General features: G+C 43.0%; 4 protein-coding genes and 2 non-coding genes across 11 annotated transcripts; 2 read left to right on the forward strand and 4 right to left on the reverse strand.

The window, feature by feature from the left end:
- The first annotated feature begins 22,682 nt into the window (after window positions 1-22,682).
- On the forward strand, window positions 22,683-127,533 carry PRDM10 (PR/SET domain 10). Of its 2 annotated transcripts, XM_045894693.3 has the most exons (22): window positions 22,683-22,822; window positions 62,289-62,476; window positions 64,780-64,944; window positions 67,067-67,126; window positions 79,377-79,602; window positions 81,600-81,841; window positions 83,287-83,490; window positions 88,846-88,918; window positions 91,169-91,286; window positions 94,845-94,974; window positions 95,706-95,948; window positions 101,012-101,359; window positions 103,031-103,186; window positions 109,133-109,312; window positions 110,444-110,554; window positions 111,716-111,916; window positions 112,794-112,937; window positions 113,335-113,505; window positions 115,186-115,326; window positions 118,231-118,399; window positions 122,363-122,466; window positions 124,749-127,533. In XM_045894693.3, exons 2-22 carry the CDS (start codon window positions 62,408-62,410, stop codon window positions 124,947-124,949), a joined length of 3,456 nt encoding a protein of 1,151 aa, XP_045750649.2. In that variant the 5' UTR covers window positions 22,683-22,822; window positions 62,289-62,407; the 3' UTR covers window positions 124,950-127,533. The 2 variants fall into 2 exon arrangements, 1 of the variants encoding a protein (XP_045750649.2); XR_010407030.1 differs by lacking the exon at window positions 118,231-118,399 and having other exon boundaries at window positions 124,749-124,890.
- Window positions 37,565-37,669, reverse strand: LOC123858059 (U6 spliceosomal RNA). Its single transcript, XR_006794026.1, has one exon. It is a non-coding gene; the product is annotated as a U6 spliceosomal RNA (small nuclear RNA).
- LOC123841626 (SIN3-HDAC complex-associated factor-like) lies at window positions 48,790-50,319 on the reverse strand. Its single transcript, XM_045871184.3, has 2 exons — window positions 50,067-50,319; window positions 48,790-49,855 (listed from the first exon to the last, which is right to left on the reverse strand). The coding sequence occupies exons 1-2, from the start codon at window positions 50,282-50,284 to the stop codon at window positions 49,408-49,410; spliced, it is 666 nt and encodes a 221-aa protein (XP_045727140.1). The 5' UTR covers window positions 50,285-50,319; the 3' UTR covers window positions 48,790-49,407.
- A 1,759-nt stretch (window positions 127,534-129,292) lies between the features above and the next one.
- On the forward strand, window positions 129,293-170,943 carry NFRKB (nuclear factor related to kappaB binding protein). Of its 5 annotated transcripts, XM_045894697.3 has the most exons (27): window positions 129,318-129,412; window positions 130,479-130,562; window positions 132,064-132,219; window positions 134,965-135,166; window positions 144,160-144,287; window positions 145,013-145,187; window positions 145,731-145,868; window positions 146,500-146,573; window positions 147,291-147,375; window positions 147,784-147,964; window positions 148,219-148,327; window positions 148,542-148,668; window positions 148,918-148,983; window positions 151,956-152,035; window positions 152,144-152,190; window positions 155,018-155,078; window positions 155,498-155,672; window positions 156,781-156,887; window positions 157,306-157,429; window positions 157,620-157,699; window positions 157,831-158,051; window positions 158,170-158,440; window positions 159,032-159,244; window positions 161,823-162,590; window positions 165,611-165,717; window positions 166,495-166,630; window positions 166,746-170,943. In XM_045894697.3, exons 3-27 carry the CDS (start codon window positions 132,085-132,087, stop codon window positions 166,869-166,871), a joined length of 3,936 nt encoding a protein of 1,311 aa, XP_045750653.1. In that variant the 5' UTR covers window positions 129,318-129,412; window positions 130,479-130,562; window positions 132,064-132,084; the 3' UTR covers window positions 166,872-170,943. The 5 variants fall into 5 exon arrangements, 4 of the variants coding, with proteins under 4 accessions (XP_045750650.1, XP_064433296.1, XP_045750654.1 ...); XR_010407031.1 differs by lacking the exon at window positions 130,479-130,562 and having other exon boundaries at window positions 129,293-129,412; window positions 166,395-166,630; window positions 166,746-166,881; XM_045894694.3 differs by lacking the exon at window positions 130,479-130,562 and having other exon boundaries at window positions 129,293-129,412.
- Window positions 170,944-171,308: 365 nt separating this feature from the next.
- Window positions 171,309-221,621, reverse strand: TMEM45B (transmembrane protein 45B). The gene is made up of 6 exons (XM_045894699.2): window positions 221,373-221,621; window positions 176,365-176,561; window positions 174,210-174,416; window positions 173,123-173,307; window positions 172,510-172,655; window positions 171,309-171,429 (listed from the first exon to the last, which is right to left on the reverse strand). The coding sequence occupies exons 2-6, from the start codon at window positions 176,543-176,545 to the stop codon at window positions 171,321-171,323; spliced, it is 828 nt and encodes a 275-aa protein (XP_045750655.1). The 5' UTR covers window positions 176,546-176,561; window positions 221,373-221,621; the 3' UTR covers window positions 171,309-171,320.
- Window positions 178,409-178,515, reverse strand: LOC123858057 (U6 spliceosomal RNA). Its single transcript, XR_006794024.1, has one exon. It is a non-coding gene; the product is annotated as a U6 spliceosomal RNA (small nuclear RNA).
- Window positions 221,622-288,358: the final 66,737 nt, after the last annotated feature.

Raw genomic sequence — 288,358 nt, forward strand, 5'->3', positions numbered from 1 at the left:
GCTAACTCCTTTCTTACTATTCCGTGGTTTCTGCCAGTGATTCTCTCAGGACCCTCCCTGCCCCAGGGCGGTAGCATTCCTGAACTGCCCCCTCCTCTTACTTCACACCTGACCAAGCCTGAGGGGTCAGGACTGATTTTCCCCACCCCTCTCCCCAGTCCCTCTCTCCAGGCAACTGCTTTTATGGACTTAGGGGGGCATAATGATAAAGTAGCCGGAGCAGGCTCAGCTGCCTCCTGATAAGCCCTAAGAAGGTTTCTGGCCTCTATTGTTTTCAACTCTGTAAGGGCAGTTGAGGCACAAAAAACCTCCTTTGTTCTCTGCCTGGGATCCCTGGTTGCCGGTTCTGGTTACATCAAAGAGAAATTCTCTGCTGGTTGTTGGTGCTAGTTTGTCAAAGTCACCTCTAACATTTTCCGTCTCCTTTTTCAAGCACAGAGAGCAAAGCTTTCTTGAGGCAACATCTGTCTGCAAACTAAGGCCGTTTGGCTTTTCTTGTGTTTATTTTCACAGAATATTTTATTTATGACAAATGATATGAATTTTTCCATTTACCATAGTGAGAGAATGTGTTATTTTTAGATGACCTTATATAAGGTTTTAAAAAGTAATTTTGGGGCACCTGGGTGGTTAAGTGACTGCCTTCTGCTCAGGTCATGATCCTGGAGTCCCTGGATTGAGTCCCACATCGGGCTCCCTGCTTGGCAGGGAGTCTGCTTCTCCCTCTGACCCTCCCCCCTCTCATGTACTCGCTCTCTCTCATTCTCTCTCTCTCAAATAAATAAATAAAATCTTTAAAAAATAAAAATAAAAAGTTATTTTGTTTAAAGAAAAATATTTGGTTGATAATTGTACAGACGGTAAGTGGACTGGGAAAACTAGTGACAGTGCTATTTGAAACACTGAAAGTTTGTGAAACTTATAAATAGGCCTTAGAAATATGAGTTAAATTGAGCTGAGGCATGTAATGTGTTTAAAGTAGCTTACTAGGTGCCTGGCTGGCTCAGTCCACAGAGTGTGCATCTCTTGATCTTGGGATTGTGAGTTCAAGCCCCTCGTTGGGTGTAGAGACTACTTAAAAAAAATAAAATCGTGGGGCACCTGGGTGGCTCAGTCATTAAGCGTCTGCCTTTGGCTCAGGTCACGGTCCCAGGGTTCTGGAATTGAGCCCCGCATCGGGCTCCCTGCTCGGCGGGAAGCCTGCTTCTCCCTCTCCCACATCCCCTGCTTGTGTTCTCTCTCTTTCGCTGTGTCTCTCTCTGTCAAATAAATAAAATCTTTTAAAAATTAAAAAATAAATAAAATAAAATAAAATAAAATAAAATCTTAAAAAAAGTAGCTTACCCCCCCCCCCCAAAATGTAGTTTACCAATAGATGTATATTAAATGTTAGGGATTCACTATAGTACTGAATATCACATGCCTGGTGGATGTTTTTTTTTTTTTTTTTCTTTTTAAAAAAGACTTTATTGGGGCGCCTGAGTGGCTCAGTCGGTTAAGCGGCTGCCTTCAGCTCGGGTCATGATCCCAGGGTCCTGGGATCGAGCCCCGCATCAGGCTCCCTGCTCAGCGGAGAGCCTGCTTCTCCTTCTCCCTCTGTCTGCCGCTCTGCCTACTTGTGCTCTCTATCTCTGTTAAATAAATAAATAAATAAAAATTAAAAAAAAAAAAAGACTTTATTTATTTATTTATTTATTTAGAGAGAGCAAGCAGGGGGGAAGTCCAGAGGGAGAGGGAGAAAGAAAATCTCAAGCAGACTCCACGCTGAGCACCCAGCCAGACACGGGGCTTGATCCCGCAACTGGGATCATGACCTGAGCGGAAATCAAGAGTCAGATGTTTAACTGACTGAACCACCTGGGTGCCCTTCCTGGTGGGTTTTTTAAAACAGCCATATTGAAGTATAATTTATATGCCATAAAATCCCACATTTTAAGTGTATATTCAATGACTGTTGGTAGATGTCCAGAGTTGTGCACCCACCACCAAATCCAATTTGAGAGCATTTCCATCACTGCCCAGAGATCCCCCATGCCCATTTGCAGTGACTCTCCCTCCCCTCTGCCCCAGCTCCAGGCAACTGTAACCTACTTTAAGTCTCTATAAATTTGTCTTTTCTGGATTTGCCTTCCCTCATGTAATTGGACTTACAGAATATGTGATCTTTTTTTGTCTGGCTTCTTTTGTTAGCATAATGTTTTTGTGGTTCACTCATGAATAATGCTGCTATGAACATTCACACACGCGTCTTTGTGTAGACATATGTTTTCATTTCTCTTGGATAAATGCCCAGCAGTAGAAATGCTGGGTTGTATGGTAAATTTATGTTTAACTTTTTTTTTATTATGTTATGTTAATCACCATACATTACATCATTAGTTTTTGATGTAGTGTTCCATGATTCATTGTTTGCATATAACACCCAGTGCTCCATTCAATACGTGCCCTCTTTAATACCCATCACTGGGCTAACCCATCCCCCCCACCCCCCTACGTTTAACTTTTTAAGAAACCGCCAAACTATTTTCCAAAGAGGTGGTACCATTTTCCATTCCTACCAGCAAAGGATGAGAGTACCCGACGTTGTACATATATTATTTTGCATAGATATGTGTGATCATACCATAACTACTACTTCATAGGTGGGAAACTTCAGACTGAAAGAAGTTAACTGATTTGCAGTCTTGACAAAGCCAGTATTCAACCATGTCTGATTCCAAAGTCATCCTTTTTCTACTGTGGGACTAGGCTCTGTGCTGGATGCTTGTTTCCTTTAGCAGAGATGGGGGAGGGTGCTTTGCTTTTTGACTCATTCATTCTAAGGAGTCGTACAAGAGATCAGGTGAGTAATGGAGCCTCAAGCCAGGGAAGGAGGACTTCTGTTTCTGGCAACCCGAATGCCAAGCCCCGGAAATGGTTCACATGACTCACTTATTTCTTCAAATTTAGAATGAAACTTCAGTCCCAGGTAATGGGTGACACAGCAAATGAACAAGCTGGGCAATAGAAACAGGTCCCCATTCCTGTGGACTTTGACAGTCTGGTCATCGCTTGGCTGGCCACAGAACAGGGAGAGGAGAGTTTTGCTTTCATCTTGTCTCTGAGTCAGCAAGTAGTTGGTTACTGAAATCACATCCGCTAACAAGTCCAGGCAACTGCTGACTGGATTGTTCCCCGCCTTGTTGGATATGGTTGGTCAAAACACAAACAGCAAGATATTGTAAGTTCATTACATAAACACATGGGAGACATCATAGTCAAATTGAAAAGATCAAGCAAGGGGTGCCTGGATGGCTCAGTCAGTTAAGCATCCAACTCTTGATCTGGCTCCAGTGGTGATCTTGGAGTCGTGGGATTGAGCCCCGCGTCAGGCTCCTCGCTCAGCACGGAGTCTGCTCCTCTGCCTGTCCCCTCTGCTCTCTCTTTCTCAAATATATAAATAAAGTAAATCTTAAAAAAAAAAGGAAAAGATGAGGAAAAGATGTGCTTGCTTTCTGTAACCTTTACCTTCAGTAGGATTTTAATAAAAGTCTACCTTCTCTTATTCATATCTTCCTACATCACTGTTCCCAGGGGCATCATGTTAGGATAAACAAGCATGGAATCTGACATTTTCCTTCATTCATCCTTCACAGCAGGGACCGTGTCTTGTTCAGCTTTGTGTTCCCTGCAGTGTTTAGCATGATGTCTTGTAACATCAGACCTTCATCACATCTCACCTGGACTGTGGCGGTCAATCTCCCAGTGGTCACCCTCCACCTGTATCTCCACTATGCCGTCCATTTTCCACACTGTCTCCTGAATTATCTCTCTAAAACACATTTTTTACTCAAAGAGAAATGATGACATTTTATTATTTTAATTAGATTCATGGTGCTGCAAATGGCAAAGGTAACGCCACACATGTCTGTGCGTTAAAGATGCCCACTGATTTACGGTGCGGCCAAAAGAAAAGGAAAAAAAAGATATTTTAAGGCGGTGAATTGCTGTGGGGGAAAACAGAATCCATATTCTTTAGCAGGTTATAATAGACCATTTGTAACCTGGCTCAGCACCCCACAGCTTGATTTCTCACTATTCTCTTCCCCTCTCTGCTCTTTCTAAAAGGACCAGTTATTGGGGGTGCCTGGCTGGCTCAGTCAGTGGAGTATGGGACTCTTGATCTCGTGGTCATGAGTTGAAGTGCCGTGTTTAGCGTAGAGCTTACTTTATAAATACATACATACATACCTACATAAAAGGACTACTTATTCATTCTCTTGATGTTTCCTAGCACCTATGGCAGGCCTGAACATAAAGCAGTGTTCAATAAATACTTTTTGGTAGATTGATCATTATTTTAACCTGTTAAGAGCTGTATCAATTCAGTTAAGTCTACAAAGGAGGCTTCTACTAATTCCTAGGACTTTCTTCATAACAAAGGAGGCATGAAAACGATAAATAAGGGGCACCTGAGTGGCTCAGTCATTAAGGGTCTGCCTTCAGCTCAGGTCATGATCCCAGGCTCCTGGGATCGAGTCCCGCATGGGGCTCCCTGCTCCTCTGGAAGCCTGCTTCTCCCTCTCCCACCCCCACTGCTTGTGTTCCCTCTCTCGCTGTGTCTCTCTTTGTCAAATAAATAAATAAAATCTTAAAGAAAAAAATCAACTTCAGACATCTAAATAATAGGGAATGGTGTAACTTTTTATCTCATGAATATACTCTTTATTCTAAGTATGGCAAAAGTTAATGCTGGTAAGTGTTTACTTTCCTGTCTTTGTCAGACATTAGGTTATGTTGACAAATAAGTATTTGAATCTTCTTACTCGGTGAAATTTTCTGAACTCTGCATAGGGTCCTCCTTTGGGTGTGTCATTTTTCTCTTGCTCAAAATGTAGTCCTTGGACCAGCAACAACAGCATCACCTTAGAATTTGTTAGAAATGCAGAATCTCAGATCCCACCTCGGATTCTAAATTATAATCTGTATTTTATACAGGATCCCCACAGGACTCATATGCAAATTAAAATTTGGAAAGCACTGATGTAGCCAATTAGGAAAATGAAATTCAACGTAAAAGTCCCCTGGATTTTAGTAATTTTTAAAAGGCGGTGATTCTTAAAGTTTTACAGGTTTTGGACTCCTTGGAATGTGCAGGAATTTATGAAATCTTCCCTCAGAAAAAATGCACGTATGAACTGGAACATGATATTTAGCATAAAACTTTTAGAGGGATTCAAGAGTTTCAAGGTTAAAAGCTAGGGTCTTATTTTTCTTCTCTAACCTGGGGGAAAACTTTTCAATAATTTGCGTATGAATGGGCTGAAAGACTAGAGCCTGAACACGACCTGAATAGTTGAAATGTTTGTGTGAGCCTGTGACTTTTGTATGAAGAAACGAAAGAACCTCAAAAGTATTTTTTCTAGAAACGTAGTTACCAGCAATGATTGCATTTGTAGGTATTGGTGATTAATGTTTCTTCCTGGTGAGGGAATACATTTAAACTTAAAAGAACTTGATTTTGTCTTGAATAAAATGAAGAGATTGGATGCCATACTAGAATTTGAAAAGGAACCTTGAGAGAAAAGAATCCTGCTTAATTCTCAAGCTCTCTGCTGGTTACTTTAATACACTAAGAAAGAGAAGTTAAGAGAATATTTACATTCCATGACCACAGGCGTAGAGTAAATAAAAAACACTGTTGAGGAGAAAAGGTCTTACTTAAATTTAAATCTATGCAGAACCTGTCTCTTGTTAATGTTTGCTGAGAAGGAGCAAAAGCTCAAGCAACTTAAAATCCAAACATGAAGTATCATGGTAGCCATAAAATACAATGGACTTTCCCCCTTACTTTTTTTTTTTTTTTAAGATTTTATTTACTTGACAGAGACAGCACGAAAGAGGGAACACAAGCAGGGGGTAGTGGGAGAGGGAGAAGCAGGCTTCCCGCAGAGAAGGGAGCCCGATGCGGGACTCGATCCCAGGACCCCGGGACCATGACCTGAGCCGAAGGCAGATGCCCAACAACTGAGCCACCTAGGCGCCCCTCCCCTTACTTCTTACTGTGTTCTACTTTTAATAATCAGAGAAATGTGGTCCTTGCTAACAGAGGATTATTTCTTTAGCCAATGGCACTTGGTTTCCTCTCAGTCTTTATAATTATGCATCTACAGCCCTGGTTCAATATCCCTGTGTTTTACTCTTCTTTATTGCCATATATACTAGAAAAATCCATCCCACTTTTTTAAGCTGATTTGCATCAGCAATATCTATTTCTGAGGATTATTCATGGATTACCCATAAATATTCAGAACAATGTTTCTGTGGATCTTAATCTGCGCTATATTTGGCGTAGAGTTTTGTTTTCTAAAAAATTTTCCATTTCCTTTCTCCCATTCAGCATAAGACTTACCCCAGTTTACTGTTTGGCCAGCCAATGTATTTGCAATCTCACTCAGATCAAATGGGGCCACATGAAAGGTTCAGCAAGCTGTAAGAGCACTTACACAAAAAGAGGGTTTAACTCAAAATAGAAATTGCCCTGTATTGATCTTTTTAAATTAAGTTTTAAGTGAACCAAAAAAGGTACTCTGTTTCATCACTGAAAATTCTTAGAAAGTATTTTCTTTAATGTTTTCTGGGAGCTATCTTACTGGAAACTGGTCCTTCGCATCCTCTTAGCCTACTCTACTAAAAAATTTTTTTCTCTCCATTTTGCTACCCCATACCACTTTTCCCAACAGTGGCTCAGAATCTGCATTTGTCTTCCTCTTCCATCTGCTGTTGTGTCCTGTTATTTTTCTCCATCACTATGCAGCTAGAGGTTCAGCCAAATCAGAAACAAGAGGAAAAAGTTGGCAAGAGGCCACAGCTTGTTTAAACAATCTATGTTTAATACAGTTCTCGGGCTCTGCCTAGAAAGTAACCTTCACTAATAAGCAACTAGCAATCCAGCTACTCTTAACAGTTTAGCCACAAGAGAAAGCAAACCCCGGGGCTGCTGGGCTGTTACTTACACACCACTTTGGAACCAAAGGTGTGCTCAGAGAAAAGAGAAACATAGATCTCCATTTGTGTTTCCTGCTGTCAGTGAGCAGTGCAGAGAGGATCATAAGTAACCTTGGCAAGTGAGCCGACCACAGGTAACATGGTAAAGCAGGTCAAGTGTGCCTGGAGCAGAAACCTCAACCCCTGGGACTCCAGAAAATCCATCTTAATAATTGATGCATCTCATGCATCTCGTTTCTGTGTAGAATGCTCTCCATCCCTACATATTTTTCTATGGTGTTTCCTATGACTATTGTTATTATTTAGGAAAACTACTAATTTGTATTTAATTTTTTTGGAGGGGGGGTTGTGGTGAGGAGGGGCAGAGGGAGAGCGAGAGAGAGAATCTTGAGCAGGCTTCCCACCCCGTGAATCCCAGCGAGTATCTTTATAATCATTATTCTGAACTCTGGTGCCAACATCTTTCTTAGGTCCACACTGATGAGGTCCCTGGCATTCAGTACTGCCTCTGGTTCTCTTTTTTGATGTGAGTTTTTCTGTCTTGTCATTTGTGCAGAAAGTGTTCGCTTTTCTTTCTTTCTTTTATAAAATCTTTATTTTATTTTATTTATTTATTTGTCAGAGAGAGCACAAGCAGGGGAAAGCGGCAGCAGAGGGAGAAGCAGGCTCCCGCTGAGCAAGGAGCCCGACGTGGGACTCGATCCCTTGGTTACTCCAATAAATGCTAACTAGGTGTTGCTATAAGGGTATTTTGCAGGTGTGATTAAAATCCATAATCAGTCACATTAAGTAATATCCTAGATACTCTGGGAGTGCCTTATCTCATCAGTTGAAAGGCCTTCAGAGCAAAACTGGGACTTTCAGGAAGAAGAAGGAATTCCACCTGTGGGTGGCAGCTTCAGCCTGAACCAGAGAGTTCCAGCCTGCCCTACTGGCCTGCCCTACAGAGTCTGGACTTGCCTAGGTAGCCCTCACAAGTCCTACAATAAATCCCTTAATATATGTCCTTACTGGTTTTCTTTCTCAGGTTGAGACCTGACCGATGCAACATACTTTTTTCATTTTGCCTTTATAATTCAACAGTATTGGAAATCACCCAAGCCCACTGATATGACTACAGTTCGTTCTCTTTAATCACTGCATCCTGTTCTATGATGTGGCTGTACCACTCACTATGCTTTGACTGTTTCCAATTTTATGCCATTATGAAACACCTTATATTGGTGATTCTCTTTCTTCTAGATAGAATTCCAGAATGGGGACTGCTGAGTGATACAATTATATAGGATCTCCTATAACATGTATATACATATATACAAATTTAATTTTAATTGATGTTACTACCTTCCCGTCCAAAAAGATTGGAACAATTCATATGCCACTGACATGATATAAAAGCACTCTAACAATAGATGTTACCATTCTGGCTGGCTCACTAAAGCATGCAGCTCTTGCCCTTGGAGTCATGAATTCAAGCCCCATGTTGGGCATAGGAAATTACTTTTTAAAAAAATAATGCCTAATAATTACTTTAATTTTCATTTCCCTGATGCTTCAAGTTTGAGCATCTTTAAAAATTTTTTTTTCTTTAAAGATTTTATTTATTTGAGAGAGAGAGCGTGCACAAGCATGAATGGGGGGAGGGGCAGAGGGGGAGGGAGAGGGAGAGAGAATCTCTCAAGCTGACTCCGCCCTGAGCTCTATGCAGCGCTTGATCCCATGACCCTGAGATCATGACCTGAGTGGGAACCCAGAGTCAGATGCTCAACCAACTAAGCCACCCAGGTGCCTCAAAGTTTGAGCACCTTTTAATATGTTAATATGATTTGGGGCATTTGGATTTGCTCTTCCCTGATATTTTCCTATTAGCCTTTGTCTATTTTACCACTGGGTTGTTTACCTCTTTTTATAAACTTGTAAGAAATTACTCTTTGTTTTCTGTATAGCAAAAATGTGATATATTGTTTGACTTTGTTATGGTATATATATAGCCAAAGTTTTTATTTACAAGTAATTAAAATATACCTATCGTCTTCATTTTGGTTTTTTTTTTTTCCATTGTAACTTCTTGGTTTCAAATCTTGGTTAAGAAGTTCACCAAAGTTCCTAGAAGAGATGGTACATATAACATCCTAGATTATCGTAGAAGATTTTTATTTTTATATTTAGTCTCTTAGTATTTTTTTTTTAAGATTTTATTTATTTATTTGAGAGAGAGAGAATGAGAGAGAGCACATGAGAGGGGGGAGGGTCAGAGGGAGAAGCAGACTCCCTGCTGAGCAGGGAGCCCGATGCGGGACTCGATCCAGGGACTCCAGGATCATGACCTGAGCCGAAGGCAGACGCTCAACGACTGAGCCACCCAGGCGCCCTCTTAGTATTTTTTAATATTAGGTTTACATAAAATATCTAAGAGACTTTGGTAAATCCTAATCATATTATAAACAAATGAAGACTAATTTGTCATTAGCTAATTCTTAACCAATTAAAAAATTTTCTTGGATTATTATAACTATCATAAACTCCAAAACAATCTTAAAATCTTTATTGAGGTGTACCTGACATACATTAAAATGCACATGGTTAGGGGCACCTGGCTTGCTCAGTCGGTAGAACATGTGATTCTTGACCTTGGGGTTGTAAGTTTGAGCTCCACATAGAGCTCACTTACAAAAAATAAAGTAGGGGCGCCTGGGTGGCTCAGTCGTTAAGCATCTGCCTTCGGCTCAGGTCATGATCCCGGGGTCCTGGGATCGAGCCCCGCATCGGGCTCCCTGCTCTGCGGGAAGCCTGCTTCTCCCTCTCCCACTCCCCCTGCTTGTGTTCCCTCTCTCGCTATGTCTCTTTCTGTCAAATAAATAAATAAGATCTTTAAAAAAATAATAAATAAATAAATAAATAAATAATAAAGTAAGATGTACCTAGCTGGCTCAGTCGGAAGAGCGTGCAGCTCTTGGTCTCCGGGTTGTGAGTTCAAGCTCTGGGGTGGATGTGGAAATTACTTAAATAGATAAAACTTTATTTTTTTATTTTTTAAATGATTTTATTTATTTATTTGACAGACAGAGACAGCACGAGAGAGGGAACACAAGCAGGGGTAGAGGGAGAGGGAGAAGCAGGCTTTCCGCAGAGCAGGGAGCCCAACGCGGGGCTCGATCCCAGGATCCTGGGATCATGACCTGAGCCGAAAGCAGACACTTAAGGACTGAGCCACCCAACCGCCCCAATAGATAAAACTTTAAAAATAAAATAAAATAAAAATAAAATGCCCACACACAGAAATAAATAAAAAATAAAATAAAATGCACATGTTTAAAGTGGGCAACTTAATAAGCTTTGCAATATGTACACATTCATGAATCCATACTGCAATCAAAGTGAACATACTCATCATTTTCCAAAGTTTCCTTTTGAACCTTTGCAATCCCTCCCCGCCTCTCCACCCGCCCCCCAGCCACTGATCTGCTTTCTATCACTACTGATTAATTTGTGTTTTCTAGAATTTTATACAAGTGGAACCATGAAATATGTACTCTCTCTCTCTTTCTTGGTTTGGCTTATTTTACTTGGCACAATTACTTTCATATTAATTTATGCTTTTTTTTTTTAAGATTTTATATACTTATTTGTGAGAGAGGGAGTGAGAGAGAGATCATGAGCAGGGGGAACGTGTAGAGGGAGAAGCAGACTCCCCGCGGAGCAGGGAGCCTGATGCTGGACTCAATCCCAGGACCCTGGGATCATGACCTGAGCCGAAGGCCGATGCTTAACTGACTGAGCCACCCAGGCGCCCCTTAATTTATGCTTTTGCATGTATCAATAGCTTATTTATTTTTTCTTGCTGAATAGCACTCCATTGTATGGATATACCACCATATTTTTACCCATTCGTCTGTTAACCGAAATTCCATTCAGTGTTGTTTCTCATATGCAAAGCATTGTTTACAAGTTGAGAGTAGGCTTTTCCACACATTCTACATTCATGTTTATTACCTGTATCGGTTCTTGCATATACAATAAACAATGTGATTTGAGAGAAGGCTTTTCCACCCTTAGTACATTCAGAGGGTATCTCTTCTATATGAATGTTGTAATATTTAATGAGGTACCGCTCCTGCTGAAGATTTTTGCATGTGCATTGTATTTATAAGGCATCTCTCAAGCATGAATTTATTTTTTTTATTTTTTTATTTTTTTAAAGATTTTATTTATTTATCTGAGACAGAATGAGAGAGAGAGAGAGAGCTCATGAGAGGGGGGAGGGTCAGAGGGAGAAGCAGGCTCCCCGCTGAGCAGGGAGCCCGATGCGGGACTCGATCCAGGGACTCCAGGATCATGACCCGAGCCGAAGGCAGTTGCTTAACCAACTGAGCCACCCAGGCGCCCCTCAAGCATGAATTTATTACTGAATGTTTTCTCACCTTCCTTACATGAATAGGGTTTATCAGCAAGTATGACTTTTCTAGTGTCTAATGAGGCTTGACTTGTGAATAAAAGCATTCTCACACCTACTACATGCATAAGATTTCTCTTTTGTCTGGATTATTTGATAATGATGTTTCTCCTTTTGAGTGAAGATTTTCCACATTTATTACAATCATAGAGTTTCTTTCCAGTATGTGTGTTTTTTTTTAAAGATTTTATTTATTTATTTGAGAGAGAGACAGCATGAGCAGGGAGGAGGGGTAGAGGGAGAGGGAGAAGCAGGCTCCCCGCTGAGCAGGGAGCCCGATGCGGGGCTCGATCCCAGGACCCTGGGCAGGAGCCAAAGGCAGCCGCTTAACTGACTGAGCCACCCAGGCGCCCTCCAATATGAATGTTTTGATCTTTAATGCAGTATCGCTTCTAGCTAAAGACACTTCCATATTGATTACATTCAGGGGTTTCTTTCCAGTACAAATTTTCTCAGGCGCTGTGAGATTTTTTCACTACTGGAGGATTTCCCACTTTCTTTATATCCATAGCGTTTCTCTTCAGTACGCCTTCTTTGATGTCTAATGACATTTGAAGAGAATATTTTCCACATTCATAAGGTTTCTCCTTAGAATGATGAGTATGAAGTTTTTCTATTACAGCTGAAGGATTTTCTGCATTTATTGCTTTTATAGGATTTCCTCACTCTATAGATTCTTAAATGTAGAGTGAGGGATGAGATTCAAGAAAACACTTGAAAAAAAAAATAGAGAACACTTGACTACATTCAGCACATGAATGAATGCACACTCTCCAGTATGCATCTTCTCATGATCTCTAAGTTATTGCTTCAGGCTAAAGGTTTTCTACATTCACCATATTCATGATTTTTTTTTTTTTTTTTTTTTTTTTAATGTGTAAGGAGATTTGAGTTGGCTGGAGGCTTTCCAAGATTCCTTACATGCTATAGTTTCTCTTTTGGGTTATTCTCAGGTATCTGTTGACATTATATTCCTGAAAGAAGACTTTTCTTACAATGATTACCCTTAAATGAGATTACTACAAATAGGATGAACCATAGCATCCTCATTATATTTATAATAATTATTGCTTACACAGCTTCCCTTATATCAAAATTTTAGTTATGGCCCCAAATTTTCAAACTGAGTCACATTCATAAAGGTGTTTTCTTGAAATAACAATGTTTGATGGAAAGTATATTTCCATTTCATACATTTCCTGCCTTTTACTGTGACTGTGTCATCTCAGGAGAAAAATGCTATTTGACTTAAAGTCTTCATAATGCTTCCTTCCCTGCTTATTAAACTTCCCAGGCTTCTTCTGGACATCACCTGCTTTCCAATTCTCTCTCAACATCCATGACTCTGGATGTTTGAACTGAAGACGATATCCAGTTTTGTGACTTAAGATCTCTAGGAGTCTGGGGCACCTGGCTGACTCAGGCAGAAGGGCATACAACTCTTAATCTGGGTGTTGTGAGTTTGAGCCCCACATTGGGTGTAGAGATTACTTAAATAAAGAAAACTTAAAAAAAATCTCTCGGAGGCTGGGCCACAAACAAAAACAGATACCCCATAATAGCAAGTTCTTTTGCAGTTGTCTATTTTTTTTTTAAAGACTTTATTTATTTAAGTAATCTCTAAACCCAATGTGGGGCTTGAACTCATAACCCTGAGATCAAGAGTTGCATGCTCCACCAACTGAGCTAACCAGGGCCCCCCTTTTTTTTAAAGATTTATTTATTTTGGGGGGGAGGGGTGAAGGGAGAGGAGAGAAATCCTCAAGCAGACTCCCCAGCACAGGGGCTTGATCCCAGGACCGTGGGATCATGACTTGAGCCAAAATCAAGAGTTGGATGCTTAACCCACTGAGCCACCCAGGCACCCCAGGCCCTATTTTTTTTATTTTTATTTTCTACTCCATAATAAGTATATTTAATTTTATATAAAAATAACAATTAAAAATATTTATCTGCTCAATTCCTTAGACTTTTCCTTTCAAATCCAACAAATAAACAAAAACAAACCCAATACTGCTGCTATTTCATAAATGTTTATAACCCCTGCCATCCGCATTCAGTACGTAACCCACCCCAACACACACAATCTTGTACCCACATAGTTTCCTACTCACTTCATAATTTTGTCTCAGTTTCTTATGGCTGTCATAACAAAGTACCACCAACTAGGTGCTTAAAACAATAGAAATTTATTCTCTCACACTTCTGGAGGCTAGATGTCCAAACTAAAGGTGCAGACAGGCAATGCTCTCTCTCTGAAGACTCTAGGGAAGAATCCTTCTTTGAACTGTTGGCGGTTGCTGGCAATCTTTGGTTTTCTTTGGCCTGTAGATACATCATAGTCCATCTCTGTCTCTTTTTTAAAAAGTATTTTTGGGGCACCCAGGTGGCTCAGTCGTTAAGCATCTGCCTTCGGCTCAGGTCATGATCCCAGGGTCCTGGGATCGAGCCCCGCATCGGGTTCCCTGCTCCATGGGAAACCTGCTTCTCCCTCTCCCACTCCCCCTGCTTGTGCTCCCTCTCTCACTGTGTCTCTCTCTGTCAAATAAATAAATAAAATCTTTAAAAAAAAAAAGTATTTTTATTTTTAAGTAATCCCTACATCCAACGTTGGGCTCAAACTTACAACCCCAAGATCAAGAACCACATGCTCTACTGACTGAACCAGCCAGGTGCCCTCTGCCTCTGTCTTTATATATCTTTCCCTGTGTGCTGTGTCTTTATTTTCTCTTCTTCTAAGGACACCTGTCATTATGTTAGGGCCCAACCTATCGAGTATGATATTATCTTAACTAATTATATCTGCAAAGACCCTATTTACAAATAAGATCTCAGTCACAGGTTCCAGATATGAACTTTGGAGGACACTATCCAACACGTATAAATTTCAAACACTTGGATGGGGGGATGGGGTAACTGGGTGATAGGCATTAAGGAGGGCACTTGATGAAATGAGCACCAGGAGTTATATGCAATTGATGAATCACTAAATTCTACCTCTGAAACTAATAATATACTATATGTTCATTAAATTGAATTTTTTTAAAAGATTTTATTTATTTATTTGAGAGAGAGAGAGAGAGAATGAGTGGGGGGAGGGGCAGGCAGAGGGAGAGGGAGAAGCAGGCTCTCCGTGCAGCGGGGAACTCAATGCAGGGCTCAATCCCAGGACCCTGAGATCAGGACCCAAGCCGAAGGCAGACGCCCAACAGACTGAGCCACCCAGGAGCCCACGTTAAATTGAATTTAAATAAAAAATTTTTTAAAAATTAATTTCAGGGCGCCTGGGTGGCTCAGTTGGTTAAGCGACTGCCTTCGGCTCAGGTCATGATCCTGGAGTCCCGGGATCGAGTCCCGCATCGGGCTCCCTGCTCAGCAGGGGGTCTGCTTCTCCCTCTGCCCTCTTCCTTCTCGTGCTCTCTGTCTCTCATTCTCTCTCTCTCAAATAAATAAATAAAATCTTTAAAAAAAAAATTAATTTCAAACATTCAGTTACACCCATAGTCATCCACACCTGAACCCTGTTAGATTTTTTTCTGAACAAGAGTGAAGCTCAGGGTGCCTGAGTGGCTCAGGTCATGATCCTGGGGTCCTGGGATGGAGCCCCGCATCAGGTTCCCTGCTCTGCAGGGAGCCTGCTTTGCTCTCTCCCTCTGCCTGCCCTCCCCCTGCTTGTCCTCGCTCGTGCTCTCTCTCTCTCTCTTTCTGTCAAATAAATAAATAAAATCTTAAAAAAAAAAAAAAAGAAAAAAAAGAGTGAAGCTCTGAACAACTCTAGCCTGGTCACAAACTCCTCGATTCTTTCTCAGAAGCCCACCCAGTTCCAATATCAGTCATCCCCTTTCCTCAGGATGCAGACCTGAAGCCAAATGACCAGCATTTTTGTTTTTATTGACTATGACCTTGTTTTATTATTTCACACTTATAGAAAAGTTGCAAAAATAATACAAGAATTACCATACACCTATCATGCAGGTTCTCCCTATGTTAATATTTTAGTCACATGTACATGGAATTTTTTTTTCTTTTTCTGAACTGTTTGAGAATAAACTGCCTACACAGTTCCCCTTCACTTGGTGTGTGTTTCCTAAAAGTAAGAAAATACTTTTATATATCCACAATACAATACTCAAAATCAAGAAATTTACATTTATATGGTATTATTATCTAATCTACAGTTTATTCCAATGTGACCAATTGTTCTCTATACATGTAAAAAAAAAGTTTTTTCCTGGTCCAGAATCCAAATCTGGGACATTTAGTTATTGTGTCTTTTTAGTCTCTTTAGTCTGGAACGGTTCCTCAGACTTTGTTTTTCATGACATTAACAATTTTTTTTTTAAGTAGGCTCCATGCCCAATGTGGGCCTTGAACTCAAAACCTTGAGATCAAGAGTCACATGCTCTACTGATTGAGCCAACCATAAAGTCCCATACATTAATATATCTAAGGTGAGTACAGGCCAGTTATCTTATAGAATGTCACTCAGTTTAGGTGTGCCTATTGTTTTCTTATAATCAGATCCGGGTTATTACTTTTTTGGCAGCCATATTGCAGAAGTGAAGCTGTAACCTTCTCAGTGCTGCAGGGAGAAGCACATGGTCTCCATTGTCCTATAGGATAGTAACTTCGCTTTAAAAAAAAAAAATTATTTGAGAGAGAGAGAGCACACAGACGTGTGAGCACAAGCAGGGGGAGGGGCAGAGGGAGAAGCAGACTCCCCACCCAACAGGGAGCCCAACTCGGGACCCTTTGATCATGACCTAAGACAAAGGCAGATGCTTAACCCACTGAGCCACCCTGGCGCCCCCTTAGGATAGTAACTTTGATCACTATGATAGTATCTCCAAATTTCTCCATTATAAAGTTATCTTTGGGCGCGTGGGTGGCTCAGTTGGTTAAGCGACTGCTTTTGGCTCAGGTCATGATCCTGGAGTCCCTGGATCGAGTCCCGCATCGGGCTCCCTGCTCAGCAGGGAGTCTGCTTCTCCCTCTGACCCTCCTCCCTCTCCTGCTCTCTGTCTCTCATTCTCTCTCTCTCAATAAATAAAATCTTAAAAAAATAAAAAAATATGGCACCTGGGTGGCTCAGTTGGTTAAGCGACTGCCTTTGGCTCAGGTCATGATCCCAGGGTCCTGGGATCAAGTCCCACATCAGGCTCCCGGCTCAGCGGGGAGCCTGCTTCTCCCTCTGACCCTCTCCTCTCTCATGCTGTTTCTCTCTCGCTCGCTCTCTAATAAATAAATAAATAAAATCTTAAAAAAAAAAAGGCTATGCTTTTTAAAAAATAAATAAATAAATAAATAAATAAATAAATACAGTTATCTTTTTCCTTGTAACTAATAAGTATCTTTTGTGGAGATATTTCAAGACTGTGTTGACATCAAGCCATCAAATTTTCATCTATTGGTTTCAGTATACACCTATAATTCTTGTTTGAGAAACTTTAATAATTGTTCTGGTTGCTGTCAAATGACAGTTTTTCTTTTTCCAGCATTCCTTTTTCTTTATTCATTTGCTTTCCTCTGTAATGATGAGCTTTCCCTTTTTACTCACTTTGTTGTCAACCTTTGTAAACTCCTCACTCTGTTGCCAGCTCTGTGATACATTTTTTTTTTTTTAAGATTTTATTTATTTATTTGACAGGGAGAGAGAGCGCGCGAGAGGGAACACAAGCAGGGGGAGTGGGAGAAGGAGAAGCAGGCTTCCTGCCGAGCAGGGAGCCCGACGCGGTGCTCGATCCCAGGGTCCTGGGATCATGACCTGAGCCGAAGGCAGACACTTAACGACTGAGCCACCCAGGCGCCCCAGCTCTGTGATACATTTAAGAAAGGCCCTTTACAAAGCGCATATACAGCATTTTAGCTGTTTCTGTTGGCCTATCTTATCTGCTACACTGTTGGCAACAGGGGTCAGTTTTCACCTCCCATTCTTTCTTCAGGCAACTCCTTTTATGTTTCCTAACCCTCCCCTGAAACTGCTATTGACAAGTTATCAGCTACTTCCACTCCATCTTTCCAGATCCACAGGTTATCTGACTTTCTCTTTTTAAGATTTTATTTATTTGAGAGAGAGAGAGAGAAAAAACACTAGCAGGGGGAGTGGCAGAGGGAGAAGCAGGCTCCCCGCTGGGCAGGGAGCGCAATGTGGGGCTCCATCCCAGGACCCTGGGATCACGACTCAAGCTGAAGGCAGATGCCCAACTCACTGAGCCACCCAGGCGCCCCTGACTTTTTCTTTCTTTACCTCTCAGTAATATTAGCTGCAGCTGACTACTACACCCTTCTTGAAACACTTCTTTCTTGAGGCTTCTCAAACACCATCCTCTTCTGTTCTCCTCCTGTTTTATTGGCCTTAACAATCTCTTTTGTTGATTCTCCTCCTATCCTTCATCTCCAAATTCAGCAGCTCCCAACCGCTTAATCCTGGACCCTCTTGTGTTCTCCATATACACTCTCTCCCCCACCTAAGCCTTATTAGATGACCTTATCTAATTAGACTTCATGTAGGGGCGCCTGGGTGGCTCAGTTGTTAAGCCTCTGTCTTCGGCTCAGGTCATGATCCCAGGATCCTGGGATCAAGCCCCACATCAGGATCCCTGCTCGGCCAGGAAGCCTGCTTCTCCCTCTTCCACTCCCCCTGCTTATGTTCCCTTTCTCGCTGTGTCTCTCTCTGTCAAATACATAAATAAAATCTTTAAAGAAAAAAAATAATAATTAGACTTCATGTAACCTTATGTATTTAAGTTTTTTTTAGTAAGCACTATGCCCAACATGGGGCTTGAACTCACAACCCTGAGATCAAGAGTCGCATGTTCCATCGACTAAGCCAGCCAGGAGCCCCAACCTTATGTATTTAAATACAATTTATAGTCTGATGAATCCTGAAATTGTATCATAGCCCTGATCTCTCCTTGAATTCCAACTGCCAATTGTCCAATTGGATTTCTAAAATGTATACTTCAAACTTAGCATGACCACAATGGAACACTTAATTTTCTTACCATTTCTCTCCCAGTCTTTCCAATTTCAGTGGAGCCATCAACATTCACTAGGTCACTCAAGACTCAATTTTTCTTTCTTCTTTTTTTTTTTAGTCTCAATTTTTCAAGTCATTCTTGATCACTCTGTTGTCATCACTAGAAACCCCCACTCTGTTCCATTGTCTTATCTATTTGCAAGCTCTGTGGCTTTACCTCCAAAGCATATCTGGTACCCACACACTTCTCCCATTTACACTACTCCTATTTTAGTCAAGATCACCAATTTCTTGCTTAGAGTATATTGCAACAGTCTCCTAACTATCCTCCTTGTCTCTTATTTCTCCCCCTCTCACCGAACAAGATAAGCACCCTAGAGCAGCCAGAATTATCTTTAAAAAAAAAAAAAGTTATACCCCTGCTTAAAATGTCCAACTACTTTAAATTGCACTTAAAATACAATAACAACTCTAATACCATAGCATTCAAAACCTTGTATGATCTGGTTGTATGATCTTAGTATCTCTTCAAGTTTTCTTGTATCACTATACTCCTTGCCTTATATTCTAGCAACTCTAGCTTTCTTATTGTTTTTAGTGTGAAAAAAAATTTCAACACAAAAATCCCTGCCTTTATGGAGCTTTCACTCTAAAAATGGCAAGATTTCATTCTTTTTTATGGCCAAGTAATATTCGTGTGTGTGTGTGTGTGTACCACATCTTCTTTATCCCTTCATCCGCCGATGGACATTTGGGCTCTTTCCATGATTTGTCTATTGTTGAGAATGCTGCTATAAACATAGGGGTGCATGTATCCCTTCGAATCAATATTTTTGTATCGTTTGGGTAAATACCTAGTTGTGCAATTGCTGGGTGGAAGGGTAGTTCTATTTTTAACTTTTTGAGGAAACTCTATACTGTTTTCCACAGTGGCTGTACCAGTTTGCATTCCCACCAACAGTGCATGAGGGTTCCCCTTTCTCCACATCCTCACCAACATCTGTTGTTTCCTGTGTTGTTAATTTTAATGGCTGGCCTTTTTTTTTTTTTCTTTCCAATATTCAAGTCTCAGCCCAAATGTGAGTATCCTAGAAAAGACTTCTTTGGGGGTGCCTGGGTGGCTCAGTAGTTAAGCATCTGCGTTCAGCTCAGCTCAGGTTATCATCCCGGGGTCCTAGGTTCAAGCCCCACGTCTGGCTCCCTGCTAGGCAGGAAGCCTGCTTCTCCCTTTTCTCCTTGTCTGTGCTCTCTCTTGTCACCTGTCTCTCTCTCAAATAAATAAATAAAATCTTAAAAAAAAAACCCAAGACTTCTTTGACACTCTAAATTGCCAGCATTTCCCACACTTCACATTTTCCTGCTTTACTTTTTTTTTTTTTTTAAAGATTTTATTTATTTGAGGGGAGCCTGGTTGGCTCAGTCAAACGTCTGCCTTCGGCTCAGGTCATGATCCCAGGGTCCTGGGATGGAGCCTTGTTCTCCCATTCCACTTGGCTCCTCCCTCTGCTCATTCTCTCTCTTTCTTTCAAATAAATAAAATCTTAAAAAAAAAAAAGATTTGTTTGGGGCACCTAGGTGGCTCAGTCGTTAAGCGTCTGCCTTCGGTTCAGGTCATGATCCTAGGATCCTGGGATCGAACCCCACATCAGGCTCCCTGCTCTGCGGGAAGCCTGCTTCTCCCTCTCCCACTTCCCCTGCTTGTGTTCTCTCTCTCGCTATGTCTCTCTCTGTCAAATAAATAAATAAAATCTTAAAAAAAAAAAAAGATTTGTTTGAGAGAGAGCTCGCAAGAGCAGGGGAAGGGGGAGTTGGAGGGGGAGGGGTAGTGGGAGAGGGAGAAGCAAATTCTCCGCTGAGCAGGAAGTCCTATGGCCGCTCGATCCCAGGACCCTGGGATCATGACCTGAGTGGAAGGCAGGCACTTAACCAACTGAGCCACCCAAGTGCCCCTGCTTTATTTTCTTTATAGCACTTATCACCTGGAATTATCTTAATTTCTTCTGTTCCCTCTACCATATACAGTACATATTCAATAAATATTTAAATATTAATAAATAAATTCAATAGTATACCAAAATGAGTGAATTTTACTGAGTATAAATTTAAAATTAAAAATTTATATGAGGGTCACCTGGCTGACTCCAGTCATTAGAGAGTGTACCTCTTGATCTCAGGGTTGTGAGTTTGAGCCCCACATTGAGTGTAGAGAATACTTAAAAAACAATCTTAAAAAAATATATGAAATGCAGGTTGCTGAGGTTCACTCAAGGTCTTCTGAATAAAAAATTTTTGGGGTGGTGTCCAACTGTAATATGTGTGCCCTCTAAAGTTTCAGACCATTTCTCAAAGTCCATGAGGGTAACTTGTGCTCTGTAGTCCAGATAGCCCCCTTCCTCATGTCAACTTCCCCTTTTGGGTTCCTTGACATTTCTGGTCAGCAGACCTCATTTGGGACCATCTTAATCCATCAGAGAGTGTGATATGTCAAATCTCAAAATAGGGAAAGTTTTCTCTAGAGGCCAAAGGATACAGGAGCAGACCTGTCCAGCGTCTGGCATTGTCTGTCCACTGACGGGGCTAAAGGGGAACACTGGAATGACTTTCTTAACCAATATAATCTTTCCTAAGGCAACTGACTTCCATGTGTCCAGTGAAGAGTTACTTGCATCTGCCTCATCAGGTGGCAGGTGGGTGGCACGGCCTCAAGAGACAAAGCAGGGCACCCCATCCGAGGGAGAGCCCTCCACCGCGCGGGCCCCTGCCCGCGCCACCCCAAATACATTTCCTTCTCAGTTAAGTTCAACAAGTGTTTATGGACCACCTCATTCTAAGTCTGTGCAGCCTCGTCCCTGTGGAGGAACAAGACATGGTCTAGTTATCAAGTTGCTTACGAGGCAATCAACTGTCTTGAAGTTTTTAAAAACGCTATGTTCTCCTACTCTTTCCACTTTGTTGCCAATTTTTAAAATAAAACAGTGAGGAGGACATTGTTGAATGGATTTTACAGATTCCGCTCCCCACCCGTGGATGTATTCTATTCTCAAGTCTTTTGCTTAGTTGTGCTTTCTTCCTCTTTTTCTTCGTTAGCCAATTAGTTTAGCAGTTTTGTCTGTTTTATCACCAGTAACACTTCATTCGTTTAAGTTCCAGGTTGGGAGGTATTTTTACATGTAAATCTCAATCTTCAAAACAATGTAGCAAGGTAGATGTTTTGGAGGGGAAAACTGCTCCCTGAATGTTCAAAGGTTCAAGGTCTCTTCCAGATCTAGTTGCCATTCCTATTAGGGGTTGCTATCTAGGGCTGGGCGTCTTGCTCCAAAGCTTGGGTTCCTTTCTGTGCACTTGGCTGCCCTTTGGGAAGGCAATTTTATGGGATGGTAGGATGTGGAAGCCTGAGGTTAAGAAATGAGTGACTGAGTCCCTGGTTAATCAGTGTCGAATAATACTTCGTGTTTCTGAAAAAATGGGAAGAGGGAAAAGGAGAGATGCGGTGAGGCGCTCCAGGGTTTGGCAAGGACTGAGCACGCACGCAGTCGCGGGGTCAGGGGTGGGAGGCACCGTCAGCCCAGAATGAGCGCGCGGCGGGCGCCGTACACCCAGACGCCTGGAGCCCGAGGCCCAGGAAGGCGCATGCCGACCGGCCGAGGCCCGCGCTGCGTTCGGGGTTCGCGCGTAGCATCGGTTCAGCTGAGCTCCGCAAGTAGGTCGGCCTCAGGTGCAAAACTGTGAGCGCGCCAAGCCGGAGCACGCCCGTAAGCCGGCGGCGCGCTCGTCCCGCCACGTCCCCTGGCTCGGCGTCTCAGGACACCGGGCCTCTCGGGTGTCGGGGGGGGGGGGCGCTGGCTCGCACCCCGATGAGCACTCCATCCCCTCTACCTGGGCCACCGAGGCTGGACGTTTCCCCACTCGGCGGCCACGGGACCCTCAGGGCCGGTTTGACCCTGAATCCGAAGAGTCGGCTCTTCTGATTGGCTTAGAGTACAAACGCAGGCGAGCGCTGCCTGAGACCCGCTCTTTGATTGGGTTTTAAATGAACAGCAGAGCACGAAATAAAGAGGCCTTCAGTCATTGGGCCATTGTGTGAATCTCCTTTTGGCTTTCTCTGCCGCCTGAATAAGCGTCTCAGGATCTTCGTCATGAGTCTTAAATCTGGGCCTGTCAGTTCGCCCCAGCGTTACTCGTCTCTAGGCAGGGCATGGGGTTTACAGAGTTCAACCAATCATAGAACGTCGAGATCAGGTTGCCAGGCAGATTATGCTAATAAGGCCCCGCCTTTTATGCTGCTCCCACTCTGCGGCGGGAAGAACCACCTGGAGGTGGCGGGGGGGGTTCGATTTCCATCACCCCTAGGGAGAGAGGATCGGGGACCCGCTGATCTTCCAGCTCCCCTCACCCAACGTCGTGTAAGTACCTAAAGGATTAAGGGAACCGGATAAGCCAGCGTCCAGAGTACCCCATCGACTGGGAGGGTGTTTCGTCTTTGCTTAGTCCCACCCAAAATGGCGCCAAGCTCTTTCCGCGTCTCAGAGCCCGGCCGGGGCCAACCGACCGCGGACCCGGGTGGGGGGGGAAACTGATGGTGGTGGTGGGGGGGAGAAATCCCGGCGGCACCGCCCGATGGTACAGTCCAGCCGGGGCTGGGACAAGGCACCTCACTCGGGGTGGGGGGTCAAACCATCTGCACCTTCTAAGGGGAAAGGGGCAAAAACCCCTAAAGGAGCCCCTCCTGGCGCTGCGTTCAGCGATGGCTTCGGCGCCTCTTGGCCCCTGCCTCCCCCGCGCGCAGCCTCCCCCCTGCGACCCCCGAGTGGCTCGCACGCTCCGCCGGCCGCGCGCACCTCTCCTCCCCTGCCCGCGTTGGTTGGGCCGGGACGGCAGTTGGGCGCCCTGCGCGCTCCTGCCGCAGCGGTTGGGCCGGCGCTCGGGGTGCGGCGGCCGCTCGGGGTGCAGCGGGCGGTCTCCGCCCGCCGGGTACCCGGGGGGCAGCGCGGGGGTGGCGGCGCGGCCCGGGCCTCGGGGCCAGGCGGGCAGCCGGCCGGCGCGATGGAGGGCTCCCTCGAATGGGGCGCCCTGCTTTGTCTCGTGAGGCCGCGCCACCCACCTGCCATTGATTGCGGGTCCCCCCCAGTCCCATATTTACAAGTTGGCGTCGCCGGGACCCGGGGAGGCCCGGCTTGGAGTGGCGTGCGGGTAGCACGTTTGGGTCAGTCTTGGTAAACAGCGTCCCGGGGTGGGCAGGGCGGAGGCCGAGGTCAACCTGCGCTCGGTGTTGCGTGCAAAGGCGTGAGCCAGAGGCCCTTGGGAGCGGGTTGATAGTGTTGAGATTCCAGCCGATCATCAGCTTTCGTTAAGCCTTTTTTAGTCAGTAGCCAGGTATTAGGTACTCTACCAAGGAAAATGAACGCAGCGCTGTCGAACTTGGCGTGCGTGCGTGTTTAGCCTTGCTTGGCGGATTTGCTGGATTTCAGTCAATTTTCAATCAATGTTTGTGTACGCTTAAGCCCAGAGAGGGCTGGTTTTGGTGCTGTCATCGAGGATTAAGTGTGCGATGAGTCCCACCCAGCTCAGCCATGTGCCTAATTCTGCACCATCGTCTGTTCAAATCTTGTTCCACAAAGTTTTTTAACCTCAACAGTACTTAACCTTCATTATTTTAAAACCAACAAAATCACTCGTGACTGTTTTGTGACCTCTTTCCACCACCCGTTACTTTGTTATCCCTCTCCCTATTGCAGTAAGCTCTTTGAAGGCAGGAAGGTACACTGTTTTTGGTACTCTTCTACCCATTCCATTCCCGGCACCACAATAGTTTCCACGTTGATGAATCATAGTTACATGTTACTCTAGAATTGAGAAAATTGCCTTTGTTGGGGGGCAAAGCCGCGTTTTAAAGTAGTGCTGATTCAATCTGGTATATTTAGAAGTCTACCTTTACTTTTTTAATGAGTAGAGGTGAAATTGACAAAAAATGGGCCGTTTTAAAGTGAACAATTTAGGGTCGCCTGGGTGTCTCAGTCGGTTAAACGTCTGTCTTGCCTTCGGCTCAGGCTATGATTCCAGGTCTTGGGATAGATGGAGTCCCGCACTGGGCTCCTTGCTCAATGGGGAGCTTACTTCTCCCTCTGCGGGGCCCCCTGCATGTGCTCTCTCTCTGACAAGTAAATAAATAAAATCTTAAAAAAATAAAGAAAACAATTTGTAGTAGATCAACATTTTAAAATTTTGGGCCAAGAGGTTATTCCCAACCTTGTGACTCCTCTTACTGATTTATTCCTTGACCATCCACTCTTGGCTCTCCTTTGTTTTGCAAGGGTGCTTACCTGCTTTCTCTTTTCCTAAATGAACCATTTTTAGTTTCCAAATGTTGTGCAGCACAAGTATTAATCTGCGCATCATATATTGTACATGTGAATGTAATCAAGTATGTATTATAGATAAGGCAAAGTTCATGTCTTCAAGGGCCCTGAATGCTTTTTGCTTAGAACATGGTGGTATAAGGGATAGCCTATCAATCCAATATAATACTAAATTGATTGGTACAACCTCAGTTTCCACTTGTCTAATTTTATTTTTTCTTACTAGTTTTAACAATAATATATGATCATTGTAGAAAACAGAAAATATAGAAACAGGTTAAAATAAAAATTACCTAAAGTAAAATTACCACAGATAATCCTTGCTGATATTTTAGTGTGCTTTAAATCTTGGTGTGTGTATGAAACATTTTTACAAACTTGGCATCATATTTGGCTTTTGTTTCTAGTTTTGTTTTTCATGTAGATCGGTACCCTAATGACTTCACTGATGATTTGCCACTGTAGTACTTTTCCCCATTACTTGAAGGGGGCATTATGAAACCCTCTGAACTGAAAGAATTATAACATTTGATTCATTTTACTTTTTAGAAACATGTCCTAATGGGATAGGTTTCTGAGTAACACGCAGAGTTGATCAGAGTTGAAAAATATTGAGCTATAATTATAGTTTCCTTAATTTTACATTTCAAGCACTAGTAAACACATTGTAACTACATACTTTCAGTTGGTAAAAGTGATTACTAAACATGTTGTCATTGCAGTGTTTGAATTGTTTAGTCAGAGTTTGTTTTAAAATTGAATGCTGATGTACTTTGACCTATTACCACCTAAAGTAATCTTCCCCTGCCACACCTCTTTTCCCAGAGTGTAGACACACCCCCCTCCAGGAATTTGTATGTTTTTTATAAGCAGAATTTATTACTGCTTAAATTTATCATAGGTACTTTAATAGATTAGCAAATGAGAATGTGGTCTGGTGTTTAGAAAGAGCTAGTGATTTAAGAAAAAGGAAATGTTTGCTACAAGCAAATCTTTGCAGAATGGTCCCTCTGGGATTCTCTGGAGTACTGTGTAGGGGGAGGAAGGTAAGGGGGAGCTGCTGACTTCATTATTTTGGTCAGTCTCCTTTGAAGTCTTCTTCTCCCTCTTCTGGCATGATACTGTTTACTTGATTTACTTGAATCACTGCTAAATCTGGTCTCTGTCTTTTTTTGTTCTCAAGGCTACAACATATTTCAAGATTCATGTGGAACATTCTGAACTAGTGCCTTTCCAGTTTGTTTCCTCCCCCTCCTTCTGTGACATGGATACTTCACTATTAGTACTGAAACATTATTTCCATTCCCTTCCCCAGATCCTTCAGTGGCTTACACATTACCTGTGTAGATTTTAAATTTGTTCAGGTTGTGGAAAGCACCTGGAAGTAGGTTTTGTTTTGTTTTTTGATAACTTTGAAATAGTTAGAAAATTCCTTGGCGGGGGTGGGGGTGGGGGGGGTGGGGGTGAGGAAATGGAGAGGGAGGGGAGAGATTATGGATAATCTCAAATAACAATTATAGCAAGACTAGTTACAATGTAGAGAAAACAAACATACGATCAACACTATGCAATATTTTAAGAACCCCAAGTAGATTGCTGAAAGGTCATTATCTGCTAAAATGGTCCATTATTGTTTGTTATTCATTTCCTAGTTGAACTCTTATTTCAACATTAGAATATTGGAGCTACAAGCTCCCTTTCTTGACCCATGTCTTTCTAGGTCTGATTCGCTGGTTGTAACCCACGGCCTTTTTCCGATTGTGATTTTTAGAAGAGCTATCCCTTAGATCTGTGCAGTCCAATATGGTAGCCACTGGCCACACGTGGCTGTGGAGCACTTGAAATTTGCCTAGTGCTGTAAGTGTAAAATACTTTTATGCCAGATTTTGAGATTCAGTGTGAAAAAAAAAATTCAATTGATAAAATGTTGATTATAAAATTTATTTATTTATTTTTAAGTAATCTCTATACCCAATGTTGGGCTCGTACTCATGACCCCGAGATCAAGAGTCATGTGCTTTTCCCACTGAGCCAGCCAGGTGCTCTTAAAATATTGATTATATGTTGAAATGATAATATGTTACATATACTAGGTTAAATAATTATATTATTGCAATTTCACCTGTTTCAACTTTTAAAAAAATGTGGCTACTAGAAGATTTAAAATTACATATGTGGCTTGCCTGTGTGGCTTGCATGGTTTTTCTGTTGAACTGAGCAGCCTTAGACTTAGTTTAATGGGAGTGGGGTGTTTCCAAGTAGCAGTAAGCCCTCATACAATGTATTATCTTTTGGTTTCTATAGTTTCATCTAATAGATACTGCTAATATGTAGGTGTGCCTGATTTTTTTCTTAATGCTTATGATAGCTCTCACAGAAGCATTATTCTTTTGAAGAAAACCTTAAAACCACTTATAGGTAATTAACTGTTACTGAATTAATAAACTCAATTAATCATTTGAACTTAAAATAATAAAATGAAAATCTAGGGGCGCCTGGGTGGCTCAGTTGGTTGGGCGACTGCCTTCGGCTCAGGTCATGATCCTGGAGTCCCGGGATCGAGTCCCGCATCGGGCTCCCTGCTCGGCAGGGAGTCTGCTTCTCCCTCTGACCCTCCTCCCTCTCATGCTCTCTGTCTCTCATTCTCTCTCTCTCAAATAAATAAATAAAATCTTTAAAAAAAAAAAAAGAAAAGAAAATCTATTGAGCACCTAATCCATTTAAAAAAAGTCAAGCTAAGCATAATCAGCTGAATTTTACCAAACTTGGTCTGCTACTTACTCATTGATTTTTATAATGTGTCATTTTTTCAAAGATTTAAGAAATACTTCTGGGAGAAAGTTGAAATTGAGAAAATCAAGCTCACATTTTTTTTTTTTCCTCCTATGATTTAGGAAGAGGGCCATGATAGTTTAATTCCAAGTGTGGAATACTTTGGACCAGCTCATGGGACAACTGTCCTTTTAAAAAAAACACAAAAGAGTCATAGCTTACAGATAAAATCATGTTCTTTTTATGCCTGTATTTGAAAACAAATATTTCCTTCTACCCTGTATGGAGGTTTGGTATGTTGTAGCATCTACAGCATGGGCTGTGAAGGCAAAGAAACCTAGATTCATAGACTAGATTAAATTGATTCATCTTGGGCCCACTACATAAAATCTGTAAGCTTAGTTTCTTTCTTTCTTTTTCTTTTTTTAATTTTTTATTTATTTTTATTTTTTTATTTTTTAGATTTTATTGATTTATTTGACAGAGAGAGACACAGCAAGAGAGGGAACACAAGCAGGGGGAGTGGGAGAGGGAGAAGGAGAAGCAGGCTTCCCGACGAACAGGGAGCCCGATGCGGGGCTCGATCCCAGGACCCTGGGATCATGACCTGAGCCGAAGGCAGACACTTAACTGACTGAGCCACCCAGGTGCCCCTTTCTCTCTATCTTTTTTTTAAAGATTTTATTTATTTATTTGAGAGAGAGAGAATGAGAGAGAGCACATGAGAGGGGGGAGGGTCAGAGGGAGAAGCAAACTCCCTGCCGAGCAGGGAGCCCGATGCGGGACTCGATCCCGAGACTCCAGGATCAAGACCTGAGCCGAAGGCAGTCGCTTAACCAACTGAGCCACCCAGGCACCCTCTCTTTTTTTTTTTTTTAAGATTTTATTAATTTATTTGACAGAGAAAGAGAGCAAACAAGCAGGGGGAGAGGCAGGCAGAGGGAGAGGGAGAAGTAGACTCCCCGCTGAGCAAGGAGCCCAACAAGGACTTGATCCCAAGACCTTGGGGTCATGACATGAGCCAAAGGCAGACACTTAACTGAGTCACCCAGGCATCCCTGCCCCCTTTTTAAAGATTTTATTTATTTATTTGACAGAGCAGTTTCTTTATTAAATCATATAACTAGTTTTTTTAAGATTGATTTATATTTTAGAGAGAGACAGAGAGCCTGGTGTGGAGGGGCAGAGGGAAAGGGAGAGTCTCAAGAAGACTCTGTGCTGTGCCGAGTGCTGAGGGCTGAGCGCAGAGCCCCATGCATGGTTCGATCTCACCACCCTGAGATCACAACCTCAGCGGAAACCAAGAGTCAGTTGCTCTATGGACTGCGTCATCCAGGCACCCATCATTTAACTAGTTCTTAATTATTAATGGAGATAATAATAGTACCAATCTCATAGTCTTGGTATGAGAATGCTTGTTATCAGTTACTACAATAATATAAATGGCTCAGTAACAAAGCACATAGTGATCAGTGGCTCAGTGACTACCGATTTTGGACCCTCTGCTTCAGCCAAACCAGTCTTCCCACTGTCCCTGAAATATTCTGGAGTTTTCCTTCATGTTTTCACACCTTCATTTCTCAAATGGAATGTTTGTGTCATCCCCCCAACCCCCCACCTCCTCCTCTAGTTCTGTCCACCAAAATCCCACCCATCTTTCTCGAGCAGTTGGTTGGTAAACTTTTTTTCGGTAAAGAACCGGGGAGTAAATATTTGTGGTTTTGTGGGCCATATGGTCCCTGTTACAACTGCTCCTTCACCCCTGTCATGTGAAGCATGGCTGTGTTCCAATTAAACTTTATTTATGGACCCCAAAGTGTGATGTACTATAACTTTCATGTGTTATGAAATACTCTTTTTTTGGAGTCTTTTCAACTATTTTATTATTTTTAGAAATATTTTATTTATTTGAGAGAGCGTGCACGCAGAAGCAGGGGGGAGGGGCAGAGGGAAAAGCAGACTCCCTGCCAAGCAGGGAGCCCAATGTGGGACTTGATCCCAGGACCCTGGGATCATGACCTGAGCTGGAGGCAGACGCTTAACAGACTGAGCCACCCAGGAGCCCTTTTTCAACTATTTTAAAATGTAAAAACCATTCTTAGCTCACAGGCTATATCCAAAAACAGATGTTGAGCCACTCTTGGGCTGTAGTTTGCCAACCCCTCCACACATTCTTCATTGAGTTCCTGTTGACCATCTTACTTGAAAGTGATCCCTTGGGGCGCCTGGGTGGCTCAGTAGTTAAGCGTCTGCCTTCAGCTCAGGTCATGATCCCAGGGTCCTGGGATAGAGTCCCGCATCGGGCTCCTTGCTCCGCAGGAAGCGTGCTTCTCCCTCTCCTACTCCCCCTGCTTGTGTTCCCTCTCTCACTGTGTCTCTCTCTGTCAAATAAGTAAATAAAATCTTAAAAAAAAAAAAAGAAAGTGACCCCTTTTGTCTCTGAATGTCCTACAGGATTTTTGTACTGTTTTGTAATAATAGCATTTATTGAGTACTTAATTTGTATCATGTAGGAATTATTTATGCTTATTTCTTGTTTCCTAAATATGCTAAAAATTCCGAGAAGTGATGGATAGATTTTAGCCTCCTCATATAGAATGCAGTACAAGAATGCCATTTCCTTACTGGATTCTAAGATGTTTGGAGGAATAAAGGAGTGAAGGTAATTAATTTTAAGATATTCGAGGTGATTTCCTAGATTTTCTTCCTTTTACTTCAAAATTTTTATTTTTTGTGTGCAATTCTCTTCTTGCTTGAAAATCTTGAGGCCAGTCTGTTTTCGGTCTTACTACAAACTGTGATTATAGGCAACCTTATTATCATGTCCTTCTGATGGCGGAATAGCTCTAACACCTATGGCTAATTGTTGCTTTGCATTTGACTAAATTTTTTAGTGTGTTTTCTAAGGCATCTGTTTACATTTCATCCTTAATGTGTGACATTGACAGAACAGTATTGTAACTAGTTTACAGATGAGAATAAGGAGACAATTTAGTGAATGATGTGAGAGCGGTGGGAGCTAAGGCTAGGAGCAAGGTGTGTGGGTTCTCAATCTCAGGCGACGGTGTGTAAATTAATTAGATTTCAGTCTCTTTACTCATTTATCCATCTTCTCTTGAAGTTGATGAATGAAATTATTCTGGATTTTATTTATTTATTTATTTTAAAGATTTTATTTATTTATTTGAGAGAGAGAATGAGATAGAGAGAGCATGAGAGCGGGGGGGAGGGTCAGAGGGAGAAGCAGATTTCCCGCTGAGCAGGGAGCCGATGCGGGACTCGATCCCGGGACTCCAGGATCATGACCTGAGCCGAAGGCAGTCGCTTAACCAACTGAGCCACCCAGGCGCCCTATTCTGGATTTTAATTAAGTACTTCATACATTGATAAATATAAGGACCTACAACCAGTTGGTGTTTAGGATACTTGTTTATGTAACATATAAGTTTTCTCAAGTACGTTAAACCTGTTGAAGTAAGATATGACATAACTATAAAATGTTAACTCTAGAATTAAGACTAAATTGGGGGGGTACCTGGGTGGCTCAGTCACTTGAAGGTCTGACTTATGGTTTCATCTCAGGTCATGATCTCCTGGTGGTGGGATCTAGCCCCACTTTGGGCTCTGTGCTCAGCACCGAGTCTTCTTCAGATTCTTTCTTCCTCTCCTTTCCCCTCTGCCCCTCCCCGCTCACACTCTCTCTCTCTCTAAAATAAATAAATAAATAAAATCTTAAAAAACAACAGCAACCCGCCTCCCCCTAAATTATGGAGAGCCTGGCTGACTCAATCAGTGGGGCATGTGACTCTTGATCTTGGGGTTGTGAGTTTAAGCCCCAGGTTGAGGGTAAAGAGTACTTAAAAAAATACCCAAAACTAAACTAAATTATGCAGCAGAAACTGTACTTTGATGAACTTTGTTCCATTAAAAAATTTGGGGGCACCTGGGTGGCTCAATTCTTAAGTGTCTGCCTTCGGCTTGGGTCATGATCCCACAGTCCTGGGGTCGAGCCCCACATCGGGCCCCCTGCTCAGTGGAAAGCCTGCTTCTCCCTCTCCTACTCCCCCTGCTTGTGTTCCCCTTTCGCTGTGTCTGTCTCTGGCAAATAAATAAATAAAATCTTTAAAAAAAAATTTTTTTAAGAATGCTTATATTCATATTTATATATGAATTCTATATGAGTTATCCCAAAGTCTAGGTGTCTCATCAAGAAAAACGGTATCTTTTGGGGTGCCTGGGTGGCTCAGTCAAGCTTCTGACTCTTGATTTTGGCTCAGGTCATGATCCCAGGGTTGTGAGATTGAGCTCTGTGTTGGGCTCTGTGCTCAGTGAGGAATGTGCTTGAGATTCTCTCTCCCTCTCTGCTTCTCCCCCTGCTTGTGCTCGCTCTCTCTCAAATAAATAAATAAGTAAATAAATAAAATCTAAAAAATGATATCTTTCTATACATCATTAAAAAATATCCTATCTTTTTGGGGCACCTGGTTGGCTCAGTCGATGGAGCATGTAACTCTTGATCTCAGAGTTGTGGGTTTGAGCCCCACGTTGGGTGTAGAGATTACTTAAAAATAAAAAAATTTAGGGGCGCCTAGGTGGCTCAGTCGTTGGGCGTCTGCCTTTGGCTCAGGTCATGATACCAGGGTCCTGGGATCGAGCTCCGCATCGGGCTCCCTGCTCGGCAGGGAGCCTGCTTCTCCCTCTCCCACTCCCCCTACTTGTGTTCCCTCTCTTGCTGCCTCTCTCTGTCAAATAAATAAAAAAAATCTTTAAAAAAAATTAAAAAATAAAATTTAGAAACAGTCATATCTTTTTTTCAGATCCATGGTTTTTCACCATTTATAGGAGATATGGGACACCTGGCTGGTTCAATTGGTAGAGCATGTGACTTGATGTTGGGGTTGTGGGTTCAAGTACCACATTGGGTGTAGAGACTGCTTAAAAATAAAATCTTTGAAAAAAACTATTGGAGATATATTTTAAATCTAACAAAATATGTATAAAAGATCTTTACAGAAAAAATTCTATGACTTTATTGAGTGACTTTAAGTGAAACCTAAATAAATGAGGAAGATACACTGGTTCAAGGATCGGAAGATTTATATTGCAAGGTGTTAATTCTTTGGAAACAGACTTAAGATTTAATGTAATCCCAGCAAACTTGAAAAAATAGACAAGCTGATACTAAACGTTTTGTTAATGCCCAAGAAAAGGCAAGAGACTCTTGAAAAGGAAAAAATAAATTGGAAAAACATCTCTACTGGAGATCAAGAAGAGCTGTCATAATTAAGACAGTGTGGTATTGGCACCAGGATAGACTAATTGATCAGTAGAACACTGTGAGGAGTACAGAAATAGATTCACACATATTCAGACACTTAATTTATGACCCAGGAGGCATGGCAAATGAAAGACAAAACAATAAAGCTTTTAGAAGTTAATATAGGAGAGTGTATTCATGACCTCAGGATAGGTCTTGGATATAAAATCTTTTTTTTTTTTTTAAAGATTTTATTTATTTATTTGACAGAGAGAGACACAGTGAGAGAGGGAACACAAGCAGGAGGAGTGGGAGAGGGAGAAGCAGGCCTCCCGCTGAGCAGGGAGCCCGATGCGGGACTCGATCCCAGGACCCTGGGATCATGACCTGAGCCGAAGGCAGATGCTTAACGACTGAGCCACCCAGGCGCCCCTTGGGTATAGAATCTTATCTTAGATAAGATGTTACCTGCACTAATAGAATAATGGGTGGAAGTCTTGAACAGGCACTTCAGAAAAGGAGATATCCAAATGTCTAATGAAGGCATAATAAGGTGTTCAACCTTGTTAATCAAGGAAATGCAAATTACAACCATAGTGCCATATTACTGCATACCTAAATTACAGTTGGCAATACCGAATCCTGATGCTGTTGAGCAATAGGAACATTCATACCTAGCTGATAGGAATATAACTTGGTATGACTACTTTGGAAACCAGTTTGGAATTATCTAGAAAGTCAAAGATATGCTGACCCTGAAGCCCAGCAATTCCCCTGCTAGAGAAATGCATATACACGAGATAAGCAGAAAAGATATTTGGAGTAATTAATTTTCCTGATATGAGTTGACTCAGTTAATATTTGAGGGCTGCTATGTTTTGTTCTGTACACACAGGTAGTTTTTGTCTTGGTATAACAGTGAATTAATGTTATTTACATTTTCCCTCTCTGCTGAAAAAAAAATTTTTTTCTTTTAAGATTTATTTTTTGACAGAGACAGCGGGAGAGGGAATGCAAGCAGAGGGAGTAGCAGGCTTCCCGCCTAGCAGGGAGCCTGATGCGGGGCTCGATCCCAGGACCCTGGGATCACGACCCGAGCCAAAGGCAGATGCTTAACGACTGAGCCACCCAGGCGCCCCTCTGCTGAAAATTTTAATACAAATCTTTCATCCAGTCTGTTCTTCAGTTCCTAAAACAATGCTGAGCACAGAACAAGCATTTAATAAATATTATTGTGTTTTTAAAAATTATTATTTGATTTTTATAATGGGTACTCTTCACTCTAGCTTTGTAGTTACCTCAACTAATCTGGCTATAGACTGATTTGCCCATTTAAATCTCTTTGGGGGTTTGGTAAATTATAACCTCCCCGGTTCCTTTGGGATCAAGCCGAACCTAGTGATTGCATCATCTGGTGGGAGGCCAAAGCAACAGGAGCAGATCCAAGCGTCGCTTGAGTTTTGGGAGTTTTGCCTAGGAGAAAGCTGTGCAGCAGAGAGGGAAATGATCAAGCTCTGTAGTAAAAGGGATCTGGGTTCAAATCCCACTTATGAGCGTTATGATCTTGGACAAGTACAAATTTTTGGTTGTTGTGAAGATTGAAATTGAGTATTTAAAGGCCATCTCACAATGCCTGGCATGTGATAGATGCTGAGTAAATGGCAATAGCTCTAATTATCACTATTCCACTGGTGTTTACTTAAGTAATATTGGATTTCCACAGTATACATTTTCATTAGGATGGACTATGATTATGCTGAGTTTTTTTTTTTTTTAAGATTTTATTTATTTATTTGAGAGAGAGAATGAGAGAGAGAGAGCATGAGAGGGGGGAGGGTCAGAGGGAGAAGCAGACTCCCTGCCGAGCAGGGAGCCCGATGCGGGACTCGATCCCGGGACTCCAGGATCATGACCTGAGCTGAAGGCAGTCGCCCAACCGACTGAGCCACCCAGGCGCCCTATGCTGAGTTTTTAAAATAAAAAACTGCACCCACTAGGGGATCCTAATTTTGTGGTCTCCCTTAACCACTTCACTGGATTTGCGAATGAATCCAACATGTTATAGTCTGCATCTGAATGAAATGTTTCAGCTAAGCGTTTGCAGAGTAGATGTGGCTGAGACTTCTAAACAGGAGCTTGATGCCATATTTTGTCTCTCTTTATGGAAGAAAATGCTAATCACAGAGTTAAAATTCTATCCATTTTAATTTGAAATATACATATTTTCTAGTGTAATAAGTTAGTTGAGAGACCCCTTGCTTATAGTTAAGAGATATTTATTCTCAAATCAATTGTTTAATAATGAAAATGTATTAAAATTGGAAGTAAGACTTTTCTGGATAAGATACCCTCCTGATCTAATGCTTAGCCTGTGCTGATCATAATTTAAATAGTTATTAACATTTGTAATACACCCTATGCTATTATACTCTAACAAACATCCCACTCTAAACAGTGAGCCTGTGAGTTAGCTAAGACAGGTGATGTTATTTCAGTTGTTAAGATAAAGAACTTTTTATTTGCCTTCACATTCAATATTTTTACACTGCTCTGTACTTTAAGAAATGTCCTGGCTTGTAGAAGATAATTCTGAATACTAGAACAGTGGCTCTGGCCTCCTATAGTTAGTTTTATTAGGATGGAGGAAGATGAAATTTGAAGGTTGAATTTAGATTTTAAGTCTTAATTATATGCCAGTAAGATAGAATTTTTATGAAGGCAGTAACTGCCTCATTATGTCATCTGTCTGGGCTCACCATCTTGTTAATCAAACACTTGTCTTTGACCATTCTGTGTTTTATATTTAAATTTGCAAACAGGGGACTTGAGGTGGAGGAATGAGAACTTGAAAATGAGCAGCAGGTGAGACCTCATTAACCTGTTCTCGGAGGAAGTAAATTGGATATAAAAGGAATTACTTCAAACTAGTATCAATTTGCTTCTTAGTCTTGGGTCAGCGCAGTGGCTCAGCCTATTTGAACAAAAGGCTGCGTAATGTTTCAGGAGTTGAGGTATCGTGAACAGGTAGTTACACTGTTTTCTCTTGTATTAAACACGTAGTGTTAAATAAGGAAAAGTTGGGTTCTACAATAATTTCCTGTAACCAATTTTTTTTTAAAGATTTCATTCATTTATTTATTTTTAAGATTTTATTTATTTATTTGAGACAGAGAGAATGAGAGACAGAGAGCATGAGAGGGAGGAGGGTCAGAGGGAGAAGCAGACTCCCTGCGGAGCAGGGAGCCTGATGCGGGACTCGATCCCAGGACTCCAGGATCATGACCTGAGCCGAAGGCAGTCGCTTAACCAACTGAGCCACCCAGGCACCCATGATTTCATTTATTTATTTGACAGAGAGAGACACAGCAAGAGAGGGAACACAAGCAGGGGGAGTGGGAGAGGGAGAAGCAGGCTTCCTGCAGAGCAGGGAGCCCAATGCGGGGCTTGATCCCAGGACCCTGGGATCATGACCTGAGCTGAAGGCAGACGCTTAATGACTGAGCCACCCAGGCGCCCCATCCTGTAACCAATTTTAGTTTTTTTTTTTTTCACTTAAAACATTAAAGCACTTGAATTTAAAGAAACAGCTTACTACTTAAGAGTATGCCTCTTTACATTATCCAGTATTTTGTCCTAACAACTTGGAATTGTGATTGTTGAGTCATAGTTACCACCCAGAACCATCTGTAAGAAGGGCTTTTAAGGGCTCCAGAACACCCACCTGCCAGTCTCCTAGTTAGTTACTGCAATTGCTAATTCAACAAAAGAGCTTGAGATATTTGGGCCAAATAGCTTTCTGTGTCCAGGTGTGCCAGGGGCCACAGCTCGTATTTATGCCCCTGCTAGTTGTCTTGTGAAACAAGGCCACCGTTCAAAAAGGGAGCTAGGATAATGTGCTTACAGCTATGTAAATCCATTATCCAGAGTTGAAACACAGGGGCGCTCAGTGTTACTTGATGAGTCATTTGTAGCAATCTTTCAGTCTTCAAATGTTCCTCATAAATCCATATTTACATACAAACTTTATTTCAAATATTCCTCATAAGTGGATGGAACAGATTTGCTTGTTAGCGTGTGGAGAGGGAAGCTGGAGAATCAAATACTCATGAGAGTGATGTGGTTGGCAAGGAAGACCACCTAAATTAACAATCACCTCAGCCTTTTCAGAATTCTGACATAAATACCACAAACATATTAGGGAGGTTGGTAAGTTGTGTATTTTGAGCAAAGGTGTCAGGATTATTCCTAAGTTTTTGTTTAGTAATAAAGTCTTTTTTTTTTAAGGTGATGATTTTGAATACTGAATGTTTGTGTATAAATGTCTATTAATATCACTAAGTCCCAGTAGGACTTCAGAGCACTTATCCTTGCTTATTAAAGGCAGGTGTTGGTCTCATTATAATCAGTCTCATATTACTTCTAGAATGATTTTCCAAAAAGTGTTATTGCCATGATAAAAGATTTTTCTTCCCTTGTTGTCCAAGAGTTAGCCAGATCTGGCTGACATCAGAATCATGGGGATACTTATTTGTTATTTTTTTAAAAATAAGGAATGCTGGGCGCCTGGGTGGCTCAGTTGGTTAAGCAACTGCCTTTGGCTCAGGTCATGATCCTGGAGTCCCTGGATCGAGTCCCGCATCGGGCTCTCTGCTCGGCAGGGAGTCTGCTTCTCCCTCTGACCCTCCCCCCTCTCATGTGCTCTCTCTCTCTCACATTCTCTCTGTCTCAAATAAATAAAAATCTTAAAAAAAAAGAAAAAGAAAAATAAGGAATGCTTCATGAAGTTGCCTGTCATCCTTGTGCGGGGCATGCCCATCTTCTCTGTATCGTTCCAATTTTAATACCTGTGCTGCGGAGGAGAGCACTGCCTGGGGACACTTAAAAACAAAATGCCTGCTCTTCCCCTCTGCCTTGCAATTGATTGAATCAATTCTCGGGGGGGGGGGTGGTGGTGGTGGTTCCTGGCTGGCTCAGTCTGTAGAGCATTTGACCCTTGATCTCGGGGCCATGAGTTCAAGCCCCACATTGAGTGTAGAGCTTACTTAAAAAAAAAAAAAAAAAATTCTCATGGGTAAGGCTCTGGAATTTGTCTTTTTGCCTAGCTTCCTAGGTGATTCTGATAAAACCAGTTCATGAACTTTGGGAACTTTAATTCTTTAACTTGAAGTCTTTTACAGGCTCATCCTGTTTGAGACTTTTCTCTCTCAGTTACTAGGCCCTGAGCATTCCTCAATGCCTCTTGAGTCTGGAACTTTCTCAAGCTATAAAATATATATATATTTTTATATATATATATACACATATACGTATATAAATATAAATAAGTTAAAAATAAATATATGAATGTATAAATATTATACATATACACACATGTAAAAGTTCTTGATGTTTATTGCCAAACTGCTTCCTAGATGTTCTGCATTGACTTAAATGTCCATTTTTTTCTTTTTTAAAAAATGGCTTTATTGAGGTATCATTCATATACCATACAAATCACTTATTTAAAGAGCTTTAGTGTATTTTATAGTTCTGCAACAGTCACCACAGTCAGTTCTAGAATATTTTCATAACCCTCAGAAGAAACTCCACACCTCTTGTCTTAATTTCCCATCTCTATTCTGCTTCCTGTCTCTATTCTTGTGCTATTCTGCAGATTTCATATAAGTGAAATCATTTGATAAGCGGTCCTTTGTGATTAGCGTCTTTGACTTAGCAGAGCACCTCGCACCTCATCATGTCAGACCTGCTTTCCTTACCAGGGCCTAAACAAAAATTGAGAGGTCTGAGAGGCAGAGAAGCCTGCAGAACTTTAGGCAATCTCTTGGGACTGAAGAGATAGAGATCCGAGTTGAAGGACTACAAAGGCAGTCAGAACAGGAGGGCCAACATCCCAGAGACAAAGAAGACACAGGTGAGCCTGGGATTAGCCCTGGTTTTCCTCTTGAGGCATTTGCTGCTAAACTGCTGGTCAAGAGGGTAACGAGCGAAAAGTAACTGAATAGAAGAGTAGGGATTTTGGTAGTCTCACATTGTTGGGGAGACAAAAACTGGAATTCAGGGCCCACCAAAGAGGAAGCTCCCTAGGAAACACCTCAGAGTCTCTGTTGCAAATTCTGGAAGGTCAGACCTAGGAGCAGACGCAATCTGCAGACCAGCCCGTAGTCAGCTCCATGGGACTGAGTGCCCTACCCATCTGCAGCCTGCCAGAGGATAGGTGGATCGTGGAGGAAGATGGTGGTTCCCTGTGGGAGAGGACGCTATGAGGCTTTCAGGCACTGGTGGTGTTCCATGCTTTGATCCACCACATTGCTCTGTGACCATCCCTCGAGTCAGATGCTCATGATTTGTGCTCTTTTCCATAGGCCTGTGATACACTCTGCTGCTTTGAGGTTTGCACCTAAAATCTTGTGAGAGGAGAATAGAGGACTCCTGACAGATTCTCTTTGAAATTGCCTTCAGATTTTACCAGCCAACCAGCTTTCTTTGTAAAAAGGAAAAGGCAAACATCAAGGTTTATCATTCTTTAGAACTCACACTGAGTGGTGGTTCCTTTTGAACTCTCAAGGATTTTAATGTAGAATTGGCTGGCTGAGACCCCCAACAAGACTCTTAGCCTAGATTTTTCTTTTCTTTGAGGAAGGAGGAGAACTTGGTGCCTGGTGGGAAGATTTCTGTATGGGGAGTAGAAGGGCAAAGGGACATATAAATGGAGTGAGAAAAGAAGGCCAAGGGGACCAATTCAGATCTGCTTGAGCCATTCCTTGCTTGTTTTTGTCATCCTCTTTTCTATTTCTTTTTTTTTAACCTTAGTTCAGTGCTCTTCTGGTTACACAATATTGTCTTTGATGATGGCCAGCAATGAATTAGGAGAATTTCTTTAGGATGTATTCTGCAATAGTTTTTAGTCTGTAACACATTAGTCCCCTAATATTAAAAGTGCTGCTTATTCTGAAATTTTTCTACCATCGTCTGCTCACTTACCCAGTTTCTAAAGTTTTTTCTGAAGTTTTTTTCCAATGGCATAAAATTTTATCTGGAGAGTTGCCTGGCCGGCTCAGTCAGTAGGGCATGCGACTCTTGATCTCAGAGTCGTGAGTTCAAGCCCCATGTTGGGCATGAATCCTACTTAAAATCAATCAATCAACCAATAAAACAAATAATTTTTTATCTGGGGGAATTTTTCTGTAATCTTGAACATTTCATTGTTCATCGGGCTCTCAGAAACCTTTAGTTCCTTAGGCATATTTTCCCTAATTAAAATTGTGTTTATTTTACTTCCGTGTGGAATTAAAAATATATTTTCATCCTATGACTCCACCCTCACTCGCTGGTTTCCAGTAGCTCCTTAGCCTGGGGGCAGAGGGGTGCAATAGGATGGGGCCCTGGGTTGGTAAATGGAGGGAGTTCAGGCTGGGCAGACCCACAACTGGGCGGGTTACGTGAGCTCTCTCTCCATCATTTACTGCTCTGTGAAATGGAGCTCATCTGGGTTGAGATGAAGAGCAAATCAACAGTACCTGTCAGGGCATTTGGAACACCTTGCCAGACAAGGTGTTATAGTATTGTTATTTAAATGTCTCATTTCCAGTTTTTCTCAGTGTTAGCAATTTGTTGTGAATTTTTAAAATTGAGAAACTCATGTGACAGATTATTTAGGCTTCCTCTTTTCAGCAAGAATGGGGAATTTGCGCTGAAATTTCTAGAATTTTGTTATTCGTCCATTGCTACTTCCGCTACCACTTCCTGTTCATCTTTAAGAGCTGAGACCAGTAGCTTTTTGTCCTTTCTTCTGAGTTCTAAAACTGTTTTGTCCAGAAATCAGTTAAATGTAAAATTTCTCCTTGCCATTCCAAATGAGTGAGAGTAATAGAAGCCCTTTATTTTCATTTCACTTGGCCTAATTTTGTAGCTTTCCAATTTAGTATTACCACTTAGTCATGCAGGGGTCAGCAGCTGTTCAGAGCAGTCCTTTATGATTCTGTACTATTGTTTTCTGAATTGTGAGGATACAGGTTTTAAAGATTGTGTTTATTTATGTTGAGAGAGAGAGCGCGCTTGTGAGTGGGGGCAGGGGCAGAGGGAGAGGGAGAATCTCAAGCAGGCTCCACGTTGGGTGCAGAGCCTAACACGGGGCAAGATCTCACAACTCTGAGATCATGACCTGAGCTGAAATTGAGAGTCAGAGCTTAACCGACTGAGCCACCCAGGTGCCCCAAAGATACAGGTTTTAAACAACTTCATTGGGTTGTTCTGACCTTAAATTAATGAACAAATTGGTGTTACTTGCTTAGACCAGTGACTAGCACGGGGAAGGCACTCGACACGTGTTAGCTATCCACATATCCTATCCCCGTGACTGGCCCTGTGCACATCGTCATCCCTCGGCCACGCCCCAGGGGCACAGTGCCAGAGCCAGAGGGCTGTGGTTAACGGTAGATGCTCCTGTGGCTGGTGGGATAGGGTGTTTTGCAAGCCCTGCATTAAAAAGTACGGTGTATGGTGTAAAACCCAAGATGAATAAGGTCAAGAGTCAGCGATCCAAGAAATAAATCCAGAACCAGAGCCTGGACGTTTGTGAGCTAGGAAACTAGGAGGTAGGGGAAAAAAGGAGCAGTTGAAATAGATCCACAGAGTGGCCTGTTCTGACTGGGCCTACAGGAAAGTGAACTGGACAAGGGTCTTCCTTTGTACCCTCTCGCTTGGCCACCCCGCTCCCCCCGCCAAAAGGAGTTTTGGAGGCCCCTCATGTTGGGGAGGTATTTGTACCAAAGAAGTGGGAAGAATGAGACTGAGGTTTGACTGGACATTGACAATAAGGGACGCCTGGGTGGCTCAGTTAAGCGTCTGCCTTAGGCTCAGGGTCCTGGGGATGTAGTTTTGGAATGGTGGTGAGGTCAGGAGCTGACGGCCTAGAAAAAATTCTTAAGATGTTTTTGGTGCAGAAAGGTGATTTTAGGGCGCCTAGGTGGCTCAGTTGGTTAAGCGATGCCTTCGGCTCAGGTCATAATCCTGGAGTCCCTGGATTGAGTCCCGCATCGGGCTCCCTGCTCGGCAGGGAGTCTGCTTCTCCCTCTGACCCTCCCCCCTCTCATGTGTTCTCTCTCAAATAAATAAATAAAATCTTAAAAAAAAAAAAAAAAAAGGTGATTTTATTAAAGCATGGGGACAGAATCCAGGGGCAGAAAGAGGAGCTGCACTGGGGTTGTGAGGAATGGCTGATTATATACTATGGGATTGGGGCGGGAAGGACAAAAGGAGGGGTCCAAAGGGACTTTCATATGCTAAGAAGGCCCTCAGGATACTGGAAGCCTGGCTATTATCAAGCTAAGGTTGTTTTTCCCTCTAGCAAAGCACTAACATTAAGATAGATAGAAGTTTCCTGGAGGAATGTCACATATCCCACCCAGGAGTGGGGGGAAGGGCGGAGAGGTTGCGGGGTGTCAGCCTGTGCTTTGTCCTCTGCATGCCTTTTGCTCCCTCATCACGGGGATCAAGCCCTGAGCCCCAGGTCTCATTGGGCTCCCTCCCAGCGGGGAGTCTGCTTCTCCCTCTCCCTCTGCCTCTTCCCCTGCTCCCGGGCTCGCTCTCTATCAAATCTCAAATAAATAAATAATAAAATCTTGCAAAGAGAAAAGAGCAATCGCTGCTATTTATTGTTCACCTGTGGTGTGCCAGGCACTTTGGAGGTGCTGTATGTGGTAGCCGCCCTGCTTCGAGAAAAGAATGGCGGATTGGCCGTCAGGAATTCCGGAAAGGGGTGAGTCGGAGGTCAGCCCCTGTGACCTGAGCTGGGAGGGATTGCAGTGGTGACCGCAGGAGTGCAGGTTCAATCAGGCTGGGCAGAGGCCGGCCCGTGGAGGGCAGGGTTCATTGCTGAATGGGAGGAGTAGGGGCGCTGAGTGACCATGGGGTTTCTTCATGGTCTGGATGGAAAAGGGCACCAGCCAAGTCCCATGTCCACCCTGGCGGAGACTGCATTTCTACTGCAGTCATCTATGGCATATTTTTATTTTTATTTGTTTTTGTGGTAAAATATACATAAAACAGAAGCTACCGTTTAACCATTTTTTTTTTTTTAAGATTTTATTTATTTATTTGACAGAGAGAGACATAGCGAGAGAGGGAACACAAGCAGGGGGAGTGGGAGAGGGAGAAGCAGGCTCCCGGCTGAGCAGGGAGCCCGACGCGGGACTCGATCCCAGGACCCTGGGATCATGACCTGAGCCGAAGGCAGACGCTTAACGACTGAGCCACCCAGGCGCCCCCCGTTTAACCATTTTTAAGCGTACCATTCAGTGACAATAAGTACATTCCCAGTGTTGTGCAACCGTCACCATTATTGACTTTCAGAACTTTTTCATCATTCCAAACAGATTCTTTACCCATTAAACAATAACTTGCCCAGGCCCTGGGAACCTCTGTTCTGCTTTCTGTGTCTATGCGTAGGATTACTCTAGGGACCTCATAAGCGGAGGCCTACAATATGTGTCCTGTTGTGCCTGGCTTATTTCACTTAGCATCATGTTGTTAAGGTTCATCCACCTTATAGCATCTGTCAGAATTTCCTTCCTTTTTGTTTGTTTTTAAAATTTATTATTTTTTTAAAATTTTTATTTCTTTTTTTTTATCCTTCCTTTTTAAAGCTGAGTAATATTTCATTCTCTGTGTTGACCAGATTGTGTTTATCTTTTCATCTGTTGATGGTGTGTATGGCATTTTTTAGCAGTGTTCCGGGCACCTTATCAGGATCCCATTTGTTCCCAAAAGGTCACTGTCCTTAGTAGTCTGAGAGTGGTGGGAGCTTACCAGGTGTCTCTTTCCCCAACCCCGATTGTAACTACCTCAGGAAATCTTTATCAGGGGAATAATCTCATGTTCTCCTTTCACTTCTAATTCTTATCCTGTTACCTCAGAACAATCAGATTCTTTTTTTCTCCTTGACTTTTTTCTCTCCCTTCTCTGCCCCACTCCCCTGCCTACTTTGTTGTTTAGTTATTTCTTTCTTAGATTTCTCTTCACCTCCACTTTGTCCTCCTGCCTCCTTTCCTCCCAGTCTTATTGTTCTCTTCTGGAATACTCTGATCTTCTGTTTCCTCGTTGCTTTCCTCTTTTCTTTTTTTCTGGCCTTTCTTATTCCCTTTTCTCTTTCCCCTAGTTAATTTCTTCTTGCTGTACCCTTTTTAATTTATGGCTCAAAATTCACCTGAATTATTATTTCTTTTATTTAACTTTTAAAGTGTTTACCATATTCTAGTGTTCTAGGCATTTTGCAAATACTAACTCACTTAATTCTCTTTATACCTCTATGAAGTAGATCCTATTTCTGTTTCCATGTTACACCGGATGACATTGAGCCACAGAGAGATTAGGTAATTTGTACAAGGTCAACCGTTAGTGAAGGGCGGAACCAGGATTGGGACCCACAGGTATGGCTCCAGTTTATGGGCCCTGATCTACTTCCCTGCTCTGAATGCAGCTCCCTAGCTCAAGGGCAGAGGTGTGTTGTAGTTCAAGGTCAAGTTAAACATAAAAAATGCTTGTCCCACCAAGCTCTAAATGTTTATCCCGAAGTCTCATGGTAGCCTGTGCAGAGGGGTGTAAGAGCACCTGGCTGTGGGGGTCCCAAACAGCACTGCAGGCCGCTGACAAAATCCAAAGGCAGAGAAGCAAGTGGTGTGGAAACAAGAAAGGAATTTATTTCAGTGAGGTCAGCACAGGGAAGACGGAAGACTAGCATCTCAAAGACTGTCTCCAAAGTGCTGAAAATAGTTCAGGTTTGTATAAGGAAAATGTGGGGCAAAGGTGGGTGGGTAAGTACGGGTGGGCAGTGAAGGTCAGGCCATTCATTGCCTTGGGGTCAGTCCCGTGGGGTCTTGCTGGCTCAGGGCAGTCCTTATTGCTTGAGGGGGTAGTTTTGCCCGCAGGGTCTTCTGCCTGCTCCGAGAGACCTGCTGGAAAGAAGAACCCAACTAGGAAGTTTAAAGTCAAAATGGAGGCAGCCAAAGTCCCTTTTCATTGTCTTGTATATTCACAGGAGTCTTTATTTACCTTTTATCTTATACTCTTTAAATCTGTATTTTTAGGGGCGCCTGGGTGGCTCAATTGGTTAAGCGACTGCCTTCGGCTCAGGTCATGATCCTGGAGTCCCGGGATCGAGTCCCGCAACGGGCTCCCTGCTCGGCAGGGAGTCTGCTTCTCTCTCTGACCCTCCTCCCTCTCATGCTCTCTGTCTCTCATTCTCTCTGTCTCAAATAAATAAATAAAATCTTTAAAAAACAAAAAACAAACAAACAAAAATAAATCTGTATTTTTACAAGTACCATGATTAAAAAGAAATCATCTTTTTTTAATCTTTTTAAATTTAATTTTATTTATTTATTTATTTGAGAGAGAGTGAGAGAGCACAAGCGGGGTAAGGGGCAGAGGGAGAAGCAGGCTCCCCGCTGGGCAGGGAGCCCGAAGTGGGGCTAGATCCCAGGGCTCCAGGATCATGACCCGAGCCGAAGGCAGACGCTCAACCAACCGAGTCACCCAGGTGCCCCCAAATCATTTAATCTTAATTATAGATTCAGAACTGAAATGATATGTAGAATTGAATTATATAGTTTATATAGAACTGAAAGCAGTTTGATGAAGTTATTATATAAAAAGGTAACCGATTTTCCTTAATACATTTAGTTTTGTTTTCTAGCTTTGTTTAATCACTGACCTCTGACATTGTAACAGATGGTTCCTTAAGTTTTTATTTCAGCTAAATTTATTTTATTTCGATTAAATTATTAGTAAATAAACTTTTTTATTATCCAGGGAATCAAAATATAGTGTGTAACATAACTTTAAAGGAAATACACAAAGCATTATCCACCAATTTAAATTCTTAGTGTTTGGAGTGTAATCCATGCCTAAATTGCTTTCTGTCTTGTACTCATCTTTACTGGGATGGTTTAGCTGGGAAGTCAAGGACAATAAGCTTAAAGACAAAAAGGAGAGCTAAGACAAACAGGTTTAGGCAATGTAAGAAATCTCTGCTTAAAGCATCATCTAAATCCTTTCCACTGTCAGCCCAGTGTGGTGGAGGGGTGAGAGCACTGAAAAGTCTCAGGCTCTGACTTTTGTGCTGTCTTTATTTGCTGTGTGACTTGAAGTGATTTGCTTTATCTCTCTGGTTTGTGAGTTTGTCCTATATAAAATAGAAGTTGCTCCAGATGAGTGGTTCTCAAACTGTCCTTCCCCCCCCCAAAAATAGTGTTCTACAACTGCACCAAGGTGTCCTTTCATTTAAATAAAAATAAAGGATAGAATTTTCTTACTTTTGGGAGGCACCTGGGTGGCTCAGTCGTTAAGCGTCTGTCTTCAGCTCAGGTCATGATCCCAGGGTCCTGGGATGGAGCCCTGCATTGGGCTCCCTGCTCCACGGGAAGCCTACTTCTCCCTCTCCCACTCCCCCTACCTGTGTTCCCTCTCTCGCTGTGTCTCTCTCTGTCAAATAAATAAATAAAATCTTTAAAAAACAAAAAGAATTTTCTTACTTTTGAGTTTTTACCACCTGAAATTTTATTAACCCTTTGTTGCTATTGCTGCCAATCATTTTAGCCAGCGCTAGGAGGCGGCGACGGAACAGTGGCCAAAAAAAAAAAAAAGAAAAGAAAAAGTTGGAAAACTTGGGAATATCTAGTCCTGCTTAGTTTGATAGTTTTTGAAAAAATTATAAAGTGAGGTTGGATGTGATTTATATATAGCTCATATAATGGAGTTGTTTGTGCTGGAATCGTAACACAGGGGAAGCGTTCTTAGTTTACAGGACGAGAAGCAGTGTGGAATGGTGGCCGGATAAGTGGATTCAGCAGCCAGATTGCTCAGGCTCGGATTGCAGCTGTGCTCCTTACTTACCAGCTCTTACTAGCTCAGTTCCCCGGACAAGTCATCTAACCTCTCTCTTTCTCAGCCCTCACCTGTATAGTGGAGGTAATAATGTCCCTACTTCATAGGTTGTTGTGAGGATGAAATGAATCAGTGCATGTTGAAGTACTTAGAACATGCCTAGCAGGTAGTAAGTACTTTACAAATATCAGCTATCGTTATTCTGTGATATTAACAAATATATTAATATTTAATGGTACTCAGCAAAGAACGTTGATTTCCGGGGCTGTCTTCCACACATATTTGAGAACCATGGGCCTGGAATTTCTCTTGTTCAGAAATTCTGTTATTCCATGTCATAGAATTGGATTCCCTATAATCTTTTTTTGTTTCTAAGATTTTATTTATTTGAGAGAGAGAGCACGAGTGGGGTGAGGGGCAGAGGGAAATGGAGAAGCAGACTCTCTCGCTGAGTGGGGAGCCAGACATGGGGTTCCTGGGATCATGACCTGAGCCAAAGGCAGACACTTAACCAGCTGAGCCACCCAGGTGCCCCTATAACAGCATTTTATTTATTTTTATTTTTATTTTTTTTATTTTCTAGTAAGACTAAATTTATTCAATACCCTAAGTAAAAGTTTTGATTATAAGTATCCAACAGTATAAAAAGTACAAAACAGATTTGTAGATTTCTAATATATTAATACAAAGTGCATGACTACATACAGTACATTCTACAGGCAAAGAGGTGGAAGGGGAAAAAGAAGACTGTGGTTGAGGTCTAGTAATAAATAAATAAATACAGAAGTAGAGATGATCCATATTATAGTATATTCTACCACCAATACTGTAGCCAAAATGTACAAAAAAAAAACAAACCCCAAAAAACCATTTCAAAATAACGGGAGGAAGATGGTAATGGCTGGGACTCTTGGAATACACCTCAAAGGCTGTGGGAGAGCCATCCCAACTCACTGCATAGTCTGTGCATATGGTGGCTTGTAGTTTGTGCCATAAAAAATATAAAATTTTAAGTTTAGATTAAGAACTATAAAACTATAGGGTGCCCATAGAAAGTGGCTCACTCCTTGTTATTTATACTATCCAATTTTAAAAATCCAGTTTTAAAAATAAGCACTGAGTCATGTTACTGTAAGGTAGGCAAATGATCCTCCCTTATTATGAAAAGTCTGAACTGGTGATATGTTCTTCCTGAATGTTTAGAAAAGAGGCAATGAGAGTACTTTGGTTTAGGTTCAAGTAAAAGGCTTTCAAATGAAGATTTTAGAACTGAAGAGCTCTGTGTTCAGATTATCATCTAATATCTCAAGGTTCACAAAGCCTGACCATAAGAAGCCAAACCTAAACCAACCCACTCAGCATTAACACACACCTCTCTTCTTTTAGTAGAATTTTACTTTAATAGAGTGAAAAGAAACCCAAAACCTAATAAATTAAAACAAGTCAAACAACCACTCTACACAGATAAAACCTTCACAAAGGTCAACTGAAGTAATCCAGAGCTAAAACTGAATTGTGCAGATTTTCAATGAAGTCACCAGTCATGTAACACAAACAAAAGTCAGTTATTTACACACTAGGCAAGCCCTCTAAGAAATGTGCCCCAAGAAACATTAACCTTTGTTTATTTGTGTATGCCATCCTGAAGACTTGCACATTTTTTCAGATAATTTAACCTTTTTAAATTTTTTTTATTTTTTAAAAGATTTTATTTATTTGACAGAGACAGAGATAGCGAGAGCAGGAACACAAGCAGCGGGAGTGGGAGAGGGAGAGCAGGCTTCCCGCCGAGGAGGGAACCCGATGTGGGACTTGATCCCAGGACCCTGGGATCATAACCTGAGCCGAAGGCAGACGCTTAACGACTGAGCCACCCAGGCGCCCGATAATTTAACCTTCTTAATAGAATGTGATCTCTACCATGTGGTAATGCTTTGGTACTATTCATTTAGGATTGCTCATCCTAAAATCTGACATTTCCCCAGAGGAGCTTTGATTCTGCTTTAGAAGTTTCAATATAGATTAGAATCTTTATCAAATATCAATATGGAGGGAGGTGACACAGGATGTGACATGTACAGTCAGTCAAGTTACCTCTCTGTGTATTTAGAAATTACTCCTTCAAGGTATTTGCACCAGACAGCTTAGTCTGTCCTGCTTCATATTCAGTAGTACAGGTTTGAATCATCAGAACCTTGGCAAGACCTTATTATTGCAAAATTATTAACAACTACCTCTAGGGGCAAGTCCATGTTACTGAGTTATGACAAATTTATTATCATGAAGGAAAACAAGTATAGCCAGCCATCTTTAAAAAATGCCCCAACCACTGCTTCTCAATATAGAAAGACTAAAACTACATACGTTTATCATACAACAAATCCCATCTCTGTCCCCTGAAATTCCCCTAGTTTCATTCATTAGAAGGGGATTAAAAAAAAAAAAAAAAGACTTAAAGAGCACTTTACAGCAGCATTCAGCTTTCCTATGAAATACTCAGCATCTTAAATATTATGTACACTTCTTTTTTTCTTTTAGTAAGCTAGACACTGGCTTCAGAGTTTGTGGAACTGGAGGAGAAATAACCACCCATTCAAAACTATTCTAGAAATTGTCTTTTGGCAGAATAGCAGGTATCAGAGTTAAAAATAAAAGGGTTTTGTTGCTTTGTTTTCTTTGCAAAATTTAAATCGTTTCTCTTCCCCTTCTCCCTAAACCTCAGTCACCACTCCTGAGTGGAGATGGGCAGAGGCTCTGGGCCCTGCTCCTCCGGCTTCTCAGCAGCTGTTTTCTTACTGTGGCAGCAAGGCTTGAAGAGATGCGTGTCAATGAGGACTTCCCCAAAACAGCCTTTATAGATAATCCCGCAACATATTTTCTGTCTTTTCCAGTATGTGAGATCTAAAAAGGAAAAAACCGGCGTTCTGTTAGAGCCAGAGGCCATCTCTGTATCTGAACCATCATCGGACTGGTTACTGTAACAAGGAGATTGAGCTGGGGAGGCACTTGAGGTGGTACTCTGAGCATCAGAATTGTGACGTTTAAATTCCTTCTGTAGTTTACTGATCTGGTTGCTTTTTATCCTGTTTCCAGAGAGAGTTTTCACTCTCTTTGGTTTCAATGTAGTCTTCAGACTGGGTCCTGCCCTTGCATCTACCACATGATTCCAGCTTTTTTTTTTTTTTTTAAGATTTTATTTATTTATTTGAGACAGAGAGAATGAGAGACAGAGAGCATGAGAGGGAGGAGGGGCAGAGGGAGAAGCAGACCCCCTGCCGAGCAGGGAGCCCGATGCGGGACTCGATCCCGGGACTCCAGGATCATGACCTGAGCCGAAGGCAGTCGCTTAACCAACTGAGCCACCCAGGCACCCTCCAGTTTTTTTTTTTTGATCCTGCTGGCAATTTCTTCCATCTTTTCACAAGCAGGACACAGGCGTTACAGATGATTCCAGAACGGGTCTCATGCAACCCAAAACAGCTCTGGAAGTCCTTTTCATAGCGTTTACTGTCAGTGAATCGAGAACTGGAGGACTTCGCTCTGCAAATACAGCAGCCCTCTGTACTTCGGTACATCTTTGGCTTGTGAAAACCAAACATCTTTTCTTCTGGGCAATAGTAATTCAGCTGCCGTCCTCACTTCCCTTTGTAGGACAACGGGGAGCCCCGAAACGTCCCCATGGTGGTTTTTTCGGGTGTCGTCGGGGCTGGTTCCCCTTAACGTGCGGGCCACGGCTCGACTGCGGGGCGTTGGGGGTGCTCGCCGCACGCACCGGCTTCCCAGAAAGCAGCGAGACGCCTCCCCAGTCCTCCCGCGGCCCTCCGGCCCCCCAAACGCGCCCCCCACCCCGGCACGCGGTGACGGCCGAGAGAGGCCCCACGGCAGCAAATAGAAACGCTCCCCGGTGGGTTTGTTGGTAAATAGAACAACTTGGGTCGGAAAGTTCCTGCGGAAAGCTGCTCGCCCGGGCGAGGGCGGCAGGAGGTGACCCGCGTCCCTCGCCGCCTCCTCCCTCACCTGCGCCCTATAACAGCATTTTAAAGCGAAACTGTATTTATAGCTAAGCCTGTTATCTCGGGTACGCATCTGCCGTTTAAGGCAGATCTGGGCCTTGTCTTCCACCTCTACGTGCAGGTGATGAAGTGAGAGCTTTTCAAATCCTTGGTGGTTTCAGAGGCGTGGCTTCATTCAGTGCTGTAGGCCAGGAACCAGGCTGGTGGATGATGAGGGTTATGGCGCAGGGACAGGTGGCGGGATGGGAACTGTAGGAAGTAGGAGGAGGGCAGGCATTTGGGAGGCTGGGGGCACTAGGGTACTTCCTTGTCCTATGTAGAGCCAACCTGATTAGTGAACTGGCTGGGAGAGCCGGCATTTATCTTTCCTTCTTCCTTCCCCTTCCTCTCCAGCTCTGTCACTCTTCTCATGCGAGTGTCACCTGGAGTGACCTGGGAAGTGGGCTGTCCATCTCCCCAATCAGACTTGAGTGCTGCAGGAGCAGGGTTTTTACTCACCTTTTTATGTATCTGATGTTCGCAAAGCCTGAAAAAAATTGCTTCCATTTCTTGAATGTTCATCATTATGCTAAGGTGATCCCAAGTGTTACCATGTTTTATTGACTCTGAGATGTCAGCGGTAAGATACATAATTGCTTTATGTATTGTTACAAAAGAAAAGGCCTTGCCAGTTAAACTCTGATACAAGTGCTTTTGCCACTTAGAATTTTTATTATATACTTATTGAAAGAGCTCTTTTAGATTTATTTAGACATAGATTTTTATCACATCACTCTATGCACACATAAAAGGGAAAATGTAAGTGAAAGAAATCAATTAAGGTATTCCCGCAATTTTATCACTTTCAGAGTCTGACTCTTCAGAATCACTTTTGACTCAGAGTCATTGTCATATCTCTGTGCCATCAGGAGTGTTGGTAATGCAGTGTTTCTTGGGGCACCTGAGTGGCTCAGTTGGTCTTTGGCCTAGGTCATGATCTCAGGGTCTTGGCATCAAGCCCCACGTTGGGCTCCTCGCTCAGCAGGGAGTCTGCCTTTCCCTCTGCCTTTACCCCTCCCCACTGCTTGTGCTCTCTCTCTCTGTCTCAAATAAATAATTGAAATCTTAAAAAAAAAAAAAAAGTGTTGGTGATGCAGTGTCTCTTAAAAGAGGTCATACTGCTGTCTCTAGGAATCTCCTCCAAGCGCTAGTACCTATTCTGGGAGGTTTTTCTTTTTCTTTTCTTTTCTTTTTTAAAATATTTTATTTATTTGACAGAGAGAGATACAGTGAGAGAGGGAACACAAGCAGGGGGAGTGGGAGAGGGAGGAGCAGGCTTCCTGCGGAGCAGGGAGCCCGATGCGGGGCTCGATCCCAGGACCCTGGGATCATGACCTGAGCTGAAGGCAGATGCTTAATGACTGAGCCACCCAGGCGCCCCTGGGAGTTTAGATCCTGGTGTTTTTTCACTCGACCTGTGGCAGGCTAGTCTTTCCACGCATCTCAGTAATGACAGTATATATTTCAGCTTCATCCCTATCACTGTCTTCCATATCCAGGTCCTATAGGCCTTTGGTTGTTAAGGTTATTTTCCCAGTGATGGATATTTGCTTCCCTAATCAGATTTATGCTCAACTGCTGTTCCCATGCCTTTCAGTTTTAATGCCAAATTATAGCGTGCTCTCTTTGAAGACATTTAAAATGGCAGTTAGAGGGCACCTGGGTGGCTCAGTCATTAAGCATCTGCCTTCGGTTCAGGTCATGGTCCCAGGGTCCTGGGATCGAGTCTCGCATCGGGCTCCCTTCTCCGCGGGAAGCCTGCTCTCCCTCTCCCACTCCCGCTGCTTGTGTTCTTGCTCTCGCTATCTCTGTCTCTGTCAAATAAATAAATAAAATCTTAAAAAAAAAATGGCAGTTAGACTCAGGGTGTCCAGTGTTGACAACACACGACTCAGTGAAGCGAGGCCAGAACTACGAAATGGCTGTGAGCAAGGTCACACACCAGCAGGTAGTGGCATCCACGTCCTGTGACACCTTGAAGATAGCGACCACAGGACACCACAGTTGTAAAATAGATCCTTAGTTCAGAAATGTTAAAATGTGGGGGGAAAAAATGCATTATAGGCTTGACAAAATACAGATTGTTAATTCCAACAACATCCATGCTGGGCAGATAATTTGGATTTTCAGACAAGGAAACTGGGGGTCTGTGTGGCTTACTAACATCATAGCTACTAAGCACATGGTAGGTTTGAGAGAGTAGAACCCAGATTTGTCTGATTCTAAAGCTTATACTTACAACTATATTACATTATTCAAGAAAAAAATAGACTAGAAGCTTCAAGGAAGCAAGGATCTTTTTGTTTGTTTGTTTTTGATACACTGATGTTTTTTAAGGACCTGGAACAGTACCTGGCATATACTAAGTACTTAATAAATATTTGTTGAGGGCGCCTGGGTGGCTCAGTTGGTCGGACGGCTGCCTTCGGCTCAGGTCATGATCCTGGAGTCCCGCATCCGGCTCCCTGCTCGGCGGGGAGTCTGCTTCTCCCTCTGACCCTCCCCCCTCTCATGTGCTCTCTCTCATTCTCTCTCTCTCAAATAGATAAATAAAATCTTTAAAAAAAATATTTATTGAATAAAGCCCTTAAAGAGAAGATAGATATGCAATCATGCCCTTCTTTTCCTAGAAATGAAGTCTGTAACATTTTGCACAAGGGGTAAAAGCAGGGAAGATGGGTGACCATTTTCTAGACAAGGTGTAGTTTGTCGCTCACCAGTTCTTTCAGGTCTTAGAAAAGGCAAAACAGTGAGGAGTAGAAGGACGTCTATCCCTAGAGAGCCTGTCAGCACCAGCCTGTTAGACAGCATTAAGGTAGTTCCTGGACTCTTCCTTCCATCTTATGTAAATCAAGATCAGCAGGAATCTATGAGTTGTGCAGTTAAAAATAAATTAAAAAGGAAGCCAATCTGATAAGCCTTAATATAAAGAAAGTTTGTGTACAGGGAATTTATATTTGATCAATAGCTAGGTTTTATTTTATTTTATTTTATTTTTAAAGATTTTATTTATTTATTTACTTGAGAGAGAGAGAGAAACAGCATGAGAGGGGATAGGGTCAGAGGGAGAAGCAGGCTCTCCGCCGAGCCGGGAGCCCAATGTGGGACTCGATCCCAGGACTCCGGGATCATGACCAGAGCCGAAGGCAGTCGCTTAACCAACTGAGCCACCCAGGCGCCCCAATTGCTAGGTTTTAAAAAATATGAAATGTTTTGAAAATTCTGACGCTCTGATAGCTCATCTGTAAAATATAAAAGTTGACATATTTGACCACTACTTTGTGCTAGATCTTGTGCCTAGAATTTTTCCATATATCATGTAACCTTCACAGTAACTCTAGGAGGTAATTATTGTCTCCATTTTCCACATGATGATATTGGGGACTCAGAGAATAAGTGATTTGGCCAAAGTTATATACTAGTGAGCAGTTGAGCCAGTCTGGGAGCCAGGATGTTTAACTGAGATTCTGCAGATTTTTTTCTGCTCTCTCCTGCTTTCCCTCTAAGCTGAAGGCAGGACTAAACTTTAGAAACCACTTTACCCTCTTTTTTTTTTTTTTTTTAAGATTTATTTATTTGAGAGAGAGAGAGTGAGAGCACAGAGAGGGACAGAGTGGGGAGGGAGAGAAAGGAGGGAGAGAATCCCAAGCAGGCTCCATAAGAGCTGGATGAGGGGTTCGATCTCACAACCCTAAGATCACGACCTGAGCCGAAACCAAGAGACAGAAGCTTAACTGACTGAGCCACCCAGGCACCCACCACTCTACATTCTTATTTTACAATGGGGACACTGATGCTAGAGGATATAAAGTGACTTATTTAGGAGTGCCTGGGTGGCACAGTTGGTTAAGCATCCAACTCTTGGTTTCGGCTCAGGTCGTGATCTCAGGGTTGTGAGATAGAGCTCAGCATGGAGTCTTCTTGGGATTCTCTTTCCCTCTTCCTCTGTCTCTCCCACTTGTGCTTCCTCTCTCTCTCTCAAAATAAATAAATGAAAATCTTTTTAAAAAGTGACTTATTTAGTAGTGGAGTCATGTCTAGAATTTAGTTCTTTTATTTTTTTAAAGATTTATTTATTTTATTTTATTTTATTTTATTTTAAGATTTTATTTATTTGAGAGAGCGAGAATGAGAGAGAGAGAGAGCGCACATGAGAGGGGGAAGGGTCAGAGGGAGAAGCAGACTCCCTGCTGAGCAGGGAGCCCGATGTGGGACTCGATCCCAGGACTCCAGGATCATGACCTGAGCTGAAGGCAGTTGCTTACCCGACTGAGCCACCCAGGTGCCCCCTAAAGATTTATTTATTTTAGAGAGAGAGAACAAGTGGGATTGGGGGTAGAGGGAGAGGGAGAGAGCAGAATCCCCGACAAGTGCAGAGCCTGATGTGGGTCTCCATCTCATGATCCTGAGATCACGTCCTGAGCTGAAACCAAGAGTCAGTCTTTTTTTTTTTTTTTAAAGGTTTTATTTATTTATGTGGAAGAGAGAGACACAGCGAGAGAGGGAACACAAGCAAGGGGAGCGGGAGAGGGAGAAGCAGGCTTCCCGCAGAGCAGGGAGCCAGATGCGGGGCTCGATCCCAGGGCCCTGGGATCATGACCCAAGCCGAAGGCAGACGCTTAACGACTGAGCCACCCAGGCGCCCCAAGAGTCAGAGTCTTAACCTGCTGTGCCACCCAGGCACCCCAGTATTTTTTTTTTAAGATTTTTTTAAAAAAGATTTTATTTATTTATTCATTAAGACAGAGAGAGAGAGAGAAGCGGAGGGAGAAGCAGGCTCCGAAGGAGCAGCGAGCCCGATGCGGGACTCGATCCCAGGACCCTGAGATCATGACCTGAGCCGAAGGCAGACGCTTAACCATCTGAGCCACCCAGGCTCCCTTTAAGATTTTATTTTTAAGTAATTTCTATACCCATTGTGGGGTCTGAACCCACACCCTGAGATCAAGAGTCTCATTCTCTACTGACTGAACCAGCCAGGTGGTCCTTAGACTTGAGTTTTCTTGAGCAATTTATTAAATAATAAATAATTGCATAATGTCACACTGGGGACATCAAGTAGTTTCATAGAGAGAGAAACTCAATAGGTTTTAAAACTATATCTTAAGAATAGTTTAAAACTATATCCACTACCAAGTGGATATTCTTTAGCACGGCTTTGGATTCCAGACACTTTCTGAATTAAAGAGTTTTCACATCTTGGTTTTCTTTATTTGCTAATGGTATTCTAAAACTATTGAGAACTGTGACTAGGCAGTATTTCACATCCTTATTGCTAAATGTTACTTGCAAACTTTCCTATGTGTAGATTAACTGTTGTGTTGTTTTGCTCCACAACTGCTAAGTAGTTATTTCCTTTTTTCTTCTCTTTATTCTTGTCTTAAATAGTTTACTGGTATTTTATGCCAGATGTAATGTCTACTTCCTTATTTGGGAAAGATAAGGAACAGGGTATTTCAGTCGGGGGTAAATGTCCCTTTCCTTCCTGTTTCTGCTTACTTGCTCCTACCTTCCTTCAGGTGTCCTCTTCTTGGAGGTCATCCCTGAGCATCCACTTGGGATTAGGTATCCTTTTTTCCCATGGCATACTGTGATAGCTTTTTTTAAAATAAGATTTTATTTATTTATTTGAGAGAGAGAGAGTTTGAGAGAATGAGTGGGAGGAGGGGCAGAGGGAGAAGCCGACTCCCTGTGGATCAGGGAGCCTGATGCAGATCTCAATCCCAGGACCCTGGGATCATGACCTGAGCCGAAGACAGACCCTTAACTGACTGAACTACCCAGGCACCCCTGTGATAGCTTTTTAAACACTCCATACAAATTATCGAATACCTGCCATATGCCAGATCTAGAGTTACTCTTGTGAACACACACATTCCTTGGCCTGTAGGAACTTATAGTTGAGATGGAGAGCCAATCTGACAGAAAAATGCAGTGTGATTGAATACCTTTTTTAAAAAGCTAATATGTGAGTGTTTGTTATATAACAGGCATTGTACTAAGAATTATTTCATGTCATTCTCTCAATAAGCGTATGATCCCCATTTTCTAGGGAAGGAATTTAGAGAACATGTGTTTTGTGCCAGGTCAGTTACATTTCAGAATTGCTACCCAAATCCAGGTCCAGAGCCGAGGCTCTTGTTTTTTTTTTTTTTTTTTTTTTTTAAAGATTGTATTTATTCACTTGAGAGAGAGAGACAGAGAGAGCACAAGCAGGGGGAGAGGCAGAGGGTGAGGGAGAAGCAGACTCCCCACTGTGCTGGGAGCCTGATGTGGGGCTTGATCCCAGGACCTGGGGATCATGACCTGAGCCGAAGGCAGACGCTTAATCATCTGAGCCACCCAGATGCCCCCAGAGCCCAAGCTCTTAAACACTGTACTTTGGACTGACTGCTGCCTCTCTTCAGGTCAGAGCACTTCTCCCTGTGTGTCCCCTGTGCCCTCATGCACCAGGCACAGGGAGGTGGGTGCCACTGTTGGAGTTTGAGAACTAATAATGACTTACTAGTCAGACAGCAGCTGTAAGTGATTGACCATCTTCCTTAGAGACTTCAAAATAATTCAAGATACTAACAAATGTAAAACAGCCTCCAGGTTATTCATCACAATGTTGCTTGTAATAGTAAAAGACTAGAAATAACCTAAATGTTTATCCATAGGAGATTAAATAAATTAGGATCTATTTATACAATGAAATGATGCAGCTGTGATAAAGAATGAGGAAATGATATATAGATATGGAACAGTGTAGAAGGTATGGTGTTTTGTAGAATAAACATGGCTCAGAAGAGATGTTACTTTGTATAGAATCAATAGTGTGCTGCCATTTGTGGTGGGAGAGACAGAGTATTTATTAAATGCATGCAAGCATGCGTGCAAGTTCTGCCCCCAGTGTGGGGTTTGAACTCATGACCCAGGGATCAAGAGTCATGTGCTCTACCAATTGAGCCAGGTACATGCCCCTGTATTTTTGCATGTATATGCTTAGCATATCTCTGGAAGGGTAGACAAGAAATTGATAATATAGTTGCTTCTGAAGGGTGGTTAAAGAATTCCAGGTAGGGAGATTGTCCATACTTTTTTATGCCTTTTGAATTTGAATTTGAAATAATAAGCACCTTCCTAGAAATGAAAACGAATACAGAATGGCACTCGGAGCTATGTATGTTTCATAAGTGTGTGGGATAAGCCTGCCTTGGTCTTTGTCCCATCCCAGTGCCTGGCATAGTATGCACTTAAGTATTTATGCAATCAATGAACCAAGTTGAAAAAACAATCTCAAATTCCTCTATAGGAAGGATACAACATCTCTTTTGTGGTATTCCTTCTAAAAATACATATCCTGAATCTAACCATGAAAAAATATCAGACAAATTCAAATCGAGGAACAGTCTGAAAAATAAATGGCCAATGTATTTTAAAAATGTCAACATCATGGATGACTAAGAAAGACCAGGAGACTGTTCCAGATCAGAGGGGATGGAGGGACATGACAACTGGACGCATTGTATAAAATGCCAGATTGGATCCAGGGCTAGAAAAAAAGTTGTTTAAGGATATTAATTAGACAATTGGCAAAATATAAATAAGGTCTATAAATTAGGTAATAGTTTGATTGTAACTTTCTGGTTTTGGTAGTAGTACCGTGAGAAAAAAGTCCTGTTTTTAGGAAATAGGTATGTAAGAATTCAGTAATAAAGTGGCATGTGTGTGCAACTTACTCTCAAATATCAAAAGAGAGAAAGAGAATAATAAACACATAGAATGCTAACATTTGGTAAATCTGAAGAAATACATGTATTCTTTCTACCCTTTTGTAGCTATTCTGTCAAACTATTTAAAAAAAAAACCTGCTTCCTCAAGGGCAAAAGTGAACTATTGGGACTTCATCAAGATAAAGTGCTTTTGCAAAGCAAAAGAAACAGTCAACAAAACCAAAAGACAGCCGACAGAATGGGAGAAGATATTTGCAAATGACATATCAGATAAAGGGCAAGTATCCAAAATCTATAAAGAACTTATCAAACTCAACACCCAAAGAACAAAGAATCCAATCAAGAAATGGGCAGAAGACATGAACAGACATTTTTCCAAAGACATCCAAATGGCCAACAGACACATGAAAAAGTGCTCAACATAGCTCGGCATCAGGGAAATCCAAATCAAAACCTCAATGAGATACCACCTCACACCAGTCAGAATGGCTAAAATTAACAAGTCAGGAAACGACAGATGTTGGCGGGGATGCGGAGAAAGGGGAACCCTCCTACACTGTTGGTGGGAATGCAAGCTGGTGTAGCCACTCTGGAAAACAGTATGGAGGTTCCTCAAAAAGTTGAAAATAGAGCTACCATACAATCCAGCAATTGCACTACTGGGTATTTACCCCAAAGATACAAATGGAGGGATCCGAAGGGTTACGTGCACCCCGATGTTTATAGCAGCAATGTCCACAGTAGCCAAACTGTGGAAAGAGCCAAGATGTCCATCGACAGATGAATGGATAAAGAAGAGGTGGTATATATATACAATGGAATATTATGCAGCCATCAAAAGGAATGAGATCTTGCCATTTGCAACGACGTGGGTGGAACTGGAGGGTATTATATTGAGCGAAATAAGTCAATCAGAGAAAGACATGTATCATATGACCTCACTGATATGAGGAATTCTTAATCTCAGGAAACAAACTGAGGGTTGCTGGAGTGGTGGGGGGTGGGAGGGATGGGTTGGCTGGGTGATAGACATTGGGGAGGGTATGTGCTATGGTGAGCGCTGTGAATTGTGCAAGACTGTTGAATCACAGATCTGTACCTCTGAAACAAATAATGCAATATATGTCAAGAAAAAAAAAAAAAGAAGATAGCAGGAGGGGAAGAATGAAGGGGGGGAAATCGGAGGGGGAGATGAACCATGAGAGACGATGGACTCTGAAAAACAAACTGAGGGTTGTAGAGGGGAGGGGGATGGGAGGATGGGTTAGCCTGGTGCTGGGTATTAAAGAGGGCATGTTCTGCATGGAGCACTGGGTGTTATGCACAAACAATGAATCATGGAACACTACATCAAAAAATACTGATGTAATGTATGGTGATTAACATAACAATAAAAAATTTAAAAAAACCCTGCTTCCTATATGGAGCATTTTGTGATTTCATAATATTGAGCCATTTATGTCCTCATGTACAATTTTGTAGTTTTCTTCATGTAGGTCTTAATATTTTTGGTGACGTTTATTCTTAGATTTCTTAATATATTTGTTCCTCTAAAAAAAATAATAGCTTTGTTGACGTATAATTCACATACTGTACAGCTCACCCTGGCAGGCGAGAATTCTACCACTGAACCACCCATGCTGTACAGCTCACCCTGAATATCTTTTTATACATGCTTAAATAGCACTCTTATGTAAGGAAGGTATGCTTTTAAAAAAATAACCAACTACATTAGGGTATAATTTACACATAATTAATTAATTTTAAAAAGATTATTTATTTTAGAGAGCGCGTGCATGTGAGCACGCAAGTGAGGGGAGGGGCAGAAGGAGAGGGAGAGAGAGAGAATCTCAAGCACTCCCCAATGAGCAGGGATTCCTGACAGGGGGCTGCATCCCAGGACCCTGAGATCACAGCCCAAGCTGAAATCAAGAGCCCAGTGCTCAACAGACTGAGCCCCTGAGGCACCCCTAATTTACACATATTTTAATTGAATAGGTTGATGACTTTGATACATGTATTCCCCAGGTAAGCACAACCCTAGTCTAGATACAAGGTATAAAACATTACCATTTATCCAGAAAGTTCCCCCATAACTCTTTGTTTATACATTCACCTGTTGGTACACGTGGGCTTTGTTTCGAGCACCCTCTGATGGAGAGGAGAAGAGTTGGGTGTATGCAGGGTGAATGTGTATGTGTGGGGTGCTGGTTTTGGGTGGGGGCAAGGATGACAATGCTGAGGTGAAGCAGGAACAGGCTCCTCAGGAGAGTCTCAGGCAGTCATGATGTGGCAGTTCCTGTATTCCAGAGTAAGGCCCAGACATTGAATATTCCAGTCTTTTTTTTATTAAAGATTTTATTTATTTATTTTAGAGGGGGGGGGCAGAGGGAGAGGGGAGAGCACCAAGCCCGTGGGGCTTGATCCCACAGCCCTGAGATCACGACCTGAGCCGACACCAAGAGTCGGTCGCTTAACCGCCTGCATCACCCAGGCGCCCCTCCAGTCTTTTCTTTCTTTCTTTCTTCTTTGAGTCTTATTCTGGTTTAGAGCTTGGAGCTTGTGCAGCCTAAGAATGTGCTTCTTGGCTTATTTCCATTAATAACGGGGAAAATTCTGACTGGATCTGGGCCAGTGGTCTTCCTGACCTTTGGGTGGTGGTGTTCTGAGCAGTTTTCCCTTCCCTGTGTATACGCGCTGCTTTAATGGGATGGCGGGAGGAGGCATATCGCGTGTGGCTACAAAACAGCAAATCTATTAAACAGCAAACGTCACATGATTCTTAACATGTCCATGTTTTATCATCATCAAAAGGGAAGATTAATTTCCTTAAAACACCTCTATTTTGTAGGGGCGCCTGGGTGGCTCAGTCGTTAAGCGTCTGCCTTCGGCTCAGGTCATGATCCCAGGGTCCTGGGATCGAGCCCCGCATCGGGCTCCCTGCTCCATGGGAGGCCTGCTTCTCCCTCTCCCACTCCCCCTGCTTGTGTTCCCTCTCTCGCTGTGTCTTTCTCTGTCAAAGAAATAAATAAAATCTTTAAAAAAAAAAAAACAAAAAAACAAAAAACACCTATTTTGGAAAAGAATAAGGTTTCCAGAGTAGATTTAGTGCAGGTTGATGTTTATTAAGGCTTGTGATGTGCTCATTAATTGATCCTGCATTAACAAATGGGAAACAGAGTCTACATTTGTATTCACCAGATTGTGGCCCAGAAAATTCAGTCTCCTCTGCCTGCCATTTTCTGCTTGTTTTGTGACTTTTATTCTGCTATTCATTTCGAGTAAGTGGTATAGGAAGTCAGCATCTAAGCAAGTGTGCAGAGGACAGCTGAGCAGGGCTGTGCCGCAGTCAGGCTTGGGTGTGAACCCATCACTTAGCTGCCTTTACCATCCAGGAACCTCATTCTCCTCATCAGCAGAACTCAGAGATATACCTGCAGCACTTTTTTTTTTTCTATTTTATTCCATGTTGTTGACCTTCAGGATTTATTCACTCATTTATTTACTTTTTAAGTAAACTCTACCCCCACCATGGGTCTCGAACTCATGACCCTGAGATCAAGAGTCACATGCTCTATGGACTGAGGCAGCCAGGCGCCCCAGACCTTCAGTATTTTTAGTGAGGGTTACACCTACCTGATGAGTGTCTAGAACATAGCAAGCATGCAATACATTGTATGATCATTACAAATCATTTCTCCATTTTCACCTTTTTGTCCAGGTGTGTTATCTTTTACAAAGCTTTTTATTTTTTTCTCTTTGTGGTTGCAACTGTAACTTATTAAAATGTATTCATCTATTTAAAGAACTTGGTTCCCTTTCTCTCTTTTTTTCAGGCACGTTGCAGAGAGGTCTTTCTGTCCTTCATGAACACGCACGTGGTAGACAGATGACTGTCCTCCGCCGCGTGCGGCTCTAGGTGCCCCGGACGTGGAGCTGTCCAGCAGGGGGAAGGATGGATTCCAAAGACGAAAGCTCACACGTGTGGCCCACATCTGCAGAGCACGAAGAGAATGCTGCACAGGTGAAGAGTGGTCTTTCCAGCTTGGTGTTGGTAGCGGTTTTTCAGTTGGGTACAGTTTGCTGACTGCTAAAGAAATAGCAGACTCTCTGTAGTAGTGAGTAGCTGGGGGGGGTGGGGGTGGGGAGCAGACCTGCAAGATGTGCACGGGAGGAATGGGGGGGTTTTGGCGCTTTGAGTGCTCCATCAGTATGGGTCACTATGATTTAGAAGGGCTCAGCGACCACCCACAGGCTTCTCTGCCATTTTCGCAACTTGCCGTCATAATTTGCTTCACTGCCCCGTTTTATTTTATGTGCTCGGTGCTGAAAGCCTCCAACTGGAGTGTTTCTTTCATGTTACCTGGTGTAGGGTTTTGATTCTTCGTGTGTAATGAAGTACAAAGTACGTCTATAGAATGGCCTTTTCTTTTCTTTCAAATTCAGAATGTAAAGGTCTAGTTGTCCCATTGAGTCAGCCACTTGGGAGGCTAGTCACTTATCCAGATGCTGCTGTGATGGGTGATCACTGCCTTTTGGACTGCGATCATAACCAGCTGCATGTTCTTTTGACTATTCTTAGCCAAGGCAAATGTCTGCTTTTTTGGTGTAGATTTGAATTTTGGGAATAGTCAGCAGTCATATGGAGCCATGTCTGGCCAAAGTGTAAAACTTAATTTTTAAGCATTGTAATAAATATGCAATTTTAATTTAGTTTTTCATTAACTTACATAACCTTGGTATTATTATCAAAATCAGGAAGTTAACACTGAAACACTTAAATATACACATTTATTTAATTTAAGTAATATAGCAAATATTACAGTAAATAAAATTAATCTTCTAGTATGATTTTAAAGTCTGAGTCTTAATACTTATAAAAAATGTTCTAGTGATGCTTCCAGCAGAATAACTGAGAATGCTGTTCTGATTTTCATAGAAACCATTTTGAAGACAACTTTCATGTAGCTATGTATTTTGGTATATTTTGTTTATGAATGAAAATATAGTCCATTCAAAAAACAGGGTCACCATTTTGTAGGTAACCAGATAGTAAACAGCAGAGCTCAACACCCCTCATTGCTCTCCCTCTTCCCAGTTGTTTCTTTTCCTAGCCAGGAACTCTGATTTAGCAAAATACTGTGATGGAGACCAAGTTTTTATGTTAATGAACAAATCTAAAGTCACAAAATTATCTTGCAGCACTTAAAACTGTGCCAATTGTTAAAAGTCTAATTCTTGCAACATACAAACTGTATCTTCATGGACAAATCAAATTTGTGTAGAAGTTGGACTAATCACTGAGTATAAAGTGGACGTTTGTTTTATTTCTGCTTGATTGCATTTGGTCTCCAGGTTTCTTTCTGGGGATTAAATTCACTCATATCGTCTTTGGAATCTACTACTCTCTGCTGGAGAGAACTGAAATAAAAAAAAAGTTAGGTCCGAAGCCAAGGTAGCCTAAGAGTAAAGATTCCAACCTAACTTCAGTATCAGCACGTAAATTATTTCTCTCCCAAATGTGTGCTTTGGCCATCTGCTTCCATACGTTCAATATCAAGTATCAGGCTGTGTGCCAGGCTAGCCTTTAAGAATTCAGACCTCTGAAGCTGACTATTCAGAAAGCATTTTATAGCATTCAGTTTCTGCTTTAGTTCCTGGTAGGGAGAAAATTATTTACCCTGGTGACAACTGAAATAGTTTTCCAAAACCCCTTAAAAGTACTTGATTAGAATATTCTGTGTCTTTACCTTGCTGGCAAGGAAGGGTTCTGTAACATTCATTGACTCAGCATACGGTTACCGACATGCCGTCAGTACAGCCTTGGAGCGTGAAAAAAAACACGTAGGAAAGAAAGTGACCTTGTTTTAATGTGTCTGCTGAAAGGCACTATTAGTTGTAAAGCAGAATATTTATGACATGTTGAGGGCAATTGGCTTTTGAGTTGACATTGTTTTACATTGCAGAATAATTTGTATTTTGTATTTTGGTAATACTGTCAACCAGGAATCTTCAGTCACATTTCCAGGATCAGCTGACTGCCCCCTCAGGACCCCCCAAAGAGATGTCTGCACTGGACATTTGAGGCGAAGAGGAATTCATATCAGTTGCCTAATATTAAGTAGTAAATCAGTGACAAGGTCCTTGGATCCTGTCTCCAAGTCACTAACAGTGTAGATGACCAGGGTGTATCAATTTTTATTCTCCTTGCATTGGGGATATTTTAGAAATGCAACTGTGGATTGTGCTTGGTCAGCCACGTATCTTTGTGAGATTGGTTTTGTTCTACAAGGACACTCGCTACATCCTTGCTGCTTTCTGCCCCAGGTGCACTTTGTTCCTGACGCCGGAACTGTGGCTCAGATTGTCTACACCGATGACCAGGTTCGTCCGCCCCAGCAGGTGGTGTACACAGCAGATGGTGCCTCCTACACTTCAGTGGACGGTCCTGAGCATACCCTGGTGTACATCCATCCTGTGGAAGCCGCACAGGCATGTGAAGGGTTATTGTTTCTAGTTTGTTTGTTAATTGCTTAACTCACCAATGACTTATGTTTATTCTCCGCCAGTCACTGTGCTAGGTGCTGGTGATGCAAGATACGATTCAGATAAGATTTGTGCTCTTCAGGGTCTTATAACCAACTTGGCAGAGGAAGATATGCCTTATTTATTTAAATTAAATGTAATAAGATGTTAGAGCACTAGCCTCCTCTGAGTTCTTGTCCCAGTGACCATTGACTAGATTATCAACTTGTTACTTTTCTTGTGTATCAAGAACCAAGTCAAAAATGCATTTAGTTCTGTATAGCTTAATCACAGATGGATCAGTGAAAAAACATACAAATTATTTCAGTGAAACGTGTAAGCAAAAAGTCCTACTGGCTTATTAACTGCTATTTATTAATAATTGACTGATTCATAGGACTGTAATAGAAGCAAAGGTAAAAGCTGTGCAATTAGGACTACTTTCTTTTTTTCTTAGGGACTTGGAGTGTTAGTTTCCAAATGCATGACACAAATATATAAATGTTAGTTTGTTTGTTAGCACTTTAGAATGTACAGAGCACTTTTAAACATATTAAAAAAAAATAAGTTCCATACTTTTGTAGTGGAATCTTGGTAATAAAAATCTGCCCTCATGCAATATTAATCAAGAGCCTCAAATCACTCCCAAGAAGAAATGGGGACCCCTAATTAATAACTTTCAAATTTATATAAAGATGAAATCACCAAGTAGTCAGATGGTACTTTTAGAATGCTTCTGCTTTAGTTTATTTATTTATTAATTATTTTTAATTTTTATTAACATATAATATATTATTTGTTTCAGGGGTACAGGGCCTCTGCTTAGTTTTAGTCCCCTAACTATATTAAAATAAGGTCAGATAGTTTATGTAAAGAATGTCCTGTAGGCAACTTTGTTTATTATTGTGTTACTAAATGTCTGACTTATGATAATTTTTTAAGTTTATTTATTTTATTTTAGTAATCTGTACCCAACATAGGGCTCAAACTCACAACCCCAAGATCAAGAGTCACATGCTCTTCTGACTTATGATAATTTTTATTGTTTTTTATTATTATTTATTTATTTTTAAAGATTTTATTTATTGTTTGACAGATAGAGACATAGCAAGAGAGGGAACACATGCAGGGGGAGTGGGAGAGGGAGAAGCAGGCTTCCTGCCAAGCAGGGAGCTCGATGTGGGGCTCGATCCCAGGACCCTGGGACCATGACCTGAGCAGAAGGCAGATGCTTTAACAACTGAGCCACCCAGGCACCCCTTTATGATAATTTTTCAATAGCAAGTCTAAGAGATCATACAACTGGCTGAAATTCTCTTATGTGTACCTCTGGAATCAAAACTTAACCATAGTTCTTATTCCTCTAGGTTTGCTAAAGGCTTGGGCAGATTAGAGGAAAGAGTATTTTTTCTGGATTGGTGATTTTCTGCGGTGCCCTGGCTAAAATAATTTTGAAGATTTTCCTTGTCTAGTTAGTTCTGCTATATCATGACTCAAATTATTATGTGTTTATGATGAGACCTTTTAAAAATTATGATTTTACTGACTTTATCCAGGAATGAATCTATGGAACATTAAATTCAGTTTATTTCCCTTCTACTTTTTTGATAATGAGAGTGCATTTGTATTTGAAAGATATCCTTGTGTATATAATAGTCTTCTGTGTGTCTGTATGTCTCCATCCATTTTCACTTAATCGCGGGTCGACTCCTGTGATACATAGTGTTATGTGTGAACATACGCACCCTTGTTCATGCCATGTCTTATGTTTTTGTGACATACCTTTTTAATTAGCCGTGGCATTCAACCTCAAGAGAGATTTTGCTGAAGAGTAAAATTGTCAAGTATGTTAGCCAGTTGAAATGGTTAACTTATTATACAATCTCTTTGGAACCGTCTGAATGAAAGGCTTTAGCTAAAAGTAAGATTACTATCTTTATCTTCTTTATTAATGAAGTTTTATTACTAGCTATATGGGAATTAAGTCTGTCAAGAATTGGTGCTTAGCAGCAGGATAATTTTTCCTGTGTAGGCAAGCTGTCTAAAGATTTATTGATAGGTTTTTTTTATTGTTGTTTCTTTTGTCTAGACTCTGTTTACAGACCCAGGGCAGGTAGCTTATGTCCAACAGGATGCTACAGCTCAGCAGGTAATAAGTTGCTTTTTTGCCTTTTTATTGTTTTCCATTCCCTGGAATGCACTCCTCCCCGCCCCCCACCCACCCCAACCCTCTGTACTCTGCATCTCAGGTTGTCTACTTCTTATGTATTAAGAATGGTCTTTACTTCCTTTAATGAAAACAAAGAAAAACAACACTAACACATTATAATCAGTACATGCTGAAATAGTCTGGTAATAAAAAAATGATTTGTCACGGAAATTAAAAAAAAAACAAGTATATTAATAGGATATTGGTTCAAATTCTAAAGAACAATCCTGAGGTTATTAAGTGTCTCTTTTTGGAAAATTGGAAACACTTGGGTAGTTTGTCTATTTTTAAATATTGAAAAAATTTCTGCTTAAATTACATATAAATTTGATAGCAATCTTCCTCATTCTAGCTTCTGAAAAATTGAGATTTTTTCTTAGTTTTCTTTTATTTTTAAAAAATTTTTAGAAGATTTTATTTATTAGAGAGGGTGCAAGCGATTGGGGGGTGGGTTCGGGCAGAGGAAGAGGGAGAGAGAGAAAATCTCCAGTGGACTCTGCTGAGCACAGAGCCTGACGTGGGGCTTGATCTCACGATTGTGAGATCATGACCTGAGCCGAAATCAAGAGTTGGAGGCTTAACTGACTGAGCCACGTAGGTGCCCCCTTTTTGTTTTTCCTTTAAAACGTTTCTTTCCTTTTATCCATATTTCTAATACATCCTATTTGACTTTGAGGGATTTCTTCCTTGTTTTCCTCCAGATTGTGAAAGTGATAAAGAAGGTATAGGAGTTAGATACCCTCGGTCTTACTATAAAGGGACTATGGATCCAAATAAGTTTTATTTTCATGCTGGCTAGTATGACTATTATTTAGCTGTACCACTGAGTGTCATGAGTGATTATCAAGTAAATTCCCATTAGCAAGCACTTTGTGCATTTAAATTTTTTTTCGTTAGATGATTCAGATACATCCATTTTAAAATTTGAAAAGTGAACAGTAGTTTTGCTAATATTATTTATGAAATCTGGAGAGAATTCTGAGGAGTCTTTGTCATATAACTTTCGGTTAAATTTATTCCTGATTGATAGTAATCTACAATCTTGTGGCATCCGTGAACCTGAATGAGCATTTGTCTTAATCTGTTTAGGCTGCTGTAATAGAAATACAATACACTGGATGGCTTATGAACAATAGAAATTTATTTCTCATAGTTCTGGAGGGGGGAAGTCCAAGATCAAGAGGCTGGCAGATTCTGGTGCGGGCTTACTTCCTGGTACATAGTCAGCAGTCTTCTTGCTCAGGCCACACATGACTGAAGAAGGGGCAAGTGAGCTCTATGGGGCTTCTTTTTTTTTTTTTTTTTAAAGATTTTTATTTATTTATTTGACAGAGAGAGACACAGTGAGAGAAGGAACACAAGCCGGGAGAGTGGGAGAGGGAGAAGCAAGGCTCCCCGCCGAGCAGGGAGCCCAATGCGGGGCTCCATCCCAGGACCCTGGGATCATGACCTGAGCTGAAGGCAGACGCTTAACGACTGAGCCACCCAGGCGCCCCGGGGCTTCTTTTTTTTAATTTTAATTTTTTTTCTATTTTTTAAGTAGGCTCCACACCCAACATGGGGCTTAAACTCATGACCCCAAGATCAAGAGTCACATGCTCTACAAACTGACCCAGCCAGGAGTCTGGGTTTTTGTTAAGGATGCTAATCCCATTCATGAGGGCTCCACCTTCAATACCTAATCACTTCTCAGAGGCCCCACCTAATACCATCACTGTTAGGATTAGCTTTCTTTTCTTTTCTTTCTTTTAAGACTTTATTTATTTGAGAGTGAGAGAGAGAGCAGGAACGGTGAGGAGAGGGAGAAGCAGACTCTTCACTGAGTAAGGAGCCCGATGTGGGGCTAGATCCCAGGACCTGGGGATCATGACCTGAGCCGAAGGCAGATGATTAACCTACTGAGCCACCCAGGTGCCCCAAGGGTTAGCTTTCTTTATTTTAATTTTAATTTAATTTTAAAGATTTTATTTATTTGATAGACAGAGAGAGAGCACAAGCGGGGGGAGTGGCAGGCAGAGGGAGAGGGAGAATCAGGCTTCTAACTGAGCAGGGAGCCCGATGTGGGGCTCGATCCCAGGACCCTGGGATCATGACCTGAGCCGAAGGCAGATAGATGCTTAACCAACTGAGCCACCCAGATGCCCCAATTTTAATTTTATTTTAATTCTCTGTGTAGTTAACATATGGTGTTATATTAGTTTCAGCTTTGGGGATTAGCTTTCAAAATATAAATTTTGGGGAGAGACAGTCTATACCAGTGTTATTTTATTTTAATAATTTTGTAATAATTAGGTATATGCTTGAAAAAACAAATCATGCACATTTCTGTGAATATTGTACAGTGGATAGGTTTAATTAGTTTCGACAATTCGGCAAGAAAAAAATTTAAAAAAAAATCCCTTTGTCTTTCATAGATGATTAGTTCATTCACTCATTTTTGGAGTAATAATTTTTTTTCATAAAAAGTTGAAACAATGTGGAAAAAAAAGTACATAAAATAGATTCCAAACAAACAAATTCTGCCTAGAAATATCCTCATTAAGTTAGTAGTTGGTAACTATTATTCCAGACATACAAATAAAGATAAACTTGGGGGGCGGGAATGACATTGTGCTCTAAATGCTGTTATTAATCTAAATGCTTTAATTTACTTGAGCAGAAGAAAAAGAAATTGAGGTGAAAGTGAAGGAGGTTGGAGTCATCATATTCTCTAAACTGCACTTAAGCATCAGTCCTGTGTTGTCCTTGGCTCGTGCTGTGATGAGAAGGTCATTAGCACAGGGACACTTCCTCCCACTCTCCTCTTAACTGTTCTGGGTCGTTAGGTGCACGATTATTGTGACTAATAAATTTATGACCTGTTCAGTAACCACGGTTATTTAGAGTTTTGCTCCATTCTCTGCTGGCATTTAATTTGTAGAAATCTTTTTTTTTTTTTTAATATTTTATTTATTTGTCAGAGAGAGAGCACAAGCAGGGCTAGCGGCCGGCAGAGGGAGAAGCAGGCTCCCCGCTGAGCAGGGAGCCCGATGCGGGATTCGATCCCAGGACCCTGGGATCATGACCTTAGCCAAAGGCAGCTGCTTAACTGACTGAGCCACCCAGGCGCCCTAATTTGTAGAAATCTTGAGTCTAATTTATTTTCCTCATTCCTTTTCTACCTTATGCCTGCCTGATACTTTCTTTATCCTTGAAGTTTTTCTTGGAAGTCTAATGACTTCACCAGCATATGAATCAGAATTTCCTAGGACAGTATGTGTCTTTTCGTGTATAGGTTAAGACTTTATTTCAGGAAAGTTTTCATCTATCAGACCTTTGAAAATCTTTTCAGTTTAATTTGGTAATCATTTTTTTTAAAGATTCATTTATTTTAGAGGGAGAATGAGTGAGAGAGCGAGCGTGAACACACGAATGGGGTGAGGGGCAAGGGGAGAGGGAGAGAGAACATCTCAAGCAGACTCCCCTCTGAGCCCAGAGCCTGACGTGGGGCTCCATCCCAGGGACCCTGAGATCATGACCTGAGCTGAAATCAAGAGTCAGATGCTTAACTGACTGAGCCACTGATGCATCCCTCTATAATCATTTTTTTAAAAGATTTTATTTATTTATTTGAGAGAGAGGGTGAGCAAGAGAGAGAGAGCACAAGCCAGGGGGAGAGGCAGAGGGAGAGGGAGAAGCGGGCTTCCCGCGGAGCAGGGAGCCGGATGTGGGACTCCATCCCAGGACCCTGGGATCGTGACCAGAGCCGAAGGCAGATGCTTAACGACTGAGCCACCCAGGTGCCCCTATAATCATTATTATATCTATTCTTTTCCATGTTATTTGTGTAGTTTCCTTTATGTTCACCATATTTCTTACTGTGTCTCACTTTTTAATTAACATACATATAGAAAAGTGCAAAAGATTGTAAGCATATAGTGCAATGATCTATCATGAAGTGAGCATGCGGTATAACCAGCACTCAGATTAAGCAATAGAACATTCCCAGCTCCTAAAAGCCAACCTTTTGCTTCCCCCTAATCACTTCTCCTTCCTTTCTCCTCAAAGATAACTACTCTCCTGCTTGCTAACATCATAGATTGATTTTCCATGGTTTTGAACTGTATATAAATGGAAATACCATTTCCTTTCTTTGTAGCTTCTCTTGTTCAACGTGATGCTAGGGGAGATCCCTTCATGTTGCTGAGTGTAGCTGTGGGGTTTTGTTTCCTTCTAGTTTTATTGATATCTAGTATTCAGTTTTATGAATGTACCACAATATATATTCAAGACTGTGATCCTTTCTCCACTTTGTTCTTTGAGAGTTTCTTGGCCCTTTGCTTTTCCATATACATGTTAGAATCAACCTGGAAGTTTCCACAAAAGTCCTGCAGGATTTCCAGTGGAATTTCATTGTATCTATGAATCAGTTTGTGAAGAATTGCTGTCTTTATAATTTTGAGTCCTCCAATCTGTGAACATGATATATCCCTAAGTTTAAAATAAAAGTTAAAAAATTGTCTTTGGGTAGAGGTCTTACACATCTTTCAATAGATTTATTCCTAGATATTTGGTGTGTTTTGATGGTATTATAAATGGTATAATTTTTAAAATTTTCATTTTTTAACTTTTATTTTGGATTTTCTTGATAATTAGTCATGTTGTCTGTGGATACTGACAGTTTTCTTTCTTTTCAATCCTTCCCAAACCGTATATCTTTTAATTTTATTTCTTTTTTATTCCCTCTTTTGTCTTTTGGCGGGATCTCTAATATATTGTTGGACAGAAGTAGTGCTAGTAGGTTTCTTTTTTTTTCCTTCCTGCTCTCAGAGGATTTTTACTATTAAGAATGATGTGCAGTGTAGGATTTTTATAAAAATACCCTTAAGCAGCTGAAGAAAGTTCTCTTTATTTCTAATTTTTAATGAGTGTTTATTATTAATTGATATTGATTATTATTCATGGATATTGACCTTTATGAAATGTTTTTTCTGAATCTGTTGAGCTTTTTCTCCCCTTTTCTGTTAATATGGTGAATTATATTAATTGCTATTTACAAATTAAGCCAGCCATGCACTGGAATAAGCTCTGCTTGATCCTTTTCCTATGTGTCTGAATTTGGATTTGATGTGCTAATACTTTGTTTGGGGTTTTTCATATTTATTCAGTAGTCCATTCTGTTTTCAGCCACAGTATTAGATTGCTTTTCTTTTCTTTTTGATTTTTTTCTTTTAAAGTAGCTTCCAAATATTAAATCATTATGTTGTACACCTGAAACTAATATGATATGTCAATTATATCTCATTAAAAAAACCAAACAGAAAACAAAGGTAGCTTTCATCTTGATTTTTTCTTTTAATAGCATCCTGAAAATCTGTATCTCATCATTGACTGTCCAGTATTCTATTCTAAGAGCTTACTATTGTTTATATTCTGTTTATTGTTTTATATGTATATTATTTCCTTTTTTTTTGCTACTGTATAGAACATTGCCATAGATGTCATATTAGCTTATTTCCTTATACTAAATTCCCCAAAAAGAAATGATAGACACTAGAGGTATTCATATTCAAAATTATTTAAGAATCAAGATTTTGTGTGAGAGTGAAAAAAGATACAAATGTAAAACTCAAACAAATTAAATAAAAATCCAGAATCCCAAATCTGAATTAGAATATCAGCATGAACTCATGATGTGTTTTCTCTTAAAACATATATTTTCTAGTTTGGGCCACTGAAAACGTTTAGCCAGAGTCTTCAGTCCAGTAGCAATGAGCCAGTGTGGTCTCTAATACAATTTTCCAGTGAAAGGAATCAGGGCTGCTTAGGCAAATGGCAGATTCTAGCTCTGGGGCATGAAATATACAGGATGTGCCTGAAATGTCATGTCTTATCAGAATGCAAGGAAGTTAGTGAAAACTTCTGGGGTTCTATGGAAAGAACTCATGATCCATCTTGAAAGGGCCAAAATGGGGCATTTGACCTGTAAAAACAGGAAAATATCTACAATAGATTGAAGTGCATTAAATATATTTAAAATCCATAAGTTTATACTAATATTAAAAGAAATAACTCATTGGTCAATCTTTGAGGTGCTGCAGGACCACCACATTATTCAAAAAACTGGTAAATGGTGGGAAGAAATCCAGCCTTTCTCTCTGAATGTACTCAGGTAAACAATTACTTGATGAGGGAAATTCCTTTATAAAAGCATTCCAACTAATAAATAAAGAAGGGATGATTGGCTTGGGAAATCACCATTTTTCATTTCCTAATGAAATGGGGATCTAGGCAATGATCATCAACAACAGTCTGAAACGATCAGGAAAAAGCTGATGAGGCACTTTATAATGGATGGATCAACCTCACCCTCTGGACATTAATACCACTAAGAGACAACCATTCATTATAGGCCTCCTGGTGTTGTGTACCTCCTATTGCATTTTACCACATATGAAGTATTCCTCCCAAAAAACTGAACCGGAATCTGATTGAGTCTCCAGATTCCACTTCCAGCTTACAGGAAGCACAATAGACAGAATGGAACAAGACACACAAGAATGCAATCAGCAAAGTCTGACTGTGGGAAGATCTGTAGGACAGGTGGCCTAGTTTCTGCCACATGTAAATTGTGATGGGAAAGAAGGGGAATGGGAATTTACAGATTCAAGGAGACTTCACAGACATGTAAGTCAGATGCGATTTGTGGACCTTGTTTGGGGCCTGATTTCAACAAACTAACTGTTAAAAACAGCAGTATGAGACAATTGGGGAAATTCTAACACCTACTAGATATTTGATGATACTAAAGAATGACTGGGTTTTTTAGATATGGTAATACATAAAATACGTAAGTTCTTTTCCTTTCAAGATATCTACTAAGCCGGGCGCCTGGGTGGCTCAGTCATTAAGCATCTGCCTTCTGCTCGGGTCATGATCCCAGGGTCCTGGGATCGAGCCCCGCATCGGGTTCCCTGCTCAGTGGGAAGCCTGCTTCTCCCTCTCCCACTCCCCCTGCTTGTGTTCCTGCTCTCGCTATCTCTCTCTCTGTCAAATAAATAAATAAAAATCTTAAAAAAAAAAAAAAGATATCTACTAAGCCATTTATGGATGAAAATATATGTCTGAGGTTTTTTTCAAAATAATCCAGTGAGGGGGGAGAGTGGGTGGGAGAATAGTTGACATAAGGTTAGCCATGAGTTGATAATTATCGAAGCTGAGTGATGGGTGCGTGAGGTTTATTATACTATTCTTCCTGATTGATACATGTTTGAAATGTGTTATTATAAAGGGGAAAGTTACTTTGATAAGACTTTCAAAATGGCTTTTCAGATGCTGAAAAAATTTACATTCCCACCAACAATACATGAGAATGCCTATTTCCACTCACCCTTGCCACACTGAGTATTTGCATTCTTTTAAAACTTGGCCAATCTGATAGGCAAAATGGCATTTTGTTGTTTTAATATTAAGGCATGGCTTTAATTAGAACTTTCGCCGCCGCTAGCACCTCAAAGAGCCCTTCATCTTCTTTAATCTCCAGAAACAATCTGCTCGTTTCATGTTTTGTAGTCAGATAGCTCTATGAACCCTGGCATTACAAGGCAGTGTAACTATTGGCTTAGTATTACCTTACTGCTGTTTCCTTTCAACCAGCACGGTTTTTATTTCAGGCTACAATAAATACCTCCGAGATTGTCAGTGTATTCTGTGACCTGGAAAAATTCTGGACAGAAAGTTAGAGTGAGAGTTCAACACAGATGATGGGTGTTTCTCCCCCCCCCCCCCCGCCCCCGGACCCCGCCCTTAGCTAAAAGGTTCCTATTTTCAACTGTTTATAGTGGTGGCAAAATGCATTTGAAGCCTTTTTCCTATATGCATCCCCTTGCTCTTAAGAAAGGCACTGGCAGTCTCCAGCCCTAGAAGCACAGTCTCCCCTTTGTTTCTGAGAGTGAACATGTGTGACTCCCCACACACTGAGAAGGAAATACGCTACACTGATAATTGGTCTCAGTAGGAATCCAGAAGCATTCTGTTGTGTTTGCTGCTGTCCAATGTAGTTTCATATTTCACTTCTCAGATAAATTGTATCCTGCAATGCATTATGTAATTTCAGAAATAATTACAGAGAGTGATATTAAGTGGGAAGGAGAAAGTGTACCATAAGTTTAACAAATTCTTTTCCCTTTTGCCGTGTTTTATTGTGCATGACAAAGGGCACAGGATTAACATTTTTTTTTTAAGATTTTATTTATTTGAGAGAGAGAGAATGAGAGAGAGCGCGTGAGAGGGGGGAGGGTCAGAGGGAGAAGCAGGCTCCTCGCTGAGCAGGGAGCCGGATGCGGGACTCGATCCCGGGACTCCAGGATCATGACCTGAGCCGAAGGCAGCCGCTTTAACCAACTGAGCCACCCAGGCGCCCCTTCACTTCCTCTTAGTGAAATTGGCACAGGTAGCTCACCTCCTTGCTGCCCAGCTGGTGCCTCAGGAGCAGTGTGGTTACTTTGTTGCTCTGGTATTCAAGGCGCTTGTGTGATGTTTACCGGCTCTGTGCCCTCCTTGAACAGACTTAACTCCATAGGGGCCGTTGCGATGCAGTGGAAAAGGCAGGGCAGAGTCAAAATTTGAATTTCATCTCTGTCACTTAGGAGCTGTGTGGCAATGTTACCTGGCCTCCAAGGAATTTCAGTACATGCCTCCCTCCCCAGAAATGTCAGTCGAACCGGAATTATTAATTAAACAAATGCATGAGGCGTGCCCACTGTGTGTTAAGGTCCATGCTACCTAGAAATACACAGTGGTTACCTAGACGTGATTATCATTAACCCCTTTATCCCTTTCTTTTTTTTATTTATTTATTTATATGAGAGAGAGAATGAGATAGAGAGCATGAGAGGGGGGAGGGTCAGAGAGAGAGGTAGACTCCCTGCTGAGCAGGGAGCCCGACGTGGGACTCGATCCCGGGACTCCAGGATCATGACCTGAGCCTAAGGCAGTCGCTTAACCAACTGAGCCACCCAGGCGCCCCCCTTTATCCCTTTCTAATGGTAGCTCACGTGGTTCTGGTCTACACGCAACCTCTGCTTTAGCATCAGTTCCTCAAGGTAACGCTGAAGTGTTTCAAGCCTTGTCTTTGCTACGGCCTTTTAGGAGAGCTCCAGCACGGGAAAGGAGGAGGTTGTTGGTACTGTTTCAACGTCAGCTTTCTCAGCAGCGGCGGGAAGCCAGCAGTAACCTTGTCTAACCGCAGTCTTTCTAGCAGCATCTGTTGGGGAAAAAAATACATCACAGCCTCACTGGGATGACTCTGGATTACTGAGTTCATTCTTGGTTGGCTCCGCAAAGTGATAAAGAATGTATGAGGAGTCGAGGTGGATATATATGCTTTAGTTTGTTCAGTGTGTGATAACATTCATCACGAACGCTGGCCTGAAATTTAAGTGGCTTAGAATGAAGGGGTGAGAACAGAACCGTGCTCTGAGACAGCAAGATTAGCTTAGTGGCAGGATCAGGTGGGGGTGCGGCGGGGGGGTGCGCGATGGCACCCGAGGTTTCATTGCCAGAACTCTCCTGCTCTTTTCCTTGTTGAGTCTCACTTCCGTGGGTATTTTATTCTGTTTTTGTTGATGCTGAAGCATCTCCCAGAATTTTGTCCTCTTATATCAAGCCTCTAAAAGGCCCTGAGCCAGAGACAGAATGTCACATAGGAGTCTGGCTCCGGGTTAAATGGATGCGTGTTTAAACACGCGCATGCTATTTTGAGGTAACTGGTTCTAGCCGCTCTCTGAGCATTTCCAATGTCGGGCAGTGGTCTTCAGCTGCCGGGCAGGTCAGATTCTGTAAACAGACACAGTACTCTTTCTTCATGGAGTTTAAGAAGTTCTTAGAAGCACAACTGAAAAAGGGTTTTCTGTGAAAACAGAAGAGTTCTTTTACACGCCTGAAGGGATCGATGTCATTTCCTAAAGGGCCAAACATATTTCTACAAATGAATCTGCATTGAATCCCTGCCACGTGCTCAGCTGTCTTGTAAGTTTGTAGAGGACGTATGTGATATCTTGGTTCTTAAAGAACTTATGATAATAGTAAGCGATTCTTACTAATATTAAACACTTACTAAATGCCAGATACTCTACTACCGGCCTCACGTACATACCGTGTCACTTAATCCTCAGAGCAACTGATGCCGTACGTATTACTGTGTCCATTTTACAGATAAAGAAACTGAGATTCAGAGAAGTTTATTAACTTGCCAAGTGGTAGGGCCACGATTTTGATCCAAGTCTGTTTGGCTTCAAAGCCCCTGGTCTACTTCCTTGAGGTGCAGTTGGCCAGGCAAGAAGGCTCACAGGAAAATGCATACTAATTGAAATCTAGATGGTGTTTGGCAACAGATACAAAGCCGTGAGGGATAGCTAATATGTGATATGTCAGAATCAAGATTCTAAAAGATCTTGGGCGCCTGGGTGGCTCAGTTAGTTAAGCGACTGCCTTCGGCTCAGGTCATGATCCTGGAGTCCTGGGATCGAGTCCCACATCGGGCTCCCTGCTCGGCGGGGAGTCTGCTTCTCCCTCTGACCCTCCCCCTTCTCATGCTCTCTCTCTCTCTCTCATTCTCTCTCTCAAATAAATAAATAAAATCTTAAAAAAAAAAGATTCTAAAAGATCTTGGCAGATTGGAAGAACAGAACAAGTGGTAAAATGAAATATACTGGTGATAAATGCAAAATCCCCTCCCCTCCACACACACACACACACATTTAAGTAAAAAATCAGCTGTTTAAGACATGAAGCGGAGTAAAATGGTTTAATAGCACGATGTGGGAGGAAAAAGGACTCAGGGACTTTAGTTATTTGCCAGTTCAAACTGGATCAGCAGTAGAACAATGGCTGTCACAAATGCTAATGTAATCTGAAGCCATATTCATTAAAAAATATGGAATCCATTAAGGAATAAATGAAGACAACAGGATGATGAGGGATCTGGAAATCGGGCCATGTGAAAAATGATTGAACGAATTAGGGGTTTTGGTCTTGAAATATTTGGAGACTTTTGTGTCTTCATGGATTCTGTTTCCCTAGAGGGGCAAGGTGCAGGTCCTGCCCACTGCATGAAGATGCACATGGGGAGATCTTGACTCCACAGAACTGTCACTGAACGATCCCAAATGATTCGGGCTGTCTGGTGAGGTGATGAAATGTTGGAGCAGAGGCTGAATGATGTCGTGGAGCAGGATTCCGGACTCCAGATGCTACAGGGATCAGAGCATAGGAGAGTTAGGGAGGCCTAGAGTGGTCAGGGATGGTTCATGGAGAAACTGGAACACGACCAGGTTTGGAAGATTGTCGAGGGAAGAAGATTCTAGGTGAGGACAATAACATAGGAGAAGATAAAGAAAAATAGAGTAGGCATTTAAAAAACTTTATTTATTGAACAGGAAAGGGACATAGCTTCAGTATGATTTATGGTGCTAATTGGGCGGGAGAAATAAGATTGGATAAAGGAATCTGGGGTCCCATAGAACCCTGTGACACTTATTCGGGTAGGGAACTTTTTAAGGTGCCATTTATTTTTTGCTAGTATATTTGATATGGTAGGAGTAACCCAATATATGCTCCACACCTTGTCTTATTTGCAAAAGACTAACTTTAGCCTGAAACGAATAAGCATCTCTTTCACTTTACTTAAAAACCTTAACCTCTCTGAAGTGTGTAAAAGGAGGGCTGTTAACCATGAATTTTACCAACTGGGTGTTGTATCACGTGTGTAGTTTTAAAAGTGAAGTAGTTAAAGATAGGTCAGATCATTACATACACTGTGTTGTGGTCACCCTGAAAAGGCAGGAGAGACCCCTCCCCCGACTCGAAATTGGGTTCAGATGTTGAGACACAATACTACACATGCACCGAGAGGATATGGAAAGGTTTACTATGTATTTGAAGTCTCCGGGGAGACAGGGCATTCACCAAAGGAGGGAGCACCCTGGCTTTCTTATCAGCTTTCCCAGATGGGGGGCAGAAACAGCAAAAATGAAGGCAGATCCATTACAGCCTAGAGATGGAACTATTTCTTCTTCAGGGTCTTGAAGGGAGCTGATGTGAAGACTATCTCGCACCAAAACCTTATATTGTGTGTGTGTGTGTGTGTGTGTGTGTGTACCAGCTAAGTAAAAGCAAACGTGTGCTCACCTTATGGTTAAACCTTGTCCAGGCCTCGTTACCGGTGCATAACCAGGTATTACCTTCAATTGAGGGTGTGGATGGTTCAGACCCTTTGGCAACTCTGCAGAACCCTATGGGTAGACTGGAGGCCAAAGAGGAAGAGGATGAGGATGAGGATGAAGATACTGAGGAAGATGAGGAGGAAGATGGTGAAGACACAGACCTGGATGACTGGGAACCAGATCCCCCTCGGCCCTTCGACCCGCATGACTTATGTAAGTACGAGCTGTTCCTTTTGAGTGTGTGTGAGCACGGGAACGCAGTTAACATTTGCTGGGGGCTTCCTGTGTGCAGACCCAGCGCTCCCCGCTCTGCACGCACCATCCTGCTCAGTCCTCACAACAGCCTGTGAGGGAGGCACTGATGCTTTCTCGAGGGTTCTGATTTTACTGGTGGATGAACCAAAGGTCAGAAGAGGCTGAGCCACCTGCTCCGTGTCACGCGGGGGTGAGTGATGGCTCAGGCACGGAGCCTGTCTCTGACACCAGTGCTTGAGCTTGTCAAGCCACTGTGGGAAGTTGCTCTGGTCCTGGAATATTCCTGGAATATTCTGCCGTTTCAGCTTTAACAAGTTGGCTCAGCTGCCTTACCTCTCTCTTCATAGCAACCTTTTAAACATGCCTATTATGTTCCAGGCACCCGTGTTTTACATTTTCTTTATTTTTTTTTTAAAGATTTTATTTATTTGACAGAGAGAGCCATAGCGAGAGAGGGAACACAAGCAGGGGGAGCGGGAGAGGAAGAAGCAGGCTTCCCGCGGAGTGGGGAGCCTGATGTAGGGCTTGATCCCAGGACCCTGAGATCATGACCTGAGCCGAAGGCAGACGCTTAACGACTGAGCCACCCAGGCACCCCTGCTTTACATTTTCTAAATTGTTTAATGCTTTCCATGGTCTTACGGGAGGGTTGGTAGTGTTCCGTTGTTTTGAGAGTCAGGGTTCAAACTGAGCTGGGTCTGGCTCCCGTGTACACCTGGATAACTACAACACTTGCTGTCTCTCTGGACTGTCTGCTTTGGGAGAGGGTGGGAGGGTTCCTGCTTCCACCTACCAAATTATCGCTTCTTTCCATCGATTTTCATGCTTATATGGCAAAGTGCTTATCTCGTTTGTTTGAGTTACTGAGGCTGTTTGGAGCTCTGTGGTCTCACCATATCTCCCGGGACCTTCTGTGTGGTGATGGTGAAGCCTGTTTGCATGGGGCTGGCATTCACCTCCATGTGCAGTAGAGAACTTGCTCATTTTATTTTTCCTTGAATTCATGAATTTTCACGGCAACTCCTTAGTCAAATACGCATACAGTGACTTTATCTTACAAATAGTAATACAAAGTAGCTCTCCGTTATTGGAGAATTGTAGAAACTGGAAGTACCCATTTCCTAAGCTGGGTCATCACCCAGCTGGAGTTGGGTAAAATACAGTTGGCTAATTAAATGTGTTAAAGGTCATGAGTATGGTGCCTCTGGGGTCCAGGCACTTTTCTCTGTTTTGTGGCCATTTCCATCAAGTTCTGGCGGTTAGTTTACGGGATAGGTGCTGCTGGGAAAGAGGGAGTGAGTGTGGATGCTTAGTGCAAAGTAATGACTCCTGGAAGGAGCTGAAAATGGATCCTGTCTGGGCTAAGCTCTATCATTCAAGACAATGAAGGATAGAATGCTAAATTCATTCATTTTAGCATTATCTTCACATGATATGCGTTGAAGTCTCAAGCCGTACAGTGCTTTTTCTGTTTGAGTTAGACATGCCTCGACACTGAGGCTTCTATGACTTCTTTTGAAGAAACTGATTAAATGGTATTGTCAGAGTTTTTTTAAATAGATTTACTGAGATATAATTTACATACTCTAAAATTCAACTGTTTGTCTTACCAGATTTTGCAGCATTTATCCTAATAAGCTCTTCTTTTTTCTTTTCAGACCTGTTATAATTGATTTGTAAATTTACTGGGCTACTATTTGACTTAATCTCCAGTAGAGAAATAAGTCACTGCCTGTGTATTATTTTTGGCAGGCACAAGCTAATTCTGTCTCATTTTAGAGGAAGAGGACAGAATTTTATTGGTCTATGAAAGCTAGCATATTACAGCTGAATGAATAGTGTAATTGTAGGAGTTAACTGAATTTTGGAATTTGGGGATTTTTCAGGTTAGAACTTCGTACCTGAGATCAAGTGATGTTAAGGAATTTGACTTTAAGATTTTCTTTCTTTTGCAGGGTGTGAGGAGTGCAATAATGCACATTCTTCAGTGTGCCCAAAGCATGGCCCCTTGCATCCCATCCCTAACCGGCCTGTGCTCACTAGAGCGAGAGCGAGCCTCCCCCTGGTCCTCTACATCGACAGGTTCCTCGGAGGGGTGTTCTCCAAAAGGCGCATTCCTAAGCGCACCCAATTTGGCCCTGTGGAGGGACCCCTCGTCAGGGAGTCTGAGCTGAAAGACTGTTATATTCATCTGAAGGTAACTTACGCTTTATCATAGTTCACTCTTGTTCTTAATAACTTTTAAAGGGGCATGTGTTTTCCTACTGGTTCTCTTAATTCAATTCTATAACTGTTTGCTAGTATTTTTCTTTCTTTGCTTTGTTTTATTTTTTTTGTTTTTTCTGCTTAATTTGTTTTGAATGGAAACATTTTCTCTCTCACCAATAAATTGGAGATTGCAGTCTCAGTCCCCTAAGGCATTCTATGAGTAATTCTGAGAGTTGTTGTTCTTAGGGGCTATATTAGTCTGCCAGAGCTGCGGTAACAAATACCACAGACTGGGGGAGCTTAAAGAACAGAAATTTATTTTCTCACAGCACCCGAGCTGGAAGGCCAACAAGGTGGCAGCAGGGTTGGTTTCCCCTGAGGCCTCTCTCCTCGGTTTGCAGACGGTCTCCTCTCTGGGTCCTCATGCCTTTACTCTATGTGTGCACGTGTCCCTGTTGTCTCTCCCTGTGTCCTGATCTCCTTTTCTTGTAAGGACACCAGTCAGATTGGGTTAGGACCCACGCTGATGACTTAATCACCTCTTTTAACTTATTTACCACCTTAAAAGCTGTATCTCCAAATATAGTCACATACTGAGGGGTTAGGACTTTAACGTATGAATTTGGTGAGAGCACAACAGTCCATAATAGGGGCTTTGACAACTTTTTCTTTTCTTCTTCAAATGTAGACTCATGTAATCTGCTAAGTACCAAAAATTTCAGGAAAACCCTTTTCAGTTTTTGAAACAGGTCTGTTCTGTTGAATCTTTTGTTAAAGAATAGTTCACTGTATGTTAAAGTATATTTATACTGATCTCTCTTCTTTACATTTGATGCTTTTGCTTCTGTCCAACCCCTGTGCTGTCTGCTTCTTGGAAAGTTACCCTGGAGAACCAAGAAAGAGTAGCGGGAAGGGATACTATTTGGGGTGTGTTTTTTGAGAAGTCATTTGCTGTCATGGGGAGGTTTTCTTTGGTGAATGCTCAAGATCTTCAAGAAAGATTATTACTCTGTACAGAGAAATACGTATCACAAGGCTACTCATTATTAACGAATGCAGTTGAATCCCTGAAGTAAGCAACTTGTAAGGAACTAGAGAGTATTTTGCTTGTATTTCCTGGCTTATTTATAGTATTTTTTGGTGTGTTGGTTAATGATGAAGCATCAACTGAAGCTGTACGATCAGATTGTTAACTTGAACATTTTGCCAGGTGATTCTGATCCAAATGAGTCTTCAAAAAGTGGCCTTTTCCTTTTACACTTGGCAAGACACAATTCCTGGATCTTTCTAGATATAAAAGGAAGAATCAGGATATATGGTTAATTTCAGGAGTGGTATTTTGTATATTACTACGTTAATGTATATCATATTAAAAGTTTTGTTTGTTTTTATTTTGTTTTTTGGTGTGGCTTTTTACTTTCTCTTTTGTTGTAGGTTTCTCTTGATAAAGGGGACAGAAAAGACCGAGATTTGCACGAAGACCTGTGGTTTGAATTATCTGATGAGACCCTTTGTAACTGGATGATGTTTGTACGTCCAGCCCAGAATCACCTGGAGCAGAACCTGGTGGCTTACCAATATGGCCACCATGTGTATTACACCACAATAAAGAATGTAGAACCCAAACAAGAACTGAAGGTACAGTGCTGGTTCAGTGGTACCTTTATTAGGAATAGTGACCATTAAATGCCTTTATGATTCTTTTTTTTCTCGGAAGGGGGGTTCTTACAAAAATGGTCCTTTCCTTATAATTCACTTACTTATTGAGTACCTGCTATGTACAGTACATTTACAATAATCCCATAAAAAAGCAATGAAAAGTACATGACTTTTGTGTCTCTCAAAGGCCTACACTAAGGCATTCAGCCCAAGGGTAAAGAAGTAGTTGTGTTTAGGGAGCAGACTGGTATTTGTGATGGAGTGATTAAAGTTGGGGGTCACTTAACGTTATTTACACACTCTGAAGAAGAATTAGTTGGAAACAGGAGATCTTATAAAATGGAATTTAGATGGACCAGTTAGATTCCTTTACCTGAATGCTTCATTTTACCCTAAGAATTCTATGCACTGACTTCTGATTTTAGAAATATGTTCTTTGGAGATAACTCTAGGAATTTGTCTAAATATTAACTTTTTTTTTTTTTTTTTCTATATGACAGAGAGAGACACAGCGAGAGAGGGAACACAAGCAGGGGGAGTGGAGGAGGGAGAAGCAGGCTTCCTGCGGAGCAGGGAGCCCGATGCGGGGCTTGATTCCAGGACCCTGGGATCATGACCTAAGCCGAAGGCAGACGCTTAACCATCTGAGCCACCCAGGCGCCCCTAAATATTAACTTTTGATGACAAAATTAAAATTCTGTTGTAATTCTAAGGGAAAATTCCTGATTAGATGAAAAAGAGATGAGAAATGATTTTATCAGTACATGAACACTGAATCGCACAATGCTGCAATGTGGTAAAAGTGACAAATAGATACCTCTTTGGGGGAGAACAAAGACCTAGATTTTGTTCAAAAGCTATACAAAACCTGTGTCTTTGTAGAAGGAGCTTCATATCTCACATCATCTATCCCAATAAATTCTTGATATCCAAGTGAATACTTCTTGGCTGTGGAGGGGAGATTATGTTCTCTCCTAAGGAGTAGATAGAACTGTAGAGGTAAAGACAGGCAGAAACAAATAAGAATATAATAGTTTAGTGTAATGAACAACCAAAACACTAGATGAAAAGGAAGCAACAGAGTGGGAGAAATCTTTGTAATACATGTTAAAAGGTTTAAAAATAAAAACTGAGGGGCGCCTGGGTGGCTCAGTCGGTTAAGTGGCTGCCTTGGCTCAGGTCATGATCCCAGGATCGTGGGATCAAGCCCTGCATCGGGCTCCATGCTCGGCGGGAAGCCTGCTTCTCCCTCTCCCACTCCCCCTTCTTGTGTTCCCTCTCTCGCTGTCTCTCTCTCTGTCAAATAATAAATACAATCTTTAAAAAAAAAATTAATTAAAAAAATAAAAATAAAAACTGAGGGGCACCTGGGTGACTCAGTCAGTTGAGCCTCTGACTCTTGATTTCAGCTCGGATCATGATCTCTGGGTCCTGAGATCAAGCCCCATGTCAGGCTCTGTGCTCAGCACGGAGTCTGCTTGTCTCCCTCCCTCTGCTCCCCACCCCCCCACTTGCTCTCTCTGTCTCTCAAATAAATAAATAAAATCTTAAAAAAAAAAAAGAATAAAAACTGAGATGGTTGGGTTGGGTGTCTGACTTTGGCTCAGGTTGTGATCTAGGGGTTGTGGGATCAAGCCTCATGTCTGGCTCTGCGCTTGGTGGGGAGCTGCTTGAGATTCTCTCTCTCACTCTCCCTCTGCCCCTACCTCCTTCAAATAAGTAAATAAATCTTTAAAAAGAAAACAAGAATGAAAACTGAGAGAAAATAACCTCTAACCCCTCTGGTATCCTCATGGACACATGAATACTGGGAATAGACTTTATTTGGAGGAGAAATCAATAGTAAAGGTCAAAATTTTTTCCAATGTTAATAATTTTAAAACCCTTAAAACAACTATGAGTTACTGTTTTTGTTAATTTAAATTACCAAAAATAAATGGATGCAGTACAGTGAATGTGAGGGTTTAAAATATAGGGACATTTGTCACAGAATTGCAGTATTTTATAGAATATTTCTGGCAGTGTATAGTAAAAGTGTTCTTGGCTGAATAAACCTAATCCTTGAAAATTAGTCTGAGGAAATAATTATAAACAAAGATAAAGCTAGATACATTTAATTTTGTAATGCTGTGTTTCGCCAATTCAAACACCAGTGACTTTAAGATGAACCATTATTTTATACACCATTAAGAAAAAATATGCTGCTATTTAGGCTAAGGTTATAGTGCTTATTTTTATCACCAAAAAGAGTAGTTTTCTACTAACTGCAGGAGCTGTGTTAGACTTATTTAGAGATAATTTTGAAATCCTATCACATTTCTGCATACTTAAAAAGGCACATATAAGCAAAATAAATTGGCTGACATATAAACTGCCTTGTGTACAGTCTAACTTTTTTTTTTAAACTGAATCACTGTTTTACTTTGTCATTTGTGTTTTGTACATCTCTCGTCTTCTGTGCCATCAAGGTATTGATGATGCTGTATTATTTTTAAAATAAGTGATCCACTGTTGCCTCTGGGGTATTTTTCCAAATGACGGATGGTGTTTCTGTACAAGTTTTGACCCTGTGTTTTCCCACTGACTGAACCCATATGTGTCTTTTTTCTCAATTGAAACACATGTCTTTGGAAGTTAAGTGACTTTTGATTAAGTCAGTAGGAAGTTTCCTGACAATTTGATATTTGATGTATTAACAGAGGTCCTACAAGGTGATCACACCAGCCTTGTATCCATATATATATATATATATATATATATATATATATATATATATATATTTTTTTTTTTTTTAATTCTGAGGAAATGGCTTTTTTTTTTTTGGTCTTCTTTTGTGTTGCTCGTCAAGTGTTAACACGTCATGGAGTGCCAGAGCGACAGATAACTGAATGAGATGAGAACAGTGCAAAGAGCTTGGCTGGGTTTGTGCAGGAGCAATGAGCAGCAAGTAAAAGAAAGCCACATCACAAGAGTGATTGCAGAATGCCGTGGAGGTGGTTTTTGAGATGCTAAAATATGAAAAATATACATTTTTTAAAAAAAGATTTTATTTATTTATTTGAGAGAGAGAGAATGAGAGAGAGAGAACACATGAGAGGGGATAGGGTCAGAGGACAAAGCAGACTCCCTGCCGAGCAGGGAGCCCGATGCGGGACTCGATCCCCGGACTCCAGGATCATGACCAGAGCCGAAGGCAGTTGCTTAACCACTGAGCCACCCAGGCGCCCTGAAAAATATACATTTTGAAGTTGATGGACTAGGGTAGAATTTATAACAGCAAAATGATAAACTATCTCAAAATCCAACTATAGGTCATGGTCAAGTAAATTACAGAACATAGACTCTGGCATAGAATATTATTCCACACTTAAAAATGGAGTCTCCATATAAATATTTCCTTATAGTTAAAATAGTGTTCCATAACAATTATACATGATTAAGTCATTTAGCGATGAACATATTGAACTCCTACTGTGTTTCAGACACTAGGAAAAGATAGACTGGTGTCTGTGTTCAGGGAGCTTGTACTCTAGAGGGGAAGTGGGCGGAAGGATGTAAGTAAGCAAATACAGTTGACGCTTGAACAAAACAGAAATTAGGGGCACCGACCCCTCGGGCAGTTGAAAATCTACATGTAACTTTTGACTCTTAAAAACTTAACTGTTAATAGCCTACCACTAATTGGAAACCTTACCAATAACATAAACAGTTGATTAACACAGATTTCGTATGTTGTATGTATTATATACTGTATTCTTACAATAAAGTAAACCAGAATAAGGAAAATGTTATTAAGACAATCATAAGGAAGAGAAAGTGCGTTTATGGTACTGTACTAAAAAAAAATCTGCGTGTAAGCGGACCCCTGCAGTTCAAACCCCTGTTGTTCAAGGGTCAACTGTAATAACAAATAGTGGTTAAATGCTATGAAGGAAACAAATGGCGCAAAAAGAGCAGGTAGCAGGAAAGGGACCAGTTTACAAATGCTGGAGAGGGAAGGCTTTGCTGAGGAGACAATAATGAGGCTGGGGACTATGGAACGGGAAGGGAGGGACCAGCACTGTAGAAGGGTTCATGGAGGCAAAGGGGAAGAACCCAACACTCCCGATGGTAGGCCAGCAAGGACAAAGGTTGGGGTGGGAAAGACCTTGGCTTGTTTGAGGAGCTTCAAGCAGACTCTCTTGTTGAAAGGTGGTAAGGGAGAGTGATAAGAGCTGGAATGGATCATAGCGGCCCTTGGAGCCCATCATCGAGCCTTGCAGGTTTTTTATGAGTGAGAAGCTGTTTAAGCATGAGAAGGATGAAATCTGATTGCGTTTTAAGACACCCTCTCTGCTCTTGTGTGAAGAATGGGTTGGCGGGAGCAAGAATGGAAAAGGGGAAGCTCACTAGAAGACCATCCAGGCAGGAGCCCATCTGGGCATGGATCTTGGTGGCAGAAGCAGAGATGAAGAACATCCGAGCAGTTCACAGCTCTTGCTGAAGGATGACAGAAGAACACTGAGAAATCTGAGATAACTTTTAGGTGTCAAGTGAGAGCAGCTGGGTGAAAGGCAGGGTATTTATTGAGATGAGGAAGATGGGCAGGGGCGGGGGTGCAATAGGGAAGCATCTAGAATTCACCTCTGGACATGCCAAGTTTGAACTGTTTATGAAACATGCCAAATACCAGGTAGGCAGTAGAATGTATGTAGAGGGAATAGAAAGGGAGAGCCTGGTATGGAGATATTAATTTAGAATTGGTTGGAAATGGATGGGATCACTTTAGGGAAAAATAAGAAGGCCCTGGACTTGGATTAAGCTTTGAGGAAGCTTAGAGAGGAAGAGGGAGAGGAAGGAGAGCCAGATGAGGAGACTGAGCAGAAGTAGCCAGCGGGGTAGGAGGGAGGGAGAGACTCAGGAGGGCGTGGTCGCATTTGAAATCATCCTCGGGGATCCCAGCAAGAGCTGTTTGGTGGAAGTCACAATGATTCCAGCTGTGTAAAAACCCATGTTTACATACAGATAAAACAACCAGAAGAGGTATGTTTTATTTTGATGAAGAGACTATTAATATTATCTCTTATGAAGTTGTTCTAATAACAAAAACAATTTTTTTAAAAAGGAAAAAGAAAACACACAGTGAGTGTGTCTTGGCAAATGCACTTCCTGACTGACCATCTGGTGTTAAAGAGATCGGCTCACAGTGCGATTTTTTATTGTTGTTGTTTGTTTGTTTTTCATGGGTTGTGGGAAAGCCTGAATTGTTTTGTGTAAGCAGGAGAAAGAATGTAAGCATGCAAAGAACATCTGGTGATGTCCTTTAGTTCTTCATGATGTACTTGGTTCTTGCAGGTGTGGTACGCTGCATCCTATGCTGAGTTTGTGAACCAGAAAATTCATGACATCTCTGAGGAAGAAAGGAAAGGTGGTTGGACTTTCTATTTTCTATTTTCTGTATGAATTCTAAATTGTATCTATTACATCATTATGCAACCTCCAATTTTCCTATCTCAATATATTTAAAAGAGTCTAGTATTTTTTTTTTTTTCAGCTACACATCCTTGTCTAATCCTAGGATTGAATGACAGTGACATATTTACATTTCTTTCATGGGTGTCTGGAAAATAGTATTTAATATAATGAAAACCTCCAAATACTAAATTAGAACCTAGACCTGAGGACGATCTCTATCTAGATTTAATCATCTCTGAGGACATTAGCAAGGCAGGCATTGACTTTGTTTTTAATGTAAATACTACTGAAGTATAATTTACATACAAAAAAGTGCAAAAATTGTAAGTCTACAGTCCAGTGAATTTTCACAAAGTGAACACACCTGTGTAACCTGTACCCAGATCAAGAAACAGAATGTGGCCAGTACTCTGGAAGTCCCTTGTGCCTTCTTCACTCTCAGGTGTAACTAATATCCTGACTTCTAATACCATGGATATTATATGCTCATTATCAAACTTCATATAATTAGAATTATGTATGTTCTGGGAATCTTTTGCTCGACATGTTTGTGAGATTTATCCATATTGTTGTATATTATTGTAATGTGTTCATCCTCATTGCTATTTGGTAGTCTAGTGTATGGCTATACCATAATTAATGCATCTGTTTCACTGTAGATGAAAATCTGGGTTGTACAGTGCAACTCTGACACTTACCTGGGTTAGGTCACATTGTGCAGATTAAGGGCCGAGTCTTTCACAAGACTCTTCCCTTCAGATACCAGCTACAAGCTCTGGCGTTCCCATGCCACCTGCATTTCTGACCAACTAACTACAATTTAGGGAGCTAGAACCTCCTTAGGCTTGATTTTCTAGAATGACTCACAGAACTCAGAAAAGTGCTATACTTATGATTACAGTTTTATTATAAAGGATACATATCAGGACCAGCCAGATGAAAAGGTGCTTAGGGCAAGGTTTGTGTGGGACCCAGATATGAAGCTTCCATGTCCCATGTCACCTCTGTGGCACATTGATGTATGGTTACCCAGGAAGCACACCTGAGCTTCAGTGTCCAGAGGTTTTATTGAGGCATCATGACAGAGGCATGGTTGATAGAATCATTGGCTGCATGATTGAACTTACTCTGCAGCTCTTTCTCCCTGGCTGATACCACCTGGCTTAAAGCTCCAACCCTGTAATCAGATGGTTTGACTTTCTGGCCCAGGCAGCCCCCATCTTGGGTCATATTAGGAGAAACTCACATATGGTCAAAGACTACCATGAATAACAACGACACTCCTGTTATGTGGGATATTCCAAAGACTTAGAGGTTGTTTGCCAGGAACCAGGGACAAAAGCCAGCCAAATTCTTTATTATACAACAGGGTTGTTTCTAGTTTGGGACTATATTGAAGAGTGCCACTGTGAACATTCGTATACATGGCTTTCTTTTTTTTAAGGATTTCTTTTTTTTTTTTTTTAAAGATTTTATTTATTTATTTGAGAGAGAGAATGAGAGAAAGAGAGCACATGAGAGGGGGGAGGGTCAGAGGGAGAAGCAGACTGCCTGCCGAGCAGGGAGCCCGATGCGGGACTTGATCCCGGGACTCCAGGATCATGACCTGAGCCGAAGGCAGTTGCTCAACCAACTGAGCCACCCAGGCGCCCGTATACATGGCTTTCTTTTAGTGAACATGCATGAGTATTTTTGTTGGTGCGCATTCAGGAGTGGCATTGCTGGAATTGAATGTGCCGATAGTCACCTTTAGTAGATACTTTAACATTTTGTTAAAATAATTATATTGGGCATTGACTTTTAAGGGTTTTTTTGTGTGTGTGTGATAAACGAGGCCTTCAGCTTATGAACCCTGGATCAGAATCACTAAGTTATCTGGATACAGATTTCCATTGTAGCACTTCCTATCTTTCCAGTGTGGTGAGGCTGTGTGTGTGTGTCTGTTGGGGCGATGGGAAACGGTCCTGTGACAGAGTTTGGTCCTTTGATGTCTTACATGAATATAGAAGAAAATAAGATCCTAGAAACTACTCTTGTCAAAGTGTAGCCTTTGATTTTCTAACAAAACAGTAATGCAAATAGCAGACACTATGTTTGTGAGCACCAGGCTACGTGAGATGAGAATGGTGGGGATATTGGGCATTTGAGTTTTATTGCTGTCCATTAATCATCAGCCATTATGATTTCTCTCCTGTGACTGCAGTTCTTCGTGAGCAAGAGAAGAATTGGCCCTGCTATGAATGTAACCGCCGATTTATAAGCTCGGAGCAGTTGCAACAGCATCTCAATTCCCATGATGAAAAACTTGATGTGTTTAGCAGGTATCAGAAGGTTTTGCAAACTTAATTGTTAAAGGTCCAGATTCATTTCCATATTGTCAGTAAGCTAACGAGTGTTTCTGTGTGTAGACAGGTAATCAGGTGGGCTGCAGATGGAAATTTCTAATCTGTCATTTCCCTTTGCCTGCCCCCATCCTCATCTACTATTGATTTCTTTTCCAGCATAATCAGAGTACCCAGCAATAGGAGATCCTTCCCCCTTAATTAAGCCTCCTCTAAGAGATTCTGGGATGGGAATTCTTTTTTTTTTTTTTTTTAAGATTTTATTTATTTATTTGAGAGAGAGAGAATGAGAGACAGAGAGCACGAGAGGGAAGAGGGTCATGAGGGAGAAGCAGACTCCCTGCCGAGCAGGGAGCCTGATGCGGGACTCGATCCCTGGACTCCAGGATCATGACCTGAGCTGAAGGCAGTCGCTTAACCAACTGAGCCACCCAGGCGCCCCTGGGACGGGAATTCTTGAGATAGCATACACTCTGCATCTCTGATTTACAAACTTTTTTCAGAAGTAGGATTCCTTCATCAAACTAAATTGTAGGTTTCATTCCATTGTACAAAAAAGATAGATAAGAGAGAATCCTTTTTTTTTTTGCGGAGGGGGGACCAGATCAGGTAGGCCTTATGGGTAATGGTAAGAAATTTGGATTTTATTCTAAGTGTAATAAGAAGTCTTTAAAGGGTTTAGATCAGGGAGTATCTGTGATGTGAATTATTTGTTGAAATGTCATGCTGGGTGAACATTAAAATGTCACTTTTGCTTTCATTGAATGAAGAGCAAAGACAGGGAGTCCAGTTGGAAGCTATTTTAACAGTTCAGGTGAAGAAGGAGAGTACTTTGGAATGGTGTGGCACCAATGGGACGGATGTAGGGTTGCCATCTTTTACCAGATTCGAAAAGAGAGGAGATGGTATGACACGGCGTTTGGTAAAGTGGGAAGATCCGTGTTCTAGGGAAGTACAGGATGACTGCCTGCGATCATACTGTTAAGAGCTCACTTGAGGTTCATGGTCATGACGTTAGAGTGAGACCATTAGCATGGATGTATGTCATTGTCCAGCTTCATCTGCTGCAGTGATGCCCTTGCCGAGCAGCCCGGGAATGGGATTGCCCAGGGTGGTGGTTTCGCCAACACAGCGGGAGTGATGGAACAGCAGTGGGGATGGCCATCAAGAGCATATACGAGGGAATGATTACAGGGGTGACTTTGGAGTTTATGCATGGACGAAGGAAGAGAAAACATCAAGAGGATGTAGGACTGCAAACAGGTGACAGAAGGACTAGAGGGGAGGTGGTAGTGAGATGCAAGGATTGTTGAGTCCAGGTATTTGAGGGTGTGAGCTAGAAAGCTAGAGATAGCATGAGAGTGGGCGCTGCATGGAATTGGGGTAAGGTGGGGGGCTCTGTACCTACCGAGGATAACGAGGTCTAGGATATGACCATAGGAGTAAATGTCTGAGGTGGGTGGAGGGCACAGTGAGAGTTAAATCACTCCCTGTCAGGTGTCTCTAGAATTCTGTTCATGGCTCTATTACAGCACTTTCTATATTGTGATGTTTTTTGGTTTGTGTGTTTGCTGCCTCTGCTAGACTTCTGAGGGCAAGAACTGTCACATATGACTTGTCTTTATTGCCTAGCATGGGATGTGCGTGACACATGGTATATAAAAATATTTGTTGGCTGGCTATTAAAAAGAAATTTGAGACAATTAGGAAAATTTGACCTTTGACTAGATTTAATAATACTGAGCATAATGGTATTGTGGTATATACATATCCATATATATATATATATATATGTATTTATATGTTCCATATATATATGGAATATATAAAAAGGAGTCCTTATATTGTAGAGATATATTTGTGGAAATATTTGCAGATGAAATGATGGTCTGGGACTTACTTCAAAATAATCTAATGTGTATGTGTGTGTGGGAAACAGCAGGGGGGTGGTGTATGGTGGAATAAAATTAGCCATGAGTAGCTAAGTATTGAAATCAGGTAATGGGTACATTGGGTTCATTATGTACATTGGGTTCTACATTTACCTAGGTTCAGAATTTTCTATAATAAAGAGTCTTAAAAATTCTGGAACAACATATAATTTTTATTAAGTTGCTAAATAGATAAGTGGAGGAATAAAACATGATCTGATCGATTTTATACATATCTCTCACACACATCTTTTTTCTCTTCTCTTCTCTTCTAATTCCAGTATAGTTAATATCCAGTGTTATATTAAGTTTCAGGTGTACAATATAGAGATTCAGCAGTTCCATATATTACTCAGTGTTCAAGTAAGTGTACTCTTAATCCTCTCACATTCATCTTCTTTTTTTTTTTTTTTTTTAATTTATTCGTGAGAGACAGAGAGAGAAAGAGAGAGAGGCAGAGGGAGAAGCAGGCTCCCAAAGAGCAGGGAGCCCGATGCGGGACTTGATCCGAGGACCCTGAGAACATGACCTGAGCCGAAGGCAGACGCTTAACCATCTGAGCCACCCAGGCGCCCTCACATTCATCTTCTAAAAGAGATTTTAATGATATGCTTTCTGAATTCCTTTATTGAGGAATATTTATATGCTAGAAATCTATTAAATAAGATAAAATTTACTTGCTGTTTACTAGGTATGTTATGGAACAATTGAGTTAGAAATTTGTTTTGACCTGCCAAAAGCTTATAGCAAAACAAGAAAGTTCTTTTGAATCTAGTTGCATTTCTTGGAAGGAATAGGAAGTGAAGCAAGGGGAAAAGAGGGAAAGAATGGAATCTTGTCTCTAGGAACATGCTTACGGCTTAGCATGTTCTGTCCTGTCTGCATTTCTCACATCATTTCAGAGATATGTTTGTGCTTACAGAATTTTCAGTAACAAAATGGTGTCAGTGCTCTGAGTTTTTTTTTAAGATTTTGTTTATTTATTTGACAGAGAAAGAGACAGTGAGAAAGGGAACACAAGCAGGGGGAGTGGGAGAGGGAGAAGCAGGCTTCCCACTGAGCAGGGAACCCGATGCGGGGCTCGATCCCAGGACCCTGGGATCATGACTTGAGCCGAAGGCAGATGCTTAACAACTGAGCCACCCAGGTGCCCAGTGCTCTGAGTTTTTAATAGCTCAATTTAAGACATCTCTGGGCTATATAGATGGCAAGGATGAGATATTTAGAAAGTGTATATTATCAGGGCGTCTGGGTGGCTCAGTCAGTTAAGCAGCCTACTCTTGATCTCGGGTGGTAGGATTGAGACCTACATTGGACCCTGCACTCAGCATCTGGAGTCTGCTTGTCCCTCTCCCTGCCCCTCACCCCACTTATGCATGCTTACGCTCTCTCTCTAAAATAAACAAAAAAATCTTTAAAAAAAATCTTTTAAAAAAAGAAAATGCATATTATCAAAATGATTGTTCCTAGTAGAAAAAAAAATCAGAAAAAGTAATAGAATGAGAGGAAATCAATATTTGGGGCTCATCAGCACCAATGAGGGAAAATATTTGTTAGGGAGTACTGTGTAAGCATGAATATTTATAACCTAATCTTTTGTCCCCAGAACAAGAGGCAGAGGAAGGGGACGAGGCAAGAGGCGATTTGGCCCTGGTCGACGGCCAGGACGCCCTCCAAAATTTATCCGCTTGGAAATAGCCAGCGAAAATGGGGACAAATGTGACGACGGGACACAGGTACTGGGGGAGGAAGAACTCCTTGTTAGATGCCTGCTCCAGGAACTTGTAACTATTACCAGGCTTCAATACAAATGCCTCCTGGAGGCTGATGGTCCTGCCATGTCCGCACTTGGCTGCTTGTTAATTAAAGATGACTAGGGGAAGGCAAGAAGAATACGTTTTCAAAAAAACCAGAACGTATTCTTGAATGTTACAACAAAAACCCAACTTTGCTGCCCTCAAGATTTGAAATTGGGGGTGCCTGGGTGGCTCAGTCAGTTAAGTTAAGTCTGACTCTTGATTTTGGTTTAGGTCACGATCTCAGCTCAGGTCGTGATCTCTCAGGGTCATGAGATTGAGCCCCATGTTGGGTTCTGTGCTGGACGTGGAGCCTGCTTAAGAATCTGTCTCTCCCTCTCCCTCCCCCTCCCACCAGCCACCAAAAAAAGGAGTTGAAATTGTCCAAAGATATTGTTGGGGGATGCTGTTTAATCAGTTTAAACAGTTAAAATGATCTTATTCCAGAAGAGTTCTCCTGTCGGTCTTCTCCTCATGAAGTGATCTGGAATATCTCCCAGTTTTACATCCTGTGGATACTTACCTAATCTTGGATAGTTTTCCCAGAAGGAGAATATTTTTTTAAATCTAGAGATTTAAAAAATAAGCGGCAATTCTAAATCTTAGCTGACACTCTCTAGCGCGAGTCTCTATCTAGCTGGGGAAATAATTCCTGGTTATTGCAATTTCAGGACTTGCTACATTTTTCCACCAAGGAGCAGTTCGATGAGGCTGAGCCAGCTACTCTGAATGGGCTGGATCAACCAGAACAGCCCACTCTCCCCATCCCTCAGCTGCCACAGGAAACCCAGCCTTCTCTGGAACACGAGCCAGAAACTCATAGCCTACACCTGCAGCCCCAGCACGAGGAGAGTGCGCTGCCTACCCAGAGCACCCTGACGGCCGATGACATGCGCAGAGCCAAGCGTATCCGAGTAAGTGGGAAGCAGAGCTCCTCCCTCACGAGGTGCTGCCCTTTCTCCAGTCGACTGGCTTTCTAGGTGCCATGTTTTCCCAACTTACTCACCATCTGCTTTGAAATCGTGCAACTAGCCTACCACACACTCATCCCCTTATCTAGGAATAATGTATTATCTACTTCTCAGTGTCTTTGTGTCCTGTGACAGGCTGGATGGCTGGTCCTAGATTCCATCAATTTAGTAATGACACAGAAGCCTGGCTTTTGGCAGCTTCTGGACTAGTATAGTTCAAGTAGGGTAGCTCTCTGGATCCCTAACCTCACAGATTGGAAATGGGGAAATAAGTGTGTTTAATTATAATAATTATTTACACCGAAGCCACTCTAATCCATGCCTAATGATGGCTCTCAGATTAATTTCGGGTAAATGAATTTGGTTGTCTACAGTTTCCAAGGGGAGACTGGCAAATGTCATTACTAATCAACGCAAAGGGGCCCCTGTCCACGTTGCTGTGGTAGGTACAGTTTACACACCCGGGACAGCTTGAAGTTAAGCACCAGGTTTGGGAGTTGGTCAGTGTTTCACTTCTGTGGCCTGTGTCCGGACTCTAGACCATGCGGCCACACGGCCTCCATGGCCTCTAGGTCAGATGTGTGTTCCTCTTACCTCACAGATAGTATGGGAGTCTCAGTTAGTTCCTGGAGGGGATGCATGTGGAGAACAACAGGGTTTTGTGGGATAAGCGCATGTGCTGACCGATTTACATCCAGAAAACCATTACTTACACCACTGTCTATGGCAGTGGTATATACTTTTATTGTACTTTATGTGTGGCTAGAAAGAGATTTTTTTGTAAAACTTTCCAGGCTTTACAGTTTCTAGAGAGGTGATTGTTTTAGCTTATGTTTCTTTTGGTCTTCTCATTTGCCTACGTGTAGCTTATATTTCTCTTGGTCTTCTTATTTGCCTATAGGCTAGAAGGGACCTTGGAAAATAGTCGAGTCCATGCCTTCCTGTAAAAATACATTTAAACATTTATAACTGTATAATAACATTGAAAGGTTGTCAGCACTCTGAGGCTAAGTAGCCTTTATAAGGGTCCTGTGATGGAAACATATAATACTTTTGGCTCCATGTATATTCTTTCAAAAGGCTATGGAAACATACATGAATATAGACCAGAAAGGCAAACAACTATGAGTTAATACCTTCCTAATCCATCATTCTACATTATTTCCCAATCTGCATTTTACTCTTGCTCCATGACTGTCTTTTCTGCTTTGGCCATTCTGATTTTTCACTAAGTCCAGAGAAATGCTTACAAGATTTAATTTTTTTGCAGGAAAAACAAAAACAACCCCAAATGAAAGCCCACACATGTAGTGAAGTTGTGGTTGTACAAGCCTAGTGTAGCTCTGTGTTCGTATCCTTCAGCGCATTGGGTGACTGGTTTGGGTACAAGGTTCCTTGTGTCAAAGCAAAAGCCACGTGCACTTGGCTTTTGGAGGTCAGTCTTAGTTGAGCTCTTGTGTTTTTTCCTCTCACACATTCTAAAAATTAGGGCTATGTATTTTTCCATCTTTTCTATCCAGATTGGTAATGACCAACTGAAGGGAAGTCTTCCAACCCAATTGGTAATGTAACTATTTTTCTCTCCTCTAATGCTGCCTGCTCAGCTGGAGCTGCAGGTAGGTTCGTTTCCTGTGTTCCACACAACAGAACATTATTGAAGTGTTTGCCTGACCTGATGTTCTTTGCGACCTGTACCTACTAAATCCTGGTGGGATCTACAGTAAATACAAACTAGTTAATGCATAGCCATCTATTTTCAGATAGACTGATAAATAAATTGTGGGTAGCAGATTCCTCCTACCCCAAACGAAGGGTAGGACTAAGTGATCTCCAGGATCCCATCCAGTTCTACAACAATTTGGATGACTTATGGGATGGTAGTGAGATCTGACTATATACTCAGCCCCAGGCTATGGACACAATGCAGTTTTCACGTGAGTCCTGTTCTCTAGGAGCTTACAGTCTAATTTGGGAGATACTACTCATGTAATGGGTCTTATAGTCAAGGGCTAAATTTGAAAGTGTAGCCTATAATTGCTATAGGAACTGGGAAGTGAGAAAGGCCAAAGAAAGATGAGAAGGAGTCAGGGAATAGTTCGTGGATGAAGCGAGCCTTAAGTGGTCTGGGAGAGAGACAGGAAGAAGGTAGGCTATTTCTGGGGCTGTCGGCCATAGGATCAAAGGCCAGCACATAGGCATGTGCTTGGAATGGTTTTGGGACAGTGCACATCGGAGCTTGACCCTAGCATGGGGTGCCCGTTGAAGGACAGTGGAGAGTGAAATACGTTGGTAGGGCTAGCCAGCTAAAGGCTTTGAAAGCCAGGTAGAAAACAGGCAGAGAAAAGTTAAAAAAAAAAGCCAACAAACAAACAGGATTGATTTCCTTTTGGTGTCAAGATCAAAATAGTATGAAAAGTGATCAAGAATTAATTTCCCTTAGCTATTAATATCAAGCTTTAGAAACATTATAGGTCTTTGTTTGCAAAGAATCTGTTGTCTTAGAATTCATTTCAGTGTGAGTTGAATCCCCCATCACAGATTTTAGCAACCGTAGCATTTTGGCACCCTAGAGTACCTTATGGACCGTATAGTATGGTGTGCCTGGCTGATGGCAACTCAGGGATCAGAAGATCCATAATGGATCCATCTGTGCTACTTCTGCCACTTTTCATGGTTTCTTCTAGAAGTGTGTGCCACCATAGCTCTGAGCTACAGAGGATACCTTAGAGTAGAAGTGGCCTGCAAGTGGGTCAAGGGGTGGGAAAATTTCAGCACTTTCACTACCTTGTACTGTGTGGATTACATGAGGATCACCAAATCAGAGAAATATGATCTTCAGGGCTCCATGGGAATTAGAAAGACAACAAGAACAAGGTTTGTGGACAGAACTAAGAATGTGGAGCCCAGTGGCTGGTCAGCGATCAAGTGTCTGAGGACACTCAAACTAATCAGAAATGACAGAAGACTTATTAGCATAATAGTCCAAAACAAAACCGAGTTCTAGATTTGGCACCCGAAGAGGAGTGGAATCCCCAGTGGGACCAAGATCAACTGTACATTGTGTCTGCCCTTGGAAACCTTATTGAACTGGATAAAGGAAATGATTCTTACATGTTGAAAGCACTCTAAATCTTGAATGTCTGAATCTCAGGATATTATTTGTTTATTTGCAATATTTCCATTAAGTTTTGAAAGTAGCCAGAATAGTGAGAGCTTTTTTGTGAAATAAATATTTGTTCGGATAGAGTAAAAAGATTGGGTAACTGCTGAACAGTATAATAAAGTTCCAGAAAGCTCTGTGACTGATGTGAGAATGGTCAACTATTACAGATCTCTGCAGGTGCTATAAAAGAGACTTTGAAAGAATTCTTTTTGTTTTTCATATGAAATACATTTCATTAATTCTGGAGTTTTTATTGAACACTTCCTATGAGCTAAGCTGTATTTTAAGCACTCTAGATACAAAGGAGGATAAGATATAATGCATTCGTGCCTCAGTCAACTGGGGAAGACAACAGAATTTCTAAATATCTCCTCAAGATAAATGAGTAGGTAAAATATCTCTCCCGGCCCCATTAGAGACCCTGAGGAGGAAGTTTTCAGTCATATAGTAACTGTGTTCAGAATTTTCACTAAAGAAAAAATTATTATTTTGCTTTTTTCTGAATGATTTTTTCACATTAAATTTAGTTTAGAAGTTGGGGTTAACCATGGTTCATTGTACTAATAATGCATTAAGGTCTCCATTAATCCTTCAGTTACTAGTCCCTTAGTCACACAAGCTCACCCATTCACAGATATATTTTTTGAGGGATATTTTCCCCCCTCTCATAGCTCTCTAGAGCTTTCCCTCTGGTATTTCGAAGAACCTATGAATGAGTCTTCATTATAGTATAACTAAAACATCGATGCTGTATTCCCTGTGTGAAAGATGATTCTGTTGATCTGCTCTCTGTAGAGCGTGAGTTGTTTTTCCAGCGGTAGTGATGAATTTGTACTGAATATCCATATTCTCTCACTTGGATTCCCTATAACAATTGCATGAATTTACAAGATGGCTAATCAGCATTAGAAGTGCAATCTGTGACTGCAAAAAAAAAGAGAGGAAAATTGACTAGTCTAGACAGGGAACAAAGCGATAAGCTTAACTTTGTTAGCATGGCCTTTTAACCAGTGGAACTAACTAGCTACACCAAGAACTTGTCTTCTGCATTTTCTAAGTAGGAAGTGGTCAAATATACATATTCCATTTATAATGTGTGCTCATATATCTTACCTCATGAATGAACATGTTCATATAAATCTGTATCCTTCATTTCTCTTTCAAGTTCTTTTTCTTAAATTGAGATATAATTCATGGACTATAAAATTCACCCTTCTATAGTGGTGTTTAGTATATTCTCCACATTGTGCAACCATCACCACTATAATTCCAGAACATTTTCATCATCCTCAAAGAAACCTTGTATCCATTGCCTCCTTTCCCAGCCCCTGGCAAGTACTACTCTTCAGTTCTTTTTATATCTTTTTTTTTTTCCTTAACATTTTAATCAAGCTTTGAATTCTTTTTCTCAAGAACTTCAGCGAGTAACATTTGGCTGACTTGCTCCAACTTCATTCATGCATGTGTGACTTATCACACGTCACTTCTTCTAAATCTCCAATTTTTCTACTCAACTCTGGGATTTGTTTTATTATACAAATCCTTTATTGGGAGTACTATTTGGGCTGTACTTACTTAATTCTTGAAAAAAAACAACAACAACCCATACATCCATAAATATTGTAAGACATAAAAAAGGTTTGTCTTTTCAGGGTGAACTTCTTTGGGGATGGCTTCATTTTTAATGTCTTCACCAGGAAAATCTTTCAACTGTCTGTCCCAGAGTTTAATTTCTATGGAAAGTCTGATTGCAGAGATCATCCTCTTTCTCTATAAATAATGTGCGAGCTGCTTACCCACTTGACCTCCTCGCTAAATAATTGTATTTGTGTGTGTCTTTCAGAATGCAGCTCTTCAGCATCTGTTTATTCGGAAGTCCTTCCGGCCTTTTAAGTGTTTGCAATGTGGGAAGGCCTTCCGTGAAAAGGACAAACTGGACCAACATTTGCGCTTCCATGGGCGGGAGGGGAACTGCCCGCTGACCTGTGATCTCTGTAACAAGGGCTTCATCAGCAGTGCGTCCTTGGAGAGCCACATGAAACTCCATTCAGACCAGAAGACTTATTCTTGCATTTTTTGCCCGGAATCCTTTGACCGCCTTGATTTGTTGAAGGATCACGTGGCCATTCATATCAATGATGGCTGCTTCACGTGCCCAACTTGTAAGAAACGATTCCCAGATTTTATCCAGGTGAGTGTCTATTCCTGAGACTCCCGTATGCTTTTCTTCTTTGGTAAAAGAAACTTCGATGTTTGGAAAGTTGAGACTGCCTATCACCTGCATTTTCATCCCGTCCTTGAAACAACGTTACAGTTGAGAATGGTATTTCTTCAATCAAGCCGCTTTGATAAAGATTATCATAACCCTTAATTGTCCAAATCAGACATTGGCATTGAAACATTTAAGTTTTATTACAAGTAACAAATACCCAGATCTGATTGTCATTTTTACAAAGTGTTTCTTAATCTTTGCCAGTACCCTCTACTCATAAAATATAGAGAGCCTATAGAAGACATGCTCCCATTTCCTGGCCTGGAAACATTTTCTCTCTGCTACTGTGGTATCCTGTCTTGCTTTACTAAGGTCATGCATTTTGGAAGGAAACAGAGAGTTGGTATATAATATACTTTTGTATCAAGCACTGACCTCCTTCCTTGGACTATATTCTGGAGCAAAATAGGTGAGGATAAATTCCAGAATATTCATGATTTCATTTGAACTTCAAGTGATGATATGCTAGTTCTATGCTAGTCAATGAATAATTAAATACAAATATCTAGTAAAAATATTTTCTCTTTAAAAAGAAAATTACCCAGACAAAAGGAGATCATAGTTCTGCTAGTATGGGGAGTCTTGGTAATTTTATCACTTCACACAAACAATTAGAAAAGTGGCTTATGGCAGAATCTAAAGGCAAAAGAGACTCAAAAACAATGAAGCAAAATGTCGTATAGGAATAGTTCTCTACGACTCATTACTTAGCTCTCAACACAGCTCTCCTTCATTGGGTATTTACAGCTAAGAGAATTCAGAGGCCATATTCCTTTATTTAAATTATCCAGAAGTATAGTGAATAAGTTTAAGGAGAAATGATGCTGGTATTGTATCGTTCTCATAAATGGGTAATGTATTTTATATCATCTAATTCATGTCTTTATTCTTCAGAACCTGATTTATTTATTTAAAGATTCTATTTATTTATTTATTTGACAGAGAGAGAGAGCGCGCGCGCGCACAAGCAGGGGGAGCAGGAGAGGGAGAAGCAGACTCCCCTCTGAGCAGGGAGCACGATCTGGGGCTTGATCCCAGAACCCTGGGATCATGACCTGAGCTGACGGTAGTTGCTTAACCTACTGAGCCACCCAGGCGTCCCTTTCAGAACCTGATTTAATGGAAAGATGTAAAAGGACCAATTACTAAAAGGGGCTAAATTGCTTCTATACATGTTGGAGGCAGAAAAAAAGTGAGAAAGAATTATTTTTTTTTGTCTTTCTGTGGATAATTTTTACCAAGATTTATTTAAATCCAGAGGAACTCTGCTTAATCTTAAAAAAGGAGAGAGAGAGAGAGAAAGAAAAATGGGTCTCATGTGATCAGGGCTTTGAGCAAGCACTCTTTCTTCATCTTCTTCAAATTATGTGGGAGGTTAAGATTTATAAGGCTTTCTGGCTACTTGTTCTGTTTCTTTGTGACAGGGGTACTGTGTGTGATGGAGGCCAATCATCAGTCACATTTGATTGGATTACACCGCCAGGTTGATGAAAATCCATGGGAATGCGTTTGGCTCCCTCTAGTGTTGATAAGCCACCATTTCCTTTGGGTGCCCGAGTCCTCTGACTTGTTGGTGTCTTCAACTGCCAGGTGAAAAAACACGTGCGAAGCTTCCACTCAGAAAAGATCTACCAGTGTACCGAGTGCGACAAGGCCTTCTGCCGTCCTGACAAACTGCGTCTTCACATGCTCCGACATTCAGACCGCAAAGATTTCCTGTGTTCCACGTGTGGGAAGCAATTTAAGGTACGGAAGCAGTGAACGGCCTAACGTTGTTCTCACAGCCACCGAAATTATGTCGGGCTAAGGATAAATGCCTGTTCATTTCATCCGTTAATCACCTACTTACAAAGAGCTGAACTTGAGATGCATTTTATGTCTCGTGTTTGACTTAGTTATTATGATAAAATGAAGGAAAAAGCTCACCTTAATATCCCCAAATAATTAATTCAAATTGCCGAATAGAGTAATAACACATCTCCTTAAGAGAATCCAGATGTACAATACGTGGAACGAAATTGCTGTTGAGGAATTCCTAAGAGAACAATACATTTACTTACCAAGTCGAGAGATTTTTATTGAGCACTTATTACATATCAGAGCCTGGTAATTGAGCCCTGAAAGTCTCAGGACTGTCATCTAAGGAAGGAGGGAGATCTGTGGAAATCTGTGGAACTCCGAACAGCTTAGGCAACTTTGGGGAATGGTCATGACTCCCAAGGATTAAAATAAGACTTTATAAGTATCAGTAGCCTGCCTGGAATTTAGAAGAAGCAAGGGGAAAACCCCACAGGAGACTCAGGGGTAAGAGTTAAACAAGGAAATATGAAACTAATAAATATATACTTCACTGGGAAATCAGATGACTCACATTCAATAAAGAAACACTAGTGAGTGTGATTGTAGGTTATGCTGTCATAGAAACTGGGAAAGACTCAGATGCTGGAGGGAAAAACTAATTTTAAAAAGATGCATTGTATAGAATGTGGAGATGATAAAGAGATATAGGAAGTAATTTTCAAACTTTAACTGGATGTGTTGTGGAATATAATCCTGCTGGCTTTCAATATACGGTAGCACAGTTTAGACCTTTGCAGAGAACTCTAATGTGAAAGCTCTAAATAAGCCTAGGTTCTTTTTTGTTTCTTAATTAAAAAACAACACCAACAGGGACGCCTGGGTGGCTCAGTCGTTAAGCGTCTGCCTTCGGCTCAGGTCATGATCTCAGGGTCCTGGGATCGAGCCCCACGTCGGGCTCCCTGCTCGGTGGGAAGCCTGCTTCTCCCTATCCCACTTTTCCTGCTTGTGTTCCCTTTCTTGCTGTGTCTCTCTCTATCAAATAAACAAACAAAATCTTAAAAAACAAAAAAAACAAAAAAACAACACCAACAATATATCCAAAAGGATCCCTGTCTTATGATGTTAACCGGTTAGCCATCCATCCATCCTACCTTTTGATATTTTTTTTATTACCTCTTTTGTGCCTGATACCATTTGAGCACCAGGCATGTAAAAAACCTTGCTCCTTTCATTTTCTCTTTCACTCTCACCAGATGTATTAGGACAGGGTTCAATCAGAGAAGCAAACCCACTGGAGTTATGCAGTAAGGGAGTTTCTTATAGGAATAAGAACGTCATCGTAGAAGAAGATAGAGAAGCAAGGGTCTGGCAGGAGAGGTTGGAGGATCCGAGAGAAGTCACTAATGCACCCTTCTGCAGTCCTGGTCCGAGTGGACTACGGTAACTTCCCTGGGAACCTGGGAACCCAGGCACCTCCAGCGGGCTCATGAAAGAGCCGGCGCTGACCACGGAGGAATGTTGCTGCCTGTGGCGGTCGATGCCCAGTTGCCTGTGGCTCCTGCCCTTGGCAAGAGAACTGGTGGCTGAGTGGGAGCCAGCGAGGGTGAGCGGGGCTATCCCGGCGCCCCTGGCCCTGGCCCACAGAGCATCATGGCCACTGCTTCATTCCCGTCTTCCAGTCTGGCGCGAGCCTCTCTTCGCGAAGACTGAGAACCACACTAGGAACGGGATCCATGTAAATACAGTCAGTTCCCCTTAGCCAAGGTGACACAGTACAAAAGCACGATGTATCTGCACTTCACATTTCAGACTATAGTGAGTTATTTTTCTAGAGAACAAATCTGATGTCATGGGCCTTTAATTTTAATAGCCTCTTAGATAGAATCCAAAGTGCTTATCACTTAAAAGTCACCCCAAGGGGCACCTGGCCGGTTCAGTCGGTAGAGCATGCAACTCTTGATCTCAGGGTCGTGAGTTCAAACCCCACGTTGGGCACAAAGCTTACTTAATAAAAAAGCCACCACAAAATCTGGCTTCCGTAACAGAATGTAGAGAGTTGTCAACTCACTATGTTGTACACCTGAAACTAATGTAATATTGTGTGTCACCCAAACTCTAGTTAAAAACAGAACCTGGGGGGCGCCTGCATGGCTCAGTTGTTAAGCGTCTGCCTTCAGCTCAGGTCATGATCCCAGGGTCCTGGGATTGAGCCCCACGTCGGGCTCCCTGCTCCGCAGGAAGCCTGCTTCTCCCTCTCGCACTCCCCCTGCTTGTGTTCCCTCTTTCGCTGCCTCTCTCTCTGTCAAATAAATAAATAAAATCTTAAAAAAACAAAAAACAAAAAGCAGAACCTGGCTCCCAATTACCTCTGCAGTTCCGCCTTCCCCTTTGTACTCTGCTCCACTGAGCTATGTGGTTTACTGCAGTGTGGCATGCTGTCTCTCCTGGGGGCTTTTCATCTGTTCTCCTTCACAACCCCCCACTTGAAATACACTTTCAGACTCTCTCATCATTCCACCTGGCTGATGTCACTTCGTACAGAGGCATTTCTTGATGCCCACCCCCCTCCCCCCGCACTGGATTAAGTGCTTCTCCTATGTTTCCCATAGGACCCTTTACTTGTGACCCTGTTGTAGCACTTCTACTGAATTGTAACTGTCCTACTACAAGCTTCAAAAGGTAGGACCTTTTGACTTTCAGGAGCTCTCAGTTTAAAGAGGAAATTTGACATGTGCATTAAAAATTATTACTGCTCCTGGGGCGCCTGGCTGGCTCAGTCAGAAGAACATGTGACTCTTGATCTCAGGGTCATGAGCTTGAGACCCATGTTGGGTATAGAGATTACTTAAGTAAGTAAAACTTCAAAAAAATTATTACTGCTACTGTAATAGAGAAAAAAAATGCCACGAGCAGGATTCACTCTGATTTGGGGTGTAGGTGACACTTGAATTCCCTAAAGGGTGGGGAAGGGTTAGCCTGCTAGAGAAAGGGACGGGAGGAGGAGGGGGAGAGGGGTAAAGTGCCGGAGTCCGGCTCCAGCCGGGGTGGGTCTCTCGTAGGAAAGGACGGCGTCGGCGAATGAGGAGACACAGACACAGGATCAGGTTGCAAGCATCTCCTCCTGACAGCCTCGGAGGAACTTTATTTATATGTTAGGATATATTTTTTTTTCTTTTAAGATTTTATATATTTATTTGCCAGAGAGAGAGTGAGAGAGGGAACACAAGCAGGGGGAGTGGGAGAGGGAGAAGCAGGCCTCCCACGGAGCAGTGGAGCCCGATGTGGGGCTCGATCCCAGGACCCCGGGACTATGACCTGAGCCGAAGGCAGACGCTTAACCGGCTGAGCCACCCAGGCGCCCCTATTTATATGTTAGGATATTTTTGTTTTTCCAAATCTTAGATCATTTTCTGGATTACAGCTATAGCCTTCTTTCATTTTCCTTTGTAATGATTAACATGACCTTTATTGATTTCTGCTTATTGGCTTTTGCTAAAACTAAAAAACAGTACGTAAAGAGAAAGGTGCTAGACAGAGCGTGACCGTTTTGTTATTTTGTTCTATAGAAACTAATTCTTCGTGGAATTAGTTTCATTATGATTGCTTAGATAGGCATAACTAAGATGAGTAGTCACTTTATCATGAAACCCCAGAAATATTCCCACAATTATAAAGATTGCCATAAACAAAATGAAAGAGAATAGCAGGAGCCAGCTGTGGAGTCTCCTGTTTTCAGGATCGTCCCCCATACTTGGACTTTGTCAAATAGCATGAGTAGCATGGCTCGTGCCAGTAAAGACGCTCCAGGGGCATTTTACAGCTGGGCTGAACTAAGGCCTAGGCAGCGGGCGTGGAGAAGAGGGTCCATATTCAAGACAAACATCTGAGGGAGAATTGGTAGGACTTTGTGTCTGGATGCCAGGCTGATGTGTGGACAGAGAGGAATTGGGCTTTGCAGCTTGGGAGGCTAGATGTTTGGGAACACTGTTGATCCAGCAGCAGGATTTAGGCAGGAGGAGAGAGTGGGGGCATAATGGATTGGGCTTAGGGCTGTTAGGTTGGAAAAGACTTGCTGAGATTTGGCCTTCAGCAAATGCGTCTGTCTCTGTATGCAGAGCTCGGTGTAGTAGTAGTAGTAGGGGGCTTTGGGACTTCTGTAATGAGTCAGTTACAATAACTTGGTCTGTTTAAAGGGAATGGGTGGGGGGAAATTGGTGAACACCGATGCTGGGGAAAAAGTAGAAATGCAACAGAAGTCTGGGGTGGTGAGCTTTATCACTGTATCTAAAGACACTCAAGAGAAATACTGTTGGGCGCCTGGGTGGCTCAGATGGTTGAGCGTCTGCCTTCGGCTCAGGTCGTGATCTCAGGGTCCTGGGATCGAGTCCCACATCGGGCTCCCTGCTCCTTGGGAGCCTGCTTCTCCCTCTGCCTCTCTCTCTCTCTCTCTCTGTCTCTAATGAATAAATAAATAAAATCTTTTAAAAAAAAAAAGAGAAATACTGTTATTTAGGGCAAGGCTTGTAATCCAGACTTTACTGCAAAGTAGGAGACTCTGAAATTCTCTGCTGGACTTTCCAGGAATGAGGTGGGTGGGGGTAGGAGGAGCAGGAGAGAGAGGTAGATGAGGGGTCCTAGTGTTGAACCCCGAACTTTGAATGGTTCCCAATACTCGGTGGGCACTCAAGAAGTACTTGTTAAATGAATGTGCTGAAAAAAGGCAGTGGTTAAATAAAAGTCCTTATACCAAAATGTGGGGAGAACTGTTCTGGTGGAAAGGTTCAAAATCTTTATCAGACCAATAGTCGTTTTTTTTAAGTTTTTTTTTTTTTTAAAGATTTTATTTATTTATTTGACAGAGAGAGACACAGCGAGAGAGGGAACACAAGTAGGGGGAGTGGGAGAGGGAGAAGCAGGCTTCCTGTGGAGCAGGGAGCCCAATGCAGGGCTTGATCCCAGGACCCTGGGACCATGACCTGAGCCGAAGGCAGACCCTTAACGACTGAGCCACCCAGGCGCCCCAAGACCAATAATAGTTTAATCATGTCTAAGAGAAGAGAGAAATGCTAAAGAAGGGAGCTGGTATTTTTTGAAATTTTTTTCCTTGGGATGGGCTCTGCTTGATTTTCTCTCTATGGACTCATATCAACATGTATCACTAGATTAGGTCATCAAACTGAGACCTGACCTAGACCATATGCTCCATCCACAGTGGGCAATGTAATTGTTTACATGAACTTCTAAGTCCATAAGATGAGAAATACTTAAATTTATGTGGGATTTGGAAGAATTATTAAAACGTGTGGGAACTAAGCATACAAATGGCTTTGTAGATACAGTATTACCTATCATTCATTATCAGTTTGTCTCATAATTGTTTTTTTTTTATTCTTATGTTAATCCCCATACATTACATCATTAGTTCTATCGTAATTGTTTTTGTTTTTGTTTTAAAGATTTTGTTTATTTATTTGATAGAGAGAGCATAAGGAGGGGGAGGGGGAGAAGCAGGCTTCCTGATGAGTAGGAAGCCCCACGCAGGGCTTGGTCCCAGGACCTTGGGATCATGACCTGAACCGAAGGCAGATGCCTAACTGACTGAGCCACCCAGGCGCCCCTGTCTTGAAATTCTTAATACCAAATTTATTCCATTATCCTTTGATCTTCTCCATAATACATGCAAATTCTTTCTTCCCCAAAACCAAGACTCAGTGGAACGCACTTATTTGCTAAGGGACAGAGTTTGTCCATTCCAGCAGCCTGGTAACTCGGACGCCTCTTGGTAGGTTGTGCTTACTGGTAACTTGTATTGCTTTTTTTAATCCCTTCAGTTAAAAATTTTCTACCCTCTCTCCCCACTCCCCTGCCTTTTCAAACATTCTCTCTAAATAGCGAAAAGACAAACTACGGGAACATATGCAGAGGATGCACAACCCTGAGAGGGAGGCCAAGAAAGCTGACCGCATCAGCCGCTCCAAGACGTTCAAGCCTCGTATCACATCCACGGACTACGACAGCTTCACGTTCAAGTGCCGCCTGTGTATGATGGGCTTCCGGAGACGAGGCATGCTGGTCAGTGCCAAGCGGCTTCCAGACCCACCCATTTCTGTCTATGGCGATGGCTTTGTGCAGTATTCTGTGCGAAATTTTCAGTAGGTTTTGTCAGGGGCTAGGGGAAAAGAAAGAAGCACACGATGCCCAATTTGGAGTTCTTCCCAGTCTCCCTTTGCCCTCTGTTTTTTTTTGTTTTTGTTTTTTAAAGATTTTATTTATTTATTTGACAGTGAGAGAGGGAACACAAGCAGGGGGAGTGGGAGACGGAGAAGCAGGCTCCCTGCCGAGCAGGGAGCCCAGTGCGGGGCTAGATCCCAGGACCCTGGGATCACGACCTGAGCCGAAGGCAGACGCTTAACGACTGAGCCACCCAGGCGCCCCTCCCTTTGCCCTCCTGTGCCACAGCTCATTTCTGCTGACCTCTTGGGATAAGTCTTTCTCTGTCACTTTTCATTATGAGTTTTCTTTTGCTTTACCGTGCTCGGTCTCTGCTCTTATATTTCATTTCCCTCTTCTCTTCTGTGTTCCTGAACGTCCTTTTTGGTGGGGTTTTTCCTTCTCCCTAGTTGCTCCCTGTAATGCCCCCCTTTTCCAGCTGGGAAACAGCAATAGAAGGAAACTGCCCTTCAAAGCAGGGTGTGTGAACCGGGTTAGGAGACACCTCAGGAGAGCCAGTTCAATTCATTTTGCCCTGAATTCATTTTGACTTTATTATAGTTCTGGTAGGACTAGAGGCGTGGGGAATTATTTAAAATTTAGAACCTGAGTTTGCATCTCATTCAGTGTCCTCAGTAAGGCCAGGGCACTAAATAATGAAAGATGGGTTTGCATTGGGAGAATTCAACAATGAAATTTGTGCTGGTGTAATTGTCCATTTTCCTTCAGTAGGTCTTTCAGTCAAAGAGTGTTAATGAAATCCGCTGTGACCCAATTCCCTTCAGTAATTTGCTGAATGACTGTTAACTCCTGCTAACCGTGATTGTTAAGGCTTGGTGTCAGATGGGCCTGGAAATGCTCGATCTGGCCACATGCCTGTTTTGGGGCATGGCTTCCCAGGATTCCAATTTCTAGCAGTCAAGACCAGAGGCATTTGGTTTGCTTCTCTTTGTAATAGGCTCTCTTTTTCTCATTTGCTTTTTTCCCCTTTAGGTAAATCACTTATCAAAGAGGCACCCAGACATGAAGATAGAAGAGGTGCCAGAGTTAACTCTACCCATCATAAAGCCCAACCGTGATTACTTTTGTCAGTACTGTGATAAGGTAAAAGGAAACTGTCCACACTGGGATGCTTCCTGGGAGCCCTGCTTAGAGCCCGTTTGTCCGCATGTATAAACATATACTTAGATCTTACACTTACTCTTAACAGATGGTTCCCTGTCTCTCAGTAGTTTTCCATTCAGATGAGAAAGGGCTAAAAGTGCAGCCTCATTTTAAGTCAAAATTTTTTTCCTAAGCATTAGTTGACTTTGTGTTTAACATTTTTCCTTCTCTGTGGTTTTGTTATAAAAGTAGAGGCTTACCAGGAGCTTAGTGTATGAATTCGTTTTAAATTCCTAAGCTCTAAAGCGAAATTGTTTATCATCCTACTTGTAAAATATATACAGTAGGTTTCGGATTTCTAGAAGATTGAGTAGGATGTGGAGGAGTTTTGCAATGGAAGACTGTTTGTACTATTTCACCTTTATTTTTGTGCAGTTGCAAAAAGACTGAATATACATGTATTGTTTCATTGTAATATTTTTCCTTATACAATATAGTTGTGTCAGCTTAAAACTGGGAAACTTTTTTTTTTTTTTTAAGATTTTATTTATTTATTTGACAGAGAGAGACACAGCAAGAGAGGGAACACAAGCAGGGGGAGTGGGAGAGGGAGAAGCAGGCTTCCCGGCCGAGCAGGAAGCCTGATGCGGGGCTCGATCCCAGGGCCCTGGGATCATGACCTGAGCCTAAGGCAGACGCAACGACTGAGCCACCCAGGTGCCCCAAAACTGGGAAACTTTTTAAAGCATAGATTCACCATTACAGGTACTAGGCACTTTTAGACTTGCCATTTTGGAGGATTCTTTGGCATCTAGTACTAGTAAACATATGAGAGCTTTTGTAGAAAGGCTAAGTGGGATGAATTGGCCTTTGAAACATTCTTTTTCTGTGACTGTGTATCTACCTCTTAAACTTCAAGGTAAGGGGTATTTTTATTATTACTATCTTAGATGTATAAATTCTAGGAAGATGCCTAGCACATCTACATTAGGTTCTTATTTTAGATATCCTTCAATATAGCTGTTAAAATATTTTATTTTACGCTACCTGAATATTTTTTCTCCTTTCTCATACCTAACAACAGAATTGTTAGAGATTTCGCTCTTAAGTAAGAAAGTAGAACCGTATACTGCTTTCATGACAAAGCATTTGAATTTGCAGGTTTATAAAAGTGCCAGCAAACGAAAAGCCCATATTCTGAAGAACCATCCAGGGGCTGAGCTCCCACCAAGCATTCGCAAACTCCGTCCAGCTGGCCCAGGAGAGCCAGACCCCATGCTGAGCACCCACACCCAGCTCACGGGCACAATAGCTACCCCTCCCGTGTGCTGCCCTCATTGCTCCAAACAGTACAGCAGCAAGGTACGGGAAGGGCTTTGACTGCGTCCGGATCAAGGTCATTGTTTAAGGCATCTCATAAGAGAAGGTCCGTTTGGCTTCTTCTGAATTGATGCAGGACTGCTGGAGGTGTTTTGTCCAGTTCCGATGGCTGAGGAGCTGTTTCCTGAGGATAGGGATTATAAATCCAGAATGGGAAGAGAATAAGTGGAATTTCCCCAGAGTTAGTGTATCTCACGCGTAACCGGAGCGCTCAGTTGGTTTCCTTTTCTTTGGTCTGCTGAAGGTCTCATATTGGAATATTTTTTTTTTTAATTTTTATTTATTTATTTTATTTATTTGAGAGAGAGAGAATGAGAGAGAGAGCACATGAGAGAGGGGAGGGTCAGAGGGAGAAGCAGACTCCCTGCCGAGCAGGGAGCCCGATGCGGGACTCGATCCAAGGACTCCAGGATCATGACCTGAGCCGAAGGCAGTCGCTTAACCAACTGAGCCACCCAGGCGCCCCTCATATTGGAATATTTTATGCTCATGCTTTATGAGCTCAGGTTTACAGAAGCACAATGTGGGAACTTACATGATAGATCTTGAAAAGGGGGTCATTCTTGGTTGTGGGAGGTGGAGAACTTGTGATTGATCGCTGCAGGTATTGGGGGGGGCTAGGGGATACTGTGAGTGAGGTGTGCTGACCTTGCCTGGCGTCACATGTGTATTCAGTTTCTTCTCAGCCTCTTCCTTTGCCTCTTGCAAACTCTGTGCTGCTTTGGGAGGAGCGGGCACACCTTATTTCTTTCAAAGCAAAACCAGAAAGACTTCAGGGATCGTGGCAGGGTTTGTGTTTGAGAAAAATTGCAGATAACTAACTCCAGTAATGATTCTTGGTTTTGCCATACTTTTCCAGACCAAGATGGTACAGCACATTCGAAAGAAGCACCCAGAGTATGCCCAGATCCCAAACACCTTACATCCACCGCTGACGACAGCTGTGATCAGTGCTGCCCCGGCTGTGTTAACCACAGACAGTGCTACCGGGGAGACCGTGGTGGTAAGTATGTGACTGGTCAGGGCACCTCATCCCCTTCCGTGCCCGTCACGGCTTCCGATACCAAAGCCACGTCTATCTTGCCATATAATTGGCTGCAAAGGTAGCCCGTTATCCCTCAGTTTTCTACCAGGGCCTTCTGTGTGTGGTTGGTCTCCTAGTCGATGCTTTCCAAAGCTGTCTGTAGAAGGAGCAGCAAGAAATGTTCAGTGCCGTTCCTGTGCTGCAAGATGGTCAGAACCTGTCGGGTAACGCCGTCGGGGCTGACACAGACAGGCGGATACAGACATGCGTAATCCTCCAGCATCTTCTCGCCTTTGGATCTCTCCTATCTGAGCTCAGGGCTAATTTGTACAAGCTGTAGTGTTACCAGCTAGTGTGTTTTTTGTGACTTTTCTAGACAACAGACCTCCTAACCCAAGCCATGACAGAGCTGTCCCAGACCTTAACAACCGATTACCGAACGTCGCAGGGGGACTACCAGAGAATTCAGTATATTCCTGTGTCCCAGTCGACATCTGGTCTTCAGCAACCTCAGCACATACAGCTTCAAGTGGTGCAAGTGGCTCCGGTACATGCTTCTCTCTACCTTCAGGAATGCCAGATTGCCCCTCGGAGTATGGCGGTGGTGGGGGGCGGGGGGGGGCAGTCAACAAGAGCACCCAGTTCTCAGAGCTAGAGCTGGACCCTACGTCATGTGCTTCCCGTGTAAGGTCTGAGTCTAAGGCATTTGGCAAGCTCTCCTGGCTGTGTAGGGCTCTGGACTTAGCAGTGTAAGAGATTCTCTCAAGAGCCTTCCAGAAGTTTCCGGCTGCCCTGTATGTACACTGTCATCCTGTGCTACCGCGGGGCAGTCCTACGTGAGCTCCTTCAGAGCCTCTTCTGAATCCTGGAGCACCAGAGCTGACTACTTGGCGGGGAACCAGTTTGGTACTTGGGCATCGAAAGGGAGGTTGTAAAGAATAATTTTGAGTTTCAAATGTCAGTCAGTACATTATTCGTACGGAGGTGTGACTGCGCTCCTTCTGCCTTCTGTAGCTCATTCTCACCAATGAGGGAGCTAAAAGAAGAAATTCTCCCAGAACTGTTGTTTCTTTTCTTTTTTTTTTAAAGATTTTATTTATTTATTTGAGAGAGAGAATGAGAGACAGAGAGCATGAGAGGGAGGAGGGTCAGAGGGAGAAGCAGACTCCCCGCCAAGCAGGGAGCCCGATGCGGGACTCGATCCTGCGACTCCAGGATCATGACCTGAGCTGAAGGCAGTCGCTTAACCAACTGAGCCACCCAGGCGCCCCAGAACTGTTGTTTCATTTAAGTATGCTGAGGAGGTGTATTCAAGGCACAAATGATCAAACCTATTGCTTTGAAATAATTTGGTCTGAAAATTTAGGAAAATAGGAAAATTGAGGACTAATACCAGAGCGGGAAATAAGGAGTTGCTACTATTGTTGACTGTTCTTTATCTTGTTTTTCTTATGGGACATTTCTTAACTTCAGGCTTTGGAAGAACCTATGAATCCCTGAAATTGCCTGAAAAGTGTGATGTATATGTACATTATTCTGGAAAAAGGGATTATACTTTAGCCAGATTTTCAGAGATGTCTGGGATACATAAAAAGGTTGGGAACCACTCTTCTAGTGGGTCGGTAGCTGAAAGCAAATTCTCTTCTTTGATCTCTTTTAACCTATCAGGAGTAGGGCGTTACATTTAATTGAAACTTAAGGGAGAAGGACTTTTGATCCCTGAGAGCTTCTCGTTCAGCTTATTACAAGGAGCTATGTTCCCTTTCTCTCCTTCTCTTTCAGAATTAAATAGCATTAGTGGCTTATGTTTTAGAAGAGTAACTTTTATTTATTTATTTATTTTAAAAAGATTTTATTTATTTATTTGACAGAGAGAGACACAGCGAGAGAGGGAACACAAGCAGGGGGAGTGGGAGAGGGAGAAGCAGGCTTCCCACGGAGAAGGGAGCCCGATGCGGGGCTCGATCCCAGGACCCTGGGATCATGATGTGAGCTGAAGGCAGACGCTTAACGACTGAGCCACCCAGGTGCCCCAAGCGTAACTTTTAAAATGATCTTCTTTGCTAGTGTTTACCGGCTTGGCTTAGGTGTGGGCTCTCTGGGAGCGAAACCCTGGATGTGAAATTACGTCTACTCTTCTGCTGGGATATTGTTTCAGCTGAACGTTTTCTCTGGAAGGATCTCCCTTCCCCTTAATCAGTATGCTTTTGGTCTTCCTGCCCTCTAGGCCACTTCCCCACACCAGTCTCAGCAGTCCACTGTGGACGTTGGCCAGCTCCACGACCCTCAGACCTACACCCAGCATGCCATCCAGGTGCAGCATATCCAAGTCACAGAACCCACTTCCTCCACCCCCTCATCATCCCAGGTATGTTCTCCCACTGCTCACGAAAGGCAATACGGTCTTGGGGACCCTGGAACGTTCATCAGAGTGAAGAGGCATTGTCTTCAGACCCAGTCAGCTTGACTATTGAAACGATACCGTTTATTTTTGGGCCTTCATTACATTAAAGATCCTACCTTTGCCTCCAGGTTTTATATTGGCATTATGGACACACTTGCATTAAGTGATGAGCTTCCCCTAAGCAAAAGGAGCCCTGTGATCTTATATCCTAGGGCCAACCTAGGCCTTTGTTTCCTATTCTAAATGGCTGTCTTGATAGCATGCAGTTGCTAAGTTGTTTCTTGAATTTTGGAACAGTGACTTTGTGGCGTATTGTTGTGTTTATATCATAGAGGCTGTTATTGAGACAGCATAGCTACATCTATTAAAAAAATATTTATTAAAAATCTTACCCTTTTCATGAAACTTTTCTAGGTCTTGCCCTCAAGGAGCTTGGAGTCTAGTAGGGACATAACAAATATATAGAAGTAAACAGGATATAAAGCGAAGGTATCTGAACCAGAAAGGATACATGTAGGCCCACCTCTGATATTCACAGGTTCCAGAACAAGAGTACAAATGAAAGCCTGCATGCCATGTGTCTGGGTGGTTAAAAGTTTCAAATCAAGCTAACAAACTTAAATAAAATATGTTCTTTGCAACTACATGAATGGAGCTAGACTATTATGCTAAGTGAAGTAAGTCTGTCAGAGATAGATACCATATGATTTCACTCATATGTGGAATTTAAGAATCAAAACAAATGAGCAAAGGGAAAAAAAAGAGAGAGGGGCAAACCAAGAAACAGACTCTCTCTCATTTTTTTTTTTTTTAAAGATTTTATTTATTTATTTGAGAGAGAGAGAGCAAGCAGGGGCAGGGCAGAGGAAGAGGGAGAAGCGGACTCCCCGCTGAGCAGGGAGCCTGACACGGGGCTTGATCTCACCACCCTGAGATCACGACCTGAGCCGAAATCAAGAGTCAGACGCTTAACTGACTGAGCCACCCAGGTGCCCCAACTAACTGGAATTTAAGTAAAAACTTTAAAAAATGTATGTTCTATCTTGCTGCTTGACACGTATATTTTCATAATAACAAAATTGAAAAGGATATGCTAAGTAACAATTGCTACTAAATAACATGGTTAGTGCCAATTCGAAATTCCTTGCCTTCCTGCCAAACTGGCAGCTGCTAGGCTGGGGGCGGGAGGAAGGGGGAAAAGGATTTCTCCCTCCCTTGCTGGCCCTGTGCCCTTCGGACTGCTGTGGAAATCCATAGGATAAACATGCACTTTCTCTGCCTTCCTGTTTACTGGGGGGCATCGGGGATGGGAGGCTCTGCTGCTTGCCATCTGATGGCCCCTCCCCTCCTTCTAGTGTGAGGTTCAGCAGCTGTGAGGTTTCTGTCACTTCTCCCAGTCCCAGAGAGTCACCTCTGTCCATGAGGGGCCCTTCTTTCCCACCCCCACGGGCATCACACTTTTAAGTTTCTCAAAGGAACCCTAGGCTGGAGGGACTCCTCAGAAGGTGGTGGCACAGGGACGACCTTCCCCAAGACTGCTCCCTGTTTCTTCTCACCCAGCCTCCATCCTGCACCTCACAGGGCTTCTGTGTACCCACATGGACACCCCGACCCATGTGTCTCAGCTTCTTCCACATCCCTGCACAGGTGATCCCACGGCCACCCCCGTGGTCCCCTGTGCCCAAATGCCATTAGAGGACACCACATCCAAGAGCTAGGACTCCTGCAAGGTGACGGACTCAGGGAATAGACTTGTGCAGGCCCTGGAAGTGGGTGCAGGGCTGTTGTCATAGGGAATGGGGAGCTCTGGTTCCCAAGTGTCACCTAGAAGGGCCATGGCCTAAGGATGGGTCTTGCCTGGGTCTAAGGATGATGTGGCTATATTGATAAGTTATGGGCTTTCAGAAGAGGGAAAGATTCTGTTTTGCAGGGAATCAAGGATATTTCTATAGAAGTGGTATCTGAATGAGGTCTTGAAGGAGGGGTTTGATTTTGACATGGTAGTTGGGGAATGCATTATGATCTGCATACGGTCTCACTGTGAGTAAAGGCACAGAGGTGGGAAACTGGTATTATTTATGGAAAACTGTTTAGGTTACTGATAGGAAATGATGTTTGGGAGAAAAGTTGGGAAAGTAGTTTGGAGCTGGAATATGGAGGACTTGAATGGCAAACTATGGAGCTTGGGCTCTATCCTGTGGACAGAAGTAAGCCTCTCCATGGATGTCTGCCTGTACACCTGTGTTTATCTCCACTACCTGGGTGGGATTTCCTAGTGTACTCAGTGGAAATTATGATTTCTGGGTTCTACTTCAATTTGTGTTACAGATTCACTCTGTGACATAGGCAAGTTCTTTAGCTTCTCAATTTGTCAAATCTTATGCAATGAAGATAATTAGACTTTCATTCATTTGTCTGTCTTTTTTTTTTTTTAGATTTTATTTATTTGAGAGAGACAGAGATAGTGAGATAGAGAGCACAAGTGGGGAGGAGAGGGAGAAGCAGGCTCCCCACAGAGCAGGGAGCCTGATGCGGGACTCGATCCCAGGACCCTGGGATCATGACCTGAGCCGAAGGCAGACGCTTAACCGACTGAGCCACCCAGGCGCCCCATTTGTCTTTCTAATGAGCTCAGTGAAATTACTTTTTTGGATATTCTTGTAGACAATCCTTTGAAAACGAATTAGGATTTTGATAGTTATGATTCCTTTTCATTGATCCTATTCTTATTTAAAATATTATTATTTTAGCAGCAATACTTCAGTGTTATAATTCATGTTAGCCAGATTTACTTCCTTCAGTTATTTGTGAGTCTTAACTAAATTGGAAGTGATTAGTTTTCTACTCCCGCCTTGTCTTTCTCTCTAGGTAACTGGGCAGCCCTTGAGCCCTGCCTCCCAGCAGTCCCAGCAAGGGCTCAGCCCCTCGCAGATACAAGGCGGCGCCTCCACACCGGGCCAGGCTCTCCAGCAGCAGCCGGGCTCCTCTGTACAACACACCTACCTACCCAACGCTTGGAACTCCTTCCGTGGCTACTGTAAGGCAGGAACAGGGATGGTGCTGTAGCTCACGGGTGGGGTATCTACACTCAAGGGTCATAATTTCATCAGCTTTAGAATAAATTTTCTGGACTAAAGTATCACTGGCCATTTTCTACACTTCGTAGTGCATGTCCTTGAATGAGTTTCATGACCAAATTCAAGGCAGCGTTCTGATCTCAGAGAGCCACCCATTTCAGAGACATCAGGAACACTGCCAGAGAAAGTGTAGGCGGATGGACTAAGTAGCAGAATAGATGGATCTAGGGTAGGTTGATGGTGGTGAGTCATCTCTTCCATCAACATTTATTGAATATAGTCTTTGTATAGGTGGATGTGCTAGACCCTGGCTATACAAAAAATTAATATTGATTCGTATCAGTAACACCACACAGTAACACCATACAGCCAGCTTTCATTAAGCTCTAAGCTCTCACTAGGTGCCAGGAATGATTCTAAACCACATATATACTACATTCAGTATTCACAACAACATATAAGTACAATTGCTATTTGCACTTTATAGATAGGGAAACTCAGACACAGAGTAACTTGCCCAAGGAACACAGCTAGTAACTAGAGGATTGGAACTCAGGCAGTCTGGCTTCAGAGTTTACACTCCAAACCACCCCACTCTGTGGCCTCTCCTTATAAGATAGTCTTTGGCTCAAAGAGATCATTATCTAGTAGAGAGAGAGATATGAGTAGTTGGCTTTCAAAACCCTGAGATTAGTGCTACAGAAGCAGCAAAAGGCTGGTGCTAGAGGTCCTAATAGTGAACAGATTTGGTGGGGATGGCAGCCTTGGATATGAGCTGGAAAGCATGGGGTCTTTATGACTGAAGATCTGGAATAGAGGAAACAACAGCCCTTGATAGTAGCAACTAGGAGCAGTAGGGGCTGAGAAGTTAGGAAGGCCAGTGTTGGTCTTCCTCCTACTACTGATTTCTTTCCTTGAGTCTGTCTCCATTGTCCTTGGCTGTGTTATGTGGATTTGGTATGGAATCAGGCTCAAACTGTACGTTCTTGTTATTTTTACACTCTGTTCTCTTAAATATTGGTGGTCACAATGAGGGCTGAGTCTTGTTTCTACTCGGGGAAAGACTCCTACTCACGGTAAATACCAGGAGAACCCTGGTCAGTAGACATTTATACTAAGTTTAATTCCTGTGAAAGAAATGTGGCATGATGTAGATCGCCATGGGAATAATAGAAAACCTGAAGAAAAGATTCTGGAATTGAAGTTATTAGGGAAAACATTTAAAATACAAAAAATAGAGTAGTATAATGAACGCCTTGGTACCCATTATCCAACTTCAGTTATGAACTCAGGGCCAGTCTTGTCTCATTTGTACCCCCAACATTCTCTTCCAATCCCCCAACTATACAATAATCCATATTATTTCATCCATAAATATTTTTAAAAATATTTTATTTATTTATTTATTTATTTATTTAGAGCATGAGTGGGGCTGGGGGGAGGGGCAGAGAGAGAAGCTCAAGTAGATTCCTCACTGAGCGTGGAGCCCAATGCTGGGCTCCATCTCACAACCCTGAGATCATGACCTGTGATGAAATCAAAAGTCAGACACTTAACCAACTGAGCCACCCAGGTGCCTCCATCCATAAATATATATAGTTTTAAAGATTTATTTATTTATTTGAGGGGGAGGGGCAGGGGGGAGAGAGAGGATCTCAAGCAGATTCCCTGCTGAGTGTGGAGCCTGAAGTGGGGTTCCATTTCACAACCCTGAGATCATGACCTGAGCCAAAATCAGGACTCCCACGTTCAACTGACTGAGTCACCTAGGTGCCCACATAAATGTTTTTTAAAACACAACTCTAGGGGCGTCTGGGTGGCTCAGTCGTTAAGCGTCTGCCTTTGGCTCAGGTTATGATCCCAGGGTCCTGGGATCGAGCCCCGCATCGGGCTCCCTGCTCCGTGGGAAGCCTGCTTCTCCCTCTCCCACTCTCCCTGCTTGTGTTCCCTCTCCCACTGTGTCTCTCTCTGTCAAATAAATAAAATCTTTAAAAAAAACAAAACAAAACACAACTCTAGTACTGTCATCAAACCTAAAAATAAATGACACTAATTCTTTGATAACCATCAAATATCCACTGTTCGTATTTCTGTGATTGTCTCATAAATTTTTTTTTAAGATTTTATTAATTTATTTGACAGAGAGAGAGAGCATAAGCAGGGGAGCAGGCAGAGGGAGAGGGAGAAGCAGGCTCGCTGCTGAACAGAGAGCCCAATGCGGGGCTCAATCCCAGGACCTGGGATCATGACCTGGGCTGAAGGCAGTCACTTAACTGATTGAGCCACCCATGCGCCCCTCATAAATTTTTTTTATGGTTGGTTTGTTCAAACTGAGTTCCAAATAAGGCTCATGCATTGCAATTGGTTATATATTTTGAAGGGTTTTTTTTAAGATTTTATTTTTTTAAGTAATTGCTACACCCAACGTGGGGCTCAAACCCATGACCCCAGGATCTAGATTCACATGCTCTACCGACCAGGCAGCCTTTGAGGTTTTTTTGTTTTTTGTTTTTTGTTTTAAATATGTATTCTCTCTCTTTTAAATTGCAATTTATGTGTTGAAGAAACTGGGTCATTTGTTCTGTAGAATTTCTCACATTTTGAATTTTGCTGTTGTCATCCCTATATTATCATTTAAGATGCTTTCTTCTGTCCGTTTTCTTTCCTGTAGACTGGAGGCTTGATCAAATTCAGGTTCAGTTTTCCCTCCCAAGACACTTCTGGGTGGTGGTGTGTACTTCCATCAGGAGGCACATAATGTTTGGTTGTCTGTCTTTTCCCTTTGCACCACTGTTTCATTAGAGATTGCAAAATTGTCATATTCTGATTCTATCATTCTTTTCTTACTTATCAACTAGAAAACTTCTTCTTTTTTAAGATTTTATTTTTAAGTGATCTCTGCACCCAGTGTGGGACTCAAACTCACAACCCCAAGATCAAGAGTCATGCACACCACCGACTGGGCCAGCCAGGTACCCCTAGAAAACTTCCGTAAAGAAAAAATTTTTACCTTAACTAACAAGTTACTCTGCGGTGCAGTTCGCACAGGAAGGGCAGGATAAATCCTTTAAATATTCAGTTCATCTCTTTTATTTACCAGTTTTCAAAATAATGAGTTCTTTCCTAGTATTATCCCAGGTGACCAATGAGGGGTATGCGTGTGTGTCTTACTATCATTGTATTCTCATGAATTTCAACACAGTAAATATATTTCAAGCCATTGCAGTTGTTACCCTTATTGTTGCTCAGATTATCCCATCATTGGCTAATGAGAGCATCTTCAAATTGGCCCCTGTGTCTTTTCTACATGACCCTGTAGTCTCTTACAGCATCTTGCATGCTGGTATGATCCCAGCTTATTTTATGATCTAGGCTCATTTTACAATGTTTCCTATATCAGCTCTGGAATCAGACAGAAGCTATTATATAAAAACTATCAACTGGATGCTAGGGTGAACTTTGTTTTTAATTTGCTTTAATAACACTGGTGGTGAAATAAAATTCAAGTTAGATTATGTTGTGATTAGTAGGCAATAGTGGGTACATTTATCAATGACTCAAATCCGAATGTAAAAGTTAAAAATATTGAGCTCACAGGTAAACCTTTGTAACTTATTTCAAGATTTAAAAAAAATTATTGAATATTTGTCTTATGGATATTCAGAAGCCACATTTGGGGGAGATGCATTGATTATTTCTTTTTTTTTTTTTTTGCATTGATTATTTCTGATATTTGATAACTCTCTGCTAACTTCCTATGATCATTCTTATCAGAGTATCAAGAAATCGTATCATGATAAGATTCTACGGCAAGCAAATCTATGGAAAATGTCCCAAGAATGTGGCCAATGGTTAGGTATTTGTTTCTACAACTTGTATTAAAATCTGAGACCACTGAAGTATGGCTATTTCCTGTTTTTCAGCATCGGAGATTCAAATGATGACACTTCCCCCAGGTCAGTTTGTGATTACAGACAGTGGTGTGGCCACTCCTGTCACCACTGGCCAAGTAAAGGCAGTTACGCCGGTAAGTGACCTGCTCGGGAGGGCTTTCCTGTCCATCACACTACACCACTCTCACCTCCCTCTGTTTCCTATTCCTCAGCTTTCCTTATCTGAGTTAGAAGTACCTCCTCTGTATTCCCATAACTCCTTGTGGAGTTATATTATAACCCTTATTATAGTTTATATTAATTACTGGCTTACTGTCAATCTTTTCCCAGCAGACAATGAATTCCTTGAAAGCTGGGTCTTGGTCTTTATCTCTTTATTCTCAGTGCCTTGCACAGGACGCTGGGCTATAGCAAATGGTCAGTAAATACCTATGCAGTTAATAACTGTAATGAACCTCCTAGATCCATATACATACAGATTCGTAATTGATCACCTTTTTATGTGCTTTGTGGAAAGTATTCATGACTATTGGTCTTCAACTGGGTTGGAAGAGAATAATAGAATGAATCTGTTATGGAGCTCTTTTAAGCTATTTTAAACATTCAGTCTCCCCCACTCGCGCCCCCCCCCCCCCGGGAAAAACATTGTCATGAATTATCTTGTTTTATTTAGATTAGGCAGGTCAATGTTGATTTTATCTGCTACCTCTGGTTTTATCGTCACTGGTTTGTTCTGGCCTGCCTCTAAGTGATTAGAAAACAGTATGTAAATTTAAATTAAGAAACATACTCATGAGTGGCTAGGGATATTGGGAGGTTCCCAGGGGAAGACCCTTTCCCAAGAGGTCTCAAAGAGTAGCAGGGTAGTCTGGTGGCCTCAACACCTGATTTTTTGTGACGTCTGGGTGGCTCAGTCGGTTAAGCATCTGCCTTCAGCTCAGGTCGTGATCCCAGGGTTCTGGGATCGAGTCCCACATCAGGCTCCTTACTTAGCAGGGAGCCTGCTTTTCCCTCTGCCTGCCACTCCCTCTGCTGTGCTCTCTCTCTCTCTGACAAATTAAAAAAAAAAAACAAAAAAACCCCCCAAAATGAAAACCTGATTTTTTTTCCCCAAAGCATACTGAGAGGTTACCTATTTCTTAGCACACAAACTCACATTAACTAGACTTAGGAGAGATGTGTAAATCCAGAGTACTGCTACGGTCAGTGAAGACAATAACTAATGTACAATGGAATAGTCTCTGGCATAATCAGTGAGATTTTTACTCCCTGTCAGACCCATTGACTCTTTACCTTTTTTTTGGCCAGGAACTCATTTGAGAACCTGATTATAGCCAAGGATCTTCCCCTCCTCCTGCCATAATACACACACACACACACACACACACACGTGCACACACACACAAATTTAATGTACATTTTCCAAGGGTTCATAGAATCTCTAAAGCCTATCTATGGACCACCTAGTAGTCCATGGACCCTAGGCTGAGAGCCAGCCTCCTCCTGCTAGAGAAAGACTCACATGGGAAACGAAATCATAATCAGAGATTGATGAGTGTGGACTCTGAGCACATGGCCCTAGAGAAATCAAATGGGTATTTGCCTATGGCTTTTTTTCTGGACAGTGCTTGGAAAGGCCACTCACTGCCTGGGTTTTCCTCTGTTACTTCTTTATTCTTAGCCTATATAGCAGACTGATCACCCTGCCAAGGGACACATTTCTTTAAAAACGTTAACTTAGGAGATAGCTAGCTCCATGTCTGTGAAGTTTTCATGATCAAAGGAAAAATAACGACAATGCATGTTTTCATAAAGCTAAATTGATTCAATGTAAAGGATTTTATTCTAAGATTGTATTCTTCTTATACTTTTGAGTGTTAAAATTTCTCTCATTTGACAGTAGCATCTTAAAAATGACTTTACTTGGCAAAATAAAATTTGGGAATACTTACTATTACTTTTAATTTGCTGGCCTATGAAATTCTGAAACCTAGGAACCACTGATCTTGACTCCCTGTCTTGGGAGCCATTATGTCTCTTTAAAGAAACTTTAAATATCTCTTCTGTGATCTATTTTGAATTACTCTTAAATATTAATAGACATCAGTCTTATTTTATGACTATCTAAATTCTTAGGAGCAGTACAATAGCCCACGCTTCCTTTGCCACATAGGTCACTATTGTAATGCAAATTTCTGTACTCGAAGCTCTTCACTATATCATTTGGTGGAACACCTAAGGCGGTCCCTTAAATTACCTTGGTAGTCTATTACTCTGACTGATCCATCCCCTCTAAAGTACTCACATAAGTGCCTATTTTGGTGTCACCTTGTAACATTTCCTTTCATATTCCTTCTTTCTCTCTCCACCAAGAACCTTTAGACTTCAGATTTCTAAAGATCTTTTTTTATTCTAGGGTCATTATGTGTTATCAGAAAGTCAACCAGAATTGGAGGAAAAGCAAGCTTCTGCTCTCTCCACGGGAGTCCAGGTTCAGCCAGCTACACACAGTGACTTGGACCCCCAGACCACCAGCCAACAGCAGCCCACACAGTACATCATTACAACCACCACCAACGGGAATGGGAGCAGCGAAGTGCATATCACCAAACCTTAACTTCTACCCTTCAGCTTGAATCCAGCAGTCACATCATGTCTTTTCTCATCCATAAGTTTGAAAGCTTCCAACACTTGGAACTCTTTTTTTAAGATTTATCATTCACTCAAGAATTTGGAAACCACAGTTTTGACACTCTACACACACTGGGGCTCCTTTTATAAAGGTCATCTTTACCAAATTGACTCTTCAAACCCTAGGAGCTTCTGCCATGGAATGGAGATCTTTCAGGGGAAAGTAGATTTCAAGGTGGAGAAACTTCGCCTTACTCTTGAGTTGGTTTTTTTAACACATTGATAGGCCTTACTTTTCCTTTGTGGAAATACTAGGTGGTGTATCACGTTTGTACCAAAGGTGGAGAAAGGATGTGCCAAGTCCATGGCCACTGGACTTCTTCATTCCAAGCCATGGCACTGAAGGAGACGGGCATTTTATTCAGTCAGAACTGCTTCATCTTTTGAGTTTGCATTTTCAGTAATTTAACAAGGGGAGCCTATTGAATATGAAAATAAAGACGATGAAACAGAGGTTTGACTGTGATGTTCTGAAGGAAAAACCGTCTTCTAGATTTTTCTTATTGCTGATTTAAAACAACCACAACAACAGCTTGCCTCTTTGGGGAGACCGTTGTTGGGTTACGATTGGTGGTGCTTTGCACAGGTGTTTGCACAAGTGCAGCCTTCAGCCACTGAGGCCAGAACCTCCTGTTCGGATTTATTTTATTTACTTTATTACTCCGCAACGGTAGACTCCCTGTAAGAGAAAAGGTTTGTTTGATGTCAGCAGAATTTAAACTCCTACGTTAAAGCTTTGCCTCCCATTCTCTGGTTGTGGTGTATTAAGAAGGAGGCGTTCGAGATCTTGGTACAAAGAAAAATTCTAAGATAATTACCTATCAATAAAGTGAAAAGCACTGAAACCTTGTCCTGCCTTGCAGGATCCATTTACCATTCATTGGTACAGGATAAATTCCTCGTTCTTATCAGGCGTACATTCGACTGTCACATCATGCAGTGTATTTTAGTACTTCTCATGCTGTCTTAAAATGAACATTCTTTAAGGTTGGATGGAAAGGTGGCCCTTCGTATTTTTTTTAATACTTTTAACTTATGCATATTGTAACTCACCTGGACCTTTTGGAAAGATGACCAACTTCACACTTAGGAGAAAAATAAGAATGTGGGGACCGTTTATATGTCAAGGTAATTATAAGGGATATTAAAGAAATCCAATCTTTATGCATCTTACACTGTCGTTTGGGAGGAAAAAAAGTCTGCCTCAGCGATAGTTTTTCTTATATGTGTTCTTGTTTGCTGCCTTGTTGGCTATGAACTCAATGGGGAAAAACATTTCCCTCCTTTTTCCTGTGCATTCCAATTGTACACATAAACCATTACAGAAATCAGTGTGTATTTTAACAACTTTTTGACATACTAACACATTTTTAGAGTAAGTATCCTATGATGGAACCTATCACTCCTGAACAGAAAGACCTAAGTTCAATTTCAAATGAAGTTAACTAATCTTTTTTATTTACATTTCTGGGTAAAAACTGGTTCTATAAACTAAAAAAGTATAGTAGCTTCTTTATGGTAAAGACATCTTTTTGAAAAACCATTCTGTTGAAATAACTTTACTAATATGTAGATTTTGCACTTTATTTTTGAGACCTCATTGATTTAGTTATCCCTGAAAATCTGGGCACTAAGAGAACTTGAGAAAGTTACTTGGTAAATGTGTAGAAACTAGGGATGGACTCTATCTTTGGTAACAAAGATGTAATGTTGATGTTTTCAATAGAAAATATCGACCCTGAGTCACAAAACAGAGGCTCTGGGTTCCAAAGTCCTGCAGTGTAATGATTGTAAATATCCTAGTGTCCAGTCTAGAAAGACTTGCTAGGTGAAGAATATTAGACTTTGCTAAAGGTCCAGTTAAATTTTTACACCTTAAATTTGGCCCTATTGGGTCCTTTTTAATTTGAACCAGCAAAGTACCTCCCCTTCCCTCAGGAATAACTTATTGATTAAAAGAGAAAACTATCACTGAACAGAATGTTCATTTTATGCCAGTTATTTCAAGTTGTAAAATACAAAGAAGAAAATAGTTTGGAAGGACTCTGTTTCTTTCCCACCTAAGTTTTTTCTTTTTCTCTTTTTGTACTTACGTGGAATAAGCAAAGGATCTAAAACTAATTTGTATATTATCAACCAGAGTTGGTTGCAGGTGCAGTCAAGCCAAACAACACTTCTTTAAGATCAGGTATTCTGCATGTCCATTCCAAGTTAATAGATTTTCAAAAGGACTTGGATTTGAAGAGATGGTGGATTATAAGCCATCTGAAGACCAGTATGGAAAAAAAGTATGTAGCCAATGTTTATATTGTGGCCTCTCTTAGGACATATTGGCACTCTAGACTTCAATCAGTGCAGTGTGAAAATTTTGGAGTAGGTTACATACAGATTTTACATTTTTATTATTTGATTTGTGCTGCATAAATAGACATTTCATCATGTAAAATTCCTATTATTCTGGAAAAACCTATTGTTTTGATCTTCTTGAATTGTTTTCTGATTTGGAATTATCCTTTCAAAAAACTCTCAAGATATCTAGGGCTAAAAAGCACTTCATGAGATGCTAAAGCTGACCCACAGGTTGAAAATATTGACCCTGTCCTGTTATTTAAATGTGAACATTTATTGTACATTCAGTGAGTTATAGTGTTAATAGTCTTGTGCTACTCAGCAGGTGTAAAAATTAATAAATATTTTTTTTTAATAAACATCTTCCTTGTTTGTATGTGTGAAGCTACAAGAACTACTGAGATTGTTAATTTTTTTAAAAAAAGATTTTTATTTATTTTAGAGAGAGAGAACGCACCTGGGTGAGCTGGGAGGAGGGAGGGCCAGAGGGAAAGAATCTCAAGCTGACTCCCCTCTGAGCCAGGAGCCATAGTGGGGCTTTATCTCACAATCCTGAGATCTGACCTGACCTGAAATCAAGAGTCATCGCTTAACCAATTGAGCCACCCAGGTGCCCCCATTTTTTTTTTTTAATATTACAATTTATAATGTTTTGACTCTGGTTCACGCTGGTCTGGTCGGAGACACAATATAAGGAAACTTAGGGATGATAACTATGGAATGGTGTTCCTCGGCCCTTTTAGTTGGTGGTTTCTAATTCAAGAACCTCCCAATGGTCTAACAGGCAGGAACTAAGGGGAGGTGGGCAGCCAGCAGGGGAGCAAAAATGGGCTTTCTTTGGAAACCACTGTTTTCCAACAAGGGAGGAGCAATAGTTTGGCCTGTCAGCTTCCCCAACACATTTCCATCCAGTGGAGAGACCTGAGGATGGTCTCTGCAGGGCTGCTGGGAGAAGTTGTGGATTAAGTAGTCTGAAGCTGTTCTAAAGAAGACTCAGTGAAAAAGGGACCTAGATTCTTTTTTTTTTTTAAAGATTTATTTATTTATTTAAGAGAGAGAGAGAGAGAGAACACGAGAGGAGGGAGGGTCAGGGAGCATCAGACTCCCGGCTGAGCAGGGAGCCCCATGCAACTTAACCCAAGGACTCAGGGATCATGACCTGAGCAGAAGGCAGACTTAACCGACTGAGCCACCCAGGCACCAGGGACCTAGATTCTTCTTTTTTTAAGATTTTACCTGACCCCTTGAGAGAGAGAGAGAGAAAGCACGAGCTGGGGGAATGGCAGAGAAAGAGGGAGAAGCAGACTCCCCTCTAAACAGGGAGCCCGACATGGGGCTCGATCCCAGCACCTCGAGATCATGACCTGAGCCGAAGGCAGACAGCCACCGACTGAGCCACCCAGGTGCCCTGGGACCTAGATTCTTAACAGAGGAATGTAATCGAGTTTAATTTTAAATGTATTTCTTCGACGTGTGTATACTTTCTTTCCCAACGTCAGGGGCCCAGGGACAGGAGGAAGATATGGGGATACGCAGGGGCACAGGCTCCGGGTCTGTGTTTTCCTCCCTGAAACTCAAGAAACTGCAGTTTCCTCAGCTGTAAAATGGGAATAGTGCATAAGAGCATACAGTACTAGATAGGGGCTAGAAAGTGCTTAGCATAGTGCCTGGTACAGGGTATGCTCTCTGCAAACGTTGGCTAATAAAATTGCATTCACTCATTCATGGGCCTCAGTTCGCGGCTAGGTAAAGACTACAGACATTCTTCCGAAGAAGCTTCTATGCAGGTGAGACCAACAGGCCCAAGCCGCGTGCAAACTGCAACCCAAACCCAGCAGCGCGGGCTCTCACCGCCCCAGGCCCCGCCCCGCTCGGCTCCGCCCCTCGGCACCCTCCAGGCCCCGCCCCGCGCAACCCCGCCCCTTCCGCCGCCCGAGCCCGGAGCGTGCACGCACCGAGACGCCTTGCGGGAGCGAGCGCGTCTGAGAGCCCGCGGGCCGAGAAGCGCCGCGGGTTGGGAGACCCGCGCCGGCGACTCAGGTGAGGGCGGGCCCAGGACGGTGGAAGGGTTAAAGTGTAGCCGGGGAGCGGAGGGAGGGAGCGGCTGGGTCTCCGAGGGTCGCTGCTCCTGTGGGCCTGGGGCAGGGGAGCGGGCGTGTTGGGAGCCGGGCGGCCGGGTGGGTGGGGGTTAGGGTTAGGCACGGTGTGGGGGAGGGGCCGTGGGCGCAGAGGTGCAGTTTAGAGGGGCGGTACCCGGGCCTTGTGCGGGGCCGGGTGGGCTGGGGAGGGGTTTAGCTGCAGGGGCGGCGGATTTGGAGCGGGCGTTTGCTCCGGAAGCAGCCCAGGGTTTAGCTTTTTCGTTGGGGAGGGTCCAAGAGGCAAGACTAGACCAGGTGCAGAGGAAAGGCCATTGGGAGACACTTTCCTGGTCTACTACGGAGGTCCAGGACGCCGCAAGATTTAGAAATCCTTGGCTTCCGGGGTTCCAATCCTCTGGCAGCTCTCTGCTTTTTGTATTTTGAGATCCTGTTCAGAATAGTAGCAGGGCAAATGTTGCCACTCGAATAGATTAAATTTAGCTACACATCCATCGTAGTTGAAGAAACTTGGGAACAAGTTGTCAAACAGGGGCGATCCTCCTAAGAGTCAGGTAGAACAGTGGCTTTGCAGTTACTATCCTGTTCTATGTCAATTCTGTAAAGAGTACCTTGCTCTAAGTATCAGGTTGCTTCTGCCAATTTTTCTATTTTAAAGTTTTGTTAAACTCATGCGCCGTGTGCTTTCTCACCTGCTTCAGTTATTTAGGCACCAAGAATGTTCAGATGTTGTAATTTCCCCATGTATTGAAAGGTGATGGAGCACAGTTGTTTGGAGACCATCTGCTTTGTCCAGCACTAATCTCCCTGCAGTATCTTTACATAAATCTGAAATCTCTAAAAGATAACTTGAAATAATTTGTGGGAAGATGCTTATTTTAGTAGTAATATTACAGCTCTGCTTTTTATCATTTTAAGAGTTTTGGAATCAGAAGTCATTATGTTACTATGTTTATATGACTGCATTAAGTCATATAAACTGTCATCCATCTGGAGATTATTTATTGTAGGATTCCAAAATTGGAAATAATAGTACAGAGGACCTGGTGCAACTCCCCTTTGTCTTACAAATAAGGAAATTGACACCTTGCAAGGTAAGATTTGCCTAGGGTCACCAAGATTAGGCTAGAAGTTTGGCATTTTGACTGTTAAGTCTGATTTTTTTTCTTTCCATTTTATTGTGCTTGTTAGTCCATTTGGTAGGAATGGGAGATAGAATTGATTTAGCAAATGTTTGTAGAGTGATTGAGTTAATGCTCCCTGTCGTCCTGTTAGTTTTGTTCAATCCTGTGGCCTCAGCTTTACAGCTGATTCTAGCCATTAGCCTAACGAGATGCTTTCTGAAGATTTTTTTTTTTAAGATTTATTTATTTATTTGAGAGAGAGCACAAGCGGGAGGAACAGTGGGAGAGGGAGGATCTCAAGGAGACTCCCCACTGAGCATGGAGCCCAACACCGGGCCTGATCTCACAACCCTGAGATCACAACCTGAGCCAAAACCAAGAAGAGTTGGAGGCTTAACTGACTGCGCCCGCCAGGCACCCCTTTGAAGATGTTTTGATATGTACATTTCTAAAGATGACCAGCAGTGTTCAGTTATTACAGGGAGGAGAAAAATAGCATTATATTTACATGGTTATAAATATCAGATGGACCTTCAGTTGGCAGATTGGCTAGTAAGTTTACTGGCTGTTGTGGTCAGGTGCTTGGAGACCCCAGAGTTTATGTGGACTAGTTTATACAGGAGGTGTAGTGTTAAGAATGTGTGTTTGTAATCAGACAGACCTGAGTTTCATTCATCCACTGTCCCTGAGATTGGGCAAATTATCTACTTTGATCCTCAGTTTTAATAATCTATGGAGTAGATCTGAAGAACCTGTCTTGCACAGTTGTGGGAATTAAATGAGAGGCATGGTGCTTAATAGGCCCTCATTAAATAATTTATTGTTAGTGGTTATATGGTTGATTTTTCTTCATGATAGCATAACAAAGAATTACTAAAAAAAATAATAATTGTTAAATTTTTAAAATATTTTTTAAAGATTTTATTTGAGAGAGCGAGCGAGCATCAGCTGGGGGAGGGACAGAGGGAGAGGGAGAAGCAGGCTCCCGCTGAGCAGAAAGCCCGATGTGGGACTCGATCTCAGGACCCAGGGATCATGACCTGAGCCGAAGGCAGATGCTTAACCGACTGAGCACCCAGGCGCCCCAAGAAATTATTTTATGGTAGAGAGATTATTGGCCTGAGAAGTCTTAAGTTATGAACTCTGATCTGTTTATCATTTAATCTCTAAGTCTCACTTTACTCAAGTGTAAAATGAAGGTTTAAGAAATTCTGTAGATTTGGGAGTTATTGTAGAAGCATTCTGAGCAATGAGACCTACTAGAAAAGATTTGAAGATTGAGATGAGAATGCAGTGGTAGAAGAGAGAAGAGGTGTGTAGCTGTAGTTAGGGTAGGAGGATAAAGTATAAAACTGGATTTGAGTTTGACTATTTTCTGGGCCAGAATATTTTTTGAAGGAGTGTTAGTGTCAACCAGACCCCGGGATTCCTGCCTTTCTATCTGGAGGTATGACTGCATATATTTGTCTAGATTACCTGTGGAACATAAACAATGGATTCCTTGGACCATATGCTGACGGATCCCTTGGAACTGGGTCCATGTGGAGATGGCCATGGCACACGTATTATGGAGGACTGCCTCCTGGGGGGCACCAGGGTTAGTCTGCCCGAGGACCTTCTGGAGGATGTAAGTAGTACCATCACGACCATCTTCTCTCTGTCACCTTGCCCATAACCACTATTCTAAACCTTTTCCATACTCTACAAGTTTTCAGGCTTTTGTGCTCCCTTTGGTTTCATTTTCTACATTGCAGCCAAAGTCATCTCTCTCTTTTTTATGTAAAGTCTTTAACATTGTCCTTAGAGAAGGAAGTATAAGCTATACATTTAAGTCCTATTTTTAACCAGATAATTTTGAGGAGTTAACAAGAAATTACATATTTTAAGGACAGAATTATGGATATGTTTACGTTAAATTGGTTACCCACATTGTGGATCATGAAACAAAACCCAGACACTAACTATATCTGTCAGTTAAGTAACCCTCTAGTCAGTTAGTAGTACAGGTCCTGGAATGGGATATCAGTGTGCTTTTGGCCCCTTTCACAGGCAGGCTGTGTAATCCTCATCATCATTAAGGTGGCTACCACTTACTAAGTGCTGCTTATGTGCAAGGCATTGTGTATGCCAAAAACTGTATTGAATTACTGTTTATTTTGCCCTGTTTCGCATATACAGGCAGGTGTAGAGTGTCATATAGCACGCATTCATTGGTGCATCATCCAGTTTTCGGAGATAATTGCATTTAGTCATATCTGGTTCAGATCTTTTCTTTCGTAGTATGTCCAACATTGTAGATAAAATTAAAGCCACCATTTATTCTCTCTGCCACCTGAAGTAACAGTTACTGAAGTTGACATATGTATCCTTCCCATCCACGTTTTCTTTGCACACTCTTTCAGATAAATTTCTTTATGTTATTCATTTTGTCAGCACTTTTTATTAAGTACTACTTTGTGGCAGACACTGAGATACAGGAATAAAGTGTGCAAAAATAGATTTGCAGAGGAAGATCTTGGACACTGAGGTGTTTTAGTACATGCATGCAGGAGATGCCTAGTAGATGGTTGGATTTCTGGGTTGTCTCCTGCTTAAGCCCTTTGGTGGCTCTCCATTGTCCTTAGGATAACGATAGACACAAGTACTTAACATGTTTATAGGTCCCTTCCTCCTCTTTCTTGTGTCTGCTGCTCCCTCCCTCCCTTTGGGTCCTTGCACTAGCTATCCATGGCCTCAACTCTCTTCATTATTAAAAAAGTGAACTGTGGCACACATAAGAGTATATAAAATCCATATATATATAGTATATATACAGTTTACACAGCAATAAAACAACCATGTAGCTACTACTTGGGTTAAGAAGTAACTGCCAATACCATTCAGGCCCCCACAGGTAATTGCTATCCTTTCTTTTATATTAATTATTCTTCCATTTTATGGTTTTGCTCTGTGAATTTTAAAATTTTTGTTTATTAGGGTGCCTGGGTGGCTCAGTCGTTAAGTGTCTGCCTTCGGCTCAGGTTGTGATCCCAGGGTCCTGGGATCGAGCCCCGCATCGGGCTCCCTGCTCCACGGGAAACCTGCTTGTGTTCCCTCTCTCGCTGTGTCTCTCTCTGTCAAATAAATAAATAAAATCTTAAAAAACAAAAAAACCCCTGAATTTTTGTTTATTAATCTTTAATCTCTATGCCCAACGTGGGGCTTGAACTCATGACCTGCATGCACTACTGACTGAGCCAGCTGGGCGCCCCTGCTCTGTGGATTTTTTTTTTTTTTTTAATTTTATTTATTTCACAGAGAGAGACACAGAGAGGGAACACAAGCAGGGGGAGTGGGAGAGGGAGAAGCAGGCTTCCTGCTGAGCAGGGAGCCCGATGTGGGGCTCGAACCCAGGACCCTGGGATCATGACCTGAGCCGAAGGCAGACGCTTAACTACTGAGCCACCCAGGTGCCCCTGCTCTGTGGATTTTTAACTCTCCTGCTTCAACTTTTTTTTTCCCCCCTTAACTATCTTAAATGTCACTTCCTCTGTAGGTGTTCTCTGACGCCTTGCTTCTGGGGCATGTGCTTCTCCTATGTGCTTCTGTGCACATCAGCACTTCTTAAGCTACATTGTAATTGCTTGTTTCCCCCTTGGACTGTGTATACCAGTCTAGCTTAGTACTCAGCACATAGGAGATATACAGCATATAATTGAACTGAGATTGAACTCCATCCTGCTGCTTGTCGCTCTTCACAGGTGCCTCAACTCCTCATGCTCTCTCCTCCCAATGTTAACTTTTTCCTGCCCCTCATCTTAAGCTGCATTCAGTTGTCCATCATACCCCTTGTTGGTAGAAATGGTTTCTGAATGAGATTCTCTCTACTGAGATCGTTTTTCCTTTGGATTATTATTTACTGTTGGACATGAGATAATGGTTTATATGTAGTCATTAATCTCTAAGATTTGAGAACTGAATAAAGATCAGTGACTTTTTTTTTTAAGATTTTATTTATTTATCTGTTAGAGCGAGAGTGAGAGAGAGCGTGCACACAAAAGCAGGGGGAGCGGCAGGCAGAGGGAGAAGCAGACTTCCCACTGAGCAGGGAGCCTGATGCAGGACTTGATCCCAGGCCCCTGGGATCATACCCTGAGCTGAAGGCAGGCGTTTAACTGACTGAGCCACCCAGGCGTCCCAGTGACATTTTGGTTTAAACAAACTTAAAAACTTGGATGTAGTGATGGTTGCACAACAGTGTGAATGTACTTAATATCACTGTGCACTTAAAAATGGATAAAATGGTAAATTTTATGTATATTTTACCACAGAAAAACTTAAAAGCTTGTTTTTCTCTTGTTTACTTTTCTCCTGCTTTTCCTAATTGTCCTAGCCTGAGATATTCTTTGATGTAGTCAGCCTCTCAACATGGCAAGAAGTATTGAGTGACTCTCAACGTGAACACCTCCAGCAGTTTCTGCCTCACTTCCCTGAAGACAGTTTTGAGCAGCAAAATCAGCTCATTTTGGCCCTGTTCAGTGGGGAGAACTTCCGCTTTGGGAACCCTCTGCACATTGCCCAGAAGCTTTTCCGAGGTACGTAGCTTGGCATTCTTTTTTGAGAGGAGTGGAAAAGAAGGAACATGTTCACTTATGTAAATACTCCTTTATTCATTTATTGTATTTATTTTTATGTACTGATACTGACTCAGACTAATTGTGTGCAACACTTTGCCTAGGCTATTCTTTTTTTTTTTTAATAAGAATTTCTAACTTACATAGGAAAATACATCAATCATAAATGATTTATTGTAATATGAACTTAACTGTGTAACCACCACCCAGATCAAGAAGTAAAACATTACTAGTGCCTTATAGGTCCCTTTATGATTAGTCTTTAAAAAAATTTCGAAACAGTTTATCATTTGCTTTATCACACGTACGTATGTGTATATGTGTATTTGTGTGTCAGACATACATACACTTTTTTTCCTGCAGAAAACATGATACTCTACTGTCAAGCACTTCAGCATGTATGTATCTCTTAACAAGGACATTCTACCATGTAATCACAGTCCTATTATCACACCCAAGAAATTTTATACTGTGCAGATATCATAGAATATCTCATATTCAGATGTTGTCGGTTGTTCCCAAAATATCCTTAATGGTGGCCTTTTATTTTTTATTTTTTTCCTTTTAAATTCACGATCTATTCAAGTTCATGCATTGTGTTGGATTTCAGTCTCTTGGCTCCCTGAACCTAGGGCCCTCTGCCTTTTTTTCTTTGTCTTTCAAAAACAATGACTTTTTTTTTTTTTTTTAAAGATTTTATTTATTTATTTGAGAGAGAGAATGAGAGACAGAGAGCATGAGAGGGAGGAGGGTCAGAGGGAGAAGCAGACTCCCCGCTGAGCAGGGAGCCCGATGTGGGACTCGATCCCGGGACTCCAGGATCATGACCTGAGCCGAAGGCAGTCGCTTAACCAACTGAGCCACCCAGGCGCCCCATGACTTCTTTTTTTAAGTGTGATTGACATGCAATATTATATTATTTTCAGGTGTACATCCTGATTCTCTGTGTATATTCTGAAGTGATCCCTGTGATATATCTAGCTACCATCTGTCACCATACAAGTTGTTACATATTACTAGCTACATTCCCTATGCTGTACATTGTATCCTTTTGTCTTATTTATAACTGGAAGTTAGTAGCTTTTAATCCCCTTCTCCTATTCTGCTTATCCCAATCTCCCCACGCCCACAAGGCAATCATCACATTGTTCTCTGTGTCTGTTGAGTCTGTTTCTCTTTTTTTGGTTGTTCATATGTTTTGGTTTTCAGATTTTACATGTAAGTAAAATCATGATATCTGTCTTTCTCTGACTTATTTCAGTAAGGATAATATCCTCTGGGTCCATCCATGTTGTCTCAAATAGCAAGATTTCATTCTTTTTTTAGGCTGAGTAGTATTCCATTATATATATATAAACTCATTATCCATATATTCATCTTCATCTCTTCATCTATCGATGGACGTTTAAGTTGCTTCTATGGCTTGACTCATGTACATAGTACTGCAGTGAACATAGGGATGCATGTACACTTTTTGAATTAGTGTTTTCAGTTTCTTTAGATAAATACCCAGAAGTGGAATTGCTGAATGGTAGTTCTGTTTTTAATTTTTTAAGGAACTCCATACTATTTTCCATAGAGGCACCATTTTTCATTCCCAAAAACAGTGCGTGAGGGTTCCATTTTCTCCACATCCTCCTCAACACTTGTTATTTCTTGTCTTTTTGATAATAACCATTCTCACAGGTTTAAGGTGATATCTTGTGGTTTTGATTTGCAGTACCCTGGTGATTAGTGATGTTGAGCATCTTTTCATGTGTCTGTTGGCCATCTGTATGTCTTCTTTGGAGAAATGTTTATTCACATCCTCTGCTCATTTTAATTGGATTATTTGTCTTTTTGGTGTTGAGTTGGAGTTACTTATATTTAGATATTAACACCTTATTGGTTATGTCATTTGCAGATATGTTCTCCCATTCAGCGGGTTGCCTTTTTATTTTGTTGATGGTTTTCTTTGTTTTTTAGTTTGATGTAGTTCCATTTGTTTTTTTGTTTTGTTTTGTTTTCTTTTTCTTTTGTTGCCCTTGCTTGAGGAGAGATCCAAAAAATATTGCTAAGACTGATGTCCCAAGAGTTTACTGTGTTTTTTCCTAGGAGTTTTAGGATTTTCAGCCTTACATTAAGTTTTTTTTTTTTTTTTAAGATTTTATTATTTATTAGAGAGAGCATGAGCAGTGGGGAGAGGCAGAAGGAGAGGGAGAAGCAGACGCTGAGTGGGGGGCCCAACGTGGGGCTCCATCCCAGGACTCTGAGATCATGACCTGAGCCAAAGGCAGACGCTTAACCAACTGAGCCACCAAGCACCCCTTCCATTTAAGTTTTTAATCCATTTTGAGTTTATTTTTGTGTATGGTGTAAGAAAGCAGTCCAGTTTTATTCTTTGGCATTTAGCTATCCAGTTTTCCTAGCACCATTTATTGAAGAGACTCTTTCCCCTATTGTATATTTTTGTCTTTGTTGTAAATTAATTGATTATATAAGAGTAGGTTTATTTCTGGACTCTATTCTGTTGCATTGATCTGTGTGTCTCTTTGTGCCAGTACCATTATGTTCTGATTACTGTAGCTTTGTAGTGTAGTTTGAAATAAAGGAACATGATCTCTCCAGCTTTGTTTTTCTTTCTCAAGATTGCCTTGGCTATTTGGGGTCTTCTGTGATTCCATACAAAACACACTGACATTTTTGAAGAGCTCAGGACACTTGAATTTAAAAGGTCCTGCTTTATGGGGAATTGTCTTTTTTTTTAAGAGATTTTATTTATTCATAAGAGACAGAGAGAGGCAGAGGGAGAAGTAGGCTCCCCGCTGAGCGGGGAGCCAGATGCGGGACCGATCCCAGGATCATGGGATCATGACCTGAGCTGAAGGCAGACGCTTAACCATCTGAGCCACCCAGGCGCCCTGGGGAATTGTCTTGTTTCCTCATGATTGGATTTGGGTTAAACATTTTACCGATAATACTAGATGGGAAATGTTACTTCTTTCCCACCATCACCTCAGGAGGCACATGATGTCAGTTTTTCTGATGTTGGTAATGATGTGTTTGAGCACTTGGTTAAGTGGACGTGTCTGCCAGACATACTGATTGTAACAGTACCTTTTTTCTTCATAATTCAGAAGGAAAATGTAGGATGATACTTTGGGACCAGGTGATAGTCTTTTTCCCAAAAGCCTTTGTTTTACTCAGTGGTTTAACGTCCATTAATGATCCTTGCCCTGAGTCATTTATTACATTGGGGATTGCAAAATGGTTTGGGGCCACTATTAAGCCACAGTTTCCTCTCTGTTCCACGGAGAGCAGCAGAGAGGCCTCTTCTCCTCTTTCTAGGGTGACTTTGCTTTGGCAGGAGGCCCTGAAAGTACAGTGAATCTCCTTGAGTTTTGTTAAATTGGACAACAGGATAGCTACAAAAGCCTGGACGGGACAGGCTTATCATTGCAAAACTTTTATTATCTCAGCTCGTTTCAGACTCGCGTTCCTTCCTTTGGTGAGTTACTGGTTTAAAGAGGAATTCCCCTGGGTAGTGGGCAAAGTTTATTTCCCTGCAGTCAGGGGCCTCAGGTAGGAGTAAACCATCTCTTCCGATAGAGCCTGCCTGCTTTTAGAGGGGTTATGGCAGGGACCTTGTGTGATGTTTGCACTGTCCGCTGTGCTGGCATGTTTTCCCCCACGGCAGTGTTAGGGTGTGGTGAGGATGCAAACAAGGAATTCCTGCACGTTTCACTCTGACCGCGGTCATATTTTAGTTCCAGTGTTGGTGCAGACAGGTGCAATACCATGCTTATTCATCTTCTGAGCTGTCATTGCATTCCCGTATTCTTTCACCTTTGGTTAGCTTTCCTGTTTCTGTTTTAAATGTTCACCTTTCCCTTAAGTTCCACATGCTTAGCAAACTCTTGCTTCCTGCTTCATAAAGGATCTTCTGTCATAAACCCCCCATTTTCTACTTCCAACCTACACCCCAGCTCCCTGTATTCTTTTCCATTCTGACCTACTTTACTTGTCTCAGAGGAAGAAGGAGTTTTGTCTTCTGTTTAAGATTAACCTCTGCTCTTGATCCTTTCATCTTTTCCCTCCTCTGGGACCTCTTTTCCTCAGTTAACCATCCCTTCTATCCTGTGTATTCACTCTGTTTTGCTGTTCACTCCACTTGCTCTTCTTCAGCCTATGGATGCGTTCAGGGGTCTCACACTAAAAAAAGTCCTTCACTGTCTGTCCCCTCCGTTGTCCTCTATCATTTGCCTTTTTATCTCCAAACTTGTTGAAAGACATCCATAGCTGCCCCTTTCAGTCATTCTGCCCGTTTCTTGGGGCTCTTCCATTATTACCTCACAGAGAGTGCTTTTATTAATGCCACTGTGACCTGTCTTTTCCTTCAACTTTTTTACTTTTAAAGTTCAAAGCTGCAGAAAGGTCACAAGATTTTATAATGGACACCTGTATACAGTTGACCCTTGAACACTGCAGGGCTGAGGGGCGCCTGCTTCCCATTCAGTTACAGATCCATGTGTAACTTTTGACTTTCCCCAAATTTAACTGTTAGCCTAGTATTGACTGGAAGTCTTACCTGTAACAGTCAATTAACACATATTTTATGTATTGTATTTTTTACAATGAAGTCAGAGAAAAGAAAATGCTAATAGAATCATAAAGAAAATACATTTACAGTATGTACTGTAAAAAAAATCCACATATAACTTGACCCACACAGTTTAAACTGGTGTTCAAGAGTCAGCTATACTTTTCATCAGGTTCACCAACTATTAACATTTTGCCACATTCACTCTCGTTACTGTATTATTGTCATTTTTTTTTTTTTTTTCTGAACCATTTGAGAGTATTGCAGACATTGTACCCCTACATTTTTCAGCATTCGTCTCTGAAGAATAAGAACGTTCTCTCGGGGTGCCTGGGTGGCTCAGTTGCTTAAGCGTCTGCCTTCGGCTCAGGTCATGATCCTGGGGTCCTGGGATTGAGCCCCATATCGGGCTCCCTGCTCAGCAGAGAGCCTGCTTCTCCCTCTCCCTCTGTGTGCTCTCTCTCTCTCAAATAAATAAAATCTTAAAAAAAAAATTCTCTTACATAACCACAAATGATCATATTCAGAGATACTGTAAATACAGAATTTTTCTGTACTTAAATTCTGTATATAAGTGTAAAGTGTAACACAGGCGTGATGTTATCTAATATATAGTCCATATTCACATCTCACCAGTTGTTCCAGTGAGCATTTTTTCTGCTCCATGTCTCTTTAGTGAGCATGTAATTTCCAAACCAGCAGATGCTTTTTATTTATTTTTATTTTTTTAAAAAGATTTATTTATTTGAGAGAGAGTGAGAGCACATGCAGGGGGGAGGGGCAGCGGGAGAGGGAGAATCTCAAACAGACTCCCTGCTGAGTGCAGAACCATCACAAGGCTTGAACCCACAACCTTGAGATCATGATTTGAGCTGAAATCCAGAGTTGGATGCTTAACCGACTGAGCCACCCAGGCACCCCAGCAAATGCTTTTTAGTTCTCTGTTTGGTCCGTGCACAGCATCTACAGTCTTTTTTTTTTTTTTTTAGCAAGCTCTACACCCAACATGGGGCTTGAACTCATGACCCCGAGACCAAGAGTCGCATGCTCTTCTGACTGAGTCAGCCAGGTGCCCCTGTAGGGCCCAGCATCTACTGTCGTGACCACTTTCTTCATCTTGAGACTTTCCTCCAGTTTGCATCAGTGACTCTTCTCTGGCCTGGATCTCCTCCTGTGTCTTTGACACCCTACCCCCCACACCCCACTTTCTTTGCTAACCGCTCTTCCACTCACTGTTTCTGTCTGTGTTACTGCTGTTCAGGCACTGTTCTTTTTTTTTTTTTTTTTTTTTTTAAGATTTTATTTATTTGACAGAGACACAGCGAGAGAGGGAACACAAGCAGGGGGAGTGGGAGAGGGAGAAGCAGGCTTCCCGCCGAGCAGGGAGCCCGATGTGGGGCTCGACCCCAGGACCCTGGGACCATGACTTGAGCCGAAGGCAGACTTTTAATGCCTGAGCCCCCCAGGCGCCCCTGAGGCACTGTTCTTAGCTCTATACCTTGCCTGCTTTCACTCACTATCTCGTCACTGCTGACTCTTGCCCAGCTGTTTTAGCAACCACCTCCACACAGCTACAGAGTGAGCTTCTTAAAACTTCACTTCTCAGAATATTTAGCAGTTGCCTTCACTTGACTCTTTTTTTTTTTTTTGAAGATTTTATTTATTTATTTGAGACAGAGAGAATGAGAGACAGAGAGCAGGAGAGGGAGAAGGGTCAGAGGGAGAAGCATACTCCCTGCTGAGCAGGGAGCCCGATGCGGGACTCGATCCCGGGACTCCAGGATCATGACCTGAGCCGAAGGCAGTCGCTTAACCAACTGAGCCACTCAGGCGCCCAGTTGCCTTCACTTGAAATAAAATTCAGTGCCTACAAGGCTCTATGTGTGTGACCTGGCTCCTGTCCACTTATCCAACTTCATCTGGTACTACCCTCTCCTCTCCTCACTGTTAACTAGCTCACCGCTAGCGAATAGAAACGTTAAATGAGCCGGGGTGCCTGGTGGCTTAGTTGGTTAAGCATCTGACTCCTGCTGATTTCGGCTCAGGTTGTGATCTCAGGGTTGTGAGATTGAGCCCTGTATTGGCTCCCTGCTCAGCGGGGAGTCTGCTTCTCTCCCTCTCCCTCTGCCCTTCCCTCCCCACCCCGCCCCCAGCCCTGCTCTCCTTCTCTCAAATAAATAAATCTTTAAAAAAAAAAAAATATTAATTACATGAACCATGTGTTCAAGTTAAAATTTTCCAGTAGCTGTGGTAAGAATGATAAAGACAGTTAATTTTAATAAGATTTTGATTTATTATAATTATTTCAATAATATTTTCTTTAGTACATACATACAAAATACTATTTTAACAGAGGGGTGGCATTTAATGGCTTTCAAAAAGTGGGGGAAACTAAAGACTGAAGGAACGTAATTTCAAAGAAGTGCAGAAGCAAAAAAGATGCTAGTCCAATTTTTACATATCAAACAGCATCAGGAGTATTCAACTCTGGGCTTGTTTCTTGAAGGTCACATCCTATTTCCCTGCAGCAGGCAGCATAGCATGGTGGGTAAGACCTTGGACTCTGGAGCTGGGCTACCTGGGTTCAAACCTGCTTTCCCCTTTTATTAATTGTGTGACCTTGGACATGTTATTTAACTTTTCTATGCCTCATTTTCTTTATCTGTAAAATGGGGATTTAGTAGTGCCTTTTATAGGGTTATGAAGATGAAATGAGTTAATATACGCAGGGTCCTTATATATATAGTGGCAGTTGTCAGGTACTGTTCTAAATAAGCATTTGCTGTTATTAGTTACCTTGGATGGTATTAGGATGGTTGGGGGAACAAAAAGAGAAATGCTGTGTACTTTGACTTCTCATTTTAGCTTTCTGAGATTAGCTTTTCAGTCTTTCCCTCTCAGTTTTCACCATGGTCTATCTGCTCAAATCTAATATGTCCAAAACGGACCTCTCCTTGACCTTTTTATCTCAGGTGATGATATCAGTTGTTCATGTCCAGTGATCAGGGTACCATGCTCAGTTGACCTCCCCATGGCCCCCAGCCTACCCCAGCATCTGAAACTATCAGCTGGTTTAATCCTTCTCCCCCAGGAATATATCCTCAGGTCTCTCTACTTCTGTTCATATAACCACTATTTTACTTACTGGTCAGCTAATATGTGCCAGACATTCTTCGAGGTTCTGGAAATATGGTAATAATCTTATATTCTCATAGGGAAAAACAGATGAACAATGAAATACTTATGGGCATTTAGTACTTCCAAAAATAAGGAGGGTAATGGGACTAGAATGATAGGAAAGAGCTGTTTTAGATATGGTAGTTGGCCAAGGCTTCTCTGATGAGATGAATATCAGGACAGGGACTTAATGAGGGTAAGAGGAGCAAGCTGTGAAAATACTGGGTGTTAGTAGGAAGCCTTGCAGGTAGAGGGAACTTTAAGTACAAAGGCCTTGAGAGAGTAGGGTACATAGCCTATTGAGGAAACAGCATGGAGGCCAGTGGGGCTGGGGTAGAAGGAGCAAATAGGAGACTGGTGGAAGATGAGGCCAGAGCAAGCCCAGGACAGATCATGAAGAGCCTTCCAGGCCATCTTTCGGACCTTGGCTTTTATTCTGAGTGTGGAGGGAAGGTGCCATCCTCTCTGATCTGGACCCCCTGCAGGAGTTTTCCTTCTTCCTCTCTTGCTCCCTGCCATGTCATTCTCCTGCTTTAAACCCTTCAAATTATTTCCGTGGCACTTAGGATAAAATCCAGCTCCCCCCGTGACCTACAGGTTTCTGTGTGGTTGGATCTCTGTCTGCCTTCCCAGGGTGTCACACGCTCCCTCAGCTGCAGCCCACTCTGCGTTAGTCATACAGACATTTCCTCAAGGTTTGGAACGTGCACAGTTCTTGCTTGCTTCGGATCCTGCCTTAGCACACGCCGTTCCTTCTGCCTTTTCCCCATTTTTACTTCTTGTTTTTAAATTCTCATTGGTTTTCCTCCCAATTTTTTGTTTTGAAGATTTTTAAACCTACAGAAGAGCTGGTAACTAGTATAACAGACGTCTGTATGACTTTTATTACCAGTGTCTATCAGTTAACATTTTGCCATAATTGCTTAATCAGGCTTCGTTTTGCGTTTTGTTCTTTAGAGGTCCCTTTCCTAAATACATCCCTCCTAACTCTCTAGAGTTGCTTCAGATGAATTTCCTGTAGTGCTCAAACACAGTTTCTGTTACCTGTTTATTTTCTGCCTCCCATTGGACTGTAGGCTCCACGTACACAAAGATTGTCTTTTTTCTCTCCTGCACCGTCTCCCGGTTTAGCGCAGAGTTTACGTCTTAAGTGCGTATTAAGTGTGTGTACACACGGTTGTGCCTCCCTTCTTTCCAGACGGACACTTTAACCCGGAGGTGGTCAAGTACCGGCAGCTGTGCTTCAAGTCCCAGCACAAGCGCTACCTCACCTCCCAGCAGCACTACTTCCATAGGCTGCTGAGGCAGATCCTGGCTTCCCGGAGCGTAAGTAATGCTGGGAACCGCGTATGAGGTGTGGGCGGTGGGCGCACGCGTCTCCTGGCTTCAAGGAGTCGTTCAGGTACCAAATGCCAAAGGCGGCGGCACTAAGGAGAAAATGTGACCCATGAAGCCTTGACGCAGTTAGCCTGTACTGTCCTTTCTTCTTTTTTTTTTTAAAGGTTTTATTTATTTGTCAGAGAGAGAGACAGCCAGAGAGGGAACACAAGCAGGGGGAGTGGAAGAGGGAGAAGCAGGCTTCCCGCGGAGCAGGGAGCCCGATGCGGGGCTCGATCCCAGGACCCTGGGACCGTGACCTGAGCCGAAAGCAGACGCTTAACGACTGAGCCACCCAGGCGCCCCCTCTTTCTTTTTTTTTTTAAAGATTTTATTTATTTGACAGAGACAGGCACAGCGAGAGAGGGAACACAAGCAGGGGGAGTGGGAGAGGGAGAAGCAGGCTTCCCGCGGAGCAGGGAGCCCGATGCGGGACTCGATCCCAGGACCCCGGGATCATGACCCGAGCTGAAGGCAGGCGCTTAACGACTGAGCCACCCAGGTGCCCCTAGTAGAGGCTCTTCTTATTTGGACATAATCTCCTGTGTGCATCTCTGATCTGAAAGGAGGGAATTGAGCTTGTTCAACAATCAAGAGAAGAAAATGTAGACCTGAGGAATGCACCAGAATAAGCTTTGGATCATGACGTGTATCCCCATCTGATCTCTTCCTAGGACCTACTGGAGATGGCCCGACGGAGCGGCCCAGCCCTTCCCTTCCGCCAGAAGCGCCCTTCACCCTCCCGTACCCCTGAGGAGCGGGAGTGGCGGACCCAGCAGCGCTACTTGAAGGTGTTGAGGGAAGTAAAGGAGGAGTGTGGCGACACGGACCTGTCATCTGATGAAGAGGGTGAGTGTGGGCGCTTGGAGTAGCTGGGATGTTGGATTTACACCAACAGCGTGTTGTTCAGCTGGAGCCAGTGGTAGCCATTTGTCTCCCGGGAAAGAAGCTCTCCCAGTTGTGTGTCTCGGGGGTTGGATGACGGCACTCAGAATTCCCTAGTCTTTGGGCTCTGAGCCATTCCTCTTGGGTGGGGTGTGACTGCATACCTTTGTCCCCTTGGTGCTCACGTGGCATTAGAGTCTAGGTGAGCTGAATCCCTGCGTGGCAGGGCTCTCCACAGTAGGCCTGTCTGGTCCTATTGTGCCACTTGAGAGAGCTACTTTTCCCCCTACAGGAGAGTAGTAGTGACTGTTGGCCTGCTGCAGTGCGACCCCATCACTCTGTTGAAGTCTCTCTTCCTGGAAGAGCCGTTTAAATGACCTAAGTGTGCTCCAGTTCGTCTGGAGAAGGGCCAGAAAGGAGTGGTGGAACCCTGGCCTCCATGTTGTTGGCTTAGCCTTGTTGAACCCAAATGGCCACTTACCCAATCTCCCCTATTGGAGTCCACAGCCACGTTGGATTTACAAGAAAAATTTTCTTTTGAAGATCTCAGCTCATGGCTTCCGAGCTCTCCAGCGCGTTCTCCTAGCCCTGCGGTGCCCCTGAGGGTGGTGCCCACGCTTTCAACCACGGATATGAAAACTGCAGGTGAGAACTGAGTGATGCTGTGGACGTTTTGGGAGATCAGGACGTAGATCTGAGAACTCCCTTACAGGGTGGGCGCTGGATTCTTACTGCCAGGGAATCGAAGCAGTGTTCCTCATAAGTGGGAGATTGGGAGAAGTTTCTGTACGATTCCACTTTTTACAAGTAGGTAGGCCTGCCTTTCTTCCTTCCTTTGTTTTGAAGCTTTTCTTTAGGAGCTAATCGGCTGGTATTTTGGGCTTAAAGAAAGTAGATTATTAAAATAGCAATATTTAGGGACAGTTCAATAATAGAACAAGAGGTAATCAGAGCCATAGCAGTTTCTTAGAATGTCTGAAATTAGAGAAGAACTTTTAATTGGGATAGGAATCAAAGAAGACGGTTAAGAATTTTTGAGGTGTTTCAGGAACAGCTAACTAACTGAGGTCATTGTTACTGATCAGTGTAGAGAAAAGCTGAAGAGTTGATCCTGTGACTATTTCAAGATTGTGTGTGCTTGTAGTACATGGGATTCAGAAGGAACATTCAGAGAAACGTGTTACTTTTGAGTATCACAAGTGACCGGAAAGACTTGGATTTGAGCATCATGTTGGTGAATGACCTAATCCATGTGGTTTGGTTCATTTTCTCTCAGATAAAATAGAACTGGGGGACAGTGACCTGAAGATAATGTTAAAGAAGCACCATGAGAAGCGGAAACATCAACCAGTAAGATTGGGTGGGGTGGTCATTAGTGGTTTTCAGTCTGATATCTTTGGATTGGCTTTTGGGAGATGAAGGTAGTCACCATATCATTTATGATTCCTTTTCTATTGTTGGGGGGACAGGAGCCACTGTAGTGGCTCATTAACACCAGAGATATGAGAGGAAGACAAATGCTTGATGTAGTGTCTGATTTAATCTTTATAGCAAGACTGGTACATGAATCATTATATCCATTTTACCTGTGTTTGGAGAGGTTAAGGAACTTGTCCTTGGCCCTACAGCTAGGAAGTCAGGAGTCAAATCCTGTGCTCTTCCCACTTTTTACTCTCTCTGTTACTCTACCAAGTCAAGGTAATGCCAGTGCAGCCAAGCCAAAGAGCAGAGGGGAGGAAGAAAAGGCAGGTAGTGAGGTGGGAAGCGTCCACACTGGAAATCAGCAATTCCCTTACCTTTTTCTCAACCCCGTTTTCAGACTATAAAATATAGTGACACTTAACAAGATTGTTTGAAGAGCACTAAGATAAGGAATGCAAAAGAGCTTTATAAACTAAATGCCATACAGTAGAAATGTTGGAAGTGGGTTCTGTGCCCCATTATGAAGGGGAGATATGATTTCCGCAAGTGCGCCCAATATCTGATTATAGGTAAATTGGCAAAATCATCAGCAGTTTTAGCTTCTTTTTGGGGCCTCGATAACAAATCTCTGAATATCACATCCAGGATCATCCGGACCTTTTGACAGGGGACCTGACTCTCAGTGACATCATGACTCGAGTAAATGCCGGCAGGAAGGGCTCTCTAGCAGGTAAGTGATGTCCTCTGGAGGCTGACCTCATCTGACTATTGTGTTACGTTACGTCAGCCAGCTACGTGTGGCATAAGTAAATGAGACCACAGCTTCCTTCTTGCTGATAACTTTTGTTTAGTTATTGCCTCTTATGGATTTGTAGGTGGAGAATGAATGTAAAATCAATACAGTAGATCTTTGGCTCTTTAATAGGTGTTAAAATTAACTTGTAAAATCTCTCACTGGATTTGGTAAAAAAAGAAAAAAGAAAAACAAAAAAGCAAACAAAAAGTAACTCAATGTCTTTTTACTTAAGACTTTTCTTTCTTCTACTGGTGGGTGTTTGGAAAATAACATTCAGATAAGACCCTCACTTCCTGATGTAGAAAATGCAGTTCTGTGATTTGTGTTGCCTTTTCTTCCTAGCCCTGTATGACTTGGCTGTCCTTAAAAAAAAGGTTAAGGAAAAAGAGGAGAAGAAGAAGAAGAAAATAAAACTGATCAAATCAGAGGCAGAGGATTTGGCTGAACCCTTAAGCAGTGCTGACGGGATCCCACCTCTCTCCCAGGCCCCTTCTCCGCTGGCTATACCTGCTATCAAGGAGGAGTAAGTGAGCAACAAGAGATTGCTGCTCGAGGGTGAAAGGTTAACCTGGGGTGTACGCAGCACTGGTACATGGAATGAGCCCGTGCGTGTTGAACGTGCAAGACCAGAGTCCCAGGGGACCTGCTAGGGAACGTGTATGGTGTGGTCCTTTATTGAACTTTTGTAGGACTCCTAGAGGGTTTGGAGGGCCTAAACCATCTGGGGATGTGTTCTTGGTCTCTTCAATTGTTCTTACATATTTTTTCCTTCATTAGGCCTCTTGAAGACCTCAAACCTTGCCTTGGAATCAATGAAATATCTTCCAGTTTCTTCTCTCTTCTATTAGAGATCTTGCTGCTAGAGGGGCAGGCTAGCCTTCCTATGGTAAGAGTTTTGGAAAAGTCAGATGTACATCAGAGTTTTCAAATTGTAGAAAACTAACAGTCTACAGCTGGAGAAGAATTCTGGGTTCCTCTCAGAGCTCTGCAGCTAACTTGCTCTGTGACTTGCAGATGTATCCTAGCTTGCTCTGGTGCATCTGCGGGATTACTGGTGTGGAATAGAACTCTAACTGGCTTCTGTCTTTGTTTTCCCTTAGCTGGAGGAACGGGTTTTGGATTGGCAGTCCTCTCCAGCCAGCTCCCTCAATAGCTGGTTCTCTGCCGCCCCCAACTGGGCAGAGTTGGTGTTACCAGCCCTGCAATATCTTGCTGGGGAAAGTCGTGGTAAGGTACTTTTTTCCTTAGGGTCAAGTATCCCCGCCCCCCCTTGTTTAATTCATTTTCCTGGTAAACTACAGCATTCCTGGTTAAATCCCTGTGGTTTCACCTAATGCTGTGCCTTGGGGGTCTCCACTGTCTTGATCCACTATGAAACATTCAAAAGTTCTCTCAAAGCTCAAGGATTGCAGTTATTCGGAATTCTGTGCGCGCTCTGACCTATGCAGCTTGTTCATGTGATCCCATTTCTTGCAGCCATACCTTCCAGTTTCTCAGCATTTGTTGAATTCAAAGAGAAAACCCAGCAGTGGAAATTGCTTGGTGAGTAATTCATACTGCCCACTCGTAGAGGTGGGTTTTCACTGTCTTGCATCCTCTGCTCAGCTGCTCTTGCCTTCTAGTCCACACAGCCTAGTAGGATATTGAGAACAGCAATATTAAGTCTTATTTTGCTCAGTTAAAAAGATCCTTTGTGACCCCTTTGGTATCTCAGGGTCTAAGTTTCACCCCTCCACTGGATTTTGGCTCCCCCAAGCTGGGGTGGGATGGCCCTTCTAGGACGATGGATTTAAATCCGTGGGGGTATTTTGCAGTAGGACCCATCATCATATTAATCGTGCCTATGGGGGCACCTGGGTGGCTCAGTTGTTTAAGCAACTGCCTTCGGCTCAGGTCATGATCCTGGAGTTCCAGGATTGAGTCCTGCATCGGGCTCCCTGCTCAGCGAGGAGTCTGCTTCTCCCTCTGACTCTCTCCCCTCTCATGCTCTCTCTCTATCATTGTTTCTCTCAATAAATAAATAAAAATCTTAAAAAAAAAAAAATCGTGCCTATGCTTTTAGATTAACCTGTAAGAGTGTAATTATTTTTCTTTCCCAACAGTGGGCTTTGCTAATGAGGGTAACGTGCAACAGGATGTCAGACAGCCCTGAATACACTATTTCCAAAGAGCAGGATTCTTTTTTTTTTTTTTTTTTTAATTGACGAAGTCCCATTTACTACGTTTTATTATGTACCTGAAGTAATTTGGTTACCAGTGATGGTGTTAAGAGGAAAATTCCATGTTGATTTCCTACTGAAATTCACTAACCTTTCTCTTTACTCCCTTGAGTGGTCTGGGAAGAGAGATGGAGAGAAGGTTGTGAACACAGTAGATTCATTTATTCCTTACGTTTATTTGGCTTTTAGGTGTCAGGCATTGGGTTAGGTGCTGAAGTATATAATGAACAAATATCCATTCACATGAAATAACAAACATACACATTCTATGAGGGGAAAGTACCAGAAAGGTTGGAAGTTTATGACGAGGTGTTGGTGTATTCTGCAGAGTTGGGAGGACCTTCCTGAGGAAGGAACATTTCAGCAGAGATGTTAATGATGACTAGGACCTTCCTGAGGAAGGAACATTTCAGCAGAGATGTTAATGATGACTAGGAAGGAGCGAGGCAGATTGAGGGGAAGAGCATTCCATGTGGAGGAAGCAGTATGGATCAGCGATGCCAGGGAAGATTCGATTCAAAAAGATCACACAGGCCTACGTAGAGATGATGATAACCTGGACCCGAGGAGAGTGGACAAAGTTGAGAAAGTTGTAGGTGGTAAAAGCCATAGGACTTGGTTATGACTGGCTGCGGGGAGTAAAGGGAGAGTGCTGTCAAGCATCACTTCTGCTAGATTTGTGCCTCACGGTGAAGATGCCGTTCACTGTGGTAGGCAGCTGTGGAGGACATCTTGCCTGGGGTGAGGGCGGAGATCCTGAGTTTAGTTTTGGATGTGCTGAGTGTGAGCTGCCTTCGAGGTATTTAAAAGTGTTAATGTTGAGTAGGCAGTAGGATGTGTGGGTTTAGAATCCATATGGGAGAGTCAAGGCAGGGAGTTGTTGGCATATCTACAGTTATCAAGGCATAGGGAGGAAGCGTGAAGTGAGGAGAAATGAAGGCCTTAGACTAAGCCTTGAGAAGCTCCGAGGCTGAGCAGGCTGAGCAGGAGAGCATATGCAGAAGTGACTTGGGAGGAAACCGTGAAATAGTTGGATCTTGGAAGCCAGGGAAGGACACAGGAAGTGGGGAGTGGTCATTAGCCTTGATCATCCTAAAAGGGTTCAGGAAGATAAAGCCCATGGATTTGAGAACGTGGAAGAACTGGTGAATTTCTTGTAAGAGTGATTCCTTACTAGGGTGATGGGCATCAAGGACTGTGGGGAGCTGAAGGCAACCCAAAATTGCTGACCATGTCGCTCTTTCTGACTCTGTCAGACTGGTGGCTTGAAGTCAGCCTGGAGGGGGACTTATGCCCGGGGTGGCAGACCTTATCCGACCAGATAATAAGGATTTTAAGCTTGTGGACCAGCTAAGACAGGTGGCAGACTTCACACCAGGTAAGGATGTGGAGGGAGTGGTGTGAGAAGAGGATTGATTAGGCTGTAGGGAAATGGACTATGAAGGAGCAATTCTAGAAGGCAGAGGAGTAGAGGAATCTTCCCAGGATAAGAAAGTTCAGCACTTTCTGGCGATGGTGGGACTCTGCCTGACTAGGGAGAACATGTAAGAGTCCTCAGAAGCATCATCTTAGCTGCTTTGAGAAGGGTAGGCCCTGGGAGGCTGTATTCTTCCCACAGGCAGACCCGAGTGCTGGTGGTCTCTGTGGCTTCTAGTCTGGGCAGGAGACATAGGGACGATCGTGTGATGGGTGCTTCCGTAGGAGCCCGAACAAAGTAAGAGGGGAGGAGGGCAGGAGGGAGGTGCTCATCTCTAGGCAGATCAAGGGGGTCAAGCTTTTCTCCTTCCTGAGGGCCTTCTTATTGCTATGCCAATTGGTAGAATGCCTTTGTTGCCCCACAATGAGAAGCCTTTTCTGACCCCCAAGGACAGGAAAACTTCCCTAGGGTAAGCTTTCATGATATCCTTTGTGATACCTACCACTTTGAGATTTTATTAACTTGTATTCTTTTCTCATTTGACTATAAACTCCGTGAGAACAGAGGCTGAGTTCACTGAGTAACCCTGCCTAGTATGCAGTGCTTGGCACACGGCGGCTGCTCAGCAAATACCTAGGGAAGGAGTGATTTACTGAGGAAACATCCAGAAGTGTTGGTCCAGGCAGACAGTGAATGGAAGGCAATACAGGCTGAGGGGATAGTATGTGCACAGGATCATTGCACTATAGGTCCTGATGGGTTCTCTCTCTGGCATAGATACAGCAAGTAAAGAGACAGTGGGATTCTGAGTAATACCGTAGATTGTTTTAGTATTGTTATTACTCTTGTTGTTATTTGCCTTTTTGTTTTCCTGATAGGCCAGTCCCAAGATAATGAAAAGGAATTAGCTGCACTCTTCCAGCTGTGGCTAGAAACCAAAGACCAGGCTTTCTGTAAGGTACGGTTTTTAAGAAATAACCAGATTTTTCTTATTGGATTTCCAGAGTCCTTAAATTAGCCAAAATTCTTTAGTCCATTTACCTGTTAATGTTTTCCTTTTCTCCAGCAAGAAAATGAAGACAGCTCAGATGCCACAACACCTGTTCCTCGGGTGTGAGTATAATACTTGAATGGTGGGTGGTAGGCCATGAAATTATAGTTTAAGGTACTGCCATGGTTTTGCTGACGTTTCTTAGTATGTTAGAGTCGTAGTGAACTTTAGAGTTCCTAGGTGTCCACTGATTCTAACCTGCCTTAACATACCTGAGAAGGGTAACACACTCCCATCAGTAAGAGTGGCTTTCTGAGCAAAGGATTCTGAATTGGGGAGAGGATTGCACAGTAGAGTTTCTGAGGGGGTTGTGATCCATGTTGTAGGAGGGCATACTCCTTTCCCTGAATTCTCCTTCATTTCCCATTTGAGAAGGATTCATCTAATCTTTCTCATTCTACCTATGAAGAAATTGAGGCGTGAGGTTAAGTGACTTGCTGAAGGTTAGTGACAGGACCTGATCTAGAATTTAGGCCTCTTGATCTCTAATCCTGAGATCTTTGTATCACATCATTTCATGTGATTGTTTCCAGTCTGATGTGGTCCTTTGTGTCCCCCACCCGCCCCAGCCTTGTTGAGATACAGTTGACATATAATATTGTGGGGTGTATAACGTGTTGAATTTTGGTACATGTATATATTATGTAATAATTACCATGATATTAGTTATATCCATTATGTCACATAATTATCAGTTCTTTTTTTGTGGTGAGAACATTTAAGGTTTCTATTAGCAACTTTTAAGTGTATGAAACAATATTGATAACTAGTCATTATACTGTACATTAGATCCCCAGAACTAATTTGTCTTCTAACTGGAAGTTTGTACCCTTCACCAACCTCTCCCCATCTCCCCCATCCACCACCCCTTGATAACTACCATTCTCTGTTTTTGTGAGTTTGGCTTTTTTTAGATTCCACATATGTGAGATCATACAGTACTTATCTTCTTTGACTTATTTCACTTAGCATAATGCCCTGAAGGGCCATCCATATTGTTGCAAATAGCAGGATTTCCTTCTTTTTTATGGCTGTATAATATTCTGCCTTATGGATTATTATATACTACATTTTCTTTGCCTGTTCATCCATTGACAGGCAGTTAGGTTGTTTCTGTGTTGTAGCTATTGTAAATAATGCTGTGATGAACATAAGGTGCACCTGTCTTTTCGAGATAGTGATTTCATTTCCTTCGGAAGTAAACCCAGAAGTAGGATTGCTGAATCATATGATAGTTCTAATTTTTTTTTTTTATCTAATTTTTTGAAGAATGTCCATATGCTTTCTGTAGTGGCTGAAGCAGTTTACATTCCTACCAGCAGTGCACAATGGTTCTCTTTTCTCTGCATCCTTCCTAATGCTTGTTATTTCTTATCTTTTTGGTAATAGCTATTCTACCATGTGTGAGGTGATATCTCATTGTGGTTTTGATACATGCTTTGCAAATATTTCCTCCCATTTGGTAGGTTGCTTTTTCATTTTGTTTTTTCCTTTGCTGTACAGAAGATTTTGTTTGAAATAGTCTCACTTGTTTATTTTTACTTTTGTTGCTTGTGTTTTTGTGTCATGTCTAAAAAATTGTTGCTTAGACCAGTGTCTAGGAGCCTCTTTCATATGTTTTCTTCTAGGAGTTTTACAGTTTTAGGTGTTATGTTTAAGTCTTTAATACATTTCGAGTTAATTTTTGTGAGTGGTGTAGGATAGGGGTCCAGATTCATTCTTTCCCATCTGGATATCCAGTTTTCCCAACACCATTTATTGGAGAGACTATCCTTTCCTTATTGATTATTCTTGGCTCCATTGTCAGATATGGAGCAAGTGGTTTGACCATTTACACAATGGTTTATTTCTGGTCTTTTGATTCTGTTCCATTGGCTTATGTGTCTGTTTTTATGCCAGTGCTGTACTATTTTGACTATTACAACTTTGTAATAAAGTTTGAAATCAGCAAGTGTGATGGTTCCCAGGATTGCGTTGGCCATTTGGGGTTGTTTGTGGTTCCATATGAATTTTAGGATTATTTTTTCTGTTTCTGTGAAAAATGGTTTTGGGCTTTTGATAGAGATTATATTGAATCTATAGGTGATATGAGGTAATTGGACTTTTTTTTTTTTTTTAAATTGATTGATTTAGAGAAGAGTAGTGGGGATGGGGAGAGGGAGACAAAGTCCCAAGCAGATTCCCTGCTGAGCGCAGAGCCCAACGCAGAGCCTGAGATCATGATCTGAACCAAAACCAAGAGTCGGATGCTTAACTGACTGTGCCACCCAGGTGCCCCAGTAATATGGACATTTTAACAATATTTTTCCAATCCATGAACATAGGCAATCTTTTCATTGATTTGTTTGTTTGTTTTTTTTTTTCAGTTTCTTTAATCAGATTCTTGTAATTTTCAGCGTACAGATCTTTCACCTCTTTGGTTAAACTTATTTCTAAGTATTTTATTGCTTTTGATGTGTGGTTCTTTAGGTTCCTGCGCACTAGCACAGAGGGCCAGCCTGAATATGGCAGAACCGTTGTCTTATGTAACAGAGAAACTCAGTTTCTCTTGGGAACAGAAAAACCATCTTTGTCACGTTACAAATTTGAAGTCCTTTGTTCCTCTCAGGCTGAATTTTTTGGTTGCCATTAGATGGGGTTTACTTAGCAATAGTACTGAAAACAGGTAAAAACAAAACAGTCTCTTTCTCATCTACGTAGTAACTTTTCTGGATTTCTGAGACTCGAGTAATTTTTGGAAATACGGGAGTACTTGGTAGGATCTGGAAAGTGGACTTTTGACCTTTGCAGAAACAGAGTACTAATGAAGGGACATTTTTTTCATGGTGCAAAGGACTGGTTCTGGGTACTGGAGAAGGGGTGATGGATACAAAATTCTTTATGTTCCAGAAGAACTGACTATGTGGTGCGGCCCAGCACGGGGGAGGAGAAAAGAGTTTTTCAGGAGCAGGTAAGTGATTGCTAGCACCCAGTGAAAATCTCTTCATTTATGGGGCCATGCAGAGGAAGCTCTGAGCTTGACTCTCCTTGAGTCCATATTCTTAGAGGAAGCTCACACCCTTAACCTTAGATATTCTGTTGGTTGAGATTGTTTGCTGGGGGTGGAATTGGTGTGAGGAAAGGGAATGAGAAATGTTTTGATGGGGTTTTCTTCCAGACAGCAGAATACATCTATATTTATCTCTCTGTCCCTTTACTAGTGATCTCTTTGGAGATCATCCTTTTCCCACTGTGTTTGGCTCAGTATTCCTAGTGTAATACCCTGTTTCCTTGTTTTAGTCTCTCCAGGTCGACCCCTTATTGTATGAGAGCATTAGACAGAACCCCACTAATTGTGACTTAGGAGCCTTGTCTCTTTTCTCTTGGTAGGAGCGTTACAGATACAGCCAACCCCATAAGGCATTCACCTTTCGCATGCATGGCTTCGAGTCTGTGGTGGGGCCTGTGAAGGGTGTTTTTGACAAGGAGACCTCACTCAACAAGGCTCGGGAACATTCCCTGCTGCGCTCTGACCGGCCTGCCTATGTCACCATCCTGTCTCTTGGTATGTGTCATTTGTCTCTTGTCAGGGATCCCTTCTTTCTCTAATCAGCTGTCTCCCCAACCAGCACCCCCAGAAGGGCTTTGATGGTCAGATGCAGTTTTAGGAGGCCTTGGAGTTTGGGACATAAAGGGGGAATTCGATCCCCAGAGATTGATGCTAGGAATTGGTGTTTCTTCCCTGAAGTCTGGGCTCACATTTATTTTCATGTAGGAATTTTTCACAGGCCAGCTAAATAGTTAGCTTGAGTGTGGGAATATGCTTTCTCTAGGCTGATTATTTTATTTTATTTTTAAAGATTTTATTTATTTATTTATTAGAGAATGAGAGAGAGCAAGCACATGAGAGGGGGGAGGGTCAGAGGGAGAAGCAGACTCCCCGCCAAGCAGGGAGCCCGATGCGGGACTCGATCCAGGGACTCCAGGATCATGACCTGAGCGGAAGGCAGTCGCTTAACCAACTGAGCCACCCAGGCGCCCTAGGCTGATTATTTTAATGATGAGGTTTTTAACCTTTTTTGTGCCATGAAGCTCTTTGGTAGTCTGGTGAATCCTGCAGACTCCATCTCAGGATCTGGTCTTTAAACGCATAAAATGAAATGCATAGAGTTACTAAAGAAACCGGCCCTATTAAAATACTTATCACAATGTTAAATTTATGATGCAGAAATATATATGTTTTTATTATGATATTAAATGACAGTTCCCAGTAGCAGGTCTTACATCTCCTGTAATTTCCGTATAGTGATAAGTGGAAATGATACTGTGAAGTGATCTTGTCCACAGCAGCTGTGATGTGATATGAAAATATCTGATTTCTGATCACGTCACTGCCAATACCTTTGCTCATAATTAAAGGAAAATGCTAAATTTCAGTCAGATGTGGAAATTTTTTTCCCACCCGAGTTAACAGACCTCAGTCTTGGCTGAAAGTGTGAGAAATATAGGCCACTGCCCCCTTATTACTATCAGAATAGATGGTAATGCCGAGTCTGACTACAGCAGAGACACTCCTCAGCGAGCTGCTCCCCACGAGAGCACGTGAGAAGGACAGTGCTCCTCAGTGGCAGCCGTGCTTGACTCTTGGACTTTCCATTTTCTCATGCCATCAGTTCGAGATGCTGCGGCCCGGCTGCCTAACGGGGAAGGTACCCGGGCAGAGATCTGTGAACTACTCAAGGACTCCCAGTTTCTTGCCCCAGATGTCACCAGCACCCAGGTAGGATGGAAAAGAGATGGTGTTTGTTTTGTTCCAGAACGCGTTTGAGAGAACTTAGAGGGAAACATAAAATGTCGTAATTTTTTTTTTTTTTACTTGAGTGATGAAGAGGAAAGGAGGAGATCCTAAGAAATGGGAACAGTGATGACCTAAGACCCTGTAGTCAGTGGAGCACAGATTTGACTCTGCAGTTTCCTTCAGCTTCTACGGCTTCTTAGTTCCCCGGCTCCTTCAGGGCACAGCTCAGTCTTTCAGGAATCCTAGGGTGCTTCTTGTTTTGCCAGTGACGCAGTGAGCCGTTGGCGGTGCTGCCCCCGGCCGAGTTAGGATCTGTTGATCGGCTGCGACTTACACCCAGCGCTTTTGCTCTGGCATCCGAGTCTGACACGTCCCTTTCTCCCTTTGCTCTGGTTCTCAGGTGAACACGGTGGTGAGCGGAGCACTGGATCGGCTGCATTATGAGAAAGACCCGTGTGTGAAATACGACATTGGGCGAAAGCTGTGGATCTACCTGCATCGAGACCGGAGTGAGGAGGAGTTCGGTGCGTGAGGCCCCGAGTGGACTAGGGAAGCTTCTGACTTCCTGCCCCAGTGCTGTTAGGCTTTTCAGTGACGTTCAGGCAGGACCTAGCCCGCTGGTGAGGCCACCAGCCGGGGCTCGGCTCTTAATGAAGCCACCCTCCTTACTGTGCTGAGGTTAAACTTGCTGAGGCTTACCACTCTTGTTTACAGAGCGGATTCACCAAGCACAGGCAGCTGCAGCTAAAGCCAGGAAAGCCCTTCAGCAAAAACCCAAGCCCCCATCGAAGGTGGTAAGTGACCTCTGAGAGCGGCTGCCTCAGTGGTGTCGCAGGTGGTGGCAGCGAGGCCTTCGGGAACCGCAGGGCCGTGCCACCCCTTGGGGACTTTTGGTAACTGCACCCGATTTCTCTCCTGCTCGTAGAAATCCGGTACCAAGGAGAGTTCACTGAAGGTCCTCAGCAGTGGCCCCTCTGAGCAGAGCCAGATGAGCCTCAGTGACTCCAGCATGCCACCCACCCCGGTCACACCTGTGACCCCCACCACTCCGGCTTTGCCTGCCACTCCGATCTCCCCTCCACCTGTGTCATCAGTGAACAAAAGTGGCCCTGCTGCTGTCTCAGAACCAGCTAAATCTAGCTCAGGGTAAGCTCCTCCATTTTTTTCTCCAGCTTTCTCCCTCTGAAGGCCTTTTGGATGTGTGGCTTAAATTGTTTGGGTCTTGTTGTGTTCCCCTCCCCCCTATTTTCCCATATCCTTGTAGTGTTCTTCTGGTGTCTTCCCCAACCATGCCACAGCTAGGAACGATGCTTTCCCCGGCTTCCAGCCAGACTCCACCAAGTTCTCAGGCCACCGCCCGTGTCGTGAGCCACTCTGGCTCAGCTGGACTACCCCAGGTGCGGGTGGTGGCCCAGCCTGGCCTTCCTACTGTGACTCAGCAGTCGGCGGGACCAACGCAGACGCTGCCCCAGATGCCGACGGGACCACAGATTCGCGCTCCAGCCACTGCTCCACAGACCAAAGTTGTGTCCCAGGTAAATGGGGACAGCGAGCCTTGGACTCTGAGGTAGTCTGATGAGTCCACTGGGCAGGCTGGGGAGGGACTGAGGAGCCTGACACAGCAGCTCATTTAATGTTCACAGCTGAGTAAGCATGACTAATAAGTTGTATTTTACATGTTGGGAATCAGAACTTCCAAGAAGTTTAGTGATTTACTCAGGATTGTAATGTTAGGACCCTCGTGGAGGTGGGATGTGATTCTAAATTTCAGGCTCCTTCCATTGTGCCTCTCATCTTAGCTGTGCCGCTAACTAGTTGGGTAATTTTAAAGAAGAGTCTTATTTCCTGCCTCAGTTTCCTTTATCATAAAAGGGCTATAATATTTGTTCTCATTGTGTAGGAATAAAATGGGAGGTTCAGTGTGAAAGCTTTCTGAAAATTAAGATGCTCCACACAGATACAAGAACTTTACAGTGTCCACTTAGTAGCGTAGCGAGCCTTAAGCACTGGTAGAGTACAAGTACTCTTAGAGGGACACTTCTGGGTGGTGGCACACTGGAGATGGCTTGGTGTGCTGGGCTGCATCTCCGTGTCTAATCAAGCTCTTGGCCTCACACTTGAACTAGACAGTAATGGCCACCGTTCCAGTCAAAGCCCAGAGCACGGCGGCCACTGTGCAGCGTCCTGGCCCCGGGCAGACGGGGCTCACGATGACAAGTATCCCTGCCACAGCCAGCCCCGCAAGCAAGCCAGCCACGAGTTCTCCCGGGAGCTCTGCTCCGAGTGCTTCCCCAGCTGCTGTCATTCAGAATGTCACAGGACAGAACATCATCAAGCAGGTCAGTGGAAATCTCTGGGTGGATTCGACGCCTTTGTTCTACAGCAAAGGATAGTCGGAGATCTTAATGATTTGTAATCTTTGATCCTTAGTTCACGGGTATTTCAAAGGTGAGTTCCCACCAGTGGCGGTGCAGGCCTCATAGATGCTGAAGATTTTTTCTGTTTCTTTTCCATATAATTTAGCATTTAGTAGTTTCTGGATTTGGAGTAGATGTTCCATGAATTTATTTAATGAAGATCTTGCGGTATAACATTATATACTTTGCTGGTATTTTTGCTTAACTCTGATAATACAGGATACATTTGTACTTTCCTCATTGTGAATATGCAAGGATGATAATCAAATTTTGAAGAATTGGTAAGCAGTGGGGCGCCTGGCTGTGTCAGTCAGTGGAGCACGTGACTCTTGGTCTCATGGTTGTGAGTTCGAGTCCCATGCTGGGTGCAGAGATTATTTAAAAATACAATCTTTAAGGAAAAAAATCACAAAAAAATTGTTCGGCACAGTAGCAGTGACAGATGTGCTTTTCATGTACCTGCACCATGCTTTTGTAGATACTAGGTAATTTAATCCTTACAATGCCATGGCGTAGATGCTTTTGTTATTCTTATTTTGTACATGAAGAAATGGAATAATCTAATGGTAAAATAATGTCACTGTTTTCATTGAACAAATATTTATCGAGTGCTTTTTTTGTGCCAGGCACTGTCCAGAGTATTGGGGATCTAGTGGTGTATTCCAGAGGCCGCATCCCTGCCTTTGTGGAACTCATCTTCTCATAGAGCTGGGGGACGGAAAACTGCTTCAGGGACGGGTGTCATAAGAGCTAAGGAGAGCAGTAAACGGGGAGGGGTAGGCGTGTGCCATTTTAGCTAAGGCAGTCTGTGCAGGCCTGAGGGGATGGCATTTGGAAGAGGGATGAAATGAGGTTAGAGAGTGTGCCATATTTTGATTATCTGGCGACAAAGCATTCTAGGCATAGGCGTAGCAAGTGAAAGTGCAGTGAGTCCGTTGTTTCCACATCATGTGCTTGAGGAACAATAGGAAAGCCATTGAGTGTGAAGCTTAGTGAGCAGGTGTGAAGGTGTTTGAAGGTGGGGTTGCTTGTGAGGTTAGCTGTGGTTAAATCACGTCAGACTTCGATTTTAATTTTAATGTGATGGGGAGCCATTGAAAGATCGCAGGCCAGAATGACTTGATGTGGTTTACATTTAAAGAGCTCACTGGCTGCTGCATAGGATGGGCTTCAGGTGGCAGTGGAAGCAGGGAGACCAGGTGGGACGTAGTTATGGCAGGTGAGCTGGGGCTGGCTCGTGTGCATCGTCTTTGGAGGTGTGGAGAGGTGCTGGGATTCTGGATATAGGGTTGACGGTAGAGCTCGAGTGATTCTCCGGTGGGCGGAGTATGGGGTCTGTTGAAAGAAGGGAGTTGAGTGTGTCCCACAGCTTTGGGCTTGAGTGATTAGGTAGATTGTGATACCATTTACTGAGCTAGAAAACACCGAGGTGCAGATACTGGAATTCAGACCTATGACCAGTGTGTTTATGAAGTCAGCACGTGTATCAAGGGTATGAAAGTGTGAGTGATGTGAGGCTGAAAATGGATCACTCACTGGTTACAGGTAATGAGTACACTTGACTGGCCACCACTGAATTGGTGGCTGTTTGGGAATGGGTTCAAAAGAGAATGTAAGGCGAGGAAGTAGAGACAGGTCATGTAGGCAGTTTTTCAGCAATTCTGCTTTTGAAGAGAGCAGAGAACCGGGGCTGGATGGGGGATGTGGAGTAAATGAGGGTCTGCTGCTTTTGTAGGTTGAAAGATGTTAAAGCATGTTTGCATTCTGATGGCAGTTATCCAGTAGAGAGGGGGAATGCAATGGAGAGAAGGTCCCTGAGGCTAGAAGAGTTGCATGTGTGACACATGGGACGTTGACCTTAAATAGGAGTTGGTGTGTGAATCCAGGAAGTCTGGCTCCAAAGCCCATGCTCTGGACCCCTGGTGCCATTCTGCTGCTCTCATTATTGACGATCATCATAATTGTCAATAAAAGACATTTTTAGAAACAGTTGGGGAAATGCAAATATATATTATTAGATACTATTTATAGATGATTATTAGGTAATAGGGGTTTTGTATGTGTGGGGGTGTGGCCTAACGCGATCTATCTTGGAAAATGTTCTGTGTGCACTTAAAAAGAATGTGTATTCTGCTGTTTTGGGATGGAATGTTCCATATCTGTTAAGCCCATCTGGTTTAATGTGTAGGTGATTATTTTTTTACTTTAAAAAGTCTTTTTCTAGGTTAGAAGTGTATCCAGAAGTATTGATCAGCAAAATGATACATAGTGGTTTACTTTAAAATATTCCAACTCCTCTGTCCACCCCCCCAAAAAAAGGGGGAAGGACAGATAAAACAAGATTGGCAAAGTGGTCACTTTGAAGCTGGGTACACGGATTTGTTATACACTGGTCTCTACTTTTGTAAATGTTCACCAGTTTTTGAAACAAAAAGTTAGAGAAATGTCAGCAGCTTAGCACTGCGGCTCCCCTGGTCAGTGCTGTTTCTTTCCCATCCAGGTGGCCATCACTGGGCAGCTCGGTGTGAAGCCCCAGACGGGCAACAGCATTCCGCTCACAGCCACTAACTTCTGCATCCAGGGTAAGGATGTCTTGCGTCTGCCGCCCTCTTCCATCACCACGGATGCCAAAGGCCAGACGGTTTTGCGAATCACTCCGGACATGATGGCCACGTTGGCAAAATCCCAGGTCACCACAGTCAAATTGACCCAGGACCTCTTTGGGACAGGAAGCGGCACTGCGGGCAAAGGCATTTCTGCTACCTTACATGTCACTTCCAATCCGGTTCATGCCACGGAGAGCCCTGCCAAGGCCAGTTCGGCCAGTGCCCCTTCATCCACTCCGACAGGTACCACTGTGGTTAAAGTGACTCCTGACCTCAAGCCAACAGAAGCCTCAAGTTCAGCTTTCCGCTTGATGCCTGCGCTCGGTGTGAGTGTGGCAGACCAGAAGGCGAAAAACACAGTGGCTTCTTCCGAAGCGAAACCGGCTGCCACGATCCGCATCGTGCAGGGCCTGGGAGTGATGCCCCCCAAAGCAGGCCAGACCATCACAGTTGCGGCCCATGCCAAGCAAGGGTCCTCAGTGGCCAGTGGGTCTGGAACTGTCCATACTTCAGCGGTGTCTTTGCCCAGTATGAATGCTGCTGTGTCCAAGACTGTGGCCGTGGCTTCCGGGGCCGCAAGCACCCCCATCAGCATTGGGACGGGAGCCTCTGCCGTGCGGCAGGTCCCTGTCAGCACCACGGTGGTTTCCACGTCCCAGGCTGTGAGTAACCCAGGGGGAGGGAAGAACAGCGCTTCTGCTTAGGGGGCTTCTCTTTTTAGGAATGGAAAGTACACCTGGTCTGTATCACTTCATTTGACCCAAACAGGCTTATTTCCTAATAGGCTTTTTTTGTTTAATTTCGAAACAAATTTATGAAGTAGTATATATGTACATTCTTATAAAGGATTAAAACAGTACAGAAGTACATAGAGTAAAAGATAAAATTTTTTTCACCACCCCCTACTTCTCCTTTCATGAGGGCTAATTACTACTGGTATTTTGGCATTTATCCTTCCGGGCCTTTTCCTGAGCATCTTCATACAGTATATACACATAGTTTAAAAAGAAATCCCTGTAAGAGACCTTAAATCCACATACTGTTCTGTGATTTGCCTTATTTATTTAAAAATATGTTTTGGGGATTGTAGTAGATCCTATGTGGGTATTGACAGCATTCTTTTTACTGATACATGGTAATCCATAGAAGGGGTGTGCTTGAACCTTTGTTCTATTAAAGACCAGTGCTGTGGTGAATGAACACGTATAAGCATTTCTGGAGTGGAGGATGCTAGAATAGGGCAGGGATACATATGGAAAGCTCTGTTAACTCCAATCATGTAACCAAAAGAGGTCACACACCTTATACTCCCCTCAGCAGCTCTCCTCTCTCCCCCGTACCCTAACCAATGCTGGGTATCCCAGGATTTGTTTTAACTTTATCTTAGTGGTGAAGAGAGTTCTTTTTCTGTTTCATTTCCCTGATCTTTAGAGGAGTTGGGCATCCATTTTGCCATGTGCTGTCCAGTGGTGAATAAATCTGCCAGTTTTCTTCTGGGGTATTTGGCTTTTTCACATTGTTTGAGGGGGTTCTTTATATCTTTTGGATGTTAATTCTTGGTATGTGTAGAAAATACTTCCTTCCAGTCTGTCATTTTTTAACCTTGCCTATGGAGCCTTTGCTCTACAGGCATTTTATCAGATTAGATCTATCAACATTTTCTTTTATGGTTCCTGGGTTTTGTGTCTTGTGCTTTTCATACTCCAGGATTATAAAAATATTAGCCTTCATTTTCATAAAATATTTTCAGGGTTTTAGAAAAAGTATCGTCGATAATCCATTTGAAATATGTTTTGTGAATGGCATGTCGTAGAGATGTCATTTTATATTTACTTTATTCCAACATCATCAGCTAGTTTATTCCTTACCCACTAACTTGAAATACACTTATCATAAAGCAAATTCCTGTATCAGCATAGGTGTGTTTCTGGGTGCACGTGTGTTTTTATTTTTTAGCCTATGGATAAGGAGCACTGTTCTGTAAAGTGGGGTGCTATGCATGGTATAAAACAGTTTTACTTTCCTAAGCAAGCTATATAGTAAAACCTCAGTAATTTGGATAAAAGCCAGAGTGGTGGAGGAAGGAGGATATTAGCAAAACCAACCAGCCAGCAAACCCTGAAATATAGTGTGGCTTAAAAGGAAGTATTTATTTAGGTTCTCATATCACAAAAGTTAAATTAAGGAGGCAAGGAAACAGTATATACTTGATCCACTTTTCTTTCTCTTGAATCCTTCTCCTAACACAGAAAGGTAGTAAGCCCGTGGCATCTACTCCGTCACAGTCTAGACAAATACAACCTGGGAGCCTGTGAGGGGCACAGAGCATGGAGCAGGGATTCTTTTCCCAGTCTACTCAGCTAGTTAGGCTAGTTCATAAAGAGAGAATTCCAGCTGGTGTTCTGGTGGTCTGAAATACTGGAAGCAACTGAGGCATTCTTAAGAAAATAAAACCATAAATAAATCCACCTGGAGGCACCATCTTAAATTATTCTGTTGCCTGTTGACATCTTTGAGTGCTTTCTGATGGGCTACAACTTGTGAGTCAACTGGAGATTGGTGTGGGGACCTGTGACACACAGTTTTATACCTGAGTGCCTGGCTTCTTGAGAAATAGCTTGCCCTTGGGAAGTGTCGATGCCTTTTCTGAGTATCCTAGCATTGAATCTTTTTTTTTTTTTTTTTAAGATTTTATTTGTTTGACAGAGATAGAGCACAAGTAGCCAGAGCAGCAGGCAGAGGGAGAGGGAGAAGCAGGCTGTCCGCTGAGCAGGGAGCCCGATGCGGGACTCGATCCCAGGATGCTGGGATCATGACCTGAGCCGAAGGCAGCCGCTTAACCAACTGAGCCACCCAGGCACCCTTGAATCATTTTTTTAAAAATCAGATTTACACAAGATTTTACTGTGTATAAATTTTATTACCAACTAAGGGTTAAAAGGCAGTCATCCTGAACACAGGTGATGCAGTGAGCTAATCTTTGCCATCCTGAAATCCCAAAGACTCTAGGCCTTTTGAGCTTCTATTTTGTTCCTTTTGGGCCTTAGTGGCTTTGGGGTTGGACTTTTCACTTGGCTGAGTTTATTATTAATGTCCCTTAACTAACCTCTTATCTCTGGGAGAGATGGAAAGCACTTGGAAAATGTGACCTGTTCCTAATCTAGCGTGCCGGGCTGTGTGCACCCTGCCAGTGAGCCTGCGTTCCAGGGAAGCAGGATTGTGCACTATATTAACTCCTGAGTGCCTCTGTTCTTCATCACACTTCCTTCAGATAGTTGTGTGCCAAGTATCGGGAGGTACACAGATCACTAAGACCCTACCCTCTGTGGAGCTCAGACTCTTACCGTGCTTAAGTGAACACAGTGCTTTCCTTTGCAGTTTAGTACTCATGTTTATCCTGATGGTAGCGGTTATATATGGTTGTTGCTGTTTCCGGGAGTGAGAAGGAAGGAGTATGGTTAACAGATCAGATGAGACCTCAGTAGAGTATGTGAGCACTTATTACAGCCTGTCAGCAGTTTTAGGAGGGCAGCCTGGGCCCACCCCTCAGAAATATTGGGCTCCTGCAGAGTATAGGAAGTGAGAGCATCTGAGTGCTTGCTCCTCGGTTCGGTGGCCCTGTAGGTGGTGCTTAGTTCTCCTTCCCTCCTATCCCATAAGCCTGATTTCTTTTTCTCTTTAGGGGAAGCTGCCTACGCGGATCACGGTTCCACTGTCTGTTATTAGCCAGCCTATGAAGGGCAAAAGTGTGGTCACGGCCCCCATCATCAAAGGCAACCTTGGAGCCAAGTAAGTTCCGGAGTGATGGGCGGGCAGGGCTTCCACGTGGCTCCTTGCCACGCACAGGAAGGGCAGCTAGTTTTTCTGGGGCTCTTCTTGGATATTTCTCCTTCTTTGTGCTCATCCACAGTTTTGAGCACCTAGTATTGTTTCTAGGTGTTGGGGACACAGAGCAGTGATGAAAACAGACAAAAATCCATGCTGTCTTCAAGCTTACATTGTAGGGGGAGGAGAGAAATAAGAGAGTAAAATACCATGTGGGTTGGTGATATGTACTATGGAGAAAAAAGGAAGGAAGGGGATGGGAAGTGCTGGGAGGGGGTGGGCTGGTGCCGTGGCTCAGATGGCAGTGTCCAGTGTGGGTGTTAGGGAAGGCCTCACTTTGACATTGAGCCCTGTGCTGTGATAGTTCAGAGGAGGAGGGCTTACTTGGGAGCCTGGGCTTTGTGTGGTCCTGCCCTAAACAGGGATAAGGGGCATGAGGACATCAGATGGTCTCAAGGCAGCTGTTTTGGGGAAGAGTTTCTTTTCTGGAATGCCCACTTCCATGGAGTCCTGTCCATTATTCCTGCTGATCGGGGTACGGTGTCAGAGCCGTTGTATCCAGAGCACTGAGGGCCTTGGGGCTTTATGGGAAGCCTAGAAGCTAGGAGAAAGGTGGTCTCACCAGCTGGTTTCCATTTCAGTCCAGAATGCAGGAACTTTCGCTGGGCTGCAGAGCTCCCTGTTTTCCTTAAGCACACGGCCCGCCTGTTACGGCGCCTCACTCCTGCTTTCCCTCCACAGCCTCGGTGGCTTGGGCCGCAATATCATCCTCACCACCATGCCCGCGGGTACTAAGCTCATTGCTGGCAATAAGCCTGTGAGTTTCCTCACTGCCCAGCAGTTGCAGCAGCTTCAGCAACAAGGTCAGGCCACACAGGTAAGGGCCAAGGCGAACTGCTGGCCGTATCGGGCTTGTCTCCCCTTTGCTGTTTGTTGGCGACTGCGGAGCTCGTTTGCGACCTCCTGACCAGACCCTCTCTCTTTGCACACAGGTGCGCATCCAGACTGTGCCCGCATCTCATCTTCAACAGGGGACAGCTTCGGGTTCCTCCAAAGCAGTCTCCACTGTCGTTGTGACCACAGCTCCATCTCCTAAACAGGCACCTGAACAGCAGTGATTCGGGGCGAGAGAGGCGGCGTCCATGCACGCACGCACCTGGGTCTGCCCTCCTGGCCGAGATGAGGGGAGCAGAGGGGGGGCATCGTTCTTCTCAGCTTGTCTGGTTAGGGAAGGCCGGCAGTGGGATGATGGCATCAGTGGCCTGGAATCTGCCGCCACACTCCACAGCGGAGCACACCGAGAAAAGTCCCCTCCAGGCTTCCAAGGGCTGTTCTGTTCCGATCCGGGAGAAGCTCCTCTGTTAGGGTTGGGTGAGGTCACTGTTGGGCCCCACGAGCCCAGTTCTCTTCTGGAGAGCCAGACGCCGGGGAAGGCTCACAGCCGCAGAGCGTGCACACCGGCAGGAAACCTCGTTCTCTGTGGGGATTGGGTTTTTTAGCTTCTGCTCTTCTCTGTGACTAGTGGTCTAGATAGGAGTTTTTGTGTCCAGAAATTTTTATGTAACTTATTTTTTTAAGGAACCTGTTGTACATCTTTATCCAAGAGAAACCTGGGCTTTAGCCCTCTCCCCCCGCCCCCCCGCCCCCCAAACTGATTACTTATTCTTTTGACCAGAATGAGAGAATAGCAGGATTCTTAGTAAGTTGGTGGCTGACTTGATCACTACATAGTAATGGGGAGGCTGTAAGGTGGGCAGGGAATCCTAGGGAACGAGAGAGTATGGGTTCCCCGAAATGGGAGGAGTTTGGCATCGCCTCATAAAGACGAGGTATCGGGATCTTGATTGTGGTCTGTATCTTCACCTGCTGACTTTGTCGTCCTTGTCAAGCCTGTTCACACCAAAGTCCAGAGCCAGTGGACAGAGTAGGCAAGCAGCAGCAGAGATGCTGCTTTTGCAGCTCAGACCGTATTGCAGTTCAGAGATTGTATGTTCTGCTTTGCTCCAGAGCAAGTCTGCAAACCACAGCCCTGGGGCTGGCTACCAGTTTTTGTAAATAAAGTCTTATTGGAACACAGCCCCTGGCCGTTTGTCTATGTATTATCCATGGCTGCTTTCAGTTAGAAGGCAGACCTGAGTCATTGCCATAGAGTTCATATGGCCCTTAGGCCTGAAATATTTATGTCCTTAGGCCCTTTAGGTAAAACTTTGCTGACTTCTGCTCCAGGGTAGAGACGGCAAGAAGAGAGTGGGTGTGCGCACCAGGCCGCTTGGTCACAGGAGAGGTCAGTCAGGATTTACTAGTCCTTTCATCCTGGCTGTGTCCCCCTTCTCAGCCTCTACCAAGCTCTAGGCAGAGCTCCGAACAATATTGGAAAATCTCGTGGTAAAGCCCTGGTTGTTAACAACATAGGCCTCTTTTGTAGGGGAGCAGGGGTTGGATGGTGGAGCTTTCCTGCAGGGTCAGAGCTTCCCTGTCTCTCTTGAGAGTGTCCAGATTATTAAAAATGTGTCTTTAATCTGTGGAAATTCAGAGATGATCTTTTATTTTTTTTCTGGCAAGGAAGTGGAGTTGAGGGGCAGAAAATTTCCGTGGCCTAATGTAGAGGGGGTTGCCAGGTGGCTGCTGAGTGATGAGACAGGCTGCAGAGGAGCAGGGAAGGTCATAGTGGCTGGTGGCTTTCTGGACATCGCATTTGATTCTTGAAGCAGTTCTGTGAAATAGACCGCATTATCCTTCTTCTGACTTCTCATCCCTGTGACAGATTGCAGGTCTGAGTTGGGGTTAAAGAGAAGCAAGATGTAAATCCAGTCTTCCGATCCTTTCTGCTGCCTTCCTAGGGGAGGGTGGCTGTGATGTGTCATGCTGAGAGGTGGGGACAGTTGGAATTGGGGGAGTAAGCCCAGGTTACAGAGTGCCGAGGTGAACTGGCTGAGGGGTGACTGAGCTTTTGCTTGTAGTGGGGGGCTGGCACAGAAGTCAGACAGGGGAGGGGGAGAGGTAGGGACTGCCATGAAGGAAAAAAATGGCCTTTTAGCTGAGTAGAGGAGAGGGCATCTGTCCTTTCCAGGACTTTGATATTTGCACGTCATTGCTTCCTAGAGTCACATTTCACATGAAGGGTCCGAGTGACAGTTTCTAAATGAGAAAACGGTAGACATTTGAGGGATCCTGTCTCACGTATTTATTGCTAGTTAAAACAAACCTTTCTCGAAGTTACTTAACAAGTGATTGCATGAAAGTAGTTCCGACATTCAGCCCTGCCCCACTCTTTTATTTACTGAAGTCACCTGGCTGTGTCTGTCTCCTTAGTGCCTGGAGACATTTACCTGCCAGCTCAGAGAACAGAGAAGTTTCCGAATGCTAGTGTGGGACTGGCTCCCTGCTGAGTACGATTTGGTACCGCCCAGCCTGTCGGTAGGGTGCTGAGGAAGGGCAGCCCCTGCTGGAGTTGTTCAAGGGATGTCAGCAGCATTTGCTTCAAACATGGCCCTTGGATATAGACCTCAAGGGTCTTGTAGAGATGTGAGAGCTATGGCAGATGTTTTGGGGGAACATGCCCAGAAGAACTTGGAGCCCTTGAGCCTCCGCACCTAAGGTTCAGAGGTTGGTAAAATTATTCAGACCGTGTGCCTAAGACTGGATTTGGTGACTAGCACTGTGATGGGTTTGTACTTTAATACCACATCTAAGAAGGTTTTTCTCCAGGATTGATCAGTTCCATGAAGGTATCCCAAACCGTGATACGAAAGGGGCATCACAGTAAGTTTCAGTGTTGCCTATCTGATCTTCACACCTCAACCCCTCACTCTGCAGAAAATACATTTCCTTACCGTGTACTGCACTACCCCACCCCATCCACCCGCAGCGATCTTTACAATGAAAGGAACACTGTGAATAGGTTCCTTACCCCCACCTCCAGTCTCTTCGGGAAAGAATATGTTTTTATGTTAATTGCCCATAATGGGTCCTCCAGTATTTAACTGAATGGATGTTTGGGTTCCTACTTAGCAGGCAAACAAAACTGGATCCTGAAAGGGGACCCACAGGTTCTCTTCTCATAATTAAATCCCATTTTCAAGTAGCTAATTCTTAATCCCTGAGATGTAACTTCAGCACTGAAATGCTAGCTAACCGTGGGAGGTCAGCTCTCACGCAAGTACAGCATTTCTGCCGAAGAGCACATGGTGCTGTGTGTCGAAGATCTCTGCCGTATCTGTGTGAAGTAGCTGGGGGGGCTCTATCGAGAAGTAAGCTGGCTTTGGAGTCTTGAAGGCTGGCTCTGCGACTTCATAGCTCTGTGACCTTTGGCTCATCAACTTCTCTGCAGAACCGAATGTGCTTCCATTATAGGTGGTTGTGCGAATCACATGGGAGACGGTGCCTGTCAGTGTGTGTGAGGTGCTGCACACACGAATGATAGGTTGGTCTGGAAGACCTTTCCAGTTTGTCCTAGCCCACTTCTGTCAGTTTGTGGAACTTAACTAACTCTCCGTGTTCCTTCATGATTTCATGGTCACTGTGCTTCCTGTTCTCTATGCCCGGAACATGTTTCTCCAGGGCAGACTCCCCATCTCCTCCCCTCCCTCACATTCATGGTAGTTGTACTTACCCCTTATGGCACCAGTCACCCTGTAGGTAACTGCATCTCTCTCCCGTTAAGACTGTGAATTCCTGGCTGACAGGTATCTCAGTAATCCTTCCAACCATTTCAGTGTCGGTGCCAAGTAGATGTTTAATAAATATTTGTTGAAGGAAGTTTTATAAAAAAAAAAAAGAAAGAAAGAAAAAACATCCAGAACCAGGATTACAGTGTCAAGACTTTATATTACTATTTCAAGATCCACATCCTTTGCAGGATTCTTACCCTTTGCTTTCAGCTGTATTTAAATTCAGGGTCTTCAATAACCTGCCATTTTTCTCTCTACCTCATTATACAGACTTCCTGTTAGCATCTTCTTGTGAGGGTACTTTTGAGGACCCAGAACATCAGTGTTCCAGCTCTCAGCTGGGCCACTAACTAGCTTCCTGGTTTAAAAAAAAAGTCCCCTTTGGCCTAATGTCATCACTTACGAGTAGTATTGCAGTACTCTGGAATATTAATGGTTAATTAAGAAATGTTTAACAAGTAATATTTAAAGTACCAAAGCTTATAAATTGTTTTACTTAAAAAAAAAAATGTGCTAGAATTGTATCTTTAAAATAAAGGCAGTCTCAATTTCTGATAAGCTACCTGTTTTCTTCAGAAAAGAGTAAGTTATCAAAAGCAGTATTTTCTGCTGGATTCATATCCTGGATTCATCCATGAGGCCCCATCCCGTTCTGAAACTTTCAGAGTCTTTGATTTCTCTTCATACTGGGACACAAAGGCTTGCTTCATTTTTCTTTATGAAGGATACCATAGCAACAGAGACTTTAGTCAGTTAAATGAGAAGGTGCAAATATATAGAACCTTAAGAGCAGACCAGAGCAAGCATTGAAACGGAGATGAGCTACCCCTTTGCACACTCTAGCTGTTCGGACTCAAAGGGGCTTGTCCACCCCGCATTGATGACGGGTGGCCTCCCTTATTCCTCATCTGAGCCACTCAAGAGGGCAGTCTGGTAAGTGTGATCTGACTTCAGCTTCCGAATGCCAATGATTTCTCCTCCGTGCCTCTTTAACCGAGTCAAATGGCTGTAATAGAACAACAATAAGAGCGCAGGAAATTAGCCCCCGAATGCCCTTATTCTCTCAACCAAGGATGGTTAAGGCATGCACTGGTTCTTAAAGCATTTTCTTTATATGTCTATCAAACATATAAAGAAACCACAACGTGGTTGTCTGCATATCTTGCTTCTTGGACACTATTCATTGGTAGATAATTAATAATATTTAATGGTTAATGTCGTAGCAGACTAAACATAGGTCTTCTGTCTCCCAGCTTATTGTTTCACTGACCAGGCAGAAGAACTAAAGGAAACTGACCTTAAGTTCCCTTCTGTTTGGTCTGCATGAAACTTGTGTGTGTGTGAAGTAGATCTGCTTTGGGGAGGGAAATCAGAAACTAGGAAAACGAGGGGCAGCTACAACAGAACTAATTATTAGCATATCGAAAAAGTCACTCGCACCGCAGTTCAAGGCCAGGTCTGCTGTTGACTCATAGGGTGACCTCGATCAAGTTACTCAGTCTTTGAAGCCTTGGTTTCCCGGTCTGTAAAACGTTACAGCACATACTTCATAAAATAATGAGGATTCAGTGGGGTAATAGACATGAGGTTCTTACCGCAGGGCCCGGGACAGTGAGTGCCTGGGAATGAATGGTCAGCTATTCTAGTAACCGCTGACGAGCACTTGAAAGAGCACTTGCTGTTACAGCATCGTATCTGATTGCCACATCTCTGGGAAGGAGGTGGGGCAAATCCAGGAATAAGGTGATGGGCTCAAAATGATGGACAGTGGGGTCTGTAGTCCAGCACTGATGCCTAATTCAGAGTTTTTCCTTTCACAGTGCAGGCTTCAAGTCCACCAGAACTGCCTTTGAAACCTGGGTCTGTCAGGTGACGGGGACCAGACAGTCCTTTAACTTCTCAGAATCTCATCACCCTCATTTGCAGACCTGGGCGTACAGTTGGCACTCAAAAAGTGGTCGAAGTTAGCACTGCTTAGTTATGAAAGGTGGGTCACTGGAAGTAAAGATGATGTAGTGTAGTAGATTTTGGGGACCGAGGGGTTGTTAGGAAGAACCAGACAGAATTTGTCTTCCCTTGGACATACCAGAAAACGAGTGAGTAGCTGATGGCCACAACGCAGAGGGCAGCCAAGTAGTGCCAGCAGAAGCACATGGTGACGAACATGAGGTTTGCGTCATCTTTCTGGTCCCATTCGGGTCCTCCAAACGGTGGGAACAGCACAAACCCGATCTGGGGGGTTATACAGAGAAGCCAGCCTTAGTTGGTCCTGAGCAGCAAGCTCGCCTCTCCCCGCGGCTGCCCCTGCTGCTGTACATCCCCCACTGCCTCCTCTTGCCCATACCCCTGGGAACACAGAAGGGCCTTTTGCATAGGAAAATGGCTCTAATTCTGGCTTTAGTATGGGCTTACTTAAAACCACATTTCAGGGGCCTATAAACAAACGGTATCCATGCCTCCGCTAGGGAGGGCACGCGGGCTCGCTCTGTATGCTGCATGGGATCCGCCTGTCAGCTCGTCAGCAAGGTACTACTGGATGAAATGGCCTAAGTCGGGGGCTAGGCACGGGAAGACCAGTGGTCCTCCACAGCCCTTCCTGTGGTGTATGTCAGTGCTGGCCCTGCAGGACCTGCCTTGTACAAGCTCTGTGGGGCTCCTGGAATGCACACAAGGTGAAGAGCACCGTTTTGAATAATTACCTGCCAGAACCAGGTGCCCTGAAGAATAACGAGACTGGTTCGGAAAAGTTGCAGCACAATATTGTCCCGGAGGACCACCTCTACAAAGATGCTGAAAGCCCCTCCGAACACCGCACACAGCAGGAGTGAGTGGATGTGCTGGTCCAAGGGTGGTCGGTTGTGGACGTGGTAGTAGAAGAGAAAACCTGCACAAATCAATTTCGGCCATCATGGGTTTGCTGCCTTCTGCTTCAAAGGCTTCATCTGCACTGTTACCATTCCTAGAATGCCCTCCTACGCCTGTCTCAAAGCTAGATTTTTCAGCAGTTAAGAAGTCAGTTTATATAACATTACGGGGCAACAGACACAGATTAGATTTATTTCGTGTATGTATGAAGTGGATATGTGCTGCAAAGGATGGATCTTTTAAAATCTCTTTACTCGGTACATGATGCGTAGGTGAAACATGCTGATTTGTGACAAATTTGTGTGTGTACTTGAAATTCAGTTTTGCCCTCATTTGACTCCCCCCCCCCCCCACCCCTAACTCTTCCTGAGGTACAGATGCAAGTAAGGTTGTTGGATTACAAAATGCTTTTTCCTTACCCCGGTTAATATGAGTTATATTGGGAAATCTGTCCTAGCTGCTTGGGTGGGTCTCCTGAGGTTTGTCATGGAGTCCAGACAGGAACATCCCGGGTGGGAGGTGGAGTGCAGTTTCTCTTCCCTGAACAAAGCGAGTTATCCTTATGCGTGGTGGCATCCAGGCAGGTTTTGGAGAGTTACTGTGTGTTTCAGCGTGGAAGTGCACACATGCTCTCATACACATGAACGTGATGGGGGAGGGGGCAGGGAGAGTTTGTGCACCGAGATCCAGAGACTTCGGCTGAAAGCCTTAGGTTTTCATGGGCTCTTTTAAGGATTATGTCCCCTGGATCCTCCAGAGCACAGGACCAAGTCCTGAATCAGGTGTCTGAAATTCAGAGATTCGGATTTTCTGGGGAAAGTTATTGTATTTGCAGTATTTCTGGTCTCCCTATCCTGATCCATCATAAACACAATTTGTCAGTCTCTTGCATTGTTTTTTCCATCCGTACCACTAAGTTACCTTCAGTGAATACTGCCACAGCCATAACCAGTCTGTCCAGCCCCAGGGGAACGTGGCTGACAAGACAGGTGAGCATATCCACGATTCCCGAGACTGCGAAGAATAAATACATGGTGCTGTGCTGCCAGTTCATTAACTTGCACCACTCGTTTTCATGGTACAGGTGGAGGTGGGGCCCGTCCGGAACAAACTGCTCGGCCAGGATCCCTGCAGGGGGTGAGAGTGGAAATTGAAGTCAGGAAGGAAGTTGAGACATGGGTGAATGTGGCCTCCAGTTCAGTGCACCTCCTTTACTCCCTCAGATGCAGCTACTTCAGTGTAAGATGCATTTGCCGACGAACCTGTGTAGATATCTTGCCTCTGTTGTTCCTTTGGGGGTCAGGGTGTGGAGAGAAGAAGCGATAGAAACAGCCACACGGGTCCCTGGGATATTTGTCTAGTGGCTGAGCTGAAAGCAAGGCATAATCACTTAAGTGAGAATGTGCTTGATACATGAATCTTTGGGCTAAGTGAGCAGTGAGAGAAATCCCAGAACGAAACCATTAGGTTGAAAATAATGGGATCTGAGCAGAGACACCCTACACTGGTGGGGAAGATAGTGGTGCACGCCCGAGGGGGGAGCAGCGGCTCCCAGGTGTATTTTCGTCGGGGCAGACTTCGAGTGAGTGGTTTTCCTGAGCACAGAGTGCGCTCTGTGAGCCGAGTCCTTCCCATAGCTTTAGGTCTCTGTACCTAAATACCGGGAGAACCAGGTGAAGGCCTGTCACCGCGGTGTTTCTGGCCATACTGTGTCTTATGAAAGGCAAGCCTTTGAGACAGTGGCTCGTAGTTCTTAGCCCTTCTACTTCATCATCTGTTTTGGAAGGCAAAAGATAGGTCTTTATGCCTGGTGCTCAAAATGTTCTTGGGGCCTAGAATAATCCTCCATGACAGCATTCTGGACCCTGTTCCCCAAACATTTTTTTCTTAAACCCAGCCCCTTCCCGAATTTATATGTGAGGGATCAAGGAATTGGTGGAAAGGACCCGGGAGAAGAAATCCCACTGATACTAGAATGGGAGCTCTGCAAGGGCAGGGACTCTGCTTGGTTCCCCACTGTATCCCCGAGACCCGGAATAGTGAGGTCCTGCTGGGTAGGAGCTCAGGAGATCTTGTGGAATGAGCAGTAGCTTCACCCAGCAAAGAGGCCAAATACTTTTCTAGCTCTGTTTTTCTAGGCAGCATTGATGCTGTCCTTAGCATTTAAGCTGTATAGTTCCCATCACCTCGACTCCAGAAAGACAAGATGCCTGACTGACTGGTGATGGGAAGAGTCAGCGGGGCTGGGCAAACAAAGCTGGGTGCCTCTGCTCACTCCAAGAGGGACGACTGGTGTTGCTTCGGTTCCTTCTGAGACGCTGTGGGCCTAAGGTGAGAAGTGGCAAAATGCAGTTGCAGAATAAAGTTCCTCGTTACCCCCATGCTGGGCGGATCCTGAGAAGAACACTCTCTAGTGTTGGCGCAGTGGGCCCCTTCTCATGTGGCCAGTAGTGGAGTGGATGACGAGTCACAGTGGAAGTGCGTGGGTTTTGTTGGAACAGGGCACAGTAAAGGAAAATTCCTTTCCAATAGCCCTCTGCTGGCTTTCTTCAGTTTCTTCCAATGCCTCTCTTACTGGTCCTCTAGCATAAAGTCCCCGTCTTTGTAATTGCTTGAGATATGGGGATGGAGGATATGCCAAGGAATTAGGTGGTAGCTACTCTTGAGATTCTAGTGGAGAGACAACTGGGAAAAAAAGATGATTTTTCTAAACTAAACTGCATTTAGTACTTTGCTAATTCATGTACATGAGCTTACTCTATTATTTTTTCTATTATGTTTTATCTTTTTCATCAGGTATGTCTTCTCTTCCTACAACTTATACCTATGTCCTTCTAGGGCGAAGAATGTAGTTTATTTGGTAGTTTTTCACGGTGCACTATGGTGTAAGGTGCTATTAACTGTTAACAGTAACAAAGCTCAGTACACAATAGATACTATAAAATATGTAGTGGCCCACTGAAAATCCTTTTTATTATCTGCCAGTGGAAGCATTCATTTCACAGGATCCAGAAAATGGGTTAACGTTTCTGGGTGTGGTGGGGAGATCCCTTGGACCAGATGACCGCCTTCTTACCAATGACTGAAAACAAGGTTCTGATTGCGGCTTCAGTGATCTCGAGACACTGATGGTAATGAGTCAGTCGGCTGCTTTTCCCCTTCTGGTGAAAGTACATCAGTGGGTACTTCACTGACCACCACAGTCCAACTATCAAGAAGAAGCTCCCTGGGAGAGCATGGCCCTTAAAGTTTGCCATCGGTGTTCTTCAGCACCTAAGAAAATAGGGGACAGCTGTCAGGTGGCTGAATGAAGAAAACATAAATGGATATTTTAGCAGGAAACACATGTGACTGAGGATTCCAAATCATAAGCCGTATGAAGAAGGACCCACTCTTTCTCAGGGGCGCTCACTCAGCAGACAAGACTTCAAGGACATAACATGAAGGCTTATTTTATGAGGACTACTCCAACCCTGGCCGTCAGGACTTCCACCCCCTCACTGGCTACATGGGCTGCTTCACATCTGATACATTTACAGTTGAGCTTTCCACCCTTCCTCAAGAACTTCCACAAGTTTTAAAAAACAAGTCAAATCGTATTTAAAAGGCTTCTACTGAAAAGCAGCAGTCACGTGCTCCATCCCTCCTCACCCACTAGTGAAACCACTTTAATCCCTTTCCACTGTTTCTTCTGGTATTTGCTGCCTGGATTCTCGTTAATTTGTGCAGGCAGCCATTTGCTCGTTTATCTTTGTCAGGCATTATCTACCAGCTTCCTGGAGTTCTCTCTCCTCCTCAACCCTTCACGTTCACCATAGTCACATGATGTTCATTTGCTTCAATCATTAGTTTCATTATTATGGCTCTGTAGATCCAAAGTCCTTACCAGGGCCCATAAGCCCTAGTGATCCCAGCTATCTCTTTGACCTCTCCGACCTACCCCCCAGCCCTGCCACACGGGGCCCCTTCCCTGGCCTTCCATTTCCAAGCACGGATAGTTCGTGCTTCAGGGCTTGGGCTGTCTGTTATTTCCAGCAGCTTCCCCCAGAGCCAACAGGTCTCTCCTTCACTTTACTCAGGTTGCTGTTCAAATGTTACTCTAGTCCTGGGCTACTTTGTATGAAGTAGCAGGCATGTCCCACTTTTCAATCCAGGTATACTTTTTTTTTTTTTTAAGAATTCATTCATTGTATGTTTATTATTCACAGCTGATCACTACCTACCAAATAGTATCCAGGTATACTTCTAAATTTTCTTTAAAGCATGGATCACTATCTGATATTCCATATTGGTTTTTTTTTAAACATCCAGCTCTACCCACTGGAATGTAAAGTCCCTGAAAGTAGGGATTTGATCTGTTTTGTTATTGCAGTTAGCCACGCACTTACAGTTGGGTCTGAAAGAGTAAGCACTCAAATATTTGTGGAACAAATACATGCGCATCCAAGTGGTATATTATGGGTTATGTTTTCACCATTTTTGTTTTTTTTTAGAGCTGTTTTAGGTTTACAACAAGATTGAGAGTAAGGTAGGGAGATTTTTCACATACCCCTTGCCTGCGCACATGCATAGTCTCACCATTATTGATATCACTCACTTGAGAGCAAGCATTGGGTGGGAAGGGCAGAAGGAGAGGGAAAAGCAGGCTCCCCGCTGAGCAGGGAGCCTAATGTGGGGCTCGATCCCAGAACCCCAGGATCATGACCTGAGCTGAAGGCAGACGCTTAACGGACTGAGCCACCCAGGCGCCCCTAGGGTTCACTCTTGATGTTGTGCATTCTGTGGGTTTGGACAAAATTATAATGACATGAATCCATCATTATAAATATCACACAGTATTTTCACTACCCTAAAAATTCTCTGTGCTCTGCCTGTTCATCTCTCCCCCTCCCCCACCCGACACCACCCCTTTTTACTGTCTCCATAGTTTTGCTTTTCCTAGAATGTCAAATGTCGGCATCATAAAGTGTGTAGCCTCTTCAGATTGGCTTCTCTCATTGAGTAATATGAACTTTAGTTTCCTCTGTGTCTTTTCATGGCTTGATAGCTCATTTCGTTTTAGCACAATATAGTTAACATGTGTTATATTAGTTTTAGGTGCACAATATAGCGATGCAACAAAAAAATACGAACGCTTCACAAATTTGCATGTCATGCTTGTGCAGGGGCCATGCTAATCTTTTCTGTATCCTTACAGTTTTAGTATCTGTGCTTTCAAAGTGAGCATTAAATAGTCTCACATTTTCCAGGAAATAGAGACAGATATATAGTCTTTTATATTTAATTACATATTTACCATTTCTAGTGTTCTTCCTTCCTTCCTGTGCATTTGAATAACCCTCTAATCTCATTTACTTCCAACATAAAGGATATCCTTTAATATTTCTTATAGAGCAGTTCTCCTACCAATGAATTCTTTCAGTTTTATTTATCTGGAAATATCTTTATTTCATTTTCATTTTTGAAGAATAGTTAGGTTGGATATAGAATTCTTAGTTGGCAGTTTTTCCTTTCAACACTCTAATTATGTATTCCATTGGCTTCTGGCTGATGAGAAATCAGCTATTAATCATACTGTTTTTCCCCAGTGAGTTACTTTTTTTTCTTGCTTTCAAGTTTTTCCTGTAATCTTTGGCTTTCAGCGGTGTGACTATGATATATCTTTTTGTGGGTTCTTTATGTGTTTTGTTTTATTTTTTGATCTTGGCTGAGCTTCTTGGGTCCGTAGTTTAATATTTTTCATCAAACTTGGGAAGTTTTCAGCCATTAATTTTTCAATTATTTTTTCTGACTCCCCCCCTCTCCCCACCCCCCATTTTCCCTGCTCATTCCCGTGTTTAACCCAGAGCCAAGGATTTTCAACCGCCCCCCCCCATCACCACCCTGTATTGCATCTGTTTCCCATGGCAGCAAAACTACTTGTTTTCATAGCTAGTACCACATTACTTAAAAGTCATTGGCTGAGTGAGGGGATAATGGCAGTGGCCTCGGGCAGAAAGGCCTTGGCCTCCAACTGTTTTACCTGAGGGTCTAGTAGCTTTTCAAAAACAAAAGCTTCTGTTGCGAGTTTAGCTGAACTACTCCAGAATATTGCTGTCTCCTCCTCCATTTCATGTGGCCAACTGGCCTGCAGGGGCCTTGACCTGGTATGAGCTCCTCCTGCGAGCATACCCGAAAGAACAACTGCAGAGTCATGAGTATGCGGAAGTTCCTGATATGACTTCCCCAATGGTCTCCCCCATCTCCCAGGGCCTTTCCCTTGTGTACCCCTTAAATAAGACCCCTGTGAAGCTGACCAAAACCTTGTTCTTTCTGGTTTGAACTGACCAATCCAGGCTTAGCCTGGGCATCCCAAGGGCTCCACTTGTGGACCCTCATAAAGGTATGTGTGCCAGGTCCTGTCATTCTCTCTACCTGCACTCTGCCTTCACCTCCCAGGTGGCCCCTTGGGGCATGCCTTGTACTTCTCCAGGACCTTTGAGAAATAAAATTCTCTATTTTGATAATAGTCTTTTGTTGAACAGAGACTCACCATCAGACACCCCAGGACTCTACTTAACAAATGTTAATTTAACAAAGTCAGAACAGCTTCTTAATTTGTTGTCTGACTTTGGTCAATTTCCAGTTCCTGGAAATGGCTGGTTTTGACAATTTTGTCTAGTTTTATACATTTTTTGTTTGTTTTTTGCTTTTGCAGAAAGAAATTGCCTATCTATTCATGCTGCCATAACTGGAAGGCTCTCTTCTCATTCTTCTTAAACCCTATATTGATCAACATAAAAAAAAGGCCTCCATTTTCATTTAATGTCCCTTTAATGTCCCCCCATGGCCTCAGGCAGAAAGGCCATGGCCTCCAACTGTTTTACCTGAAAAGGCCTAGGGGCGCCTGGGTGGCTCAGTGGTTAAGCATCTGCCTTCGGCTCAGGTCATGGTCCCAGGGTCCTGGGATCGAGCCTGCTCTGCAGGAAGCCTGCTTCTCCCTCTCCCCCTGCTTGTGTTCCCTCTCTCGCTGTGTCTCTCTCTGTCAAATAAATAAAGTCTTTAAAAACAAAACAAAAAAACAAAAGTAAAAGGCCTGTTACAGGTCCCTTTCATGATCAAGCCTGTTATACTCCCTTGTTTTCTTAGCCAGAAGTGCAGAAAAACCAGCTTTGCAAATCCTTCCTGTCCTTCCCCATTTTTTGAGGAGCAATACCCTGAATAAAGGCAGAGTCCTTTCTGTTCGTATGAATTTGTCAAGCCCCACCCTCCCCTTTTACCTGGTTTCAGATTCACATCAGTGAATGCAGGGCCTGCAGCATGTCTGTAGAAACCATTTCTAAAATTACTTATGCTACTTGGAAGGCTAGAGTACCTTGATTTGGTGAGGGAGAGGAGCAGGGAGGTAGATTTCTTCCAATAACCAATTATTAGATTAGTTTATTTGATTACCTCATAGGACATGTGGTAGAAATATAGGATGGGTCAGTTTTAATTAGGAGGCACAAGGCAATAACCAACTTCAAATAGAAAAATAAAAATTTAAGATTTCTAATAATTTGGATAACACCATTCAAATAGGTTAAGTCCCTGAGAAGTCTAGCTTTAAAAAAAAATTTAAAAAATAAAAAGCAAATGTTTAAGGGATAAGCTCTTTAGAATTACACTATAAACTACTTCAGCGGCACCTGGGTGGTTCAGTCAGTTAAGCGTCCAACTCTTGATTTCAGCTTTTTTTTTTTTTTTTTAAGTAGGCTCCACAGGGCTTGACCTCACAACCCTGAGATGTAAAAAGAAAAAAAAAAAATTCAATTTAAGGAAAACCCACAGAGGAAAACATCAGAAAAGTGCTTCTGCAAAGACAAGCTTCCTTTATTTTAATATATTTGCTCTTTTTTGATATTATATGAGATAGAGTGTGAAGGGAGGGCTGAGTGTTTTGGAGAGGTGGTAGCTTTAAGTTAAAGCTGGCAGATGAGAAGACTAGTGGTTTGGGCAACTTTTCATGTCCTGTCTAAGGAGATCACTGGAAAAGGAACAACATTTGCGTAAGAGGTTTGACATGCTTTTCCTTGTCCTCTTTATCTTTAACCATTCCCCCGTCTACATTCTCTAATTTTAATTTGAGATAAGGAAATGAAATGGAAGACAAGTTAAAGATGCCCAGAAGAGAAAAAGGAGGGAAGAGTAAGGAAGAGTAGGAGACAGGGAAAGAGGAGGACTGGAGAGTCACAGAGTAGAGGGAGGGAGCAGAGGAGAAATTACGCTTGACGTAGTTTGCCTGTGGTTTAAAATAAAGCTTGATATGGTGCCTTTTGTTTCTTAATAAAGCCCACATGTTCCCTTATTTTAGATGAAGAAAGTAGTGAAAGGATGTATTTAGATGAGTGAGAGAATCAAAAATAAGGAAATCGAATTTTATTTTCTTCCTTGAGTGCCTGGGCTTAGCAACCCGCACTCTCCAACATTAGAACTAAGGACTTGGCATTCATGGCAGCGGGAGGAGTTAAAGCCAATTTTTCCCAATTTGAGATGACAGGATACAAAATGTATAGATTACCAACTATCACAGAGAACCTGGACCTCTTCTTAGTTCTAGCCGTACATTTGACTTAGTAAATTATGGTTTATCTTCACCATGGGATATTACATAATCATTAAAAAGACTGAATTAGAGCTATACCAGCTGAACTGGAAGGTCTTCCATGAGATAGTTGTCTGAGACAAGCAAGATGGAAAAGACTACTTATAACATGACCCCGTTTTGAGCAATGGTAATGTCCTGCATATATGTATTACATATGTATATCGGCATATGATTATATGAACAGGGAAAACAATATGGAAGAGTACTTTGAGGGTATGTAACACTATTCATTAGTTATTTCTGGCTCTCTGTCTTCCAGGCACATGGTACAATTGCAATTTCTGGCCCCCTTGTGGTTGGGTGGGGTCTTGTGAGTTGAGGGCAGAAGTGACATGTGTTAGTTCTGGGCAGAAATATGTCATTGCCAGTTCAAGAACCCTCAGAACACATTTCCCTTTACCACATTACTATCAATGTTCAGGACAGTAGCTCTTTTATGAGCCTCGATCCCAGAGTGAGGAAACCTGGAGCAGAGCCCCAAACAAGCCATGGTGAACACATGGCATGGGAAAAATAAACAGTTGTAATGAGCCACTAAGCTTTGTGGGTTGTTTTTATTCAGTATAACCTAAATTGTTATGAATCATGCAGATATACCGGATCAACATGTTATGGGTAGGACACTCAGGCTTTTGCAGTTTCTTTAAAAAAATATTGGAAAGCTTTACTATATCCAGGGAAGAAGTTATGATGGCATAAAGAATGGCAGAATTTGTACCAAAAAGGTGCCAAAGACAATTTTGGCAAATTGTATCTGGAATTGTCCCAACTCCCCCCTTTTCTTTTTGATATCAGATAGACATGTTTTCTCTTTCGAAATGGTGCCTGAGTTCTTCTACCCCCACCCTACTGCCCTGCCTTAAAAGCAAAATTAAAATTCAGGCAAGCAGTGGTCTGTTTGTTACATTGTAAGGTTAACCTTTAGGTCCATTTCTCCAGTCCCCCCGTTCTCAACAGGGGGTGATGTGTCTGTTGATACTTTCGGTTGTCACAACTGGGGGTGATGGTGGCGTTGCTCACATCCAGTGGGTAGAGACTGAAAGTGCTGCTAAGCATCTTGCTATGTGCAGGACATCCCCCACAACAAAGAATTCTGCAGTTCAAATCTCAATAATGCTGAGGCTGTGAGACCCTGCTCTATTCTAGGCCAGCTTCCTATCCTGCTTTTTTTCTGAAAGAAACAGAGATCAGGCTGCCTTTATTTCTTTGTTATTTATGTCACCACTTATTAGAGTGTTCTACCTTCAAAACTGTTTATGGGGCATAAATTCACTCCTAGAAATTTTCTCCCTTGCTTTCCGTATGCTTTTTTTTTTTTTTTTTAAGGAACAGCTTTATTGATATATAATTCACATACCATTTTCACCTACAGGGTAAATTCAATGGTTTTGAGTATATCCATGGAGTTGTACAATCAGTCACCATAGTCAATTTTAGAACATTTTCATACCCACAAAAAAATTCCCCTAACCCATTAGTGACTCCATTTTCCCAAGTCCCCCCTCCCTCCAAAGTCCTAGGGAACCACTAATGTACATTATATTTCTATTAATTTACCTATTCTGGACATTTTATATAAATTGAGTCATATGACATGTAGTCATCTGAGACTCGCTTTTAATTGTTTGTTTATTTAATTGCTACACCCAGTGTGGGGCTCAACTCACAACCCCAAGATCAAGAGTCACATGCTCCCCTGACTGAGCCAGGCAGGCGCCCCCAGACTGGCTTCTTCCTTTTAGCATCATGTTTTCAAGGTTCATTCATGTTGTGGCATGCATCACTACTTCTTTCTATGGCTATTTCATTGCATGCATATACTGCATTTACTGGTTTGCTAACGCTGCTGTAACAAACCACACTGGGTGATTTAAAAAACAGAATTTATTTTCTCACAGTTCTGGATGTTAGAAGTCTTAGATCAAGGTGTTGGCAGGGTTAGTTTCTTCTGAGGCCTTTGTCCTGGGCTTGAAGATGGCTGTCTTCTCCCTGTGTCTTTATATACATCTTCCCTCGGTGTGTGCCTGTGTCCTCTTCTTATAGGGCAACAATTAGATTAGATTAGAGCCCTCCCTGACGACCTCATTTTACTTAATTATCTCTTTAAAGACCATGTCTTCGGGCGCCTGGGTGGCTCAGTTGGTTAAGCTACTGCCTTCGGCTCAAGTCATGATCCTGGAGTCCCGGAATCAAGTCCCGCATCGGGCTCCCTGCTCGGCAGGGAGTCTGCTTCTCCCTCTGACCCTCCCCCCCTCATGCTCTCTCTCTCTCAAATAAATAAATAAAATCTTTAAAAAAATAAATAAATAAAGACCATGTCTTCAAATATAGTCACCTTCTGAAGTACTGGAGGTTAGGACTTCAACAACATATGAATTGGGGGGTGGGGAGCATAATTCAGCCTATAACACCACATTTTCTTTATCTGTTCATCACTTAGTTGACTGTTCCATACACTTTTATAGATTTAATTACTAAATCACTACAAAAGACAACTCAGATGTATCAAAGAAGACACTCTGAAGGTTTCAACTAAGTATTCCTGGGACAGTTTCTCCTAATGAATCTCAAAGTCACCCTCATATGGTTCTAGAAGTCTCAAGTGCTTTCTTGCTATTTCTTTCTCTTTTTTCAAATAACAGCCTTGTTGACATATAATTCATATACCATAAAATTCAGTCCTTTAAAGTGTATAATTCAGTGATTGCTGGTATCTTCACGGTTGTGCAACCATTACCACCATCTGATTTTATAACATTTTCATCATCCCAGAAGAAATCCAGTACTCATTAGCAGTCATTCCCCATTTCCTCCCAATCCCTCCAACCCTGGCAACCACTAGCCTCCTATCTATGTCCATGGGTTTGCCTATTCTAGATATTTCCTAGAAGTGTAATCATATATCTCTGCTTCTTTCACTTAGCATGGTTTCAAGGTTCATCCAATCTTGTAGTATGTATCAGTGCTTCATTCCTTTTTATTGCTGTTGTTGTTGCTTTTAGAGGGAGAGAGAGAGAGCACAAGCAGGGGGAGGGGCAGAGGGAGAGGAAGAGAAAGAATCCTTAAGCAGACTCCCTGCTGAGCAGGGAGCCCAACCTGGGGGGGCTTTATCTCATGACCCTGAGATCATGACCTGAGCCAAAATCAAGAGTCGGATGCTTAAATTGAGCCATCCAGGCACCCCCATTCCTTTTTATTGTTGAATAATATTCCATTGTACAGATCTGTCACATTTTGTTTATCCATGCATCTGGTTTTTAAATTTTAATCTTTAAAAATTTTTAAAAAATTATTTGACAGAGAGAGAGAGTGCAGAAGCAGAGGTAGAGGGAGAAGAAGGTCTCTGTTGAGCAGGGAGTCTGATGCAGGGCTTGATCCCAGGACCCTGGGATCATGACCTGAGCCCAAGGCAGATGCTTAACTGACTGAGCCACCCAGGCGCCCTTAATCTTTTAGATTTTTTTTTTTAAGATTTTACTTATTTGACAGAGAGAGACACAGCAAGAGAGGGAACACAAGCAGGGGGAGTGGGAGAGGGAGAAGCAGGCTTCCTGCTGAGCAGGGAGCCTGATGTGGGGCTTGAACCCAGGACCCTGGGATCATGACCTGAGCTGAAGGCAGACACTTAATGACTGAGCCACCCAGGCACCCCTCTTTTAGATTTTTTAATTGAAGTATAGGTGATACATAATATCCATTCATCTATGGATGGATATTTGGGTTGTTATGAATAATGATGCCATGAATATTGGTGTACATATTTTTGTGTGTACGTATGTTTTCATTTCTCTTTGGCATATACCTAGAATGGAATTGCTTGATCATATGATAACTCTATGTTCAACATTTTGAGGAATGACCAGACTCTTTTCCAAAGCGGCTGCACCATTTTCCAATCTTACCAGCAATGTAAGAGGGTTCCAATTTCTCCACATCCTCAACAACACTTGTTATGTTCATCTTTTTTATTTTAGCCATCTTAGTGGGTATGAAGTATATCTCATTGTTTTGTTTCATTTTGCTTCCCTAATGATTAGTGATGTGAAGCATCTTTTTATGAGCTTATTGGGCATTTGTATATCTTTTTTGGAGAAATGCCTATTCAAATTCATTGCCCATTTTAAATTGGGGTCTTTATATTGTTGAGTTGTAAGAGCTCCTTATATTATTATAGATACAAGTCAGATATATGATTTGGAAATATTTTCTCTCTTTTTGTGGGCTTTTTACTTTCTCAAGTGTGTCCTTTGGAGCACAGAAGCTTTGATTTATTTTTTTTTAAGATTTTATTTGTCAGAGAGAGAGAGAGAGAGAGAGAAAGCACAAGCAGGGGGAGCAGCAGAGAGAGAGGGAGAAGCGGGTTCTCCGCTGAGCAAGGAGCCCAATGGGGGGCTCGATCCCAGGACCCCGGGATCATGACCTGAGCCGAAGGCAGATGCTTAACTGACTGAGCCACCCAGGTGTCCCAGAAGCTTTTGATTTAAATGAAGTCCAGTTTAGCTATTTTTTTTCTTTTGTTGTTTGTGCTTTTGGTGTCATGTCTAAAAAATTATTGCTTAATTCAAGGGCATGAAGATTCACTCCTGTGTTTTCTTCTAAGATTTTTACAGTTTTAGCTCTTACATTTATGTCTATGATCCATTTTAATTAACTTTTGTATATGGCGTGAGGTCATGATCCAACTTCATTTTTTGCATATCCAACTATCCCAGCCATCTGATGAAAGATTCTTCTTTCCCGCTTTGAATTGTCTTGGTGCCTGACTATCTACCCTTCTACTCTTGAAAATGGATTTCATCAATCTTCAGAGAAGGACCTTGCCTTCAATAAGGCGAAACTCTGGAGAAGAAAGAGTAATTCAACTATTATGACACATATATTAAATGTTTTAATAGAGTGTGTGGAGTTACACAATGAAAGGAGGACTCTGACTCACCCCGCGAGAAATAGGAGAAAGATTATAGAGGGAAGTGTACCTAAAACTTCCTTGAAAAACAGGTAAGCATAGGCAGGGTGGATACAGTGCCAGGCAGAGCAAATAGTACATGCAAAAGCTAAGGAACAAGTGCAGCCAATCATCCATATAGTCAGAGTTGAGCTCGGTAATGTTGCTTACTCTCTTTACCCTACCATTCCTACCTTCCTTACCAAGAAAGACCAATGTCACTCTCCTCCATGGGTGGAATGCATTAAACCTTGAAATTATCTCAGATTGGGAATGAACAAAACAGTATACTTAAAGTCAAAAAAACTAAACATTGTGGTCCTGTGTGCCCAAGAGTCTCTGGAAAGGATATGAACCAACTCACAAATGGGCCTGAGGAAGGTTAAGTTAGAAAAGATGCAAGTCAAGTTTTATATTAGTTTGGGTGCATCCAATTTCCCAGATTTCCCTAAAGGAAACTGGGTTCCTACATGTTCCTTTAAGGCGAAGTATAGTCACATAATACAAAGAACATGAACTATGGAGAGTCAGTCCTGCTTTTGCTACCTCTGCTGGTAAGAGCTTGCACAAGTTCTCTAACCTCTCTGAATTTCAGTACCCCTTCTTCCAAAACAGGGACCTTAACAGAAGCATCTTGTGAGGATTAACTGGGAGTGTCTAGCAGCTAACTAGAGTGAATGTTTAACAAATGTTAGTTTCCTCTCTTCTATGGTGTTCTTATACTTATTCCCACAATTAATGGGGGGAGAAACCGGGCTTCTCTCTTAGGGGATATATAATTATTGAACTAAGGCTGCTGTCCTTTGCTTTCAGTACCTAATTCCAAGTGGGGAGGGGGGGAGTCATGTGGAACCTTTACCTGACTCTGGAGAGGGTACTGGTTGAATATCTTTTTAATAGGAATGGGACGTGTGTTTGGTCAGTAGGCAAGTAGGTTACAGGGAGGATATAGCATATTATTTTACTCCACGACATGGTTTTTATACTTTTTGAATCTGTTCTTGCCAAGAGAAACACTCAGATGGCTTCTGGTCTGAGTTTACTTTGGAATATAACCAACCCTGCCTGACTCAGCTTTCTGTTACTCTGCAAATAACAAGCTTATCACCTCTCCTTCTCTGAGCTGCTGAGTAGTAAAATGCAGAAGAAGCAGAAGTACAGAGGTGAAAATTCTCTGTTGCCCACAGCTGATGTGATGGTGCTTTAGTCCTGAACTTCCGGCAGAGTGTATCCCTGCTCTAACAGTAGCCTGAGAGCCCTTCAGTCACTCCGGAGTCCATCACTCTTTTTAAAATTTCATAACTACTACTGTCACTGTTATTTTCTCTGTAGGTGGGTCCTTGGAACAACTGGTCAGAAGGCAGAAGACGAGAATAAGAATCTGAACCCTGTTCTGGCATGACTTCATGAGCTATGGAGCAAAACTCCATGAACAAGAACTCAGTTACCTTCCAACGGAGTTTGATTTCTAAGCAAAAGATGGTCTGTTCCTCCCTCCCTCCCTCCCTCCCTTCCTTCCTTCCTTCCTCCGTTCCTTCCTTCCTTCCATCCATCCATCCTATTAAATATAAGACTCTACGCGGGGGTGCCTGGGTGGCTCAGTTGTTAGGCGTCTGCCCTCGGTTCGGGTCGTGGTCCCAGGGTCCTGGGATCGAGCCCCCTCTCGGGCTCCCTGCTCAGCGGGAAGCCTGCTTCTCCCTCTCACACTCCCCCTGCTTGTGTTCCCTCTCTTGCTGTGTCTCCCTCTGCCAAATAAATAAATAAAATCTTTAAAAAAAAAAAAAAAGACTTTATGCAGGGTGCTGAGGAAATAATAAACGAATAAGAAATGACCCCTCCTAAAATTTGTATGGACCCACAGAAGACCCTGAATAGCCAAAACAATCTTGAAAAAGAAAAGCAAAGCTGGAAGCGTCACAATTCTGGACTTCAAGTTATATTACAAAGCTGTAGTAATCAAAACAGTAATGGTATAGTCATAAAAATAGACACACAGATCAATGGAACAGAATAGAAAATCCAAAAATAAACCCACAATTAAATGGTCAATTAATTTTTGACAAAGCAGAAAAGAATTATCTATTGGGAGAAATATAGTCTCTTCAACAAATGGCACTGGGAAAACTGGACAGCAACATGCAAAACAATGAAACTGGACCACTTTCTTACACCATACACAAAAATAAATTCAAAATGGATTAAAGACCTAAATGTGAGGTCTGTAGCCATAAACATCCTAAAAGAGAGCACAGGCAGGAATTTCTCTGACACTGGCCATAGCAACTTTTTTCTAGATCGGTTCCCTGAGGCAAGGGAAATGAAAGCAAAAATAAACTACTGGGATTACATCAAAACAAAAAGTTTCTGCACAGCGAAGGAAACAATCAGAAAAACTAAACAGCAACCTATGTAATGGGAGAAGATATTTGCAAATGATATATCCAGTATATCCAAAATATATAAAGAACTATAAAACTCAACACTCAAAAACCAAATAATCCAATTAAAAATGGGCAGAAGACATGAGCAGACATTTCTCCAAAGAAGACATACAGATGGCCAATAGGCACATGAAAAGATGCTCATCACACATTATTGGGGAAATGCAAATCAAAACTATAATATCACCACACACCAGTCAGAATGGCTAAAATCAACAACACAACAAACAACAGATATTGGTGAGGACGTGGAAAAAAAGGAACAATCATGCACTGTTGGTGGGAATATGAACTGGTGCAGCCACTCTGGAGAACAGTATGGAGGTTCCTCAAAAAGTTAAAAATAGAACTACCCTATGATCCAGCAATCATACTACTGGGTGTTTACCCAAAGAATACAAAAATACTAATTCAAAGGGATACATGCACCCCTATGTTTATAACAGCATTAAATAAGTACAATAGCCAAAATATGGTAGCAGCCCAAGCGTCCATTGATTGATAATGGATAAGGAAGATGAAGGATAAGGATATACACACACACATGTATGTATACATACAATGGACTATTACTCAGCTATAAAAAAGAATGAAATCTTGCCATCTTCAGTGACATGGGTGGGACTAGAGAGTATTATGCTAAACAAAATAAGTCAGAAAGACAAATATTGTATGATTTCACTCATGTGGAATTTAAGAAAGCAAAAAAAAAAAAAAAAAGAAAGACAAATCACGAAATTATAGACTCTTGGGATGCCTGGGTGGCTCAGTCAGTTAAGCATCTGCCTTTGGCTCAGGTCATGATCTCAGGGTCCTGGGATTGAACCCCGCATCGGGCTCCCTGCTCAGTGAGGAGCCAGCCTGCTTCTCCCTCTGACTGCTGCTCCCCCTGCTTGTGTGCTCTTTCTCTTTCTCTCTCTGTCTCTCTGACAAATAAAAGAAAGAAAGAAAGAAACTATAGACTCTTAACCAGAGAGAACAAACTGATGGGTTGCCGGAGAGGAGGTGGGTGGGGGATGGGTGAAATAGGTGATGGGGACTGAGGAGGGCACTTGTTGTGATGAGCACCGGGTGATTAAAATAAAAACTTAAAAAAAAAAAAAAGAAAGAAATGACTCCTATCTTTAAGGAGTTTATAATCTAGTATATATATATACTTGTGAAAGGCTGAATGTCATGAAATATACTGATTGCAATCCTCTAGTCAGAGGGGGCTGGTGTTAGAGCTGGGCCTTTCTTTTTTTTTTTTTTTAATGATTTTATTTATTTGAGAGAGAGAATGAGATAGAGAGCATGAGAGGGGGGAGGGTCAGAGGGAGAAGCAGACTCCCCGCTGAGCAGGGAGCCCGATGCGGGACTCGATCCCAGGGCTCCAGGATCATGACCTGAGCCGAAGGCAGTCACTTAACCAACTGAGCCACCCAGGCGCCCGAGAGCTGGGCCTTTCTTGATTGCCTCTTTCAAACTGTTATGAAAATTAGGCAGCCTTACTGGAATCCTGAGTTCAAGACTGAAGAACAAATCTGGGCTAAGTTCCATGATTTCTCAAGAACTAATAAAGAACACTGACCTCTGAGTCAGCTGACCTGGGTTCTAGTCCACATTTTGCTAAGAACTTAACTCTGTGACCTTGAGCAAGATATGTAACCTCTTAGGATCATAACTTCTGTGTTAAATGGTAGTTTGGAAGAGGTCATCTCCATAGCTTTTCCTAGTTCTAAAATCACTTTCTGTGTTTGCTCCTAACACATCACAAAAATGAAATGAAATATGAAAAGGACAGAGCAAGTCAGACATGGTGGGGGAAGAATGGAACTAAAGTTGTGGATGTCACCAAGGAGAACAAGCAGTCATTTCGGCATACATTAGAGCAGGACGGGCATCCCTGGACTTGAAAGTTTGGTTTATTTTTTAAGCAACAAGGAACACATTTCTAATATATTTTTCCTTCCTTCTGTACTATCAGTGAACTTGTTCAGCATTTACATCAGTGAACAAGATGGATGCTGGGCCTTCTACTGCACTTGGCAGTGCTTCTTGACACGTGCAAGGTCTCACTCCCCATTCCCATAGTCCGGTTTTTGAAAACTCAACACTTCCCTCAAACCCGAGTTCATTCAACTCTGGGTAAACCTTTCCTCTCATTCCATGAACATAATCGAGACTAGAAGACACCAATCACAATCTCCTCTTCTTCACCTACAAATGCATATATATCCAAATCTACTCTTCTTCTCAAATTGACCCCTCTGATAGGCCAATCTTCCATCTGTGTCCTCTGGGTCTACTTCTATTACTCATGAACTTCTCTCACTCTTTGTTGCCTTCTTCCCTTCAACTATAACCACGCCCAAGACTTTTCCCACAGAAAATAATAAAAGAAAAAGGAAAAAGAAACCAAAATAATCCGCTTTGACCCTGGATCTCTGAAGAACCACTGTGTATCTCTCTTCCTATTTACTATTTCAAACATAAAAATAATATGGCTAATGTATGTAAAAGTTATAAAGAATGACTTAACAACTGTGTCCCATGACCCAGCTTAAGAAAGAGAACATTACTAACATCCTTGGAGCTTCCTGTTGACACCTCCTTGATGGCTTCTCTCCTTCCTGCCTCTTGAGAAGTAAACATCATTTTGAATTGTGTGTTCAGCATTCACTCACTTTTGTTTTACTATATACTACATACATTTACTACATATGTTATCTTGAAACAATGTAATAGTTTTGCAAATTTTTTTAAACTTTGTATGTATATTCTCAAAATATGTGGATCGCTTTCTCACCATCTCCCCTAGTCCAGAGCCAAAACTCCTTTGCTGAAAGGTTTATTTATAAATAATTAAAAACAATTTCTAATATTAAAATTCTTTGGAAAGTCAGTAATTATTGAACTAAATTACCACTTACATTAAATTTTCTTTTGATAGAAAGGAATTTTGATGGTTTTGTGTAATGCAATCAAACATTGTCAAAATCATTAAGTTTTTTGGAAAAACCTGGAAAGACAGTTGCTTTCTCCATTTACTTCTCCTCCTTCACTACCACGACCCTGAAATTGTATTCGTAGATGTCACCAAATGTTCTCCATATTGTTTCATCAGGGGGAATCCTTAAAATAATATCTGAATAGACCTCTCTTCTCTTCTAGTGCTACTCTAATTGAAGATGTCACTTAGTCACTTATTTTTGGAATTTACCTTCTGTTTTTGGCTTTCATGATACTCTTCTGTCCTAGCTCTCATCTTCTGTAATCTTCTTCCTCTCTTTTGAAGGGTTCTCTTCTTTTTCCTGTCTCTTAAACACTAGCACACTTTGGTCCACTGTTCTATATATAATCTTCTTCTTGCAAGAACTCATACACACCCATAGTTCAATTACCACCTGCACGCTGATGACTCTTATCTCTAGCCTGACCTTTGCTCTCAGTTTCAGACTCATACATCTAACAACCTGGTGAAGCAACAAACACACACATAAACACACACATTCTTCTTAGACACCTTGAAGTCAACATGTCCCAACCTGAATTCATCATCTGCCTTCCCCACCAAACTGGCTTCTGTTCTGTATCTCAAACTTGGGTAGAGGCTTAACATCCAGTCATTCCTAAAGTCAGATTTCTGGGACTCATTCTAGATACCCTTTCATCCCCCACTCTGCCCCGCAGTGTCCCCATTTCCCAAGAGACTAGAATACTCTGCTTATTTTGCTTCCCCAAATTTTCTGGTGTTCTCTGTTTCCTTTCTATTCCTACAATAGTTATCTCATTTAGGCTCTCATTGTCTTTTGCCTTGATTACTGTAAAGCTTGTAATCCTGCCATCCATAAACCCTTCTTCTACTCTGCCACTGGCGTCAGCTACCTAAAACGTAAATCTGACTACACCATTATAAAATTTAAAATATTTCATTGACTAACCACCACACCGATGTAGTCCGCCCCTTTGCATGGCATATATCCAGAACCTGGCCCTTGGCCTGTCTCTTGAGCCTCGTTTCCCATTTCTTCCCACCACAAACCTTACAGTATACACTTTGTTCATGCTATTCCCTCCCTTTTTCAGTGCTACCATAGTACCTTATGCATATCTGGATTTTTATCCCTCATCTTGTCGTATGAAAATTACACATTTACATGCCTTACTCACTAGACTATAGGTACCTCAGGAGCAGAGATCTTATCTGCTTCATCTTAAACTTCCCACAGCTTAGCACAAAGCTTGCCATATAATAATAGTTCTTGATCTGAACTGAACTGATTCAACTTAGCTGTAATCCTGAATCATGAGGAAACTAGTCCCTAAGTCCAGTCATTAGTACGGCTGCTGCTAACATTATTTTTCATATAATTTTTAGAGCTAGATGAGTCCTTCAGAGATCATCTTGTACTATGCCTCTTAGACCCACGTATGGGTAAGCCAAAACTATCTGGAATCACATGACCAACATGGTTATCATCCTGTAGTATCAATTTCACCTCAAGGTTTTCGGAAAAATGATTTTCACGTTAAAACAGAGATGTATTTTGGGGTAGCATATACTGTTTAGCATTAAGAGACACTGTACCTTATGCCATGCTGTTTTCAGCCAAGCCTCCATGCCATGAGAGTACAAGTTCTGTGGTGAGTGCTAGCGTTTGAGAAACACTGATCTACAGATCACTGTTTTACAATGATCCTGTAGTTTAGCTCTTGTTCTAGAGCCTTCCATATAAAAATAAACAATCCCAGTGGGAACAAAGCATAGGAACAATCTCAACAACAGCCAGAAGAGAGAGATTCTTCATTCTTCATTATCATCATTCTGGGTTAGTTTAAAAAGATGTCTTCCTGATAGGCAGGGTAGGTCTTCTGAAATTAGTACATCACTGTGCTTTCTGCAAAATATACCAGATGGCAGATGAAGGTAGGGGAGAGGAGGCAGAAAAACAACATTAAGAGCAGAACAAAGAGAAGGTTTGGGTCAAAGCGGGGGCCAGATCAAAGAGAGTGGAAGGAAGCAAAGGACGGTATAAGTGAGGCATGGAACATGAGGCAGAAAGAGCATTCAAATACGACTGGTTCAAGATGGTACCAGATGTAGGGTGTTTGCAGATGACCTAAGAAATTATTACATCTTCAGCAAGATGATATGGGGAATTGTCACCCCTGGAAATTCTACCCGGAGTCCTGGTAGAAGATCTTCCCAGTCTGTTTTCCAACACATCTACACATCAAATTCGAGAATGAGGTATCATCTTACAGCAAAAGTGACATAAAAAGATGCAAAAGAAACAGAGGAAACAGCAAGGGGACCATTAGGAAAGGTTAATTTAAAATGGGTAATGGAGTCAATTTGATTCAAGGAACATTTATCCAGGGCCTCTTGTGTATCAGCATGGTTCTAGGTGCTGGAGAAACAGAGATACCAAGGTTGGGCCCTAGCCTGCAAGGGCTTTGCAGTTGTTTTTAAAGGTGCCTGAGAAGGAAGAGCCAACAGTAGAAAATCTGGTATCTAATGCCTAGGCTTTCCAGTGAAGAGGTCACTAAAAGCTAAACCAGGGACACATATTATCTGATGCCTTTAGGTGATCTAAAACTTTCCCAGCAAAGAAAGAGGGCTGAATCTGCCCCAAGTTTGGGTTATCACATGCCAGGCTGAGCAAAGAAAGAAAATAGTATGGATTTGGAGAGTGACTTTCTTTTTTTTTTTTTTTTTAAAGATTTTATTTATTTATTTGAGACAGAGAGAATGAGAGAGAGAGAGCACCTGAGAGGGGAGAGGGTCAGAGGGAGAAGCAGACTCCCTGCCGAGCAGGGAGCCCGATGAGGGACTCGATCCCGGGACTCCAGGATCATGACCTGAGCCGAAAACAGTCGCTTAACCAACTGAGCCACCCAGGCGCCCCTGGAGAGTGACTTTCAAGGGCAGAAATTTTCTCCCAAATTCTATAACTAAGACATTCTCTAGAGGTATTGGAAAAATATTTTCTCAATATAACCTCTTAGAGACAAATATTAAGCTAATTATCATTTTCCACCTTAATTAAATCTTCTTCTAAATGACCTGTTAAGGGGTGCCTGGGGGGCTCAATCTGCCACCCAGCTCATGAGCATCTACCTTCAGCTCTAGTAATAATCCCAGGGTCCTGGGATCAATCACCACTCCCCCCATACTTCTCCCTCTCCCTCGGCCCACCACAAACCTTACAGTATACACTCCTCCCCGCTCATCCTCTCTCTCTAAAAAAACCCCATATATATATATATCACATATATATATGATGGTAGAAATTTAAAAATTTAATATGAGGGTTGGAAGATTTATTAGAACTAAAATATGAGAGGTTTTTTAAAAATAGAAATAGAAAAGATAAAATAAGAGGGCAGATTCAAGAGCTCTAGCATCTAAGTAATTTAGTGTAAGCTGCAGAAAGAACAGAGGAAATTATGCAACAGAACAAAACTGAGAACTGAAGAATATGATTTTTAGATTGAAAAGGCCTTTAAAGTACCTAAAACAATGGGGGAAAAAAAGCCAAAGCCAAAGTCAACTAACAACATCATGACATATCAGAACATGAGGAATAAACAAAAGGAAACCCTACAAACTTCCAGAGATAAAAACAAAACACAAGGGATCAGAAACCAGAATGGCATCAACTTCTCAACCGAGCTATCAAAAGATAGAGGAAAATGGAGCAATGCTTTCAATATTCTGAGGGGAAGTTAATTCCAATTAATATCCTATATTCAGCTAAACCATCAATCAAATGTGAAGGAAGAAAAATGACATCTTGAATGTACAAAGTCTGAAAAAACAGCAAGGTCTTGTGGGGCCTGCCTCTTACATAATTTGAGGAGTCCCTTTAAGAAAAAGTCATAAAATTACAAACACAGAATTGGGTGTGGATGTGACTATTTATTTACATTGAGAAAAGAAATCACAACAAATGGGAGCCTTGGAGGTTCATGGCTCTTGCTTCTAAGATCTCTTTAGAAAATGTGCCAAAAATGCTTCATGATGGCGACCTGGCTTTTCCTCCCGACTCGTCAACTTGGAACACTTTGCAGCCCTCATAGAGGCCCCGGGAACTTCATCACCTTCAGGATAAATCTGCCTCTCCCTCCATGTGCCCTTTCTCAGGAAGCTATGCTCCAGCAAAACCAAACTGAGTGACAAGGCATGCAATCCAAGAATCAGAATACAGTACAGTCGACAAGGTGGCAGCCAGGGGAGCTCCCAGTGTAACGAGGGGCTCAGAATAACCAGTCCCAGAGAATGCGGCGGGGGGCGGGGGTGCTGAGCAGGGATGCTTCCAAGAAAAGCAAATCAAATTGACTACTTACTTAACGCTTTATTGGGAGTAATTTTACCATCCTGTCAAAGTTTGAGTCAGAATTGTAATGCATGTTCAAAAAGCACTAAGCAACTGAAGAAGAGGTAGCAATTACTAAGTCCAGGGAATAGAAAAAGGTTGTACAAGAAAGGAAGTGTAGAAATCATGGTTTATCACATAGCTGGGTTGTGAATAACATTTACAGAGTCATAATAATGTAAACACCAAATATCGTTATATCAAAAAAATTAGGATATAACTATATTGGGACCTTGCAAGAAAGGGAAGAAAATGTGAGAAAGAATAATGAGGGTAGGAGGGAGAGACCCTTATCCTCCCAGGCAGGATGTCAGTAGATACTATCCAGAAGTGGGAAAAGAAAGAGAAGTAGCCAGTATTAGCATGTTATTTGGGAATATGGTGGTAAATATGATAGAAACGTAGCCGAGAGCATTGAAAATAGTTGCCTCTAGGGAGGTAGCTCAGTGTAGACTTAGTAAGAACCTTGTAGAACTTGTGACTTCTAAGACTACATACTTATTTATATTGACCAAAATAGAAAATTAAAAAAGAAAGTAATAGCCTCAAGAGGAACGAGGCAGGAAAGACTATGGAAATAAAATGAAGGTGCCTCTTCTAAACCACTCCCCAATTCAATGTTTTTCAAATTGTGATCCTGTGACCACCTGCATTCAAATTATCTGGAGTGCCAGTTTATATAATTCAGATTTATAGACTCAACCCAGACCTAAATAATCAGCATTTCTTGGGTGGAACCTCAGAATCTATAATTTTAAAAAGTTCCTCTACAACCACTGAGTTATCTATCACTTTTTTAGTAAACTAAAGAACAACAACAAAGAGTAAAAATAAAGCAACAACAATCCATGTAGAAACAAAGAGTCAATGACTCATAAAACATACTATGGCAGGTACTGCTAATTGTTTACCCAATATCCATTCTCCCCTTCTTCCTTTTTTTTTTTTTTTTTAAAGATTTTCTTTATTTATTTGAGACAGAGAGAATGAGAGACAGAGAGCATGAGAGGGAGGAGGGTCAGAGGGAGAAGCAGACTCCCTGCGGAGCAGGGAGCCCGATGCGGGACTCGATCCCGGGACTCCAGGATCATGACCTGAGCCGAAGGCAGTCGCTTAACCAACTGAGCCACCCAGGCGCCCTCTCCCCTTCTTCCTTAACAGAATCCCTATTTTGTTGTATTGGCAACATGGCCGACTAAAACACTAGATTTGCTCAGGCTCCCTTACAGTTAGGAGTGGCTATGTGACTTAGTTCTTATATGAATGAGGTATGAGAAGTCTACTGGGTGGAGCTTTCAAGAATGATCTTACTATTACAAAAACACAGGTTCAGCTGGCACATGTCTTCTACCCTTCATTCTACCCTTTTCTCCTGGGAAGCCCTCTCTGAAAAGAAGAGGTGCCTGTCTCTCAGTGAGGAGGATCTACAGATATTTGAGTCTAGGATTCAGAGGGGCTATGGTTTGCTATCACAGACCCCAAAGCAACAGAGTAAATCAAACTGAACCACTTGATTTATATCTCTAGGAAATCCTCAAGGGACCACATGCTGGAAAGAGTCTGAACACTGGCAGGCCTAGCTTTTAGCAAAGTAGGTTTGGGTACTTGCTTAGTTCTCCCTGTATCTCCCCTTGTTCTTTGAAAAAACAAAAAGATTAGGCTTGATAATATTTCAGGCTATCCTCAGCTCTAAAATACTTTTGCAGTTACATTGAACAAAGGTGTGCATGAAATCTACCAAACAAGAACGTTTCTAAATTTAGATTCTAGGAGTTCAAGTCAGAGACTATATTCAATAAAAGGTCAGGAGAAATAAATCACAAACAACTCCCCATCCTTAAATTAAAGGAGCAAACAAAAAGACACCGTGTAGGTAGCTGAGGTATTATGGAAGGAATTCTCGTTTGAGTCCTGGCTCTGGCACTAACAGCTGGATAACCCCAGGCCAGATACTCAGTATTTCTAAGTTTCAGTTTCCCCATTTACGAACTAAGCAATTACTCTTTCCTCACAGTGCTGCTTATGGAAATCGCCTTGTACTGCGTAAAGCCCCCTTATGATGTGATACCAGCAAGATATCAACAACGGCTTATAATATCTAAATCCTGCAAGGGAATACATGCGTGCACTTTGGTATCTTCAGCTTAAATTCTTCCTCACATAAGGCTGATAGATCTTTTGAATTTCTCTGTCCGTTCAGAAGTGGAGCCTGTGACACAGAGAACAGACGAGACAAAGAAAAAGATCTAAAATTCAAATCATCTCTGTTTATTTCTAGCCCCCCATAAAGGTTTGGGGGAGAAGACTGGTTAAAAGGGAAGCTGAGTTCAAAGCAAGTGTGGGACTTACAGGACTTACTGGTTGCCTCTAATTGTTCCTACTGGATATTGTATCCTATCGTGCATGATCTAGTTTTTGTTTCACAACCTGTCTCTAGAGATAAATACGGATTTGAAATCTGTCTCGTATGCATCCATTAGTTGACACAGTGGTGACTTCCATTCTCTTACCTGCAATTATAAAAAGTTTTGCAATAACAGGAACTTTGGCTATGGGAGTGGTTCTACATATGGTAAAACTGCCCTTATCCATTTCCAACAGGCAAATGCTATTGAGGAAAAGAGATAATCCTTTGATTATAACCAACATAAGTAATATCTGTACTTTGACCAATTTAGCATGGCAGCTGATGTTAACTTTCAAGTTAGCAGAAGCCTTTCTCTTTAGTCCTTCTCTCCCTATCTCAAAGTGCCATTTGCTAAGATTAGGCAAGAGACACAACCAAGGACATACGGGGGCACACCCCAAACAGAATCACTGGTGTCACACTCGAGCTTTACAGTTTCACCTGGGTCATCACAACCATTGCCCACCAGAAGGCTGAGGGAGGAATCCACAGAGTACAAGGAAAAACTCACAGCATGAGATAAGTACGTGGTGGTACCGTCCTGCCTCTCATGGAAGGAGTGAGAGGAAATCAAAGTCCTTTAAAAGGGAATTGAATAGGGCGCCTGGGTGGCTCAGTTGGTTAAGCGACTGCCTTCGGCTCAGGTCATGATCCTGGAGTCCCGGGATCGAGTCCCGCATCGGGCTCCCTGCTCGGCAGGGAGTCTGCTTCGCCCTCTGACCCTCCCCCTTCTCATGCGTTCTCTCTCATTCTCTCTCTCTCAAAATAAATAAATAAAATCTTTAAAAAAAAAAGGGGGGGGGATTGAATACTTGGCTGTCCTAATACCAGAACTAATAATGCCCAACCAGAAATAATGCTTCCCTTCTGCTTACGTCAGGCACTCTCCCTCGTAAAACCAAGGCACCATGTTCAATAAAGCCTTCATATCAATTCCACGTCTCTTCCAGAAACTCTAGGAGCAGAGGGTAAGGACATCCTTATGAAGGCGGATCACCTCTCAGGAAGAACGACGCCGAAGTGGCCCTGGCACCGCCTCTCCCGGTGGGTTGGGATCGTCCTCCACAAGGTTTGACAAGGAACAAACTCCAGACTGTCCTGGGCAGGTTGCACATCCGGTTAAATGTTACACGCTCCTTAGGAACAAGAAGCCGTCCTACCTATTAAAGTGAATGTAAGACCCAGAAAAAATTCTCCCGCCACTTTCTGGGCCCAGCAGAGCGGGGGGCGGGGCCGCGGGGCCAACGATCAGGTTCGCGGAGGAACATGGCAGCCACGGCGCAAAGGGCGCAAGAGCTGGGGCAGGCAGTGGGTCGCTCCTTAGAAGACGTGGCTGGCTAATACGAAGTCTGTTTCATAAGGCGACGGGTTTCCCTTTCCGAGGCGCAAATCCTTCTTACAGCCAGGGCTAGAATATTTCTCCAGAGGTTATCCTTCTGGCCCCAGGCGGGCGGCCTAAACCGCTTTTCAGGTCCACCGTGAACCTCCCCAACCCCTGCTCATCGTCCCCCTTGGCTCCTACCCACTGAAGCCGCAGAGGAAGCGAAATCACGACCCCGGGCAACTTTATCCGTCAGTCGCCTCTTATTATTGAATTCTGGGCTTCCTGGCTTAAGGAGAGCCTCTGGCCCGTCGTACTTGGGGGTCGGCGCTCACGAGGCCGGACGGTAGGGCGCTCAGTCCCTGGGCCAGCGAGGAGCCGACCCGGGCGGGGTGTCCTCGGGTCCTCGGATCCGCGGGGCGGAATGGAGGGCGGGGGCTTCACACTTCGAAGCTCCTCCGGCCCCGCCACACGGTCTGCCTGACCGGCCCGGGACGCCCCAGTTTTCACCCCGCGGCCGCCGGCGACCCGGCAGCGGCGCGCGCTCAGGGGGCTCGCGGGTCAGCTGCCCGCCCCTGGGCCGCCCGGCCCCTGCGGCTCTCCTGCCCGAGCGCCCCGAGCCCCCCAGCCCCGCCCTGCCCTGGCCGGGCGCCCTCCGCGCCAGAGGCCCCCTCCCCTGGCCCGGCCCGCTGGGGGCCCGAGGCTGCCGCCCGCCGCGGCGGCTCACCTGCGCCGAGCGCCCCGGAGCCTTCCGCTGCCCGCGTCGAGCGCCGACTGCCGCAGCCACCCGGTAGGTGCGAGCGCCCGGCCCGCCCTGCCCACCCCGGCCGCCTCTCCCCGCCCTCGTGGGCGTGCGGGGCCTCCCGTCTCAATGCCCGCACTTCCCTCCACGCCCCTGACACTCCCGCCGAGGTGTTCCCTGGCCCCCAAGACACGCCCTGAGGTGTGCCCGTTCCTGGGCACCCAAGGCCGACTGCGGCCAGCCATGACCTCCTGTGATGCAAAGCACTTGCAGAGCCTGGGAGGCGGCGAGGACTGGGGCCAGGGCCTGTCGCAAGGAAGGCTGTTTACCGAGCCAACAATCGCGGCGAACTAGTCACGGATCTCCCTCCAGCAAAGGAAGCCTGTGGTGTCATATCCTGGACCAGAGTCCGATTTTCTGGTTTACGCCTGGTGTCACATGGATTCCTTCCTTCGTTCATCCTGCCAGATCTGCCGCACGTTAGATCCGCACAGTTCCAGGTGCTGGAGGAAGAGCTGCGAAGGAGAGTCCCTGCTGGAAGGCGCTCGCTTCCTACGAAGAAACGCGCGACTTTCTTCGTATTGTCATGTGGTCTCAGTGCCCTCATCTGTCAGTTAAGGTGTTGGCCTCGTAGTTTCCTACTCTTACTCATAAGACCCTGGGGAAGTTAAAACTGCCCCCTTAGCAAGAGCTAAGGCTCCACTTCAGACCTACTGATCCGAATCTGGGGAGGAGTGAGGGCAGCAGGACCTGTTAAAAGTTACCTAGGTGACCACAGGAAGTCAAGGTTGAGAACCTCCCTTCTAGATCTCTAAGATGCCTTCCAGCTTATTCCATTGTTGTCAGTCCTGGAAACCAAGACAGGCTTCATGGAAAAGATGCTCTAGGTAGGTTTAAAAGAAAGAAAGGCAAAGGATATACAGGAGCAGGGCGGCAGGGGACTCGAGCCCAGCTCTGGCTTCTTTTGATCAAATTGCTTTTCTTTTCTGTAAAGTCAGAGGAAGGCACTTCTGAGAATAAGGCATCAACCTGAGCAAATCTTTCCTCTATGAAACAGAGTGAATGAGGACTGGTGGAAGATAATGGCAGAAGCACTGCTATCAGTTAAAAGGCTAATTGAGCCACACAATTCAGATGGATAATGTGCAAGCGCCAGGAGCTGGGAGAGCATCTCTTTTATTTCCCATCAGCTTAGAAATTCAACTACCAGGCCTCATCTTGGCATTTGCTCACATCCATTGTTTTTGAAATGGGTGAGAAGGTGGAGTCCTGGATGTCTGTTACCCTGGGGAACTCTGTTCCCTGTTACTAGATCCCCGCAATGGTCAGGCTTTCTCTTTAGTGATGTTTTCCTCTAAGGCTATGAGGATGAAACAGATGGGTGACCTCTCAGTTGTAGTTACTGCTGGGTAGAGATGCTTCTTAATATTGAAAAATTGGAACTAAGAAAATTATATCTGCCTCAAATTATAATATCCAAGTGTCAGGACAAACTAGGTTTTGCCAAGTTAAGTTTGACTGCTTTTAACTTGATCTGTAAAAATAACACAAATCAAGTAGCTTAAATCAAACAGTTAACAAAAGATAAATGATTAATATATCAACCGCCATAAATTAATACAAGAACAGCTACCAATTATGATAAAGCCATTTAATATAACAACGAAACAGATTAGTGTCTAGAAACAGATCCAAGGATGTCTTTTAATTCAATGCGAAATTGTTTACTTTAAATACTGCTGACATAATGGGATATTCTTTTGGAAGATCTTATCATAGACTTGCTCATTATCTAATCTCCCTGGGGCCATCATGATCCTAATTGGGCACATGGCCATCCAGAATGAGTACCATTTTTTCCAGCCTCCCTTTTAGCTAGGATGGGTTATATGACTAAGTTCAGGACAATAGGTTGGAAGCCGAAGTGGTACCAGCTACTGCTGGGTGGAGTCTTGAAAGGAAGGGGATGTGCCCATCCTCTCCCCGTCCTGTCCTACTGACTGGAATGTGGAGATGGTAGTGAGCCATCTTGGAAAATGAATGGTGGAGTAAGGGGATGAAAGGAGGCTGGGTTCCATACCAGTCCTGGAATGCCCATCTCCAGATGGTTATGTGAAAAAGACATAAAATTATATCTGGTATGAGTCCCAGTGATTGGAGGTTTTTGTTACATGCAGCCAAATCCATAACCTAACAAATGCAGAGCATCTTTCCTCCTTGCTTTAGACCATGAATAAACAAAGGTTGAAGATGGATTAAAGAAAGATCTAAATATACTATTTACTTTGCCCAGTAATTGCAGTTTGAAGACTCCATTGTACAGAACTAATACATCATAAGAACCTCCTTAAAGATTTGGACTGCAGCATTATTTATAATAGCAAGTGTTTGTCAATGTGGGAGTGGTTAAATACGGTATAGCATGTCGTTTTACGATATAGTGTGCAGTTATTTTTTTTTAATTAAAGATTTTATTTATTTATCTGAGAGAGAATGGGAGACAGAGAGCATGAGAGGGGGAGGATCAGGGGGAGAAGCAGACTCCTCGCTGAGCAGGGAGCGCGATGTGGGACTCGATCCCGGGACTCCAGGATCATGACCTGAGCCGAAGGCAGTCACTTAACCAACTGAGCCACCCAGGCACCCTAGTGTGCAGTTATTAAAAACACTGAATTTGATTTGTATTTATGGACCAGGAAAATAGTCATGGTATATTGTTAAAGTTAAAAAGTTTGCAGAGTGGTGCGGGATATTTTTTTTTTTTTTTTGGTGGTAAAATATACATAACATAAAAATTACCATTTTAAACATTTTAAATTATACACAAGAGGGGTATCAATTACATTCACATTAATGTACCATCATTACCACCATCTATCTCCAGAACTTTTTCTTTTTTTTTTTTTAAGATTTTTATTTATTTATTTGACAGAGAGAGAGAAAGCGAGAGCAGGAACACAAGCAGGGGGAGTGGGAGAGGGAGAAGCAGGTTTCCTGCCGAGCAGGGAGCCCGATGTGGGACTCGATCCCAGGACCCTGGGATCATGACCTGAGCCGAAGGCAGACGCTTATCGACTGAGCCACCCAGGCGCCCTATCTCCAGAACTTTTTCATCATCCTGTTCTGAAACTCTATACCCATTAAGCAGTAACTACGCATTCCTCGGTCCCCCAGCCCCTAGTAACCACTTTTCTAGATTCTGTCTCTATGAATTTGACTACTCGAGGTATCTCATAAAAGTGGAATCTCTCCTTTTGTGTCTAGCTTATTTCAATTAGCATAATGTCTTCAAGCTTCGTCCATGTTGTAGCATGTATCAATTTCTTTCCTTTTAAGGCAGGAATATATATGACATACACTACATATAATGTGCTACATTTTGTTTATCCACTTATCTGTCAATGGACCTTTTGATTGTTTCCACCTTTGGTATTGTGAACGATGCTGTTACAAACCTTGGTGTACAAGTATTTCTTTTGGTTCCTGCTTTCAATTCTTCGGTGTATATATCCAAAAGTAGTGCTGCATCAGATGGTAATTCTATTTTTTTGAGGAACTGTTTTCTGGAGCAGCTGTACCATTTTGCATTCCCACAAGTAGTAAACAGGGTTCCAGTTTCTACACATCCTAGCTAACACTTGTTTTCTGTTTTTTGATAATAGCCATCCTAATGAGTACGAAGTAGTATCTCATTGTGCTTTTGATTTGCATTTCCCTAATGATAATGCTGGTGAATATCTTTTCATGTGCTTATTGGCCATTTGTATATATCTTCTTTAGAGTAATATCTATTCAAGTGCTTTGCCCATTTTTGAATTGGGTATTTTGTTGTTGTTGACTTTTAGGAATTCTCTATATATTTGGTACTAATCTCTTATCAGATATGTGATTTGCAAATATTTTCTCCCATTCTATGGGTTGCCTTTTACTCTGTTAGTGTGTATTGATGCAAAAAGTTTTAATTTTGATAAAATCCAATTTTCTATTTTTGCTTTTGTTGCCTATGCTCTTGATGTCATATCCAAGAAATCACTGCCAAATTCAAGGTCATGAAGACTTTCCCCTATGTTCTCTTCTAAGACTTGTATAGTTTTAGCTCTTAATGTTTAAATCTTTTATCCGTTTTGACTTAATTTTTGTATATGGTGTTAGATAAGGCTACAACTTCACTCATTTATGTGTGGATATCTAGTTTTCCCAGTACCATTTGTTGAAAAGATTGTCCTTTCCCCATTGAATCGTCTTGGCACTCATGTAAAAAAAATCACTTGACTTTATATGCAAGGGTTTATTTCTGGGATCTCTATTTTATTACATTGATCTCTATGTCTTTATGCCAGTACCACCCTGTTTGGATTATTGTGGCTTTCTAGTGAATTTTAGGTTAGGAAGTACAAGTCTTCCAAATTTGTTTGTCTTTTTCAAGATCGTTTGGTTATTTGGGATCCTTGAATTCCATTTGAATTTTAGGATGGATTTTTCCATTCCTGCCCCCCAAAAAAAGTCCTTCAGATTTTGGTAAGGATTGCACTGACTCTGTAGATTGCTTTGGGTAGTATTAAAATTGTCTTTCAGTCCATGGACACAAGATGTCTTTCCATTTCTTAATGTTTTCTTTAATTCCTTTCAGCAATGTTTTAGAGTTTTCAGTGTACAAGACTGTCACCTTCTTGGTTAAGTTAATTCCTAAGTATTTTATTCTTTTTTAAAAAATATTTATTTATTTGAGAGAGAAAGAGGAGGGGCAGAAGGAGAGGGAGAGAGAGAATCCCAGGCAGACTCCCCACTGAGCTCGGAGCCAACGACGGGCTTGATTCCACGACCCTGAGATCATAACCTGAGCCAAGAGTAAGAAGTTTAAATGACTGAGCCCCCAAGGCACCCCAAGTATTTTATTCTCTTTGATGCTTTGGAAATAGAATTGTTTTCTTAATTTCCTTTTCAGATTTTTGTTGCTGGTGTATAGAAACACAACTGATATTTTGAGTGTTGATTTTGTATTTTGACACTTTGCTGAATTAGTTTATTACTTCTAACAATTTGTGTGTGTGTATGTGTGTGTGTGTGATATTTGGGTTTTCTACATACAAGATCATATTATTTGTGAATAGAAATAATTTTATTTCTTCCTTTCTAGCTTTTCTTGCCTGATTGTTCTGGCTATAACTTCTAATACTGTGTTGAATAGAAGTGGAAAAAGTGAGCATAATTGTCTTGTTCTTAATCTTAGAGGAAAAGCTTTCACTTTTCACCACTGAGTATCCTGTTAATTGTGGGTTTTTCATATATGACCTTTATTATGTTGAGGTAGTCTCTTTCTATTCCAAGTTTGTTGAATGTTTTTTGTGAAGGGGTGTTGAATTTTGTCAAATGCTTTTTCTGCATTCATTGAGATGATCATATCAGGTTTTCCCCCCTTTCCATTCTGTTAATGTGGTGTATTACATTGATTGATTTTCATATGTTGAACTATCCTTGCATTTCAGGAATAAGTTCCATTTGATTATGCTATATAATCCTTTTGATATGCTGTTGAATTCTATTTGTTAGTATTTTGTTAAGGATTTCTGCATCAATGTTCATAGTGATATTGGTCTCTGATTTTCTCTAATTGCAGTGTTTTTATTTGGTTTTGGTATTAGGGCAATGCTGGCCTCATAAAAATGAGTTAGGACGTGTCCCTTTCTCTTCAATTTTTTGGAAGAGTTTGAGAAGGATTGGTGTTAGTTCTTCTTTAAGTGTTTGGTAGAATTAATCTATGAAGCCATTAGGTCCAGGATTTTTCTTTGTCAGGAGGATTTTGATTCCTGATTCAATCTTTTTAAGAGTTAGGGGTCTGGGGCACCTGGATGGCTCAGTCGGTTAAGCGTCTGACTCTTGATTTTGGCTCAGGTCATGATCTCAGGGTTGTGAGATCGAGCCCGAGTTAGGCTCTGCACTGGGTGTGGAACCTGCTTAAGATTCTCTCTCTTACTCTGTCTGCCCCTTACCCCCCTCTAGAAAGAGAGAAAGAGAGAGAGGTCTGTTCGGATTTTCTATTTTTTCACGATTCAGTCTTGGTAGGTTGTGTGCTTCTAGGAATTTGTCCATTTCATGTAGGTTACTGATTGTTGGCCTATAATTGTTCATAGTACAATTGTTCTCTTATAATCCTTTTTATTTCCTTAGAATCAGTAGTAATGCCCCCACATGCATTTCAGATTTTAGTAATTTGAGACTTCTCTTTTTCTCTTGATCAGGCTAGGTAAAGGTTTGTCAGTTTCGTTAATCTTTTTGAAAAACTAAATTTCAGTCTCCTTGATTTCCTGGTCTCTGTTTTACTTACCTCTGCTGTGATTTTTATTACTTCCTTCTTCCTGCTACCACTGGGGTTATTTTCTTCTCTTTCTAGTTCCTTGAGTAGTTAAGCTAGACTGTTAATTTGAGATCTTGATTTTAATGTCAGTATTCCTAGCTATAAATTTCCCTCTTAGTACCATTTTTGTTGCATCTCAAAAGTTTTAGTGTGTTGTTTTTATTCTCATTCATCTCTTAAGTATTTCCTAATTTCCCTTGTGATTTCTTCTTTGGCTCATTGGGAGTTTAAGGGTGTGTTGTTTAACTTCCCACAAATTTGTGAATTTTCAAGTTTTCTCTCTGTTATTGATTTCTAACTTCGTCCTCTTGTGTTCAGAGAAGATACTTTGTATGATCTTTGTCTTTTTATATCTATTGAGAGTTGATTTGTGGCCTGACATATGGTCTATCTTGGAGAATGTCCTATTTGCCCTTGAGAAGAATGTGTATTCTGTCCTTGTTGGGTGAAGCATTCTGTATATGTCTGTTAGATCCAGTTCACTTTTTCTTTTCTCTTTGTGTGTTGTTTTGTTTCACAATCATGAGATTATACTACATACACACACAGGTGCAGGGAGTGTGTGTTACATGTATGAGTAGAAAGGAAGGTGTGGAAAGCTACCTCGGGAAACTCATGAGAATAACACTGGACCAGAGATAACTTCTTTTCAGAAGTGCGCTCCAAGCTGACGGGCTGGTGAGGGTGAGGGAATCTAGATTGGGGCGTATGTGATGACCATCCCAATGATGGCCTCAGAAGCAGCGGAGCAGTGGGGACCGATGTTGGCTCCACTCATCCTCTTGCAGAAATTGTGACTGGCCAGTGCATGAAAGGAAACCCTGTGATGGATTGGACTTGAGAGAAGCATGAGTGGCTCAAAATGAGCAGCACTAGACATCTCTTGTGCCATACTTCAAAATCATCTCAGTCACACTTTTCAGTTTAGTTGTGGGTGTGGTGAGCAGCTCATGTGAGCTTTGACAGGTACAGTCACAGAGTGCTTCCCTGCCTGGTTGTGCAACCATCTCTTGCTTCCTGCCTTGGGGCTTTTTTTGAGGCTTGCAGGATGTAGAACATTGGCAGGACTCCACTCGGTGGTCATGAATGTGCAACAGGGAATTTGGGAAGAATAAATGCCCATGAGGCCATAATCCATCAATGGGGAATAGTATCTAAGCAACAAATGCTTTCCTTTTGTCCCGTGGGTGATACATACTTTAAAAGTTCTGATACATACTTTAAAAAATTCCTTAAGAAGTACCAGTCAGAAAAAAAAATCCCAGTGGCCAACTTGTCCCTCCTTCCTGTGACACTCCCCTCATCTTTCACTCCTGCTCTCTGGAATCACCTATTCAAATATACTACCTGTATACAAACTTTTTTCTCAGGCTCTGACTTGGGGAAACCCGGGTAAGAATAGGAGCTTCGTCAAAAGGCCACAGAAGCCAGCCTGAACGAAGACTCTAAAGGTGGGACAATTTGAAAATCCAATAGAATACCAACCATTTATAAAAACATAGTGATATTCAAAAGAGAAAGATAAATAAAACTGTTGGGTAGAACACAACACTGGTTACAATCCAAGGAGAGGACTCTAACTGCTCAAAGGATAGCAAAGCTCATCACAATGTCAGCTACCGGAAATAGAAATCCACACATTCTGCCCACTGCATCTTGGTTTCAGAGTCAGCAAGGAAAACACAACACTGTAAGGCACTGGACAGAACAGTGCTTTGCTCACATAGAGAAGAGACAGATCTAATAATGTGCCCCTCTGGCCCTGGCAGCCAATGTAGAGCAACTGGTCTATATGCACCCCTCTCATGCCAGGGCAGAAGGACCCCAGCTCCTCCACCAGAGAGTGTGGGAAACTGAATGCTGGGGTGTCCCTGAGGGGCACTGATGCAGTCGCAAGCAGAACAAAGGAGCACACACTGAGTCTGAAACAGGGAAGAATGTTCCCACACAAGGCTGGAAGCCCAGCACAGTTGTGTGGGCTCTCTGTCTCTCGGTGAGGAAGTGTTCTGGGCCTGAGACCCATCCTTATGAGTCCTTGGGCGTTGAAAGACTGCACTTTAGGCTGCCTTTCTTAGCCTTCTCCCCCGCCCCCCATCCTCACCTGTCCACTGAAACAGCAGATGAAACATATCAAATCCAGCAGGACCATTGCCCACCTTGAATTAGGAGGTGAAATCGGGGCTCATGGGGCCCCTAAACCACTTATTATATGGATGTGGTTGGCCGCCTCTCTGTCATTTTGAGACAGCATTTCACTAGGGTTATTAGGAGGACCAGACCCAAGAGGATGGTTAGGGCTCCCTGGAGGATGGTCCTCAACCAGGAACCCCAAGTGTTCGTGTTATTTCAACTAAAAACATCAAAGTCTAAGGGAATCCAGGAGCTGAAAACCATTCCATCGGAGCCTGGATTTTCTGCAGTTTGGTTTCTACCTTCCCTGAATTATTGATACATTACACAGCAAGAGGTGTTGGCAAGACACCACCCTGTTCCATCACTGCCATGGCTAATGAGTTCGCTGAGAACAGCGTGGGGAGTAGTGTTAACTATCTCTGCCATAGTTAATGACATACCATTTTTTCCAGGGCATGTGAGTCTATGCCCCATCTGAGGGTGACAAGCACTTCATAGGCCAGTTAGAGAACATCTAAGTCAGAGGAGCACCCATCACTCTGGTCAGGGAGCACTTTTTAGAAGAGTCTCTAGGCCAATTGTATGAAGCTCGTGTCTGGTTTAACTACAGGTTAAGTGGCAAAGTAAAGTTGCATGATGTACGACGGTCCTGTACTGTCATTGAGTGGAAGTTTTTTGTTGCCTAATCAGCATGTGTGGAGGTCATGGACACCGGTGGTGTAGGCTCTGAGGCTCCCAGTGCAGTGACTGGGCCAGAGCTTGTTGAAGAGCTTTCAAGACTTGCTGCTACAAAGGACCTGATTCAAAACTGATAACCTTGTGGGTCACCTTAACTAGGGGGAACAGAAGAACATCCAAGTGGGGTACATGCTGTCTCCAGTACCCAAAAAGGCCTAGGAAATACTGGACCTCCTTTTTATCAGAGGATACCATCGGAGCCAATAATTCTCTTACTCTATCGAGGGTACTTCTTTGGCTTTGTGCCCAAGTGACCCCTAGGAAATGCACCTGCTCTGTTGGGTCCTGTACTTCCTCTGGGTTTATAGCCTACCTGCCACTAGTCATTGATACAATGACTAGTTGCAGTGCCACCTCCACCTGTTTTTTGGTGGGCTTTCCAGCTAAGATGTCGTTGAAGTAATGGATGGCCGAAACTCCTGTGATGACCTGGGTTTGTTGAAGGTCAAATCCTGCCCAGTGGTAGCATATTGAGCATATGAGCACCTGTCTGCCACGGGTCACCTCATTTACCCCCAACTGTCCCAAAGTCATTCATTTTCAGGTCCTTATGGCACCAGTATCCAAGAGCCCCATAAAAGTCTCGATTTCTCTCTTTTCCCTTTTTATCCTGACAGGGGTACAAGGCCACTGACCCACAACGGGGACCTGAAGACCTCAGCCCCATCCTTAACTGTGCCCTCCAGCCTGAGACATCTGGGTCTGCAGGGTCCCTTCATCAAACATTAACACCAGCCTCGCTGCATGAGATTCCCTTGGCCTCTGTCCATATCTGCCTTTCAGTTTTTGTATTTCATTCGCAGAGAAGGATCTTATTTCAACAGTTTTGTTTTCAGCGATGTCATCAGTGGTTTAGCACTGAGTGCAAACAGATCTTATTTGAGGCCCCCAAATGGCGGGATGGGGTGGAACTCCCTGCACAGGACTCCCTTACTTCCCTTGGACATCACCAGTGACCCTGTTGGTTCACAACCTCGGGAGCTTCCCACATGAAATCTGCAACTGGTCCCCATACCTGGAGGGCTGGAAGAGACTTAAGAAAGAGGCAGGCCATTCTTGATTGGTAGATGGCAGGTTTAACAAGCAAGGGAACTTAAATATGAGACTTGTAGCTGTCTTGGGCAGCTACAAGATGAATAGATCTCTATACCTACCTATTGAATCTTAAGTTTATATAGTTTATATAGATGCCTTCCCTGGGTTCAGTCATGTATACCATCCAGATGGTCTCAACACCATATCACTATCTCAAGGCTGTATCTTTGGGGCAGCTTCTGGGAGCTGGAAAGGTGAGCAGGATGCACATTCTAAGGACAGGGCGGGGCTGAGGAGCCTCCCATTGCCTGAATCCAGCTTGCAAATCAACCGGCAGTCATGTCGTCTCAATGAACTCCCCCAACAGACCCTTGGGATACCATGGGAGTTGGCTGGTGGTGTGGCAATGCAAGGGGGGCCAAGAGCTAGGCCATAGGTTTTTTTCTTAGGACCCACCTCTTGTATCTCTGCCCTCACCCATTGCACCAGCTCAGTCCTATCGACAGGGAGATTATCTACATCCCATTTATGCCTATAAGGCAGAGGAAAGTAACCCATGATCCTTGAGGGGCTGGCACCACCTAGGGCAATGGGGCTGACAAGCCCTTGTGCTTCCACCATGCCATAGTTGGCAACCCTGCTTACTATGCCAAACTGTCAAGCAGAACGCAGTGAGGGGTGGACTCCAACTACCTAGAGGATAGCAAAGCTTATCACAACACCAGCCACCTGGAGTAGAAGTCCAAACACTCTGCTCACTGCATCTTGGTATCAGAGTCACCAAGGAAAGCACAGCACAGTAGAGCACTGGATGGAACAATGCTTTACCCATACAGAGAAGAGACAGCAAGGTCAGCTCCAATAGTGTGTGTCGGTCCCCCATGGCCACCAAGGTCCCCCTCCACTCCTGACAGCCATTGCAGGGCAATAGGTCTGTATGCGCCCTTCTTGTCCAGAGCGGAAAGACTCCAACTCCTCCCCGTGGTGTCTGAAATACTGAATGCTGGGGGTGTGCCTGAGGCCATCGAAACACATGTTTAAGCAGAGGAAGTCTGTAAGCCTGACAGAGGTGTGTGGGCTCTGTGTCTCTTGGTAAGGAAGTGTTCCAGGCCCAAGGCCCCTTCTTAGGGTGCTGACTGGGGATTGAAAGACTGCACATGAGATTTCCTTAACCAACAAGAGCAAAACTAGTCAGATAGTTTTGGGGGTTACTGGGGTGCCAACTCATTAGTAACTAAAGGGAAGGAATTAAGCATTTATCCTACTTTTCTTCTTCTTCTTCTTCTTCTTCTTCTTCTTCTTCTTCTTCTTCTTCTTCTTCTTTCTTCTCCTTCTCCTTCTTCCTCTTCCTCTTCCTCTTCCCCTTCCCCTTCCCCTTCCCTTTCTTCTTCCTCTTCTTCTTCTTCTTCTCCCTCCTCCTTCTCCTTCTTTTTCTTAAAGATCTTATTTAATTATTTTAGAGAGAGAATGAGAGCACAAGCAGGAGGGGCAGAGGGAGAGGGAGAGAGAGAGAGAATCTCAAGCAGGCTCCATTCTGGACTTCCAATGCGGAGCTTGATCTCACAACCCTGAGATCAGGCCCAAGCCAAAACCAACAGTCAGATGCTCAAACAACTGTGTCACCCAGGTGCCCCATCCTGCCTTTCTTATATGAACTGTATAATAGAGAAATTAGATAGTTTTAGAGAATGCAGGAGAGTATTTGTAGAAAAATTCTAGCTAATAAGTATAGAATGAATGATAGAATTAGAAAATCACCATTTGGCAGTTTTGTTTTTTTTTTCGAGAGAGTGAGCATAGGAGGGCAGGAGGGGCAGAGGGAGGTGCAGAGAACCTTAGGCAGGCCCGTGACCACCACAGGGCAGTGGGGGCAGGGCTCCATCTCATGACCCTGAGATCATGACCTGACCTGAAATCAAAAGTCAGAGGCTCAACTGACTGAGCCACCCAGGTGCCCCACCATTTGGCAAATTCTAATGAGATAATTAACTTAGGTAATCATCATTAATAAATAAATCTAACACAGTATGTCCAAGACTTCTACCCCGAAACCTCTATTGAGAGAATTTAAAGAAGACCTATGTAACAGAGAGAGATACCATGTTCACATTTTGAAAGACTCAGTATAATAATGATTTAATCCTCTCTAAATTGATCTACAGATTCAATGTAATCTCAGTCAATCACTGGAAGGTGTGTGTGTGTGTGTGAAAAACAAACTGATTTTAAAACAAACACAGAAATGCAAAAAGGGTAAGAACAGTTAGGACAAACTTGAAGAACAAAGCTGAAGGACTGGGCGCCTGGGTGGCTCAGTTGGTTGGGCGACTGCCTTCGGCTCAGGTCATGATCCTGGAGTCCCGAGATCGAGTCCCGCATCGGGCTTCCCCCTGCTCGGTGGGGAGTCTGCTTCTCCCTCTGACCCTCCTCCCTCTCATGCTCTCTGTCTCTCATTCTCTCTGTCTCAAATAAATAAATAAAATCTTTAAAAAAAAAAAAAGCTGAAGGACTCACATTATCAGATATCAAGACTTATTAGGAAGTTGCAGTAAGCACGATAGTATGGAAATTGGCACAAAAACAGATCAATTAACAAAAAGAACAGAAAACAGAGTCCAGAAGCTGACCCATACAGAGCAGTCACTTGAATTATGCCAAAGTTTGCAGTGCACTGGTGGAATGGATCATCTCTTAATAAGCAGAGCTGGGCCATTTGAACGTCTACACAGAAATGTTGATACATTGTCCCCTCCCTCTCCCTGCTACCCAGAATCGATTACAATGGATTGTAGATCTAATCATGAAAGGCAAAACGATAAAGACTTCAGAAGACAATTCGGAAAAATGTCTTTACAACCTGGGGAGTAAGAAAATATTTCCTACAAAGTGCATAAAAAAGCACCAATTATAAAGAAAAGATTCATAAATGAGACTTTATTATAATTAAGAACTTGTGTTTAGAAAAGGACAATGTTAAGTACCTGAAAAGGCAAGCCACAGACTAGGAGAAAATATTTGCAGGATGTATCTGATAAAGGATGCATATACAAAATATACAAATAACGTCCACAAGCCAGTAAGAAATAGGCAGACAACACATTTAAAATATAAACAAAGGAGCTAAGTATCCACTTTAAAAAGAGGAATCATAGCCAGTAAAATATGTAAAAATTCTCAATTTTTTTTCAGCTTCATTGGGATATGATTACCATATAACATTATGTCAGTTTGAGATTTACAATGTGATGATCTGATATAGGTATATTTTGGGAAATGTTTACCACAATAAGGTAGTTAACACATCTGTCATTTCACATAATTACCATTTTTGGGGGGTTGTTGTTATAGTGGGAACATTTAAGATGCTTAGCAACATTCAAGTACACAATACAGTATATTTATTATAGTCTCCATTCTGATATTAGATTCCCAGAACTTACTCAACTTATAACTGAAAGTTTATACCCTTTGACCAACATCTTCTCATTTACCCGACTCCCTAGCCCCCGGCAACCACCCATTTACTTTCTGTTTCTATGTGTTTGGATATTTAGATTCCATATATAAATGAGATCATATGGTATTTGTCTTTCTTTGTCTGACTTATTTCACTTAGCATTATGCCCTCAAAATTAATCCATGTTGCAAAGAGCAGAATCTCCTTCCTCTTTATGGCTGAATAAAATTCCATATGTAGATAGATATATAAGAAAGACAGATTGATATATTTCACATTTTCTTTATCCATTCATATGTTGATGGGTGGTTCCCATGTCTTGGCTATTGTAAAAAATGCTGCAATGAACACAGAGATGCATATATCTTGATGAGATAGTGATCTCATTTTCTTTGGATATATACCCAGAAGTGGGATTGCTGGATCATATGGTAGTTCTATTTAATGGTTTAATGATTCCTGTAGTAGCTGTACCAACTTACATTCCCACCAACAGTACACAAAGGTTCCTTTCCACAACCTCACCAACATTTGTTATCTGTTGTCTTTTTGATATAACCATTTCAACAAGTAGGAGGTGATACCTCATTGTGGTTTTGATTTGCATTTCCCTGATGATGAGTGATGTTGAGCATCTTCTCATGTACCTGTTGGCCATTTGTATGTCTTCTTTGAAAAAAAATGTCTATTCAAGTCCTTTGCCCATTTGAAAATCAGATTGTTGTTTTGTTTTTTTTTGTTTTTGTTACTGAGTTGTGTGAGTTGGATATTGATTCCTTATCAGATACATGATTTGCAAATATTTTCTGATTCTGTAGGTTTTGTTTTCTTTTGTTGTGCAGAAGCTATTTATTTATTTATTTTTAAAGATTTTGTTTATTTATTTGAGAGAGAGAGAATGAGTAGGGAGAACAGCAGAGGGAGATGGAGAAGCAGGCTCCCAGCTGAGCAGGGAGCCCAATGTGGGGCTCGATCCCAGGACGTTGGGATAATGACCTGAGCCAAAGGCAGATGCTTAACTGACTGAGCCACCCAGGCTCCCAGTTTTAACAGTTTCTTGGTGGAGTCTTTAGGATTTTCTGTAAGACTGTATTATCTACTTCTTTTTTTTCTGATTTTGATATCTTTTATGCCTTTTACTTGTCTGATTGCTGTGACTATGACTTCTAGTACTATGTTGACTAGGAGTGGTGAGAGTGGGCACCCTTGTCTTGTTCCCAGTCTTAGAAGAAAAGCATCATTTTGCCTGCATTATTCCATCCCCCAAACCAGTATTGCTCAGTGCCACGAAGGAAGTCCCCAGCAAATTCACTCCTCCAAAATTAATTATAAAACTGGACTAAATTGTCAAAATAACCATTCCAGGGCTTTGGAAATTGACCAAAGGCATATGACTAATTTAGAGGTAGTTATTAATGAAATGCTAAGCTGTGAATAAAAATGTAGGTTCTGGGGCGCCTGAGTGGCTCAGTCAGTTTAAGCATCTGACTTCAGCTCAGATCGTGATCTCAGGGCCCTGGGATGGAGCCCCATGTCAGGCTCCCTGCTCAGGGGGGAGTCTGCTTGTCCCTCTCCCTCTGCGTCTCTCCCCTGCTCATTCTCATTGTCTCTCTCTCAAATAAATAAATAAAATCTTTTAAGATGCGGGACTCTATCCTGGGACTCAGTTGCCCAACCAACTGAGCCACCCAGGTGCCCCTAAATAAATAAAATATTTAAGAGAAACCAACCAACCAACAAACAAAAAACCAGTAGGTTCTGTGATTACCTGAGATTGCTCCCATTTCTTCCACCTTCCACCTCAGTTTATGGGATATTCTACCAGGGTGTTCAAACTGTGAAAACCCACAGCTTCACCACCAGTGGGGTCTCACTTGGTTTTGAATAAGCATAGAAAAACCTACTTCTAGCAGGATTGGAAGTAATTGTTAGGATCTCAGGAGCAAACAAACAGGTAAATCCAGTGGCTCAGCTAGCCTGAGGTTGCAGTCCTGGCTGGCATTAGCAATGAACTGGGGGACTGGTCAAAGATCTGGAATATGAGATAGCCATAAGGCCTGGATAAATTTCCACATGTCTGCACAGGATAGACCAAGGAGGACCCCAGATATCCATACCAACAGCATGATCAATGAAAGAAAAAAATTTTTTTAAAGATTTTATTTATTTATTTGACAGAGGGAGAGAGAGAGAGGGAGAAGCAGGCTCCCTGCTGAGTAGGGAGCCCGATGTGGGGCTTGATCCCAGGACCCTGGGGTCATGACCCGAGCTGAAGGCAGACGCTTAACCATCTGAACCACCCAGGCGCCCCAGAAAAATTTGATAAATTGGACATCATCAAAATTGAAAAGCTCAAAAGACACCAGTGAGGAAATGAAGTTAAGCCACAGACTGGGAGAAACTATTTCCAAGTTATCTATCTGATGAAGGACTTTTCTCTAAAATGTACTAAGAAGTCTTATAATTTAATAAAAAGGTGGCCCAATTAAAAAACAGGCAAAATGTTTAAACAGACATTTCACCAACAAAGGTATATGAATATCTAAAAGGTATATGAATATACCATAAAAAGAGGGGCACCTGGGTGGCTCAGTTGGTTGGGCATCCAACTCTTGGTTTCAGCTCAGGTCATGATCCCAGGGTCCTGGGATCGAGCCCTGTGTGGGGCTCTGCGCTCAGCAGGGAGTCTGCTTGAGATTCTCTCTCCCTCTCCTTCTGCCCTTCCCCCCCCCACTGGCGTGCTCTCTCTTTCTAAAATAAATAAATAAATCTTAAAACAATAAATAAAAGCCTATAAAAAGATGGTTAGCAAAATTAGAACTAAGAAAATGCAAATTAAACCATAATGAGATACCAATACACCCACTAAGTTAGATTTAAAAATATAGGAACCCACCCCCCACAAAAAAACCCCAAGATGATGTTAATCAGGAATAATTGTGGAAATAAAAATAAAATACAGAAAATAGTAAAAATTGGGGAGGATGTAGATAAACTGGAACCCTCATATATTGCTTATAGCAATGTAAAGTGGTATAGTCACTCTGAATTACAATTTGGCAGTTTCTTAAAAGTTAAACAAACTTATCATCTGACTCAGAAATTTTACTCTTAGCTGTATATCCAAGAGAAATGAAAACATGTATCCACACAAAGGCTTATATGCACATTTTCGTAGTAGCATTATACATAATATTCAAAACCGGAAGCAGTTCAAAGGTCAGTCCACTGGTGAATGATAATGTGTTATATCTATAAAATGGAATCCTACTTAGCAACAGAAAGAAATGAACTACTAATATAAGCTTCAACACGTATGACTGTAAAATCTATGGTAAGCAAAAGAAGCTAGATAGAAAAGACCACATACTATATGATTCCACTTATAAGAAATGTTGAGAGAGGAGCGCCTGGGTGGCTCAGCTGGTTAAGCATCTGCCTTCGGATCAGGTCATGATCCCAGGGTCCTGGGATTAAGCCCCACATTGGGCTCCTGGCTCAGCGAGGAGCCTGCTTCTCCCCCTTCCTTTGTCTCTCTCCCTGCTCATGCTCTCTCTCTCTCTCTCTGTATCTCTGTGTCTCAGATGAATAAATAAAATCTTAAAAAGAAAAAAGAAATGTTCAGAGAAGACAAATGTATAGAGATTGAAAGCAGATGAATGGTTGGTTGCCTGGGGCTGGAGTGGGATCAGGGGTAGGGACTGATGGCAGTTGGGCAAGATGGAATATTCTGGGACAATGGAAGTTTTCTCAAACTGAGCTGTGGTGCTGTTTGCACATCTTCCTAAATTTACTCAAAATCATTGAATTGTGCAGTTAAATGGGTGAATTTTTTGCTAAGTTATATCTCAGTAAAGGTATTAAAAATCAAAACCTGCAATGGGTAAGGGGTGGAGAAGTATAGATGAAGCATGATTCTTGAAGCTGAACGATAGGTAATAAAAGTTCATTATACTATTCCTTCTACTTTTGTGTGTGTTAACAAACTGCATAATAAAATGTTCTAAAAAGCTGAGGGCTAGCCCTGTTACATATGAATTAAGTTGGAGAATTTACACTTTCTGATTTTATTTTTTTTAATTTTTTAAAAAGATTTTATTTATTTATTTGAGAGACAGACAAACTGAAAGAGAGAGAGAAAGCACAAGCAGGGCAGAAGAAGAGAAGCAGACTCCTGGCTGAGCAGAGAGCCCGTCGCAGGAGTCGATCTCAGGACCCTGGGATCATGACTTGAGCCAAAGACAGACACTTAACTGACTGAGCCACCCAGCCGCCCCTACACTTTCTTCTTTAAAATTTTTTTTAAAAGATTTTATTTATTTATTTGACAGAGAGATAGAGAGCACAAGTAGGCAGAGAGGCAGGCAGAGGGAGAGGGAGAAGCAGGCTCCCCGCCTAGCAGGGAGCCTGTTGCAGGAGTTGATCCCAGGACCCTGGAATCATGACCTGAGCCGAAGGCAGCTGCTTAACCGACTGAGCCCCCCAGGCACCTTGCCCCTACACTTTCTGATTTTAAATTTTAATATGCTAGTTAAGACAGTGTGGAACTGGTGTGAGTGTAGGCATATAGATCAATGGAACAGAACTGAAAGTCCAGAAAGGAATTCTTACATTTATACTTAATTGATTTTAGACAAAGGCAATTTAAAGAGGATTAACAAATAATCTAATGAAACAAAACAGAGAACTCAGAGTTAGACCCACCTCTTTATATAAACTTGATATGTGACAAACAATGGTGTCACAAATCAATGCTTAGTAGATGCTCTTGGAAAAATTGCCCCATAAATAGAAAAATAAAACTGCATCCTTTCCTTACCTTTACCTATTTATAGAGGTGGGCTTCAGATGTACTAAAGATCTAAAGGCACATTCCTAAAAAAGCTTATATAAAAATATCTTTGTGGCAACTTAAGACCACAAAGCACAAAGCAGGAGGCAAAAAAATTTAATGGATTTCATTGCATCAAAATTACAGATTTTTGTTAAATGAAGGACCTGTAGACAAGGTCAACACACAGACAATAGATTGGGAGAATGTATTTGCAATATCTAAAACTGACAAGAGACTATTAGTCTCTAGCTATTAGCTAAATATACAAACAACTCTTGTGAAACAACAATGAGAAACCTGACAGAAAACTGGACAAATGATATAAACAGTAATTTACAAATAGAGAAACACAAATGAAAAATAATAAAGAGGTACTCTAGCTCATTAGCAATTAGAAAAATGTACCCTGTATTAAAAGACTGGACATCAGATTTGCAAACATTAGAAATTGGATAATGCCAAGTAATATAAGAGTGTGGGAAAAATAAGAACCCTCCTGCATTGCTGGGGAAGTGGTGACATTGGTACAGTTTTCTTTGGAGAGTAGTTGTTAAGTATTTGGTTAAATTAAGCATTCATATGTTCCAGAAATTCACACACAGGCTCACAGCAAGACATGTACATAAAGGGTCATTGTAGTTGGAGACAATTAGACAATGCAGTTGATACATACTAGGGAATGGTGTGCCCATTAGAAGCAACAATGAAATGTACATAACAACAAGGATATGTTGTAAAAACAGTGCTGAGTAAAGATAGTAAGAAATAATACAAGGTCTATATAATACAAATGCCCTTTATATAAATTTAAAGTGTGCACGCACACACACACCATCACCACCACCACCACCACCATGGGTGAAATATGGAATTTAGGAGATACGTACAAAACACATTAAATCATTAAATACCGGATTTAGAAGATACATACAAAACACATTTGAATATTATATATAATGCTACTATGAAAATCATAGTTAACAATGGAGGTGGAAACTGGCTAATGGGATTCACTCAATCATCTTCATCTGAGATCCAAAGGTGGGAACAGGTAAGGGGGAAATCATGTATGAGAACATCTTCAGATTAGTGGCTATTTGGAAGGATATAGGGAAGAAAAAGAAGGGGAGGGATCTGTATTGGTTATATCTATATAGTTTATTTTTTTTTAAATAGATCATCTATTCTATAGCCTCTGTATTAGTTAAAGGCAGTAGAATTTATGATCAAAATCATGAGCTCTGGTTGTAGATTATTTGAGCCCAAACCCAAATCTGCCAGTTATCAACTGTATGACTTAGTGCAGCCTTCTGAACCTCCCCATGCCTCAATTTCTTCAACTGTAAAATAGGAATGATGATAGTATCTACCACACAGGGCTGATCTGATTACCAAAATATGTATTTCATATGAGAATACATACATATGGGCATGGCACTGATTTTGTTTGGCACATAGCAGCATACTATTAATGTTTTTTGTTATCTGAGAGATCTAAAGCAGAAAGAACAAAATAGAAGCATCCATTTAATAATGGCCATGCATTAACTTGTGTATGTATATTTAATTAATTAATACATAATTAATTAATATAATATATAAAACATAATATATAATATATACAAAAATATATATAAGTTTTTGTTTTTGAAATATTTTTTGTAGAAATAGAAACAGGAATATACTTACCAAGAGAAGGAAGGAACACACAACGGAATGCAGGAAGAATGGAAAGGCGTCGAGAGAGAAGCAGGATTTGAAACCTTGAAGCTTAGAGAATTCCTCAGAAGTAATCTGCCAGTTGGGCTTTGGTTTTTCTTTCCTTTTAACAACTTTTTGGTTTATTAGCACCAAAAATCAGGGAAAGGAAATCTGCCAATTCGGTAATTTTGAGGTAGCATCTGCTGCTAAAAGCTTTGATGAGACAAGAGTGTGAAATCTTGGCTAAAATATAGTTAATGGATGTTCTTTGTGTTCATTCGAATTGATTTTTTTTTTTTTTTGGATCAATAGATAGATTTTTTTACCCCCCTGGTTATAGGTCATAGTTCCTGCTTATTTGCATACCTGGTAATGTTTGATTGGACACCAGACATTGTGTGTTGTATGTTATCAGGTGCTGGGTTTTTTGAATTCCTTTAGATTTTTATGGGCTTGTTTTAGAACGCAGTAAGTTATTTGGAATGGGTTCGAGTTTTTTTTGCAGCTTGCTTTTATGCGCTGATAGGACAGGTCTAACCCAGCTTTTCATCAAGGGCCATTTTGGCCCCACTGAGGCACTATGCTTCTGAGCCCTGTGTCGGAGGGTTCGGGTGATAGGCAGTCTTCCCACCCTGGCTAGGGCGGGAGCACTATTTCTGGCCCTGTGCGAGCTCCCGGGCTTGATCTGCCTCCTCCTCTCTGGTGTTCATTCCCCAGCCTTGGAGGTTTCTTTCCACATGCAGTACACTGTAGTGCTCAGCCCAAGACTCCAGGGACCCCTCTGCAGATCTCCAGAGCTTTCTCTCTCTCTGCAGTTCCCTCGCTGATACTTTGCTAACAAATTTTCATCACCTTGCCCCGCTCCAGCTCTGAAACTGTCTCTTTAACCCAGTAAGAATTCTGGCCTCTGCTTTGGTTTCCGCTTTCTGCGTCCAGCCTGGAGACTCTCCAGGTAATGAGCTGGGGCAATTTTCGGGATCACCTCGCTTGTTTTCCTTCTCGCTGGGGTCACTGACCTGCACTGGCTGAGGTGCAATGTCCGAGAACTTTTGTTTTACATATTTGGTCCAGCATTTGGTTGTTTAAGGAGGGAGGGTAAATCCAGTCTCTTGTTATTCCATCGTGATTGAACGCTAAAGTTGAACATTGGTTTTTGATAAACAGTTTCATCATGTTTAAGTAGTTTCTTTCTATTCCTATTTTAATTAGTGCTTTTATTAGAGATGCTATTAAATATTAGAAAACAGGGGTGCCTGGGTGGCTCAGTCAGTTAAGCCTCCCACTCTTGGTTTCAGTTGAGGTCATGATCTTCGGGTAGTAAGACTGAGCCCTGAATCTGCTTGAGATTCTCTCTTTGCCCTTCCCACCACTGAGCGCACATGTGCACTGCCTATCTCTAAAATAAATAAATAAATCTTTAAAAAATAAATTTTAGGAAACGACTTTCTTTGCATTTATTCATAAAATCATGTAGGTTTTCTTCTTTAGCATACAAATATAATGGTTGATGTTGATAGGATTCCCACTGTTGAACAACTCTTGTATTACTGGAATGAACTGTTCTTGGTCATGTATTATTTTTATATTTAAAAAATTTTTTTAAGATTTTATTTATTTATTTGTCAGAGAGAGAGAGATACAGAGAGAAAGAGCACAAGCGGGGGGGGGGGGGCATGGGGCAGGCAGAGGGAGAAGTAGGGAGCCTGATGCAGGGCTCCATGCCAGGACACTGGGATCATGACCTGAGCTGAAGGCAGACACTTAACCCACTGAGCCACCCAGGCATCCCGGTCATGTATTATTTTTATATTATTAAAAAACACTGGTAAATGAGCAGTGTGATTGAAAGTCCTAGGATGACAGCATGTCAGCCGACAAACAGACTGTTTGGATTGGTGATAACTAAGAAATTGCGTCACAAAAATTTATGTGTTGGGGACTTGGGTCTCAAAATAAATTTTTTTTCTCCACTTAAGCTATTTAAAAATTCTGATGGGCTCTCTGGCATTTTAGGGAACTCCTTGTTACATTCAGAAGCTTTCTTAGGGTCTTTCTTTTCCTATATTAGACTACTTGAAGTTGTCCCCCAGTGCACTGATGCTCTTTTCATTTTTTTCAATATTTTTCCCCTCTGTATTTCATTGTGGATGGTTTACATTAATGTGTCCCTAAGTTCATTAGCTTTTTCTTTTTCATTGTCTAATCTGCTATCAATCTAATCCAGTGTGTTTTCATCTCAGAATTGTAGTTTAAAAAAAAGGAAGGGTGGTGCCTGGGTGGCTCTGTTGGTTCAACGTCCGACTCTTGATTTTGGCTCATGTCATGATCTCAGGGTCATGAGATTGAGCCCCACATTTGGCTCTGCCCTGGGCGTGGAGCCTGCTTAATATTCTCTCTTTCCCTCTCCCACTGCCCCTCCCCCACTCTTAAAATTTAAAAAAAAATTTTTTTAAAGAATTATAGTTTAATTCTCAGAAGTTCAATTTGGGTCTTTTTGTATCTTCCACATCTCTACCAACATGTTCAGTCTCTCCTCTAACCTCTTGAACACACAGGAAATGGTTATACACAACAGTTACAGAAAACTGTTTCAATGTTCTTGTCCACTAATTGTATAATCAGTGTTGTTTCTGGATTTGTCTTCGTGTTTGCTTTTTCTCTTCATCATGGATGGTAGTTTTCTGTTTTTGCTTTTGTTCTGTTTTGTGTTACGCCTGGTAATTTGTGATTGGATGCAAACACTGTAAATTGTACTTATTGGGTGCTGCACTTGAAAGAGAGTGAAAAGGCCAAGGGTCTTGGTAGTTGTCAACCAGGCCGGAGAAGCTGGTATGAGGCTGCCCCCTGTGGCTGCCACAGGGAAAGATGGGCAAGGGGAGCACTAGCTTCCAGCCCCCACTCTGGCCTGAGGCACCCACTCCCGTGTTATGGATTAGCTGAGGGGCTGCGCTCAGGCCAGAGGCAGGAATGGCGACTAGAAGGGTCCCAAGGGGAGTCTGTGGGCCCAGCCTCAGGACACAGTAGGGCTCGAGGGTGGGCGAGGGGAGAGATTTTAGTATCAGTAAGGTGAGCCATAAGAGAGAGAGAAAAGCAGCTCTAGCAAAGAGAGGAAGAACCAACTGACCAGAGGAGGGTTGCTGCTTGCGAAGAAGCTTGTTGGTAGTGTCTGGAGGCTAAAGGGACCATTCCTGAACCACCCAGGAACTCTGATAACAAGAGCCAAGACTGCAAGGAAACCATCCCATGGTCTTCCCTGGGTGAGCTCCAGACAGAGGCTCTGCTGTTATTTAAATGCCGTTGTTCTTGTCAACCCTGATCTTTGGTTTTAACTCTCTAAGGTTAATGAACTTAGAGAATATCTGGTATAGATGAAATAAAATTCTGAAATGTTAGTACATATATATGATATATTAATATGTGAATATCTAACAACTAAGGCTTGAGAAATATAGTTTGAAACAAAAGGATGTTAGGTAACTTATCTCTGCCTGAAAGTTCTTTGGACACACAGGAGGTCCCCTATTGTTGTTTTAGTATGTACTTATTCTTTTTTTAAGTTTATTTATTTATTTATTTAAGTAATCTTTACCCCCAACCTGGGGCTTGAACTCACGACCCCAAGATTAAGAGTCACACACTTCTCCAACTAAGCCAGCCAGGTGCCCCAGTACTTTTTTTTTTTTTAAAGATTTTATTTATTTATTTGAGACAGAGAGAATGAGAGACAGAGAGCATGAGAGGGAGGAGGGTCAGAGGGAGAAGCAGACTCCCCACCGAGCAGGGAGCCCGATGCGGGACTCGATCCCAGGACTCCAGGATCATGACCTGAGCCGAAGGCAGTCGCTTAACCAACTGAGCCACCCAGGCGCCCTCCAGTACTTATTTTTTGACTGAGATCAAAGGAGTCTTAATGCACAATGCCTGAAGGTCACACATGAGAGCAATGTTAGTTTTGATGCTTGTCTATATGGATCGAATATTCATAAACATTTTGTATTTCTTTTTCATTACTTGTCATGTATTTTCTGTGTTCCACTTACATGCCCACTTTCCCTCATGAGAATGTCAACTCTGCAAGGGAGCATGCTTTGCGGTTACCACGTGTGGAGTGACTACCAAGCGGACAAACACTTTATGTGCCTAATGCTGCTTCACTCACATACTCCTCTGAGAACCTGAGTTTCTTACTTTTATCTCCATTTTCAGGTTTAGGAAACTGAGGCAAAATGAGGTTAAAATAAGCTGCCCAAAGCCATGTGGCAATTAACACTTGAACTCTAAAACTATCTTACCAATCTTTGAATGCCCTGGACTTAATGTAATGAGAGAGGTATAGTACCCTATACTGAATGACTGAGTAATGCTTGATAGAATGTGTAGAACGGGGGCGCCTGGGTGGCTCAGTTGGTTGAGCGACTGCCTTCGGCTCAGGTCATGATCCTGGAGTCCCGGGATCGAGTCCCGCATCGGGCTCCCTGCTCAGCAGGGAGTCTGCTTCTCCCTCTGACCCTCCTCCCTCTCATGCTCTCTGTCTCTCATTCTCTCTCTCGCAAATAAATAAAATCTTAAAAAAAAACACAAAACAAAAAAACCTAAAATTAAAAAAAAAAATGTGTAGAACGTGTAGCTGTCTCACTGTGAACACAAGATGGCGCTCTAGGCCCAGCCACGCTGCCTCGTTGGCCTGAGATGAGAAGGGCTCCGTGGGGTTCACAGGCTGGGTCACTTCAGTTTCTAGGACAGAACTTCCAAAATCATTGACTAAAACTGAAGTTAGAAAATGCAGACTCCCTTGGTACTTCATTTTTCTATTTTTAAGATGGGAAGATTGATTCTGTCTCTTCAAAGAGCAGAAATGACAGAGCTGTTCATAAATATTTTGTACATGGGTGAGCGGAGCTGATGGCATTAATGAAATTATTTTACTCCCACGCAGTTTGAGGACCCAGGACAGAGAATGGTGACATGGAATCTTCTTTCCTTAAGGTAACACATGGCTCCTTACCCCCATCCAGGATTATAAGTAATTCCCAGTGCAGAGTTTTTAGGGCCTACAGACACATATGGTACCCTCCCCACCTCCTGCTTGTCTTCTTTCCCAGTGATTCACAGCTCTCTTCAGAAAGTTCTGCATATGAGAATGAAAAATAACTGTATGATCTTACACACATTCTCTGAAGATAGTTATTGGCCCCACCCATTAGACTTATTTATCTGAGTGATTCTGTGATCCTTTCCCAAGGCTCTTTCCCATTCTTTTTTTTTTTTTATTAAAGATTTTATTTATTTATTTGAGAGAGAGAGAATGAGAGAGAGCAAGCACATAAGAGGGGGGAGGGTCAGAGGGAGAAGCAGACTCCCCACCGAGCAGGGAGCCCGATGCGGGACTCGATCCAGGGACTCCGGGATCATGACCTGAGCCGAAGGCAGTTGCTTAAACAACTGAGCCACCCAGGCGCCCTCTTTCCCATTCTTTAAAAGAAGTCTGGTGCTTTTCTGAACAATCTCCTTGAGATTTGTACGTGTGTCACAATATTATAGTTGTGCTTTAGTGAGCACGCTCCGTCCACTGCGCATGGTCACTTTGGGTGTGCTACAGTCATGGAATTCATTTCTTGCAACAATCAAGTCTGTATCAAACTTGAGCTTGCTTCCTTTTCTTTGAAATATATTTCCCAGAACTGTACCCCCACTCCAAAATATATACCCAACAGAATTGCATACATACGTTTACCAAAAGACATGTTCTAGAATGTTCACAGCATCTCTATTACTAATGTCTCCAAACTGGAAAGTACCCACATGCCCACGGTGGAATGGATGTATAGTTACTCCCTGAAATTCTGTACAACAATGAGAATGAATTAACTACAACCACATACAAGAAGAATAAATCTCACAAACTTACACTGAATGAAAAAAGCCAGTCACTAAAGTGTGCATATTCTATGATTTTACTATATTAAGAAAAGCCCAAGAAAGTTAATGTATAACGTTAGAAGTTAAAATACTGGTTGCCTGGGGCTGTGGGGGGGGCTTGGAGTAGTGACAGGAAGTGGGGCTGGGGGGCTTCTGGGGATTTGTAATATTCTGTGTTTTGATCTGGGTGGTGGTTTCACAGGTGGGTCTGCTTGGTGAACATTCATCAAGCTTAAGTTTAATGACTTATGTATGTTTCTGTATGTATGTTTTATAAAATTTACAAATGTTAAAAAGAAAACCACAGGTCCCAAATGGAGTCACTCGATGTTAAGGGCCTCACGTCAGCAAACCAAAACTTAATACCTAGCCCAACCTAAGTACAGATTCAGCCCCTCTCCGCATGTAACCTTTGACTAGTCAACATGGTTTTTCCTGGCCAGCACTAGGAAATTTACTGATAGAGCCCTTCCGTTCTCCTTAGGAGAGTGATCTTGCCTAAAACAATGGATTCTTTGCTATTAATTTCCTTTTTCCCTTGCTCCCTCTCTACCTTTAAAAGCCTTTCCCTTACTGCAGATTGATGGGGCTCCTTTCTGTTTGCTGGATGGGATGCTGCCTGATTCATGAATTATTCAGAAAAGCCAGTGGGGTTTTTTAAATTACTCAGTTGAATTTTCATTTAACACAAAAAATAAAGAAATATATGGTCATATATAATTGGACTCCATTCAGGGCTAGTTTGAATTTGCACTTTACTTTTTATTTATTTTATTTATTTATTTTTAATTTTTTTAAAAGATTGTATTTATTTATTTGACAGAGATAAAGAGAGAGAGCAGGGGGAGTGGCAGGGAGAGGGGGAAGCAGGCTCCTCTCTGAGCAAGGAACCTGATGTGGGGTTCGATCCCAGGACCCTGGGATCATGACCTGAACCGAAGAAAGACACTTAACTGACTGAGCCACCCAAGTGCCCCTGAAATTGCACTTTAAAGAGAGCTAGTGCTTAGTGTAGACCCTATTAGTATAAGAATCCAGGCCCTGGTTCTGGTCATCCTGTGAGAAAAATAAAGGCATTTTTAAAGGAAGCTATTTCTATGTCTTTACAGTTGTTGAAAAGAAAACCACAGGCCCAAAATGGTGTCACTTAGGCCCAGTCAGCAAACGAAGACTTAATGTCTAACCAAAGTGCAGTTTCAGCCCCTTAGGAATGCAACCTTTAATCAGTCAACACGGAAAATCCTGGCCAATACTAGGAAATTTACTGAGAGACCCCATTCCCTCCCCCTAGGAGCACAGCCTTGCCTGAACGATGCATTCCTCGCTAATAAATTCCTTTCTTCTTCTTTTTTTTAATACCCTCTCTTTGCCCTTAAAAACCTTTCTTTTGTCTGGATCAGTGGAGCTCCCCTCTACCTGCTAGATGGGATGCCGCCTGATTCATAAATCATTTAATAAAGCCAATTAAATCTTCAAATTTACCCCGTTGCATTTTTTTTTTTTTAAAACACAGTCTTTGTGTTTTTAAGGGATGGGAGCTGTAGGGATCTGGTTTCAGCTTCATCCTTCGCGCTCCTCCGTGCTCTGGTCTTCCTTTGGCAGAAATGCAGGAGAAGTCCAGGCGTGAGAATCCGTCGGCACAAACAGCTGGTCATGCTTCCCTCCTAGTGGTCACCAGGCCATTGTCTTCTCTGCATTGTTCTGGGTCTCGGCCGTGCAGACTTTCCAAAATAACCATGCAGTTGTCATCATTGTTCGGGAGGCTATTTTGGAACACTGGCTTAGCTTGATGATGTGAGGGGATCCAGGAAGGGCCCAGCTGTCGGGAGGCCCAGGAGTGTCAGGGAGCTGAGGGGTGGATAGGAAGTCCTGGAATCTCGGGGACTGGGCTGCAGGAGGTTCCAAGGGGCCCAGAGGTAACACCCTCTCTGACAAGTGTTCAGTCTCGGTGTGGGGGATTGGGAAAGGAGGAGGAGAAAGGATGGGGAGGAGTGGCTTGGAGGGAAGGTTACTGGGGGTGGAGGAAGAGAGGCAGAAGAGAAGAATGGCCCTCAGAGGAAGGGGCAGGGGAGTGACGACTGTGTTGAGGGGCCCTAATGGTGTTTCTATAGCCTGGGAGAACTTGGGGACAGCTGTGAGGACCTTTCCATGGGATGAGAGAAAATTAAGCAGGAGCAAGGGGGCGTGATGATTAACAGGCAGCCTCATGCGGAGCTGGAGGACATCCTGCCACCTTTAGCAACTTCATAGGTGGTCAGACGCCGTCACAGCTCCCGGTTCTGTGGAAATGGCAAAAGCAGGTCTCAAAGGTCTCAAAGGTGTTGTGATGGAGGAATGGGGAGGGTTCTCGGGGAACAAAAATGCAATTCCCCTATTTAAAAATTTCTCTTGACCTCACAGCCTGTAGAAGTAGGATATCATGAGTTAAAAACTCCAGTTTCACTGGTCCCAGCACCACCATGATCTCACTGGATCTCCAGACCCTTCAAAGTCTACACCAAGTGTCTGGGGTCCTATATAAGAAACATACATTTGGCCTTTGTCCCCATTCCTGGCCCAGGACTCCTGGAACTCTTGGGATGTCCTGTGACAAGAGTAATACAGGTGTATTTAGTTATGTTAATGAGATGACCTTTGGAAAGCCCCTAAATGGCCTAAGAATGGGGGGATGGTCTCTAGGGGGATCAACCAGGTGACTAGAGGGTTGGAACTTTCAGTGTCATCCCCCTCCACCCCCCCCACAGGGGAGAGGGGCTCAATCACCAATGGCCAATGATTTAATCAATCAAGCCTGTGTAATAAAGACTATAAAACCCCAAAAGGACGAAGTTCAGAGAATTTCTGGCTTGGTGAACATGGGGAAATGCTGGAGAGGGCCTGGAAGCTCTGAGCCCCTTCCCGCATACCTGTCCTTTGCTTCTCATCCATTGGGCTGTTCTGAGTCACATCCTTTTATAATAAACTGGTCATCTGGTAACTAAAATGTTTCCCTGAGTTCTGTGAGTTGCTATAGCAAATTAATTGAACCCAAGGTGAGGGTTGTGGGCATATAGTTGTTCAGAAGCCACAGGTGACTACCTGGGTTTATGATGGGGGGTGTTGGGGGGCGGTCTTGTAGGACTGAACCCTTAACCTGTGGGATCTGATGCTATCTCTGAGTAGATGCTATTTCTGTCTAGATGCTATTTCTGTCTAGATGCTATTTCTGTGTAGACACTATCTTGGTGTAGAAAGCGTCAGAAATGAGTTGAACTGTAAGACACCCAGCTGGTGTCTAAGAATTGCTTGGTGGTATGGCAATCCCCCTTGAAATGGGGTACAGATTCCAAGTTGGATATGGTGACCAGAATCTTAGGTCCTACAGGAGCATTTCATGAGCTCACATACAAATTAGCTGCCCCAGGACAGCGGCTACACCTCCTGGTCTGGGTGCATCCCTGCACACTGAGCACAAGTTTTGCAGAGCTGTTCCACCACGGCTCTGCTGGGCACAGCGGTCACTGCGTTATGTTGGTCTTTGGGGAGTCTCTCTCAATCTGGAGTTACAGTTTAAGAGAAGGGCTCCCAAGAAGAGATGCTTCTGTCCCAGAATTCTGGAGACTTTCGATGAAATTTCTCCTGCTGTGCTCAGAATACTCTAACTCAGGCCCTGTTCTGGGTTAGTTTGCAGTGACCGTTTCTTCTTTTCCCATAATGAGTTCTAGCCCCGAAAACTTCTTAGTGCCTCCACCCCTCCACCCCCTTACAAAGATTGGGCATCCTCAGCAATGCACCAGACTTACCTGGATCCCTGTGATGGACCCAGCCCTCAGTTGAAGCTCAGATTCCTGCTTCATTTAGAGGCCTGGTCTTATTGAGGAAAAGGCTGAGTTAATCTTTGAACTTTGTTCCACATGTTTCCTGCCCCACTGTCTGGGCCCGGCCTTTCTACCCTAGTGTCTGAGTCACCTCTCCTTACCCCATCACAATCGCGAAAACCTTTGTTCTCTGTTGCTTTTTCTTGGAATTTTCATGCTTTCAAAAGGGCCAGGGACATTTACTGCTCTCATAAACTATCTCACCTAATAAGAAAATCTGAAGGAGATGCTACCCTCTTACCCTGGGTTCTCCATTCCAGCCCAGATAAAAGAGTCCCTATTTATAGTTGACACGATTCTGTATGTAGGAAATCTCAAGGAGTCTGTAAAAATCTTCCCAGAACTGGATTTAACAAGATTCTAGGATACAAAGTCAATATACAAAAATCTTTCTGTATACCAGTGTATTAGTAAGGGTTCTCCAGAGAAACACAACCAATGGGATGTGTGTGTGTGTGTGTAAAGAAAAAAATATATGGAGTGTGTATGTGTGTATATATATATATATATTTCTTTTTGTAGTCTCTCTATGTATGTATATGTATGAGAAAGGGATTTATTTTAGGCGTTGGCTCACAGAACTGTGGGGCTGGCAAGTCTGAGTCGGCAGAGCAGGCCAGCAGGCTGGAGACCCAGGGAAGACTTGGCCAAGGACTCTCTGGAGGTAGAATTCCTTTTTCCTTGGGGGATCTTAATCTTTACTCTAACTGGATGAAGCCCACTCACACTATAGAGGGTGATCTGTTTTACTCAAGCTCTAGGGATTTAAATGTTAATCACATCTAAAAACTAACTCACAGCGACATCAAGAGATTGGTGTTTTTACCCAAAACTGGATACCATGTCCTAGCCAATTGGACATAAAATGAACTATCACAACCAGAAATAATGATTGGGAAGCAAAATTAAAAAACAATGCCACTTAAAAACTCCACAAAATGAGATACTTAGATAAAAATCTCACTGAAATATTGGTGAAGGAACTCAAAGACTTAAATAAAAGAGAGGCACTATGTTCATGAATGGGAAGATGGAACATAAAAAAGTTGTCAAATCTGCCGAAATTGACCTATAGATTGAACACAATTCCAGTCAGAATCCCACCCAGGACATTTTGTTGGTATAGGTTTTAAAATTTATAGAGAAAGGCAAAGGATTAGAATAGCTAAAACAGTTTTGAAAAATATGAACAATGTTGCAGGAATCACACTATGCAGTTTTAAGACAAGCCATGAAGCTACCAATGTGGAATTGCAGATGGACACACACTGATCAGTGGAACAGAATAGAGTCCAGAAATAGAGCCATACAAACATGGCCAACTGATTTTTGACAAAGGTACAAAAACAGTTCAGGAGAGAAAGGATGATCTTTTCAATAAATGGTATTAGAACAACTGGACATCCATAAGCAAAATAAACAAATAAGTAAATACATAGAAAAAAACACTGGCCTCACAGCTTTTACAAAAACAAAAATGAACTCAATGTAGAATGAAAAGCTAAAACTTTCAGGAGAAAACCCCTGTGACCTGAGGCTGGGAAAATAGTTCTTAGACAGGATACCAAAAGCATGAATCAAAAAAAAAATTGATATATTTTTCTTCATCAGAATTAAAAACCTTTGTGAAAGATGCTGTTAAGAGAATGAAAACACTAGATACAGCCCGGGAGAAAATATTCACAAATCCCACATCTGTCATAGGACTTGTATGTAGGACATATGAATACAGATAAGCACACACAGATAAGTTAACATCATTAGGTTTTTAGGAATTGTAAAGTAAAACCACAAAGGTACTGTTAAGGTACCTCTAAGCCATAAGATACCACTACATGCCTGGAATAGTTAAAATAAAAATTACTAGTGATACCAAGGGCAACTTCATTTTCATACACTTCTGGGGGGAATGAAAAATGGTACAGCCATTCTGGAAAATACTTTGGCAGTTTCTTTTTTTTAAAAAGATTTTATTAATTTATTTGACACAGAGAGACACAGCGAGAGAGGGAACACAAGCAGGGGGAGTGGGGGAGGGAGAAGCAGGCTTCCTGCTGAGCAGGGAGTCCCATGCGGGGCTCGATCCCAGGACCCTGGGATCATGACCTGAGCCGAAGGCAGACGCTTAACGACTGAGCCTCCCAGGCGCCCCTACTTTGGCAGTTTCTTAGAAAGTCAATGTACATTTGCCATATACTCCACTCCCTAGAGAAATTAAAACTTAGGTTCACATAAAAACCTGTATATGAATGTTTACCAGTTTTCTAGTCATAATTGCTCCAATGGAAACATCCCAGTGTCCATCAGTGGGTGAATGGATAAACAGATTGTGGTACATCGATATAATGGACTACTACTCAGGAATAAAAAAGAATGAACTATTTATATGTGCAACAATCAATGACACTCCAAGGTGTGCTGAGTAGAAGAAGTTGTCTCAACAGATTACATCTTATATTGCTCATTTGAACACCACATAGGCAATTTTTGAAAAGACAGATAGTGATGGAGAATAGATGAGTGGTTTCCAGGAGTTAGGAATCCATGGCGGGGGGGCTGTGATTATAAAGGTAGAGTGTGAGGGAATTTTGTGGGGTGATGGTACTACTTTGTATCCTGATGATTACATGGATCTCTACATGTGTTAACATTATGTAACTGTATACAAGAGAATCTCCTTTATGATTTAAAAAACAAAATTAATAAAATAGTAGAGGTTGAACAGTGGATTCTGATATAGATCTCCAGTTCCTCCTCACTAAGGTGAGGCTGATGATCTATAATCCATACAGCTACTATAAAAATGTCAGTTCAGCTTTGTACCTCTTCCCTGAGGTCTGTGTATTTTGATTTGGATTCTTGCTTTGGATCCGCTATGACTGAACATAAAGACTTCTTAAGTTCTGCTTGTCAACCGCAGGAAGCTGCTGACATTCTTCCCCTCTCAACTGAGTGCTCAGTAGGGGCCCACAGCCGTGTTCCTTTTCACACTTTGATAGTGGAGATTTCCCTCTCATTTACTGAGGTATAATTCTTATATGGTATTAATTATATAGTTTGATGAGTTTTGACAGAGGTACAATAAATAGCACAGTGGTGTGTTTGTAAATGTTTAACAACCGGCTCTCTGGTGGAATAAAAAGCTCCTGCTTTGTAGTATTTGAATTTCGGTGGTATGAATATTTTTACCATAGCGAACTCCAAGCTACCGATGTCAACTGGCTTGCAAACTTCCTGAAAATGTAACAGTGTTCTCGATGCTTCCAGTGGGTTCCAGCACAGCACTTGCTGTACATACCTGTGTAATCATCACCAAAATCAAGACTTAGAACATTTCCATCACCCAGAAGTTCCCTAGTGCTCCTCCCCACTCCCATCCTGTGCAAACTACTATTCTGATTTCTACCAACACAGATTAGATTTTTGTAATCTGGAACTTCATAAATATATACTGTATGTGTGTGTGTGTATTTTTTGGGGTTGGTCTGGGCTTTCCCCCCCTGAGATTTGAGATTTACCCAGATTGTTGTGTTTATCTGGTTGTTTGTCCTTTCTCTTGTCCAGTGGTATTACTTTGTATGGAGAGACTACAATCTATCTTTTTGTTAATGGACATTTAGGTTGTTTCCGGTGTTAGATTTTTCTGAGCAGTCTTGAAAGTACTTGAGAGGCTCTGAAAGCAGGAGGTTTTACTATTCTTGGCAAAGATTTTTCTGGTGGAAAGAAGGGATGGTCTTGAAGCTTTATATTTTACTGGTGATCATAAAAGAGCATCTCTGAAAGTGTCTAGCACACGGCAGACATTATCAATAAATGTGAGTGGAATCTCAGTTTGGTAGAATTCTGTTTCCAGGCCCCGTGACCAGAAATAGATTGTCTTTCGGAGAAGGGTCAGAACTAACCACTCTTGGGAAAAGAAAATTTAGACTATTAAAAAAACCCCCCCACAGATATTCTGTCTTCTCATTTGATATATCCATTTCAGGAATATTTCACAATTCTTACAATGGGGTAAAATTTCTATGTTAAATATTTTATGTTATACTTTTGAAGCCTATTTATTATACATATATCTGATTTACTTTATACACATTTCATTTTTAACTTAGGTACATTATCTCATTTAACTTTTGCTGTAACACACTGCAAGAACCCCGGCCTTTAAAGATATGGAAAACTAAAGCTCTGAGATTTTAAGTAACTTTCCCAAGTTCACAAAGCGAGTGGAAATTCTATCCCATTTGTCTGACTCCAAAATTCATGCTTTGTTCACTGCACCATGCTTGCTGCCCTATGTTCACAAGTCAGTATAGACAGGCAGCACCTATTATTGAAAGAATGGCTGCTTATTTTTCTTGATTCCCATTGTTCCAGTAAGCAAACCATCTTGTATTTTCACTTTCTTTTTCCATGTCACCAGTACACTTTCAATAAGCCCAATACTGACTAATTAAGTAAGCAAATTAAAAAGTACCTACAGAAAAGTTTGAGTTGACAAATCAGCATGTTATAGGATGTTCAGTAGGTGGCGCTGTTTCCACGCTATTGCAATGACCGCCACACGCCTTCCGTCACTAGGGGGTGCTGTCCCGCTCCTGGGGACGTATTACTGCTAAGGATGCTCCCTCTGATCATGCTCACCAGAGCCGACACCACAGCCCCTGAATCAATCTCAGCATATTCTTTTCCTCCAGCGGGGGACCTCGAAGTCCTACTTCCCTGTGTGTCCATACGGCAGGAGCTATTATGTTAATAGGCTTCTGGACCAAGTTTAATCCAGAGACAGGTTCACGTTCCACTCTTCTGGAAAAGTACAGAAGGGTTGTACTGTGCAGGGCTCCCCCACAGCAGCCACTAGGCAAAAATCTATCTCCTCTCTTTTGCCCTTACCTTCCAAGATATGTCTCTGGTCCCACACGTCCCAGGTCCAAGACAATTTCACAACAGTAATCTGGCTTCTTAGGCTCTTACCACTCTGAAAGGTAAGAGGACACCAGGTTGTGACAAAGCCGAGGCATGAAAAAGGTATTCTGAACAAGCCATACAGAATGAGCAGTAGAGGTGTCCCAGCTTCACCCTGGCATCTGTCTGTCAGCAGACGCCTGTCACTGAGGCACAAAACTGGATCCTATGCATACGCCATCACTTAGCACAAGTATGAATTTCTCTGGCAAATCTTTCTTTTCAAGGGTGAAAGGAACACACCACCTTATCCCTGTTCTTGAAGTTAGCCCCCTGGGGGGCGCTCATCAGAGCCAGGTAGGAACGGGAGACAGGGAGGCTGGGTGATCTCCATCAGAGGCAAATGCTGCAAGCCTAGGTTTATCCTTTCTGGAACCATCTTCAACTGGCCCCCAGCAGAGATTAAACGGCTACAGGCTTACCAGCACCTTACCTCCTTAAGTGATTCTAGCTGTGAGGTCAGTGATTTCACGGAGTCCAAAATCTCTTTTATTTCCCTCCACAGGTTTGCGGCTTCCAGAAGTTCACCTCTCTCAGATAGGGGCAGGAGGGAAGAGGGACGACCCAATGTTGAAAATGAAAGGATGTGAATCTGGTAGGGATTGAGACAATCTGAATGTCAGAGAAGGGGTGGATAAAATTTTGGATGGAGAGGAACCGGAGAAAATAGTATCTTAACTCACTTCCTAGATGTTTGATTGCAGCCTTTGGTGCCCTGTGTGAGGCCCAGTGCCAGCCCATGATGTCGGTAACGGAGCAGGAAGACTGACTTTGAGTCCCTGACCTGCCACTTATGTGTAGTTTGAGTACAGACTGAGGCTGGTTTTCTCCTTTGTGGACTATGGACAATAATTCTACCTATAAGTTTGCTGTATTAAATGAGAGATATCTATATCATCCATATCCACATCCATATCCATATCTATATCTATATCCATATCTATATGTATATCCATATCCACATCCATATCCATATCTATATCTATATCCATATCTATATCTATATCCATATCTATATCTATATCCATATCCATATCTATATATATATCCATATCCACATCCATATCCATATCTATATGTATATCCATATCCACATCCATATCCATATCTATATCTATATCCATATCTATATCTATATCCACATCCATATCCATATCTGTATCTATATCCATATCCACATCCATATCCATATCTATATCCATATCCACATCCATATCCATATCTATATCTATATCCATATCTATATCTATATCCACATCTATATCCATATCTATATCTATATCCATATCCACATCTATATCTATATCCATATCTATATGTATATCCATATCCACATCCATATCCATATCTATATCCATATCCACATCCATATCCATATCTATATCTATATCCATATCATATCTATATCTATATCCACATCTATATCCATATCTATATGTATATCCATATCCACATCCATATCCAATATCCATATCCACATCCATATCCATATCTATATCTATATCCATATCTATATCTATATCCATATCCATATCCATATCTATATATATATCCATATCCACATCCATATCCATATCTATATGTATATCCATATCCACATCCATATCCATATCTATATCTATATCCATATCTATATCTATATCCACATCCATATCCATATCTGTATCTATATCCATATCCACATCCATATCCATATCTATATCTATATCCATATCTATATGTATATCCATATCCACATCCATATCCATATCTATATCCATATCCACATCCATATCCATATCTATATCTATATCCATATCATATCTATATCTATATCCACATCTATATCCATATCTATATGTATATCCATATCCACATCCATATCCATATCTATATCTATATCCATATCTATATCTATATCCATATCTATATCTATATCCATATCCATATCCATATCTATATATATATCCATATCCACATCCATATCCATATCTATATGTATATCCATATCCACATCCATATCCATATCTATATCTATATCCATATCTATATCTATATCCACATCCATATCCATATCTGTATCTATATCCATATCCACATCCATATCCATATCTATATCTATATCCATATCTATATGTATATCCATATCCACATCCATATCCATATCTATATCCATATCCACATCCATATCCATATCTATATCTATATCCATATCTATATCTATATCCACATCTATATCCATATCTATATCTATATCCATATCCACATCTATATCTATATCCATATCTATATGTATATCCATATCCACATCCATATCCATATCTATATCCATATCCACATCCATATCCATATCTATATCTATATCCATATCTATATCTATATCCATATCCATATCTATATCTATATCCATATCATATCTATATCTATATCCACATCTATATCCATATCTATATCTATATCCATATCCACATCTATATCTATATCTATATCCATATCTATATCTATATCCATATCCACATCCATATCTATATCTATATCTATATCCATATCCACATCCATATCTATATCTATATCTATATCTATATCTATATCCATATCCACATCCATATCTATATCTATATCCATATCCATATCTATATCTATATCTATATATCTATATCCACATCCATATCCATATCTATATCTATATCCATATCCATATCTATATCTATACCCATATCTATATGTATATCCATATCCACATCCATATCCATATCTATATCCATATCCACATCCATATCCATATCTATATCTATACCCATATCTATATGTATATCCATATCCACATCCATATCCATATCTATATCCATATCCACATCCATATCCATATCCATATCTATATCTATATCCATATCTATATGTATATCCATATCCACATCCATATCCATATCTATATCTATATCTATATCCATATCATATCTATATCTATATCTACATCTATATCCATATCTATATCTATATCCATATCCCCATCTATATCTATATCCACATCCATATCCATATCTATATCTATATCTATATCAATATCTATATCTATATCAAAGCCATTAATACAGGGCCTGGCAGTTAGCTGACACAAGAAATAATGGTGAGCATTATATTTCACTACCCTCAGTTCAGTACCTTTATTCAACCTTACAGAACGAATTCAGAGACCACACATCCTACTATCCAAAAGCAATCACATGAAAAAGACCACCATAATTTTGGCCAGTTAATATTTCTGGTATAAAAAAGTATTGGGCTAAGCACTGTGGGCAGAAAGGACGAAAGCGTGTCCTTGAACTTGAGGCAAAGTCAGGCATGTGAAGCGACCTGTACTGCAAGAGGAGCATGCTCTGTACTTCTCTGTGGAGGGCCCGGGTGCCTGGCTCTGTGGTCCCCTTGGCCTTCACCCCTGGCCAGTCTCATGAGGGCCTGGGTTCCACCAGGGCCGGGCATTCCCTTTATGAGGGTGGAAGGCTCATTTCCTCCCTTGAAGAATTCTAGACAATTTGGACCAAAGAAAGGGCTTTGGATCAAGTTCTTGGCTACTTCAGAAGGAAGTGCCTCCAGGAACTGAATTAATGGAATAATTCTTTAAATCTTGCCCACCTCTCCAGTATCAATTTCACCATATTTTGCCCATCTTCACCTTTGCCGTGCCACTCACAGTGCCCTGAACCCATGCTTGGTGTGAACACCCACATTCTCTTCCGGATTTCCGAAAGCACTCGCTGTTCCATAATGCCTTTCCTGAGCCCCTTGCTAGATCTAACGATTCCCTCACCACTGATTCCCTTTAGGGATGTGCATCCCCGAAACCTGAAACTTTTATTGCACATGATGATTTACTTACCTCTCTGTGTCTTCTAGGCTCTCCTCCTACGGGGCATATTCACCTTCACATCTCCAGCGTGCAGTCTGAGGAAGAACCCAGCACATGGGAAACATTCAGTACAGTTCATTGAGTGAGTGAATGAAGGAAAGAAGTACATTCCACTTTAGAAAGAATTTAGAAAGAATTGTAAGATAGAAATTTCCATAAAAAGCAAACCAAGCCCATGTCTCTTTCAACCATCCTGACATTTTATGCCTTGGACAATTGGTCTGACGCTTTATTCATTGTTGCTATAGGAATCCGTGAGTATGTTTACATTTTAAAATAATTACCAGAGCAAGAAGTTTACTTTTGCTTCATATATGAAGGCTCTTAAATAGTTGCTACCTTCAAAGGAGAGACTTTCCCCCCACCTCATGGAAAGTGTCTTCTCAGGCTACCTGGGGCAAAGTCTTTCTTGTGCGGTGGTAGACGCCACCAAGTGTCACGGCCTGGACTGGGGTTGGGAGGGCCTTTAGTGGTTTTGGGTGTGGCCAACTGGGATTGGTAATCTCATTACTTAGCATTAGAAGGTTTGAAAAACAAAGTCTGCGGCTCGGGGCAGGAGGTGGGGTGAGGCACTGTTTTAATTATCGGGGTGCTTTTCTAGGGTAGTGAGAGTTCTCTTGCCAGTTTTGGTTAGGTGCAGCCCAGTTGGGGGTTGTCCCCAACAGGAGACTCCGAGGCTCCATGGGAGGCTCTCTGATCTGGAGCTACTCTCCAATGACAAATCCCTCCCTCCCCACGTCCCCCAATCCATGCAGAGGCACGGAGGATCTCTGGGGGGGGGGGAGGTGGGTGCAGGAAGGGGGCTGCAGTCTGTGTGGCAGAGGGAAAAGCTGATTTGTCAGGAACTGAACCCAGAGCTGAGACACTGGAAAAAAGCTCATTGCCTTTTCTTAGTAGCTGTGTGACCTCGGGCAATTCACTTAACTTCCCTGTAACTAAATTGTCTCTTCTATAATGTGGGGTTCACCTCAAAAGGCGATTGCAAAAATTAAGCAGATTAATACCTGTGAAATGCTTGCAACGGTATGGCACATAATTGCCTTACTCAGTAAGCATTAGCTGTCATTGCTCCCTTCCCCTTTCCCAGCCTCTCCCTTTGATGTGGTCTCTCTGTTCAGAAGGACTCGTGGATGCTTCTGTGCAAAATACTGTGGCGGATGCAGAGGGAGAGACTGAGATTAGATGTGGTCTCCGCACTCAAGGGCTTATGTTGTGGAGACATGGAGCCAAAAGCAAGATGCTGAAAGTAAAGAATAAGTTCGTGCTAAAATATGTTCTGCTGATATATGCGTTAGGAATTCAAAAGAAAGAGAGGTGTGGGTTGAGGAAGGGCTTCATGAAAGCAGCACAACTTGATCTGGGTCTAACAGAGGGCAGAATATGGAGAATTGGTTTTATGACTTCCTGCCATTTACAGCTCTGGATTGTTTGGCTTCTATGTCAGTATGGCAAAAACAACTTCAACCACTTAGCTCAGCAACATCCGCATGAGGTCAGTTACCAGGTGGCTCACATGTAGGCTTAGCCACTGCTGTCTCTTTTTTTTTTTTTTTTTTAAGATTTTATTTATTTGACAGAGAGAGATACAGCGAGAGAGGGAACACAAGCAGCGGGAGTGGGAGAGGGAGAAGCAGGCCTCCTGCGGAGCAGGGAGCCCGATGCGGGGCTCGATCCCAGGACCCTGCGATCATGACCTGAGCCGAAGGCAGACGCTTAACGACTGAGCCACCCAGGTGCCCCGCCACTGCTGTTTTTTTAATTGGGAAAAATGTGAAATGTTTAGGGGCTCTCCCATTGCACTGAATGCCCCAAGAGCTAATGGTCCAACCCTGGGATTCAGCTCCACCCTGGCTCCCCCCACACCAAGGCTGCAGATGACTGACTTCCAGGTTAGTAAATTCCATGCCTCGTGAGCTGCCCTTGTTCCCCTCCAGAAGTCTGCAAAGCATGAGGCGCTGTATTAAAAGAAAAACGCCTGTCACTGTGCATCCAGACCGGAGAAAGAGGATTGTCACCTCAGAGGACACTCAGTTATTGTTCACCTTGGAGCCATGGACACACAGTCCCGTGATTTTCATCTCCTTCTGGCTCTATCTTTAGCTTCTGGGTAAGCTCAAGTGAAGCGGAGTCAATTTTGGTGACTTTGGTAGTTAAGGGCTAGCTGGTGGGCGTTGCTGCCCGACCCCAAACTCAGGGCGCCTGAGACTCATGGGAGGAGCTTGTTGAAGTTACACATGGTGGGACCTCATGCCGAGCGATTCTGAGTCAGTAGACCTGGGGTGATGCCCACGAGTCTGCGTCTTTCACAAGCACACCAGGTGATTCTGCTGTAGGTGGATCGTGGACCACACCTGGTGAATAACATTTAGACACTACAGCTAATGGGGCCTTTGGCAAAGGACGCAAAAGAAGTGACATAGACAGAGGTGGGGCAGAAGGAGTGATTTCGAATGGTTCATAAACTGAGTGAAGAGGATACTAGTTAAGGAAAACTGTCAGATTATAGGCTCAAGAATCCCCGGTGCAGGGATTTTCAGCTGGGTTCCAAGGAGTCCTCCTGTCCTCTGGAATCATCAATGTGGGGATGCTGAGGTTGGGGATGATGAGGGAATGGTGGTTGGAGGTCAACCCTACTTCACCCTGAACTCCTTCACTTTGATCTACTTTTATATATGTGGCTTTTCATGTAAGAGATCATTTGAAAAGTGGGCATTGCTAAAAGAAATTGAAAAATCACTAACCTAGAGACAAAGTTTCAGTCCTTGGAAATCCTGTAATCTCCTTGAGTAACTTTTAGAGCAATATCCCATCGGGTCTAGAGCACTCTGTTTGCAAGCAGGACAGCGTTGGACAGGATGCTTCTGTATTTCCTGTTTCTTTCTCCCTTTAAGTCACTTGTTCCGTAATTTTTGTGTGTTCCAGATCCATGTGAGGACCATCTGAAAGCTTTGGGTCTTTCCTTAGAAAAATGTGCACGTATGCTCATATCTATGAACTCCAGCATTCAATTTCCGTTGGTCTTTTGGGCTCTTTGAAGCCCATCCATGAGCTTGGTGATCACTCCCCACTCTACACTTTTATTTTATTATTATTTTTTCTTTTTTTTAATTTTTTATTTATTTATTCATGAGAGACAGAGAGAGAGACAGAGAGAGAGAGGCAGAGGGAGAAGCAGGCTCCCAAGGAGCAGGGAGCCCAATGCGGGACTCGATCCCAGGACCCTGGGATCATGACCTGAGCCGAAGGCAGACGCTTAACTGTCTGAGCCACCCAGGCGCCCTTATTATTATTTTTTAACAGAAGTTCCAGTGGTTATTTTTTCCCCTAAGTCTTCTCAAGTAGACCGTAAGTCTCTTGAGTATAGAAATTGTGTATTCTCTACAATGATGATGTCTGAAGTGCAAGGGCAAGATGATCCACTGCAGTGTAAGAAGAAAATATTAGAACTTCTACTTATTTTTAATCCTACCCAATTCTGTGTATCAATTTCTTTTTTTTTTAATTTTTTTTTAAAGATTTTATTCATTTATTTGAGAGAGAATGAGATAGAGAGAGCATGAGAGGGGGGAGGGTCAGTGGGAGAAGCAGACTCCCTGCTGAGCAGGGAGCCCGATGCGGGACTCGATCCCGGGACTCCAGGATCATGACCTGAGCTGAAGGCAGTCGCTTAACCAACTGAGCCACCCAGGCGCCCCTGTGTATCAATTTCTACTTTTCTGTATGTTCTGTAATGTTCATTGTGTTACTAGGTCATATTACTTAAATAAAAATAGCTAGATTGGGGGTGCCTGTTAAAAACTTATTGATAAGGATACCTGATTTTAAAAGTTTGTGGAGTATCCTGCCTTACAGAACTTGCATGTTTTTTTTGATGCTTGCTCTGAGCATTCTGTTGGGCAATAAAGATACACAAAAAAATTTGTGTCGGTCCTACTCTCTGGGAGCTTACAGCATTCGTTGTGAATGGAGGAACTGAGATTGTGTCTGGTTCATTTGACTCCAAGTCAATAACTGTATGATGAGTTCATGATTTTCACAAGGGCCTCCTGATGAGTACTTAGAAAGTACCTCTCCATACCCTTTGCTTATATTGCTGAGATTCCTGGCCATTGCTTCTAGGAAAAGTACCCCAGAGGAATGCCTAAGCTGGTATGGAATGTGAAAGAGAGTGTCAGATTTTATAATGATATTAGGTAGAGAGGCATTATCGGTGATAGTTCTAGAACTTTTATATAGCAAGAGCTCAGGTAGGGGCAGTCTCTTTGGAAGGAGAGAGCGTGGGGACTTATATAGCAGTTCCATTCCTATTACTTAAGTTTTGTCTTAGGGAAATCATGGAGATTATGGGATGAAGATGAGCAAACCCGCTGTTCTTAGTGCTGCCTCGGGATCTTATGAGAAACTGAAATAAAGTTTTGAGGAAAAGGTAGCAAATTGGAGAGACAGGGCCAGAGGGCCTGGGACAAGAACTTCGCTGAGGAGAGAGCATACCAGCCCTTTTGAGGACTTCGCAGTGGGGGATCAAACCCCCAAAGAGAGTATTTCTCATAGCAACTGCCAGACTGGACCCATCTCTCCACAGCTGTCAACCATTTATTAGTGAGACTCAACAGAAGCCAAGCGAAGGGGGAGGGAGAGCAGACAAAAGGGGAAGAATAAAGTTGTGTTAATTACCAGTCCATTTCCATGATGCAAAGGTGACCCAGTCTGTCATCTCGTTCCCCGTGGCTGGTGTTTTGTCGGGTCTGACATTTGCAGCGAGTGCTCCCAGCCGGGCATCTGTTGCCCCCATTGCCATGGAGATAGCAGCTGCAACTCCGTGTCCTCTGAGAATGTGCTGCCCGAGGTTTCAGGAACCATTTTGGAAGCATTTGTCCTGACAGGGCCTGCTAATCTCCCTTTCATTTGTAATTATTTTATCGCCTTGATTCTCTGCTTTGGCGTTGTTCCCAAAGCTAACTCTGCTCCCCGACACTGGGGTCCGTGGGGAGGTGTCAGCCGCCCCGGCCCCGTCTGGGTGGAGATGAAAAGGAAGTGGAAGGCAGAGACTTGCTAGGAGCGTGGTGTCTTCAAACGCGCCCTGGCTCCTGTAGGCAGCCCTGGGAGGGCCCGGGCTGATTGAAGTAGCCCGAGTTATGAAGCCCAGAGCCTTTGAGGCCAGCCGCCCCATCGAGGCCAAGAATAATTGAACAAATAGTTTATCTGGCTAACCAACAGCTGTAGAGCCCAGGCGATTTGGAGAGGATTAGGAGCGAGCGGTGAAAGGATACTCCCACAGGGTCCTTCAAATCCTCATCCTGAATTCTACCAACGAAGAACACATGTTGAAGCCCCGGCGCTGCTTTTTAAGTCCGTTTTTCTCCCTTTCCCCGGGACTCTGTTCAGCGCTTCCAAGAATTTTAAGTGGCCGTGGCAACCAACTTCGGGGTCCCTGCCATGGGGTCCCGTTCAGTTGTCTCCTTCCCGTCCCCCCGAACCTTGTTTCGCCCGAGACTAGCTCAGATTCGCGGGGAAATTCTGATCGCGCTGGGAGATGCCTTAGGGCTGCTGCCTTTTCCTCAAGTCCCCATTGGGGGCGACTGTACTCATGTCTCAGTCTGGGGCGAGGGCCAAGTCCAGGTTAGGGTGAAAGGGAGTTATGCGGGTGGCTGGATGGAGAGAGGACCCAGGAATCCCCAACCTCGGGTGAGGAAAAGCTGGAAACAAAAAAAGATCCAAACAGACCAAAGATTATGATGACTATTATTTTTTATATCTGTGTAGATACTTGGATGAAAATTTGGGAGAATTTCTATGTTAAAACCTTTGTAACCTTGGGGTGAGTAATGTGTTTCCAACGATGATTCAAATCCAGAAATCACACAAGCCATAAGAAGATTGAGAAATTAAGCAATATAAAAAATGCCGCATGGCAAAAATACCACTTGCAAATACGATTAACTGGGAAAAATATTTGTAATTAGAATCATAGGAAAGGGCTAATCTTCCTAACAGATAAAAAACTCATAGACACCAATTGGCAAAAGACTAAAAATGCAAAAAAAAAAAAAAAGGGTGAAGGATGTGAATAGTTAGTTCACAGGACAGAAGACAGAGAGGGTTCCTAAATATATAAAAAAAGATGTTCAACTTCACTCATAAGAGTAGTAATGCAAATAAAAGTTACTCTCAGATACCATTTTTCACCTATCAGATTGGAAAAAGTCCAAAAATGTAACAACACACCGTGTTGGTGTATCTGTGAGGAAATAGAACTCTCTTAACAGTAATGTTGGCAGGTAAAACGGAGACTAATTTGGCAATATCTATCAAAATTGCATGTAACCTTTGACCCAGCAATAACAGTCTTAAGGATTTACCTTATAGAAAATTGCATACTTGCGAAATGACATACAAAATTATGCCACTGGTTTTTAATAGCAAAAGATTGGAATCGATCCACATATCCATCGAGAGGGGAATGGCTAACTAAATTACGGTACTGCCCTACAAGGGAATGCTATACAGCTGTGAAAAAGAATGAGGAAGCTAGGAGCTAGGAACTGATTTCCAAGGTGTATTAAGTGAAAAAAGCGAAAATGCAGTGGGGTGTATACAATATGCTGTTCTTCCTATAAATAAGAAAGAAAATAATATCTGCCTTTGTATTACTTTAAGAGACTGCGGGAAAGGATGCACAGGCTACTAGTAAAATTAGCTGTGGAATGGGGAGCAAATAGTAAGTGGGGTGGGGGTGACTTCGCTGTATACCTTTTTGGGTGAATTGATTTGGGACTCATATCATACTTATCCCCAAACAAAATAAAACCACTTCATGTAAAAGACAAAAACAAAACCTAGGGAAAGCAATGATCCCAAACCCACAATAGGGTCATTGTTACAACAGCCGAGTTTGGGTGAATGAACAGAGAATGCACTCCCAGACTCTTCGCAGGTGCAGGCACCCCGCTTGGGCTCCGCAGGGCCAGTGCCCGGGGACAGTGTAGCTCCAGAACCCTTACTACTTCTGCAGCCCCCCAACCTAATCAGCCTGGGAAAGGGGGGCACTGGGACCACCTCCAAGCAGTGTTGTGTGGCTTCTCCAGAGGTCCTCAACTTCACTTTTCCTTACAGGAATCTCAAAAATCCTTATAAACAAGGCTCTGCCCACAAAGAGTCCAAGACCCTCAGGCATCTGAGAATTTGGGTCCCAGACCAGAAGCTCCTGTTCATTCCCGTTGTGTGAGAATCTTTAAAAGTGGAGCAGTGTCTCCAGCTGAACTCAGCAGCCCCCACGTGCCACCCGGCTGCTCAAGGAGGCCATCCCGTGAGACCAAGAACTGCTGCTCCCCCTGCTTGTGCTGTCTCTCTCTCTCTCTCTCTGTCAGATAAATAAGATCTTTAAAAAAGCCAACTTCCCCAAAACCACTTCATACCCCAAAGGAAACCTGTCCCTGTTCACGGTCACCCCATGTTCTCTATCCCCTGCCTCTGGCACCCCCTGATCTACTTTCTGACTGTAAGGATTTGCCTCTTCTAGAAATTTTATATAAATGGAATCATACAATATGTGACCTCTGTGTCTGACTTCTTTCACTTAGAAAAGTTGACGAGGTTCATCCATGTCCGTAGCATATATCGGCACTTCGGTCCTGTTTATGACTGAATAAGATTCCATTGTACAGATCTGCCACATTTGGTCATCATTCATCAGTGATGGACATTTGGGTGATTTCCAGTTTTTGGTGAGATTGAATAGGGCAGTGATGAACTCTCGTGTGCAACCTATTCTTGAACACCTGCTTTCAATTCTTTTGGGTATTATGCTGCAAGTAAGGATGCTCCCACCTTCCTGAGCCTTTGTTCTGGGGACTGTCACCTTTGCCATACTCCTTATCCTTTCTCCTGGACAAAAGCAAGACGAAGAGTAGAAAAGTTGTCAGATCCCTGAGTAGGGAAAAGCCTCCTCTGGGGGAGAAAAGCGGGAAGTTCAAGTTGCTAGTGGAAACTACACCCACTCCCAAAAGCCGTGTTGTTCTTCAGCAGCCATTCGATCTCCTGTTGCCAGAGGGGCGCAAGGGAGTTGGAGGCTTCCTGCCCCGCCCCCATGTGATGGAATAAGCTTGCTCAGCCTGAACTCCATTCATGGCCATGGGCCTCCTGGGTCCCTCTCAGCAGCTCCGAAGTGCAAGTTGTCGGTCCCCCTCCTGCCCGGGAGCTTCAGAGGTAGTGCCGTGTCCGAAGATTGGCAACGGGGGGGGCGCCCAGGTGGCTGTCCGTCTTTTGATTTCCGCTCAGGTCACGATCTCAGGGTCATGGGATCAAGCCCGGAGTAGAGCTCTGAGCTCAGCAGGGAGTCTGCTTGAGGATTCTCTCTCTGCTTGCGCTCTCTCTCTAAAATATAAAATAAAATGAAATCGATCGATCAATCAATCAATCAATCAATCAAAATAATTAAAAAAAGAAGATGGGCAGTGGAAAGGTAGCTTTCAAATGTGTAGACGGCCCCTCCCCGGCCCCCCGCTGCCTACAGAGTCTTGGGAATCAGGACATCTCCTTCCATGTTCCTTAAGGTTCTACTGCTCTTCTTTCTGTATTTCCAGCTTTTGTGAAGTTCGTCATTAAATCATCTTTTGGCTTTTTTCCTCCTCCCCATCCTTTGGGGCTGACCAATTCCAGTTTCTCTGATTGGTCCCTATTTTCTCAAGTTCTTCATTCCCTCTTTTCACCAAGTGGCCCAGTAAAGACCTGGTTGGGGTTTGATCAGATTGGAATGAAGTCAGAGACAATCACATTGTCCTTGAGGCCAGAGCCTCTCTCCACTCTTGAAATATCAAATCTTTGCTAAAAGCTTGTTTCTCCCTCTTTTCTTCTTTGCCTTCACCACACCACTGACCCCGCCCCTGTGGTTTTTGTCCTCTCTCTTTTTTCACTGAACTTCTAGAACAAAAGTGATAAATTGGTGGCCTTCAGGTTAAATCTGACCTCAGATATGTTTTTAAACATGTTTTTAAAAATGCTTTTAAAGAATATGAGCTACCATTGAACAATAGGGGATTTTGCATAAAAATCCAGTTATCTAGCTTCTCATAAAGAATTGGCAGGTCTGGCCATGCAGGGCCTGTATTCCACCGGGAAGCAAGGAGCTCACCCTGCGTGGTGGCTGCAGGGTCTCGAGTTCAACAGAGACCCACGACTCACACAATGTACGCCTGTGACCCTCTCCTGTCCCAGAGTCCCTCATTTATATTACCTTCCTGACCCCTCATCTACTGTTATATGCAGAACAGATTACTTTAAAATTTAAATTTACTTTAAATTACTTTAAAGATTTGGGTAAAGGGGGCGTCTGGGTAGCTCAGTCGGTTAAGCATCAGACTTGATTTCAGCTCAGGTCTTGATCTTGGGGTCGTGAGATCGAGCCCCATCATCGGGCTCTGCACTGAGTGTGGAGCCTGCTTAAGATCTCTCTCTCCCTTTCTCTGCCCCCCCACCCCCACTCTCTCTCTCTCTCTCTCTCAAAAAAATTAAATAATAAAATAAAATAGAAACCTCTTTTAAAAAAAAAAAGACTTGGGTAAAGAATTGCAATCTACTCTGGACAGATGCTTTTACTTTTTGGTGAGTTCCCAGATCCAGCCAGGGCATCAGTTAGTGATACCTTACCTCAGTGATTTATGGTGCTAGGAGGATGGTGGAAGCTAAGGAAACACTGTTGGGATTTCAGTTATTTCTACTTTATTTTTAAATTTTTAAAAAATATTTTATTTTTATTAATTTTTCAAAGAGAGAGAGAGAAAGAGCACAAGCAGGGGGAGCAGCAAGCAGAGGGAGGAGCAGGCTCCCTGTTGAGCAAGGAGCCCGATGCAGGACTTGATCCCAAGACCCTGAGATCATGACCCGAGCCGAAGGCAGACGCTTAACCGACTGAGCCACCCAGGCTCCCCATCAGTTATTTCTACTTTAATTTTGTATCTTTTGTTAACTTTGCAAGATATTCAATGAAAAGTTGCATAGTATGTAAAATGCTTATAAAATCGAGCCAAGTGTTATTGTTGTTGGAGGGGAGACATCTTTTTGCAGATGCAGGGCTGCTTCGCTGGAATGCTGAGAGAAGAGAAGAGAAAACATTGCCTGAGACTCTCAACATTCACTCTGTCATAAACTTGATGCCTGGACCACCCAGGGAATTGAGAAAATCCTTCATTAAAAACATAATGTTGTAACTCATAAATCTGGAAGAAGCAGAAGGAATGGGAATGACGGTGTTTCAGGAAAGGAAGAGGGAAGAATTTTAAAAAGATCATTTTTTTTTAAGATTTTTTTTTAATTTATTCACTTGAGACAGAGAGATACAGAGAGAGAGAGAGAGAGCATGAGCAGAGGAGAGGCAGAGGGAGAGGGAGAAGCAGGCTCCCAGCTGAGCCAGGAGCCAGACATGGGGCTTGATCCCAGGACCCTGGGATCATGACCTGAGCCGAAGGCAGACGTTTAACGACTGAGCCACCCAGGCACCCTTAAAAAGATCATTCTATGGGGGGCACCTGGGTGGCTCAGTTGGTTAAGCGACTGCCTTCGGCTCAGGTCATGATCCTGGAGTCCTGGGATTGAGTCCCACATCGGACTCCCTGCTCAGCAGGGAGTCTGCTTCTCCCTCTGACCCTCCCCCGTCTAGTGGTCTCTCTCCCTCATTCTCGCTCTCAAATAAATAAATAAATAAAATCTTAAAAAAAAAAAAGATCATTCTATGTTCATGAGTGTGGGTGCCTGTTTCTGTGTGTGAATTAGCCAGCATGTCAGTGTGGACGTGCACGGACGGGAAACTGGGTCCTGGGAGTTTGCACATGAGGAAGGGAGATTAGATTATACGCTCATGTGTCAGAGTAAGGTGATTTCTCTTGCATTCATTCCCCTTTTAAGATGTTTCCAGAAGGCAGAGCATTTATGAAACTTCCACCGCTGTTCTCAACCACCTTGATTCCTGACTGAGGTGTCTGTCCAGAGTCCTCTCACTCCTCCCCTCTTCCTCCCATTCCAAGGTGTCTGGTAGCACAGGAGAGATATTAATTCAAAAGCATTTATTGAGATCCTGTGTCTTGTCTGCAGTGGTTCTACAAACTGGAGATCGTGGGACAAAAAAAATGGCAGATGAGGCTACTTCTCTCATGAAGCTTTTGTTTCTGGTTCAGGAAGACAGGCAATAAAAACTGATGTAAAAACACGAATAAGTAGGATGATTTCAGGGAGTGTAAGTACCACACATAAATACTGGGTTGGATGGGGGTTGGGGGAGGTCCTGTGTGATGACCAGGCCACCAGGCAGGGAACTGGGGTGAAAGGAAGCACAAAGGCCTGAACGGTGAGAGCAAGCTCTATGTGCTCTGACATAGCAAGCCAGGGGCTGCCCTGGAGTGGGCTGGGGCCCCCCTTGTTGGCCCAGCAGCAACGGGTTCAGGCTTTATTCTAATTGCAATGGGAATCCATTAAAGATTTCAGGTAGGGAGTGATGTAGCTTGTTTTAAATTCCAGCTACTGGGGAGATAAGCACTAGAAAGAGAAGGAAAAAAGTATACTTTTATTTATATAAATTAGAAATAAAAACTTGAGACATTTCAAAAACTGTTAATTAAAAATAATATTGATAAACACATTATACATTAACAAAGATGAAATGATTTTTATTAAAAAAAACTATTTTCCAAAGAAAAGACCTTTTAACAAGAAGAGTGGCATTGTTTTGTGTGTTTGCGGCTCATTCTAATTTTTGGCTTAAAAGAAGACTCGATTTTTCATGTTTGCTTCTGAATCAAATGTGTTGTAAAGTGTTGTTCAGTGGACATAAAGGGAGAAGGTATGGTTTCACAAAGATATGTAACTGTAAAGAGAGGAGAAGTATTTAATAATTATGGATATTTTTCTACATAAAAAATTGATGAGTAGTAATTTTTTTAAATTTAATTTAATTTTTTATTTTTTTTAAGGATTTTATTTATTCACCTGACAGATAAAGACATAGCAAGAGAGGGAACACAAGCAGGGGGAGTGGGAGAGGGAGAAGCAGGCTTCCCGCTGAGCAAGGAGCCCGATGCGGGGCTCGATCCCAGGACCCTGAGATCATGACCTGAACTGAGGGCAGACGCTTAACGACTGAGCCACCCAGGCGCCCCGAGTAGTAATTTCTGAAAGGGTGGTTGCAATGTGGAATCTGAAACCACGTCAATGAATTTCACATTCTGCTACATTAAAATCTATTGGTCAATCATGCACTCGAGTGGATCTTTACCCATGCATGATTTTGTAACACCATGCATCGGTCATTCGGAAAATAATGACTCACTGAGTTATGCAGATCTTCCAAGTATTGACAAATTTCGTTATGCAAGATAAAAAAGTCACATTTGTTAATAACACATTGACTTCACTGGAAAAGTCTTTATGGGCGGGGAAGCTGTCAGGTCTACAGTGGCAGATACAAGTTTTCCAGAATTGTAATTTTTGTTTGAAAGGTCAAATTTTCTCATTGGCAACAAGGTCAACTGCTTTCATTGAAGCGACTGGCTCATTTTATTTATTTTTTACAAAAACATCTGTAAATATCCATGTCTGAGTAAGCGGAATTTGTCAGTCACTCTTTCAAGTAAAAATAGCATTCCATGAGAAAAGCAGCTAGTTCATCTTACAATTCAAACAACCTTCAATTGCGTATCCTCTAGACGGGGTTGTACTTCATTGTGCTACAAAAGTGCTCTATGTACAGTATGTAACATTTTATTTTTTATTTATTTATTTATTTTTTGTTTTAAAGATTTTACTTATTTATTTGTGAGAGAGAATGAGAGACAGAGAGCACGAGAGGGAGGAGGGTCAGAGGGAGAAGCAGACTCCCCACTGAGCGGGAGCCCGATGCGGGACTCGATCCCGGGACTCCGGGATCATGACCTGAGCCAAAGGCAGTCGCTTAACCGACTGAGCCATCCAGGCGCCCCAGTATGTAACATTTTAAAAGGTGTGTACTCAAGGGTTGAGATTTAGTAAAATCAATACTTTTGGGACGCCTGGGTGTTTCAGTGGGTTAAGCATCTGCCTTCTGCTCAGGTCATGATCTTGTGGTCCTGGGATCAAGCCCCGCATTGGCCTCCCTGCTCAGCGGAGAGCCTGCTTCTCCCTCTCCCTCTGTGATCTCTCTCGCTTTTGCTCTCTCTCAAATAAATAAATAATCTTTTTAAAAAAACAATATATTTTTTACTGTTTCGTCAAGGACATTCTCAAGTGAAACTAGCATTTTCTCCCCCTGTGAGCACATGTCAAAGAAGGATGCAGTGATACTAGGAACGTTTGGTGTTAACCACCCCGATTTTTACTAGGACACCAGCAGTTTCGCCCACCAGTGCAACTGGGAACACAGTGGAAAAGACAATATCTTAGTATTATTTTGAAAATAGTTTTGACTCACAGGCCCCCAGAAGAGTTTTGGAGAAGCCTTAGTGGTCTGTAGGTCACACTTTGGGAAACACTGTTCTAGGTGACTGGGTGTTCAAACTACATGAACATTTAATGTCTTGACTCATAATTGCATTATATTGGGAAACAAATCTGATAAATTTAGCCTGTGTCACATGTGATAAAGAGAAAGTCTCCTTATGGGAAAGTCTCTTGCCCATGAAAAACCATGTCTACTCTCTCTCTTTTTTTTTAAAGATTTTATTTATTTGAGAGAGCAAGAGAGAGTACAAGCTGGGGTTAGGGCTGGGTGTGGGGTGGAGGGGCAGAGGGAGAGGGAGAAGCAGACTCCCCGCTGCGCATGGAGCCTGACACGGAGCTCGATCCCAGGACCCAGGGATCATGACCTGAGCCGAAGGCAGACGCTTAACCCACTGAGCCTCCCAGGCGCCCCTCTACTCTTCTCATTGTTCAGTTACCATTTTGCTGCCCATTAGTAGATGTTAAATTCACAGTTCCCCCTTTACCTTTTTCAAGCCTTATTATCTCCCCAGGGTATTGACAGTGAAATAAGTTCGTCTTATTTCAGATCTAGTAGAAGTGGAATAGAGCTGAATCTGACCTGAGGACAATATCTGAAAATATTCATTTTATTACGTATGTAGGTGCCAGAAAATGTCTGTTAGTAAATACTTCCCATTTCAAGTGATTACTAAATTTGACCCTAGTATTTCAGGTGTTTCATTACATGGATGATTGATATCTGGTAAAAATGAGGTTTTGCAGTGCTATTCCATCTTGCACAGTTTTGGGAAAGAGATTCAGGAAGAGTTCGGCTATGTTCCCCCACAAAAAGGACATTGGCTCTCATTTGGTACTTTAGACCTCTGTTTCCTCGCTGTAAAACAAATTGTCACTAATTACCATTACAGTCCTTCACCGCTGTTAGAAAGGAAAGGAAAGTGAACTTGTGTCCACCACCAGGGGTTGGCCTCGGCTGACTCTCTTTGAATTTGCAGTGGGGTGGGTTTAGAATGCTGGGTGCGGGGGGGCGGGCGCTGGGAGGGAGAAGGGGCCACCAGACCACTATTTTCACCATCTCCCCTCTTCAAGATCTTCTGGCCAGTTTTTCATCTGTAAGTGTAGGCGCCTGGGCTAGAGGCCTCCTAAGAGTCCTTCTAGAATTATACCTAGTGATTTGGGGAGATTGCTGGCAGGCAGGGATCCAGGAGGAGGACCAGATGCTTTTTACAAAGTACTCACTGTCATCTCTAGGGGGCAGGCCAGACCTCTTTACAACCTTGAAAAGTGAAGTAGCCAATTCGCCCACATTTCTCAATGCTTCTGAGTTCCTTGGCCAGATGGAATTTACTGCTAGGGCAGGAATATGAGGCTGAGTTGGTGAGGGGATAAGAAAAAGTGACAACAGCAGTTATTTCATAGGGAAGTTCATCAGGCAAATTTGTCTAGTGAGAATCCCAGATAAGAAATGAACTAAAGGCTAATATTGGACTGGAGTTCTGGGGAGGTGGCAGAGAGGCAGAGATTCACAGCTGTTCTGAAAATGAGTGTACGTTTTCAGCTACTGCACATTTATTGATCCAGGGCTGTGCTGGGCATTGGTAAAGCTAAGGAGACAGACCAGGCTGGCTTTCATCACGTGGGAAGCCTGCCATGACAAAGTGTTAATGGAAGTTAAGACTGGCTAAGTTCAGACAGATGTTAATAGAGTGTAGGGCGATGTAACCTGGTCTGGGGATCAGAGATCTCCTGAGGGCAGCAGACTATAATGATAAAGCGTAGAGGTAGGTGGGAAGCAGTGGGGGGGTGGGATGGGGTGGGGGTGGTATAGGAAACTGCATCCCGAAAGACCTGGAAGGGATGGAGGTGCGGTGTGTAGGGGAACGTGGAAGGGGGTGGAGCATGGCCCTTCTGTTGTAGGAAATGGAGGAATGGGTAAGAAATGAGGCTGGAGTGTTTGGGAGGGTTCAGATCATGTTAAGGAGACTGAACTCAATCCTAAGGACAGTGGCAACCACTGGAAGGTTTCAGGGAAGGGCCTCAGGGGAGATCTTTCTAGCCAGAGTGGCGAATGGGTTGAGAGGGTGCAAGACTGCAGCCTGGGGTACCAGTGAGGAGTGGGTGTGATCATCCAGATGAGAGGTGAGGTGGCCGCAGGAGCATGGAGAGAAGAGCAGGGGATGGAGACATATTTAGAAGGAAGGCACACTGGGTTGTAGCTGAAGAACTTAAGGGGATTTCCCCCCACCCAAAACTTACGGCTTCACTGACAGACGAAATTACTAATGTTTTGTTCCCTTTGATCCATACAATGTGGAGAGATAGCTGCTTCCAGGGGAACCTCCCTCCCACGGAGTCAGATTGCTGCCTCTGTGTGGACAGGTTAAGTGTACAGACCTGTCACTCTTCCTAAGGGGCCCTATTTGCCTCACAGCTAAAATATTCTGGCACTTTCAGCCTTAAAGAAAAAAGATGACCCTCAAGTTGGCGAGTAACCAGAGGCCCGGATTAATGTGATGGTGTCTATTCCTAGGGAATGGTGGCAAAAGGCTCCCCACTGCATTTAAGAACCACTTTCTCCTGGGATCTGTGAGTGCTGGGCAGCCCCGCTGCTTCGGCCCAAGACAGTGGCAGAGGCAGCGTGCCGCTCGGAGCCCCGACTGGGGAGGAGAGAGAGGGGGTGCACCCCTTCCTGGCAGAGATCCTGGCTAGACCGTTTCACAAGAAGCCTCAAAAGTGAACCAACCAGAGGCACTCAGAGGCCTGCAGACCAGGCGCCGGGCCGGGTCAGAGGACCAGTGATGGGGATCCTAACAGGGCCTTGTCCATCACGTGCTGACCATGCTGCTCCCAGCCTTCCAGCCGCGCAGGGCGAGCTGGCCCATGCTAGGGATGTCGGGGGCCTGAGCCAGAACACACCTGAGTTTGCGGGAGATGTGGTCCAGGGAGCCTCCGGGGAGGGAGGGTGCACCCCGTAACTCCAGAACTGCCCAGATTGTGGGGCAGTTACACACTCGGATCTGACTGATGGCTGGTCTCTTCTGTCCTTCTTCCTCACGGTGCCCGTGACAACAGACTGTACGGTACAGGGCTGCAGAGGGGAAACAGGAAATACTGCTGCGAATGGGCTCCATTTCGTCCCGGGAATTCTGCAGAGCAGATACAACCTACTCCTGAAACGTTCTTGTCAGGATCTCCCTCCCTGAGTTATTCAGTAAAACATTTATGGAGTGGGTCCTATGTGCCAGGTCTGTTCTAGCTTCAGGGACCACATCTGTCAATAAAACAATGGCCCTTTGGCAATAAAACTACGGCACTTTCATTATAGAGAGAGGTAAGAGATAATAAACACTAAACACAGTATTTTGAGCCTTTTGGAGGGTGTAAATTCCAAACCCAGTTCAGTCCATTGGGGAGGATGCATCATTTTCTCTTGACATCAGCTGTGGTGAGCGAGCCAATGCCTGTCAGGTTCTCAATGCTTGTCAAGAAACCTGACTTGGTGGGCATGCTGTGATAGCTGCTGAGTTAGGAAGATCAGTTCTGTTGATGATGTGCGGAGAGAGAGAGCAGAGCCCATGGGTAAGCGAGTCGTTGTAGGAGAGCTGACAATACTGACTCCATCTTGCTCATAGCATCTCAGTGACCTCTCCTGGGGCTACATGTCACAGGGCCCTTGGACATTAATACACATACTTTCGAAATGCCCACGACGGCGGGGATGGGAGGAGGCTTGTTTTGGCCTCCCATGAATCTTAGAGGTGACATAGGCTTTCCCCTTCCTGATGTACCAGGTGATACCCTAAGATCTAATTAAAAGCTGTGCAAGCCCTTCGAGGTGTGTGTGAGCCCTTTGATCTCACTATGGCCCTTCTGTGTGTCCCCCTCGCTCTAGAAAATCTGTGGACTAAGGTCTGGGTTTTGCACAGAATAACCATGCGGCTGCTATGGATCGTCCTCTGCCGGATCCCCACCCCCAGTCAGTAAGTTACATTGAATCAAACTGTGTCATCTCTATAGAGTGGCCTCCTTCGTTTTCTGGTCTCAAAGTACCCTCTCAGTTTGGGGGGATACTTTCCTGTCCCTCTTCCACCTCCTAACAGTAGTTCATGGAGTAAATGAGCAGGTGAGTAAGATGGTAACAGAAAAAAATAGAGTCGATTAAGCACAGTTAGATAGAGTCCCTGTTTCCAATCATCTATAAAGCTCTACCCAGAAGCTCTGCAAATTTGTGGATGGATGTCAGGGAGCTGAGGGGTAATTGCCTTGGAGCTGGGAAATGCTAGGGCTGGGGAAGGTGGGAAGGGCATCGGCTGAAGGGGTGGCTTGCTTATTACAGAATTAATGTTCCCTTGTTTTTGCTTTGTCAGTCAAAAATGTAGAGAGAAGCCTGTGGTTCTTTCATCATAGGGCTGGGATTGTAACTGACCGAGGGACAGAGGTGCTTAGAAAATCCTTGAATGGGCAAAAGGATCAGGCAAAGGGCCGAGCATGGGCTGTCACCTTGTATGTTTCAGTCATGTGGGCTCTACTCTGTTTCCTCCCGACTTTGGAGGCACGGGTTTCAGGGTTTAATTTATTGTCAATGAAGAGAGAGTTAGGGGTACTTAGTAAACCTCTTCCTGTGTTTGCTAATAATTATCACCCAATTCATAATGGGCTCTGCAATGCTCCTATTTCCTTTAATTAATTTGTCCTGTATTAATTATTGGGGTATTTTTTTATGGGGTATTTTATTTTATAAGGGTGATGACTAACCCAGCCTGGCAGGTTCAGAACTGCCCTGTTGGCAGTTGATCGACAGGGGCTTGGTCTTCCAATTCAGCCCAAATCCATTCAGGAGGATGCATCATTTTCTTCTGACATCAGGCATGGTGAGGGAGATGGTGCCTGCCAGGGAGCCTGGCCTCCTGGGGCAGAGATCTTGTCAGAGCTCAAGCTGCTGAGTTGGGAAGGTCAGTTCTGTTTGTGACTTCCATAGGGAGTGAGCCGAGCCAGCTAGCAAATTAAAGCCCATGGGCTGAGGGTCCCACCGAGGAGTGTCTTCCAAGGCAGCATGTAGATGACCTTGAGATTGGAGGCCCCTCTACCAGGAGTTACTTAGCACTCAGATACTTGATGATCCTTCAAGTTCTTCCTGGAATGGGAGGATATTTCCTCCAACTTCTTTGTTCCCCTGAGTACCTTCCTAAAGCTGTTCTTTATCCCTCTGCATCTATCTTGTGGTAGTTATAGTCCGCCCCTCCCCCCCCCAGCGGTTCTGCATTTGTATTCCAATTTTATTCTCAGCTCCTATTTGAACTGTTATGTCACTGAATTCACAGTTGTGCTGGACGATGAAGATGTGCGATGCAGTGTTGATCTCCAATCTGGTTCCAATGCACAGACCTCTCCCGCCCAGACTATTGCAGTAGTCTCCTGAGGGCTCTGAAATAGGGTGGTTCTGCCTCCACACATTCACCCATTTTGTTGGCTCCATGGTCTGTCACGTCTCAGACTCATCCTCAAACTTGTCCTCTGCTTGAGCCCCTCGTCATGGACTTCCTCACATGCCCCTGTGAAGCCTTCCTACCTCATGCCTGCTGAATTCCTCCATTCTCTTCCCAGAGTTCCCTACATCCCAGAACCGGCCCTAGTGGCAGTCCTTGGTTCTCCTGACAGCTCCCCTTTGTTACATGAGGCCTGCCTCAAGGCTGGGAACTTGGCCTTATTTGTCTATATAATCCCAGGCCTGAAAGAGGAAATGGGTTCCTGCTTCTGTAGAACAAATGAAGGAATAAAGCTGGAATCTCACTCTTTCCTCTGCTTTAATAAAGATGTGAATTATTCAAGAATGAAGCTTCTCAGTTTTTAAAAACCTAGGCCCTTTTTTGAGAAACATAGAAATCTTTTCTTTTTCTTTAATGTGATGGATATTTCAAAACAAGTCAGATGTTGTTATTCAAGCAAAACAAGGCAACGGCATTTTGAATATGCTTGTCCGACCTACACGCGCTGTGCTTGGCAGGGACTGCAATCCCTGCTTGGGCCCTGGGGTTGATTCCCTGCAAGTTTGCTGAAAGTCAGTTTGTTTCTGGCACTTTGGCCATTTGGCAGTTGGCTCTCAGTGAGGGGGCCCGCTGCCTCGTCATAGGGTGAGAACACCCCAGCGGCGGCAGGAAGACCTAATCCATCTGCCCAACCAGCCCCTTCCCCAGTTCTCACAGACCCGAAAGATCTCTGCTACAGTCATGTGGAAAAGGCACTTTCAGAACTTCTTTAAGCCTGAACTCCACAACTCCATGAGCTGGAAGTTACTTTTCATGTCAACCTTAATTCCTTCATCCTATGCTTTAAGTCATTTCCCTCCTGTTCTGCCTGAGGAGATGGAAGAAAAGTAGCATTATTTTGTGCTGAATAGGTTATTGCTTCGGAGAACGCACACTGCAGAGTGAAGTTGCCTTGACAGTTGGCCACACGAAGGGTGTGTGTGTGTGTTTGGGTTGGGGTACTGGCGGAGGCTCAATCTACCTGAGGAGTTGTTTTACTTGTCCAGATTTATGAGGGAGAGATTATTAGAAGGAAGGGGGAGTGGTGAGCTCTGATATCAAAGTTAATGAAGAGAGTGAAGATAGTGAGATTTGAAGTCAAAATGTTGGACAAAGTACAGATTATGGAAGAAGGAGGTGAGACCCAGTGGCTGGGTATGGGTAACAGGAGGGTAATATAATAGAGGGTAACAGGACGGGATGGGACTCAGCCACCCTCCTAGGATAGGTGACAGAGATTCTCATTTGCCAGAAGGCAGCTGAGGATGCTGTGTCTGGAGCAGAACCCAGGTTTGGGAATTTGGCGGAGGAACTAGGGACAAGTGGGTATGAGCTAATGCATCATGCCGCTTGGCAGGAGGGTTCCTCCTTAGGCCCGGGAAGTGTTGCACCAGGCTGGACTGAAATGGACGAGACAGTCTCTTCCAGAGTGGCTCTCATAACCTGTATGAGAAAATGTTCTGGAAAATCCTTTGTCCTGGGTCAGATATTTTGTGTCTGGTCCTCCCGCCATCCCTCCATCCCTCACCTGATGGCCTCTGAGGAGCCCTAGGCTCTGGGCAACCTTGTAGACCCTTCTCCCCACCCTTCCATTTGCTTGACTTTCTCTGGACTGCTGCACTCAGAATCGATTAACTGAACAGATTAGCCTCCAAATGGGGTTGGTGAGAGGAGCCAGACCTGCTGGGTCTGGTCACCAGCTCTGCCTTACTAACTCCTTAGTTCTGCTGGGCCTTGATTTTTCCCTCCTGCAATGTGGGCAGCATGCTGTTTCACCTCCCTTGAGCTGCCCAGTTAATGATCATGCTGAGTTCCCAGGGAGTGCAATGCCCTGCAGCTCTCCAGGATGCAAATTTGTAATTTTTATTTTTTGCCAAGCCTCTCACATCAGCTCCAGTTTCATAACCTCAGTCAACCCATCCCCTCCCCTCCCTTCCTGCACGTACAGAATTCTCTTCTCTAGCCCAGATGCACACCTGTGAGAAAACTTGGCATGGACTCCTTTCCATCTGTCACCGCTTCAAATAGCTTGAGTGTGCTGATGACAGATAAAGTAATTGCAGAGCATTCGAATGACTTAATATTTGATGTGTTAAAATAATTTTTTAATGCCAAGCATTTGTATAATTTATAGCTGGAATCTACAGTTTTTCTCTTGCTCCCCACTTTTCACTCAGTTGCGCTCCCATTGGAGTGGCAGGAACATGGGCTCCACGGCGGCTCTTGTTTTCACTTACTGTATTACAAGACGAAGTGGAGAATCTTCTGCAGCATTGACGATGCCTATTGATTTCTGAATCTCTAGGCCCTTGCTCCATTCTTGGCACTTTGAAGTGCTTAAAAATAATCAATGGGTGCATTATTAAATAAAAGTTGGAGGTTCATTTCACAACGATTTACTGAGTACTTATATGTGCCAAACACCATGCTAGACAGTAGAACACAGTAAAGAACAAGACAGACAAGGCCCCTGCCCTTGAGGGGTTTATGTTTGGTGGGGAAGATAGATACATGAGCGATAGTAACAATGCATGTTGCCTGCTTTAATGGAGAAAATGTAGGATCTTGGTAATTTGGGGTATCAAGAACTCACCAATGCCAGAAGTAAGGGAAGAGCCTCTTCGGGGCAGTGAGTTAACTGGAAGAGCCAGTGTGGAGTTTGGGCCAGTTGGATAGAAAGGTAGAGACAGCCTATGTGAAGGTAGGAAGCCAAGACAGAGAATGGTCAGTTTGAACAGCTAGAAGACACTCATTATGTCTAGAACTTAGTCAGAATAGAGAAGTGAAGCTGTCTTAGGGGACAGAGGACAGATCAGAAGTGACCATAGAGACCGTGTTAAGGAGGGGTGGAGGGGTTTTAAGCAGGAGGGTGACATAGTTAGATTTTTCTACTGGAAAAGTTCCTGTGCTGAGACCATCAGAGAAGGGTGGTTTGGGAATAAAACCAGCCAAGGAATTGGAGGTCTTCATTGCCTTGACTCTGAGAGGTCTTCCTGGCTCAGATTTGGGCTTGGGGTTAGGGGACACCATAAAAGAAATTGGCTCACTCTGTCAAAAAAATTTTTTTTTCCCCAAACAACAGAATATTCTCAGCTAGCCTCCTTTTTGCTCTCTCCTTATTTCTGTTTCTTTAATGCTTCATCGCCTATGGGTGTATATGATCTTGTACCTATAGCAAAGAAGGACAGATGAGAAGAATATGGCCCCCAAAGGAGTAGGCAAGGTGTTAATTCCTCATCTCCCTGGTGTCCTGCCCCCTTTCCCTGGCTGACATCGCCAGTGGTGTGCTAGAACCAGCGGACGGGCTGGCCAGAGCTGAGAGCTGGTTGTGGAATCTCTTCCCAAATCCATGACCAGTCACATCACATTTAAGTTGGACATTGGCTATGGGGGTGGAAAGGAGAGCTAGAGCATTGAAATCAAGCAAATGCTGCTACAATGCAGGACTCTTACTTTTCCCGAAAAGCTGGCTGTTAAACCTTGAGCAGCACGCTGCTGCCTGCCACTCACTAGCGGAGCTGCACCCTGATGGTGAGGGACTCTGTTGTCGCCGCGGGCAACACGAGGTGGCTGAGTCCTCTGTAACCGAGACAGGTCATTTCTCCCCATCTCAACGAGGCTGGTTTCGAACTTATCTCTGAGTTTGAAATGGTTCTCTTTTCCTACCCACCTCAGCTGTTTGGGGTGAAGCTGATTCTAGAGATGGCACGACAAGGGCGCTGGGAAGAGGGTAGCAGGTGTCTGTTCAGACCGCCTCCCTTCTGTCCACCATCCCAGCTGTGGGTTGGCACTCTGCACTTGCACTTGTGTAAATCCTCATGTGTGGCCATTCTTTAGCCTAGGGCTGACTTCCCCATCCTTCCTCTGATTCCTTCCTCAGTACCCACTTGGGATGAGTATTTATGTGAACAGAGAGATGTGGAAAGTATAACAGATTAGTTTTGCTCATTACTTGGAAGATGGCTAATAGATGATGTAATAATCAACTTGGTGTGATGTGAACAGTTCTGCATGTGGGATGAGAAGACCCAGGCTCAAAACCATGCCTTCCCTCTGACCAGCCACGTGAGCTTGGCAAGTTCCCTAATGTCTTTGAAGTTCAATTTCCTTATTTGTCAATGGGGATGATGATCATACCTAACACGGAATGTTATTCTGAGGATGGCACATGGAAACTCATCAATATACGTTAATTCCTCTTCTTCTTTAGAAGTTTTCTAGCACTAGAGTGGCTTTTTAATATATGCAATTCACACGTTTACTCTGAAGAGATTATGGAGTGTCAGCCTTGAGGACACACAATCCCAAATTTGCCCACACTGGCCCAGGAACAATGCCAAGGCCACTCTCCAAGCACCTGCGTTGGCTACAGTCCAAAGACTGTTGGTCACTCAATGCAAGAGCCAATCCCATGGCCTCTGGAAAGATACTGAGCAGAGGGGACAGCCCAGGACTGGATGGAACTTTTCAAAAGGCCACCAGAGACTAAGTTCTCATGGTCGGACTATGGGAACTTACTTGTTGCTCAATTTTTCCAGTTTTACTTGCGCAGAAGGAGGTTGTCCTTTACTAGCTGCTGGTGGGGGGCAGGGAGGAAGAGGTGGATTGGGGCTTAAGGCCTGTCATCATCTCTACAGTAGGGGAAGGGCTGACCCTTGCTCAGGTTGGGTATTGCCCCCTTGTCCCAAATACCACCATAAACTCGTGGCTCTCATTCTCGTCATCTTTCCAATCCCTCATCATGTTCCTCCATAGTCCCCTCCTGAAACTTCATCTTCCATTTGGGATCCTCATCCCCAAGTGATAATGTATCTCCTTGAGGCTTTCAGAGCCCACTGCTTCTGCCATCGGCTGGATGACAGTGGAGTCCGCTTTGACTCAGGCTCTGCGTGGTTCCGGAGGGGAGTGTGGTTGGGCAGGAGGACAGTGGGCCCTCCAACCTCTGTTTGGGAAGCTTTCTGAGAGACGTGTGCTTTTACTCTAGTCCTCCTAGAGCCAAACTCGGCATGGGAAACGTAGATTCCACTCTGGGCTGATGAAGTGGAAGGTCGGAGTTAGTGGTGGTGGAGCTAGAGGGATTATAGAAGTAAAAGCCTGGAGAGTTCAGTGTTACTGCAGGCCTCAAGAGTCTGCAGGCAAGAAATTCACAGGAGAAATACAAAGTGCCAACCAACAGGTGAAAATACACCAACCTCACTAATCATCAAAGAACGCAAAGTAAAATGCAATAACAAGAATTCTTGGAAACTAACCTCCATAGGTACAGTAGGAGCTAGATAGAAAACAGTAGTACAAAAAGATGTATGCACAAAGATGTTTATTGCAGTACTGTTTGTCGCAGTGAATAATTAGAAACAACTAAATTGTACATCAGCGGGGGAATGATTAAACATGTTACTGGACATCTCTGCAATGAATACTGTAGCAGTCACTAAAGCAACAAGCTAGCTTTATGTGTCCTGAGTAGGAAAATGTCCTTGCTACATTAAAAAAAGACAGGTGTAGAACAATTTGTATAATATGTTTCTGTTTGTATAAAAGAATTCTGTGTGGACTGTGTGTGTGTGTAAAGAGTGGAGGGAAACATACCAGACTGTTAAGAATGAATATTTCTGGGGATTGAGATTAAGGAGGAAGAGTGTAGGGGAAACTATTAATTTTTTTTTAAAGATTTTTTTTTAAATTTATTTATTAGAGAGAGTGAGAGAGAGAGCGCAAGAGGGGGTAGGGTTAGAGGGAGAAGCAGACTCCCCTGCTGAGCAGGGAGCCCGATGTGGGACTAGATCCCGGAACTCCGGGATCATGACCTGAGCCGAAGGCAGTTGCTTAACCAACTGAGCCACCCAGGCGCCCTTAATTGTTTTTATTGAGATATAATTGACATGTAACATTATATTAGTTTCAGGGGTACAGTGTAATTACATTACAGTGTAATGATTCGATATTTGTGTATATTGTGAAATGATCACCACAAGAAATGTAGTTAACCTGGATCACCATACAGAGTTACAGAGCTTTTGTCTTGTGCTAAGAACTTTAAAGATCTATTTTCTTAGCAACTTTCCGATATGCAAGACAGTATTATTTACTATAGTCTCCAGGCTGTACATTATATTCCCATGACCTATTAATTTTATGACTGGAATTTTGTAAATTTTGACCCCCTTCATGCCTTTTGTAGATAGGCGTTTTAACTTTGCGCACATTTCATTGCTTGAATTTTTGTAATAAAGCTTAAAAAAGATATTTATAAAGCTGAATATGTAACACCATCTTCATACTGTTCTCAGAGCCAGGAAACCCAGACCTTAACATGTATCGTGGAGCACAGTCTGACAGGGAGTGAGGTGCAGTGGTACAAAATGCAGGCTAGGCCCCAGATCTAGCTCTGCTCCCCGGGGTGGGGAAATACTAGGAGGACAGCATGCAGGTCCCACAGGTCCTGGGCAGGGGTGGGGGCTGGGCTGCTACCTGGCCAGGCAGAGCATGATAGCAGGTGGGTGGGCCTCTATGGTGCTCACACTGGGGTCGTCCAGTGTGGGACTTAGTGGGTAAATCAGCAATGCTGATGTTATTCCAAGACCTAAAACAGTGGGCAGGTAGCCTCTGGAAGCTTGTCAAGATGTCACAGAACTTTGTCAAGATGACAAGGTTGACCCTCGAAGGAGTGGAAGAGGAGAGAGGAGTCTGGAAAGAGCCCGACTAGAGACATCAGGATGCCCCGGAAGGGTTGGCAAGCTAGTAAGGCTTGGGGGACAATAGAGCCAGTCACCAGAAGTACAAGCAGGGACAACATGTCAGGCCCCAGCTGTCCCCAACAGTGCCCGCTACGGAGGGTGGCTCAGGGCTTTCTCCCAGTGCGTTCAGATGAATCCGGGGGGCAGCTGGGGCGGGCGTCTGGGTGAGAGTCAGATGGCTCCAGCGATGGAGAAGCAGGGCTGGAAGTCTCCGAGTGAGGCCCAGCCCCACCGTGGTCCGGCCCGCACCTCCCGCTCTGAAGCCTGTTGGAGCCCTGGCCCAGATGGGTCCCTTCTGAAGGGGGTGTGCGTGCAGGCTGCGGGCCAGGGCTGGCCATCGGAGCCTTGCTCACGACTTCAGGAGCCCACAGGAGACCGACGTCGTGTCCCGAGGCTGCCCAGGCCCAGGCAAGGCGGCGCCTGGGGGGCTGCCCGACCCCACGGCTGCAGCCTGCAAGCACCGCCTCTTGCTGTCTTCTGTTCATTGTCTTCTAACCGCGGGGCTGGAGGACTCCGCCGAAGGGAAAGTCAATAAAACAAGCTGGTGTTGCTCCCCTTGGCACCCTGTCAGCCTCTGCACTGTGGGAACCCCGCTCTAGGAGTCTCTGTCAGGAACAGGCCTCCTACCAGGCGCTCAGGCTCGGCCAGCCCCGGCCCCCTGGAGTGTCCTGCTGGGCAAGTTCTGGAGGCTTTGTGGGCGGGGAGGGAGGGGTCGGAGTGGCAGTGACACGCACATGGAGCCCCCGAAGAGGCAGGGAGGGAGCACTGGAAAAGGAGTCAGAAGGCGGACTCCGAGTCCTGGCTTGGCCTTTGCTAGCTGTGTGGCCTTGGGCAGGTCTTCAACCTCTCTGAGCCTCGGGTGGCATACCTGTAAAATATAAGTTAGAAATCCGTCTCCGGCCTAGGGTTGCTTCTGAGGTGCGAGGCTCTGGGGTCCCACTCAGCCTGCTCGAGTCTGTTCACGGCTTGCTCACCCCTAATATACAACATAGCTTAGACATTTATTGTGTCAACTTTCTGTCTCCCCCCCACTAGAGAGAGCCCTTCACAGAGAGACTTTTGCTGTAATTTGTTCACTGTGTTTAGGACAGTGTTTGGCAAAGAGGAGATGCTCAGAACTATCTGCTGAATGAATGAATGGTGTCTCTTGGGCCCTCAGAACAGCCCAGTGAGGTGAGAATCATTTAGCATCTCCATTGCATGAATGGGGAACCCGAGACACAGGGAAGAAAATCATTTTCATGAAGTCACATAGGAGCGTGTGGTGGGGCTGATGTTCAAATGAGGCGGCTTAACCCTAGAGTCTGGACGCCTAGTTCCCTTAAATAAAATGATGCACATGAAATCGTTGGCTACACTGTAAAATGCTGTATAAATGCAAGGTTAGAATAACTGCACCTTTCATTTACTTGGTGATCTAAAAATACCCTTCACTTCTGTACAGTGAGGCAGCCTCTGCCCTTGGCCCTGCCACCCCCCCACCCCCCGTTTTAGGTAGCATGGTCCCCTGTTGACTTTTTGCTGGTATTTATTTTGTATATTATCCTTAGCCAATCTTTAATCCAAGGCTGATTTACCCAGACCCCCCAGCACATTTCTCCACCACCTCCCGCCGCTGTCAGCTGGTGGGGAATGTGCTCAGGAGGTTATGACTGCATTTTGATTGCCAGCCAGAGCCAAGCTTGGCCAGAGAGTGAAAGTCCCCTAAGACGCATGTTGCATTCCGAAGCCAAACAGATTTCTGAGGTCTGTTTTGCTCAGATATATCCCCACTTCTCTCCGTGTTATCCTTGTTACCCGAGAATTGATTGTCAACCTTTAAGAAGGTTTTACATGTAATATGTCTGTACGGTAATCTCTTCCTCTTGCATCTCTAACTTCCGCCCTTGTCTGGGCCTGGGTCGTGTCTCCAGAGCCTGACTTGGACTTGACCCTAAGCCTTCTTCCTCTCGTGCTTGCCCAGACTGCTGGCCCCCGTCTACCTCCCGCTTCCTTCCCGTGTCACATACCCCACGGTCCTCGTTGCTGTCAAGGCATGGGCGTTCTGGTTGGGAATCAGTGGGGTTGAGGGAGGAGGGAGTGAGGGGGTTGACCGGGGAGGAAGTAGAGGAAGTACAGAAGGAGAAAAGGCTGAGAGAACATCTCCAGCCCAACCTGAGTTCTCTGTTAAGCCGCTTGCTTCCCTCAGTTCCTTCTTTTGAAGATTGTTGTTGCTTCCTTGGTGGTCAAAGAAGGTTTTCCATGGGGGAGGGGGTGGTGTAGAAGTAGGGTTCCCTGCCCTCCTGGCAGGGAGCAGGGGGGCATGCCAGTGTCTTCTGGAAGCAGGTGTCCATCCTGGCGAGTCCCGAGGGGATCCTCAGCCTCCAAAACCCAGAGCCAGTGATGGAAGGAAAAACACGGGCTTTGGAGTCTGGCGTTGAAATCAGGCCCAACCTTTCCCAGGTGTGCAATGTTGGTGGTCACGGAACGTCTCTGAGCCTCAGTTTCCCCATCTGTAAAAGTCACACTCCTCAGGGTTGTCTTGAGGCTTGAACGAAATCGCCTGTAAAATGCCTGACAAAGAGTGCATCTGAGTCAGTTATTGTAACTGTACCCACACGGGGAGAAGTCTGTTTACCAGCATTTCCCGTAGAAGGAGAAAGCTGGTTTGTTGGGGAAATACTTTGATCTGTGCTGAAATTTAGGGGGGCTTGGGCACAGGCAGCATGTGCTGCACAAGCATGGGGAGGGCTTGTGCATCATGCTGGGCAGGTGCTAGAGACGGTGCATGGAGGGACCCCGTTCCGTGGCCACCTCCTCCATAGTGAGTTTCTCTGAATCCACGAGGTGCTTGCAGGTAAGTGCATTTTTCGTGGCAATCGGGAGTTGGGCTCACATCTGGGTTGATGTGGGGCAGAACACACACCAACAAGGGACCTGGAGGCAGGAGAATCTTGAAAAGGGAGGCACAGGAATTCACAGAAACCGTGGAAAGGACTGTGGAGTCTTGTAGCCCAAGGAATTGAGGTTCAGATCAGGTTTAACAGATCGTTTATGGGCTAGGAGTTACAGTGGACATCCTGTAACTTACTAGCCCATCACCATCATTGTCCTTATTTAGTAGAGAGAGAGAAACAGGTTTAAATTAAGTGCTTTGTTCAGTCAAGTTCGCATAGCACCAAAGGTGACAAAACCGGTCTTAAATTCCCTGTTCCCTGCTTCAAACCATGGCTGCACCCTCTGAGCCAGACCACCTGTCCATCATGAACGGCTTGGGTCTCAGGTAACAGAGGAGGAAATTAATCTCAGGGGTTGCAAAATCTGCCCAAGGTCAGACCTGGGCTCAATGCAGGGCGCTTAGAAGGGCCAGAGGATGCCAGCAGGGAGCAGGCCACTGGCTGGGAACTTCAGGGCAGTGGGGAGCCATTTTCCTTTTAGACCAATTACTTCACTTCTCTGGGATGATCGCCCCTACTAATCCTGTCTGTTAATTGCACTCCAGTTTCCCTCTCTGCAAGTAGATTAGGATGACTGTGGCCTGGGAGTCTTGCCCCCACACTCCTGCTTTGACTTCATGGCTACCCCTGTTTCATTCTTGTGGGGCCTTGGTCACACTTCAAAGCATAATCTCACACATCAAGGCTAAATTTAGCTTTAATCAAATAATTGCCAAACACTAAATCATCAAACGATCATTACCAACTCCAATTATTGATGACTAAGAAAGAATGCTCTAGGAAGAGAAGAATCAGTTACATAATCGAATCCTCATGGAGGATTTAAAAAATAATCCTGTGTACATACGATTGTCTTCTTATATCAGAAAGCTTAACACCTCTATCAGATGTCCTCCTAGAAGCCATGGAAACCTCATTGGCCATGGAGATAAGGACGATGATCCCAGAATAGTTATAGGGGAGCTGAGAGGAGTGGGGTCAGAGTAAGAGGCTGGGCAAGGGGATGGGGATCTTCTCCTGCCTTCTAGATCAGTATGTATCTAAATTATACTGTCAAATGGTCACCAACTAAATTCTCCAACTAGGGCAGGACAAATGAGGAAAGGTGAGGGAGAAAAGAGAAGGAAGAGGTTCCCCCAAATAGCTCTCTTTAAAGGAAAAGTGAACAACAGAGAGAGAGGGTAAAGGGTGGCAAGGTCTTGGTGGCATAAACCTTTTTAGAGGACTGGGGCACCGTTTTATAGAGCTTGGAAGACCCGAGGTAGCACCCAGCATTGATAGGAATGACTTAGTGATTGCCCAATGGCCACTTGCTACCTTTAGCATCTTTGTCATCAAGAAAGAAGTTAGCCTCACTAAGTCTGCATTCTGTAGAGGAAGCTGGTTATGTGGTTTCCCCTACTCTGAACACCAGGACATCAATGCTTCATGATCAAGTAGTGGCCATGCAGGTTAAGAAGATGACAGAAAGATTTGTCGAGAATGGCTAAGCCCACCCTCTGGACTAGGCATCTGTATAGGCAGTGGTATTCTGGAACCAGCGCCCACCCCTGCACACCTCAACCTGATTCTGTGCTCAGTGACATCACTTTGGTTGCTTACATTGGCCACGGTGGGAGTATTTCCACCATGAAAATTGGCAAACGTTCAGCAAATGGAAATGCTTTTCTCCAGCAAAGGGAAAACTCGTTTAAAAATTTACTGGCAAGACAATGAGAATGGCTAAAATTAAAAAAAAAAAAAAAAAAAAACTACTAGCAAACACCTACAGGAATGGCTAAAATCAAAAACACTGGTGAGACCAAATGAGGATGTGGAGCAAAAGGAACTCTCATTCACTGATGGTGGGAATGTAAAATGGCCCAGTCAGTTTGGAGGACCGCTTGGCAGTTTCTTGCAAAGCTCGCCAAAGTCTTATCCTCTGACCCACCAATGGGGCTCCTAGTTATTTGACCAAATGGGTTGAAAACTTAGGTCCACACAAAAACCTGCACACACGTGTTTAGAGCAGCTTTATTCATAACTGCCAAAACTCGGACTCAACCAAGATGTCTTTCAATAGGTAAATGGGTAAACAAACTGAGGAATACAGAGGTTGGAATCCATACAATGGCATGTTATTCAGTGATACAAAGAGATGAGATATCAAGCCATGAAAAGGCAGTGAGGAACTTTAAATGCATATTGCTAAGCGTAAGAAGCCCGTCTGAAAAGACTGCATACCATATGATTCCAACTGTATGACATTTTGGAAGATGCAAAACTTTGGGAAAATATAGACATCAATGGTTGATAAGTAGGGAGGAGTGAAGAGGGAGAGCACAGGGGATTTTAGGGCAGTGAAACTCTTCTGTATGATACAGAAGAAGTAATGGTGTATACCCCATTGCAAGTTCATCACACAAGTGCAAGGTGTTAACAATGGGGGACCTGTGGGTGGTTGGGTGGGGCGGGGGGGGGGGAGGGAGTGTATGGGAATTCTCTGCATGTTCTGCTCAATTTTTTTCCTGCAAACCCAAAACTGCCTCCCCCAAAGTCATTAATTAAAAAAAATGCACCAGCATGTCACTGTGTATATATAAGGACTCAGTGAACAAACCACACCTGTTGGGTGCATGCCGGAAGCAACCTTACTCTTTCATACTCTTGCTTCTGTCTGAACGTCTTTCTCCTCTCCTTACTGATGTCATTGGTAGATGCTGTAGCTTTCCCAGTCCTTCTCAACTATTAAAACATCTTGTTTGGGAGGTATTATGGAGGCCAGTCCCTTGAATTATTCAAGCCTCAGTCTGCGGCCTGATCCAGAGCTTGTCCCCTGGCCCCGTGTGGGACTGTCTCAGGCTGGGAGACAGTTGGGGAAGGAGGGCACGGGTCACTTCCTCACTATTTTGCTTCTTTTCCCTTCCCCTCTGTCTTCTCCACTCAGAAGTCTGCTTTTGACTTCTCTGAAGATGGACGAGGGGAAGCAGGATGTAATCTGGTTGGGGTGGCCTCGGGATGGCCGCTGTCCCCACTGTGGCTCTCTGTGAGGCAGTTGCTGTGGTAAACTGCCCGTCTCTGTGCCGGTCTCCTGGGTCCACATTAGCCCACCTGTGTCTTTTGATGCCTCTCATCCGCTGGCTCCCAGTGGCCCTCTCCTCAGCAGACAGGGTCCCTTTGCCCTGAAGGTGGTACTCTTGGCTCAAGGCTGTTTCCCTTCCTCGGGGTCGCACATGGCTCTCTCTCTCCCAGTCTACCTTCTCCCCCTTCCCCGCAGCTGGGATTGGGCCAGCCTCTCACCTTTAGAGATTCTGGAGGTTCTTGCCTTTGCACATTTTTGTGGTTTGTGGCCGAGGGTGAGGGGAAGCACCTCCTGCCTCTGCGAGCCGTATTCTCTCTAAAAAACTCCTGGCTCCAGTCTCTGCCTATTGATCAATCTTCAAGCCTCAAGCAGGTGATGGGCTGAGGGTTACTGGACTGGTATCCGGGTGATGCTTATCACCCCCCTCTTATAATTGTGGGGCCTCTGGGGCCCTTTATGTCACAGCTCTGGGCCTCAGCTGATGCTGAGACGAGAAAGAAAAAAAGCATAGCCCCTGACATTCAGGAGCTGGCCTGGCACTCGAGGCTGGGCCGTGTGATTCTCCCGCTGCACAAAAAGACCAACCTCAGCGTGCTCTGACACCATGATAAAACGAGACAGAGCAAGGTGGCTTTATAACCGTGTCTAAGCTCAGACCAAAACAAGTCACTGCGCTTCGTGCAAATGCCAAACACACCCTCTCTTGACTAAAGGAAATGACCACTTTGCCAATTACAGTTTTATCCTCCTTCTAGTCTCCCTTCCAATAGGTACATGGTCATAGAATTGCACCCGCTTTCTGAAAGCACCCACTCTAAGAGTGAACCCCTCCTTCCTTAAGCCCTCCCCCAAATCGCAAAATAAAAGCCTGAATCTACAACAAGTCCTAACACTTCCCTTACTGAGACAACCCAGGGTTCCCTCATGGTGCACCTTCTCCCTCCCTGCAATAAGTAACCAGCCTAACTTGTGGGTTCTGGTGGCCTTTGGCTGAAGAACTTTAGCAGAAACAACAGTGAAAGTTACATTTTAACTTCTTATTGCATGTAATTTGCCCTCGACACCCCTTCTGGGACTTTTTTTATTCCACCCACATTAATAAATATTTCCCTTTTCTCCACCCCACCTTCCTTCCTTCTTCCCCTAATCACAAAATATTGTCCATAATACCTTATCTGAAATCCTTGGGGACAGACGCTTTGGAGTTTTTTGAATATTAGAATGATACATATACGAATATTATGTAGCACCTCTGGGAGTTTGGGGCCAGTATCCTTTCTGTAGGGAAATATAAGCATGTGCACACTAAATGGGATAGATATAGACTAGATAAAGACGAATACTTAAAACTATGTAGTCTCATGTCGGTTCAGGCCAGGTTTTGTTGCTAAATGAGTTTGTACTCACTTTACTAAAAACTTTCATCCTTTTTTTTTTTATTATTCTTATGTTAATCCCCATACATTACATCATTAGTTTTAGATGAAGTGTTCCATGATTCATTGTTTGTGCATAACACCCAGTGCTCCATGCAGAATGTGCCCTCCTCAATACCCACCACCAGGCTAACCCATCCTCCCACACCCCTCCCCTCTAGAACCCTGTTTGTTTTTCAGAGTCCATCGTCTCTCATGGTTCATCTACCCCTCTGATTTCCCCCGCTTCATTCTTCCCCTCCCGCTACCTTCTTCTTCTTCTTTTTTTTTCTTAACATATATTGCATTATTTGTTTCAGAGGTACAGATCTGAGATTCAACATAAAAACTTTCATCTTGAAAGCTTTTTTGGATTTCTGATTATAGATAAGGGATGATGAGCTCATACACATACGTGCATACGTACATACATGCCGTGGGATAAAAGTTGGAAAAAATAGAAAACCACCAAGGAAAATATTCACAACCCTACCATTCAGAAGTAACAGCCATCAACATTTTGGTATATTTACCAATAGAGAAAATAAACACGTATATTAAGCACACACACATGCATATGCAAATATGTTTGTTTATTTCCCCCCTCCAGAGAAATGGGGTTATATTCACATTGTTTTTTTCACTTAAAATATCTAACAGACATTTCTCCACACCATTGAATATTTTATAATAGTCTAACGTCCATTTCGAGTTTTAGGTTATTGTGACGCCATAGTTTATCAAGCATTTAAATTGATTATAATTCTTCATATCATAAATAACATTGTAGTGAGTATACTTACCATATATATTTGGGTGTGTCTCTAATTTCTTTCCTAGGATAAATTACTCGATGTGGAATTACTGCGTCAAAGGGCATGTAAGATTTTTTAAAAAATTTTATTATGTTATGTTAACCACCATACATCACATCATTAGTTTTTGATGTAGTGTTCCATGATTCATTGTTTGCGTATAACACCCAGTGCTCCATTCAGTACGTGCCCTCTTTAATACCCATCACCAGGCTAACCCATTCCCCCAACCCCTGGGCATGTAAGATTTTTTAATAGTATATGTTGAAGTACATGTTTTTATCAAAAGTCTACAAAAGAAATTGCTAAATGTTTTTGATGCATGCAAGCGGTTTTTCTCACGTAGTTATTACTGATTTTATTCATTATCATTGTTTTAGAGAATTCACTTATATTTAGAATAAAAATTTGTATTCAGAATACATTCTCATTTATTAAACATTATAAAAAATTCCAAAGAAACAAAACTCACATTCTATATCTTAATTTGGTAAAAATGTTTAGAGAGTTTTAAAATCATTCTTATTTTACATTTATTGATACTAGGAGGAATTTCTTGATTTTAAAATTCTACCCATTACTGTTCTTTCCTTTTTTTAAAGATTTTATTTACTTGAGAGAGAGAGAGCACGTGTGTGAGCTGGGGTGGAGGGGCAGAGGGAGAGGAGCCTGATGCGGGGCTCGATCCCAGGACCCTTGGATCATGACCTGAGCCAAAGGCAGATGCCTAACTGACTGAGCCACCCAGGCATCCATCATTACTATTCCTTAAGTAATACTTCAGAAGTCAGGGTGTTAGACATCCACTTAATACTGCTTCCCTCATCTGGAGAATCCAGGGATGTAAAAATTTTAATGGGTTCATTGAAGTATAATTTACATATAATTAAGTGTACATATTTAAAATGTACATTTTGCTGAAATTTGACATTTGAATATATCCATCACCTGAGAAGTTTCCCTGTGCCCCTTTAAAATTCCTCTTTCCTACCCCCATTGACCACCCTTATGCAATCATTGATCTGCTTTCTGTCACATAGATTAAATAGATTAAATGTGTGTGTTGTGTGGTATATGGTGTGTGTGTGTGTGTGTGTGTGTGCATCCTCACCACTGAGGGGTCCTGAGAACAGTGACACTCCAGTAGCAGTAAGCAAACTTAGAGCTCAGATCTTACTTTCTCTCTTTTTTTTTTTTTTTTTTTTAAGATTTTATTTATTTGCGAGAGAGAGAATGAGAGACAGAGAGCATGAGAGGGAGGAGGGTCAGAGGGAGAAGCAGACTCCCCGCTGAGCAGGGAGCCCGATGCGGGACTCGATCCCGGGACTCCAGGATCATGACCTGAGCCGAAGGCAGTCGCCCAACCAACTGAGCCACCCAGGAGCCCCCAAATCTTAGTTTCTAAATTCCATTCTCCACTAAGACGAGCCAGGCTTCCTGGGGGAAATGATGGATTCCATGAGTGTGGCAGAGAAAGGGCATAATGTTCCAGGAATATTTTGTTGTGCTAGAAAGTAAGGAAGTGCTCTAAGAGAGATGGAGACAGGTAGAGAGGACATACAAAACAGCCCACAGGGGCTCCCCGTATCCAAATCGGGCATAATTTGAACATGAAAATGAATGATGTTAGTAACCAGTTATAACTCACTGAATAAAGTAGAATCCACGAGTCTGTAGTGTGTAAATATTTAAGTGAATAAATCAAGGAAGGGAAGAGAAAGCTTTTCCTTACAGCAAGATGCCAACTAATACACTCAGAAAGAATGATGAAATGAGAATATCACCATTTGGCAACCATCATAGCAGTTAAGTCAGCCAAGAAACATCAATGAATGTTAGAACTAGTGGGTGAAAGTTTGATGAGGTTTAGGGTATTTTTGTAGTCTCAAATAGTCTCATACCTACAAAGGGAAAAGGAGGAACTTCATAGTGGAGAAATCTGGCAGACGCCGCCTTCACCAAGTATTCAAAGTTAGCATCAGCTGTAATAAGGCGCACTGTAGTCACGCACCGTCTGGTAGAATGCAAGAAGGACTCCATATCACTTCTGTGTCACTTTTGCCAGAAGTGCATCACCTCAATCTCGTCATGAGGAAACATTAGACAAATCCAAATGGAGGGGCATTCTACTAAATAACTGTCAGACAATCTTCAAAAGTGCCCTGGCGGCGAAGGTCAAGTGCAGCTGAGGAAATGTTCCAGGTTAAAGAGGAGTCAAGCGACATGACAACTGAAGCAATGTGCTATCCTGGACATTATTGGGACAACTGGCAAAACCTGAATGGGTGTGGGGGTTTGATGATAGTAATGTAAATGAGTTAATTTCCTGATTTTTACATCACGTTGTTATTATGTAGGAAACTGTCCTTGTTTGTGGGAAATACATACCAAAATGTTAGTGCTATTCTTGGAATGGAACTGACCATTCTTTGACTCAGTTGCCCCCCGGCTCTAGCATTCCATGATCTCCAGCCCTCTTGTTTTTTTTTTAATTTTTATTTAAATTCAATTAATTAACATATAGTGTATTAGTTTCAGAGGTAGCGCTCAGTGATTCATCAGTTGCATTCAACACCCAGTGCTCATGACATCCAGTGCCCTCCTTAATGTCCATCCCCCAGTCACTCCTTCGCCCCACCCCCCTCCCCTCCAGCAACCCTCTGTCTGTTTCCTATAGTTAAGAGTCTCTTATGGTTGAGAGATGATGGACTCTGAAAAACAAACAGGGTTCTAGAGGGGAGGGGGATGGGAGGATGGGTTAGCCTGGTGGTGGGTATTGAGGAGGGCACATTCTGCATGGAGCACTGGGTGTTATGCACAAACAATGAATCATGGAACACTTCATCTAAAACTAATGATGTAATGTATGGGGATTAACATAAGAATAATAAAAAAAAAAAGAAAAAAAGAAAAGAAAAAGAGTCTCTTATGGTTTGTCTCCCTCTCTGATTTTGTCTTGCTTTATTTTTCCCTCCTTTCCCCTATGATCCTCTGTTTTGTTTCTTAAGGGCCTGATCCTTCCCTTCTGATGAAGGTTTCTCTGAGGGTTCCCCGCTGGGAGCAAGCCTGGGTTCTCTTGGTATAGATGCCAAGGACTATTTGAAGAACAATATGAGAGTGGGAAGTAAAGCAACTAAACTTTGTTCTATGCCTGGGACTTCCCCTACTTTTGCTGGAGTGTTGAAACCAAGAAACTTACTAACACTATCTCTATTATATCAAATGGCATTAGTATTAATGTGTGGAGGCTGGTTTGAGTTAATTTTGGGAATTCCCCATTGTTATAGACATGATCCCCAGAAGGATATGGCCATAGGTTAGAAGGTGATTAAAGCTATAATCTGCACAGGTAAATACTCAGCAATCAGATCCTTGCTTCTTAAAGCTGTACAAAATCTAGCTATATCAGTTTCGTATTTATACATTTCTTTAGGACATTTTATAAAAATTAACCTATCATCAAATACAAAAAGCCTGTGTTGGAACCTGGCAATCTTCATGTGGGTGAAGCAGTAAAGCGACAACTCTTCGTGCTCCTATAGTCACTTGGCTTCATTCCCTGTACTCAGGCTACCCTGTACCCACACAGCTCTCAGAACCCATTGCTACTGATGATCCTCCCTGTTATAGGTGAGTAGGCAGTGGCCTCATTCTTGAGATCCCATTCCTTCCCTTGATTTTCTCATTAGTTAACTTCAGGCCATTTGAACTGGCCTCTAAACTGGGTGGACCAGTTATCTCCCAAATCACCTGCAGAAAATTACTATCTCCCATCCTCTGCACCTGCCTCTCCCTCCAACTCCACCTACCCCTCCTTCAGTCACATTCCTTACCTCTCCTCTATGAATAGTAATGAAATGCTGGCTCCTGAAAAATGGTTTAGGTTCCATCATGCTCAACTGTACTCTGTTCTGCCCAATCAGGCTGACCGTGGCAAGACCCAGTCCTTTTGCAGACTCACTAACTACATTGAACTTGGCAGAGCATTTTGGTGCTACCTCCAGATCCTGTAAGTGAGCTGTTGTTCCTTGACATAGCTGGAGCCAGAACTCCCAGACTAGTGTTCATTACCTTACATTGCACCATCCTCTTCCAGTTGATGGGGCTGCCCATGTCCTGTCCAGAGATAACACTGTTTTCATCCCCAACTTTAGAGAGCTCGCTCTAGTCAAGGCTTTGTGAAATCTGACAAATGCAGTTGCCTACTCAACAAATCTCTCATCAAGGGTCCCTCTAAATACAAAAAGAGGGATGATGGTGAGAGACAGTCAGGAGGAGAGCCTAGTGTCTCAGGGCTGGGGATGAACCCCTTATAACATGAGAGAATGCAGAGGCAAGAGGAATGAATTGGGGGATTGTGCATCTCTCTGGCTATAAACCACCTCCTCAGCCCCATCTCCCTATAAAAAGTGATTTGGGATAGATGCTGGAAAACAGCCTGTGTGTACTTGGGGAAAGAAACTTTTCATGACATAATGATTTTGGACTCAATCCCATTACACTGGTGCCCTGCAGCTGTTTTTTCCATGAAGGCATTTCACAATTCATGATCTCCTCTTTGGGATAAAGAGAGAAACTAGGTCATGGGGACCTGACTGGGGGACAGATGACAACTGACTTCATTTTCTTTTGGCACCTATGTGTAGAAAGGCGCTCCCTTAGTATGGGTTTTCCTTGAGTAAACACTAGGAGGTCCTTGGCTTGGCCCTGCTGTCTTTAGCAGTCCTGAGCTCTGAACAAGTCGGTTCTGGATGGAATACAAGAAAAATATCTTATGGAAAATAGAACCTTAATAGGCTGGATAAACAATAGCACAGGAGTAGGTATGCCATCAACCACGATCAAAAGAATGGCAAAACCCAAATTCCCCAAGCAGCACTCTCTTCCTACCATAGTTTGGTTGGCTCTATGATTTGGGGCTAGAGGAAAATCTGTAAGATTGTTTATCCAGCTCTCTTCACCTTGCTTGGGCTCTGACTCTCCCATTCTGGGCCAGCACACCCCCATTCTCTGGCACTGGAAGCCTATCTCTTTCAGCTCCACTAATGGATTTAAGACTGACTTGTTCCGGAAAAGGAGGGAAGGGAGAGGAAGAAGAGAGTGACCATAACCTTTTGGTGGTAGAGACTCTGCTATATTCTTCAGCGAATCTGTGACTAATAAGGTATTTTTCAGAGTTTTTTTCCTAGAGAGGGTCACCTTTTGAAAAGATGGAGTATGGAGGCAGCAGGGTGTAGTCAAGAGCACCTGGCTCTGGAAACACTTAGAATCTGGCTTTGATACTTTGAGTTGGTGAGCTTTTAATGCCTCAGTTATCTTGTCTATACCACGAAGAGAATAACTGTACTGACTCCACAGAGCTGTATGAGGATTAAGTTAGATAATCCACGTAAAGCGCTTAGCAGAGATCCTAGCACAAGGTAAGTAGGCAGAAAAAATGCTCTTATGTCAAGCAGTATGGAGTCACTTTTCCAACCCGTGAAACGAGTTGCTGGCTGACCTCAAGGGATCCCTCTAGCTCAATATTATAGTATTCTAGCATCAATTTACCTTAAGAAACCAGGGGGAGGGGTGGTGAATCAGCATATTGGAATTCATGCCGCTTCCCGGGTGGGCACAGGATGGTGTCTCTGAAGAGGGTTCTGGGTCAGGGTATTGGAATGAGAGGGCCACACAGATGATGAGAACAATAAATTCTCATACTTACTTAGTGCTCTACAGTTTGCAAGCATTGTCTACACGTGTTATCTCATGCAATCCCTACAACAGCCTTATGGGGGAGGCATTTTTTCCGATGAGATCCTGGGGCTGGAAAAGGTTAAGTGACATTACTCATAAGAAGCAGGGTTGGGACACAGTGAGTGAGTGCCCAGCAGTGCTTGTGACTGGACCCACAGGCTGGCTACGCGGCTTTCCAAGAGCGACAATTCCAGGTGCTGATGTTCTCACTTACCTTTTCCTCAACTACTCCGGCTGATGCCCCCCCTCTAGGCCTCTTTGCGGCCACACAAGGGCTTGGTGTATCTGATACAGAGCTAATGTAATGACTGCCCTACCGACCGGGCTTAAGTCCTAATTTCAGAAAACAAAGGAGACAAACTAATAATCAACAAAGGAGACAAACTAATAATCAACAGAACTCTACTGTTGCGATCACGAAAGGGCACTGAGGGGAAGGGTGATTCAGGCATTGGGCTGGGCAAGTCAGACTGGTTTAATCTAGGAGAACACCTCCTGGAGGAGGTGCTACAATTGACTTATAATTTAAAAGAGGGGAAAATGTAGTAGTTGACACCGGAGGAACCAAGCCATCCAGGGAGTCTTCCCTCTCTTCCTGACCCTCCCCATTTTACCTCCTATGGATCTGATAGTCCTGCTTAGGCGTACTGAGGCCCAGCTCAGTGGCAAAAGCCAGTACGAGATCCCAGGACGTCTGACGTCCCTAGATTGAGGCCTGGAGAGAGATGTTGCTCCTCCCCCCACCCCATCATGAATCTTGCTCAACCTCTTTTGCAAACTGAGAGTCTCAGCAACTAGGGAGGAGAGGTGAGAAGGAGTGCTTGCAAACTCCCCAAGCTTTCTGGAAGAAAGAGACAGTGTTTGTGCGAGGCTCCCCTGGAGGTGCCTGCCGCAACACTGTGCACTCCCATTCGTGCCCTGAACCTGGGGGCTGGGCATGACGGCCAAGGAGCATCAGGAGCAGCATGTTTCAGCAGGTGGTGGACAGGGGCCAAATACCTCCAGGTTACAATGCAATAGATGATGGAAGACCAATTAATTTTTTACAACGGGAGAAATAGCTAAAAGATTAACAAGCATTAATTATTTATTGAATTGCTGCCTATGTGAAAAGGGGAAAAACTGCCCTGTATGGGGAAATTAATCTCTTCAATAATCTCAGCTGTTGGTTGCTATCTGCTTGTGCGTGGAGGTCATGCAATCACCTCCAGGCAGCGGGTGAGATCATTTAGGAAGCAAGGAGTAACTTTTACTAGTTTCTTTCAGGGTTGTGAAAAAGCTTAGAAATCTAGGAGTTTCTACCTTTCTGTCTTTAAGTCTTTCTAGCCCCTGTACAGAATAAGCAAACCCTAGAACCTGAACTTCATCCCAGGCCTGCAGTTTGGACCCCCAAAACAGGCAGGTTGGGACAAACAACTGCACATCACAGATGAGCCTGGGCAGCCGGCCGGCTGGGCATGTGGGCTCAAAACGGGGGTCAGGGAGCCACGGGGGTTCCTCCTTTGACCAAGGACAAACCTGTGAGTCAGAGGCTGTCTCCGAACAGATGTAGGGTTTCTGAACTATCCCTCTTTGTCAGAGGAAATTGCTGAGATATGTGAAATCTGATCAGTGAGATGGGTCTTTCTGTCCTCCCAGGCCCACTGAGTGAGGACTTGGGGTGAAGATGTGCTAGGAAGAACTGGATTGCTTAGCCCTTTTTTCCTTCACCCCATTTCCACCCACTGCCAAACTGAGCTCCAAGTCCTTTGCTCTATCTCTTGACTCCATCCTCCTCACTCCAGCCCCACTGCCATGTCCTACTCTAGGCCTCCCCTGTCTCCAGCTTAGACTGTAGCAACAGTGTCCTGCAGCCTCCTGCCTCTGGATGCTTCTCTCCAATCCTCTCTGTCATGCTGTCATAGAGATCATCTCGGTAAAAAGTCTGATGGTCTCACGTACTCTGCCTAAAATCCTTCCACGGCCCCCCAAACTATCCCTTGCTCAATATTCCCAAGTGGTGAGGAACCTCTGTTCTTCATCCTCTCTTGCACTGTCTGGCAGGTGCCCCGAGGTCCCCACAGTAAGCTCTGCACTGTGCCCTGGGACTCCACACCTCTTCACACACGGCTCCCCTCTGCCCAGAACACCCACACCGCCACCCCATTGCCTGGAATTCCTACTTCTCTCTCAGGACTGCTCCAGTTTTGACATTATGGCGGGGGTGGAGGCTTTCTTCGCTGAGGTGGACACTGGGTGAGAAGCTCCCCAGTAACTACGTAATTACAATTGGGAGGAATATGGAGACGGAAGATACCTGTGCTCTGACAGCTTGTGATAGGGGGGCCCCAACATGATCTGGCAAAGTGTAGACCCTTCTGTCAGTGCCTGGAAGAGCCAGAGGTCAAGGTTGCCTTTGGGGGGACATGGCGCCTGGTGGCTCCACACAGGGCATTGGGAGGGAGCTCTTCTGGCTGGGCTAGTCCTCGCATTTTGAAGATGACTCTTTGTGGGGTGGCCCCACTGACCCTGGGACTTCTACATTTAGTCCCATTATCTCCCCCAAGGTCAGCAGGAGCCATTTGCTCCCAGTCTCTCCAGCATTTCGGCCAGGTCTGAAAATGCAAAGTGAGATAGAGAATTCACACCTGGAATAACAAACTGTTTGGGGCTCTGCTTCCCGCTAGGGGCCCTGCGATAAAGCACCGAGCCCACCCTCCCCTCTGGCAGCGACAGCCACCTCCTGGGCCGTGGCGGAGGGAGCCAGACATCTGAGTCCCCTGTAGGTCAAGAAGGGCTCTTTGTCTGGGGCTCCTGGCTGCGTACTCCCAAGGCCTGTCTCAGATGGGAAAGAACAGGCGAGAGCAGTTTCCTCCGAAACCGTCTTTACCCCTTGGCAAAATGGGTGAGCACAGGATTCGAGAAACACCAAGGAGGTTCAATAAAACCAAGGTCTTCTCCTCACCAGGATCCAATCACACCTAAAATTCCGTAGTTGGAAATTGATTGAAGACAGGCAGCGCCCTCACTTTGCGGCATCCTGTAAAAATCACCAATAACAGTTACCCTTTCTTTGCTGTTTTGTGGTATCTAAAGTGCTTCTGTGCACATGCCTCATGAATCCTCACGACGTTTCTGGAGGACAGGCTACTCTTCATTTTATGGAGGAGAAACTTGCCCAAGGTCCTCAGCCCTCAATTCCAGATCTTCCACGTCTCAATTCCGGGTTCTCTCCGTGATCTCGTGTACCACTTGTAGCTTGCTGTGGATGAATTTGTCCGGTCACTGGGCATTGTGCCAGCAAAGCTGGATGGCCCAGCAGCATCAGGGAAGAGTAATCCCCCTCGGGGGAAGGGGAGTGAGAACTGAGGGCCTGAAGACGGGAAAACCCAGGGGAAGGAAACCCGGGCACAATGAGGGCCGTGTTCTCTCCATGCCAGGAAGAGCCTCCGTTCTTGGGGCATTTTAGGCCCCTTGGAACTAAGTGTGTGTGTTTTCACACTTCTTGGTCTTTGGATTTGATGAGGGGCAGGCCTATTTCAAATGATTTCCTGGGCCAGAGTCTGTGAGCCATGGTGCGTGGGCATTGCTCAGTGATTTGGGGGCAATGTGCCAGTACCCCATCAGTCCGGGATGCCCCATCTCTCTTCCCTGGCTATGGAGAGGACCAGGAACTAACTTTTTCTTTCTTTCTTTCTTTCTTTCTTTCTTTCTTTCTTTCTTTTCTTTCTTTCTTTCTTTCTTTCTTCCTTTCTTCCTTTCTTCCTTCCTTTCTTCCTTTCTTCCTTTCTTCCTTCCTTCCTTCCTTCCTTCCTTCCTTCCTTCCTTCCTTTCTTTCTTCTTTCTTTCTTTCTTTCTTTCTTTCTTTCTTTCTTTCTTCTTTCTTTCTTTCTTTCTTTCTTTCTTTCTTTCTTTCTTTCTTTCTCTTTCTTTTTCTTTCTTTCTTTCCTTTCTTTCTTTCTTTCCTTTCTTCTTTCTTTTTCTCTTTCTTTTCTTTTCTTTCTTTTTCTTATTGAGATATAGTTGACATATAACATTATATTAGTTTCAGGTCTATAACATAATAATTCAATATTTGCACATATCACAAGACAATCACGATAAGCCTAGTGAACATCCATCACCATATATAATCACAAAAAGTTTTTTTCTTGTGTTGAGGACTTAAGATCTATGGTCTTCACAACTTACAAATATGCAATATAGTATTATTAACTACAACACCATGCTGTACATGACATCCCCAGGACTTAATCATTTCATAACTGGAAATTCATACCTTTTCACCACCTTTACCTGTTTCTCCCACCCCCTCCCTCTGGCAACCACCAGTCTGTTCTCTGTATCTGTGAACTTGGTTTGTTGTTTTTGTTGTTTAAATTCCCCATATAAGTAAGATCATATAGCATTTGTCTTCCTCTGTCTGACTTATTTCACTTAGCATAAGCCCCTCCAGCTTCATCCATGTTGTTGCAAACAGCAAGATTTCATTCTTTTTTCTAGCTAAATAATATTCCTCTGTGTGTGTGTGTGTGTGTGTATCACATCTTCTTTATCCATTTATCCATTGATGGACACTTTGATTGATTCCATATCTTGGCTATTGAAAATATAAACACATGGGGTGCATATATAATGGACATGCTTTTTAATTATTATTTTTGTTTTCTTTGGATAAATACACAGAAGTGGACTTGCTAGGTCATATTTTTTTTTTTTTTGTAGCTAAACACCTTTTATTTTACATGAATAAGAACATTCTATAAATACTAATGCACCTTGGGTTTTTTGTTTTTTAAATTTTTTAATTCTTATGTTAATCCCCATACATTCATTTTAGATGAAGTGTTCCATGATTCATTGTTTGTGCACAACACCCAGTGCTCCATGCAGAATGTGCCCTCTTTAATACCCATCACCAGGCTAACCAATCCTCCCACCCCCCTCCCCTCTAGAACCCTCAGTTTGTTTCTCAGAGTCCATCGTCTCTCATGGTTCGTCTAACCCTCTGATTTCCCCCCCTTCATTCTTCCCCTCCTGCTACCTTCTTCTTCTTCTTCTTTTTTTTTTTTTCTTAACATATATTGCATTATTTGTTTCAGAAACTGCCTTACTCTTTTCCGTAGTGGCTGTCTCAGTTTACATTCTCGCCAGCAGTGCACAAGGGCTTCCTGTTCTCCACACCCTGGCCAGCATTTGTCATCTCCTCTCTTTTTGATAGTAGCCATTCTAACAGTTGTGATGTGAGATCTCATTGTGGTTTCAATTTGTATTTCCTTGATGATGAGTGATGTTGAGCATCTTTTCATGTGCCTGTTGGCCATCTGGATGTCTTCTTTGGAAAAATGTCTACTCAGATCTTCTGCCCATTTTTAAAAGAGATTGTGTGTTTTTTTGTTTTTGTTTTTGTTTTTTCTCTTGAGTTGTATGAGTTCTTTGTATATTTTGGATATGAACCCCAGATCAGATACAGGATTTGTAAATATTTTTTCCCATTCAGTAGGTTGTGTTTTTCTTTGTTGGTCATGTTCTTTGCTGTGCAGAAGCTTTTTAGTTTGATGTAGTCCTACTTGCTTATTTTTGCTTTTGGAGTCAGATCCCCAAAAGACCAAAGTCAAATAGCTCACTGCTTCTGTTTTTTTTTCTAAGAGTTTTATGGTTTCAGATCTTACATGCAAGTCTTTCATCCATTCTGAGTCAATTTTTGTGTATGGCCTAAGATAGTGGTCTACTTTTATTCTTTCTCATGTGGCTGTTTAGTTTTCCCAACATGTATTGAAGAGACTGTCCCTTCCCCATTGTATATTCTTGGCTTTATTGTCATAAATTAATTGACCATTTTTGCATGAGTCAATTTCTGGGCTCTCTCTTCTGTTCCATTAGTCTTTGTATCTATTTTTAATGTCAATACCATACAATTTTGGTGACTGTAGCTTTCTAACATAGTTAGCAATCAGGGAGTATGATGCCTCCAGCTTTGTTCTTCTTTCTCAAGACTGCTTTGGCTATTTGGGGTCTTTTGTGGTTCCATATAAATTTGGGGATTGTTTGTTGTATTTCTGTGAAAAATGCCATTGTAATTTTGACAGGGATGGCAAAGAATCTGTAGATTGCTTTGGATAGTATGGATATTTTAACAATACTAATTCTTTCAATCCATGAATACAAATATCTTTCCATTTCTTTGTTACTTCTTCAATTTCTTTGTTACTTCTTCAATTTCTTTCATCGATGTTTTATAGTTTTCAGTGTAAGGTGTTGTCGCCTTCAAGGGCTATCTTCTCCTCACTTGGAACCTCTCTGGGGTGGTGCCAGTTTTTGGCAGGGACTTGTTTTCCCTTGGGCTGTAGGGTGTTTCCAACAGGCTCCTAAGCAGGGACCTGGGAGTGGACGCTACCCTCAGCTTCTACTGTGGAGGGTGGAAGGATTAGATGGGTAAATTTAAAAAACAGGTGTATCATTTGGTAAGTTTGATATCAAACCTTTGGGGGAAATTTTAGAAAGATAAGTAATGTATAGTGCATGCGCACTTTAAATGTATAGTGCACGCACACTTTAAAAAGCTCATTTAATGAATCATGGAACACTACGTCAAAAACTAATGATGTGGGGCACCTGGGTGGCTCAGTTGTTAAGCGTCTGCCTTCGGCTCAGGTCATGATCTCAGGGTCCTGGGGTCGAGCCCCGCATCTGGCTCCCTGCTCCGCGGAAAGCCTGCTTCTCCCTCTCCCTCTCCCCCTGCTTGTGTTCCCTCTCTTGCTGTGTCTCTCTCTGTCAAATAAATAAATAAAATCTTAAAAAAACCCAAACAAACTAATGATGTAATGTATGGTGACTAACATAACATAATAAAATAAAAATAAAATAAAATAAAATAAAATAAAAATAAAATAAAATAAAATAAAATAAAAAAGAAATGCTACCAACTTCTGGATATTAAAGAAAAAAAGCTCATTTAATCATTCATTCAGCAAATACTGGTTGTATTAGACCTCCCATAGGTGTTGGGGTCACAGAAGTGAACAAAACATATGGTGTGCCCCCCTCCCCCCCCGTGGAGGTGACATGCTGGTGGCAGAGGCAGACAATAGCAGGAAACCTCATCAATAAAGACATTGGCAGGTGTGTTAGGTGGCAAGTGCTGAGAAAGAAGAAAAGTCGGGCTGGGTAGGAGGAGTTGGCATGGCAGAGGGGCAAGGGGCCTGGTTGAATTGTTAAATGAGATCCCAGAGAGGACTTACTGAGAAGGTGAGAGTTAGCCAAGTCTTGGAGGAGATAGGGGCAGGATGTGGAGCAGGTCCGGGTGCTCAGCGAGCAGCTAGCGCAGTGGGGTAGAGGGAGGAAGGAGAGGAGACCAGAGAGGTTCGGGGTTGGAGGAGGGAAGGCAGATCATGTGGGGCCTTGGAGTTCAGCTTTTACTCTGGGAGAAAAGGGGTGCTGCTGGTGGGTGTTGAGGCAAGACAAGTGGGGCCAGGAGAACTCATCCCAGTCTTGATGCAGCCAGGCGCCTGCCATGACACTTGGACAAATCAGGTAACCTCTTTGTTAGGGGTGAGATGAGACCGTTGGATTGGGGTGTTCCAAGGTCCTGTGGTGTTAGATGCAGACCACATCAAGCCAACCCTTCCCCAGTTTTTCTGTCCGCCACAAAAAGTGCCCTGGCTCCCTGGCTCATGTTTCGTTTTCTTCACTCTCCTTTTCCCGTTTGCCCCACAGGCAAACCCAGGTCCCCAGGTGCATCTGGAAGTGAGAGCCAGGGGCACTGGGAGAGATGGCTGATCCTTGCCTCGCCCATGGGAGCTGAGTACAGCTCTCTCCAAGGCAATCACTTTTCCTGGCTGGGACCAACGGCAGAGCAGTTTCCCAGGGTGAGGCACGCCCCTGGTCTGCCCCCAACAACCCCTACCGGGCTGGCAGGGTTACGATAGGGAGAGGAAACCCGTGACAGGCCCGAACAGGTCCCTCTGGGAGGGGAGCAGGATGTCGCAGGCTGTGTGCTTTCCTGGGCAGGGTGGCCGAATTGGGGTGCAGCTTCCGTGAGAAGGCTGGGGCAGCCTGCGTGTCATTCTGAGGGTTACCAGAAACAAACACCTCGGCCAGGAGAGACCCTCCTTCCCAGAACAACTGCCAAAGACTCTTTTGATGCAGGATTGTCAGAAGGGAGGAATTTCCCTTTTCTTGGCAGAGGGAGTATGAAAGGAAGAGCAAAGGCGTTCAGAGCCCCTTGCTCCCCCCACCAAGTCTCCCTGCCCAGCGTTGGCCTGGCCATCTCTGCCTTTGGTTCCGTGTCCCTCCCACCTCCAACAAACTGTCACTTCTGCTTCTCCTCCACTGCCCGCTTGCGGGGACCCCATTAGCCAGGTTTCCAGAGCTGGAAGGAAAAAAAGTGTCATCCAGCCAACTGGTTTTGAAACTCCTGGCTCTCAGTGGGCATGGCTGCAAGGCCTGTAGGAGAAGAGAAACTGCAGGAGCAGATTAACTGCGGAGTCTGGACTAGTGGATCCATAGCTTTCTAAAAGCACAGGCCAACATTTCTGCAAGGGGGCATTTTATTTATTTATTTTTAAATCAGGTTTATTGAGGTATCATTTACAGGGAGTAAAACTGATCTTTTTAGGCATATAGTTCAATGAGTTTTTTTTTTTTTTTTAAAGATTTTATTTATTTATTTGAGAGAGAAAGAATGAGACAGAGAGAGCA

The sequence above is a fragment of the Mirounga angustirostris genome, unplaced genomic scaffold, assembly GCF_029215605.1.
Source record: "Mirounga angustirostris isolate CCGP_5_RB_7025 unplaced genomic scaffold, mMirAng1.0.hap1 SCAF_13, whole genome shotgun sequence".
NCBI lineage: Eukaryota > Metazoa > Chordata > Mammalia > Carnivora > Phocidae > Mirounga > Mirounga angustirostris.

Coding starts and splice junctions, on each gene's coding strand:
- TMEM45B (XM_045894699.2), bottom strand. CDS start 176,545: ATGGCAAACTTTAAGGGCCATGCTCTCCCAGGGAGCTTCTTCTTGATA. Junction 174,417..176,364: donor AACCTTGTTTTCAGTCATTG/GTAAGAAGGCGG, acceptor CACCCCCTGCAG/GGATCCTGGCCGAGCAGTTT. Junction 173,308..174,209: donor TGTGGCAGTATTCACTGAAG/GTAACTTAGTGG, acceptor TGATTTGTGCAG/GTTTTCTCTTCTACTACCAC.
- NFRKB (XM_045894694.3), top strand. CDS start 132,085: ATGGATTCCTTGGACCATATGCTGACGGATCCCTTGGAACTGGGTCCA. Junction 132,220..134,964: donor CCGAGGACCTTCTGGAGGAT/GTAAGTAGTACC, acceptor TAATTGTCCTAG/CCTGAGATATTCTTTGATGT. Junction 148,984..151,955: donor CCAGCAGTGGAAATTGCTTG/GTGAGTAATTCA, acceptor TTTTCCTGATAG/GCCAGTCCCAAGATAATGAA.
- PRDM10 (XM_045894693.3), top strand. CDS start 62,408: ATGGATTCCAAAGACGAAAGCTCACACGTGTGGCCCACATCTGCAGAG. Junction 118,400..122,362: donor GAACTCCTTCCGTGGCTACT/GTAAGGCAGGAA, acceptor CCTGTTTTTCAG/CATCGGAGATTCAAATGATG. Junction 122,467..124,748: donor AAGTAAAGGCAGTTACGCCG/GTAAGTGACCTG, acceptor TTTTTATTCTAG/GGTCATTATGTGTTATCAGA.
- LOC123841626 (XM_045871184.3), bottom strand. CDS start 50,284: ATGTTTGGTTTTCACAAGCCAAAGATGTACCGAAGTACAGAGGGCTGC. Junction 49,856..50,066: donor CCAGCAGGATCAAAAAAAAA/AAACTGGAGGGT, acceptor AAAAAAAAAAAG/CTGGAATCATGTGGTAGATG.